Source organism: Myxine glutinosa, chromosome 8, assembly GCF_964187855.1.
Source record: "Myxine glutinosa chromosome 8, kmMyxGlut1.1, whole genome shotgun sequence".
NCBI classification, from domain to species: domain Eukaryota; kingdom Metazoa; phylum Chordata; class Myxini; order Myxiniformes; family Myxinidae; genus Myxine; species Myxine glutinosa.
The window spans coordinates 28,810,384-29,089,199 of NC_136268.1; the positions used below are offsets into that span (position 1 = coordinate 28,810,384).

General features: G+C 44.7%; 2 protein-coding genes across 6 annotated transcripts; both read right to left on the minus strand.

Moving 5' to 3' along the window:
• Window positions 1-981: 981 nt before the first annotated feature.
• RIC3 (RIC3 acetylcholine receptor chaperone) lies at window positions 982-75,080 on the minus strand. 2 transcript variants are annotated; one of them, XM_068124167.2, is made up of 7 exons: window positions 74,757-75,080; window positions 38,976-39,193; window positions 36,851-36,923; window positions 13,054-13,147; window positions 7,404-7,439; window positions 6,163-6,311; window positions 982-2,232 (listed from the first exon to the last, which is right to left on the minus strand). In XM_068124167.2, the coding sequence occupies exons 1-7, from the start codon at window positions 74,866-74,868 to the stop codon at window positions 1,931-1,933; spliced, it is 984 nt and encodes a 327-aa protein (XP_067980268.2). In that variant the 5' UTR covers window positions 74,869-75,080; the 3' UTR covers window positions 982-1,930. The 2 variants fall into 2 exon arrangements, with proteins under 2 accessions (XP_067980268.2, XP_067980269.2); XM_068124168.2 differs by lacking the exon at window positions 7,404-7,439.
• Window positions 75,081-82,740: 7,660 nt separating this feature from the next.
• LOC137432334 (solute carrier organic anion transporter family member 1C1-like) lies at window positions 82,741-187,966 on the minus strand. Of its 4 annotated transcripts, none has more exons than XR_013624263.1 (15): window positions 187,303-187,460; window positions 187,090-187,177; window positions 154,336-154,477; window positions 152,277-152,409; window positions 138,298-138,395; window positions 132,349-132,504; window positions 130,209-130,307; window positions 120,747-120,986; window positions 115,253-115,417; window positions 113,287-113,482; window positions 94,480-94,639; window positions 94,090-94,265; window positions 92,869-92,920; window positions 86,017-86,134; window positions 82,741-83,417 (listed from the first exon to the last, which is right to left on the minus strand). XR_013624263.1 is itself a non-coding variant. In XM_068124169.2 (15 exons), exons 1-15 carry the CDS (start codon window positions 187,473-187,475, stop codon window positions 83,108-83,110), a joined length of 2,319 nt encoding a protein of 772 aa, XP_067980270.2. In that variant the 5' UTR covers window positions 187,476-187,966; the 3' UTR covers window positions 82,741-83,107. The 4 variants fall into 4 exon arrangements, 2 of the variants coding, with proteins under 2 accessions (XP_067980270.2, XP_078639178.1); XM_068124169.2 differs by having other exon boundaries at window positions 92,856-92,920; window positions 187,303-187,966; XR_013624262.1 differs by lacking the exons at window positions 187,090-187,177; window positions 187,303-187,460 and adding an exon at window positions 159,647-159,898.
• Between the last annotated feature and the right edge of the window lie 90,850 nt (window positions 187,967-278,816).

Below are 278,816 nucleotides of genomic sequence, written 5' to 3' on the forward strand. Positions count from 1 at the left end.
TCAAGAGCCAAAAATGGTGGTGGTTTGGATGCAGCCTGTGGTTGCTTGGCGGCATCATTTTCTGGAAGCGCAGCTGTGCCACTGAAGCAATTTCCCAATTACCAGTAAGCTGGTGCCCATTTTGCCAACCTCACAAGGATGACAGGTTGAGTCAACCCATGCCTAACCTTAACCCTAACAACCCTAACAACAATCCTAACCCTAACCCTAATAACAACCCTAACCCTAACCCTAACAACAACCCTACCCTAACCCACCTGGAGTTATTTCAACCACATAACAGGGGCTCAAACTCAGGACCCGAAGATTTCAAGAAAAACCAGCCACCTCAACCGTTAAGCTAACACCAGGCTTAGCTCAAATGAACCCACAGCCATAGCAGAGGCAACCTGATGGCCTCGGTCGGGATAGCAACCAGAAGTAGATACATGGGCCACCATCCATGCGTATCATTGGCAGTACGGCTAGCTACCCCGGGGTCTTACAGTCACCGATAGATGGGCCTCTCAATGCATTACCATCGAGTTTAGGATTCTGTCCTATCGGGAGGCCATGACCTGCAGCATGTTATCAACCTGTACCCTTTAGTGTGGCCACACTCAGGTTGTCAAAACATAGGGCTCAATGTACATGAATATAATGACAAAGTAAAGCTCCTCGAATGGAACAACCAGGGCGATGGTCTCCTCACTTGCACGGAAACAAGACAACATATGAAGTCGGCATGGCAAGAGAAGCCAGGCAGCAAGAGAATGGTTAGGAGAGGCTCTATGTTATAATTGGGACATTTCAGGAAAGGCCGAGATTCTCAGTCAACCAATCCAATCCAAGCACATTCCTTAACCCACTATGACCCCTGCCTAAACATTCTAAATATGACACGTCGCAGGAAATGAAACGTCGCACCTTTGGTTCCATCCACCATCATCCCAGATCCAAGGTTAGACGTGACAGAATTAAACAGTTTTACTGAAACATTAATCCATCACCGACCGTATTTATTTATTTTAAAAAGGCATTTGGGAATCATGCGTAAAATATGTGCACAATGGATGAAAGGTTACAACCAACGACGCTCAGCATTTTCAGCCGAGGTCGTTAATCCTGCAGCATGTTCTTCAAAGAGTGTGTGCATCGCATGCTAAACCAGCAATAGTCTCCTTCCGGCAACCCATAAACCAGCGACTACATCCTCACGGTGCCCCTTAAACCGGCAAACGCTTCCTCCCAACCTTACCTAAAAGGGCGATGGTCTCCTGCTGGCCACCTTTACATCAATGACAGTCCAACAGGCCACCCATAAATGGACGATGGACTTCTGGCCACCATTAAACCAGTGACATGACCATCTCCTCCCAGCAACTGGTCTTAAAATTAAGGTTAAACTTAATTAAACTACCCATTGCACAATGAAAACAGACACAAGTTCATAAATAAGGTATAAAGTCAACTATAAATACAAATGGTTTAAATATCAGGCACAATGTTCAAAGGAGGAAAAACAAGTGCAACATACTTTGGTGTAGGGAGCGGAGTTGGTGGAGGATGATAGCACAGTAGGGAAGGGGGTTGTGGACTAGGAGAGGGAATATTAGGGGAGAGGGGGAAGAAGTACGGGGAATAAGTGGGAAAGATAGGGCAAGTAAGGCTGGATGGAATAAGAGCAGCAGTTGCAGCCATTTTGGTTGATGGTTCATTGCCAAGTTTAACAGTGATGAGGAACTGACAGGATAATCCAATGCAAAATGTCATATTAGGCTTCTCTGGAAGAATTACACAAGAAAAGGAAAAAGTGAAGGCAGGAGCTGGCTTCTCGATGACATGCCAAAATACCAGCTTTACAGAACAAGTGCAAGCATTAAGTATTAATGTACAAATGAAATTCTATTCATGTCGAGACATGGATTATTTGGGTGTCTGTTTTAAATGTTTAACCTTCAATCGTTGGCACAACCCGTTTACGCAACAAGCTCTCGGTGGGTTTGCCTGCATCCCATGCATTGCTCTTCATCGTTTGCATGCATTGCTCTTCTACCTCTTCATGTCCAACATCGTCACCACAATTACAGGCCTTTCTGTCTTCAAACAACCCCTCGCCACCACAAAAATCCTGTGGCGTTAAACACCCGTCATCGTGACCAGATGATCCATCTTGATCCACAGCACAGTCGTCGGCAGACACGTTCCCATCCTCACATTGCTCCACCAACAGATTGTCACTCTCAGCAGCACCTGCAGCAGATCGGATTCCACACAGCAAGGTACGCTGGGTAAGAAATCTGTGGCTCACCCTGCACGCTGAACAACCTTTCTTATATTCTACAACAGGTTGGTTCCTACGCCCCATGGTTCGACTCTTTCCTGCAAGACCAGATACCGTTAGATTATGCAGTTCTTCAAAGGTTTTTCCATTAAAATGAACATGTCTATGGGGACAGAAGTGGATAAGGCATGCGTTCTACAAATTTATCATCGTCATTTTGTATGCAGACTGTGACTATTGGTTGCATCATTACCGGGAGCATGGGTTCTAACTCAAGACCCTAAGATCTTAAGGCAGCCACCCTGATCGTCAAGCGAACATGAAACATATCCGACAAACGAATTAAAGCAAATTGCCAACTAGAAAGCATCTGAAAATGCAAAGCCCGTCCGCGGCCATTTGCATTTAGATGTCTTCTTCTTCTTCTGTATGCTCGAAATAACGAAAACAGTTTTTTTTAAATACAAAATGAAAATTGATGATTTTATGCAGCCTTGACCTTTGAGCTTTAGATATAAAAATATAATCAGCTTCCAGCTTTTGTTTGGTGAACCAATTCTGTGACCCAATATGCTAATTCTTAAAATTTCAGGTCAATTGGATGAAAACGGACGATTTTATGCAACGTTGACCTTTGACCTTTGGGTCTAAAAGAAGGAAATAGACTCCTACCTTTTGATTAGTGAACCAATTCAATGACCCAATATGCAAATTCTTAAAATTTCAGGTCAATCGGATGAAAATTGACGATTTTATGAGACGCTCACCTTTGACCTTTTGACCAAATTAATTTGCCTTTTCCGTATTCTCATAATAAAGCTTTGTTGAAAATGCGATGACAAAACTGAAATGGTAAATATTACATTTGAGGTCGATTATATGAAAATTTATGATTTTATGTGACACTGGCTTTTCACCTTTTGACAAAATGATGAATTTGTCTTCATATTATCATCGTAAAGCTTTGTTGAAAATTTGATGACAAAACACAAATGGTAAAAAGGTTACGGCCCGGACAGATACAGACACACACGCATACGTGATTGCAAAACCCCGTCTCCTGCGTACAGGACGGGCTAACCAGGACTTAAAATACATATCAGCACGGTATAGACAGAAGTGTGACACTGTCCAAGAAAAACAAGCGTCTGAATTGGTAAATCTTTTTCAACAATTTCAGACAATCAGTGCAAAATATATTAGAATCTTTATTTTATTTAAATAATTGCAAAAAGTGAATACAAAACAAAAAGTGAATACAAAACATGGTGCCATAAACTGTATAATGAATGGTCATTTCCCAAGTCTAAGTTAGGTGAGAAAAGATTCAACATTGTCGGTTTGTGTGTATTTTCAAGGATAAATATGTACTGTATACCCAATGCAAGATCGCTCTGCATCTGCACCCGATTTTACCGAAACGTTCTAACCAATATTGGATGCATTCTGTCATTCGGCTGATGCCGGAGATTCATTCCCTTGTGAATAATCAGAACATATAAATTGAGAAGGGTCTGCATCTCATTGACCCCCTGCACACCTTCCACAATCATCAACAATGCCAGAAAGGTCGATCCCGAGCATCTTATACACCGACGCCTCCACTCCTGGCATGGCTGGGTTGTCCTGGAATGGCGCAATGTGTTGAACACGACCTCGAGAGGGCAAGATTATCGGAGCGACTGGAGAAAGCTATGATCCACAAACAAAAGATTGTCATTTGAGCTTTAATGTTTATTTCTACTCGATGCCTGGTGTTGGCTTAGCGGTTAGGGTGCCGGCTTGGGATCCCAGGATCCTGGGTTTGAATCCCGGTCGATCGCTGAATTAACGCCAGGGGGGGGGGCTGCCTCAGCCTGTCATCCTTCCGAGGTCGGCAAATTGAGAACCAGTTCACTGGTAATTCCCTGTGTGTCGCAAGAGGCGACTAACAGGGTTGGCGGCAAGAAGGACATCTGGCCATAAAACATTGCTTCAAAAAGAGGACCAAGGCGCCCGAAAAAAGGCCAACACCCGCTCTGCGGGGGAAAATGGCCTCTAAAGGTCTTTTTTCTTCTTCTTCTACTTGATGTTAAGAAAATGATGCTGTCTCGAATATACGGGTCAACAAATAAGCGGGCTCGTGTTAATGTTCGATTCGAGTGGACTTTAACAATGTGCGGTTTTGCAAAATCATTCGGAAATGGGCCCGAGTTATGGATGTTTACTGTATGAGGATAAGTCAATGCAGTAATACCTCACTTAGCACCACCCCATAGAACACTGATTAATTATTTGTAGAGCTCTTCGTCCTGGATAAAATGTTTACTAAAAACAATTTTTTATGGCATAGCCCAGAAAATTGTTTTTAGTAAACATTTTATAGCCCATAGGGCAATGCCATCTGGAACAGTGTTTGTTTGTCCATCCAGTGCATGTATGTATGAATGTCCCTTCCGTTGGCATTTTGCGGATTTATTCCCTTTAATATTCGTTTTCTCTCCATCCATTGGTCCGAATGACACGAAACTTTCACTATAGGAGCGCCTCCTCCTGTATAATTGTATGATAATTATGATGTCATAGATCACATGATATGGGTGCCATCTTGGAAAAACCGAAAAACTTTGCACCTCTATATCTCCAAAACCGCTCCATGGAAAAATTCTAAAGTATTCCCGATGGGGAATAACATATGTTAATGATGATGTCATAGGTGCCTTCATTATGACGTCATAAATCGACAAATAGAACGCTTGATCCGATCAGTATGAAATTTATTGAGCGTGATCTAGGGATAAATTGGTGAAGAAAAATCACATGAAGATGAAAAAAATTGATGACGTCATTGATCACGTGGTTTGGCAGCCATAATTTTATGGCGTAGCCCGTAGGACAATGCTGTCTGGAACAGCGTTTGTCTGTTCGTCTAGTGTATGTATGTAAGTCCCTCACAAACGTCCACCAATCAGAGCTGAGGATCTGGTCACATGACAAGGGGACAGCAGATCCTCCGCTCAGTGGATCCAAGCCTGGCTACGCTGTTGTTAGACTATCGGTCTTGTTTTCAAAGAAAAGTCATAATATGCAGCTCTCGCTGAGTAAATGCACCCACCACCATTGTTTGTATGCACATGTTCTGAGCCAATTGGGTGGAAGTGGATCGTGCGTTCAACTTTAGATAAGGTGTAAATATTGTGCCAATCAGCGAGGCTGGTTCATGGTATGGTGAGTAAAAATGAGCTTTTATTTTGGATCTAAAATAAAATGAAATTCTAACACAAGGACTCTGATGCCAGGACATTCAAAATTTGGCAATTTAAACTCAACATCTACTCAATGTCATAAGATAATACAGAATACCACATCTCCCTCCAGGCTTAAACTCCGAGCAGTTAAAATGGCAACTATTTCTGGGATTGAGACGTGCTTTGGGGATCACTCAAGATCGAAGCAAAACAAACGGTTCATTTTCGATAAAGTATCACAACACTCGCGGCAAAAGAGCTAATTTTTTGGAATGGTTTACATTATTGTTATTTTTATTTGTAAGCATTTTTAATGAAACTGTAATGATGTTTAAATTGGTGCAGGTTATGATGATTCATCCAGTCAAGTTAAATGAGTAAAAGTTTATAAATGCAAAAGCTGGTAAGCAAGTAAGTAAGTCCAGCTTTTGCATTGATCAACTTTTACTGATGTAATGATGTTTACTCGTGTTATGAAGCTTTTAAAAATTTTCCTTATAAATCACGAACCGCAGGGAACCTATCCCCCTTTTCTGCATTGAAACATTGCCCCAATAATCGCGGAATTTTCCAGGAATGTATACCCCGCGAATGTTGGCGTCTTCCTGTATGTACGTGTGTATATAATAAGACGAATATATAACAATAAAGATCAGTTCAGACTCGACTCACCACCTTTAGAGTCATCCTGAACAGACTTTCGCACGCCCTGGTCCATTTCATCACCTCCGCTCACCACTCGTGCTCCATTAACCACATTCCTGAGTTGACGTAGGTGTTCCACCACCATCTCCTGTTGCTCCAAGGCAGAACCGCCAATCCTACAGGCAAAGGCCAACCAGTCAGGAGTTAGCGGGATGCCAGGTAGAAAGGTTGCTCATGCGTCAATGTTCTATAACAGAGTGAAGCCGAGGATTTAACAACAGAGTGCACACCACAGGCAACACCACACATTCCCAGTCTTGTGTTACCCCATACTTATTGTATTATTATGCTCTATAGAGAGCATATAGGTCCTGTGAAGCAGTTTCTTGGCTTGGGAATTACCATCCTAGACAGGTCACCATTCCTAAGCAGACATATTCAAAGAAACAAAAATCCTTCAACTTAGCATGGGGTGCCATGTTCAAACTTTTCCTGCGCTTTTCAATAAAAAAAAAAAATCAGACAATGCCTGTTGGCGATCAAAAACATCCTTATCAAACACACCTTATCTCACAAATTGTTGTTACCTTTACATTTCATAAATGCAAATTTGTTAACAGTCAAAAGTTATCACTTCTTAAGGAAGTGTAGCAATGAAAGGGGGAAAGGGAGGGGTGAGGAGGAGGGGGCGGGGGGGATAATATACATGGACAACACAATTATTATTCATTATATAATGTATGGAAGCACCAAATAGTAAAGGGAATAATATAGACAATGTATTAGTTACATTAAGCTTAATGATTTGTGCTTGTGTGCTTGAGGATGTTATGGCAAACAGTTAGGACAAATACATACAAACATTTTCTTTAGTGCACACATATAAGCGCACACACCAAATTCTTGCATATACCACCATACCTCTTCATATCTCACACCTGCACTGACATCACCTCCTCATCTACAACCTCTAATCTCATATACACCATAACATCACCCACTGTCCCACCCACAACCTCTTGTGCACTACCACTACCCTAAATCTCTAGATATCTAACACCCACCTCTAACATCTAGTTAAATTCCACACAACCCTTCTGGCAAGGAACAACCACCATTATTTGCATTTGGAAAAGCAGAGATCAAAATATTGGGGAAAAAAAAAATCATTATCGATATATCTGCTGATGCAAGTTCAGAAAGTGTGAGACAGGAAGTCACGTGACCAAGTGGCAAATACAGTGTAGAGTATAACTCTGCACACTCACCAGTCATTGTCAAACAGGTGGCTTCCTTTCCGTGAGCTCATGTCGTGTGGAAAAAGGTGGGAGTAAGGAGATAAGGAAGTGAATTCAGGAAAGAGCGCAAATCAAGAAGAAGAAAAAAAGATGTAACTGCACTGCAAAATATAACAGAATATAAAAGTTATTTAGTAAAACTTGGCACTGGCACAGCCCATTCACCTGCATGTGCAGTACAATGACAGATACTTGATGATGTAATGAGAAAAAGTTATTCCTGCAGGAGAAGCTGTCTTTTACCAATCACACTCCGGTAAGTTCAAGTCGCAATTCCCAGGGATGCGCAGAAACAAAGAGCACCCTGGAAGCTAAAATGAAAGTCAATGGTACTGCACAAGGTGTTGCGGCATGGGGGAATATCCCCTCTCGCTGTCGTTACACTAGGACTAGGACATGTACTGAGGAAATAAGCAAAGCAGATAATAACAGATAAAAACTGTAAAACCCCGACATTCCGAGTTCGGAAAATTGTGGATTTTGCGTATTCGCGGTTCATAGTATGTGACCCGGCTCTGTGCTTCGTGTATTCACGGTTTTTCACAGCCGTAAAGACATCCCCCACCAGCCGCGCACATGACAATCCTAAAGGGCAATTAAAAAGGGTAATTCGAAAGGGTAATTCGAAAGGGTAATTCGAAAGGGTAATTCGAAAGGGTGATTCTAAAGGGCGATTCTAAAGGGTAATTCTAAAGGGCAATTTTAAAGGGCAATTCTAAAGGGTAATTCGAAAGGGCGATTCTAAAGGGCGATTCTAAAGGGTAATCCTAAAGGGCAATTAAAAAGGGTAATTCGAAAGGGTAATTCTAAAGGGTAATTCTAAAGGGTGATTCTAAAGGGTGATTCTAAAGGGCAATTCAAAAGGGTAATTCTAAAGGACTCTATAGGGTAATTTTAAAGGGTTTCATTTGTTTCTAGGCTTTGCCTATTTCATATTAAAAATGCGAAACTGAACCGCTTCCTTCGGACACGGGTAAGATTTTTACAAGTTATATCAACTGTGGAACAAGGACATGAAGAGAGATGCATGTACTTTTACAAGCATTGCACGAGTCGGAAATGGACCAATTAACAAAGAATGTGGAATTTCAACCTGGGAACCCAAAATCAGGAGATAAGTACTGAGATGGGAACGACACAATGACCCCGATTGTGAGCAAGTTACTCTGTTTTTGCCTTTGTCGCCATAATTTAATGTGCTCCACATTAACGATGACAACGACTCATTTATCCAACTGAAGCCTCCACAAAGACCGTCCACCACACCACCACCCATTTAATATCCAACTGAAGCCTCCACAAAGACCATCCATCACACCACCACCCATTTAATATCCAACTGAAGCCTCCACAAAGACCATCCATCACACCACCACCCATTTAATATCCAACTGAAGCCTCCACAAAGACCATCCATCACACCACCACCCATTTAATATCCAACTGAAGCCTCCACAAAGATCGTCCACCACACCACCACCCATTTAATATCCAACTGAGGCCTCCACAAAGATCGTCCACCACACCACCACCCATTTAATATCCAACTGAGGCCTCCACAAAGATCGTCCACCACACCACCACCCATTTAATATCCAACTGAGGCCTCCACAAAGACCATCCATCACACCACCACCCATTTAATATCCAACTGAGGCCTCCACAAAGACCATCCACCACACCACCACCCATTTAATATCCAACTGAAGCCTCCACAAAGACCATCCATCACACCACCACCCATTTAATATCCAACTGAAGCCTCCACAAAGACCATCCATCACACCACCACCCATTTAATATCCAACTTAAGCCTCCACAAAGATCATCCATCACACCACCACCCATTTAATATCCAACTGAAGCCTCCACAAAGACCATCCATCACACCACCACCCATTTAATATCCAACTGAAGCCTCCACAAAGACCATCCATCACACCACCACCCATTTAATATCCAACTGAAGCCTCCACAAAGACCATCCATCACACCACCACCCATTTAATATCCAACTGAAGCCTCCACAAAGATCGTCCACCACACCACCACCCATTTAATATCCAACTGAGGCCTCCACAAAGATCGTCCACCACACCACCACCCATTTAATATCCAACTGAGGCCTCCACAAAGATCGTCCACCACACCACCACCCATTTAATATCCAACTTAAGCCTCCACAAAGATCATCCATCACACCACCACCCATTTAATATCCAACTGAAGCCTCCACAAAGACCATCCATCACACCACCACCCATTTAATATCCAACTGCAGCCTCCACAAAGACCATCCATCACACCACCACCCATTTAATATCCAACTGAAGCCTCCACAAAGATCGTCCACCACACCACCACCCATTTAATATCCAACTGAGGCCTCCACAAAGATCGTCCACCACACCACCACCCATTTAATATCCAACTGAGGCCTCCACAAAGATCGTCCACCACACCACCACCCATTTAATATCCAACTGAAGCGTCCACAAAGACCATCCACCACACCACCACCCATTTAATATCCAACTGAAGCCTCCACAAAGACCATCCATCACACCACCACCCATTTAATATCCAACTGAAGCCTCCACAAAGACCATCCATCACACCACCACCCATTTAATATCCAACTGAAGCCTCCACAAAGATCGTCCACCACACCACCACCCATTTAATATCCAACTGAGGCCTCCACAAAGACCATCCATCACACCACCACCCATTTAATATCCAACTGAAGCCTCCACAAAGATCGTCCACCACACCACCACCCATTTAATATCCAACTGAAGCCTCCACAAAGACCGTCCATCACACCACCACCCATTTAATATCCAACTGAGGCCTCCACAAAGATCGTCCACCACACCACCACCCATTTAATATCCAACTGAAGCCTCCACAAAGACCATCCACCACACCACCACCCATTTAATATCCAACTGAAGCCTCCACAAAGACCATCCATCACACCACCACCCATTTAATATCCAACTGAAGCCTCCACAAAGATCGTCCATCACACCACCACCCATTTAATATCCAACTGAAGCCTCCACAAAGACCATCCATCACACCACCACCCATTTAATATCCAACTGAAGCCTCCACAAAGATCGTCCACCACACCACCACCCATTTAATATCCAACTGAAGCCTCCACAAAGACCATCCACCACACCACCACCCATTTAATATCCAACTGAAGCCTCCACAAAGACCATCCATCACACCACCACCCATTTAATATCCAACTGAAGCCTCCACAAAGATCGTCCACCACACCACCACCCATTTAATATCCAACTGAGGCCTCCACAAAGACCATCCATCACACCACCACCCATTTAATATCCAACTGAAGCCTCCACAAAGATCGTCCACCACACCACCACCCATTTAATATCCAACTGAAGCCTCCACAAAGACCGTCCATCACACCACCACCCATTTAATGGTTAGAAAACAAAAATAGAAAATGGAGTTTCAACCATTTGATGAGAAGGAACCCCGTTTATTATGCTCCTCAAATTGCTTTCCTTAAACCCAAAGCCGAAGTACTCTGGAGAACTGATCAATTGCCACAAAATGGCTTCACAAACTTTGAGCAATCACTCGCTCAGTACGGTAAGCACATTTCAGCACAGCTCAGGTGGATCCGTGGGGAACAGACTCCATTTAAACAGTCTTTCCACATTAATTAGGTACAATGTAAAAAGACAATTTTGAGAAAGGTTTGCTAGACTAACCCCAGAGACCAAGCGAAGGTGGACATGGTTGAATGCAATGGCAGGGGTCCAAGGCAAAAATGGCACAAGCAGCTGCTAGTGAATTGGCAATTTCCCCACGTGACCTCTTGTGATCATTTGAATACAAGCTTGGCAGAACAACAATCTTGGACAAATAAAATCAAAGCCCAAACTCACCAGATTACGATATAATATGAATGTCAGATGAAAAGGCATGAAAAGCCTAAAATGAGTGCGCTCGCCCTATATGATATAGGTCTCGGCCAGGCACGACGGGCTCAATACAAATGGTCCACGATCTAGAACCTGGACTGACCTTTCATCTAAAATTAAAGAAATTACAAGGAATAAATGAGAATTCTTTTTCATCGATTTTTCATAACTTTTCAAGTAAAAAAAAGGTTTTCCTTTGTATAAAAGGAAGCAAACTGTTCAAAGCGAATACGGTGTATATATTTTGTTACCTCCGCCACCTAAAGTGGACGGGGGATACGTTTTCACCGTCTGTCTATGAGCAGGATATCTCAAAAGGTTGTGGATGGATTTTGACAAAACTAGGGGGATGAGTTGGTTAGGTGACAAGACCAAGCCCATTAGACGTTGGTTCAGGTCCGAAATTATGAAGTGGGGCACAAAACGCAAGCTGTTCAGCCTGGTGGAGGTATGCATTTCTACCGAGTGCCGTTCTGGTTGTTGAATGTTGTGGTATAAATCAGGATGCATACTTATTATGCTACTGCACCACAAAACGTACAGAGTGTGGTGTGTCAGCACAGCCTGTGAAGCTACACCTAGAGTCCCTGTATAAAGAGAGTTGCGCCATGCGCTGACCCGAGATTTCTGGTCACGTGATTTCGTGGCGCCATTTTGTGTCTAACTTCACCGTGCGTGAACGTCAGCTTGGTACGGGAATGTTGTTTATTGCCAAACAAAATGACTGGTTGTTCTGCTTTTGGTTGTTCAAACCAATCTGGGAAATATAAGATGTATAGATTTCCAAGTGATAAAGTCAGAAGACAAATTTGGGACATTTTTGGGAAATTAAACAAGTTATGGTGAATACGACGTCTTATCTGTGCTTTTCCATATCTGTTCGACTAGACGAACCGTGCACACTGCAGGTATTTTTAAAAGTTTTTTCTCTGTTTAATTACGGCTTGGCGCAGTCGAAAATTAAGTGTTAATTAAGTCGCCAGCTATGAAACATATTAATCGATCAGGCAATATCCATCAGAGTTCTGGGCAAGGGTGTAGTAATAAATGAACGTTTCAATCTTACTAGATGCCGATGACGTTTTCCTTATGTCAGAGACAGAAGCTGACTTGCAGCTTGTTAAATCATTACAATGGAAATTGAATATAAATGTCGATAAAACTAAAGTTGTACACTATAGAAATATGGCAATACCACGTACAGAATTTGTTTTAAGTGTGTTCGACTATATGTCGGCTGGAAGTCCTACACCGGAATTGCTCTCGGCACCCTTTAAAAAATATTGGATATGCCCACACTCCTTTCTAAAAGTTATTAAAATTCAGAGAACGACAGCATTGGTTTGTCTTACTTATAATGTTAGCTCTTATATGCAGTGTTGGCTTGTAATATGCATTGCCATACCACTTTTAATATCACCACACAGCTCTTTTTCACGGCAATAGCTGAGTTTTTGACAAAACAAATATCACCTGTATGTAATAATAAGACTAAATATGTGTAGTAATTTTTTTTTAGCAGGTTTGGAATATATCACCCCATATCACGAATGTACATGTATATCTAATCCGACACACTTAGACACAAAATGGCGTCCAAATTTGAGTTGACACAACTCTCTATATACAGGGACTCTAGCTACACCTACCTGTCGGCGAGAGGTGAGAGCTTGGATGTGAGAGAGCGCAAGGCAGTCTCGGTGTCCGTCAATTTCCGCTCGAGTTCTTCCAGCTGTCGGTCGGCTGGTAGGAAACAATGTATAGACATTCTGTGAAAACCTGTTTAGCTGGCAAGTCTCAAATTATCTCTCAGATCTTCACAAAAAGTCCTATAATACAATTTGAACTGACCAAATCCTACAACTTACATCTGCAATCAAACTCTATTACATTGTCAGTCTTAACCAATCTTATTTCGGCCATTTATTTAATACGTGCACAAATATTGGGAAGTGTTTGACTCGTGTTTTGACTGCAGCGCCTCCGCTCCCTTCCTCTCCTCTCCCCAAACACCTACACTCCTGCCTTTCCCTCCTCATGCACATCGTTCCAACCCAAACACCCTTTCATGCTTATATAACTACTCGTGTAAAGCCTGTCAAAAATGACGGGTTGGATCAGTTTTTGAAGGTACAGCCACATGAGCATGCCAAAGTCTGAAGTCTCGGCCTAGTGGCAAATGTGCTTATATCATTTATATTTGTTAGACATCCGACAGACGTAAATGAACACTCGTTTTACTCTGCGCACATTGCACATCATGTGCAGCAAATTTCACCTCCCTGTGCCATGTATTTATTGTGATTAAAAAAATACCGCTTCTGTACACCGACCTTGAGGCTCAGTTTGCAAGCCACCGTCTAAAATTCCAAAGTAAGAGGCATAACTACACTTCTTTTGGGTCTTCAAAGTCCTTGGGGTCTTTTGTGTCCTCTGGGTAATTTGGGTCATTGGGGTCTTTTAGGTCTTCAGTGTCATTTTTTTTTTTTTTTTGTATACAAGATCGAGGCTCGTGAAAGAGCGAACATTAATCACACAGAAAGACAAACCGACAAACCGACACATAAAACAAATAACATCGGGAGCGGTAGACAAGATGGGGAGAGAGGGGGAAGGACACAAACACAACATTTGAGAGCAGGGGCCGAGAGACATGGAGACATCGAGAGATCTGTGGGAGGGAGAGGGCTTTGGGGGGGAGGCATGGGAAGGGGGGGTGGGAGAGGTATAAAACATACGGACACTGCCAGGACTTCCAGGAAAGAAGTTGGAATTTCAAACAAGGTGGATCTGGGGTGAATTAGTGGGGGTAGAAAAGATCAAGGTTTTGGATGGGGGAAGATAAGAGATGGTGGTGAACAGCTGTTTTAAAGACCTGGAGGGAGGAGTGGGATTGAAGGGAGTGTGGGAGTTTGTTCCAGAGACGGGAGAAAAGAGGAATGAAAGAGTGAAGGTGAGCAGAGACCCGAGATTTCGGCAGTTTAACCATCAGAGGGTTGCTGGCAGATCTTGTGCGACCTGTAGGAATATTTGGGGGACAGAGCACAGAGAGAGCTGGGGGAGCAAGGCCGGAGAGGAGTCGGTAGAAGACAGAAAGACCACCTACCTGCCTGCGGTGAGCGAGTGAAAGGCCCTCAGAGATAGCTTCATCGCGGGAGATTCCAATGATTCTGAAAGCTTTGGTTTCAACAGCGTGAAGCCGAGCTAGGTGTGAGGCAGGAGCACCAGCCCATAGGGGAGAACAGTATTCCATTGAGCTGTGGATGAAAGCCTTGTATGTGGTGAGGAGCTCAGGTATGCCTAGGAAGGACTTCGCACGACGGAGGATGCCCAGTCGGCGACTGGCTTTGGAGGCCAGCTTGGAAATGTGGTTTTCCCAAGAAAGATCATGGCAGATAGTGAGACCCAGAAGCTTGAGTGACAGAACTTCTTGGAGAGGATTGTTGAGAAAGTAGATGGGAGGGTTGTCCAGTCAATCTTTTCGGAGAGACATAGTAAGAGTGTGAGATTTGTCAGGATTGAAAGACATGTTCCACTTGTTTGACCAGTCTGTGATTTTGTCCAGGTCTTCAGAGAGTGAGGAGGCTGCAGACTGCCGATCTGAGGGAAGAGGAATGGAGCAGCAGAGAGTGGAGTCATCAGCAAAGAGATAGAGAGGATTTTCCAGAGAGTCGGAGAGATCATTGATCAAGACCAGAAAAAGCACAGGGCCCAGCACACTGCCTTGGGGAACTCCAGCCTGAACAGGAAGGGGAGATGAGAGAAATCCATTCAGGGCCACACGTTGACTACGACCAGAGAGGAAGTCCGCAAGCCATGCATGGAGATTTCCATGGATACCATAAGAGGAGAGTTTGGTGAGCAGAGCTGGGTGCCAGACCGTATCGAAGGCACGTGATATGTCAAGGGAGACAGCTCTGATTTCCTGTTTGGCATTGAGGACCTCCATCCATTGTTGAGACAGCAGAAGCAGCATGTCCAGAGTAGAGTGACCTGGTCTGAAACCAAATTGATGATCAGAGATCAGGCCATTGGAGAAGAGGAAAGATTTCATATCCGAAGCAATGATGGATTCCATGACTTTGCTGATAATTGGGAGCAGGCTGATTGGTCTGTAGTTGCAAGGATCTGTTTTTGCACCTTTTTGTGTAAAGCGGTAATGTTTGCTGATTTCCAGGATGCTGGCAGATGACCTTGAGCAAAAGATAGGGTGAAAAGGACAGAGAGAGGGTGAGATAGAGCGGCAGAGCAGGATTTTAGGACCCGTGGGCTGATGCCGTCTGGTCCAGTTGCAGAATCAGAGTCGAGGTTAGACAAAAACTCCTCCACCTTGTCAGGAGAGAAGGACACAGAGTCCAGGAGCAGTTGGGTTCGACTGGGAAAGGTGGGAACAGAGAGAGATGGGTTTGGGACTAAAGATTTTGAGGCAAACACAGAGTTGAGGCATTCGGCTTTGTCACGTGCGATGTCAACTGTGTGGCCATTTGAGGTAAGGGAGGGGATGGAGGGGGAACAAACACCAGAAACGGATTTGACCAGACGCCACCAGGGTTGGGAGGAAGGAGACAGGTTTGAGAGTTCATTCTTGAGTGAGGAGAGATAGTACTTCCTGGCACTCCTGAGGGTAGACACACACTTGTTCCGAGCTTGGTGGAAGGAACTGAGATTGCCTTCAGTTGGATTAGCCTTCCAAGAGGCAAAGGCAAGTTGTTTCAGGGCAACTGCCTCACCACAAGATTCAGTGTACCATGGACGGGAGGAAGGGTAAGACAACTGAAGACGAGATGGGATAAATCTGTGCATGAGAGAGATCAGTTTGCTTTGGAAGAATTCCCAGGAAGAATTGATGTCAGAGGCAGTGGAGATGGGAGACCAATCCAGACTTGATGGCTGCTTGAAGACCGTCCCAGTCAGCCTGAGTGAAATGCCAGACTCGTCGACGCTGAGGAGGCTCTCTGAGAATGGCCAGAGAGATGTCCACTTTGACAAGCACATGATCAGAAGAACCGATTGGAGCAGAAGAAGAGCAGGAGACATTAGCAGGGAAGTTTGTCATAACCAAGTCTCGAAGAGAAGATACTCCATTGGCTGAGATCCGGGTCGGGAAATTGACAGATTGTGTCAATCCCAGTGAGTCACAGAAGTCCTTTGCTGAGGTGCCATGACTGGTGAGAGAGGAACCCACACCCAACCAGGTGGCATGATGACAGTTGAAGTCACCACATATGAGGAAGAGAGAGTTGGGATGAGTGGATAGAAGTTGGTCCATGTTGTCAGACAGTGAAATGTAAATGGAGTCATCACTGTTTGGGGGACGGTACAGAACACATATGAACAAAAGGTGGGAGCGGAGAGGAAGCCGTAGCCAGAGGTACTCCTGGGGGTGAGGAGGAGAGAGGGCAGTGCAAGGAGAGTGAGGAAGAGAGTTTTTGATAAAGATAGCCACCCCACCACCAGGACGAGGCTCAGGTCTATCATACCGGAGGAGGGAGTAACCAGGAAGAGATATTAAGGAATCAGAGACATCTTGAAGGAGGAATGTCTCTGTTAAGCAGCTGGATTGTCAGAAGCAACCTGTATGGAGAGATCAGTCAGGTTTGAGCGAAGGCCCCGGATGTTTGAGGTCCATACCGTTAATGAAGAGAGAGGGGGAGCATCGGGTACAGGACAGGGGAGGGGAGGAGTAGGGTAAGATGAAGCATGAGAGGGGGAGGTAGGGAGAGCAGTTGATAGTGTGTCAGAGATTACAGATGAGTTGCAAGAAAGGGAAGGATGAGGAGGATGAAAGGTTTGATGGTGAAGGGATGAGGCACAGTGAGGGGTTGTTTGAGCAGGGGGCAGAGGAAAGTAGAAGGTTAGGGGGGGTGGAGGTATGAGATAGAAGGGAGACGAAGTGGGGAGGAGGCAGCTTTGAGGAGGAGGGGGGAGGAGGGAGAATTGGAGAGGAATGGTATGGGGGGAGATTTGAATGGGAGGGGTTGGGGCGGAGTTTTGAAGGGGAGGAGTGAGGAGGGAGTTTAGGAGGGGAGGGGCAAGGGGGGAGTTTAGGAGGGGAGGGGCAAGGGGGGATTTGGAGGAGAGGGGCAAGGGGGGAGTTTAGGAGTGTAGGGGCAAGGGGGGGGATTTGGAGGAGAGGGGCAAGGGGGGAGTTTAGGAGGGGAAGGGCAAGGGGGGAGTTCAGGAGGGGAGGGGCAAGGGGGGAGTTTAAGAGTGGAGGGGCAAGGGGGGAGTTTAGGAGTGTAGGTGCAAGGGGGGGGATTTGGAGGGAAGGGGCAAGAGGGGAGTTTAGAAAGTGGATGATTAATGAAAGACGAACATTGATAACAAATTGGGTTTGTTGTGATTTTCAAGTCAGCAATCCGATTAAGAACGATGGAGGAGGGATGGAATGAATGTGAATTTAGACCATGTAGTGAGGGAGACGTATAAGATATTGAATTTCTTTTTTTTGAAGTGGAATGAGTTGGAGAGGAAATTGAGAAAAGCCTTTTATATAGGAAGAAAAACAGCGTGTTGTAATATACCACTGAATAAGACACTGAAGGGGAAAGGTTAAACATATTTAAATAATATTTAAACAGAACCGTGAACAATCTTATGTGCACAAATACCAACGGGGGGAGAGCCAAGAGGGACCACCACGAGTCACGTGCACAGGGCAAAAGGTGGATGGCAAGGAGATAATGGGGGCGGGGCGAACAGCACACCTGGACAGAAAGTACAGGATGAGACAACAGCACAACGTGGAGAAAGGAAAATAAATGTTTTTGGTTTGTTTTTTTGTTTTTTTTTGGGGGGGGGGGGGGTGGGGATTTAAAACGTTAGACAAAAAGTATTATGTTCGGGGTAGAAGGGAAAAAACTAAGAGCCAAGCAAAACACGATGTAGGGGACTTAAGTTAACAAACACCGACGGGGGTACAAGGCCGCACACGAGGAGCAGAACACGATTAATTAATTACGAGTTACAGGAAATTCAAACCAAAACTAACTATAAACAAACAATAACGCATGGACGATAAAATAACGAGTTGAAATTTGACAAACACACGAATGAAAAAATAACCGCTTTGGATGCCCGGAGAGAACCAGGCCTCAAGGTCGGAAGCTTCAACAACGAGGCCGCGTGGCACGAAATACTCGACTATTTTTTACAGGTATGAAAGATTAACACCGATAAATCTTCCGAGGGACACGCAAAAGGTACACACACGTAAGATAAATACAGTTTCGACAAAAATACAAATGTGACAGTTACTTAACTTCGAGCGTGCGTGAAGATCGTGGAACAGCTTCGAAAAACCGTGACCGCCCGACAAGATCTCGCGAGATCAAATTGATCGTCTTCAGCGTCTTTTGGGTATTTTGGGTCTTCTGGTTCATCAGTGTCTTTTGGGTCATTTGAGTCTTTTGGGTCCTCTCGGTCTTTTGAGTCATTCGAGTATTTTGGGTACTCGATCCCGGTGTGTACCCCAGTTTAGAATAGGTACGGTACACCGTATCCCTGCATGTCGTAAGAGGCGACTAAAAGGGTTGGCATCAGGAAGGGCATCTGACCATAAAACATTGCCTCAAAAAGGGAACCATGACAATAACAACTACATATGGCAAGGATACAGCCCGAAGTACCCCGTGGGGATCCTCACCCCCTCTCGTCAAAAATGAAGGTGGGGAATCCCATCGAAGCAAGGGTGGAAATCACTCCATTTATGACGACGAAACGTCTGATGCCCCACGTGGAGATCGGTTTCTGAGGTTTGAGACATGGAATGTAGGGACAATGACAGGGAGATCAGGAGAAGTGGTGGAAGTATTGGTCAGAACAAGAGTGGACATATGTTGTGTGCAGGGGACGAGATGGAAGGGAAGTGGTGTGAGAATGGTGAAGGGTAGACAGGGACAGAAATACAAGTTTAGTGGCAAGGGTGCCCAGAAAGCATGCATGGTGTTGGTGTCCTGTTTTCTGAGGAGTTTGTAGACAGTGTGGTGAGTGTGACTAGAGTGAGTGAAAGGTTTATGATGGTGAGAATGATGATTGGAAAGATCTTGGTGAACGTCATCTCGGGATATGCTCCGCAGGTCGGTCGGAGCGATGAAGAGAAGGACAAGTTCTGGTGTGCAATGGAGAAGTTGATGGAAAACGTGAAAGATGAGGAAGTTGTTGTGGTAGGAGGAGACCTAAATGGACATGTGGGAAGGAGTATAGACGGTTTTGAGGGAGTTCATGGGGGTTACAGATATGGTGTGAGGAATGGAGAAGGTGAAAAGATTTTGGAGTTTGATGATGGAGCTGGTTTGTTGAGTTGTAATGCTCAGTTCCAGAAAGCGGATAACAAGCTTGCTACATACACGTCAGGTGGGTCGACGAAAACCGTTGACTACTTGATTGTGCGTAGGCGAGATAGGGGGCACCTCCGGGACACAAAGGTGATCCCGGGTGAGGAGGCTGTTTCACAGCACCACTTGGTTGTCTGCGACATGAGGGTGAAAGGTGCGAGGAGAGCTCGGCGGGTGAAGTACCAACCGAGAATGAAGGTGTGGAGGTTAAAGAGGTGTCAGTGAGGGAGGCATTAAAAGAGAGGCTGAGTATGGTAGAGGATGATGTGGTTGAGCTTGAAAGTGGTTGGATGTCAATGAAAGATAGTCTGTTGGGAGCCGTTGGTGAGGTATGTGGATGGACAAAAGGACCACCGAGGCACTCGGAAACATGGCGGTGGGATAATGAAGTTGGAAAGAGGATTGACTAGAAGAGGAAGAAGTTCAAGGAGTGGCAGAAGGCGAAGGGTACAGGAGCAGAAGAGGTAGAGCATGAACGTTATAAGGCAGCCAAGAAGGCTGCAAAGAAAGAGGTAGCAAAAGCGCAGGAGGCACATAGGAAAACGTTCGGAGAATGTTTGGATTCAGAAGAGGGTCAGAGAGCAGTATTCAGGATTGCAAAGCAGATAGCGAAAGAGAGGTGCGGTGTGATGGCGGTGAGTTGCTTGAAGGATGAAGTGGGACAAATCGTTGTGGACCCAGATGGAATTAAAGGAAGATGGAAGAGATATATGGAAATGCTGTTGAATACAGAGAATAAATGGGATGGCAACATTGAGAGTAACCCAGTTTTAGGACCGGCAGAGAAGACAACTGAGAAGGAAGTTGAGGAAGCGATAAAAGCAATGAAGAGTAGAAAAGCGGGAGGGCCGACGGGAGTTGTGGGAGATATGTTGAAGGCAGCAGGAAGTTGGTGTGTGAAGAGAATGACAGAGATCTGGAATCTGGTGGTGTAAGAAGGCCATATTTTAGTGGATTGGGAACTGAGTACCCTCATCCCTCTATACAAGGGGAAAGGTGACCATCTGGACTGTGGCTCATAAGGAGCGATTCAGTTATTAGAGCATGGAATGAAGGTATTGGAAAGGGTGTTGGAGAAGAGGATCAGGAAGAAAGTGAAGATCGACGAAATGCAGTTTGGATTTATGCCAGGAAGCGGTACGACAGATGCACTTTTTATTGTAAGGCATTTGCAGGAGAAGTACATGGAGAAGAGGAAGAAGTTGTTTCTTGGGTTTGTTGATCTGGAGAAAGCATTCGATATGCTTCCACGCGAAGTATTGACATGGGCATTGAGGAAGTTAGGAGTGGAGGAATGGTGGATCAGAGCAGTGATGGCAATGTACAAGAGAGCGCGCACAGCTGTAAGGACGAAGGACGGGAACAGTGGTTTGTGTGAGGTGAAGGTGGGAGTGCATCAGGGGTCGGTACCAAGTCCACTACTACATGTAGCTGTGATGGAGGTGCTGGCTCGGAACGTAAAGGAGGGTTTACCGTGGGAGTTGTTGTATGCAGATGATCTTGTGTTGATTGGGGAGAGTATGGATGGACTGTGGGAGAAGATGAACAAGTGGAAGGAATGTATGGAGGCAAAAGGTCGGAAGGTGAATATCGGAGAGACGAAGGTGATGGCAAGTGGTTAATAGTCAGGTTCACTATGTTAACAAATATAATTTCGTTCAAAATTTTGGTAGATTAGCAAAACTATACATTTTTGGAATATTCAGAGCATGAGGAATCCAAAAATTAATGTTTACATTTGCGTAGACACCTTTGCGAAAATGACACTCAGGACAGTGATGAAGATAGTCAGGTTCACTTTGTTAACAAATATAATTTCTTTCAAAATTTTGGGATTAGCAAACCTGTACATTTTTGGAATCTTCAGAGCATGGAGAATCTGAAAATCAATGTTGGCATTTGCGCAGACACCTGCATGGCCGCCATTTTGGATTTTGAAAATGGCCGCCATAAAATACATATTTTGCGCGATCTCGGCTTCTAGTCAACCTAGAGACTTAATTAAATATGCTAATCCTATGTTTTCTGGGTCAAGGAATCCAATAAAGGCCTCAAAATAGTGCTCAGGATTATAGAAAAGCAACAAACAAAGGTAATTGAAAACCATTGTCTTTATATTTGTGATATAACTGTATTACATAATACATGATATTGCAAGTCCTTTGAAGTTATAGGTTGTTATAGGAAGTTATAGGTAGTATCAGATTGAACTATAAGTCCTATACACAGGATCTACGAGGTCTATAACGTTCAGGAATATGCTTTTACAGATCTTCATCACTGTCCTGAGTGTCATTTTCGCAAAGGTGTCTACGCAAATGTAAACATTAATTTTTGGATTCCTCATGCTCTGAATATTCCAAAAATGTATAGTTTTGCTAATCTACCAAAATTTTGAACGAAAAAACATAGTGAACCTGACTAAAAGCATGTGGTGAGGTGGAAAGAACTGGGAAGTGTCCGTGTGCTGTGTGCAGGAAGGGTGTGGGAGTGAACTCCATTCAATGTACAATGTGCACTGAGTGGGTTCATCAAAAATGTAGGGGTCCGACAACAAACAGCAACATGCATTTTAAGGCCATTTTCCCTGCAAGAGCGGGGGTTAGCCTTGCGGTCCCCATGACAATCTTCTCCATTTTGCCCTATTTTCTGCATCTCTCCTTGTTAACCCCCTTGCCCGCATGTCTTCTTCCACCGTCTTTAGCCAAGTCTTTCTCGGTCTTCCCCGTCCTCTACTTCCTTCTACATTCATTTCCATCACTCTTCTCAACCAGTCACTTTCATCCTTCCTCAACACATGAACAAACCATCTCAACCTGTTCCTCTTCACAGCATCAATCACAGGCTCTATTCCCATCATCTTTCGCAATTCATCATTTGTCTTCCTCTCTCTAAGCGACACTCCGCACATCCACCGAACCATTCGCATTTCCACCCTTTCCAGCCTTCGTTGCTGCTCTACATTCATGACCCATGTCTCGCTCCCATAATTCATAACACTTCTCACACATGCAGCATACACCTTTCCCTTCAGCTTCAACGACACTCCCCTCCTCATCAGGACGCCACTCAGTTCCCGAAACTTCTTCCATGCACATCTCACCCGAGCAACCGTTGCCGAGTCTGATCCACCTTCTCCATTCAGCATGTCTCCGAGATAGCAAAATGTTTTCACACCTTCCAGCTTCACGCCGTCTCCAAGTTCCAACTTAACATTTCCTCCATCTGCAGCTCCCTCTGTGCACACCTTACACTTGAATGTAGCTGCCACACTGGTTAATGACCCTCTCAGACCACTACATTTTTGATGTACCCACTCAGCGCACATTGTACATTGAATGGAGTTCACTCCGACACCCTTCCTGCACACAGCACAGGGCCACTTCCTAGTTCTTTCCACCTCACCACATGCTTTCCCACTTGCCATCACCTTCGTCTTTCCGATATTCACCTTTAGACCTTTTGTCTCCATACTTTCCTTCCACTTGTTCATCTTTTCCTTCAGTCCATCCATACTTTCCGCAATCAACACCAGATCATCTGCATACAAACAACTCCCACGGTAAACCCTCCTTTACGGTCTGAGCCAGCACCTCCATCACAGCTACAAATAGTAGTGGATTTAGTACCGACCCCTGATGCACTCCCACCTTCACCTCAAACTCACCACTGTTCCTGTCCTTCGTCCTTACAGCTGTGCGCGCTCTTTTGTACATTGCCATCACTACTCTGATCAACCATTCCTCCACTTCTAACTTCCTCAATGCCCATGTCAATACTTTGCGTGGAACCCGATCGAATTTTTTCTCCAGATCAACAAACCCAAGAAACAACTTCTTCCTCTTCTCCATGTACTTCTCCTGCAACTGCCTCACAATAAAGAGCACGTCTGTCGTTCCTCTTCCTGGCATCAATCCAAACTGCATTTCGTCGATCTTCACCTTCTTCCTTATCCTCCTCTCCAACACCCTTTCCAATACCTTCATTCCATGCTCCAATAACTTTATCGCTCGGTTCGAGCCACACTCCAGAGGGTCACCTTTCCCCTTGTATAGAGGGACAAGGGTACTCAGTTCCCAAACCACTGGAATGCGGCCTTCTTTCACCACCAGATTACAGATCTCTATCATTCTCTTCACACCCCAACTTCCTGCTGCCTTCAACATATCTCCCACAACTCCCGTCGGCCTTCCCGCTTTTCTACTCTTCATTGCTTTTATCGCTTCCTCAACTTCCTTCTCAGTTATCTTCTCTGCCGGTCCTAAAACTGGGTTAATCTCTATGTTGCCATCCCATTCATTCTCTGTATTCAACAGCATTTCCATATATCTTTTCCATCTTCCTTTAATTCCATCTGGGTCCACAACGATTTGTCCCACTTCATCCTTCAAGCAACTCACCCCCATCACATCACACCTCTCTTTCGCTATCTGCTTTGCAATCCTGAATACCGCTCTCTGACCCTCTTCCGAATCCAAGCGTTCTCCGAACATTTTCCTGCAAGTCTCCTGCGCCTTTGCTACCTCTTTCTTTGCAGCCTTCTTGGCTGCCTTATAACTTTCATGCTCTGCTTTTTCTGCTCCCGTACCCTTCGCCTTCTGCCACTCCTTGAACTTCTTCCTCTTCTCGTCAATCCTCTTTCCAACTTCATCATCCCACCACCATGTTTCCGAGTGCCTCGGTGGTCCTTTTGTCCAGCCACATGCCTCACCAACGGCTCCCAACAGACTATCTTTCATTGACATCCAACCACTTTCAAGCTCAACCACATCATCCTCGACCCGACTCAGCCTCTCTTTTAATGCCTCCCTTACTGTCACCTCTTTCAACCTCCAGACCTTCCTTCTAGGTTGGTACTTCACCCGCCGAACTCTCCTCGCACCTTTCACCCTTATGTCGCAGACAACCAAGTGGTGCTGTGAAACAGCCTCCTCCCCCGGGATCACCTTTGTGTCCCGGAGGTGCCCCCCATCTCGCCTACGCACCATCAGGTAGTCAACAGTTGTCGTCGACCCACCTGACGTGTATGTAACAAGCTTATTATCCGCTTTCTGGAACTGAGTATTACAAATCAACAAATCAGCTCCATCAGCAAACTCCAAAACCCTTTCACCTTCTCCATTTCTCACACCATATCCGTAACCCCCATGAACTCCCTCAAAACCGTCCATACTCCTTCCCACATGTCCATTTAGATCTCCTCCTACCACAACAACTTCATCATCTTTCACGTTTTCCATCAGCTTCTCTATCGCACACCAGAACTTGTCCTTCTCTTCATCGCTCCGACCAACCTGCGGAGCATATCCCGAGATGATGTTCACCAAGAGCTTTCCAATCATCATTTTCACCATCATCAACCTATCACTCACTCTGGTCACACTCACCACACTGTCTACAAACTCCTCAGAAAACAGGACACCAACACCATTCACGCCCTCCGGCACCCTTGCCACACAAACTTGTATTTCTGTCCCTGCCTACCCTTCACCATTCTCACACCACTTCCCTTGCATCTCGTCTCTTGCACACAACATATGTCCACTCTTCTTCTGACCAATACTTCCACCACTTCTCCTGATCTCCCTGTCATTGTCCCTACATTCCATGTCCCAAACCTCAGAAACCGATCTCCACTTCGGGCTGTACCCTGCCCATATGTGGTTGTAATTGTCATGGTTCTCTTTTTGAGGCAATGTTTTTATGGCCGGATGCCCTTCCTGATGCCAAGTGGTCTGAGAGGGTCATTAACCAGTGTGGCAGCTACATTCAAATGTAAGGTGTGCACAGAGGGAGCTGCAGATGGAGGAAATATTGAGTTGGATCTTGGAGACGGCGTGAAGCTGGAAAGTGTGAAAACATTTTGCTGCCTCGGAGATATGCTGAATGGAGAAGGTGGATCAGACTCGGCAACAGTTGCAAGAGTGAGATGTGCATGGAAGAAGTTTCGGGAACTGAGTGGCGTGCTGACAAGGAGGGAGTGTCGTTGAAGCTGAATGGGAAGGTGTATGCTGCATGTGTGAGAAGTGGACAAGTTGTCGTCCCCCCCCCCCCCCCCTTCCCATGCCTCCTCCCCCCAAGCCCTCTCCCTTCCACACATCTTCCTGCTCTCAAATGTTGTGTTTGTGTGCTTCCCCTTCTCTCCCCATCTTGTCTTCCGCTCCGTCTTTTTATATATTTTGTTTGTCTGGTTGATTTGTTTGTGAAGTAAATGTTAGCTCTTTCACGAGCCTCGATTCAGTATACCAAAAAATAATAATAATAAATAAATAAATAAAGTGTTATGATTTATGGGAGCGAGACAGGGGTAATGAACGGAGGGCAGCAACGAAGGCTGGAAAGGGTGGAAATGCGAATGGTTCGGTGGATGTGCGGAGTATCGTTGAGAGAGAGGAAGACAAATGATGAATTGCGAAAGATGATGGAAATAGAGCCTGTGATGGATGCTGTGAAGAGAAACAGGTTGAGATGGTTTGGTCATGTGTTGAGGAAGGATGAAGGTGACTGGTTTAGAAGAGTGATGGAAATGAATGTAGAAAGAGGTAGAGGATGGGGAAGCCGAGAAAGACTTGGCTTAAGGTGGTGGAAGAAGAAATGTGGGCAAGGGGGTTAACAAGGGGAGATGTAGAAAATAGGGCAAAATGGAGATGATTGTCATGGGTCCCGCAAGGCTAACCCCCGCTCTAGCAGGGAAAATGGCCTTAAAATGCATGTTGTTGTTGTTGTATTCCAGTTAAGAGGTGTTATTTGGATAAATATCAATTTTAAAAACAAAAATTAAAGGGTCATAGAGGAAGAGCCTCAGTATTTACAAAGCAACCTTTGATACGAATCCCATTGCTAACATCGGGCTGAAGAGGAAATAATTATAACATCTGTATTTCCATATTAGTCGATATATCTTTCTCAACCATGAAGATTCAAGGCAAGCTTATGACCCCTGAGAATTGTATTTCACTAGCAAGTGCATTTCCATTAAGACTTTCAGAAAACAGCCATAAACTCTTGGGTACACAATGCCATTTTGCATTGTGTCCCACAAAGCCACATGTAATGCAATTACATTAAACCATTGTTTAGCTACAGGATGCAGGCAAGACCCCAATCGGCTCAAATTACCAATATGAAGCTGTATTAACTGTGGCCTTGTCACGCATAGCATGAAGCTGAGAGCGCATGGTTTAGTGATGGTGAAGGTGTTATCATTACCTCCACCACCAAAGGTGGATGGAGGTTATGTTTTCACCCCCGTCTGTCTGTTTGTCTGTCCGTTTGTAAAAAAAATAAAATAATAATAATAATCTCTAAAAGTTGTGGACAGTTTCGATCGAAATTTGGCAGAGATGTAGCGTATGTGACAAGGACGAAATTATTCGATTTTGGTGAAGATCCGGATTCGGCTAGTATAATTTTTTAAGTGATTCTTCACCATTGGGAGATAGGGCCAAAAACGATACGAAGTAGGATATCTCAAAAAGTTATGGATGGATTTGGACGAAACTTGGTGGAGAGGTTGGGTGTCTGACAAGGACGATTTGATTTTGGTGAAGATCTAAAAAAGTATTCGGATATGAGAATTATTTAATTTTTTCAAGTGATTCTACACCATTGGGAGATAGGGCCAAAAACGATACATAGCAGGATATCTCAAAAAGTTATGGATGGATTTGGACGAAACTTGTTGGACAGGTTGTGTGTGTGACAAGGAAGAATCGATTCAATTCTGGTGAAGATCCGGATCCAGAAACAGCTAGTAGAATTTTTCAAGTGATTCTTCACCATTGAGTGATATGGCCAACCTGGCGGAGGTATGCTCTCTACTGAGTACCGTTCTAGTTTAGAGGAGAGTAACGATAAACACACACAAACTTCATAGTTTAAGATATTACAATATAGGAATGGACAATTCCAACAACGATTAGGAATTCTAGCAAAAGTATTGTTGCGGATATGGGATTTGGCCTCCATCCATATCCGCTTGTAAATATTCCCCTATTTCCCCAATACTCCCCAACTATCCCCAATCCCCCATTCCCTAGTCCCATTGTCTGTAAACAACACTCTGTAGCCCCGACCTTCCCCTTTTTCCCCCATTAAATGTCGTGCCCAGGTTCACCGCATCTCACGTAGACAACTATAGGACATCTTGCTAGTTATTCTTAGTCTATGTCAGTTAAGGACTCGTTTCCATTAATTCTGACTCTTCGTTGCACCAGAATGTGATTGTATGGCACCAGTAGTAAGTTTAGGACCTCCCAATACCTCCCCACAATCTCATCTCCGCATCCTCCCATCATCTCATGAAACAACAACACCAACAACAACAACAGCGGGGGCGGCGCGGCAGCGGCGCGGGGAGTGTGCGTCCTCACTCCGGCTTGGTTAGCCGCCATTGACCATGTGCTCCGACGGGGTTACCACACAGGGGCTGACTGTCAGCTCCTCGTCAAGGGCGGAGCCCGGTAACCCCCCCGCACCCAATAAGAAGCGGCGGACCGATTCCATCTGGGGCGGAGCTAACGAGCCGAGGGCGTGTCACTCCCCGCTGGATATACGCAGCCACTTACCGGAGGTGACGTCAGATGCGCCTCAGCTACGAAGGAGAAACAGACGCCACCTCCAGCGCGACGATACCTCCCCGCATATCTGGACCGGACCGTGTGGATCCTGTCCCTGAGCCAAGGTGCACCTTGAGCCATCGATTCTGCCCTTCCTTGCCATCAATCCCTGTGTGAGTCAGTCTTGTCCCGTTTGTCTGTGGTCTGTCGGGAATTAAGATAAGACCGTGTATAAGTGCCCACCTTACTGTGCTGTACCTCTGTGCCGTGTAATCTAAACGTTCCGCATACCCCATATTATATCCTCCTCCGGAGGTCTTGAGAACTGTACCCCTGGTGTCGTGTCATTTAACCCAGCCGTTGTGTCCTTTCCTTCATTGATCTAGCGTAGCGCGATTCGGCCAACGTTCGAGTATAATCGGGTAACTTGTGCGAACACGGCGGCCATTCCGCTCGGCCCAGCATAACATCTTAATAAGTCGTGTCCGTAACAATTGGTGTCGGGAAGTGGGATCGGTCCCGGAGCGCGTTTCACACGCTCAAAATTATAACGGCGAAATTTGATTGTGTTTAAAAAAAAAAAAAAAACCCGAATTTTGAAAGTCGCGCTATGGCGGATCATGACGGCTGGGTTCCGGTAGAGGAGAGTGAGGCAGGGTCGATCCAGGACCAAAATGAGGGACATGAGGAGAGCGAAGCAGTGAGGGTGGCAGGTTCGCAAAATAGCGTCGTCGCGCACGAGGTTACGGGCGCGCAAAATGGCGCCTCGCACATGGCCACGTTGACCGCGCCCGCGACCGTGGTAGCGCCACCGGTGGATTTGAACCTTTTTTTTATGCAAATGACGGCCCTTATGGAAAAGAATAGTGAGCAATTGAGAGACCAAATTAGAGGTTTGAAAAGCAGTATGGGACAAATGGGGAACCGGATGGATGCTCAGAGTGAGCAATTGGGGGTGATGGGAAACCAAATGGGGGTAATGAGGGACGAAGCGAGGGGTACCGGTGAGGGATTACACAAGAAATTAGAGGGGTTAGACAATGGGATAGAAGGGGTGAAACATGGGTTAATGGGGGTGGAAAATAGAATGGCTGCCCAGGAGAATCAGATAGAGGGAGTGAAAAAGGGGTTAGAGGGGTTAGAAAACAGTATGGAAGGCAAATTGAGGGACATGAGGGACCAAGCGGAAAGGGAAGTTAAACAAATGGGGCAGCAGATAGAGGGGGTCAGAATGGGGGTAGAAACTAAACTGGATGCTCACAGGGAGGAAATGGAGCAGATGAGGGTGGCATCTGGGCAGGAGATGCAAGTGATGGGAGAGGAGATCAGAAGAGGGGTGAGTGAGGAGGTCGGAGGAGTGCGCGAGGAGGTGAGGCACTGTAAGGAGCGCATGGAGAAGGAGGTGAGAAAGGGGACTGTAAAGTTACAAGGGGGCATAGAGGACCTGACGCAGGAAGTAGAACAACTGACAGAGGGACAAAAAGAACTAACGGACCAGGTAAAGAAGAACACAGCGGTAATAGGAGGGTTAAAAGCGACACAAAATGACCTAAAAAATGACTTGGTAGCGACGAAGAGGGAATGTCAGATGGTACGTGAGGGACTGACAACGAGGTTGGACGAGGTGACAGAGGTAATGGAGACGACGGACCGGCAGGTGAGGACGCACATGGAAACGGTCAAGGTAGCCTTAGAGGACGAGCTTGAGGAGACGTACCGGGAAATAAAAGAGGTGAAGCAGAAATTAGAAGAGGTGGAAGATGGGGTGAGCGAAATTAAGAAGCGACGGAGAGGGGATAAGAAAGAGATAAAGGAGGAGATAAAAGAATTGGTCCAAAGTCTGTGTTTGGATCGTGATGATGTGCTCATTAACCGGATGAGGGATTCGCAGGTGATGGAGGAAAAGCGAAGAGGAAGAGGACCCGGTGTAAGTGGTGACCAATATGGTCGTGCGTATGATGCGCCAGGTGATTTAAGAAGCTTGGGGGTCGAGATGGACCCGGGTGTTCGTGAGAGGCCGTTGGTGAAGTGTGCGACAGGTCTGGTGTGCGAAAAAGGAGGTGTGCGAGAAAGTCCGACTCTGGGGTGTGTGAGGAAAAAGTGCGTGCCAAGGAGTGAGGGTGCTGGCGAGAGTGAGTCGGTCGTAGCGCGTGTGCGAGGGAGCACATGGAAGCGCGGTGTGGTAAGTGTTACAGAGGGTGTGACGGGAGAGTGTGCGCAAGAGTGTGCGCGAGGAAGGTGTGTGACGGACAGGTGCATGGGGAAAGAGTGCGCTGTCAAAGGCAAGGAAGAGTGTACACCAGTGGTGAGTGTTACAGAGGGTGTGACGGGAGAGTGGGCGCAAGGGTGTGTGCGAGAAAGGTGTGTAACGGACAGGTGCATGAGGAAAGAGTGCGCTGTCAAGAGTAAGGGTGAGTGCGCTGTCAAGAGTGGAGGTGAGAGTAGTGAGAGTGACAAGGAGCGTGAGTTGGTTGTGACAGGTGAGCGAGGATGTACACCTGGAATGGAAGGATGCACACCTGGAATGGTAGAGCGTGAGTGGGAATGCACGCTGGAATTGGTAGTGAGGCACGTGGTTGGGTGTGCGAGTGAGAGCACACCTGTGATTGTCACAGAGGAGGTGACCGAGGAGGGGGCGCGAAGAGGTGTGTTGGTGAGGTGTGCGAGCGACGAATGTGTGCCAAGGTGTTCGGTGGTCAGGTGTGTGACCAAGGCTGTGCGTGGAATGAGTGTACCTGGGTGTGTAAGGAAAGGTACGAGGAGCATGGAAACGGCTGGATGTATGAGCACGAAAGGGGTAGCGTATGCTTGTAAGCATCCAGGTGAAGCATCGACGGTAACCGGGTTAGAGGTTAGAACGACTTATAGCCGAATCGGGCCCTCGGTGCGCGTCGGGCAGCTTCGCGTGCCGCGAGAACCAGCGGGGATCCGAGCCACGGCGGGTTCGAAAGGACCGCCGTGCGCGATCCACGCTGGGCCTCGCGTGGAACGGCCGCGTCCGGGCTCCACTAGGCGGAGCGGGCAGGCCGATAGGAAGGGTCGTCATGGCGACCACTTTTTGTTGAGGCATTCCGGCAGGTCGAGATCGGGACATTGGATGGCTCCGTGCCGAGATGGTGCGTGGGGTCTCGGGCCGGGTAAGCCCCCGTCCCTGCCCCGAATGCGGGACGTATCCAGCCGCTGGCACAAAACAACCCGCATTCATTGCTCGGCTTTACGAAGCCGGGCTTTGGACAGGAATTGGCGCACCGAGAGGCATTAGTGAGTAGACTGTGTGATGAGGATAGTGTTTTGGCCCCAAAATTAGAGAAAAACAAAATTTGATGATTGGCATAGGAGTGGCAGTAATGATTGGCAGATGATGGGTAGTGATTGGCAAATTTTTGATTTGTTGAAATTTGATGTGCAAAATTGGTAGTGAGCGATGGGCCCGGTGGGTAAGGGTGGCATCCCTGCCACCCTTCCCATGGTGGGGCAAATGCGCAATAGTTTATGGGGTGTATGGCAGTGAAAACTAGCCCGGGTGGGTTAGGTTATATTGATAGGGATCTAGCGAAGATGACATTAGGTGACGTTAAGGTTAGTTAGTGACTGATACCTGTAATGGGGACGCAGGTAGATTAGGGTGGATGATAATGACGAGGGAGCGCAATAGTTTAAAGGGACGACTGGGAAGCGCAAGTTTCAGAGGGGAGTAGTTAGATGAGATGATGCTGTGTGAGAACTGGACAGGTGTGTGGAGTAGTGAGTGTTGTGGATCAGCGCGAATGCGCTTGGGGAGAGAAGGGTGCAGGCGGCACCAAGAATGAGAGCACAGGTGTGCAAGTACAGGTGTGTGGAGAGAGTTGGAGTAAGTGGTACGGAGTGGTGTGCATGGTGCGAAGGTGTGGATAGGGGAAGAGTGGACCCCTTTCACGAGTACCCGGGGCGGGTAGTGTAAGTGTTAGGTAGAGGGTATAGGTAAATTGTGGTTGGATATTGGCATTTGTGGTGCGGTTGCAGAATGGTATTGTGGATGGGTGCATTAGTGTTGTGGAAATGGCTGGGCGTGTAGCCTGTTAGTGTGTGTAGTTGGTTTGGGCACTCCACCACTGTGAGGATGTCGGCCAGGTGAGGCCGCAGGTGGGCTCTGGGAGCCGTTAGTGTCAGTGGGGCCCGAGGATCCGGAGGACGGACCCGGGTAGCCCAGTGCCAGAGAGGGCACCGAGTGGGGAGAGCGCCAGAGGGCCTTCCCCAGGTAGATAGGTTAGGGTAAGGAGCAGGTAAGCTCGGAGGCAACTGCAGTGGTGGAGGTGTGCAGGTGGGTAGACCTGCTGGGAGAGCTACACGTCGCGGCCCAGAAATTGTGCGAGGGCACCGGGAGATGAATCGGGGGAGTGAGACCCCAAATTGAAAAGCACCACAGTTTGGTCAATGGGAATTGGTTTTTAGAACCCATAGTATAAGAGGGCCAATGGTTTGGCAGGAGAAAGACCCCGGGTAATGTAAAGTTGTTAAAGTCATTTAGGAAATAGTTAGGATTGAGGAACCTGTCGCACCATACGCAGCCACTTACCTGTGGTGATGATGATGACTCCACACCTGTGTTTTCTTTGTTCTGTGTGCAGGAAATGAGAATTGCTGTGTGGATTGGTGAGACGCATCACGACGTGGATGAGACATTGGGGTGATTCCATCTCTCCCTCCTTAGGAGGGACTGATGATGAATTCGTGATGGCAAATTTTGATGTTGAATTGGAGATGGCAAATTGTGATGAGAGTTGGAAATGGCAAATTTGCTTGGTTAGGAGGGAGAGAAGACGAATTTGGTTTATGGGAGGAACGGGGAAGACAGTAGGGACGTTTGTTGATTTGTAAAGTAGATGTTTATGGGTAGTGTTGTGTTTTGTGGATACAGTAAGGGGTAAGGGAGGGGCAATGTAGGTTACCTGGTGGGGGGGGGGGGGCGTACGGTAGGAACGTACCTGTCTCACCTGGTTCCCATGTGCCCCCAGTGTGCATTACCTTGCATTGCGTGCACTTTTGCGCCCTTACCACCTTCCTCACTTGTCTGCCTCTTTTGTCTCCCACCTCCGAGGCTCTGGCTTTGGGGCAGAGAGAGAGGAGAGAGAGGTGCTGGCTCCGCAGTTGTGGGCCTGCACTTTCGCTGCTTGCTGCCGGGATCGATACACCATATGGACCGCAATTTTTGTGGCCGCCCACCATGGACCGCAGTTCTCTTGCGGGCAAGCACCACCCGTGGATGGACCTATTGGTCAACGTGGCACCTATGCCATACAGGTGAACCAAGGAAGGCAAGACCAGCGGCAGAACATCGGCCGGCTGCGACACCACTGGTGACGTTGAACACTTTATTGGTGCACCGGATGGTACTGACTGTACATGATGGGGTGGTGCTTTTGGTGCTTCGATGGGGTGCTCTGCACATTATTAAAGGCCGTAAGGCCACAGAGCACTCGTGGGTTGGTGTATCGATGCTGGCATGCGTGCTCTCTCTATGCATAACATCTGCATGTGTTCCTCCAAAAACAGGTCCTGGATCGTAGTGTAAATATCAGTGTAGTCTTGTGTAAATAATGCTCCCTACCGGCTGTATGTTTAGTTTGAGGATTCTTTCCGCGATTCGGTTATCCTGTGGGTGTGTTTCGGTGAGGAGAAGGGTGCAACGTCGCAGGGGGACATATTTACTCATTTGTGAACATCTGTAAAACTGTCGCACTCAGGGTAGAGTTAATAGTAGAGGGAACTACATCTGAGTGCCACACTAAAGTAGGTAAAAATTTATCGGGTCGGGACGCCCCGAGGTAGAGAAGGGTGCAATGTTGCGGATATGGGATTTGGCCTCCATCCATATCCGCTTGTAAATATTCCCCTATTTCCCCAATACTCCCCAACTATCCCCAATCCCCCATTCCCTAGTCCCATTGTCTGTAAACAACACTCTGTAGCCCCGACCTTCCCCTTTTTCCCCCATTAAATGTCGTGCCCAGGTTCACCGCATCTCACGTAGACAACTATAGGACATCTTGCTAGTTATTCTTAGTCTATGTCAGTTAAGGACTCGTTTCCCTTAATTCTGACTCTTCGTTGCACCAGAATGTGATTGTATGGCACCAGTAGTAAGTTTAGGACCTCCCAATACCTCCCCACAATCTCATCTCCGCATCCTCCCATCATCTCATGAAACAACAACACCAACAACAACAACAGCGGGGGCGGCGCGGCGGCGGCGCGGGGAGTGTGCGTCCTCACTCCGGCTTGGTTAGCCGCCATTGACCATGTGCTCCGACGGGGTTACCACACAGGGGCTGACTGTCAGCTCCTCGTCAAGGGCGGAGCCCGGTAACCCCCCCGCACCCAATAAGAAGCGGCGGACCGATTCCATCTGGGGCGGAGCTAACGAGCCGAGGGCGTGTCACTCCCCGCTGGATATACGCAGCCACTTACCGGAGGTGACGTCAGATGCGCCTCAGCTACGAAGGAGAAACAGACGCCACCTCCAGCGCGACGATACCTCCCCGCATATCTGGACCGGACCGTGTGGATCCTGTCCCTGAGCCAAGGTGCACCTTGAGCCATCGATTCTGCCCTTCCTTGCCATCAATCCCTGTGTGAGTCAGTCTTGTCCCGTTTGTCTGTGGTCTGTCGGGAATTAAGATAAGACCGTGTATAAGTGCCCACCTTACTGTGCTGTACCTCTGTGCCGTGTAATCTAAACGTTCCGCATACCCCATATTATATCCTCCTCCGGAGGTCTTGAGAACTGTACCCCTGGTGTCGTGTCATTTAACCCAGCCGTTGTGTCCTTTCCTTCATTGATCTAGCGTAGCGCGATTCGGCCAACGTTCGAGTATAATCGGGTAACTTGTGCGAACACGGCGGCCATTCCGCTCGGCCCAGCATAACATCTTAATAAGTCGTGTCCGTAACAGTATGCACGTGATGTCATATGGGTTACATTCAATTTGGCGCTTACAGAAAACAGACTTTTTGGAACGCTGGTCGCATTTCCCATCCAATCGTTAAAAAAGGATTCTCCATGGATAAATTCTCCAAAAAGGATTAACAAAAAGTATTCTCAAGCGGTTGCAGAGAAGATTAACTTTTAAACGAATAAAAGTGAAAAAGTGAGGGCAGAAGAAAAAAAAGTGAGGGCGTTGGCCAATGTTCACAACCATCCTTGACCATGAGAATTGTATGCCTCGTTTTGGGGCATACAATTATTCACAACCATCCTTGACTGCCCCGTTTTGAACGCCTATTACTAGTATGATCTAAATATCTATAAAGCTCAGTTGACTTTTTGCTCCACCAAATAACAGCGAAACGCAGTTGAGTAAAAGGGTGAAAATTCTACAGATGCTGTGATAAATAACTACCGCTGTCGGTTTGAATGTTTGAAAGAGAATAGAGGTCTGGATCAATTTTTGAATTAAATTAAAATCCCGATTTATATATATATAAACGCGAGTTGTCTCTGTGTGTGTCCGCGTTTTATTCAGAGATGGCTGAACGGTTCTTCATCAAACTTTCAGAGGATCATCAGTGCGTGCCTGGGAGTGTTTTAGGCCAATTCTTTTTTGTTTTTTGGGGGTTAAAAAAAAATGACCAAAAAAAATATCGTTCGATAGTGCCGAAGCCTTTTTAAATAAATGACAGTTACATACAAGTAGACATTCACGTAAATTAAAACAAAACAATTACCAGACATTTGAATACAAATAAATCAAACAATTCCGGAAGTGTACGGATTTGGTAGTACGGCTTCTTCTTCTTCCTGATCGGCATTACATTTAACTCAGAAACGTGAGCCACATTCACTCAGAAATGTGAGCCACATTCACTCAGAAACGTGAGCCACTCACCTTCCTCTCCTGCCTCCCCTCTCCCCTCCCCTTCCCCCCCTCCCTCTCCCCTCCCCCTCCTGCCCTCCCCTCCAAGATATAAATTCTCTGTAAAAGAGCTTCCACTTCTGACTGCTCCCCTTCCCCCTCTCCCTACCCTTCTTCCCTCCACCTACCCCCCTCACCTCCACTTCCCCCCTCCCCTCCACTTCCCCCCTCCCCTCCCCTTTAAGATATAAATTCTCCATAAAAGAGCTTCCACTTCTGACTGCTCCCCTTCCCCCCCCCCTTTTTTTCCCTTCCTCCCCTCCCCCTCCACTCCCCTCTCTTCCCCCTCCCCTCCTCCTCCCCCTCCCCTCCCCTTCCTCTCTCCTCCCCTCCCCTTGCCCTCCCCCCCCCCCCCATTCCCCTCCTCACCCCTGCCCGGCAATGCCGGTTACTTCTTCTCGTATATACATCTTTTCAATCAGGGAAGAATGGCTCTATTCAGCTATTGATACAAGCGCAATATGAAAAACAAAAACCGTATGGGGATGGACACAATCACACTCTCACAGATGCATACTAGCAATTTGCTAGCAGACGAGAGCACCAATATATGGCCGTTGGGTGGTTTTGGGTGTGGAGTGGTGTGCATTTATCAGTTTGTCCCTGCTTGGCTGGTGTGGGTGCAGTGGCTATGTTCCATTGTGTCAAAGTTAAACTCACTTATCTTCCTTTGAGCATTTCCTTCAGAGTTCTCGGGTTTATTCGGCACTGGCAGATTCTTCCTGTTTGCCACCTGTTGGTTTGGGGATAGGTACAATGGCAGAAAGCAATGTAATATGCAATTCTAATCATTCCTTTCCGGTATGCAACAAGCCAGAGCCTCGATGGGGTATATAATATGTATTTTAAGTACAAAATGGAAACCCAGCTACTTGGAACATGGCATTCGAGGCCAGCAAGTCACATGCTCTCACATCATCTCTCCACCATGATCAGCAATCAAATTATCCAATCCAATTCTCTGAACAGCCACTGGAAGAGATACATTACATGGCCAAAAGTATGCGGACACCCCTTCTAATTAGTGGATTTGACTGTTTCAGCCACACCCATTGCTGACAGGTATATATAATCAAGCACACAGCCATGCAATCTCCACAGACAAACATTGGCAGAAGAACGGGCCGTACTCAAGAGCTCAGTGACTTTCAACATGGCACTGTCATAGGATGCCACCTTTCCAACAAGTCAGTTCATCAAATTTCTGCCCTGCTAGAGCTGCCCCGGTCAACTCTAAGTGCTGTTATTGTGAAGTGGAAACGTCAAGGAACAACAACAGCTCAGCCTCGAAGTGGTAGGCCACACAAGCCCACAGAACGGGACCACCGAGTGCTGAAGCAAATAAAAATCATCTGTCCTCGGTTGCGACACTCACTACCGAGTTCCAAACTGCCTCTGGAAGCAACGTCAGCACAACTGTCCTCGGAAGATTCATGAAATGGGTTTCCATGGCCGAGCAGCCACACACAAGCCGAAGATCCCCATGCGCAATGCCAAGCGTCGGTTGGAGTGGTGTAAAGCTCGCCGCCATTGGACTCTGGAACAGTGGAAATCCGTTCTCTGGAGTGATGAATCACGCTTCACCATCTGGTGGGTCTGACGGACGAATCTGGGTTTGGCAAATGCCAGGAGAATGCTACCTGCCCGAATGCATAGTGCCAACTGTAAAGTTTGGTGGAGGAGGAATAATGGTCTGGGGCTGTTTTGCATGGTTCAGGCTCGGCCCCTTAGTTCCAGTGAAGGGAAATCTTAACGCTACAGCATACATTGACATTCTAGACGATTGTGTGCTTCTAACTTTGTGGCAACATTTTGGGAAGGCCCTTTCCTGTTTCAGCATGACAATGCCCCGTGCACAAAGCGAAGCCCATACAGAAATGGTTTGTCGAGATCGGTGTGGAAGAACTTGAACTGCACAGGTGACCTGCACTTGACCTGCACAGGAAGAACTTGACCTGCACAGGAAGAACTTGACCTGCACAGAGCCCTGACCTCAACCCCATCGAACACCTTTGGGATGATTGGAACGCCGACTGCAAGCCAGGCCTAATCGCCCAACATCAGTGCCCGACCGTTCCGATGTCCACATACCTTTGGCCATGTAGTGTACAATCCCTGGAATTCATTGGCCTCACTATCTCCTATGAACGTTCATGGGAGGATTATATCACCAAGCAGCATCAAAGGGTGGTTGCTGTTTGGATATTTCCCAAAACGCAAGGAAATTCCGAAGCTGCACCAGGCTCACCACGATTTCACAAGGCTTTCATAGGAAACTCCATAGAGTTTGGCTCCCTTCTCGGGGCTAGTGTTACTGCTTCCCACTATGCTCCTCTTGAGGTGTTAAAAAAACAAGGCCTTCCACACCATTTTTATCTTAATGTAGGAGGAAGATTCCCAAGGACTGTTACTATCCTCCCAGTGGCAAATAGGTGAGCTATCTATTTTATACAAGCTTATGTCTGATACATTAGGTGTGATGCACCCTAACAACAGCCACACCTCAGGGGTCCAACTTGGAGTGGGCAATCCATTACAAGTTGTCATTTTTGATCCAACCTCACAAAATCCGAAGAATCCTACCATAACATTTGCAGATATCAAATTTTTGAGATAAAAAGATTGGCTGAAAAGTGAATGAAATTAATCAATCAGAAACCACTTAATGCCCAAGAAAGTTAGTTGGTACCACATATGATGAACATCCAACTTTCCTTGTAGAGGCCACAAATGAGAATAATGAGATTCCACATGATGTACCCTCCCCAAAGCTAGTGAAACTCACCTTCAACAAAATGTACAACACATAGAGGAAAATTCCAAATCCATACACAGGTATGATTTGCTTTATGAAACTGCCTCCACCACCACTGCTACCACCTTGTTTCCCCGGTACATCATGTCGTACTGGGCCTCGGTGTTTGAGTGACCGGCTGTGCGAAGGATGCCCGAGAAAGGCACCAGCACCCGAGTCTGGTGGTGCACCGTCCAACTTTCTTGGTTCTGTGGGAATACAACAACACAACATGCATTTTAAGGCCATTTTCCCTGCTAGAGCGGGGCTTAGCCTTGCGGTCCCCATGACAATCTTCTCCATCTTGCCCTATTTTCTGCATCTCCCCTTGTTAACCCCCTTGCCCGCATTTCTTCTTCCACCATCTTTAGCCAAATCTTTCTCGGTCTTCCCCGTCCTCTACTTCCTTCTACATTCATTTCCATCACTCTTCTCAACCAGTAACTTTCATCCTTCCTCAACACATGACCAAACCATCTCAACCTGTTTCTCTTCACAGCATCAATCATAGGCTCTATTCCCATCATCTTTCGCAATTCATCATTGTCTTCCTCTCTCTCAACGATACTCCGCACATCCACCGAACCATTCGCATTTCCAACCTTCGTTGCTGCTCTACGTTCATTACCCATGTCTCGCTCCCATAAATCATAACACTTCTCACACATGCAGCATACACCTTTCCATTCAGCTTCAGCTTTCCCTTCAGCTTGTGCGAATAAAAAAAAAAAAACAAATCTACATAACAGAAGAAAGCACATAGTATATTCACAAATTCTTCCTCCAGTTTTTTGGCCGATTGACCATATTTGGTAAGAGTGAGTACAAGATAGACATCTAGTGCATGCACACACAAAACTGAATCCATCAATACATAGCACACAGATCTACCCTAATAATCACATGATCGATGGTCTGATCTGCTGTTTTCATTCACTCGTCATCTGGTGATGTATGTACGGGGAATAGTAAATGTGTGTGTTTGTTCTTGTTTTGTGTTTCTGGGACACGAACATGGCTGTTTTTGTGTTCAGGACCACATGACTCATGATGGTAGCGCTCGCTTCTGTGTCCACAATCGCTTCAACATTTACGCCTTCATTTTTGCACCAAAAATTTTAGCGACCTGTTCCAATCTGTCCACAATGAATAATCTGTCGTGCAAAAGAGGCCTCACGTTCATCCTCCACTAACGAGCACAGCCATGTAAGTCCACGACCTTTTAGTTTCAATGATTATGGCAAAGGGGTGTACCTGTCCAGTTACCTCTTCGCGGGTTCGTCCATGGAGTTGACGATCTAGGTCTCGGAGGTCGGGGTTCCTGCCTGCAAGAGGCCCAACAGTCCCGCTCCCTACTCCTTGACAGGGCATGCTCCGTCTATACCTGTGGCCTAATTGATGGTCCTATTTTAGGCCCACCAGATCTCATCATAGGTACACCTCTTTTTGTTTCCGCTCCCATCCTTTGCTTATAGTAGGCAGTGTTCATCATGTTGGCCACTGTTGATTACCAAATCACCTCGTCCATCCCTGTTGATCTCTCCAGCAATAAGGGCTCAATCTGCCACACAGCTATTGGCGGACGCTGGTGCCTCACAATGGCCGGTGGTCTCAACTGCCTCACACTCCAATCCAAATCGTTGTTTTAGGGCTGCAATAAGGTCTGCTACAGAGGATGGAGGTTAGACCACAGGGCATGGCCTCCTTCTGTTTCCTCATGCTGCACAGTAAAACTGTGAGAGGAACACCCCCACGTCACTACTACCCTCATAGTGTGCTAGAGGGACAGCCCAAGGTCCTGGGCCGTACCCCAGCCACCATCCCTGCTACGACTGCAATGGGGTCTGGTCCCACAAGACCTGCAGCCACCACCCTTGCTGTCGCTACATGCCAGCTCATCCCGCTGGCTAAACCTTTCGTCTGTGTCGGCATCTGGTCCTTCCTTTACTCCACTCACGTACTTCTTGATGGCCACCCTTTATAATTAATGGCCACCATAATTAGGAGGTTAAAATAAATTATGATTAAGATCAAATTTCTTTCAGGGGTTAAATTAAATAATCATTAAGATCAAATAAAATTAAGGGGTTAAATTAAATAATCATTAAGATCAAATTAAATTGAGGTTAAATTAAATAATCATTAAGATCAAATTACATTAAGGGGTTAAATTAAATAATCATCAAGATCAAATTAAATTAAGGGGAGCCTCGATCTTGTATACAAAAAAAAAGAAAAAAAAAAAAAAAAGGGGTTAAATTAAATAATCATTAAGATCAAATTAAATTGAGGTTAAATTAAATAATCATTAAGATCAAATTACATTAACAGGTTAAATTAAATAATCATTAAGATCAAATTGCATTACAACAACAGGCATTTTAAGGCCATTTTCCCTGCTAGAGCGGGGGTTAGCCTTGCGGTCCCCATGACAATCTTCTCCATTTTGCCCTATTTTCTGCATCTCTCCTTGTTAACCCCCTTGCCCGCATTTCTTCTTCCACCATCTTTAGCCAAGTCTTTCTCGGTCTTCCCCGTCCTCTACTTCCTCTACATTCATTTCCATCACTCTTCTCAACCAGTAACTTTCATCCTTCCTCAACACATGACCAAACCATCTCAACCTGTTCCTCTTCACAGCATCAATCACAGGCTCTATTCCCATCATTTTTCGCAATTCATCATTTGTATTCCTCTCTCACAACGATACTCCGCACATCCATCGAACCATTCGCATTTCCACCCTTCGTTGCTGCTCTACGTTCATCACCCATGTCTCGCTCCCATAAATCATAACACTTCTCACACATGCAGCATACACCTTTCCCTTCAGCTTCAACAACACTCCCCTCATCATCAGCACGCCACTCAGTTCCCGAAACTTCTTCCATGCACATCTCACTCGAGCAACCGTTGCCGAGTCTGATCCACCTTCTCCATTCAGCATGTCTCCGAGGTTGCAAAATGTTTTCACACCTTCCAGCTTCACGCCGTCTCCAAGATCCAACTCAACATTTCCTCCATCTGCAGCTCCCTCTGTGCACACCTTACATTTGAATGTAGCTGCCACACTGGTTAATGACCCTCTCAGACCACTACATTTTTGATGAACCCACTCAGCGCACATTGTACATTGAATGGACTTCACTCTGACACCCTTCCTGCACACAGCACAGGGCCACTTCCCAGTTATTTCCACCTCACCACATGCTTTACCACTTGCCATCACCTTCGTCTTTCCGATATTCACCTTCAGACCTTTTGTCTCCATACATTCCTTCCAGTTGTTCATCTTTTCCTTCAGTCCATCCATACTCCGCAATCAACACCAGATCATCTGCATACAACAACTCCCATGGTAAACCCTCCTTTACGTTCTGAGCCAGCACCTCCATCACAGCTACAAATAGTAGTGGACTTAGTACCGACCCCTGATGCACTCCCACCTTCACCTCAAACTCACCACTGTTCCGGTCCTTCGTCCTTACAGCTGTGCGCGCTCTTTTGTACATTGCCATCACTACTCTGATAAACCATTCCTCCACTCCTAACTTCCTCATTGCCCATGTCAATACTTTGCGTGGAACCCTATCGAATGCTTTCTCCAGATCAACAAACCCAATAAACAACTTCTTCCTCTTCTCCATGTACTTCTCCTGCAACTGCCTCACAATAAAAAGCGCGTCTGTCGTTCCTCTTCCTGGCATAAATTAACAGGTTAAATTAAATTAAATTAAATTAACAGATCAAATTAAATTGAGGTTAAATTAAATAATTATTAAGATCAAATTACATTAACAGGTTAAATTAAATAATCATTAAGATCAAATTGCATTAAGGGATTAAATTAAATAATCATTAAGAACAAATTAAATTGAGATTCAATTAAATAATTATTCAGATCAAATTACATTAAGAGGTTAAATTGAGAGGCTTTCCGAGGTTAAAATGAAATGAGACTAAACATGCTTTTTATCTAAGTCCAAATCTCGTGAGAAGATGGAATTTCACGATAAGTGATGGACATACAAACATAGATTACATTTTGAGTTAATTAGATAATTATCTCACCACCTGGATGGAAATTTAAAAAAAGGGCTCCATTAGTTTTTGCACATACATGTCATGAATCATCATGCGAGTTTTAAAACAATCCATTGAGCTGCCGAAAAAGAGTTAGGAAAAAAATGAAAAAATGTGAACGGATCCATTCACTGAAAGAAGGAATGACTGACTGACATCGTTATGGATTTAACAGCTTATCTTGACTCCGTTGTAGACGAGCTAAAACACAGTCCATGTGTGTGTGTGTGTGTGTGTGTGTGTGTGTGTGTGTGTGTGTGTGTGTGTGTGTGTGTGTGCGTGTGTGTGTGTGTGTGTGTTCGTATGTTCGTGTGTTCCTGTGTTTGTGAACAAGATATCTTGAAAAGTTCTGAACGGATTTGGATGAAAATTGGTGGGATGATTGCCCTTGGGATAAGGAAGAATTGATTAGTTTTTGGTGAAGCTCAGGATATTATTCCGGATCCAGGAATTATTTTGGGGATTTTTTTTTCCTGTTTTACTGCATTAAAGCTTTTATTCTTATTCTTAAATGACGTTTTTCTCCTCTAATTCCGAGATATATCAAAAGTAATTCTCTGACAGTTAGGGCCTACTTTCTTTTTCATTTATTGTTTTGGGGAGAGCGCTTTCTATGCGCTCTACTGAGTGGCGTTCAAGTTGTTCCTGTGATCTGACAATATTATTTCGGGCAGCCGGAATCGTTTCCCCTTTTGGGCAGAAACTGTCAGTGTAACCTTTAGCTTTCAACATGGTCTCCTCTTGTTTTTTATGGTGGATGGAATGTGATCATCGGACTTACCAAGTGAGTCGTGGGCACGAGTACAACGAAGCGCGCCTACTTTGGCAGAAAATATATGGGTTGCAAACGCTGAGCTTTGTTAATCGGTTATACACATGTAGCTTTGTTAATGGATTGTAAATGAGGTTTGTTAATAGATTGTAAATGAGGTTTGTTAATGGATTGTAAATGAGGTTTGTTAATGGGTTGTAAATGAAGTTTGTTAATGGATTGTAAATGAGGTTTGTTAATGGATTGTAAATGAGGTTTGTTAATGGATTGTAAATGAGGTTTGTTAATGGATTGTAAATGAAGTTTGTTAATGGATTGTAAATGAGGTTTGTTAATGGGTTGTAAATGAAGTTTGTTAATGGGTTGTAAATGAAGTTTGTTAATGGATGTAAATGAGGTTTGTTAATGGATTGTAAATGAGGTTTGTTAATGGATTGTAAATGAGGTTTGTTAATGGATTGTAAATGAGGTTTGTTAATGGATTGAAAATGAGGTTTGTTAATGGATTGTAAATGAGGTTTGTTAATGGGTTGTAAATGAAGTTTGTTAATGGGTTGTAAATGAAGTTTGTTAATGGATGTAAATGAGGTTTGTTAATAGATTGTAAATGAGGTTTGTTAATAGATTGTAAATGAGGTTTGTTAATGGATTGAAAATGAGGTTTGTTAATGGATTGTAAATGAGGTTTGTTAATGGATTGTAATTGGGGTTTGTTAATGGGATGTAAATGAAGTTTGTTAATGGGTTGTAAATGAAGTTTGTTAATGGGTTGTAAATGAGGTTTGTTAATGGATTGTAAATGTGGTTTGCTAATGGATTGTAAATGAGGTTTGTTAATGGATTGTAAATGAGGTTTGTTAATAGTTGTAAATGAGGTTTGTGAATGGATTGTAAATGAAGTTTGTTAATGGGTTGTAAATGAAGTTTGTTAATGGGTTGTAAATGAAGTTTGTCAATGGGTTGTAAATGAGGTTTGTTAATGGATTGTAAATGAGGTTACTGGATTGTAAATGAAGTTTGTTAATGGATTGTAAATGAGGTTTGTTAATAGATTGTAAATGAGGTTTGTTAATGGATTGTAAATGAGGTTTGTTAATGAATTGTAAATGAGGTTTGTTAATGGATTGTAAATGAGGTTTGTTAATAGATTGTAAATGAGGTTTGTTACTCCCGCCAGGGAGTAATGCATTCACTCGTGTCTGTGTGTGTGTGTGTGTGTTCATGTGTTTGTGAACAAGATATCTGGAAAAGTTCTGAACGGATTTGGATGAAAGTTGGTGGGATGATTGCCCTTCGGATAAGAAAGAATTGTTTAGTTTTTGGTGAAGCTCAGGATATTATTCCCGATCCCGGAATTTTTTGAAGGATTTTTTTGCCATTGGAAGATAGGGCTCATTTTTTTTCCAACATTATCTTCTATATATTCTATATTTAACATTGTGATATGAAAATAGTTTTCATATTTGTTGTAAATGTAGTTTAAACTCGTGGTTATGCGTTGGAGCGGTGTATTTTTTTAGCAGCGTCGTCTTCAATGTTCATTTTATTTTTTTCTAATAAAGACATATTCTGTCATTTTAAAACCACCAAAGTGTGTATTAGGTTTCCCCGTTTCATATAATGTATCGTTTGATACGTATAATGCTTTAAAACTGTTTGTTTTTTTTAACCTCAGAAGAGTTATCAAAATATAGCTCAGTGAATGTCATTCGCGGTGTCAGTATTTGATGAACTTATAAAGACTTAGTTCCAGATTTGTCAATGGCTGAGGTGTATTAACAAACAAATAAAACAGATTTGGCAAAATTCCAACTTTTTTTTCAATGATCGCATATTCACCCAGGGTTGTGAGAGGCTGAAGAAGAAGAAGAAACCTCGCATGGGCTTCCCAGACCAAATAAATAATTCTGGTTCTGGCTCTGCGATTTTCAGGTTTATTACTCCCGCCAGGGGGTAACGCATTCGATCGTGTCCGTCCGTGTGTGTGTGTGTGTGTTGGTATGTTTGTGAACAAGATATCTGGAAAAGTTCTGAATGGATTTGGATGAAAGTTGGTGGGACGATTGCCCTTGAGATAAGGAAGAATTGATTAGTTTTGGATGAAGCTCAGGATATTATTCCGGATCCAGGAATGTTTTTGGGAAATTTTTTTGGGAAAGATTTTTTCTGTTTTACTGCATTAAAGCTTTTATTCTTATTCTTAAATGATGTTTATCTCCTCTAATTCCGAGATATATCTAAATAAATTCTCTGACAGTTAGGGCCTACTTTCTTTTTCATTTATTGTTTTGGGGAGAGCGCTTTCTATGCGCTCTACTGAGTGGCGTTCAAGTTGTTCCTGTGATCTGACAATATTATTTCGGGCAGCCGGAATCGTTTCCCCTTTTGGGCAGAAACTGTCAGTGTAACCTTTAGCTTTCAACATGGTCTCCTCTTGTTTTTTATGGTGGATGGAATGTGATCATCGGACTTACCAAGTGAGTCGTGGGCACGAGTACAACGAAGCGCGCCTACTTTGGCAGAAAATATATGGGTTGCAAACGCTGAGCTTTGTTAATCGGTTATACACATGTAGCTTTGTTAATGGATTGTAAATGAGGTTTGTTAATAGATTGTAAATGAGGTTTGTTAATAGATTGTAAATGAGGTTTGTTAATAGATTGTAAATGAGGTTTGTTAATGGATTGTAAATGAGGTTTGTTAATGGATTGTAAATGAGGTTTGTTAATGGATTGTAAATGAGGTTTGTTAATGGATTGTAAATGAGGTTTGTTAATGGATTGAAAATGAGGTTTGTTAATGGATTGAAAATGAGGTTTGTTAATGGATTGTAAATGAGGTTTGTTAATGGGTTGTAAATGAAGTTTGTTAATGGGTTGTAAATGAAGTTTGTTAATGGATGTAAATGAGGTTTGTTAATAGATTGTAAATGAGGTTTGTTAATAGATTGTAAATGAGGTTTGTTAATGGATTGAAAATGAGGTTTGTTAATGGATTGTAAATGAGGTTTGTTAATGGATTGTAATTGGGGTTTGTTAATGGGATGTAAATGAAGTTTGTTAATGGGTTGTAAATGAAGTTTGTTAATGGGTTGTAAATGAGGTTTGTTACTGGATTGTAAATGTGGTTTGCTAATGGATTGTAAATGAGGTTTGTTAATGGATTGTAAATGAGGTTTGTTAATAGTTGTAAATGAGGTTTGTGAATGGATTGTAAATGAAGTTTGTTAATGGGTTGTAAATGAAGTTTGTTAATGGGTTGTAAATGAAGTTTGTCAATGGGTTGTAAATGAGGTTTGTTAATGGATTGTAAATGAGGTTACTGGATTGTAAATGAAGTTTGTTAATGGATTGTAAATGAGGTTTGTTAATAGATTGTAAATGAGGTTTGTTAATGGATTGTAAATGAGGTTTGTTAATGAATTGTAAATGAGGTTTGTTAATGGATTGTAAATGAGGTTTGTTAATAGATTGTAAATGAGGTTTGTTACTCCCGCCAGGGAGTAATGCATTCACTCGTGTCTGTGTGTGTGTGTGTGTGTGTGTGTTCATGTGTTTGTGAACAAGATATCTGGAAAAGTTCTGAACGGATTTGGATGAAAGTTGGTGGGATGATTGCCCTTTGGATAAGGAAGAATTGTTTAGTTTTTGGTGAAGCTCAGGATATTATTCCCGATCCCGGAATTTTTTGAAGGATTTTTTTGCCATTGGAAGATAGGGCTCATTTTTTTTCCAACATTATCTTCTATATATTCTATATTTAACATTGTGATATGAAAATAGTTTTCATATTTGTTGTAAATGTAGTTTAAACTCGTGGTTATGCGTTGGAGCGGTGTATTTTTTTAGCAGCGTCGTCTTCAATGTTCATTTTATTTTTTTCTAATAAAGACATATTCTGTCATTTTAAAACCACCAAAGTGTGTATTAGGTTTCCCCGTTTCATATAATGTATCGTTTGATACGTATAATGCTTTAAAACTGTTTGTTTTTTTTAACCTCAGAAGAGTTATCAAAATATAGCTCAGTGAATGTCATTCGCGGTGTCAGTATTTGATGAACTTATAAAGACTTAGTTCCAGATTTGTCAATGGCTGAGGTGTATTAACAAACAAATAAAACAGATTTGGCAAAATTCCAACTTTTTTTTCAATGATCGCATATTCACCCAGGGTTGTGAGAGGCTGAAGAAGAAGAAGAAACCTCGCATGGGCTTCCCAGACCAAATAAATAATTCTGGTTCTGGCTCTGCGATTTTCAGGTTTATTACTCCCGCCAGGGGGTAACGCATTCGATCGTGTCCGTCCGTGTGTGTGTGTGTGTGTTGGTATGTTTGTGAACAAGATATCTGGAAAAGTTCTGAATGGATTTGGATGAAAGTTGGTGGGACGATTGCCCTTGGGATAAGGAAGAATTGATTAGTTTTGGATGAAGCTCAGGATAAAAATTTTGGGAAATTTTTTTGGGAAAGATTTTTTCTGTTTTACTGCATTAAAGCTTTTATTCTTATTCTTAAATGATGTTTATCTCCTCTAATTCCGAGATATATCTAAATAAATTCTCTGACAGTTAGGGCTTACTTTCTTTTTCATGTATTGTTTTGGGGAGAGGGGATGTTAAACAAAACGTATTATTCCAACTAAACCCACGGCGGGAGTATGCGCTCTACTGAGTGGCGTCCTAGTTAATGGATAGTAAATGAGGTTTGTTAATGGATTGTAAATGAGGTTTGTTAATGGATTGTAAAAACGAGGGTTTTTAATGGGTTAATAGCTTGGTTTGAAAGAGTAAAAAAAAAAAAACACATGCTTTTGTTTGTTTACAGTTTTGAAGGCTCTTCGAGGAACTGCCACACTCAGATCTTACACACATGGACATAGACGATTCGTCCGAATACAAGAGACAGGACTGTTAGATGAGGCAGAACACAGGACTGTGTTATCAGAGGTTTTCGCCTCTATTTCCTTGTACCCTAGCAAGGTGAGCGTTTAATTTGCAGAGCAGATTCATGTAATTTATCACCATGCAGAGGGCATTACATGAATGCTACGTGGATGACCTGTACTCGGGTTTACCTTACACTTGGGCAACAGCACTCATGTAAGGCTCTAAAGGCTTTCAACGTAAGGCTTTCAACGCTGTTGAAACCAAAGCATTCAGAATCATTGGAATCTCCCGCGATGAAGCTAACTCCAAGGGCCTCTCACTCACTCACCACAGGCAGGTTGGTGGTCTTTCCGTCTTCTACCGACTCCTCTCTGGCCTTGCCCCCCCCCAGCTCTCTCTGGGCTCTGTCCCGCAAATATTCCTACAGGTCACACAAGATCTGCCTGCAACCCTCTTATGGTTAAACTGCCAAAATCAAGACTCTCTGCTCACATTCACTCCTTCATTCCTCTTTTCTCCCGCCTCTGGAACAAACTCCCTCACTCTCTTCAATCCCACTCCACCCTCCAGGTCTTTAAAACAGCTGTTCACCACCATCTCTTATCTTCCCCCATCCAAAACCTTGATCTTTTCTACCCCCGCTAATTTCACCCCAATTCCACTTTTTTGAAATACCAACTTCTGTCCTGGAGGTCTTTGGTGTCCTTGTGTTTTATACTTCTCCCACCACCCCCCCTTCCCACGCCTCCTCCCCCCAAGCCCTCTCCCTCCCACACATCTCCCTGCTCTCAAATGTTGTGTGCTCTCAAGTGTTTGTGTGCTTCCCCTTCTCTCCCCATCTTGTCTTCCGCTCCCTCTTTTTATATGTTTTGGTTGTCTGGTTGATTTGTTTGTGAAGTAAATGTCAGCTCTTTCACGAGCCTCGATTCAGTATACAAAAAAAAAAGAAAAAAAAAAAAGAAGTCTGGTGTGGAAGGATCCGATACTGGCCCTGGGGAGTTCAAACACCAGTGTGGCCAAATGCGGCGGAAAGGAAACGACGGTCGGTTTACCACAAGCGGTCCCGTTCTCTTGACACAGATGTTTATCCTGAGCTATTGAAGCGCAAGTAACCCTAGAAGGAAGGTGTCCATTTTCTGAAGCCGGTGTCGGAGGCACGGCCCAACCCTAGGGCTTGATAGTTTGAAAAAGTTTCAACAATGTGCACCAAAAATGTTTACATTGATCATGACCTTCAACACTTCGCGTTCTGCAAATTTGTACATGCAAAATACTGTACGAGCAAATAACCCGTCCTTAAGGCCAAGTACATTCTCCCACTTGTATGAGGTCTATGGTTTTCAGACGGAGAAGTAGCCGCCACTGCAGGTGCTTTAAAAAAAAAATTATTACCTGTGCCACTGCAGGTGAACTGAGGTTATGTTTTCACCCATGTTTGTCTGTCTATGAGCAACATGATATCTTAAGTTGTGGACGGTTAGGGTGTGTGTGACAAGGACGAATCGATTCAATTTTGGTGAAGATTAGAATCCAGATCAGAGAATATTTTAAAGTGATTCTTCACCATTGAGTGATAATGCTGAAACCAATATGCACGATGTCTCAAAAAGTTATGGAAGGATTCGGATGAAACTTGGTGGACTGGGTGGGTGTGTGACAAGGACGAATCGATTCGATTTTGGTGAAGATCCGAATATGGATCCAGATACGAGTATGTTTTTGTGATTCTTCACCATTGAGTGATGAGACCAAAAATGATATATAGGTAAAAATCACTCGGAAATAAAAAAGAAATATATAATTTTCACTGGGTAATAAAAAAATAAAAAAATTCACTAGGGAAAAAAAAAAATCACTCGGTAAAAATCATAATTTTATTGAGGAACTTATGAAACCTCCTACCTACCTTACAACATCAGCTGGGACCCCAAAACGTTCCATGGAAGGTTTAGCGGGGCTAGCCCCAACACTGAGGGAGTAGTTTCGGGATGGATGGACAGACAGACACTCCTGTTTTATAATATAGATTCACAGTTTTTGGTCACAGAATTGGTTCACCAATCAAAAACAATCATATTTCAAAAAGTTGTGGATGACTTATGACAAAACTTGGTGGATGCGTTGGGTAAGTGACAAGAACAAGCCGCTTAGCTTTTGCTTCATGTCCGAATCCAGATCCGACCCATCAGTGGGATACAAAACGTAAACTGTTCAGCCCGGCGGAGGTGTGCTCTCTACCAAGTGCTGTTCTAGTAATCTAGTTTATAAAATGTATTTGAAAGATATTTTCGCGTTTCTTTTGCCAACTTAGTATGATGTATAGTGTTAAAAGGTTAGAATACGATATGAAAAGGTTTGTCCAAGTGGCCTTTTTACTTCTCTATTTCCTATATTTTAGGTCGTACATGGTCGTTAAACATCTCGTTTTACTTCACACAATGGAGTAACTTATTTTTGAATTCCACGTGATGCACAACAGAAATAAAAAGAACTGTTCCACACAAATTTTGACCCCTGAGTAGGGGACGGTGGGGGAAAAACCCGCAGATGTGAAGCAATGTACCCTGCGAATGGTGAATATGCATAAAAAGGTAAGCGAATCCGCGAATAGTTAAGTTTTACTGCACTGTTTTTTTTTGTTTTTTTTGTTTTTTTTGTATACAAGATCGAGGCTCGTGAAAGAGCGAACATTAATCACACAGAAAGACAAACCGACACATAAAACATATAACATCGGGAGCGGTAGACAAGATGGGGAGAGAGGGGGAAGGACACAAACACAACATTTGAGAGCAGGGACCGAGAGACATGGAGACATCGAGAGATCTGAGAGAGGGTGAGGGCTTTGGGGGGGGGGGGCATGGGAAGGGGGGCAGTGGGAGAGGTATAAAACATATGGACACTGCCAGGACTTCCAGGAAAGAAGTTGGAATTTCAAACAAGGTGGATCTGGGGTGAATTAGCGGGGGTAGAAAAGATCAAGGTTTTGGATGGGGGAAGATAAGAGATGGTGGTGAACAGCTGTTTTAAAGACCTGGAGGGAGGAGTGGGATTGAAGGGAGTGAGGGAGTTTGTTCCAGAGGCGGGAGAAAAGAGGAATGAAAGAGTGAAGGTGAGCAGAGACCCGAGATTTCGGCAGTTTAACCATCAGAGGGTTGCTGGCAGATCTTGTGCGACCTGTAGGAATATTTGGGGGACAGAGCACAGAGAGAGCTGGGGGTGCAAGGCCGGAGAGGAGTCGGTAGAAGACAGAAAGACCACCTACCTGCCTGCGGTGAGTGAGTGAAAGGCCCTCAGAGATAGCTTCATCGCGGGAGATTCCAATAATTCTGAAAGCTTTGGTTTCAACAGCGTGAAGCCGAGCTAGGTGTGAGGCAGGAGCACCGGCCCATAGGGGAGAACAGTATTCCATTGAGCTGCGGATGAAAGCCTTGTATGTGGTGAGGAGCTCAGGTGTGCCGAGGAAGGACTTCGCACGACGGAGGATGCCCAGTCGGCGACTGGCTTTGGAGGCCAGCTTGGAAATGTGGTTTTCCCAAGAAAGATCATGGCAGATAGTGAGACCCAAAATCTTGAGCGACAGAACTTCTTGGAGAGGATTGTTGAGAAAGTAGATGGGAGGGTTGTCCAGTCGATCTTTTCGGAGAGACATAGTAAGAGTGTGAGATTTGTCAGGATTGAAAGACATGTTCCACTTGTTTGACCAGTCTGTGATTTTGTCCAGGTCTTCAGAGAGTGAGGAGGCAGCAGACTGCCGATCTGAGGGAAGAGGAATGGAGCGGCAGAGAGTGGAGTCATCAGCAAAGAGATAGAGAGGATTTTCGAGAGAGTCAGAGAGATCATTGATGAAGACCAGAAAAAGCACGGGTCCCAGAACACTGCCTTGGGGAACTCCAGCCTGAACAGGAAGAGGAGATGAGAGAAACCCATTCAGGGCCACACGTTGACGACGACTAGAGAGGAAGTCCGCCAGCCATGCGTGGAGATTTCCATGGATACCAAAGGAGGAGAGTTTGGTGAGCAGAGCGGGGTGCCAGACCGTGTCGAAGGCACGTGATATGTCGAGGGAGACAGCTCTAATTTCCTGTTTGGCATTGAGGACCTCCATCCATTGTTGAGACAGCAGAAGCAGCATGTCCAGAGTAGAGTGACCTGGTCTGAAACCAAATTGATGATCAGAGATCAAGCCATTGGAGAAGAGGAAAGATTTCATATCCGAAGCAATGATGGATTCCATGACTTTGCTGATAATTGGGAGAAGGCTGATTGGTCTGTAGTTGCTAGGATCTGTTTTTGCACCTTTTTTGTGCAAAGCGGTGATGTTGGCTGATTTCCAAGCAGATGGCAGTTGACCTTGAGCAAAAGAGAGGGTGAAGAGAACAGAGAGAGGGTGAGATAGAGCAGCAGAGCAGGATTTTAGGACCCGTGGGCTGATGCCGTCGGGTCCAGTTGTAGAATCAGAGTCGAGGGTTGACAGAAACTTTTCCACCTTGTCAGGAGGAAAGGACACTGAGTCCAGGAGCAGCAGGGTACGACTGGGTATGGTGGGTACAGAGAGGGATGGGTTTGGGACACAATATTTAGAGGCAAACACAGAGTTGAGGCATTCAGCTTTTTCACGTGCGGAGTCAGCTGTGTAGCCGTTTGAGGTAAGGGAGGGGATGGAGGGGGAACAAACACCAGAAACGGATTTGACCAGACGCCACCAGGATTTGGAAGAGGGAGACAGATAAGAGAGTTCGGTCTTGAGAACGGAGAGATATTGTTTCCTGGCTCTCCTGAGGGTGGACACACACTTGTTTCGGGCTTTGTGAAAGGAAATGAGATTTCCTTCCGTTGGATTTGCTTTCCAGGAGACGAAGGCAAGTTGTTTCTGGGCAACAGCCTCACCACAAGATTCCGTGTACCATGGACGGGAGGAAGGGTATGACAACTGAAGACGAGATGGGATAAATCTGTGCATGAGAGAGAGCAATTTACTTTGGAAGAATTCCCAGGATGAGTTGATGTCAGAGGTGGTAGAGATGGGAGACCAGTCCAGATGATTGATGGCTGCTTGAAGACCGTGCCAGTTGGCCTGAGTGAAATGCCAGACTCGTCGACGCTGAGCAGGCTCCCTGAGGATGGTCAGAGAGATGTCCACTTTAACAAGGACATGATCAGATGATCCGATCGGAGCAGAAGAAGAGCAGCAGACATTTTCAGGGAAGTTAGTCATAACCAAGTCCAGAAGAGAAGATGTTCCGTTGACTGAGATCCGGGTCGGGAAATTGACAGATTGTGTCAGTCCCAGTGAGTCGCAGAAGTCCTTTGCTGAGGAGCCATGGCTGGTGAGAGAGGTACCCACACCCAGCCAACTGGCATGATGACAGTTGAAATCACCACATATGAGGAAGAGAGAGTTGGGATGAGTAGATAGAAGTTGGTCCATATCATCAGACAGCGAGATGTAGATGGAGTCATCACTGTTTGGTGGACGGTACAACACACATATGAACAAGAGGTGGGAGCGAAGGGGAAGCCGTAGCCAGAGGTATTCCTGGGGGTGAGGTGGAGAGAGTGCAGTGCAGGGCGAGTGAGGAAGAGAGTTTTTGATAAAGATAGCAACCCCGCCTCCAGGACGAGGCTCAGGTCTATCATACCGGAGGAGGGAGTAGCCCGGGAGAGATACTATGGAATCAGAGACATCATAAAGGAGGAAAGTTTCTGTTAAGCAGATCACGTCTGGTTTGACAGAAGCAACCTGTATGGAGAGATCAGTTAAGTTTGAACGAAGGCCCCGGATATTTGAGGTCCATACCGTTAATGAAGAGGAAGGGGGAGCATCAGATACAGAACAGGGGGGAGGAGGGGTAGGGTAAGATGTGGAAGAGGTGGAAGAGGTAGGGAGAGCTGTTGAAGGTGTGTCAGAGATTTCAGAATAGCTCGGAGAAAGGGAAGGATGGGGCGGACAAAAGGTTTGATGGTGATTGGGTGAGCCACAATGAGGTGTTATTTGAGGAGGGGGAAGAGCGAGGCAGAAGGTTGGGGGAGATGGAGGTGAGAGTTTGAAGGGGGAAGAAGCGGGGAGGACGCTTTGAGGAGGGGGAGTGAGAGGGGGGAAATTGAGAAGCAATGAGGGTGGGGAGATTTGAAGGGGAGGGGTGAGGGGGGAGTTTGGGAGGGAAGGGACAAGGGGAGGGATTTGAAAGGGATGGGATATGGGGGAGATTTGGAGGGGAGGGGTGAGGCAGGAGTCTAGGAGGGGAGGGGCGAGGGGGCGTCTTGGCGGGGAGGGGTGAGGGGGTAGTTTAGGAGGGAGGGGGCAAGGGGGGAGATTTGAAAGGGATGGGTGATGGGGAAGATTTGGAGGGGAGGGGTGATGGGGAAGATTTGGAGGGGAGGGGTTATGGGGAAGATTTGGAGGGGAGGGGTGAGATTGGATTTTTGAAAGTGTACGATTTATGGGAAACGAACATTTATTGCAAAATGAGTTTCTTGTGTATTTTTTTTTTTTTTTTTTTTTTTTTTTTTTCCTATACTGAATCGAGGCTCGTGAAAGAGCTGACAACCGCGAGGGAAAGACAAAGACAGTACATGGGGTTAAAAACCTTCGAGTTAAAAATACGTTTAAGGACGCTGGATGGAGGATGGAGTGCAGGAGAGTTTAGGGAATGTAGAAAAAAGGCACTATAGGAGATGGGTATTTTTTTTGGGATGAATTGATTTGGTGAGCAAGTCGAAAGCAGCCTTTTAAAGAAGAAGAAGAAAAAGGTGTTATAAAATATGACGGAATACATAACTTGAGGGGAAAGTGTAAACTGTAAAAGTGTAAAAAGGTGTAAAAAGGGAAAGTGTACACTAAATGTTGCTGGACTTGAGCCGGAATCGGTCCGAATCCCCCCCAAAAGTGGGCTCAAGTCCTACATCACTGATACAATGCCTTTAGAAAGTATTCACACACCTTCACGTTTTTCATATTTGGTTGTGTTGCAGCCTGAATTTAAAATGGATTAAATTTAAAATATTTTTTTGTCACTGATTTACACTTAACACCCCCATAATGTCAAAGTGGAATTTTTTACGGCATAGCCCAAAGGGCAAAGCCGTCTAGAACAGTGTTTGTCCATCCGTATGTATGTATGTATGTATGTATGTATATCCCCTCAAACGTATACCAATCAGAGCTGAGGATCTGGTCACATGTCAGGGTGATGTGATTACGTCTGATGCCATTACGGAGGTACGGCGGCTGACTCTCCACACTCCGCCATTTTGATTTATATGCCGTTCATGCCGAACATATCGTCAAACCTGTCATATATCACAATCACCATGCTCTACCTTTACATTTTTCATTCAGTGTGAAACACAAAAAACCGATTGTTAAAATGATCATGAAATATCGAAAGCATCGACGTTACAGCTCTTCCAACAATACGGTATGGTACGTATAGGCCTCAGGCGATAGGAGTCATCTTCGGACCGCTTAGGACAAATTTAGCCCAGGTTTCTTAATACAGTAGTGTATGGTTTGAGTAGTTTCGTTTTCGTAATAATAATAATAATAATAATAATATAGTAAATATAACCATAACACTTTAATCCCAATGTCGTGAATGGAAGGTTGATGGATTGAAGCGGTGTATGGTTCATGATCAATGATCTAAGCCGTGTTCGGCACTAATATTAATAACCGAGGAAGTAGGGAATTAGCCTCGGTTTTTTAATGGTAATATAATTTTCGAAATAATGATAACGTAACGTTAATATTATAGTAAATCTAATCGTAACACTAATCCCTTAGTAGTGACAGCAAACTTACTGGAAGTTAAAATATATCAGTTTTGTGTCTGTTACTTCATTACGTCTATGATAGCATTACGACGGCCGAGTCCACCGACCAACATTTTAATTTACAAGTACACCCGCTCACTACGGGAGAGGCAGGAAGGGCCATTCCTCTTTGGGGTATATCGATTACAGTCTCTCTATGGTTGGGTCTCTAGAACATTGGGTGTGTTCATTTACCAAGTTTCTTGTGGAGAGATCGCCAAGTGGTTCAAGCATTCGAGCAAGAACTCCATTCAAAACCGTTAAGGAACGGCTGGCTTGGCAAGCGCTAGCTAGTTGCTTGATAAATGAGTACACCTCCAACCCTTGTGGGGTACATAGATCACAGTAGATCTTGGCTCAGTTCTGCAAGTAAAACTTATCTTGCGGATGTCGGGATTCCTCCAAATTTCTTTGTTTAATGTTATATCACAAAGATCACAAAGACAGTCTTCTTTCACCTGAAAAACATCGCCCGTCTCCGTCCATCCCTCTCCTCCACGGCTGCAGAAACCCTCATCCACGCCTTCATCACCTCCCGTCTGGACTACTGCAACAGCCTCCTCTATGGTTCACCCTCAACAATCACCAATAAACTCCAATACATTCAGAACTCCGCTGCCCGTCTACTCACCCATTCCCGGGCCTGTGACCACATCACCCCCGTCCTTTACAAGCTTCACTGGCTCCCCATCCCCCAGAGAATCCAGTACAAAATCCTCCTCTTGACCTACAAAGCCCCCATAACCTGGCCCCATCCTACCTGACTGACCTCCTCTCCAGACACACTCCCACCCGCCACCTCCGCTCTGCTGGTACCAACCCCCTGACCCCCCCCCCCACCCCCCATCCGGACCAAATTCAGATCCTGGGGGGACAGGGCCTTCTCCATCGCTGCTCCCACCCTCTGGAACTCACTACCTCACACCATCAGAGACTCCTCCTCACTCACCTCATTCAAAACATCACTCAAGATCCACCTGTTCAACACTGCATTCAACACTTAACCCTCAGCATGTAACCCCTGACTATCTCTTCTCCTTCTCCTTCCTTTTGCTTTGATTATTTACCTGTTGATTTTTGTCTTTTTGCAGTTGTTTTTTGTACTCTGTCAAAGCGCCTTTGGGCTTCTTGAAAAGCGCTATATAAAATAAATGTATTATTATTATTATTATAAGCAGCATTAACAACTGTTTGAAAAACTAAACATATGTGTTTGTGGTTTATAATATTTTACAAGCCCAGCTATGCCGCTGTTAGACTTTTGGTCTTGCTTTTTTTTTTTAAACAACATTTTACGAAATAAGTAAAATTGAAAAGCTGAAATGTCTCGAGTCAATAAGTATCCAACCCCTTTGCTATGTCACTACAAATTGAGCTCAGGTGCATCCTTGAGATGTGTCTACTTTGATCATCCTTGAGATGTGTCTACAACTAGTTTGGAGTTCACCTGTGGCCAATTCAATTGATTTGACATGATTTGGAAAGAAACACACCTTTCTAGATAAGATCCCACAGTTGACAGTGCATGTCAGAGAAGAAACTCCACCATGAAGTCGTACAATGAATTGTCCGTAGAAATCTGAAATAGAATTGCCAGGAGGCATAGTTCTGGGAACGGGTATAAAACAATTTATAGAGTGTTGAAAGTTCCCAAGAGCACAATGAGCTCCATCATTTGGAAATGGAATTAATATGGAACTACCCAGACTCTTCCTAGAGTTGGCCGTCCAACCAAACTGAGTAAATGGAAAAGAAGGTTCTTGGTCAGGGAGGTCACCAAGATCACAATGACCATTCTGACAGAACTACAGAGTTCCTTGGCTAAGATGGGAAAACCTGCCAGAAGTCCAACAGTCTCTGCAGCACTTCACCAATCAAGGCATTATGGGAGAATGGCTATACGGAAACCATTCCTGAGAAAAAGGGACATGACAGCACGCATGGAGATTGCAAAAAAGTACGTGAAAGATTATCAGAGCATGAGGTAAAATATTATTTGGTCTCATGAGGAAAATTGAACTCTTTGGCATGAATGCAAAGCGCTACGTTTGGCAGAAACCGAGCACAGCTTACCACCCATCTAACACCATCCCTACCATGAAGCATGGTGGTAGCAGCATTCTGCTATGGGGATGCTTTTCAGTGGCAGTGACTGGGAGACTTGTGAAGATAGAGGGAACTGGTGTTGGCCTAATGGTTATGGCGGCAGGCTTGGGATCCTAAGGTCCTGAGTTCGAATCCTGTTCAGCTGTTGAATTAATACCAGGTGGGGTTGACTCCGCCTGTCATCCTTCCGAGGTCGGCGAAATGAGTACCAGGGTACTGAGTCCTCTCTCAAGGAGGTTGACGGCAGGATTTTCACTCCGGCTGCCGTAAAAACACCTCATTCCGTAGCACACACTATGGTGTGTGTCGGGATGGTGCTGAGGAGTAGTCCAAGGATGCAGCGACGTGCTGATCCAGCGTACGCTCCCATAAAAATAAAAATAAAAAAATTGGCATTTTCCACCAACCCCAAACCCTGTGAGCTGTTTTTTTTTTTTCCGACCTAAAATCAATACCCCAAGCACAACCTTAACCTTGCATTTTCAACTTATTTTGTCCAAGAGTTGAGGAATGCATAAAAGTGAAACACACAAACACACACTGCTCAAAATATAACACGATTCTTTCCGGTCACTTCTCAAGCCTTCAGATTGTATGGATTTGGCCACACTACAAGCATAATGACCGAGGGAGGGAGCAAAGAGACAGTCAGTTTGGGGTGGGGAAGGGTCTTCTTAAACGTGTGTGTGTGTGTGTGTGTGTGTGTGTGTGTGTGTGTGTGTGTGTGTGTGTGTGTGTGTGTGCGCGCGCACCATAGCTTTTTTGCCGTTTCAGCTTTTGTCATCAAATTCTCAACAAAGCTTTATTATGAGAATATGGAGAGGACAAATTATTAATTTTTTTAAAGGTCAAGGGTCAGCATCTCCTAAAATCATCAATTTCCATCCAAATGGCCTGAAATTTAAAGAATTTGCATATTGGATCACTGAATTGGTTCACTAATCAAAAGCTAGAAGCCAATTGTTTTTTTTTTGGTTTTTTTTAAGATCAGAAGGTCAAAGGTAATGGTTGCATAAAATCGCCAATTTTCATCCGATTGAGCTGAAATTTTAAGAATTTGCATATTGGGTCACAACAATTTTTTTTGGTGTGTGTGTGTGTGTGTACAAGATTGAGGCTCGCGTAAGAGGTAAGAGGCTCGATCGAGGCTCATGGTTCACCAATGAAAAGCTAGAAGCCAAGATTGTTGTTGTTTTTTTTAGATCTAAAGGTCAAAGGCTGCATAAAATCATCAATTTTCGTTTTTATTTTTAAAACGGTTTTCGGCATGTTTATAATACGGAAGAAGAAGAAGACGTCTGAATACAAGGCGGAAGCGGACAGGCTTTGCATTTTCAGATGCTTTGTATTTAACATTGGGATCAATTTATATATTTTTTTCTAATACAGAGGTTGAGGCTGCACTCTTCCCTCAATCGCCTCGAAGGTCGATCCTGTTATGTTCTTCCCTCCACTCACTCTAAAGTGGCGTGCCATTTCCATCTTAGGTTACCCCTTCGATTCCTGTTCCCAATATCTTATATTCTCACCGACTCTCCTCTCGAGTTCCCCTTCACTCTTCCATATTTACCCTGCTTTTCAGCTTTTCTGTCATGCTCGCATATCCTGTCTCCTTATCGCCCTCTGTTCCTGACTTACTGTGGTGCCCGTCCCTTTCTTGGTAGGTGCACATCTCACCTCTGTTGCCTTGCTCTTCCATGAGCCTCGAGCTCTGCTTAAAATAAATCAATAAATGTTCACGCATTTGCAGTCCATTAATGGCATGCCCGTACAAAATTATATCCCCCCCCCCCCTCTATTTACATGAAATGGTTTGGTCCATTCGCAAAGCCAAAGCGAACGGCTTGCGAGTACGGTGACAATCCCCCCCCTCTATTTACATGAAATGGTTTGGTCCAAAGCGAACGGCTTGCGAGTACGGTGACAATCCCCCCCCCTCTATTTACATGAAATGGTTTGGTCCAAAGCGAACGGCTTGCGAGTACGGTGACAATCCCCCCCCTCTATTTACATGAAATGGTTTGGTCCAAAGCGAACGGCTTGCGGAGTTTGGTAAAGAAATCGCCATAGCTCGGTAACTACTTCTCCGATTCATATGAAACCTTGAAAAGGCACATCCTCGGGTCCCCAGCAATATACCTGGCAAGTTTCAAGTATATCGGACCGGTAGTTGTCGAGAAACAGCGGTCGCATACACACACACAGACACACACACACACAGAGATTAGTGGAATTATAGATAGATTATGTGGTCGTCTAGGAAAGCCCAAAGCCCTAAAAACATGTATAAAACCACCTTTAGTAGCCCTAAAAACCCTAAAAACCTAAAACCCTAAACTAAACTAAAACTAAAACTTTAGCCCTAAAAACATGTATAAAAAAAAAACCACCTTTAGAGGCCATTTTTCCCCGCAAGCGGGGGTTGGCGTTTTTCGGGAACTGTGGTTGTTGTTGTTTTTTGGTCCCCTTTTTGAAGCAATGTTTTACGGCCGGATGCCCTTCCTGACGCCAACCCTTTTTGCCGCCTTTAACGACAAGCAGGGAATTACCAGTGAACTGGTACTCAATTTGCCGACCTCGGAAGGATGACAGGCTGAGTCAACCCCCCTGGCGTTAATTCAGCGATTGACCGGGATTCGAACCCAGGATCCTAGGATCCTAAGCCGGCACCCTAGCCGCCAGCCCAACACCTAAAAACATGTATGATATATGCAATTTGCGAACACTATATCATCTCCATTACAATTTCCAATTTCACGATAACATCATTGATAAGTAACATATAATCAGATTTGAGATTTTTTTTTTTTTAAGGGTCTAGTGAGTGGAGCGTCCCTAAGCTAAAGCTGTTGCTGGAGCAACGTGCACAGTGTGCAATTTCCCCATGATCAATATCAAACATCACACAGTACCATGTGGTCAGGGTGACCAGGTCCGAGGAAATAAAACAGAAGGGCAATACCCCTGCTGCTCACTTTTTTCCCCCTTTTTTTTGTATACAAGATCGAGGCTCGTGAAAGCTAACATTAATCACACAAAAAGTCAAACCGACACATAAAACACAAGATAAGGGGAGCGGTAGACAAGATGGGGAGAGAGAGGGGGAAGGACACAAACACAACATTTGAGAGCAGGGACATCGAGAGATCTCTGGGAGGGAGAAGGCTTGGGGGGAGGTGGGAGAGGTATAAAACATATGGACACTGCAAGGACTTCCAGGAAAGAAGTTGGAATTTCGAAAAAAGTGGATCTGGGGTGAATTAACGGGGGTAGAAAAGATCAAGGTTTTGGATGGGGGAAGATAAGAGATGGTGGTGAACAGCTGTTTTAAAGACCTGGAGGGAGGAATGGGATTGAAGGGAGTGGGGGAGTTTGTTCCAGAGGCGGGAGAAAAGGGGAATGAAAGAGTGAAGGTGAGCAGAGAGCCGAGATTTTGGCAGTTTAACCATAAGAGGGAACCTGATAGAATAGCCTGGTAGGCCATGGGCCAGATATGGTCCTCGTGCACCCCCCCCCCCACAACTCTACCACCCCATATATTTTTGAAGCACTAGGGTCCCCTCAACATGAAATCAACTGGTAACAGTAAATAAACTGGTTCTTACTATTCATTTTTCACACATATTTGATGGTACCCTTAAAATGTATCTTTTTTTTGCCAATGTCGCGCCGTAAATCTTTTCCGTGTCGTTATGTTCCCTGAGATGGCTGAAAGTGGTCTAAGTTATATAAGTTATATATCATCTGAAAGGTAATTATCTGCTGGTCATTATAAATGGCATATATTTTAGATTTAGTGTTACCATTGGCCTCAAAAATCAAGTCGAACAGCTATACCCCATGTTTCGCTGTGCCAACGTAACACAGACTAAGATATTCAAACGAATATTTCAAATCCAGCCACACTAGAATTGATTGACATTAATAACAAATGTCTGGACATTCTTCATAAAAATACCTTTCATTTGATACCAAATGTGTATTTTTGTCAATAAACATCTATCAGATATGACACTTCAAACAGAATGCAGGTGTGCCGACAATCGCGATACCTGCACGAAATGATCGCGTTGATAGACATTGTCAGTCATGGAAGGTGCTTTAATTGGAAAGTGAAATATCATTCAATTGCTCATTGTTACTTGACAATATATTATTAAGTCACACTTTACCTCGATTTAGTTACAGGAATACATGCATGTTGCAAATGAAGCAGCTTTGTCAACCACTCGCTACTATTCAGAAATTTACCATCCAAAATGTATGTTTCCAGGTGAAGTAACATCATGGAGCAAGCACCAAGAAAACGGAAATGCGACAGTGACCAGTCTCCTACCCCTGTGTGCATAGTTCACGTGGACGGTTTGAAATATGGTGAGCTGCATCTACTGTCTGAGCTGAAAGATGCCGAAAGAAAATTGGCCAAGCTGCAGGAGGTCAAAGCAAGGCGGCTTGCACAGCCTCCGTCATCTAGCTATATAATGCAGGAAACATGCGACCTCATTCCTGATGTGATAGCAGAATACCATGGCATCCACTGGGAGTGTTACAAGCGTTTCACAATGAACCTGGATAGACTCAAGCCTACTGCAAGTACATCACAAGCAACTGATACACCGCCGCAGCCGCAGGAGCTTAGGTGACAAGGTCCTTTTCAAACCTGACTGTATATTCTGCAGTTCCGAGGGCCGGAAACGGGTGAAAGTACAAGGAAGCTGGACAACCCAGGGAATGAGTCAGTTTGAATTTGATGGGTGGAAGTCAGTACTGGAAATTGCTGAGAGAAAACAGGATGAAAAACTTCTAACAAGGATCAGGGGTCATGATGTCTTTGCTTGTGAAGCGAAATATCACAAGAATTGCCGCCAGAAGTATATGCAGAAGGCAGAGAAATGGCAAAGTACGGACGACAAAGCACGGCAGCATCAGCTAGAACTAGAAGAAGTTCACAAGAAAGCTTTTGAAATAGTTTGTGATGTTGTAGATAAGGAGCTGTTACATAGCTACAAGGTTGTGAAACTATCAGACTTGAGAGCATTGTATGTTGCTCAGCTAGAAAGCAGCAATCACGCCAATCCAGGTTATCGGAGCGAAAAACTGAAACACAAGCTTGAAATCCACGAGCCCTTCAGGAACCAGATGTCATTCTGCAACCTTGGAAAGTTTCAGTCCTACTTAGTATACAGCTCAGCTATTGATGTCAATATTGCCGTTAAGCATGCCTTTCAATTAGGATCAACAGATATGATCGAGAATGCAGGCACGCATTTGCAACAGTCCATTATGGATGCATGCTCTGAAGCACCCAATCTGAAATGGCCACCAAGTTCTTCTGATCTCACCAAAATGGATGATGTTTTACCAGATGTACTCCAGAAGCTGCTGTCCTGCATCATCACTGGAAAAACAACTCCATCCTCAACTCGAAGCCACAGACTACTTCAATCGATAGGCCAAGATATCTGCAGAGCTGCCACTAGAGGATCTTGGAAGCTACAGAAACACATGCTCATGTGTATGGCCCTACGACATCTGTACAGGAGTGAGAAACTCATAACCTTTCTGAACAGAATGGGACACTGTGAGAGCTATTCATTCTCACTGGAATTGGAGACTGCTCTAGCTGAGGCAGTGATCCAGTCATCAACACAGCTATCCAACCAGATCATCAGATTACCACCAGGGCGATCAGTGTTCCATTCAGAATTCGATAACTTTGATTCCTTAGTGAATGACCTCACAGGTAAAGGTTCAGTTCATACCGCCCATGGAATCATGCTACAAGATGTCGAGGGTAATGGCGGTGGAAGTTGCCCAGATCTGCCACCTCAAATGAGGAGCAAACAACGATCTCTACATCTGATAGAATCTCTCACACTTACTGACTGCTATGTCACCAAGATGCAGAGTCCAAAACTTCAGATCAACCAGCTACATTATCCAGAGTCTACAGGAGCGATGGAAGCATCAGCTAAACTCCAGATGATATGGATCATGATGAGGATGATGATGGAAAGCAAACAACAAGTCTCTGGCTGGGCAGGTTTCATCTCAGAGACGGGCAAGACTCCAACTAAGCTCACCACAATAGATTATTATCCAGTCGTCAAGCAGCCTATTACTGAGTACAAGAATGCTTGCGTGTTGCAGAAGAGGCCACCAGAGAAGTTGGGCAGTCTTATGTCATTACGACATTTGATCTGGGGGTATGCATGAAGGCATACCCTCTGATATGGAACGCTCCTGAAAAATATGAAAGTCACATCATCCTTATTGGCACTTTTCATCTGGTATGCGCTTACATGAGGATGATCGGCAAGAAGATGGCTGGATCTGGGCTGGCAGATGTTTTTCTGGAATCAGGATTGATCAGTGGAGGCTCTCTAGCTGGGGTGATGTCTGGAAAGCATTACGACAGAGCCTTACATTGCCACAAAGTAATGTTGGAAAGCCTGGAATGACTGCTTGTGGAAGAGTACCTTAAAGATCATATGCTGATGCTCTCTTTTCTTCACTGTCTGCTGCATCAACTGAGAAGCTACACAATCTAGTAGAAAACCCCAGCCAAGTTACCTTGGATGATGTGTCAGCAGACCATTTGATCGGCATGATCGTGAAAGGGTATGAAGACTTTAGACAGAGTGTAGCAACAGGGTGTCTGGGAAAGACTGCTCAACTTTGGTTGTCCTACATGGACCATGACGGTCTGGTGCTTTCACTCTGAGAGGCGGTGAAAACGAACAACTTCCTGTTGTATGTGGAATCCGTTAGCCGCATGACTTCCCTCTTCTTCAGCTTCGATGGACAGAACTATGCCAGGTATCTGTCATACTTCTCCATGTTCCGTGTCAACATAGAGAGCTCACACCCTGGAGCTGCATCTATGATCAAGAGAGGAGCGATCACAGCATTGCTTGATCCTTTATTCCTGGGAATCACTGTGCAGTTGATAAAACTATGGAGGAGACCTTCATGAGGCATGCCAAGTCCCATGGTGGTGCTGGAACCAGTGCAGCAGGGATATCTGGCGTTCTCACCAACTACCAAGCATATCAGAGATGGGTCCGAACAGCACATGCGAGGTCTCTTTATGTTGATGCTACTTTCAGTATGGCTGGCATGGTGGACAGTGGAGAGGAAACCAGACATCGTGATGTACGTCCCACAGAAGTCAAGAAAGGGGAGCAGCTGGTAAAGGCAACCAAAGATGCCATAGGCAGCTTTCTCAATCCGTTTGAAGTTGACACAAAGGACCAACTGTTGATTATATCATCAGGAAGTGCAGCATCCGTTGCCGTTTCAGACGATGTCCTAAAGGCTGAAGCCATTGGTGAAGAAGCACGTGTCAACTTCATCGAGAAGCGGCTGAAGTCTGGTCAGGACTTCTTCGAACCTGTGAAGCGACTGAAGCTCAAAACTTTGAATGACATGAACAAGACCATCAAAATGAAGACTACCAAAAATAAGATCATCCAATATAAGCAGCAGGGCAACGTAGCTTTTCACCTCTTTGTTAAGTCACAGAGCCTGGGATTGCAGCTGGACTTAAAAGAGTTGATGACCTACCCATTAACGGCAGTTCCTTACAGCATCGCCACAGCGGACGGCTATCTTGCCAAGACAGACAAGGCAAAAGCCTTCCAGTACCTAACCAAAGATTGTTCTGATGCCGACGTACCACCAGCATCAGTAACGCTGACTGTGTTTGATGGCAATGCATGCTTCTACTATCTGAAAGACGTACCTGGCAACTTCAGTCAGATCTGTTCCAAGGTATTTGACATGATCGGCAAGACAGGAGATGTCGTGTTCAGTACGGATCAATACTTACCTGAGTCTGTGAAGTCCATGGAAAGGAGCCGTCGGGGATGTGGAGAAAAGCTTATTCTGAAAGGAGAAGAAGCTACAAAGAGGCCACCAGACTGGAAGTTGTTCCTGTCAAATGATGACAACAAGATCCAATTCATCAAGCTAATGCTTAGGCTCTGGAGCAGTGACCAGTATGCAGCAAGGCTGCGTGGAAGAAAGGTGATCTTCATATGCGAAGGGATTGCACACCTGCTGACATCAACGGATGGTCTGGAAATAGTTGTACAGGAGCTGCCAATGCTGAAGTCTTCACAAGAGGAAACTGACACGCGTGGTACTGTATGCTAATTATGCCCCAAGCAGGGACTACCGGTACATCCGAGTGAAGAGCCCAGACTCAGATATTTTCTTCATCCTGTTACACCATGCTGCGTCCATAGGTGTAACTATGCTGTTTGACACAGGCGCAACGAACAAGCAGAGAATGATCAATGTCAGCATGTTAGCTGCTGAATTTGGCAAGGACAAATGCACGGCACTATTGGCTCTTCAAGCATATACCGGCTGCGACAGCACAAGTGCATTCCGATGGATTGGCAAACTCAAACCAGTGAAAACTCCGCAGCGCCAACCGAAGTACATTCCCACGCTCAAGAAGTTAGGAGATACCTGGGATATACCTGATCATCTCATTGATGACCTGGACAGCTTCACATGTGCCATTTATGGGAGAGCATCGAAAGTCTCCAAGGTGGATGATCTGAGACTCATTCGAATTAATGAGTTGTGTGCTTGGGTGAATCGCTGTGTTCCATCAGGCACTGTAGATATGGGTAACCTGCCACCCTGTAAGAGGAGTCTTAGACAACACATTCGAATGGTCAACTACCAAGTAGGAATTTGGAAGAGAGCTCACATTCCCGAGCCCACGATACCCAAGGCGAGCCAGGGCCACGGCTGGGAAGAAAAGGGGGGAAACCTCGATCCTATCTGGTATGAAGGGGATGCCCTCCCACGAGAGCTAGCCGACATAGCTCAGGACGCGCGAGACAGCACGAACAGTGATGATGATTCCGACACCGAAACCTTTGGTGACATGGAGTATGGACTAGAGGATGACGCTCATGAGAGTGAGAGTGAGAGTGATTTGGACGAATGACAACTTCTCTTCAATATGAAGCAACGTAGTTGAGAAACAGAATTGTACTGGCTTTTTTACATTTTTGTTTTAAACCTTGTTTCACATTGCTAGGCTTCAGATTCACAGGTCCCGGGTTTGATCCCGGTCTGAGTCTGGGAATTGTTTCAGCCATCGTTTCATTATCCCAGGAGGTCTCTTGGCCAGGATTAGCCTCATTGTACAAAACGGTGGTCTTAAGACCGAATTCACCTCACCTGTTTCACATTCCTATATCATTATGGAAAAAGATCTGCTTAATAACTGAAAGAGAGATTGTGCACAAAATTATATATATGTTTCATGATTCTCACAAGTATTGAGTGTGCTGATTTAAATGAGCATGACATATAGAACTATTTCTCTGAAAGAAGTGAGGAGACAGAAGGAATTGATAACAATGTTGTTATACTGCAACAAATAAGGTGTGATTGTGTGTGAATTTAGCAATTCATATTTAATTGTGTTGAAAGTTAGCACAGTGTTACCACATGGATCATCTGAGAAGCATATGCGGCAATTGTCGGCACACCTGCGGTCTGTTTACAGTGTCATATCTCATAGATGTTTACTGGTAAGAAGACATATTTGGTATCAAATGAAAGGTATTTTTATGAAGAATGTCCAGAAAGTTGTTGTTAATGTCAATCAAGTCTAGTGTGGCTGGACTGAAGATATAAGTTCGAATATCTTAGTCTGTGTTACGTTGGCACAGCGAAACATGGGGTATAGCTGTTCGACTTGATTTTTGAGGCCAATGGTAACACTAAATCTAAAATATATGCCATTTATAATGACCAGCAGATAATTACCTTTCAGATGATATATAACTTATATAACTTAGACCACTTTCAGCCATCTCAGGGAACATAACGACACGGAAAAGATTTACGGCACGACATTGGCAAAAAAAAGATACATTTTAAGGGTACCATCAAATATGTGTGAAAAATGAATAGTAAGAACCAGTTTATTTACTGTTACCAGTTGATTTCATGTTGAGGGGACCCTAGTGCTTCAAAAATATATGGGGTGGTAGAGTTGTGGGGGGGGGGGGGGGGGGGGACCCACACGATATGGTCTACGAGGACGATATCTGGCCCATGGCATATATATGGTAGAATATATCCAAAATCAATTTTCATGGCAAATGTTCTGTTGGACTTTCTAACTTGGTTCCTCCCATACAAGTGTTTGGATGCAAGACTCGGTTTGGCATCTCCGCTCACCCATACACTATAGCTGATCCAAGGTGCAGAATGAAAGGCCATGCAGATAGTTTTATCCCTCATGCTGTCTCGCTCTGGAATTCACTACCTGTAACATGCTTCCCATTATCCTACGATTTACTCTGCTTTAAGAGGAATGTCAATTCATACTTCCTACATCTTTGAGGTTTAATCGCATTTTACTCGACCTCTGCTACTTCTGGTGTCTTGGATGTTTTCTTGTTATTTATTTATTTATTTTTCTTTTGTTTTGCTTTATTCTAATATTTTTCTAACTTTCTCTTAGCCTCTTAGCCCCTTACCGAGAATGGCTGTACGCCTTATCTGGGGCGATATCCATATAAAAAAACAAAAACAAAAAAAAACACTATACTGTAGCGTCTACCGCTGGGTTTTCACAATCGCCTTGCACCTATCAAGGACGCGGAGCGATCACCATGCCGGGCTCGTCCAGGACGCCCGGGCAGGCCCGCGCTCAACTTGCCAGGCCTCGGTCGGGACGCCCGGGCATGCCCCCTCTCGCCTTTCCTGGGCAAACGCTCCGGGATAATATGTATATATATTGCTGCCCAATAAACGGGCTTTTCAGAGTGCCTGAGTGTTTGGTTTGATTAAAGCAACTCGGATGAATTCCAGCTTTTTGTCGCGTCCATTCTTCCGATCGACGTGGGAGCCCCAGCTCCTTCAATACTGCACTAACTCAAGGTATTTTACACCAATTTCAATGCTTGCTCGAAGACAAGGCAGCATGTGGAATCATACTAACATAATCATAAGACTTTATGCGTGCTGATGATGAGGGGAGTGTCGTTGAAGTTTAAGGGAAAGGTGTATGCTGCATGTGTGAGAAGTGTTATGATTTATGGGAGCGAGACATGGGTAATGCTCGAAGATATCAATTTCAAACAACGAAGGCTGGAAAGGGTGGAAATGCGAATGGTTCGGTGGATGTGTGGAGTATCGTTGAGAGAGAGAGGAAGACAAATGATGAATTGCGAAAAATGATGGGAATAGAGCCTGTGATTGATGCTGTGAAGAGGAACAGGTTGAGATGGCTTGGTCATGTGTTGAGGAAGGATTAAAGTGACTGGTTGAGAAGAGTGATGGAAATGAATGTAGAAGGAAGTAGAGGACGGGGAAGACCGAGAAAGACTTGGCTAAAGATGGTCGAAGAAGAAATGCGGGCAACCCCTACTAATTCACCCCAGATACACTTTTTTGAAATTCCAACTTCTTTCCTGGAAGTCCTTGCTGTGTCCATATGTTTTATACCTCTCGCACCTCCCCCCAAGCCCTCTCCCTCCCACAGTTCTCTCGATGTCCCTGTTCTCAAATGTTGTGTTTGTGTCCTTCCCCCTCTCTCCCCATCTTGTCTACCACTCCCCTTATTTTGTGTTTTATGTGTTGGTTTGACTTTTTGTGTGATTAATGTTAGCTCTTTTACGAGCCTCGATCTTGTATACAAAAAAAGGGGGTTAACAAGGAGAGATGCAGAAAATAGGGCAAGATGGAGAAGATTGTCATGGGGACCGCAAGGCTAACCCCCGCTCTGGCAGGGAAAATGGCCTTAAAATGCCTGTTGTTGTGTTGTTGTATAATCATAAGACTTTAAAGTTTAAACAAACAAAAAAATACCTATTTTGGGGTCCCCCCCCCCCCCCCCCCCACTCCCACCCCGTGTACCTCCTCAGACCACAATTTTTCCAATGCCTTGAACAAACATTGGTACATCACGGATAATGACGGTTGTGGTGAAGTTTCTTTTTTTTTTTAAACTCAGTTTCCACATTTACACTTGATCTCATTTGCAAATACTAGAACGGTACCCGGTAGAATGCACACATCCGCCAGTCTGAACAATTTATGTTTTCTATCCACTGATAGGCCGGATCTGTATGTCGACCTGAACCAAAATCTAATCGGCTTGTTCTCGTCGTCTAACCAGCTTATCCACCTAGTTTTGTCATAACTCGTCCAAAACTTTTTGAAACATTATGCTATATATCGTTGTTGGCCCCATCTCTCAAAGGTGAAGAATCACTTTAAGAATTGAAAAAAAATTATAGTGTTCTGATCTTCACCAAAATAGAATCAATTTGGCCTTGATAAACACCCAACATGTCCACCAAATTTTGTCTGAATACATGCATAACCTTTTGAGATATCCTGCTCAGAGACAGACAGACAAACAAAAAGGGGTGAAAACGTAACCTCTGTCCACCTTGAGCGACAGAGGTAATAAAAGTAAAGCAATTAAACATACACTGCATGATCAAAAGTATGTGGACATCCGAACATCACACACGTATGTGCTCGTTGAACATCTCATTCCAAAATCATGGGCATTAATATGGAGTTGGTCCCCCCTTTGCTGCTATAACAGCCTCCACTCTTCTGGGAAGGCTTTCCACTAGATGTTGGAACATTGATGCAGGGATTTGCTTCCATTCAGCCACAAGGGCATTAGTGAGGTTGGACACTGATGTTGGGCGATTAGGCCTGGATCGCAGTCGGCGTTCCAATTCATCCCAAAGGTGTTCGATGGGTTGTGGTTAGGGCTCTGTGCAGGCCAGTCAAGTTCTTCCACACTGATCTCGACAAACCATTTCTGTATGCACCTCCCTTTAAGCACGGGGGCATTGTCATGCTGAAACAGGAAAGGGCCTTCTCCAAACTGATGCCACAAAGTTGGAAGTACACAATCGTCTAGAATGTCATTGTATGCTGTAGCGTTAAGATTTCCCTTCAATGGAACTAAGGGGCCTAGAACGAACATGAAAAAAAGCCCAAGACCATTAATTCCTCCTCCACCAAACTTTACAGTTGGCACTATGCATTCGGGCAGGTTGCATTCTCCTGGCATTCGCCAAACCCAGATTAGTCCGTCGGACTACCAGATGGTGAAGCGTGATTCATCACTCCAGAGAACGTGTTTCCACTGCTCCAGAGTCCATTGACGGCGAGCTTTACACCATTCCAGCCGACGCTTGGCATTGCGCATGGTGATCTTCGGCTTGTGTGCAGCTGCTCGGCCATGGGAACCCATTTAATGAAGCTCCTGACGAACAGTTGTTGTGCTGACGTTGCTTCCAGAGGCAGTTTGGAACTTGGTAGTGAGTGCTGCAACCGAGGACAGACGATATTTACGTGCTACGCGCTTCAGCACTCGGCGGTCCCGTTCTGTGAGCTTGTGTGGCCTACCACTTCACGGCTGAGCTGTTGTTGCTCCTAGACGTTTACACTTCACAATAACAGCACTTAGAGTTGACCGGAGCAGCTCTAGCAGGGCAGAAATTTGACAAACTGACTTGTTGGAAAGGTGGCATCCTTTGACGGTACCACGTTGAAAGTCACTGAGGTCTTCAGTACCACCCATTCTCCTGCCAATGTTTGTCTATGAAGATTACATAGCTGTGTGCTTGATTATATATACCTGTTAGCAATGGGTGTGGCTGAAACAGCCCAATCCATGAATTAGAAGGGGTGTCCACATATGTTTGGCCATGTAGTGTATTTAGTAATGGTTACATCACTTTCTGGATGAGTCCCTTGATGTTATAAAGGGTTTACAGAGTTATCCCATGATGCAGTGCATGCCACCATGTTGGTTATATTCACTTTCCTGACAACGATCGCATCATTAGCTCTAAAATCTAGCACAATTATCTCGTTATTCAGACTTGCTGCAATGGAATGCTATGCTAATTATTTGGGCTTGTTCGGCTTTGCTTACCCTTCCAACCAATATGGCCCAAGAGCACTGAATCATGGGTACTGAAACCCCTCTATTTCAGGGTTTCTCACTGCTGCTTGGACTTATTGACGATATACTGTTGCCATGATGGAGGTGTATGTGCCTACACTGTGTGCTGCTTTTCCCCTTTTCAAATATTGGCCTTTGTACAGAAAAAAAAACGGGACAAATGGCATCCCTGGAAGGTATGAAATGGGAAATTGCACGTCCCGTAAAATGCATGACAATCCCGTAAAATATAGGACACTGGGCACTGGGCACTGGGCAGCCTGCATGTGCTATGCATTCCATAATTCCATCGCCGACCTACTGTGGGGGATATTAATTAGAAAGATCGAACACTTTGTGCACCGTGCAACTCAGGAATAAAATCAATCAGATCTAAATCCAGTGCATCGTATGACCTTCAAGTAGCCACCTGTTAATCAGGTATACACAGGAGGAGGAGGTGGCAGGGCGATTATAGAGGAAATTAAAATCAACAGGAACAGAATGAGAAGAGAGAAAGCCCGGTGTGGGCTTAACGGTTAAGGTTGCTGGCTTAAGATCTTAGGGTCTTGAGTTAGAGCCCCTGTCGACCCGTTAAATAACACCAGGTGGGTTAACTCAGCCTGTCAAACTTCCGAGGTCAGAAAAATGAGTACCAGCTTACTGGAAATGGGAGCAATGCATCAGCGGCACAGCCGCACTTCCAGAAAATGCTGCAACCAGCATCCACAGACTGCATATGAAACAACAACAACATGAGAAGAGAGGGAAGGGCATGTACATGTGTGGAGCATAATTTGGGAGAGGGGTATCAGAAATGCTGTCATATTTGAGTACGTAATAAGTATATGACCAATAATAATAATGTGTTCCGTATTACAGTTTCGTTATCGGACAAACCCGAGCCTTTAACCCTCGGTGGACCGTCGAGACAAAAAGTATTGTCGTTAAAACGTGATTTGGGGTTCACTGACCTGTAGCGCATTGGTCGTCCGACGATTAAGAGACATCACAAAGTCCTTGAATTACTTTACATCGGTTGCTGGGAGTCTGGAGGGAGTGATTTTCAAAATTACTTTCGTACTTACTGGTTTAAAATCACCTTTGGCAGCAATAAATGAAACTTTACAAACCTCGTTGGCTGTAATACCTTTTGTTATCGGGTTCATTAACCCTCATCTTCATCACCACCACCATTACCACCACCATTACCACCACCACCACCTCCATCATCGGCAACACCACCAGCACCACAATTATCATCGGCAACACCGCCATTATCATCGACAACACCACCATTATCATCGACAACACCACCATTATCATCGGCAACACCACCATTATCATCGGCAACACCACCATTATCATCGACAACACCACCAGCACCACAATTATCATCGGCAACACCACCATTATCATCGACAACACCACCATTATCATCGACAACACCACCATTATCATCGACAACACCACCATTATCATCGACAACACCACCAGCACCACAATTATCATCGGCAACACCACCATTATCATCGACAACACCACCATTATCATCGACAACACCACCAGCACCACAATTATCATCGGCAACACCACCATTATCATCGACAACACCACCATTATCATCGACAACACCACCATAATTGTTGCCAACCCCAGCATAATCATCACAAACACCACCACTGCCAACACCACCACGATCCCCAACACCACCACAATCATCATCATCTCAAACACCACCACCATCATAATCATCACCATCCCCAACACCACCACTGTCAACACCACCACCACCATCATCAACATCATCGCAAGCACCACCACGATCCCCAAGACCACAATCATTGCAAACACCACCACGATTTCCAATACCACCACCATCGTCATTGCAAACACCACTACGATCCCCAACACCACCACCACCATCATTGCAAACATCATCATCATCCCCAACACCACCACCATCATTGCAAACATCATCATCATCCCCAACACCACCACGATCATCATCGTAAACACCACCACCACCACCGCCAACACAACGACGATCTCCAACACCACCACCATCAGCATCATCTTTATTGCAAACACCACCACGATTCCCAACACCACCACCACCATGTACCACGCAGCTCCATTAACTCATAACTCACCAGATTGTTTCCCGCTGGCCTCCCTGTCAGGTTGGTATTTACACACCAAGATGTACACAATGATGGCGGAGCACGAAACTAAAACCACCCGAGCTTGCCAGAGCCGAGTCATCGTTTCTTGCTGGGACCGCGCGAAGCGCAGGACACAGTGTGATCCTTACGAGCGCGAAGATCCTCCAGAGCACGGGTTCATTTCATGCTCCGAGCACGACACAGGGAAACGCCTAACAAAGTGCCCGTGTGTGGATGTTTGCTTTTTCAATGGAAACCCGTGAACACCTCGTAACTCAATCTCGAATCCACAACGTTTATAACCGCGAGAGAAATGGGAAAAAGCAACGACCGAGCTAGCGATTATACCTGTATACTTCTTAAAGCGTATCAGCTATCTAAATCTCCCAAAATAAATTAAAAACTCTTATCTACGCCATAAAAAGCAAACATAAAAGTAAAGCAACAATCGTATTGGCATGAAATATGGATTTTGTACTTCGGGGAGTTTAACATAATTAAATTAATGATTTGGGCAGTGGGTAAACGGTCAGCTTCCTAAATTTGCAAATTGGTCAGAGGGGTGATGATCAGATTCAGGAAGGTCGAGATACTTTTATAGATTGGGGAAAAAGTTTGGCAGAGGCAGTTTCATATAAATAAATGTAAGGTGCTGGGGATGGGTAAGAGTAATTAAAAGGGGAATTTGAATTTGGTGAGGCCTCATCTCGAATAGAGTTCAGTTTTGGTCACCACATCTGAGGAAGGACACAGAGAGCCGCCATAGTGTGGGTACTGCGTGGAGCTACTCGATGGATTCCAGGGCTAGCTCGACTAAGCTATGAGGAACGTTTGAAGCAGACAGGACTTTGGGAAGGAGGCGATTGTGAGGTGATCTGATGGAGATGTTCAAAATAATGAAGGGTGTGGACAACATCGGTGAAGTGGAGCTTTTCAGCAGAGGGGACAGTGTTTGGAGCAGGGTACATTGTTTCAGGGTGCAGTGGCTTCTATTTTTACCTCCGACACCAAAGGTGGATGGAGGTTATGTGTTCACCCCTGTCTGTCCGTTTGTCTGTCTGTTTTGTTTCTGAACAAAATATCTCAAAAAGTTGTGGACGAATTTGGACGAAACTTGGTGGAGATGTTGGGTGTCTGACAAGGAAGAATTGATTGAATTTTGGTGAAGATATGAATAAGTATTCGGATATGAGAGTTATTTAATTTTTGTAAGCGATTCTTCACCATTGGGAGATAGGGTCAAAAACGATACATAGCAGGATATCTCAAAAGGTTATGGACGGATTTGGATGAAACTTCGTCGACCTTTTGTGTGTGTGACAAGGAAGAATCGATTCAATTTTGGTGAAGATTCGGATCCGGCTAGTAGAATTTTAAAGTGATTCTTCACCATTGAGTGATATGGCCAACCAGGTGGAGGTATGCTCTCTACTGAGTGCCGTTCGAGTTACACACTGTAATGTCTTTGTTATAAAGATGTGGACATGCAGAGAACACCATGTTCATTCCAGAGCACCAAACACCATCCCACTTTCTCCCATGGAATTTCTTAGGTAGGTCTTCAGACGACGCAGGCAAGAAAATTAGCGTTCGGCCTCACAGGAGCCTAGAGGGGGGTCCCAGATAGTACTTCTGACATGTCTGAGGAGGAATCATATGACATTGAGGAATTCCCCACATACAGCGATTCCAACGTTTTACCATCGCAAATACTCAAGTTTCTGAACCAGACTTTTAGAAAAAGATATATTGAAATAAAAGATCATTTTTCTGATCTACATGGGTTTATTGAAACGGCAAGGTGTATTATTCGCCGACCCAGTGACCACAATTTCACGGAACCCCAATGCAGTAGGCTTAAGAAACACATTGTTAAAGCTAAAAACGAACTATAAGGATGATGCATATTTCCCTTTCCTTACCTCTTTTACATCTCCATGACGATCTTTGGCAGCCTCAATATAAATGGTGGTGCGAGCCAGTCTAGGATGCTCCAAGTGGTCAACCTTGTAAGGCAACGGAAACTAGATGTGGCTTTCTTACAAGAACCCCACTCTACTCCATCGTCTCACTATATGGAATTGAATGATGAAAAAGGCCGGCAACTTTAGCGATTCAACCTCTCGTACAGCAGGAGTTCCCTTTCCAATTAATCCCCATTTTTGCCCGCTCCAACTCTCATTTCAGGAAATAATCCCAGGTCACTCGGCTTCACTGGATTTTGTTGATGGAGACATACATTCTACTTTAATAAATGTCTATGCCCCTTCAAAGGGCACAGACCGACGAACCTTCTATGACAGGTTACGACTCCACATCATGCAGTTAGACTTGCAGAAGTGCATTATTTTGGGTGGTGATTTTAATTGCACCCTGCAACCTGAGTGCGATCGGAATGGCGCAGAACCTCACCCCGGACCAGCCAGACTGTTATCTGAAATAATAAGAGCTTTTGGTTTTCAAGATATCTGGGGGCTACAAAATCCAGGCACCCATCAATTTACCTGGTGTAAGGTTGCCAATAATCAAGTGGCCCTTGCCAGACTTGATAGATTTTATATAAATTTTGCCATTTGCCAACCTCTCCCCCACCACTGAAATTTCCCTGTCTGGTTTCTCCGACCATCACCTCATTACCATGAGTTACCGTGTCGGGTTATCCCAAAATCGCCACTGTTTTTGGAAACTGAACATTTCCATATTGGATAACCCCTCCTTTAGGAATGCCTTTGAGAGGGTGTTGTCCAATCTGAGAGGCTCCAAATCCAGTTTTAAGGACCAGCGATTGTGGTGGGACAACACAAAGGTCCAAATTCGAAGTTTCTGTCAGCAGTTTTGTTTTCTAAACACACAGGTAGAATGCAAATGAAAGTGGAGCTGGAGAAGGAGATTCTTCAGATTCAAACAAATTAAAAAACCCATCCTACCCCCCAAAATAAACTAAGACTATGTGAGAAGTCTCTTCTTAATAATATAATTTCTAATCAAACCCAAGGAGCGCTAAGGAGACTACGCTTTCAGCACCTTTACCTCCTGGATTCTCCGACCCGGTTTTTCTTTGATTTTGAAACAACATTTCCTCATTCCCAAATTACTGTTTTGAAACGTCCTGATAATTAAATCACGACCAACCCTGTAGAAATTAAGAAGGATGCAAGACTCTTCTTCTCTACACTTTACCAGGCAACAGATGTCGATGCAGAACTTGTTCCGAGCTTGTTTGATGGTGTCGGTACACTAACTCCAAAGCAAAGAACGGATCTGGAGTCACCGCTCACGCTTGAGGAACTTTCTGTTGCCTTTAAAAGCCTGGACAGAGGGAAATCACCTGGCCTGGATGGTCTGCCAGTGGAGTTCTTCGAGAAATTTTGGGACTTGATTTGACCTGATTTGCTTCTGGTTTTCCTGGAGAGCTTGAAGAAGGGTGAACTTCCACTGAGCTTCAGGAGAGCCGTGCTTACTTTGCTTCCTAAAAAAGGAAATTTATTGCTCATATCACAGTGGAGGCCAGTGTAAAAGTGGACGATAAAATTTTCTCAAAAGGCTTTGGCCTTGCGTCTCTCACCCCTACTAGGAGACATTATACGCATGGACCAGACTTATTGTGTTCCTGGTCGCAATATTCAGTATAATATCTCTGTTGTCTGAGATGTCATTGAAATATGTGAGACTAATTATGAAAGTTGTGGCTTGATCTTCCTCGACCAAGAGAAAGCTTTTGACTGTGTTTCTCATACATATCTTTTTGAAGTGCTAAAATGTTTTGGTTTTGGACCTCTCTTTCTATCCCATATACATTTATGTTGTTCAAACATATCGACATAGCCTGGTGTTGGCTTAGCGGGTAGGGTGCCGGCTTGGGATCCTACGATCCTGGGTTCCATAGCCTGGTGTTGGCTTAGCGGGTAGGGTGCCGGCTTGGGATCCTAGGATACTGGGTTCCATAGCCTGGTGTTGGCTTAGCGGTTAGGGTGCTGGCTTGGGATCCTAGGATTCTGGGTTCGAATCCCGGTCGATCGCTGAATTAACGCCAGGGGGGGGTTGACTCAGCCTGTCATCCTTCCGAGGTCGGCAAATTGAGTACGAGCTTGCTGGGATGAATGATCACGGTGTGTACCCCGATTTAGAATAGGTACACCGTATCCCTGCGCATCGTAAGAGCATGACCAAGGGTTGGTGTCAGGAAGGGGCGTCAGGAAGGGCATCCGGCCATAAAAACATTGCCTCAAACAGGGAACCATGATTGTCATGGGGCCCGCAAGGCTAACCCTCGCTTTAGTGGGGAAAATGGCCTTAAGGGTGTAGTACTGGTGAAAAATTGAGAAAACTACATAGGTACCTTTGAGAGGCCTTTACACAAAAAACAAGTTAATATCTAATTTTCAGTTTTTCTTGAAAGATATAATCTTGGCTTTACCAGTTTCAACGCTTCTTTGTCATATTACATGCATATAATTTGCATAAATTAGACCGTCAATAAAAAACAAGGAAAAACAAAGAACACATTTCTACTTCTATCTTCTATGTCACCTATCATTCTTTTCACACAAAACTTGGTACATGTATTATACATGTGTTACTCTACTACCTGATGAGAGGATTTTGTGAAATTATGTCAAATGTTCACTAATTAGCTAATTATGCCAATTACCAGATAAAACTTGGTTGTCCTTCAATAAATCCACAATGGCTACTCCTATAAACAAAAGCCTTCATCATTTTAAAGGAAGTGATATTCTGAATATCCTGTCCAAATTTCAGCCCAAAAGAATGATGCAAATTAAAGTTGTAACAAATTTCATGCAAAATATTATATTTCTTGTAAATTGCGTGTAAAGATAACATTAGATATTTTAAAGGAAATACTGAATGAGTTTATACAATACGTATGAATCTAAACCGTAAAAACATAGTTTTTAAAAAAAGAGGCATATTGGAAAGTTCACCAGTACTACACCCTTAAAACGATCATTCATTCATTCATTCAAACATATCGACTATCTTAAACATAAACAATGAACTTGTACCCACCTTTTGTGTTGGAAGAGGGGTAAGGCAGGGCTGCCCTCTGTCAGGAATTTTGTACACTTTATCCCTTGAGCCCCTCTTAAATACCTTTCGGAAGTCCTTGTCTGGTGTTACTTTTGGAACCCACCCTTAAAAAGCAATGCTTATGCAGATGACATCTGTGTCTGCATCAGACAGTCAGAAGACGTTGATTTGATGAGTGTATTGGATCTCTTCAGCAGGGCATCATCAGTCAAGATAAATTGGACAAAAACAGAAGCGCTGTGGCTTCAACCCTCTACCTATCCCCTACCTGCCACCCCTATTTCCTCTCCCTCCTCCTCTCCCTGCCAATCTTTCATGGAGAAGAGATGGGATTAGGTTCCTAGGGGTGTTCCTTGGCCCTGGAAATTTTGTGAGGCATAACTGGGAAGGCTTGTTGGCACACATTTAAGTACTGTTACTGAAATGGAAGAACTTGCTCTGCCAACTGTCCTACCTAGGTAGGGTACTCGTCATCAACAGTCTGGTCACCACTAAGTTATGGTACAAGGTTCTTTTCCTGCAGCCGCCCAAAACTGTGGTGGAGGAAATACAAAAATGCATCACCAATTTCTTCTGGTGCGGAAAGCATTGGCTGAGACCAGAGATTCTAAACTTACCAAATGCAGAGGGTGGCCAAGGGCTGGTCAATGTCAAGTGCCGCATCATGGCTTTCCGCCTACGAACAACATGGTGCTTCTTGTTTGAACCATGTTTGGCCTGGAGACAGCTTACCAGCTGCATTTTACGTCAAGCGGGGAAGTTGGACCTTGCACAGGAGCTGTTCCTGATGGACTCGACCAAGATAGACCTATCGATGCTACCTGCCTTTCACCAAAGCCGACTGAATGCGTGGCAACCCTTTACCTCTCTCCGTGATCCCTTGACTTATGTTCGATCTATGTTCTTCAACGAACCATTATTTCACAACTCTGTATTTGGTGAGTGGGTGAATGAAAGCACCTTCATTCAAAAGTTTATAAATGCTTCAGTAACAAAAGTGTGTCACTTGAGAAACGCCACCAATGACAGGTGGATCAGTGCCACCGCTCTGGATTCGACGGTTGGCATTAGATAGTGTCGCAGAGTTGACAGCTTTTTGAAAATGGTTCTTTGCATCTACTGTACCTCAAATGGCTGGGCAAGCAACCCTCCCGTACCCACCTCTGAATCTTCTCCACCCTTCCCCAATCTTTGTCTATCTGGTTCTCTCAGTTTGGAACCGATTAGTTTTGGCCGCTCTCTATGCTTTTATATGAGCAATCGAAAGACCCTGTATGTGCAATGCCTAAAAATCCTTTTCCTTCCTTGTCCTCCCCTGTATCCTGTATATGGCCTGCAGTCCTGCCAAATACCCCTCCTCTTTACCCTATTTGGGGGTGGTACTAAAAACAGCCTGTGCCGAAACGTGTTGGGGATCTTCAATGGAGAATTGCTCATTGGATCCTACCCACAAATTCCCTAATTCACCGCATCTCGCAAGCCATAGGTGAGCAATGTCCATTTTGTGGGCAAACTGAAACCTTGCCCCATGCATATGTACGCTGTGACCAGTTAACTCCTTTATTTGTTTTCTTTAAAATGTTACTTGCACGGTTTTCCTTTGTTTTTGATTTTCCTGCCTTTATTTTTGGCCCTAGTGGGCGGTTCAATTCCCCAACAACAATTTTAATTCATTTCTTTCTTGCGCAAGCCAAGTTGGCGATATATAAGACCAGGAAATCAAAGATACGGAATGATTTGTATAGTACAGATTTTTTGGAAATGCTAAAAGCTCTCTGTGTTTCAAGAGTGAAGCTGGAATTTTGTTGTTTCTGAGGTACAACTCTTTGAGAAGCAGTGGTGTGTGAGAGATGCATTTTGCAAAATAGCTGAGGGTCAGTTAGTATTTACTCTGTAGATGTTTTCCTTAATACTTGCTTGTTTATTTGCTGATGATTTGTTTATTTATCATGTAAATGCTTGTGCACTGTTGTGATTGTTTTCTTTGAATCATCATTTATTGTTTATTGTTTTTTATACTTTTGAAATAAAAGGACATAAAAGTTTCTCTCTTTCTATCTCACCTTCTCTCTCACTCATGGCCCTGGCATCATGAAGGCAAGGGTACACCATCTTGGATGTGGGGGGGACCTCGGGGTGGCTCCTAGAAGATCGATCGGCTGTCTCCGACTCCGTACAGGAGGCCTGTTCAAGAGAAATGTCCAGAACTACACAACAACAACAACAACCTCATTAATAACAACTATTGGGGATGCATCTTCACGGTGGTTGTACCCCCCAAAGCAATTTGAGGCCAAATATTCCCCACTCTTTCCTGCTGCCCAGATTCGCGCGGCCATGGTCAGAGTGCTGTTTGGTCCTCATGGGCGGGCGGGCTTTCTTCCTCTTTCTCTCTATCTGTCTGTCTATCTGTCGATGTCGATCTCTATCTCTATCTCTATCTCTATCTCTATCTCTCTCTCTATCTCTCTCTCTATCTCTCTATCTCTCTCTCTCTCTCTCTCTCTCTCTCTTTCTATCTCACCTTCTCTCTCACTCATGGCCCTACATCATGAAGGCAAGGGTACACCATCTTGGATGTGGGGGAAACTCGGGGTGGCTCCTCAAAGATACATCGGCTGTCTCCGTACAGGAGGCCTGTTCAAGAGAACTGTCCGGAACAACACAATAACAACAACAACAACAACAACAACCTCATGAACTGCCTCGACAATGCAATTTGCTAGTAGAGGGTAACACGACACGTCGACTTCCCCCTATATTACCCACTTGCAATGCATTTATATCTTGCATTTTTTAAATTGTTGATAGAGAGATATGCAGTGTTGGTGTCTCCTAATATCCCTGTGATTCATGTAGGACGTAGGTACAGTCGAAGAAGACGCAAACACTGCACATAACCATGAACACCAAATGCATGTTTAGCATTTGTCATCTACCTTTATTTTTGTGAATACTACATGTGATCCCACATGTGTGATCCCACATGTGTGATCCCACACATTAGTGAATTTAAGAATGAATTGTATTCAAACAAACAGTACGATTCATATAAAACTCTTCAGAATCTGAAACAGAAGGTAGACACAATACGTAAAGGGCAAAATGTACAGGTCACATCGGTCTGCATGTGAAATCAATGATGTAAACCATGAATGCTTCAACAGCATGAAGTTACCCACAATGGCTTCAGAAATTTTAATTGAAATTCCAAACGATGTTCCACGACGGAATGCTGGCATTGGTAATATGACGAGGCCTTTTAAGTTGTAAGGCATTCCACTTGGCTAAACGTTACTCTCCTCGCCCGCCGATGTTAAAACTCCATGGACACTGGCATCAGAGGCTTTGAGGGCATCGTTCGACCCGTGTACCCCATCCAGTATCTGGGGGGTGAGCAGGTCGTGGAGGGTCTCATTTTCTGCCTTACCGTTGGCCGGTGCCACAGCCAAGGCTTGCATGGGATCTTCCTGTCCGTTTTCCTTTGCTGCCTGTTCCTTTTCCTTCCTCTCCTGGCGCAGGACAAGTTTGATCGTAGCGAGGACGAACATCAAACCGACAAAGCGCAGGCTGCTCATCATTGAAAAGAATGTCACCCTGGATGGAAAGGCATGTGCAGCGTATCAGAGGGGTTTTCAAATCGTGGCAAAGGTCACAAAAGTTGAAGTGGAAGGAAAAAAAAATCATTGAACATTTTACCCTCATGTGGGGGTAAGAAGGTGAAAGGTCACCCACATCCAAGAGAGAGAAGGTGAGCCTCATAGTCTTGAGCAAAATGCCATGGGAAGTGTCTTTTCAACTGTTGCTTTTAGTTTTGCACTAAACAAACAGTGCTAGGTGCCGCCATATTTGTCTGAATGCTGAATCTCAGTTACTCTGCCTTCAGGGCATGAGAAGGCATGAATATATTTGCCAGCACTGCTAAGCGGCAGGTTTTAAAAAATGTCAAGAGGATGATTTGTGTTCTACAACGTTCAGCATATAATTCAATTGAAATAAAATTGAACGTTTTAAAGGCTGTACAAAAAAATTCCAAAGTTTACCACCGTTGATGAAACGTCTTTTACACCACCATATTTAACATGTTAAAATTCGTTATTTGTGCCTGTTGTTTGTGTCCTTTATGACGTCCTTGAAAACAGTTAAAATTCCTGTTTGGGATGATTTTCAATTTGTTTGACTGTCAGACAGGCAGACAGGATGAAAAACACCTCGCTACTCTGTGCGCATGTGCGATCGGCACAAGATTCCGCACCATTTGCCAAATTCAGAGCCAAAGTACTGATAAACTGCAGGTGTATGTTCAGACTTATGTTCCAATTCATGTTCTACAGTGTTCAAAATTTGCAGTTCAATTGAGATGAAGTAATTTGTCAATTATAGACTGATGTGCGTGGACAAACAGACAGAGGGAACCAATTCCTTAACCATGCTTTTCTCTTCACGTGCACGGGGTAATTAAGTGACGGATTAAACCATGGATTCCCACAATCAGGAACTACGATGGCACAAGTTTACTGCAGTGAGCACTTGCACTTTCTCAACTCTTGTTTGGGTGATATCCATTGTTGCCTTCTCCTCTGAGGCAGTCTGTTACTTGTGTTTGACTATTATTCCTAGTTGAGGAATAGATTAGTTGGGGATGGTGAAAAATCCTTATAAAGAAAGTTGATGGATTGAAGAAGAGGGAAGAGAAGGTGCCTTGAAAGGAATTCATTGAGTACAGACATAATGAATACTAGCGTGAAGTTGATGGTGCGCCATCTCAAATCCCAATGCTTCCCTCCTAGACCCAGCTTGAAGGATGGCCAAAAGTTCCTCAAATTTTGAGTTAAAATAATCTTATGTTTTGACCTCTGTGACCCAAAAGTCCCCTCTCCCTAGGACATGACCCATGGGTCAAATAAAAAAAATCGTTACATATTTTCTACTTCCTTCAATGTTAATTGCATATAATATCTTCAAAAAATGTTTTGAAATGTGCCCGTAATTGCATTTTTTTGGTATCTGACCTACTGGACCCCACCCCAAGGGTTGGGCCAAAAGATGCTGCTCTAGCACCTTCTTGTCATATGGTGATCATAATTACCAAGTTTGGTGAATTTCTTCACAACTGTTTAGGAGGAGATAGCCGGCCGGACGGACAGACAGACAGGAATCGATTACAATATTCCCATTTGCTGTATTTTTAAAGCATTGGGATAACCAGCCAGACATAGATGCTTTTAGCAGAGATCATTCAAAGTCCGGGCAGGTGTCTGACTACATTCACATTAATGGGACATTCATACAGATACATCCCTGATGTCCAGTCAAATTGTTAAAGGTATCTACGAGCAGTTGTATTAGTATTAGTAAATGAACTGGTACTCAATTCCATCTTCTACCGACTCCTCTCTGGCCTTGCCCCCCCCAGCTCTCTCTGGGCTCTGTCCCGCAAATATTCCTACAGGTCGCACAAGATCTGCCTGCAACCCTCTTATGGTCAAACTGCCAAAATCAAGACTCTCTGCTCACCTTCACTCCTTCATTCCTCTCTTCTCCCGCCTCTGGAACAAACTCCCTCACTCTCTTCAATCCCACTCCACCCTCCAGGTCTTTAAAACAGCTGTTCACCACCATCTCTTATCTTCCCCCATCCAAAACCTTGATCTTTTCTACCCCCGCTAATTTCACCCCAATTCCACTTTTTTGAAATACCAACTTCTGTCCTGGAAGTCCTTGGTGTCCATGTGTTTTATACTTCTCCCTCCACCCCCCGCCCCCTTCCCACGCCTCCTCCCCCCAAGCCCTCTCCCTTCCACACATCTCCCTGCTCTCAAATGTTGTGTTTGTGTGCTTCCCCTTCTCTCCCCATCTTGTTTTCCGCTCCCTCTTTTTGTGTGTTTTGTTTGTCTGGTTGATTTGTTTGTGAAGTAAATGTTAGCTCTTTCACGAGCCTCGATTCAGTACACAAAAAAAAAAAAAAAAAAAAAATGTCCACGTCCGAGAGACCAGCACTAACACCAAACTGTTGTTCAGCAAGGAGAGTTTGACAACAGGAATTAATTGAGATGTGCGCCATTTATGTTTTACTTTACTACAAAGGACTAACTTGTATTACTGCGTCCGCTTTCTATGATTGTCTTTCTATGATTGGTCTCTGAAATTCCCCTTTGCCCTCTCATTTGAAACACATATGCACATAAACACACACCTGAATTTGTCAACGTTGTAGAGGCGACAGGCACCATGCATTGAGCACGCATTTACCATCCACTTTATGCATGTCTGGTCGAGTGCAGCCCCAAAGTATATTGGTGCTGGGATTCCAGCTGCGGGAAGTTTCACAGCACAAAATTATTCAATCATTCTTAATTCATATTTCACAAGCTATATATACATTTACCATCATTGGATGGCTTCTCTCATTCAGACTTTCTAAAGTACATTAGTAGTAGGTAAATGAGAGTCGAGGGATGTATCCCCCACCAAACCTCCCAAACTTTACATGTAAGTGAATGGGTAAAAGAAGAACCACCTTTAGAGGCCATTTTCCCCCACTGGCTTTCCCCGCTGGTGGGGGTTGGGCCTTTCTTGGGCACCATGTTCCCTTTTTGACTCAATGTTTTGCAGCCAGATGCCCTTCCTGCCCACCAGCCCTGTTGGTCCCTCCCACCAGCCCTGTTGGTCCCTCTTGCGACACACAGGGAATTACCAGTGAGCTGGTACTCAATTTGCCGACCTCAGAAGGACGACAGGCTGGGTCAACCCCCCTGGCGTTAATTCAGCGATCAACTGGGATTCTGAACCCAGGATTCTAGGATCCCAAGCCAGCACCCTAACCACTAAGCCAACACCAGGCTTCATGTAAATGAATGGGGGAAAAGGGAAAAATTTTGACATTCTCCAAAATCCCTCTCTAAAATCTGACTTCTCCCCCTAATGGACTCAACAGTAATAATGATATTTATACCATTTCTCCCCATCCCCACACCTTAATCCTCATTCCCTCCTTCCCCACCCACATATTGATTTATAGGTCAATTCCACGGAAAGGAGGACGTCACCTCAAATTTCAAGTGCCATATTTTGTTCAGTTGTTATTTTTTGTATGTAAAATATACTTGCATTTATTTTTCAGGAAAAACCATTTTAGCGAGAATACCCTTGATAATTTTGGGGACATATGCAAAAACATGGAAGGGAACTTTATACACAACAAATCATGATAAAAGGAGCATACAATTATTTAAATGCAATTGCAATAATTACATTCTATATCAAAGTAAATTTCTCATTCATAAGCAGTATATTGGATGTCCTTTAAGGTTATGATAAAGGTATATGCATATCAGGTTTGTAAAAATAGCAGCAATGAAGTAATTATGCCAAAACGATCCATGTAACGCAAGTTACTGAAACAGGAAGTTTTTCATACCCTAGGTTACTCTATTGGGCTATTTTTATGGGACTCATTATTTCCTAACTTTAGTATAATGCCGATATCTCAAATCTCAATAAAAGCCAGATAAATCGATTCACCTGAATGACGAAAGCTGGTAAAATCTGTAACGCGAGTTACCGTGTAATGCGACTTCCCAACATGTAACGTCAGTTACCACTGTATCAAGGGATATGTCACCACAAAAAGTGTAATATATCTTGAGAACACAATGGAGATGCTAATCCAAGTTATATGGAGATACAAGAAGGCAGTATCAAGGCCGGTTATACCCGCATTCTAGTTCACATAATTTGTTGAACACATGTTGCAATTAGCCTGGCGTTGGCTTAGCGGTTAGGGTGCCGGCTTGGGATCCGAGGATCCTGGGTTCGAATCCTGGTCGATCGCTGAATTAACGCCAGGGGGGTTGACTCAGCCTGTCATCCTTCTGAGGTCGGCAAATTGAGTACCAGCTTGCTGGGATGAATGATCACGGTGTGTACCCCAATTTAGAATAGGTACACCGTATCCCTGCGCATCGTAAGAGGCGACCAAGGGTTGGCGTCAGGAACGTAAGAGGCGACCAAGGGTTGGCGTCACGAAGGGCATCCGGCCATAAAACATTACCCCAAACAGGGAACCATGATTGTCATGGGGCCCGCAAGGCTAACCCCTGCTCTAGCGGGGAAAAATGGCCTTAAAACGATCATTCATTCATTCATTCATGTTGCGATTACTATTTTTCATGTGTTAAGTATACACTAGGATTCAGCATTCATCACCTTTTTTCACCAAAAATTGACAGAAAGAGAGGGGAAATCAATCTAATTTCTTCTTTAATGTTGTGTCCGATCTCCTTTCATTGATATTAGTAAAAAATAAAGTAACTAGAACAGCACTCGGTAGAGCGCGTACCTCGGCCAGGCTGAACAGTTTATGGTTTCTATCCCACTGATAGGCCGGATCTGGATTCGGACCTGAACCAAAATCGAATCAGCTTGTTCTCGTCACCTAACCAGCTCGTCCACCAAGTAATAAGAAACAGTAATTAAGAATGGCAAAATGATTTAATTTAATGATTTACGGCAAAAAGGGTTGGCGTCAGGAAGGGCATCCGGCCGTAAAACATTGCTTCAAAAAGGGGACCAAAAAACAACAACAACCACGGTGCCCGAAAAAGGCCAACCCCCGCTTGCGGGGAAAAATGGCCTCTAAAGGTGGTTTTTTTTTATAATTAAGAAGAACTGAAAGTGTGACATTTCAAGAAGCTATTCCATATGCAATGTACAGTATACTCTGATACAGCTAGATTTAGAATTACGTTTACAAGTAAATATTGTTATCCAACATGTTAAGCATTTCATAATGCACCCAATAGGAATACATTTGACAACAAACGTACAAAAAAGAATGATCATGCAAACTTGGCTTCTATGATGAAATTATACTATTTAGGTGATCATGTGACCAGCAAAAGAGATGCTGATTTACATGAGACATTTACATGAGCTGATTTACAGAAGATGTTGCTGATTTGAAGTCAAGAGAATATGCAGTTTTATCTAAGCCACACAATGCGCAGGAGTCAAACTTAAGTTGTTGACTTAAATAAAAGTAGCAACTAAAGCTGTAAAATATAGTCTGGGACTGCATGGAGTTGAATAAGACTGTGAAAGCTCATGGACTCGGCATTTGTGCACTCTTTTCATGGGTATGGACAAAGTGTAAAGTGAGTTACTGGAATGTATGTTTCTAACTATTTCGTAATAGATGCGTTCTTAAATATCATAGTTTTTGTGTTATTGCCCACTACCCAGTATTATTGGGGCACAGGAAATTTTCTCCCATTTAGGTTTTGTACGAGGAGACTTTCATACTTAAGGTGTTCACCATCTTATGCACGTCCTTTTGCTGAAACGTGAGTTACTGAAGTTAAAACTCCTGCTACACATAATTGAAAGTTATTTCATTGTTCATTATTTTGGGATTTTATACACGTCCTTACAATGTACTCCTAGTGAAATAATTGAATGGAAATACCATCTATGATTATAAAATGTGAATTTCCTTTATCATCTTTAAAGTACAGAAGGTCAATGTGTGTTTCAAAATTTTTATATTTATTTGAAACCTTTAACACCTGAATATTGTTTCTACTTGTTTGTCCATATGTGTTAATCGACATTTTATTAGCCCCCGCTGGACTGACTCCAAAACAGGGGCTTATGGATTTGGTCTTGTCTGTCCGTCCGTGCATCCGCAACCATATCTCGATGTGCGGACTGATTTTGTTCATACTTGGCAGGAAGACAATACATGACGGTATACATAGGCACATCATTTTGTTTCGCGATGCGATCAAAGATGGCCGACTACTGGCCATTTTAGTTGTAAAAAAAAAACCCAATGTTGAACATGTCCTCAAATACATCTCGGACATGCATTTGCCGATGTTGTTCAAACTTAGTACACAGATAATGAATTATGGCTTACGTCATTTTCTTCATTAGTGGTTTCAATCAAGTATCCTTCTTAATTCTTATTTTGTTTGACTATTTGTTATAATATTTATAGTCCTCAATATAGTCCTCAAACTATATTTATCATAGCAAAATACGCAATTTGGTGTCTGACGATTTTTGACCACGTGGTCAATAGATCTGATCTTGAAAAAAAATTGACATGCATATGTAACCCATGATTCATTATCTGTGTGCAAAGTTTGAACAAGATCGGTAAATGCATGTCCGGGAAATGGTTGAGGATGTGGTCAATATCGGGTTTTTTTACAACTAAAATGGCCACGAGTCTACCAGTCGGCCATATTTGATCAGATCACAAAATAAAGTGAGGTGCACATGTATGCCATCATGTACTATGCTTGTGCCAAGTTTGACCAAAATCGGTCCATGCATGTCAATAAAAGGTTGGAGACAAGTTTAAGTAACAAAATGGCCGCCAGTCGGCCATATTAGATGTGATCTCAAAAGAAATGACGTGCATATGTAAGTCATCATTCATTATCTACCTACAAAGTTTGAACAAGCTCTGTAAATGCATTTCCGAGAAAAGGTTGAGGACGTGTTCAATATCAGGATTTGTACAACAAAAATGGCCGCCAGTCTACCAGTCGGCCATCTTGGATCACCTTTCGTGTCCCGAACCATTTTATACATTACAAAGGAGGCGATTATGAGGGAATCTGATAGAGACGTTTAAGATTTTATTTTTAAAATGTTTTTTTTTAAATGGTGAAAGAAATTAAGGAAATGCAGAGGAGTTTTCAGCAAAATGGACAGTGCCACGACCAGTAAAGGTAAAGAGAATTAGGACGGTATTAAGGCAGGGATCTTTCACTCAGAGAGTAGTTAATGAGATCTACCTGGGAGGTTAGTTAATTTTCAGTTAGATAGGTACCTAGAAACATTGGGGATAGAGGGTTACATGGATATCGGCAGGAATGGTATGTAGGTTATGTGTGGATGGGTGATTGCACACGTGTAGTGATTGTTATGTCTGAGTGTGAGAGCGTCATATCAACAGGTGAATGTGATGAGCGTTTCCTCATCCCTTGACCAAACATCTTCAGCAAAAATAACATCCCTTGACCTGCTCCACCTTCTCCTCCCCACTCGCACTAAATTGCACTTAATTTATCGTCCCTCACCCCCCCTCCCCCACCCCCCCACCAGCCAACTCGATGTGAAATTCTTCAGTGAAATTAAGTGAAAAAACCCCTTTGCTTCTTCCACCTAAAAACAATTTGTTATTTGTACTAATGGATTGTAAAGGGAGTCATTGTGGAGAAGTGGAATGACACGTACAGTCATGTGAAAAAGTAAGTACACCCCATGTAAAGTTTTGACTTTTTCAACATATTTCAACATACAGCTATTTGATCTTCATTTCAACAATATTGATAGATAAAGGTGATATGACATAACAAATATCATGAAACATTTACATTTTGTAGTCCATTGTATAATTAAAATAAACATAAAAGCAAATTTCGCAAGTGGAAAAAGTAAGTACACCCTTGGTTCTCAAAGGTGGTATTGCCCCCTTTGGCAGAAACAACCTCAAGTAGGCGTTTCTTATAACTGTCTACCAGTCTCTGACCGACTGGGAGAAATTTTTGCCCACTCCTCCATGCAGAATTCTTTCAGCTGTGCGATGTTTGAGGGGTTTCTTGCATGCACAGCTCGTTTCAAATCCCCCCACAACATCTCGATGGGATTTAGATCCGGGCTTTGACTTGGCCATTCCAGAACCCTCCATTTCTTTCTTTTCAGCCATTCCTTGGTGGATTTACTGGTATGTTTAGGGTCATTGTCATGTTGCAAGGTACACCTTCGGTTGAGCTTCAACTTTCTGACAGATGGCCTCACATTATCCTCAAGCACCGTCTGATACAATGAAGAATTCATAGTGGATTATATGATGGTGAGCTGCCCAGGCCCTGATGCAGCAAAGCTGCCCCAAACCATAATATTTCCACCACCATGCTTTACAGTTGGTATCAGGTTCTTGTGGTCAAATGCTGTCTTTGGTTTTCGCCAAACATGTCTTCTGGTACTGTGGCCAAATAGCTCTACCTTTGACTCATCTGTCCAGAGCACATTGTTCCAGAAGTGCTGATCTTTGCCTAGGTGTTCATTGGCAAACTTTAGTCTTGCCCGGATGTTCTTTCTGGACAGCAAAGGTTTCCTCCTGGCACACCTCCCATGTAGATCAAATTTGTGCAGCCTCTTTCTAATGGTAGACTCATGCACTTTGACATCAACAGTGGCAAGAGCTACCTGTAGGTCCCGTGATGACATTCTGGGGTTCTTAGAGACTTCTTTCAGCATCTTGCGGTCTGCTCTCGGGCTGAACTTGCTGGGGCGGCCTGGCCTGAACAAGTTGGCAGTTGTTTGGAATCTTCTCCACTTGTAGATGATCTTCCGGACAGTCGAATGTTTGATTTCAAATTGTTTGGAGATCTTTTTAAATCCCTTCCCAGACTCGTAGGCATCTATAACCTTCTTTCTGAAGGCCTCAGAGAGCTCTTTTGATCTAGGCATGGTGACGCCGCACACTTCAACAACAAAGAGCAAACCAAACTAAATGTCTGAGGTTTAAATAAGACAGGTTCCTCCAAGATCCTCTCTAACGATGTTCTAATCATTTGCACCTGAGCTGGTGCACCTGATTCTAATTTTAGGTATTTGAAGTAGTGATAAATGTCGGGGTGTACTTACTTTTTCCACATGCGAAATTTGCATTTATGTTTATTTAAATTATACAATGGACTACAAAATGTAAATGTTTCATGATATTTGTTATATTATATCACCTTTATCTATCAATATTGTTGAAATGAAGATCAAATAGCTGTATGTTGAAATATGTTGAAAAAGTCAAAAGTTTACATGGGGTGTACTTACTTTTTCATGTGACTGTACATGCATACATTCATACATACACACATTCAAACAGTGGAATTGGAGCACATGACATTCAAGTATGTCGATATTGTAAACATGAGCCAGATTAGTTTGGTTTGAACAACTAGTTTAAAAATAGATAGAAATCCAGCAACATCGTGTGAAAGTATTCAAATATCTTACCGAGTGTACGTACCACAAGGGTTTGCATACCCAATGCAAAGGCCTTCAGTTGTTTGGGAATACTTCTGCACTCCAGAAACAAAAACAGAGAAATGTAAGTGTTGCAAATGCCAAGTCCGAGCTTAGCTAGGAAGGGCCGATCCCGAGTGCACTGCGAGGAGGGGGCAAACCTGAGGACGGGCCGACCCCAGACCTATGGCAAGGATGAGTCAAACCTCAGCCCATGGTGAGGATTGGCCGAGCTCTCTCTCCAATGGAGAGGACGGACCAAGCTTGAGCCTGTGGCAAGGTCACAATTCTTTGCCTCCCCACCCTAACTAATCACGGGCCACAAGGTTCTCCTGAACACAGGGGGAGGATGGGCCGAGCCAGTGATGCGGTTAGGCTTCGCCAAAGGCAAGGTCACAATTCTTTGCTTCCCCACCCTAACTAATCATGGGCCACAAGGTTCTCCTGAACACACGGGGAGGACGGGCCGAGCCAGTGATGCGGTTAGGCTTCGCCAAAGGCAAGGCCACAATTATCTGCCTCCCTAATCGAACCAATCACAGGCCACAACGTTTTCCACCTCCAGAAGTTCCACCAATAATCTCCTCCATATTTCCTCCACAAGTCTCCACTCCCAGGGCATTCACCTTTTCTATCCTCAAACCTCTTGTACCATGCTGACAAACAGCTGTGAAGAAAAAGTTATCTCCTTCTTTTCGTGGGGGTAACGTGACATGTCGCCCCCCACTCTTCTGGCCCCACCCAATTTTACAGAGGAGTATAGACAAGAATCCTTCACCTAGCTTTCTCTAAGCCAGACGATGCCCTCATCCTCACAGGTATCACTTAAGACTCCTTACCCTAAACACACACATGCGTTAATGCAGGCAAGAAGCTCCAAATCTGCATGGACATGCACAGTGTCTGTCAGACTTAATCTAACTATTGTCCATCAACATAACTAACTGTGCGTGTATTGAAGGGGTCATTATTACATGATCTCTGCTGTTATACTTTGGTTTCTTCCTCTACATCAGGTTAGAATAGTGTGGCCTGCAAGATTTATTCTCACACTAGAGAGCATTCACTTTCCATAGCAAGAGACACATTTCCTGCACATCAAGCTGTCCTCGGGTCAGAATACTTTACAGCTCTCGAGCAGCTCAATATCCCCTTGGCATTGCAACTGGACCTATGGCAGCTCAAACCAGCTCCTTAAACACGTCGGAACATTAGCTGTGCTTACCTGATGAAGATTAGGTAGCTGGGGGTGTAGCCCAGGCAGCTTATAAATGCCGCAAGGACTTCCACACATATGAGAAAGATGAAAGAGTTGAAACATGCTTTACGTGGGCACGGTCCTAATGTTGCAGTGGCATTACCCACCATGCTTTCTGCCACACACTGGCAATCTTCAAACACCTGCAATCCTCAAGGTCACGTAAAAGTAACACGAATGAGAGACCAACTGACATACATGTAAGAGTTAGATAGTGCAAATTCAGCATTCAAAAATGTCTGTGCCGTCACTCAAAATATTGTTTGTGGTACAGTCACATGGGATTTCAGTGGTAAACACTGAACTATCACAAAATTAAACTTGCATAGGAGGAGTAAACAAAGCAGAGTAACTTACCGCAGTTTTACCACTTCCAATTATGGTCCGACATCCTCCCATGCAGGGAGACAGGTAGGTGAGGCCATCACGCCCACACACTGGGTCCCACACATGAGACTTGCAGTGGCACTTGGCATTGCAGCTCAACAGGAGACTGCTGCTTGAGTCGATGTCTAGTCTGAAAAGGTTAGAAATCACTGTTAGGTTTTGGTCTGCTTGCGCCTGGATAATTTAGGAGAAAATGGAGTGCATTGAGACATCCCCTCCAGCATCTGTTCTTGGCTATTAATATAAGTGCCCATGTGTTTGCAGGTAAGATCATCGGCCAAGAATTTCTGCTGTAGCTGATATTCCAACGCACCATGTCTCCCCAAATCGCCTAACTTTCTCCTACAGCACAGGTACAACTTTCTCCACACTTGGTAGTTATGATTCACATATGGAAAGAAGGTGCAAGAGCAGTGCCATGTTGACCCCGCCCTCGGGTGTGGTCATATTGGCAAATAGCGAAAAATGCAATTACAAGAACATTGTAAAGCATTTTTAAATGAAACTTTGTATATGCAATCAACATTGGGAGATACATGAGAGATGTAATGATTTTTAGGATTTGAACCCCGGTTCTTGTGGACTTTGGGTCACAGGGGTCAAAAACGGGAAAAATTTCACTCGAAATTTGATATTAGGTCATTCCTCGTGGAACTTTTTTGCCATCTTTGAAATTTGCTTTAGGTGGGAGATACGTTCCGGGAAAATTCCGCAAATGACGATTCCGCGAATGTCGGGGCATTGTTTCAATGGGAAAAAGAGGGATAGGTTCCTGGCGGTTCATGATTCATATGGGGAAAATTATAAAATTTCACAAACACGAATGCACATGATTTCAGTTTCATTAAAAGTGCTTACAAAAAAAACAAAAAACAGCAACAGGTGTTGTCAATTTTTATTTAAGACATGACATAACTTTTGAAGTGATGATGATGATGAGTTATAATCCAGTGAACTCCTCTGAAGAGGATGCAGGTGAGGGTGCTGATGAGTCGTGCGTCGAAGGGGATGCAGGTGTGGCCACTGAAGGTATTGAGGTGGAGGGGCCGGGCGAAAAAAATGGGTGATCAAGAACCTTATTTCGCTGAGTGCTCCAGGTTTCTGTGCAGCTCTCTGTACGGCAACAAGACATCATATCCAACCCCCTTCTTGAACCAGAGGTACCGCTCCATCACTGGGTCGGCATCTTGCAACCTGTCAGCGATTGCCCCATATCCAGCAGCACCTCAGCCAGGAATTTTACCTCGTGATAGTTGGTCAAGCAGCTCCAGTTTCTGGCTCAGACTCATGACTTTTTCTGCCTCTTGGAAGCAGACATCTCCTGCGCTACGTGTACGCTTCGGACCCATGATCGAACAATGTGCTCAAAAAGTCCACGAGCGGAAGGAATCGCAGCAGGTCAAGGCAACGGGACGAGAAGAATGAGACCCAGGACACATAAGTAGTCCTTGCAGAGGTTGTGGGTAGATGGAGAGCATTGGGTAGTGTGACCATTGTTGGTGGGCATGGTTTATGCGCATGTACAGTTGCTTTATGCGCAGTTGATGGTAGATGGTTGTAGAACTGTTATGTGCGCGACGGGTGGGAGATGTTTTTGCGCCCACAAAAACTGTGTATACGCGAAGAACAGGGCTGTGAATGTAGAAGCAGATCACATTTTATAAACCGCCAATGTCGAATTTCACGATATACATACATATATATATATATATACAGACTTGGCATTTAATATGGTATATTGTCTTTGTGGGGGTGAACTTACTTTTCAAGATTACTTAGAACCAAAAGTTCATTGGAATTATGTTGAAATTATTCTAGATTTTGTTAATGTGACCTTTAAAAGAAACAAAAACCACATTTGACATATTGAAGTAAATAAATTGATCCTTGAAAGTGATGAAAACTGATATCGAACTCAATTCATGGACAGTACTGTGATAAACTTCTGTACGTTTTCCCAGAAGCATTTCTTTATTTTGCACATTACCCAAATTTTTTTTCAACAAAAACAAAAGTTAAATCATGACTGGGATTACGGATAGTAAAATTACAGTTCAGTACTTCGTGTAACCCCCACGAGCATTCAGGAGAGCACGTACACGGCGAGGCATGCTGTTCACGAGATTTGCCAAGGTTTGGACAGGAATCGCTTGCCATGCAGTGAAAATAGCCTGCTGCAATTCATGCACAGAGGTGGGCTGCTGGTCGAAGTTGTCGATTTGACGTGTTAATTCTGCCCACAAGTTCTCTATCGGATGCATATCTGGGGAGATGGCAGGCCACTCCATATGCTTGACAACACAGTCAGCAAGAAAATGTTGGATCATGCGAGCACGATGAGGCCGTGCATTGTCATCTTGGAAGACAAAGTTTCCTCGAAAGGCTGCACGAGCAAATGGAAGCAATGTTTCTTCCAGAATGGCCCTGTACTTGAACTGGTTCAGGTTTCCATTCAGAACAACCAGGTCAGTTTTGCCCCCTGCATGAAAAGCAGCCCAAACGGTCACCCCACCACCTCCAGCTTGGACTCTTGGCACAATACAATCTTCGTTGTAGGCTTCATGCACTTGTCTGCGCACTCAGTTGCGGCCACCTTGACGACAGACCAGAAATCTAGACTCGTCACTGAAGGTCACGTGATTCCAGTGTCCTGGCTGCCATTGACAGTGCTCTCTGGCCCACTGCAATCGACGCTGGCGGTGTTGTCTGGTCAAGCGTGGCTTTCTCAGGGGATGCCTGGCACGATAGCCTGCTTGAACCAGTCGTTGGTTGACTAGCCTTCTGGATACAGGCACATTTGTCAGTTGCTGCCACTCAGCCCGAAGCCGATTAGCTGACTTGGTACGGCCATTGCAGACTAACCGGTACAGCTGGCGATCATCTCTCCTTGTGGTTCTGCGGGGACGTCCTGGCCTCGGTATTGGAGTAGGGACACCCCTCTGAGCATTTCGTTTCAGGATCTTTGACACCTGACCTTGAGTGATGCCATACTGCCGATGCCATACTGCCTTCATCCGCAGCTCAATGGAATACTGTTCCCCCCTCTGGGCTGGTGCTCCTGCCTCACACCTTGCTCGGCTTCACGCTGTTGAGGCCAAAGCTTTCAGAATCATTGGAATCTCCTGCGATGTAGTCAACTCCGAGGGCCTTTCACTCACTCACCGCAGGCAGGTTGGTGGTCTTTCTGTCTTCTACCGACTCCTCTCAGGCCTTGCTCCCCCAGCTCTCTCTGTGCTCTGTCCCCCAAATATTCCTACAGGTCGCACAAGATCTGCCAGCCACCCTCTGATGGTTAAACTGCCGAAATCTCGGCTCTCTGCTCACCTTCACTCTTTCATTCCTCTTTTCTCCCGCCTCTGGAACAAACTCCCTCACTCACTTCAATCACACTCCTCCCTCCAGGTCTTTAAAACAGCTGTTCACCACCATCTCTTATCTTCCCCCATCCAAAACCTTGATCTTTTCTACCCCCGGTAATTCACCCCAGAGTCCTTAAAGTGTTTTTCTGTTTTATTCCTCTCCCCACCTCCCCCCAAGTCCTCCCGATGTCCCTGCTCTCAAATGTTGTGTTTGTGTCCTTCCCCCTCTCTCCCCATCTTGCCTGCCGCTCCCCTTGTTTTTTGTGTTTTGTGTGTCGGTTTGTCTTTTTGTGTGATTAATGTTAGCTCTTTCACGAGCCTCGATCTTGTATAACAAAAAAAATAAAAAAAATAAAAAAATAGCACGCTGTTTCATACCAGAATTTCGTAAAGCCACCACTCCATGACAAACAGCATTGTCGAGTTGACGGACCATCTCCAGAGGAAGCGGCAATAACTTTTGTAGACGTGCAGCAGTTGTTTTCCACTAATACAGAACGCAACAACCCTTATATACACCATTGTGAAGCCATTCGTCAAATGTACCTGTCCTTACATTTTGTCACGCCACCTGTGATGTTATCCTGTTATTGACTTCTTGCTGCGAAAGACAATCAGTGACATGGTTCTTTTAACAAAGAAATCACCGAAGTGTAAAAGAAACTCACCAGATTGATATACTGAGTTCAGAAAGTAAACCCAAGTCAAGAAAAAAAAAAGAATCCATATTAAATGCCAAGTCTGTATATATATATTGTTACGGTACGCGGTTAAGGATGTTATATTTGCCGAGCGGAGGCTCCGCGACCGAACAGTTGTTCCCCGACTAAACCCGATTCACCCAATCGTTGGCCGTATCGCGCCACAGATATTCAATGGGGAAAAGACTAAGACGACGAATGCAAAGAGGAGGAAGAAGAAGACGTACAGAAGAGTAACGGGGTTTATTATTTACACACACATAAGCAAAAAGAGCAGTCACGATTATTTACAGGTGACATGAAAACGCAGGTGACACAGTGAAAATTACTAGCTTATACAGACTTAGTTTACTACCCAGGACAGCACGAACAAAACAAACTCACGTACGCAAATGGATGGAAGGGTAGGAATCGTTTGGAGGGATGAGCAGATGGGATCACAGGGCACAGCGAGCAGGTCCACTCCGGGCGGGAAGCGAGGAGCCGGCAGCTCCTTGTATTCGGCTTTACAGCGCACACCGGCAGGGTCACTTGGCTGGTTGAAACGGGGCTGGTTGAAGCAGCTCTTTGTCAAAGGCTTTTCGTATCTCTCACGCAACTCCGGTGCTACTCTGAACTCTCTCCCGGTGGACTGCCGACCCTCTTACGCACCTGGACTCATCTGCCGTATCTCTCGTGTAGCTTGTCCCAGCGATCGTCGCACCCTTCTGTCCAAACCTTCAGCGTGGGTCTGACACGCCCTCCTCGGTTTTGGTACCGCCCTTCCCCCCCCCCCCCCCCCGTGCTCTGTTTCGTGACCTTGTATGGTAATCCCACGGGCTTGTCTCCTTATTTGGGCATGGCGCCGACGGCACGCCCCTCGTGGCGAGCCACGGGCTTGTTTCCTTATTTGGGCATGGGGCTGAACAGCCCCGCCCTTCGTGGCGCGCCCTGGGCTTGCCTCTCCCGGGCGACCCCGCCCCTCCTGTTCAAACAGAGCACAGAGCACATATTCACTATAGCAGCGAAATGAGAGGGCCTTCTTGAACCCCACGCTTGTGAACTGCTTTACCCGCAGATGGAGAGTTTGGCTGGGAAATGGAATTATTGAAGGGGAGCTATTCTTAATTGATTCGGTGCAATGGAGTATTATTTTAATGGAAGACAAGGCCTTACTCTAAAACACATAATAAGATATAAGCTACTGAACAAGGGTTTTATCGGGTCCTGCAATGTGGTGTTTCATGGAATAACTACCGGGACGCCCTTTTTACCTTTACACAACTCTGGAGGCAGGAGGGGCCATATCCAACCAATGTTACACAACAATTTACCACTACAATACACACAATCAAAAAAATGCAATCCTCATATCCGCAACAATATATATATATATTCCAGCGAGGTACCCGCTACGCACAGGTGGGGAACCAAAAGCAAACAAACAATCTTGAAACAGCTAATGATAAACTAATAAACTACACATTCCTGTGCCACCTTAATTCGAACGTCAGACATTGACAGCAGGTTCGTGAAGGACTTGCACAAAAAACGTATCCGTCTGAATGTTGCTATATCCAGTCTATGGCGAAACTGCAAATGGGGAATCCACGAATGTCACGGATAGAAACCCTTACGCCATTTCCTCATTCTGCTTCAAACTCAATATCTCTATATTTTTATTCCAAACAGCATCGGTCATCATTCCAATCACAAAATAATGACTGCATTCGCATTACCCACAATGGGCCGGCTGTTTGCATCACGCAGTATTTACGCCCCATTAATATGCTGAGCAACAGTGTACAATGTCATAACCGAACTTTGCTTCTCCGGGGGGAGGGTGTCTGATCCTCTCCGAAATAATAATACGCTAAAGCTTTTCTGTCGTGGTAATTTTACCATGGGTTCCAGCTGGTATGTGTGTGTGTGTGTGTGTGTGTGTGTGTGTGTGTGTGTGTGTGTGTGTGTGTGTGTGTGTGTGTATATATATACAGTCACGTGAAAAAGTAAGTACACCACATGTAAAGTTTTGACTTTTTCAACATATTACAACAAACAGCTATTTGATCTTCATTTCAACAATATTGAAAGATAAAGGTGATATAATATAACCAATATCATGAAACATTTACATTTTATAGTCCATTGTATAATTTAAATAAACATAAATGCAAATTTCGCAAGTGGAAAAAGTAAGTACACCCCTACATTTATCACGACTTCAAATACCTAAAATTAGAATCAGGTGAACCATCTCAGGTGCAAATGCTTAGAACATCGTTAGAGAGGATCTTGGAGGAACCTGTTTTATTTAAACCTCAGACATTTCGTTTGGTTTGCTCTTTGTTGTTGAAGTGTGCGGCGTCACCATGCCTAGATCAAAAGAGCTCTCTGAGGCCTTCAGAAAGAAGGTTATAGATGCCTACGAGTCTGGGAAGGGATTTAAAAAGATCTCCAAACAATTTCAAATCAGTCATTCGACTGTCCTGAAGATCATCTACAAGTGGAGAAGATTCCAAACAACTGCCAACTTGTTCAGGCCAGGCCGCCCCAGCAAGTTCAGCCCGAGAGCAGACCGCAAGATGCTGAAAGAAGTCTCGAAGAACCCCAGAATGTCATCACGGGACCTACAGGTAGCTCTTGCCACTGTTGATGTCAAAGTGCACGAGTCTACTTTCAGAAAGAGGCTGCACAAATTTGATCTACATGGGAGGTGTGCCAGGAGGAAACCTTTGCTGTCCAGAAGAACATCAGGGCAACACTAAAGTTTGCCAATGACCACCTAGCCAAAGACCAGCACTTCTGGAACAATGTGCTCTGGACAGATGAGTCAAAGGTAGAGCTATTTGGCCACAGTACCAGAAGACATGTTTGGCGAAAACCAAAGACAGCATTTGACCACAAGAACCTGATACCAACTGTAAAGCATGGTGGTGGAAATATTATGGTTTGGGGCAGCTTTGCTGCATCAGGGCATGGGCAGCTCACCATCATAGAATCCACTATGAATTCTTCATTGTACCAGAGAGTGCTTGAGGATAATATGAGGCCATCTGTCGGAAAGTTGAAGCTCAACTGAAGGTGGACCTTGCAACATGACAATGACCCTAAACATACCAGACCCTTGGAGATCTCGTGAGATCTTGGAGACGGCCCCAGGGATTTTCGAAGCTCCACACGGTCTCCACGTTTTCAAAGTTGTCTGTTCACAATTGTATTTTGTCGAAACTGTATTCATCTTGCGGTGTGTGAACGTATAGTGTGCACCTTGGAAGTTTCTCGGTGTTTATCTTTCATAAATTAATCGTTTGTTTGCTGCGTCGCGAGTAAGGCCTTGCAGCCTCAGGCTTCCCCCGTCGAAGGTTGTTCCTTCCTTCGCTGTTTTGCTAGGTTTTTTGATTTGATTTTCCCTTCTCCCCCAAACTTCACCAAACATCTACTCTTTGTCTAACGTTGTAACCCCCCCCCCCCCACCCCCCCCCACCCCCAAAAAAACTTTTTTAAAACCTCTTATTTCCCTTTCTCCTCGTGTGCTTTTGTTCCATCGTGCGCCTCTGTCCATGTGCGCTGTCCCGCCCCATTTTCAAAGTTTCCACGTTTCAAAGTAAGTCTGTTCACAATTGTATTTTGTCGAAACTGTATTTATCTTTCGGCGTGTGAACATATAGTGTGCCCCTTGGAAGTTTCTCGGTGTTTGTCTTTCATAAATTAATCGTTTGTGTAGTGAAATCGTATCCGTACTGAACCCGGGTGGGGATGCTCGCTGCTCGCTGTCATTGTTGTCACCGCTAGGGGCGTGACTATAAGACCCGTTGCTGTGTCAGTGCTCCGAGACTTCTCCCTTGTGACATGTTACATCGGTAGCCTCGTTTATGGTACGCCTTTATAGAATAACTAGCTTGCTTGCATTGACTGATATGAATGGCTTTATGAGATGTCGCATCGTATGCTTATTGTGTATTTCTACTTACAGGAATGATGTGATGATCTAAATGCAATTAAACCAAACCGTTGGACTAAAGTTGTGTGGACCTGAATGGTTTTCCACAACACTTAATTGCATTTAAGATCTGCTGACATGGCTGGCAACAAGACGTTGACGGTGTCCATTTTCAGCGCCGACCCACAAGCCACGGACGGAGGCTTGCAACTCAAGCACTGGCTCCGACAACTGGAGCATCTCTTTGACGAGCCTGAGACCGCTCCGACGCCTGCCGCGAAGCTGGCGATATTACACTCAAAAATCGACTACCGGGTCTACCACGCGGTCGCTCAATGCACGACGTATGATCTTACCATCGCGGAGCTCAAGCGGCTTTACATAAAAGAAAAAAGCCCTGTGTATGCGCGTTATTTGCTGCAGACGCGACGGCAGCAGCCCAACGAGCCTATGGATCATTACGCCCAGGAGCTCCGGCAGCTCATGCTGGACAGCGTCAAGGAGCCACGGACTCCCGAGCAAGCTAAAGATGATCGACTTTTAGATGCCTTCATAGCAGGGGTCTCCTCCCAGGAACTACGTCTCAAACTCTTGGAGAAGACCGACCTGACCTTCGCTACGGCGGTTGAGCAAGCGACGGTGTATACCGAAGCGCGGATGCAATCGAACGCCTATGATCGCACGCGCCTTTTGGCGGGCACCTCACTACACGCCCGGCCGGAGAGTACCACTGACGAGGACGTGGATCCGCCTGCTGAACTCCGGGATGCTCCGGAGGATGACCCTACCCTGACAGCTGCCGATACGACCAGCAGACCCAAGGCCTTGCGCGGGGCCGCATGTTTTTTTTGTGGAGGGCCTCGTCATGCCCGAGTCGTGTGTCCGGCACGTGACGCTATTTGCCATTTGTGCTCGCTAAAGGGACATTACGCGAAAGTGTGCAAGAAATCGGCACGCGGCTCGCGGCCCTTCGACTCGCGCAGCCGCGGCCGCGCGGGCGCAGCAACCTTGAACGGGCTCGTAGCAGAACCCACGAGCCCAGCACCTTACCCGACTTCGAAGGGGAAGGCCGCTCTCTGCGGCCCGCTGGGCGCTCAGACGACCTTGATTGGCGCCACCGGACAGCCACCACCATCTCATTCTCCATCGGGGACAAAGGCCGCGTCCTTGGCCAAACCACGGGCCACACTTCACCAAGCCCCTCGTACTCCTCGAGTCGCCCACGAGCTAACGGCGGCCCCCGCCCCGTCAAAAGAGTTAAGGCAACTTTCGAATACTACGGAAGCCTTTGTAAAATGTAAAAAGGCAATTTCGAATACTACGGAAGCCTCTTGTCAAAGCGACCAAAAATGTAAAAAGGCGATTTCGGATACTACGGAAGCCTTTATCTGCCAGGAGTGTCAAAAGGCAATGTCAAATACTACGGAGGCCTTTTCTCGTCGGATTTTGAATCGCGAAACACCGGAATGCTGGGGAAAGCCCTCTGATGACGATAATGGGATCCCCATGGCCAACACAGCCTCCGGCCACGCTCGCAAAACTGCTGCTGGTGTAGGATCCACCCGCGAGGCTGGACCGACCCATTCGGGGGGCTCAGTCCCGCTCCCAGCTGCCTCGTCTGGCCTGGCTCAAGCCCTTATTCCCCTTATGGTTGAGGGCCATTGTGTTCAGGCCTTGGTGGATACCGGATCTACGGATAGTTTTATCGACCAACGACTTGTGCTCAGGCATGGATGGCGGATCGGGCGGTCTACGAGACGGATCTTCATGGCTTCCCAGGGACTGCGGCTCAGCACGAAAGGGGAATGCCGATTGAAACTCGTGCTAAAGGGACGGGTTTTCCCTGATGTGCACCTTATGGTTTTACCCGCATTATGTGCTGATATTCTGCTAGGACACGATTTTCTTAAGCTGCATGGACGTCTGGTAATGGAGTTCGGTGGGCCTGACACTCTTGTTGTGGGGCCGGACGACGCGCTAACGGTGTGCGCCCTAGCGCAAATGGACGTCCGGCCGCTTTCGCTGTTCCCCAATCTAACCTCCGACTGTACCCCCGTCGCGGTAAAATCGCGACGCTACTCTCGCGCGGACATGCAATTCATTGCGGACGAAACGGCTCAGCTCTTGAAGGACGGCATCATAGAACCTAGCAGGTCGCCGTGGCGCGCTCAGGTCTTAGTGGTGCACAGCGAGGCCCATCGCAAACGCATGGTAATCGACTATTCCCAAACGATTAACCGCTTTACACAGCTGGATGCCTACCCCCTTCCGGGGATGGACGCGCTAGTGCAACAGGTATCCCAGTATTCGGTCTATAGTACTCTCGATCTCCGTAGTGCGTACCACCAGATCCCTATCTCTAGGGCGGATCGTATCTATACCGCTTTCGAGTCGGGGCAGCGGTTGTACCAATTTACACGATTGCCCTTTGGGGTGACGAACGGGGTCGCTTGTTTCCAGAGGGCCATGGATGACCTCGTTGCGCGGGAGCACTTAACCGATGTTTTCGTCTACCTCGATAACCTTACGGTTTGTGGATATGACCAAGGGCACCATGACGCTAATCTGAAGCGCTTCCTTGAGGTCGCGCAACGGTATCACTTAACTATGAACGAGGATAAGTGCCGATACTCCCTACGCACCATAGATCTTCTGGGGTACACCGTGACCCATGGCTCTGTCTCTCCGGATAAGGAACGTCTGCGACCTTTGCTCGACATGGCCCCTCCCTGCGATCGGGCGTCCCTGAAACGCGACCTTGGGCTGTTCGCCCATTACTCCAAATGGGTGCAAAATTTCTCCGCGAAACTTCGCCCCCTTGTGGCCTGCGACACTTTTCCCCTGAGTTCGGCCGCATTGACGGCCTTTGAAGGTCTTAAGACCGACATCGCCCGAGCCGCCGTAGCGACCATCGACGAGAGCGGCTCGTTCGTCCTCGAAAGTGACGCCTCGGATCAGGCCATCGCGGCGACCCTCTCCCAAGGGGGACGTCCCGTGGCTTTCTTTTCACGGACTCTTACCTCCGCTGAGCGGAGGCACTCGTCCGTTGAAAAGGAAGCGTATGCGATCGTCGAGTCTATTCGGCGATGGCGCCCGTACCTACTCGGGCGGAGCTTCCAAATCATCACGGACCAGCAAAGCGTTGCGTTCATGTACGACACCTTACACGCCCAGCGCATTAAGAACGAGAAAATCACTCGCTGGCGTATCGAACTCGCCGACTTCTGTTACACCATCAAATATCGCCCAGGGAAGGATAACCAGGCCGCCGATGCCTTATCACGCCCGACTACATGTGCTGGTATCACCTCGTTGGAGGGCCTACGGGTGCTGCATGCTACTGCGGGCCATCCCGGCGTAACGCGTTTCGCTCATTTCGTGCGGAGTGGGAATCTCCCTTACTCGATTGACGATATCCGCCGTATCTGTCGCGACTGCGCTATCTGCGCGGAAATCAAACCGCGTTTCTATAACCCTCCTATGGGGACTCTGGTGAAGGCTACACGCCCGTGGGAACGCTTGGCGATGGATTTCAAGGGCCCTTTGCCGGTGTCGAGCGGCTCTCGCTATCTGCTCACTATCGTTGATGAGTACTCACGATTCCCCTTTGCTTATATGTGCGCGGACATGACTGCTGCCACGGTGATGCGATGCTTACAGAACTTGTTCTCAATGTTCGGTTACCCGGCCTATGTCCATACCGACCGGGGTGCAGTCTTCTTGTCTCAGGAGGTGCGCGGCTATCTGCTCCAAAACAACATTGCGTCTAGTTACACCACGCCGTACAGACCCCAGGCTAATGGGCAGATCGAACGCTTCAACGGGATTATCTGGAGGGCCGTCATGCTCCATCTCCGGACCCACGGCCGGGGCCTCGATAAATGGGCTTGGTCGCTACCTGCGGCGTTGAACTCAATCCGGGCACTCCTGAGTACGGCAACTAACCAAACTCCCCACGAGCGACTTTTCCACCACCCCAGGAGCTCGGGGTGTATACGGTCTTTGCCCAGTTGGCTCGCTGGGCCCGGGCCGGCCTACCTTAAACGGGCGGTTCGCGCGAGCAAGTACGACCCCCTTGTGGACAAAGTGCAGATTCTCCAGGCTAATCCTGAGCATGCTCGTGTGATGACGTCTGATGGTCGTGAGACTACTGTCTCCGTTCGTCATCTTGCCCCTTGCGGGGTCGACGACCTTAGTAGGGAATCGGACGAACCGGTCGAACCCATCTATGAGACTATGGCCTCTCCCGACGCTCCCATCGCCGACAGTCCACCGACCCTCCCCCCGTCGAGACTGCCCGGGTCCGACGACTTGGCGTTACCCCCTTCATCACCCGACCCTGTTGACGCCTCTGACACCGGGGATACAGGGTTACGAGACGCCGTACCCGGGGAGTTTCGAACGCGTGCTGGCAGAGAAATTCGCCGCCCGGCCCGCTACGGTTGGGCCGACTGATACTCCGCGCCCTATTCATGCTGACGCTCACTCGCTTTTAGCCACGCGGCCGTATAATTCTGACGGGGGGGGGGTGAATGTAGTGAAATCGTATCCGTACTGAACCCGGGTGGGGATGCTCGCTGCTCGCTGTCATTGTTGTCACCGCTAGGGGCGTGACTATAAGACCCGTTGCTGTGTCAGTGCTCCGAGACTTCTCCCTTGTGACATGTTACATCGGTAGCCTCGTTTATGGTACGCCTTTATAGAATAACTAGCTTGCTTGCATTGACTGATATGAATGGCTTTATGAGATGTCGCATCGTATGCTTATTGTGTATTTCTACTTACAGGAATGATGTGATGATCTAAATGCAATTAAACCAAACCGTTGGACTAAAGTTGTGTGGACCTGAATGGTTTTCCACAACAGTTTGTTTGCCGTGTCGCGCGAGCGTGGCCTTGCAGCCTCAGGCTTCCCCCGTCGAAGGTTGTTCCTTCCTTCGCTGTTTTGCTAGGTTTTTTGATTTTCCCTTCTCCCCCAAACGCCACCAAACATCGACCAAACATCAATCATCTGAACTGGTGTCCCATCTCTACTGCCTCTGACATAAATTCTTCCTGGGAATTCTTCGAAAGCAAACTGCTCTCTCTCATTCACAGATTTATCCAATCTCGTCTTCAGTTGTCTTACCCTTCCTCCCGTCCATGGTACATTGAATCTTGTGGTGAGGCAGTTGCCCTGAAACAACTTGCCTTTGCCTCTTGGAAGGCAAATCCAACTGAAGGCAATCTCAGTTCCTTCCACCAAGCTCGGAACAAGTGTGTGTCTAGCCTCAGGAGTGCCAGCAAGCACTATCTCTCCACACTCAAGATTGAACTCTCAAACCTGTCTCCTTCCTCCAAATCCTGGTGGTGTCTGGTCAAATCCGTTTCTGGTGTTTGTTCCCCCTCCATCCCCTCCCTTACCTCAAATGGCTACACAGTTGACACCGCACGTGACAAAGCCGTATGCCTCAACTCTGTGTTTGCCTCAAAATCTTGTGTCCCAAACCCATCTCTCTCTGTACCCACCTTGCCCAGTTGAACCCAACTGCTCCTGGACTCTGTGTCCTTCTCTCCTGACAAGGTGGAGAAGTTTCTGTCAAACCTCGACTCTGATTCTGCAACTGGACCAGACGGCATCAGCCCACGGGTCCTAAAATCCTGCTCTGCCACTCTATCTCACCCTCTCTCTGTTCTTTTCACCCTCTCTTTTGCTCAAGGTCATCTGCCAGCATCTTGGAAATCAGCTAACATTACCGCTTTACACAAAAAAGGTGCAAAAACAGATCCTTGCAACGACAGACCAATCAGCCTGCTTCCAATTATCAGCAAAGTCATGGAATCCATCATTGCTTCGGATATCAAATCCTTCCTCTTCTCCAATGGCTTGATCTCTGATCATCAATTTGGATTCAGACCAGGTCATTCTACTCTGGACATGTTGCTTCTGCTGTCTCAACAATGGATGGAGGTCCTCAATGCCAAACAGGAAATCAGAGCAGTCTCACTTGACATATCACGTGCCTTCGATACGGTCTGGCATCCAGCTCTGCTCACCAAACTCTCCTCCTATTGTATCCATGGAAATCTCCACTCATGGCTTGCGGACTTCCTCTCTGGTCGAAGGCAACGTGTGGCCCTGAATGGATTTCTCTCATCTCCCCTTCCTGTTCTGGCTGGAGTTCCACAAGGTAGTGTTCTGGGCCCAGTGCTATTTCTGGTATTAATCAATGATCTCTCCGACTCTCTGGAAAATCCTCTCTATCTCTTTGCTGATGACTCCACTATCTGCCGCTCCATTCCTCATCCCTCAGATCGGCAGTCTGCAGCCTCCTCACTCTCTGCAGACCTGGAAAAAATCACAGACTGGTCAAACAAGTGGAACATGTCTTTCAATTCTGACAAATCACACACTCTTACAATGTCTCTCCAAAAGGACCGACTGGAAAACCCTCCCATCTACTTTCTCAACAATCCTCTCCAAGAAGTTCTGTCACTCAAGCTTTTGGGTCTCACTATCCGCCATAATCTTTCTTGGGAAAACCACATTTCCAAGCTGGCCTCCAAAGCCAGTTGCCGACTGGGCATCCTCCGTCGTGCGAAGTCCTTCCTTGGCATACCTGAACTTGTATCCACCTACAAGGACTTCATCTGCAGCTTGATGGAGTACTGCTCTCCCTTCTGGGCTGGCTCCCCTGCCTCACATCTTGCTCAGTTTGACGCCGTGAAAACCTAGCCTTTCAAGATTATTGGAACCTTCAAGATCATTCAAGACTATGGGCCTGTCACTTCGTCATCATAGACAGGTCGGGAGTCTGTCTTCTATCACCTCATTTCTGGACTTGCACACTCTGCCCTCTCTGTGCTTTGTCCTCCCCAGGTTTCTGTACAGCACACGGTCCACCGTCAACCCTCTTCTGTTGAAACGACCGATATCCTGGATTACTGCTCACCTCCACTCATTCGATCTTCTTTTTTCCTCTGCTGTTGGTGTCTCCCACCCCACCCCACCCCTCCCCTCTCTCTACTGTTCCTTTTGTTTCCTGTTACATCCTGATTCATTCAGTGTACTAGTTCTTCCACTAGCCTCGACTGTGTATAGAAAAAAAGTAATAAGGCAAGGTTATTCAGTTATAGAGTAGTTAATGAATGGAATGATCTCCCTGGAATGGTAGTGGCAGCAGAAAGAGTACATCGTTTTATATTGGAATTAGGGAGGTACCTAGAACCATTTGAGATAGACATGTACAGGGTATTTGCATGTATTGTAGGGAGCAGGCATGTGCGTGCGTAGTAGTGAACAGAAGTAGGGATTGTGATGTCTGTGGGAGGGTCTAATATCCCTGTGGTTAGTGGCAGGGTCTGCCTTCATTCCCCTTCCCCCCAAAATGTTGTTGGACCATACCATGTTGGACCAGTTCCATACCGTGTTGGACCAATTTCATACCATGTTGGACCAGTTCCACACCGTGTTGGACTAATTCCATACCATGTTGGACCAGTTCCATACCATGTTGGACCAATTTCATACCATGTTGGACCAGTTCCATACAGTGTTGGACCAATTCCATACCATGTTGGACCAAATGTTTGCAAAAGCCCACGTGTCCTAAAATCCTGCTCTGCCGCTCTTTCACACACTCTCTCCATTCTCTTGACCCTCTCATATGCTGAAGGTCATCTGTCATCTGCTTGGATCAGCCAACATTACCGCTTTACACAAAAAGGTGCAAAAACAGATCTTTGCAACTACAGACCAATCAGCCTGCTTCCAATCATCAGCAAGGTCATGGAATCAATCATAGCCTCTGATATAAAATCCTTCCTCTTCTCCAATGGCTTGATCTCGGACCATCAATTTGGATTCAGGCTAGGCCACTCTATGCTGGATATGCTGTTTCCGCTGTCTCAACAATGGATGGAGGTCCTCAATGCCAAACAGGAAATCAGAGCTGTCTCCTTTGACATATCTCGTGCCTTCCATATGGTCTGGCACCCCGCACTGTTATCCAAACTCTCTTCTTATGGTATCCATGGAAATCTCCACACACGGCTCTTGGACATCCTCTCCTGTCGTAGTCAACGTGTGGCTCTAAATGGATTTCTCTCATCGCCCCTTCCTGTCCAGGCTGGAGTTCACCAAGGCAGTGTTCTGGGCCCTGTGCTTTTTCTGGTCTTCATTAATGATCTCTCCGACTCTGGAAATCCTCTCTATCTCTTTGCTGATGACTCCACCCTCTGCCACTCCATATCTCAACCCTCAGATCGGCAGGCAGCAGCCTCTTCACTCTCTGCAGACCTGGACAAAATCACAAACTGGTCAAACAAGTGGAACATGTCTTTCAATCCTGAAAATCTCACATTCTCAATATGTCTCTGAAAAGACTGTCTGGAAAACCCTCCCCATCTACCTTCTCAACCATCCTCTTGAAGAAGTTCTGTCACTCAAGCTTTTGGGTTTCACTATCTGCCATGATCTTTCCTGAGAAAACCACATTTCCAAGCTGGCCTCCAAAGCCAGTCGCCGATTGGGCATCCTCCGTCGTGCGAAGTCCTTTCTTGGTACAGCTGAGCTTCTCACCACATACAAGGCTTTCATCTGCAACTTGATGGAATAATGCTCTCCCCTCTGGGCTGGTGCTCCTGCCTCACACCTAGCTCGGCTTCACGCTGTAGAAACCAAAGCTTTTAGAATCATTGGAATCTCCCGCGATGAAGCTGATTCTGAGGGCCTCTCACTCGCTCACCGCAGGCAGGTTGGTGGTCTTTCCATCTTCTACCGACTCCTCTCCGGCCTAGCTCCCCCAGCTCTCTCTGGGCTCTGTCCCCCAAATATTCCTGCAGGATGCACATGATCTGCCAGAAACCCTCTTCTGGTGAAACTACCAAAATCAAGACTCTCTGCTCACCTTCACTCTTTCACTGTTCTTTTCTCCCATCTCTGGAACAAACTCCCTCACTCTCTTCAATCCCAGTCTTCAAAACATCTCTTCACCACCACCTCTTATCTTCCCCCATCCAAAACCTTTATCTTTTATAACCCCGTTAATACACCCCAAATCCACATTTTCAAATTCCGTTTTCTTTCCTGAAAGTCCTTGTAGTGTCCATTTGTTTTATTCCATGTACCCTGCCCCAACCCTTTTCCTTCCACAGATCTCCCGATGTCCGTTCTGTACTGTTGTTGTGCAGTCCCTCTCTCCCCCTCTTGTCTCCCGCTACCTGTATTATGTTTTATGTGTGCTTCTGTTTCTGTTTTTATGTGTTTTATGTGTTAGCTCTTACACGAGCCTTGACGTGGTATACAAAAAAATCCATAGCATGGATTCCATATAATAATCCATAGCATGGATTCCAATAATTATACTGTATTATATGGAAAAAATTCCATATAATACAGTATAATTACAACATGGTGTGGGCATAAACCGCAACTGCAATCAATGTAATTAACCCTTATTGTTAGCAATGTTGGGCTGGTAGCAGGAATTTGGATTTGGCCAGCATTGCTTGCCTACTCTTTACGAAGGACGCCATCCTGACCTGTTTGCGAGATACCAGGATGATAGTTTGTTTTTCGGCCGAGACTCAAACCCAGGTTAGACGGTTCAGAGGTGAGGGAGTATACATAATGCTAGGCCATCCTGTTCACCTAAATGTTTGGGATAGCTGGGTAGGTTGTTGTTGGTGTTGTGTAGACCCAGACAGTTCTTTCGAAAAAGCCCGCGGTATGGAGATAGCCAATCAATCTCCCAGAAGTGACCCAGAGATCCCCCACATCAAGGTGTGTACCCCTACTTTCATGAAGTCAGGGTCATGACAGAGTTAAAGAGAGAAGTGAGAGAGATAGAAGGAGAGAGAGATGGGGAGAGAGAAAAGGAGAGAGAAAAGAGAGAGAGAAAAGGGGAGAGAAAAGAGAGATAGAAAAGAGAGAGAGAAAAGAGAGAAAAAGAGAGAGAAAAGAGAGAGAAAAGAGAGAGAGAAAAGAGAGAGAAAGAGAGAGAAAAGGAGAGAGAAAAGAGAGATAGAAAAGAGAGATAGAAAAGAGAGAGAAAAGAGAGAGAAAAGAGAGAAAAAGAGAGAGAAAAAGAGAGAGAAAAGAGAGAGAAAAGAGAGAGAAAAGAGAGAAAAAGAAAAAGAAAGAGAAAGAGAAAGAGAGAGAAAGGAAAAGGAAAAGGAAAAGGAAAAGGAAAAGAAAAAAAGAGAGAAAAGAGGAGGGGGAGAGAGGGAGAGAGACAAGAGGGAAAGGGCCGATCCATGTGGTCCAATTGGCACTCTGACCATGACCATGCTGCCCTGACAAATCCGGGCAGCAGGAAAGAATGGGGACGATTTGGCCTCCAACTAGCATTGGGGGAGGGGCTACAAGCACCGCGAAAAGGCATCCCCGATAGTTGTAGCTTGGTAGGTGGTGGAGGGAGGTAGCCGGATATAATGGGGGAGGGTAGCTGTTTAGGCTGAGAGGTAGCCAGATAGGGTGGTGGGTAGCCTGGTAGGACAGGGGATAGCTGGGTAGTGTGGCAGGGATAGTAGGGTAGTGGGGGGAGGGAAGTGGTAGTTGGGGAAGATGTAGCTGGGTGGAGGGTAGCCCAATATTGTGGTGGGAGTGGGGAAGGTAGCCTGGTGTGGTTGTAAACTATGAATTCTAGTTTTAACAGGTCCACAATAGCAGCATAATCCCGCTCTACCTGTAGGTAAGGGTATACTGTATCAGAAACAAACTGTAGGTGGCACTCTCTATATCGGTGTACTTGTTGTTTATTTTTGTTTGTTTGTTTTACTCTCGCCCATGTAAGCCCTTTCATTGATGGCTCACCCATTGTAGGTGGTCGTCAGACCAGGGACGCGAATGTTCTCACAGCGAAGGAGAAAATGGCCAAGGCCGAGCAACCAGGCGACCAGGCCTGTGGCGAAGGCCATTTTGGCGCAGGCACCCATAGACATTTTGCGCCGTTTCACCAGCACTCCACCGCAGAAAATGCCCAGTGCAACAGCAGGTAAGTTCACAGCACCTACAAATGTGGAACCACAACACACGGTATCGTTCCCTTAGGCCAAAGCATGCATTTTACTCCATGGATGAAAAAACTGCATTGATGACCATCATGATACATCACATGGTTTTCTGATCGCAGGAGTATGTAAATGGCCCATTTGATCTTGTCTATCTCTGTACTAGTTCTCTACACCCCTCTTCAAACACCTTCCTGTTGTCTGACGAACTGCATGGGTCCACATGTGGCATGTTTGCTAAACGATCTCTCGCCACACAAATGCAACGCTTCTCTTATTGTCTGTTGTCACACTCCATTTGTCTGTCTTTCTGTTCCCTTATAATTTGTACATCTGAAGATAGAACCTTGTAGGGCCACCAAACTTAGCACTGCGGCAGATGTAATGGGGATCCAATGTGAAGTGTCATGGGAGGGGTAGGGAGTGCTGGGAGGTGGTGATTTTGGGAGGGGCAGGGAGTGAGGAGGGGAGATCTTTAATGCTCAGGTGATTACAACCAAATTTAGCGCACCCAGTCTGTGCCCCAATGGGGAGTGTCATGGCGGTGATTTTGAGGGGAAGGTGGTTGTGGGGGAGTCTAAGAGGAAGCAGTTTGTAATGGTTTATGTAATCACCATCAAATTTAGCACATATAATGGGGGGCAAAGGGGAGTAAATATGGGTGGGGTGCAAATTTTAGGGGTTGAGTGTGGGGGAGGGAGAAGGGGTTTTGTATTTTAGGGTCTGGCTATTCACATCAGCTGTATGGGCCACAGGGCTACCAAACATGGCTTTAATTGATCGTGACCAAACTTTTCAAGCATATATCTTTCTTTCAAGAATATTTTACGACAGACAGGAAATCAAAGCCGGTCTCTGATGCTCGGCACTACTGAGCTACTCACCACATACAAAGCTTTCATTCGCAGCTTGATGGAATACTGGTGTGTTTATACTCCCCTCTGGGCCGGTGCTCCTGCCTCACACCTAGTCCAGCTTCATGCTATAGAAACCAAAGCTTTCAGAATCATTGGAATCTCCCACGATGAAACTGACTCCGAGGGCCTTTCACTCTCTCGCCGTAGGAGGGTTGGCGTTCTTTTTATTTTCTACCGACTCCTCTCCAGCCTTGCTCCCCTGCTCTGTTTGTGCTCTGTCCCCCAAGTATTCCTGCAGGACGCACAAGATCTGCCAGTAACCATCTTTTGGTAAAATTCCCAAAACCAAGACTCTCTGCTCACCTTCACTTTTCCATTCCTCTTTTTTCTGCCTCTGGAACAAACTCCCTCACTCTCTTCAATCCCACTCCTCCCTCCAGGTCTTCAAAACAGCTGTTCACCACCATCTCTTATCTTCCCCCATCTAAAACCATCATATTTTCTACCCCCATTAATCCACCCCAAACCCACCTCCTTCAAATTCCCTGTTTTCTTTCCTGAAAGCCCCTGTAGTGTCCATCTTGTTTATCCTGTATACCCTGCCTCAGCCCTCTGTCTTCCACAGATATCTCTGTTCCCTACTGTTGTTGATCTTCCCTCTCTCTCCCCCTCTTGTCTCTCGCTCCCTTTATTATATTTTCTATGTGTTCGCTCTCATTCGAGCCTAGACCAGTATACAAAAAAGTAATGTAGGCCCCATGGGAAGTAGATTATAGGGGAGGGTGATGGATGTTTTGTGAAGGAGTTAGGGATTGCTTGTTTTTTTTGTCAAGATAACATTGGGGGTGTAGTACATGAACCCCAATAATATTTGACACTTACATACCAATGACAATATATACCAATATATACCAATGAGGAAGTTTGCCCTCGAGGCACTTTCTCCAAATTGCTGCTCAATGAACTTGGCCTGAAAAGTGATGAAGCCAATAAGTCCATTGAGTTGAAACACGGTCCCCACAAGCATCGTCACGTATATAGAGTTGATGAAGAGTGTTCGCAGAGATGGCAGAAAACCTATCAACAGGAAAGAGCAGAGACACAAGAAGAGTATTTAGCATTATGGAAGACCATAAGGAACAACACACAGGAAGGCACACACAAACATGATGTACACAGGAAGGCACACACAAACATGATGTACACAGGAAGGCACACACAAACATGAGGTACACAGGAAGGCACACACAAACATGATGTACATAGGAAGGCACACACAAACATGATGTACACAGGAAGGCAAACACAAACATGAGGTACACAGGAAGGCACACACAAACATGAGGTACACAGGAAGGCACACACAAACATGAGGTACACAGGAAGGCACACACAAACATGAGGTACACAGGAAGGCACTGTCACGGGGTCCTCTACAATCTCCTGGTCTCGGTAACCTCCGAACCCCGAGAGGAACCCCGGCAGCAAAATATGTTACCCTGTGTTGAAAATCAATAGTGAAACCACACCAATGATTATAAATGAACAAAACTGTATTAGAAATCACACAAAGGAATAACGGGATAACAGATGGCCATTAAGAGTGCACTCTATATATATCTTATATAAAGTCAAGTAACTCACTGCTCTGCCAACAAATGAACGGACACTCCTCAATGTCTCTATGACTTTTCCCAAAGAGAATGGGAGTCGCTCCAGCGGTCGATGGAACGAAATCCGGTCGAAGCCCGAATCTCGCTCTCCGGTCGATATCCGAAGCGTGTACAGTGGGCAAGGGTGCTCTTCCCGCCAAACTGTACAACGGCGCCCTCCAGAGGCGCACCTTCACCGCTCCCTCAGCAAACCGCAATGTAATTGGAGACGAAGCGGTCGCACCCACTCATCCCTGACAGACGGTAGGATGTTGGGGGTGAAGATGACACGAAGCAAACGTTCACAGGTGTCCGAAGCATGGGGTTCAAAATGGCAGATGGCTCTGGCTTGAGCCGATGCGACGAGGCAAGGATTCGTCGGAATCTCAGTGCCCCAAATCTGTCTACGCAGATTTCTCCACTCCGGCGAATATTCTTATCGCCGGATGTCCCTTCCAGGAACTCAAAATCCCCTCGCGGCTGTCGGTAAACCTGGCTTGTTACAGAGCGCTGACGTCACGCGTCCTCTCCAACTTGGTTCACGCTGCTTCTTCCTCTTTCCCTCGTTGTCTTCTCCTTCGGTTTCCTGTTTCACTTACAGTTATCCTTTTTAACTTTTGATAACCGTTCATGAATAATAAACCTTGTGAAACTAATAATAATACATAATATCAGAAACATGTCCAGTGGGTGAAAACCACCCCAGCGGAAGTGACGAATCTGTAACACTTCCCCCCCTCAAGAAAGAAAGTTTGAACACAGCAAAAACTTTCTTTGCATGCAAACTTTTTAAAAACAAAAGTAAATTCACAATCCAAATCATCAATTCCCATGGGCAACAATTATCAGCATCTCAAAAATAAAGCAACAAAATTTCACACAGCCCACAAAGATTTCCAAAGTTAATTCACTCTGGACAAAGCATCAGCAACGACATTGTCCCTGCCCTTTACATGCTCAATTTCCAAGTTGGACTCCTGCAAAGCCAAACTCCATCTCATCACCCTCTGATTTTTACTTTCAGTTTCTTGTGAATGAAGGTTAAGGGGTGGTGATCCAAAATCCAAAGGCCAGCCAAACTATAGCACTTTTCCCAGGAGGCTGAGCTGAAGGCCAGGTTCCATGGTGGTTGGGTGGTGAGGCCTGGAAGTATTCCCTACATGGACGCCTTTAGGAACGTGGAGTTCACGGTTAGTCCGTGCAGGAACGTTTACTACATGGACGCCTTTAGGAACGTGGCATTCACGGTTAATCCGTGTAGGAAAGTTCACTACATGGACGCCTTTATGAACATGGCGTTCACGGTTAACCCGTGTAGGAATTTTTGCTCGGCTGCTCCGCAGCATTCAGTGCTTCAGCTCTTTCTAACTTTCGTAATAATCCCGTTTGGATCGCTTGTCCCTGTGGTCACGGGAATAGCGGTCTCCTTCTCGGCCGCTACCCTGATATAATCATTCTTTCGGGAGATGCCGTAACTCTGGGAGCCTCCATAGTAATATCGGCTGCGGCCACCACCAAAACTACCACCAAGTTGTCCTCTTCTGTAGACCCCTCGACGCCTACGAAATGCCTTCACTACTGTAATGGTCCGACCCTCCAACTTCTTGATATTCAGATCCTTTTCTGCATCTCTGGCGTCCTTTGAGTTTTCAAACGTGACAAAGCCAAACCCTCTTGACTTTTGTGTCTCCCTGTCTTTTATCAGCACTACTTCCAAAAGCGGTCCATATTTGCTGAAGGCAGACTCCAGAACATCTTCCTTTGTTTTGAAGTTCAGTCCACATACAAATAACTTGCTAACTTTGTCGCCATCCCTAACTGGTGTGGTGTTATTTTCCCTACTGGGCTTTTTAACAACCATAGGGTTACCATAAACTTGACCACCGGCCAAATCATTCCCGATAACAACAGATACTCCCTCTACATGAAGAGTGGCTTGTAAACCTACGGTGACCGGTCCTGACACCACATCAGACTCCAAATGGATGGCATGAAGTGGAACTCTAACACAGCCACCAATCCCCTGTAAACGAACACTAACACCAGTTGCCGTCTCCTCTGACAATGGCAAGATGCCTTGAAGCATTAAAGATTGATATGCTCCGGTGTCCCTCAATACCCTAACAGGTTTCCGGGTAGTCAGGTCTCCACCCAGTGACACCAACCCCTCTGAAATAAATGGTTGGTAACTCTTTTGAGGGCGATTTCTCACATTGGCCATTGCATTCGGAGTTGTACTAGTCGAACTCTGCTCCTGATTTTCCTTTCCCAAAGCATAACAGTGGGACATCAAGTGTCCAGGTTTATGGCAAAAAGCACAAGTAGGGAGGAGAACCTCGTGGTTTGTCTCGAGCCCCCCGGAGGATAAGTCTGCCTTGGAACTGTTGTCTTCTGATTTCTAGAAGTCATAGTATCAGAGTGGTCCTCATAATCATCTCAAGGCCGCCCCCCTGAATCTTCGTTCTCCGCACCAGATGTATCATAACTCTCCGTGCGAACTCGAGGCGGGAAGTTAGGTTTATGGAATCTCATCCTGTGTGTTAAGGCATAGTCATCTGCCATGGTTGCCGCCTCATACAACTTTGGTACTTTCCTTTCCTCCAGATGTACTTTAATGTCCTCATGGACACACTGTTGGAATTCCTCCACCAGGATCAATTGTCGCAATAGTTCGAAGTCTTTCCCGACTCCTTTTGAATCACACCACCGATCAAACATGGTTTCTTTCATTCTGGCAAACTCCACATGGGTCTCATTCTCCCTCTTCCTGGCGTTCCGGAATTTTTGCCGGTAAGCTTCAGGGACCAATTCATAGGCTTTGAGAATGGTTTTCTTCACTATCTCATAATCTGCACATTGCTCAATCGGTAAAGCCGAATAAATATCTTGAGCTTTACCCACCAGAACACTTTGTACTAATATGGTCCAGGACTCCTCCGGCCATTTTAGCATTTGAGCCACTTTCTCAAAGTGTAAAAAGAACTTGGCTACCTCCTTTTCATTGAAGGGTGGAACCAGCCTCACATGTCTGCCAACATCCCAGGTGTTTTGACTCGTTGTCGAACCAGTCGGCATGGGTGGTACCTCTCCCCGTTCTCTCATTAACTCCAGCTCCTTGACTTTAATTTCCTGCTGACGTGCCAATTCACAGTCCTTTAACTCCCTTTCGGCTCTTCTCTCCTCTGCTTCGAGTTCTCTTGCAGCTCTCCTTTCCTCTGCTTTTTTCTCTTCTAACCTTTCCTGGAGTTCTCTTTCCTGTACTTTTAACCTTTCCTGGCTCTTCAATTGCATCTCCGTTTTTTGGAGATCCACACTTTCTTGTTCTTCTGGTAACCAATCCAAGGCTCCCTCTCTCCATGTTTCTTGTTCCACCATAGATTATATCACCACTGTCTGCATCTTTGTTTTCTTCATTTTAGCTCGGACCTCCAAGCTAAAATGTTTGCCCAATATCAAGAGTTCCGATTTTAGTAACGCTCGGAACTGTGCCTCACTAGGGGTCGCTGTAAACTTCTCTGCATCAAACTCCATGGTGACTATCCGTTACACCTGTTAACCTTCACACAATAAATTTCCAAAAAAACCACAAAATCACACACAGGAATAACGGGATAACAGATGGCCATTAAGAGTGCACTCTATATATATCTTATATAAAGTCAAGTAACTCACTGCTCTGCCAGCAAACGAGCAGACACTCCTCAATGTCTCTATGACTTTTCCCAAGGTGAATGGGGGTCGCTCCAGCGGTCGATGGAACGAAATCTGGTCGAAGCCCGAATCTCGCTCTCCGGTCGATATCCGAAGTGTGTACAGTGGGCAAGGGTGCTCTTCCCGCCAAACTGCACAACGGTGCCCTCCAGAGGCGCACCTTCACCGCTCCCTCAGCAAACAGCAACGTAATTGGAGACGAAGCGGTCGCACCCACTCATCCCCGACAGACGGTAGGATGTTGGGGGTGAAGATGACACGAAGCAAACGTTCACAGGTGTCCGAAGCACGGGGTTCAAAATGGCAGACGGCTCTGGCTTGAGCCGATGCGACGAGGCAAGGATTCGTCAGAATCTCAGTGCCCCAAATCTGTCTACGCAGATTTCTCCACTCCGGCGAATATTCTTATCGCCGGATGTCCCTTCCAGGAACTCAAAATCCCCTCGCGGCTGTCAGTAAACCTGGCTCGTTACAGAGCGCTGACGCCACGCGTCCTCTCCAACTTGGTTCTTGCTGCTTCTTCCTCTTTCTCTCATTGTCTTCTCCTTCGGTTTCCTGTTTCACTTACAGTTATCCTTTTTAACTTTTGATAACCGTTCGTGAATAATAAACCTTGTGAAACTAATAATAATACATAATATCAGAAACATGTCCAGTGGGTGAAAACCACCCCAGCGGAAGTGACGAATCCGTAATAGGCACACACAAACATGAGGTACACAGGAAGGCACACACAAACATGAGGTACACAGGAAGGCACACACAAACATGAGGTACACAGGAAGGCACACACAAGCATGAGGTACACAGGAAGGCACACACAAACATGATGTACACAGGAAGGCACACACAAACATGAGGTACACAGGAAGGCACACAAACATGATGTACACAGGAAGGCACACACAAATGAAAGGCACATAGTAAAGCACATGCAAACATAGGTTACAAGGTAAAGAAGTACTAACAAATGGTACATGGTAAAGCACATCAGCATAAATGTCACACGGTAAGGCATGCGTGCATAGAACACTACGATGAACCTTTGGCAATGTCAAAGACTTTCTGACTCTCTGGTTCGGCTTTCTCTTCATTGGCCATTACTTCCTGCTGTCCACCTCCATGCATCTCCTTTTCTGTGAGTTCCTCCATCTCAGAAGGGACAGAGCGAGGGAAGAACCAGAACGGTATTGCGACCAGAAGAGAGATAATACCAGTCACGAGGAATCCCAACCACCAAGCACCGACCCAACGAGTGTCCTTTGGTGTAATGGTCACCTCCTCTGGTGGGATGAGAAAGTGAATTATGGTGTGCAGTGGGAGGAGAATAAGCTAGAACCTTAGAATTGTACAAGTCACATGACTCTCATATCAACATTATCACATGATTTTCTAAACGAAAATATCCAATATTCACTCTTCTTCTTTGATATGCAGCACATGGCTGCGGGTAGCATCATTTGCTGAGGGGTGTGGATGTGCCGCAGATTTCTCAGGTACTGCAGTGTTAGCAATTCTTTATTTCTTGTAAAGCAGTTTAGTTATGTACTGTATATCTAATCTTACTATAATTCACCAAATGTCTGTCTGTCTGTCTGTCCGTTCAAAGGTACCGCAAAAACGGTTGAACCGATCGCAACGAAATTTTGGGTGGGTAATCCTGGGACCCCCTGGAGTATAGGCTATATTGTTTTTCCAAATTTTCCCCAATTTTTCCTATTTCCAATTTTCCAGTTTTTCCAAACATGATGGAATACTATTTACCGATATGAACAGTGATGCGGCTTTTATTGAAATTCTACAAATACTGTTTAGATTTTGATGATTTGCGTGTGATATGATTTAACGGATGTTTATATAAATCGCTTAAAATAAAATAAAAAAATTCTGATATTTTGCCTTTTCATTTGGGCCTCCCAATTGAAGCCCCGCCCATATGGCGGGCACCGTTGCTAGTGAATACAATTTGTCGTCTGTATGTTCGCATTTTTTTTGCAAAGACTGCTGTGATGGCAACCACCACATTTGGCACATAGACCAATGCCGACCCGGGATTGTCCCAAGTGTATTTTCATCCACCGCCTCAGCCTTTAAAGGCCATTTCCCCCTCTTTTTTTTTTATTAATATACAATCTGATTGGCTAACAGCTATCACATGACACAACGTAGGAGGAGGCCAGCATATCTAATTAGCCAAGCTGTGTCTTCCACCCATTGGCTGGGACAGCTGGCCTGACTCAACCCACAATTGTAACCTAACTAAATAATACGTTCCCATTTTCATGCTGCGACAAGCCGAAGCCATCTGCTACAGTAATTGTTGTACAGTATTCACATTCACCATGCCTTTCCAATGTTTTCTCTTCATTATAAAGCAAACATGAGCTCATATTTGTCTATACAGTATATGGTGGGTTTCACAACCCTTAAGAAGACCCTAGCATGTATTGGCCTCAGCCTTTTGGCATTCAGCACTCGAGTGAGATTCATGCTTATACATTGCGTGGGTTTTTTTTTAACGGTAGGTTCTTTTGCGTCAGGGCCTTTGTACTTCTGGAAGTTCCCTATTCCCCAACCTACCTGCTACTCTTGGGCTGGAGCAGAAGCCAGCATTATTACATTTTATGAAACGTGATGAATAACGCTTACCACCTGCAGATGAATAATACATTTGGCTTTGAACAGAGTTCCCTATTGAGACCTGGCCTCGGGAACAATAAATAGAGATATCAACAATGGCAGCAGAAATCTTACTTGTAAACAGAATTCTCAATTAAACTTTAAATAGTAAAGCCACAGATTTTCACCAGTTATGAATATTGAGTTGTGGTGCAATTTTGCAACAAAATGTGGCATCAATACTCACTAATTATTTTCGTTTGTCGGATGGGTATGCCAGCTAGTAGTTAATTTTTTTTACTACTATTTGTGCACTTTTTGTACAATACCTGGATCGTTGTCATCGTCTGTTATAAATTTTATGTATTGTGTAAAATTATTAAATGCGTGATTTAAAACATGAATGCATTTCATGGCTTGTTCCAACATTTAATATTAATTTATGGTGTTTAGATAATATTGAACATTCTTGCAAAATCTTTAATTTGCTGTGCTGGCCCCTACTGGCCAATTCAGGGTACACAAGTGGCAAAACAACTCCCACCTCATGCTGCTTTGTGACACTACATCAAAAAATGTATATAGCCCTGTGTCGGAACGTGGTTTGTTATAGGGGCAGTTACAAATACTGTCTTTCAGTTACTAAGCAAGTAGAGAGGTGCATCTTAAGTCTGTGCTAAGTTGTCCTATATTTAGATTGAGATGGTTTTTGCATTTGGCTTTCTGCACTTGCATCATGTTGAGGATGGGGATAGGAAGGAAGATGTCGCCCACTGTATTTTTTTAAAGTATTGTTGCCCAAAGGACAGTAAGGGTTGGGCACTACTGATCTAAATCAACCTCAAAATTATAACCCTCTTTGTATCTTCTGATTGCCATTTATCACATCTTAAAACCTTATCTATTATCTTCTCTTCATTTTCTTCTTTAACCCATTTGAAACTATTATCTGGAAGAGCTTGAGACATTTGCCAAGCATAAAAATTATTACCATCAATATACATTAAATAAATTGGAATCCTTATTTTTATAATCATTGGGCAAATACTCATTGTTACTTTTGCATTGTGTTTTGTACAAACTTGAGATATTTCCTCCTCTTTTAGATTTTTCTAACATTTAGAGCGTGTCAAGTTCCGGAGGATCACTAATCAGTATGATCTTCAGAAGGTTATAAGTGAGCAAGAACAGACCAGACAAAACATTTTTTTATTATTGTTGTTAAGAGTAATTACTGCTTTTTTGTCTTCTATTGATTTTGGGAGTTCAGTACAAGGAGAAGCTGTCACAGGGTTTAGACTTAATAATATGATAGTCCATAAAAATAAGATTCTTAATATTGAAACTGCTTCCCTCTGTTTGATCTTCCACTATGTGTTCAAATTTATCTCATTCTTGATAACTTGATCATCTAGAAAATCTTCAGAAGATATCGTATAGGATTTTGTATCGTGTACGAACATATGTTTTTGTCAATTTCAATATCTTCCATTGAGTTCTTTGGAATAATAATAACTTTAGTTCCGTAAACTGGGGCTACTTTGAACATTTTTTTTCTTTCCCGTAGAACCCTGGCTAATGTAATAAATATATCTCACTCCTTTCATTACTCAAATAGGGGGACTGAATGAAGCTAATGATAGCATGCATCAAAACTGCTTAGCTGTGCATATAAATATATATATTAAAGAAATTAGGTGTTCACAGTAACCCCGCGAATGGGGCTACTTTGAATCTGTGTGAATTTGCTATACATAGTCAAAGGAACCCCTCTGTTGGGGTGTCATTGAACGCTATAACTGTTTAAAAAAATAAAATGAATCAAAAACAACATTTCAGAAAACTTTAAAAAAATAATACCGGTACTGGATATCAATTTTGGATTGTGAAAAATTTGAAAATCGGCATAATGAGGAATATGACACCATTTTATCATAAAACGTCCATTAACAATTATATTACTTGTATTGCGCTTTACCAAGGCAATACAATCACAAGAAACATGTGAAATTACAGTAATACGGTTCCAATAGTGAAGAACAAATCGACGGAATGGACGGTGCAAAATAACCCTTTGTATAGAGGTCATATCACATTGGGGTATGTGTCCCCACCCTCCCCTCCTACTGCATTTTAAAGTTTTGCAGTTCCTTCGCATTGAATGTAAGTCCACCCCTTCTTTCCTCTTTTGGGGGACTCAGCAGTCTAACCAACTGGTTTACAGTAACATTACCCTCATCAGGTACGGATGGCCAAACAAATTTATTGTCAACTTTCTTCGATGACCTCATGAACTTCATAGTGCATTCATCTTCATCGACTATCACTAATTTGGCCACATAAAATTTTACAGAAGTTTTCACTTGGAATTTTACAACATAATAGTTGCCAATGGATGGTACTATGTCATCTGGCAGGACTTCCTCTTCAGACTCGATGCTATCACTTATCTGATCCTCGCTTTCTTCTACTTCGCTTGATTCTGTCTCTGCGTCATCAATGCTGCCATCATCACTCTGTGACCCATGACTGATTATGTCATCGATGGCATTGCTGGTTGGTTCCTGCAAGTCCTCTGCACTTATGCTTTTCCCCGGCTCTACAGATATTTTCTTCCTTCTCTTTTTGGGGGGATCTTGCTGGTCTCCAACCCCACGCATATTCTTCAGAATCCCGACGACTACTTCTGACACCGTTGTAGGTATGGCAGCATCATTTTCGTCACTGTCTGGTAGCCGCTTAATAACCCCGTGTCCTAGAGTGGGGTGACGCTTCATGAAATCATTTTCCCAATCAAATGATGGAAAATTATTGTGGAACTGCGCCACCATTCTCCCTTGTTTTTCCAGATAGGAATGTGCCAACATCCGGAGGTCTTTTAAATCAAATGGAAATCCCCAATCAGTGACAATCTTCAAATGATCGGCAAAAGCCTGCTCCACTTCAATAGTGAATACTGTAGGATGTCCGGGTTTTTTGGTATGTTTTCCCTTGAGTTTATTGTGCAGTGTTCCCGCTGGAATGTTGAATGATTTGTGTGCCTCTCTTTGGCTCATTGTGCCTTGCTCCACTGCACGGACTGCCATATGTAGTTGCTCAGTTGTGTAGTTGCGGTACTGCCTGGAACCTTCAACCCGTTTGTACGTTCGGACCATGTTTTACCAGATCGGATACCTGAAAATGAACACGTGTAGGGTGAGGTATAGAATACAGACTTTAATATAATACTTGTGCTTACAGACATCCAAAGAACAGCTTTACATTTGTCAATCAATGTATTATTTCCTTGGTGTTACACGATTTTCTATTACCGGGGTTACTTTGAACACGTTCAAAATAACCCCGATTGTGACGAAAACATGCATGGGTAATGGTCAATTGACTCCTGTGATCCTATACCCAAACCATATTGACTAAGATTTGGTGCCCCAATAGAGTAATTATTACTTAATATTATGTTAGTATTTTAGGAAAAAATGAGTTCTACTTACAAGTCAGGAGGTGAAAGTTTAAGACAGTTTGCTGCATACCATGTGCTCAGCATGAGGTGTCGGCCATTTTGAATCAGGCTTGGTCAATATCATTAATGTCCATATTTTTAATAATAAACAAACACAAAATCAATTAAACTAAATAATATCTTGTTTTATTTAAAACTTTTTTATTATTAACTAAGTATATCATAAATCATTTTCTTACGTGTGTGTTCAAAGTAGCCCTGTGATTCAAAGTAGCCCCAGTTTACGGTTCCTAAATATGATTTAATAGTTTTATGTTCTCTTAATCCATGCTTAATTCTTCTTTCAATAAAAGGATTAGTCTCTAACTATTCCTTCAGCAATTGTTGTTTTTTTTTTTGTTTGTTTGTTTGTTTTGTATCTGTAAAGTCATGTTATAATATTTCCACTGTAAGCGTGTCATTGTGATTCAATTTAAAATCCTACCTTATCACGAAGATTACTTTAGGTGATCTCATCTCGATTCTGGAAGAGATGAACTTATAAAATATGTCGTCGTGATGTCCGGATGTCTGTCTGTCCGTCCGTTAATTTTTTGCTATTTTTGTTACTCCTCCCTTATCACCAGCTGATTGTTCTGAAACGTGACACATGAATACAAGACAGTAGCCCACAGAATCACCCAGGCCTCGATTTTTGAACTTTGGATCATGGGGGATCAGGGAGCTCCCAGGGGGAGATTCCCCCAGATCAGCAGAGGACTGAACTTCAACCTCAGGAAATGACTGTCAGCCCACTCAGAGTTGTTTTTTCATTTTATTTATTTACTTTTTGTTTGTGTTTGTTGTCATTATATTATTTTACATCTTTGATGCAAATATCACAATGTATAAAGTTATTTGAAGATAATTGTTCATCTCCAGCATTTATTTTAAGTTTGAATGATTATAATGAGTGGTGTTAAAAGTAGTACTTATTTATAAATATCAGTCTGCAATCTTTGATGAAAATAATATTTCTTCTCCAAAGCTTATGTTATATTTGTGGGTGATTAAGTATTTCTAAAAGTAATGTTTACATATATAATTATTGCATGTTTTATCGTTATTTAACAAGTTTGGTAAAGCTTCCCCTGTGAGTCCTGGAGATCGGCAGTTTGAACCTCGGCCAAGTCTTACCAAAGACTAAATATTGTCCGTGCTACTTTCTTGCTTCATGTTCAGCATTTAAAGGATAGAGCATGGAAAAACAAAACCCATAGGTTGACATCCATAGGGAGGAGGAAATTCCTTCTTGATTGCCACGCTGAGTATGGAGAGAAAAGTGGTCATAAAGATGATGTAGCTGGTACCCAGACTGCTCTGGGAAGAGACGTCAGCCTCAGCGTCTGTGGTTGTGTGAAAGTCAAGTGTGGTGTTGTCTCATGGATCTGTCAGCATATGCCTCATGTCTTGTCGCATACAGTCATGTGAAAAAGTAAGTACACCCCATGTAAAATTTAGTCCTTTTCAACATATTTCAACATACAGCTATTTGATCTTCATTTCAACAATTTTTTTTTTTTTTTTTGGATACTGAATCGAGGCTCGTGGAAGAGCTAACATTTATTTCACAAACAAATCAACCAGACAAACAAAATATACAAAAAGAGGGAGCGGAAGACAAGATGGGGAGAGAAGGGGAAGCACACAACCACAACATTTGAGAGCAGGGAGAAGTGTGGGAGGGAGAGGGCTTGGGGGGAGGAGGCGTGGGAAGGGGGAGGGGGGGAGAGGTATAAAACACAAGGGGACCGAAATTAGCGGGGGTAGAAAAGATCAAGGTTTTGGATGGGGGAGGATAAGAGATGGTGGTGAACAGCTGTTTTAAAGACCTGGAGGGTGGAGTGGGATTGAAGAGAGTGAGGGAGTTTGTTCCAGAGGTGGGAGAAAAGAGGAATGAAGGAGTGAAGGTGAGCAGAAAGTCTTGATTTTGGCAGTTTAACCATAAGAGGGTTGCAGGCAGATCTTGTGCGACCTGTAGGAATATTTGGGGGACAGAGCCCAGGGAGAGCTGGGGGGGGGGGGGCAAGGCCAAAGAGGAGTCGGTAGAAGACGGAAAGACCACCAACCTGCCTGCGGTGAGTGAGTGAAAGGCCCTTGGAGTTAGCTTCATCGCGGGAGATTCCAATGATTCTGAACGCTTTGGTTTCAACAGCGTGAAGACGAGCTAGGTGTGAGGCAGGAGCACCAGACCAGAGGGGAGAGCAGTATTCCATAGAGCTGCGGATGAAAGCCTTGTATGTGGTGAGGAGCTCAGGTGTGCCAAGGAAGGACTTCGCACGACGGAGGATGCCCTGTCGGCGACTGGCTTTGGAGGCCAGATTTGAAATGTGGTTTTCCCAGGAAAGATCATGGCAAATAGTGAGACCCAAAAGCTTGAGTGACAGAACTTCTTGGAGAGGATTATTCAGAAAGTGGATGGGAGGGTTGTCCAGTCGGTCTTTTCGGAGAGACATCGTAAGAGTGTGAGATTTATCAGGATTGAAAGACATTGAGAGATAAGATATTGAGAGATAAAGGTGATATAATATAACAAATATCATGAAACATTTACATTTTGTAGTCCATTGTATAATTTAAATAAACATAAATGCAAATTTCGCATGTGGAAAAAGTAAGTACACCCCTACATTTATCTCTACTTCAAATACCTAAAATTAGAATTGGGTGCACCAGCTCAGGTAGAAATGATTAGAACATCATTGGAGAGGATCTTGAAGGAACCTGTCTTATTCAAACCTCAGACATTTAGTTTGGTTTGCTCTTTGTTGTTGAAGTGTGCGGCGTCACCATGCCTAGATCAAAAGAGCTCTCCGATGCCTTCAGAAAGAAGGTTATAGATGCCTATGAGTCTGGGAAGGGATTTTAAAAGATCTCCAAACAATTTGAAATCAATCATTCGACTGTCCGGAAGATCATCTACAAGTGGAGAAGATTCCAAACAACTGCCAACTTGTTCAGTCCAGGCCGCCCCAGCAAGTTCAGCCCGAGAGCAGACCGCAAGATGCTGAAAGAAGTCTCTAAGAACCCCAGAATGGCATCACGGGACCTAGAGGTAGCTCTTGCCACTGTTGATGTCAAAGTGCACGAGTCTACCATAAGAAAGAGGCTGCACAAATTTGATCTACATGGGAGGTGTGCCAGGAGGAAACCTTTGCTGTCCAGAAAGAACATCAGGGCAAGACTAAAGTTTGCCAATGAACACCTAGGCAAAGACCAGCACTTCTGGAACAATGTGCTCTGGACAGATGAGTCAACGCTAGAGCTATTTGGCCACAGTACCAGAAGACATGTTTGGCGAAAACCAAAGACAGCTTTTGACCATAAGAACCTGATACCAACTGTAAAGCATGGTGGTGGAAATATTATGGTTTGGGGCAGCTTTGCTGCATCAGGGCCTGGGCAGCTCACCATCATAGAATCCACTATGAATTCTTCATTGTACCAGAGGGTGCTTGAGGATAATGTGAGGCCATTTGTCGGAAAGTTGAAGCTCAACCGAAGGTGGACCTTGCAACATGACAATGACCTGAAACATACCAGTAAATCCACCAAGGAATGGCTGAAAAGAAGGAAATGGAGGGTTCTGGAATGGTCAAGTCAAAGCCTGGATCTAAATCCCATCGAGATGTCGTGGGGGGATTTGAAACGAGCTGTGCATGCAATTGTGCATGCTGTGCAAAAAAAAATTGTTGAATAAATTATTGCAAAGTGAATTTTTCATTGTTTTTTGTTCAATTAGATCACCTTTATCTATAGATACTGTTTAAATGAAGATCAAATATTGATATGTCCACATATGTTAAAAAGATTTAAAAAACATGTCATGGGGTGTACTTACTTTTTCCACATGCGAAATTTGCATTTATGTTTATTTAAATTATACAATGGACTACAAAATGTAAATGTTTCATGATATTTGTTATATTATATCACCTTTATCTATCAATATTGTTGAAATGAAGATCAAATAGCTGTATGTTGAAATATGTTGAAAAAGTCAAAACTTTACATGGGGTGTACTTACTTTTTCACATGACTGTATGTCTAATTACATGTCGTTTTAAAGAGAATTATGAACTTAGTTCACATTTCTCTACCCTTTACTCAACCAACATTACAAATACCAAACCATTCCATGGAAAGCAACAATTATCATGCATACACTAAATTGTAAGTCCCCAACAATAATATTTACACCATCAACCATTCCATTCAATCAAAGAAAGAGATCACAATAAAATACAAAAATTATCATTTTTGTAACAATATGAACACATGCAGGCAGACGGACACACACACCCGCACACACACACACACACACACACACACACACACACACACACACACACACACACACACACACACACACACACACAGTACCTACCCATGGGTACAAATCCAATGTCCACAAAGAGTTTTGTTGTGAAGGACCCCATGAGGAAACCAAAAATGGGTCCAATTAAGGCAACAGAGAATAGGCAACCTGAGCAGAAATGGGCAAAGCGTTTCGAGGTTTAGAAAAATAAATATTGTTATATACAGTAGTTAGAAATGCAACAACATGAACATCACTTGAAGAGGGAATTGGTGCCCATTGGTTGAAGCAAAACCGTTTCCTTACAAGGAATTGCAACACAAGAGGAGGCCATTAGGCCCGTCAAGCCTGCACAATGGTTGCCAACTTATTGTTGTTTGGATTTGAAGATATAGGAGGAAGGGGTGTAGGAGGAGTTGGGCTACATGAGAAGGGGGATGAAATCGGCAGCAAAAGTTTTTCGATTAATGCATGAAAAAGGAGAATGGCACTCAGTAGGGCGCAAACCTCCGCCAGGCTGAACAGTTCATGTGTTGTACCTCACTGATAAGCCGGATGTATTGACCTGAACCAAAATTTAATTGGCTTGTTCTCGTCACCGAACCAACTCATCCACCTTGCTGTTTTGTAATAATCCATCCACAACTTTTTCAGATATCATGCTATATATCGTTTTGGCCCTATATTTCAATAGTAAAGAATCACTTGATTCTTGAAAATTTTAAACTTGAAAATTGACTTATTATGTTTCACGCTTTTAAAAAACCCCAAAAACTCTCGTATCCGGATTCGGATCTTCAACAAAATCGAATCAATTCTTCAATGTAACACTCCCAACCTGTCCACCAGGTTTCGTCAGAATCCGTCCATAACATTTGGAGATATCCTGCACACAAACAAACAAACAAACAAACAAGACGTCATGCAGAGCACTATACTTGGATTTAAAACAAATTTGACCTTAAAAATAATTTTTAGTGGAATTTAGTGATCTGATACTCAAATCCTCTTCAAATTCCAAGTCAATCGGATGAAAATTGTGGATTTTATAAATAATACCTAAGTTGTTGACCTTTGGCCTATGATGACCTAAAAAATAATTGTAGTTGAATTCAACGACCAAATATGCAAATCCTCTTCAAACTTCAAGTCAGTCGGCTGAAAATTGACAATTTTAGAAATTCGGCCTATGTTGACCTTTGGCCTATGTTGACCTAAAAAATAATTGTTGAATTCAACGACCAAATATGCAAATCCTGTTCAAACTTCAAGTCAGTCGGCTGAAAATTGACAATTTTAGAAATTCGGCCTATGTTGACCTTTGGCCTATGTTGACCTAAAAAATAATTGTAGTTGAATTCAACGACCAAATATGCAAATCCTGTTCAAACTTCAAGTCAGTCGGCTGAAAATTGACAATTTTAGAAATTCGGCCTATGTTGACCTTTGACCTATGTTGACCTAAAAAATAATTGTAGTTGAATTCAACGACCAAATATGCAAATCCTCTTCAAACTTCAAGTCAGTCGGCTGAAAATTGACAATTTTAGAAATTCGGCCTATGTTGACTTTTTAGCCGATGTTGACCTCAAAAATAATTGGTGGTTGAATTCAGTGACCTGATATGCAAATCCTCTTAGAATTTCAAGTCAATCAGATGAAAATTAATGATTTGAGAAATTTGGCCTATGTTGACCTTTTGGCCGATGTTGACCTCAAATAATACTTGGTGGTTGAATTCAATGACCTGATATGCAAATCCTCTTCAAATTTCAAGTCAATTAGATGAAAATTGTGGATTTTCTAAATTTGACAAAGTTGTGCATCTTTTGGCCTCAAAAACAATAGGTTTCTTCCTTTTGACAAACTCTACCGTTTGGTGAAGTTTGGTGAAAATGAGTTTGAAATTGTGACCTGTAGGCGATTGACGTATGAGCAGACAGAATAGCACGCGTGACCAACCAATATAATCTTCGATTTTCGTAAGTAACAAACCGACAAAACAGACAGGAACATTGCCTCCATCAGTGTAAGTTGATTCAACTGTGTGAATCGTCGACATCATTTGTTTTCTCCATGATGGCCTCATATAATGAAAGTTACAGGAAGATTCCAGATGTGCTTAACGTTTTGCATTGCATTGGGGCCTACTGATGGCAGAAATCAGCAAAAAAACATGATTTTCCGGGCAGAAATGAGCAAAACTCACCCAGGTACAATCCACTGTTCTCAGGTCGTGCAAAGTCATCCACGTAGGAGATACCCAATGGACCAATCGGGGTCTCACCGATGCCCCGCAGCATGTTTCCCAACAAAACGAGTATCCACATCTTGGAACGAATCTTGTGCTGACAGCTCTCTGTGTCTATACACCACAAGTGAAATTGTTCGTCATAATGTGGAGAACACCGATCTCGACAATATTAGAGCTTCGCTTTTTAGCCTCACCTGTTACCGAAGGGATGTGCGTGTGTGTAGAATGTAGATCATAGCACCCTCAAGTGGCCTACTTTAAAATAGCAGATCTTGTAACTATTTTTTACATAAAATGAAGAACTAGTCTTACAGGTGAAGGCTAGTGTCTATCTAAATCAGCGGACATGTCGAACAACAGGACATTGATTGTGGTAGTATTTGTCGACTTTACAAAAGCATTCGACACTGGAGACGGAACACTGGAAGATTCTCAAGATCTATGGCTGTCCAGATTATTTCATAAAAAATCATCAAACAGTTCCATGATGTGATGACTGTCGGAGTCTCTGTGGAGGGCAATGCCACTGACTCGTTTGACACATGCCATGGAGTGATGCAGGCCTGTTTACCTTGTTACTAACTGGGATCCTCACCACCAGGTCACAGAATCTCGGGGAGAAAAAGCTATGTTTCAAAGACAATGTGAAAAGGCACCTGAAGAAAGCAAATCTTAACATATAGAACTGGGAATAACTTGCCAGAGACAGAAATCAGTAGAGAACTGTTGTCGAGGACTCATCTGAGTTGGTTAAGCGACAGAGGATGGATACCAGCGCCATCATCTCCAGTGGCCCAATGTCAGCAACGGTAACCAACTTGTTTTGCCTTCATTGCAGCAGAGGCTTTGCATCCAGTGCTGTCTCACCTCCCATCATCACCCAAGCAAGTGCTAACCCACATGCCCCCATGGGTATCATCATCCGCACCAGACAGCCGGAGGAAGGAAGGAAGTTCAAAGAATAGTCGTGCAAATCAACTTCCTATTACTATGAATTCAACTATTGGAATTTTTTGAAAGGAGCACCGAGCCAAATTTACAAATGAATCTTTGAATTAAATATAACACTTTCAATAGTTATAAAAAAAGTAGTTAACTATGCATTCGCCTTTTTAGTGCAAAGCTTCTTCCTATACTTTTGCTCCTGCCGCTACCATCATTGCCATTACATGAACTACAAAGAGTGCTTCCCACGTAATGAACGTGAAGGAACTATAGACCACCATGTAAATTAGAAGCGTTGATGCTAAAACAGAAACCGTCATGCTTTGGTTGGACACACAATGTGTGCAGAAAACGAAAATCTGGAGAAGTCAACCATTCTGGGTTTGGTTGAGGGAATAAGAGGTGGAGGCACACCTTGTGTGGGTTGGACGGATGGGTAAAGGCTGCACCAAAGCTGTCAGAACTTCGGAAAGCAGCACAGGATAGGGACGTTTGGGGAAATCTGATCATGAATGTCACCAGATAATAATTATGGTTCTAATACTTTTTTACTTTGGGTAGGTGTGCGGACGAGAAAGTCTCGGCCTATAATTAAATATTTAATTTCACTGCCCATGTGCAAATACATCCAATTTTCTCCAAATATCCCTCAGGTGAGTATTAAACAATGCTAGCGACCGTTAGGAATGGAGTTACGAGTCAGATAAACGTCACAATTAAGGGTGTTAGGGGCAATATCACACATCACACTTGAAGCCATGGCCAGAAATCGCATATGTGGCCCCAAGATACAAGTCATATTCAATCCTTATACAGTTCACATATAATATGATGGCTAGAAAAATCTGACAACCAATGGGATACATAATTCATGGGTAAAGACTCAATTAAACACCTTTATTAGCTAAAGATCATTGCAGCCTACCTAGAGGCCTAGCACGTCGAGATGCCTGAGATCCTTTCGTTTGTGGTGGATATGATAAACATAGACCTCTTCAAGGACATCGGGTTTCATCCAAATTTCTTTGAGTTTAATGTTAAACAGTAGCGACTGGTTAAAAAGGTAATCATACGTTGGGCAGAATGGACTGAATATAGCTTGTGGTTACAAGATTTTTTTACTTTCTGTTTGTGTCCCACGAAACACCACGATAAGCTATTTATACACCTTAAAATGGAGTTCATCCAAGGCAGAAACCACCCTTGGCGAGCAAATGAAGTCGCAACAACCTTTGCTGTGTGACCGCTAGTCCCCCTGGCAAGTTTGGTTGACATTGGATAAGTAATGACCGAATGTATCACGGACAGACAGACAGGAAAGTGTGTATTTTAGTACAGTCCTGGCCAAAAATATTGGCACCCTTGCACCTTTTTCAAATAACTCCCAATTTTCTCTAAAAATGCCGGTGTGTGCCCCGGTTTAGAATAGGTACACCGTACCCCTGCGTGTCGTAAGAGGCGACTAAAGGGTTGGTGTCAGGAAGGGCATCCGGCCATAAAAACATTGCCTCAAAAAGGGAACCATGATGATTGTCATGGGGCCCACAAGGCTAACCCGCGCTCTAACGGGGAAAATGGCCTTAAAAAGGGAATTTTTTTTTCTCTAAAATAAGTTGAAATTGACACAAGTATTTGGTCTCCACAATTCTTTATTTGACCGTTAATATTACAGAACCTTTGTTTTTGATTCAGAACTTAATATATCCTTTTAAATGAGGGAAAAAAAATGGCATTGACAAAATTATTGGCACCCGAGACTTTATATTTTGTATCACAGACTTTGGACAAAATAACTGCAGTCAAGCACTTCCTCCAGCCAGGAATGAACTTCCGACATCTCTCTACTGGCAGTTTGTCCCACTCTTCTTGTGCAAACTGCTCCAGTTCTCCCAGATTTGAAGGGTGCCTTCTCCCAACTGCTGTTTTCAGATCTCACCACAGGTGTTCAATGGGATTTAGATCTGTACTCATTGCTGGACACTTCAGAACAGTCCAGCGTTTTGTCTTGAACCATTCCTGAGTGCTTTTTGAAGTGTGTTTGGGGTCATTGTCCTGCTGCAAGACCCATGACCTTTGAGGGAGACCCAGCTTTCTGACACTGGGTTGAACATTGTGCTCCAAAATGCCTTGGTTATCTCCTGATTTCATGATGCCATGCACACATTCAAGGCACCCAGTACCAGAGGCAGCACAGCAACCCCAAAACATCACTGAACCTCTTCCATGTTTAAATGTAGGGAAGGTGTTCTTTTCTTTGAAGGTTTCATTTTGTTTTCTGTAAACATAGAGATGATGTGCTTCACCAAAAAGCTCTAATTTTGTCTCATCTGTCCACAGGACATTCTCCCAAAAGGATTTTGGCTTGTTCAGGTGTGTTTTGGAAAACTCCAGTTGGGCTTTCTTATGTCTCTCTCTCAGCAGTGGGGTCCTCCTGGGCCTCCTACCATAGAACCCCCTTTCATTGATTTGGCGACAGATGGTGTGAGTTGAAACTGTCATACCTTGTGTCTGAAGGTGAGCTTGAATCTGTTTGGCAGTTGATAGAAGTGCTTTCTCCACCATTCGAACAATCCATCGCTGCAATCTTCGATCAAGTTTTCTCTTGTGATCACGTCCAGGAAGGTTAGCTACAGTGTTATGGGCCTTAAACTTCCTGATAACATTGCGGACGGTGGACACAGGAACATCAAGGTCTCTGGAGATGGACCTGTAGCCTTGAGATTGTCCATGCTTGGCTAAAATCTTGTCTGACCTCAGATAATTCTCCGGTTTTCTTTCTTTTCTCCATGCTCATTGCGGTACACACAGTGACACAAAACAGCAGAATGACTCCTTTTCTCTATTCAAACTGGTTGAATGAGTGATTTTTATATGACAGGCACCTGCAACTCACCACAGGTGGGTTCACTTCCAAAGTAAAGGAGAATCACCTGCTTTAAATTTAATTATTTCTAACAACTTCTCAAAGGTGCCAATAACATTGTCCGGGCCATTTTAGGATTTATGTGTGGAATAAGCTAAGATTTAGTAATTTTTCAGCTTTTTTTGTTTTGTTCCACTGCAAACCAAAGAAATACATGTGTGGATACCAAAAGATTTTTTAATTTCAACAATTTTCTGGAAGAAATGGTGCACTATTTGAAAAAAGTGCAAGGGTGTCAATATGTTTGGCCACGACTATGATCTTTAATTAGCCAGCTGCGTTTCACAGACAATCCAATAAAGATGTGGGAGTTGTCCTGACACTTGTTCGACTTCCTGATCCACCTTCAGGTGGATCCAGGTCTAAATCACTATACTGCATCACCTTCAGCTGGATGTCAATCCACAATCTCTTTACAACGCTAATCCAGAGTACCTTGATGCTAATCCAGTGTACCTCCCAATATGCCACCACTGCACCTATAGTGTGAGAAAACTCCATGGAAACTGCTATAAACCAATATGAAGAATGCCATGTAGTTCATTGGAATAAACACAATTCCAAATCGTGCAGGAAGCTCATGGTTAGCGAAATGTATCCTGAAAAGTAATTAGTGAATTTCCAATTTTCTTGTGATCGCGATAAATCTCGAGGAAAATTGATCGCAAACTTTTTGCACATTGGTCAAATATAGTCAAACTGCGGCCTGGTTGCCCTTTAATGTCTATCAGTACCCACCATGGGGTACCAGGGTAATCCGCGTATCGAGTAATCCCTTCAATGTACTCCTGACACCAGTGAAAGGAAAATAACTGTCTGTGGGTGAGGGGGGGCTTTCTGAGTCAGTGGAGGAAGTCAGACCTTATGGACGAGGACCAACCCCTCTCTCCCCTCTGGTCTGGTGCTCCTGCCTCACACCTAGCTCGTCTTCACGCTGTTGAAACCAAAGCGTTCAGAATCATTGGAATCTCCCGCGATGAAGCTAACTCCAAGGGCCTCTCACTCATTCACCGCAGGCAGGTTGGTGGTCTTTCCGTCTACTACCGACTCCTCTCTGGCCTTGCTCCCCCAGCTGTCTCTAGGCTCTGTCCCCCAAATATTCCTACAGGTCGCACAAGATCTGCCTGCAACCCTTTTATGGTTAAACTGCCAAAATCAAGACTCTCTGCTCACCTTCACTCCTTTATTCCTCTTTTCTCCCGCCTCTGGAACGAACTCCCTCACTCTCTTCAATCCCACTCCTCCCTCCAGGTCTTTAAAACAGCTGTTCACCACCATCTATCTTCCCCCATCCAAAACCTTGATCTTTTCTACCCCCGCTAATTTCACCCCAAATCCACTTTTTTGAAATACCAACTTCTTTCCTGGAAGTCCTTGGTGTCCTTGTGTTTTATACTTCTCCCCCCCTCCCCCCCCCCCCCCCCCCCCCACCTTCCCACGCCTCCTCCCCCCAAGCCCTCTCCCTCCCACACATCTCCCGATGTCCCTGCTCTCAAATGTTGTGTTTGTGTGCTTCCCCTTCTCTCCCCATCTTGCCTTCCGCTCCCTCTTTTTATATATTTTGTTTGTCTGTTTGATTTGTTTGTGTGATCAATGTTAGCTCTTTCACGAGCCTCGATTCTATATACAAAAAAATAAAAAAAATAGTCGCTCTGGAGCCCTCACAACCCAGTTCTTCGAGGAAGGAATCTTAATGTAAATCTAGGTTTAGAGTTCCAATAAACGTTTTCGCTGTAAAAAGTAACCCATTAACCCAAGAATAAAGCAAACAACAGATAAGGAAGCTACCTTATCAGGCCGGAGGGCAGTTTATGGGCTATGATGGTGAAGGTCATGTCTTCCCAAAAACTCTTTACCAACGGTCCTGGCACTGAGACTCTTTATTCTCTTTTTCTTTCCTGATATTGCTCTATATTTTTACATCTAGTTCGAATTAATGGCCATTTTGTACCATACTTTAACTCCCCAGGTTTGATTATATGTCCTGTCGGTCTGGGCCTTTGTTGTCCCTGTGCTCGTGGTGTTGTTCTCCTTACCGAGTATGTGCTCTGCGCTTGCATGTGGTGGATTTTCGGTTTCACAAATACTACTGCTCATATTGTCCACATTCACAGAAATTGACTCGAACGTGTACCTGCAAAGATGCGTACACACACACACACGATCCTGCGTGCATGTCTAAGATAAATATTGTAAATTTTAAACATTAAAATTCATCAATGTGTTGGAAATAATTCGATTTGGTGTCCATGTTGCAGACCTGGGCATTCCCAATCTCAGAGTAATATGAACAAATTAGCAGGTACCCATGGGAATTCCACGTAATGTAAAATGTGACTTTGATAATGTTATGCAAAGAACCATTAAACATCATGGGAAGTTAATATTGTCGAGCTATGTGCTCCCTAAAGATGATGATTGATTAAATCAACCCCATCCAGAGTCCTAAAGTTACCCCTCCCAACCCCAAAACCTCAACTCTCCTCCCATCCCCACCTCGAACCCCAAGTCCTCAACCCACCCCCCCACCCCCCCCTCCCAACTCCAAGTCCTCAAACCCCCCTCCCAACTACAAGCAATCAACCCCCCTTCTAACCCCAAGTCCTCAACACCCTCCCAACCTCAAGTCCTCGACCCCCTCCCAACTCCAAGTCCTCAAACCCCCCTCCCAACTACAAGTAATCAACCCCCCTTCTAACCCCAAGTCCTCAACACCCTCCCAACCTCAAGTCCTCGACCCCCTCCCAACTCCAAGTCCTCAACTTACCCCTCCCAACCCCACAACCTCAACTCTCCTCCCACCTCCACCTCGAACCCCAAGTCTTCAACCCCCCCCTCCCAACTCCAAGTCCTCAAACCCCCTCCCAACTCCAAGTCCTCGACCCCCTACCAACTCCAAGTCCTCAAACCCCCTCCCAACTCCAAGTCCTCGACCCCCTCCCAACCCCAAGTCCTCAATCTCCCCCAAAGCCTGAACTCCCTCTCCCAACTCTCTGTCCATCTCTCTGTCCCCTGGCCCCACCACATCTCTTTGTCCTCACCACCCCCATTCTTCACAGTCTGAAAAGCAAGAAGGCATTGTTGAATCATTCCATATTACTTCTTGATTACCTCATTAATATGGTGGAATATATTACTCTTTCCCCTCCCCCATCCACATTAATATTATGCCATTACCCAATTCACTGACTCCTATCTCTTCATAACCTGCTTTCCCACCTTCTCAACTTCTCATTTCACCCTTCTCTTCAGGTCACCATTCACAATCTCGGGAGATATGTCCCGATGAAATTCCATGGAATTACCACTCTCAGGTGATTGTGAGTAGTTAAATTGTGTTTTTCGCGATGCATTAATCCAACGTTATTCTTTGTGATGAATAAATACAAGGTTAAAACGAAATAACAAAACAACATTGAATTCACAATCTCGCAAGATTCTGTGATCTCGCGATATGTGATGGGCGAACGGGATGGACAGCAGACTTGACAAGCCTATTGTATTAATTCATAGTAAAAGCCATCTATATATAATGGAGCAAGTGTTTGTATGGATGTCCGCACTTCACCCATTGGTTGGACAGCTGATCTGACTCCACCCACAAATGTAACCTGAAATACTTAACCTAAAGTACCCAGAGGATTTTCCAGAGAGCCGGAGAGTTCATTAATGAAGATCAGAAAAAGCACAAGGCCCAGAACACTGCCTTGAGGAACTCCAGCCTGGAGAGGAAGAGGAGATGAGAGAATTATATTTAGTTGTTGTGAAGTTGATGTTGAGGTAATATTTATTTTTCCAGAGTGATCCTGGTATTGAAGGTGTAGTTGTTGTTCTGAAGGTAATATGTACATGTGGTATTGGGAGTTACATGAATATTAATGAATGCATGATGAACCGGAAAGGACGAGGCGTAACCGGTAGTGACGTGTACGAGCTGGGTGGGGAGTGGAGAAGGAGACGCCATTAAAAGGTTGAGCTGAAGAACCTGCGTGTGGGCTGTCATTGTTATACAACATATTGACGATGATGATGGCTTACCTTGCTCTTTACACCACCTGTTGTATTTCTACCGAGTCCGAGGGAGCCTTCGATACCTTTTACCTCATGGATGCGCATGTTCGAGAATTTCATGCTGGCGGTAAATGATGATGCACTTTCTGATTCAAGGAAGTGCGCATTGCTTATACACCGCCTAGGAGCTGAAGGGCAGCGTTTATTATATACTCTACCAGTTGCTGAGGGCACGTACTCTGCTGCTCTCGCTGCATTATCAGCCTTTTTCATGCCAAAAGTGAACGTTGTTTTCGAACGATGTAAGTTTCGCCAGCGAGCACAAAGACCTGGTGAATCGACTGCTCAGGTCGTTGCTGCTTTACGGGAGATTGCAGTTAATTGGGAGTTTAGAGATCTCTCTGATGAAATAATATGAGATCAGCTCGTGGAAATACCTGGTGTTGACCTAATGGTTAGGGCGGCGGGTTTGGGATCCTAAGGTCCTGATTTGGAATCCCATTGAATTAACGCCAGGTGGGGTTGACTCAGCCTATCATCATTCTGAGGTCGGCAAAATGAATACCAGATAACTGGTTATAGAGAGGCATTGCATCAGCAGCAGACGCGCCCACTGAAAATGATGCAACCAGCAGTGGGGTGGCTTCACACGAACCACCAACAGCTCATGGAAAAAACCCTTACAGCTCGCATACGGGAACGGTTGCTTTTGGAACCTGAAATTAAACTGCAGAAAGCCCTTGTAATGGCGGGACAAATCGAATCAGCCATGGCGGAAGCGAAAGCGATTACATACGACACGTCAACGTCTTTTGAGGATGTAAATACAATACCTGCACATACCAGAGCAGAGCAATACAGACGCGACCCCATACACAGGGACACTTCAAATGAACCTGCAAAGCCAAAATTTTCACAGGCTCGACAGGTACACCAAGAGAGTACCTGTTATCATTATGGATCTGCAATGCACTCAGCCAATTACACCAAATGCCCTGCAAAAGATGTAAATTGCAGGCAGTGTGGTAAAACTGGACATTTTGCTAAAGTATGTCGCAGTAAAGACCACAAATACCAAGTGCGTGAAGTGACTGTACCAGATGTGACCGTTTTAAGCATAAACACACCTGCTGCTGCACAAATTATAGGGAACCTATTTTGTGATGTTCGGCTTTGCACACCTGATGGACAGGCATTCTCATAGTAAGGGAAACATATGAAAATCTGTTCACTAAATTGTTACCAAAAAATTTCTTCACCAATATGTTTGTAAAGGTATGTAATAACATGTGTTAAAATGTTGAAGGTCAACTCCCGTGGGAAACCCAGAAAAAAAGCTGTTGAATTCGGGTACCGAAAAATTATTTTCGAGAATTTTTTTTTTTTAAATCGGCCCTTAAGTAACTTATGAGGGGTCAAATAAGGGTTTTTCATGATTCTGAGTCGATTGTTAACATTTATATTTCACCACAGACACTCCTTTGTGGAAAAATAATTTCTAAATATATCTCATTTTCTACTTTGCAGGACATGGAGTCTAGCAATATGGATGAAGACGTTACTCCACCTGTGCTCAATTGCTTCATCTGTGCACGCTCGGATACACCAGCTGAAAGGCTCATACAGGCAACTCCAAAGCGATACTCAACTTTATTGAAACAAGCAGAAACTGTCGAAAATGTTACTGTTGTGGAACGTATGAAGGAGGCTCAAAAGGAAGGAAAACTGAGGTACCACCAGAAGTGTAAAAATGATCTGTACAACAACTTTGTTGCAACCACCAAGAAGTCAGCTCAAGCATCAACGGCAGAGAAAGAGTCATCAAAGTTGAAGAGAAGACGCACTACTTGTGAGTTCAGTTCATCAACTGGCTGCAGTTCTAGAAGATCACAGTCAGTTGACCTCCTGTATAAGGATGTATGCATTCTTTGCAACCAACCAGCCCAGCTCTACAAAAATAATCCAGCACAAGCTAGAAAGAAATACAGAGTGCCAGATAATTTGACTGCAGATACACTGAAGGCAAGCTTGCTGAAGACAGCACGGAGTCGCGGGGATGACTGGGGCACTGAAGTCACTGGACGCCTGGAAGGGATCAACGACTTGGTAGCAGAAGAAACACTGTACCATTTGCGATGCAAACTTATGTTTGCGAGAGGTGACAGTTTGTCCAAGACTGATGAGGAATGAAAAAGGAAGAGAGGACAGAGGAGTATTGATGAGGAGCGAGAGGCAGTTTTTATTGAATTCTGCGAATGGTTAGACTCAGAATTAGAGCATGGGGTAATGAACATGGACCAAGTCCATGAAAAGCTGCAGGAGTTTGATCAGTCACCAGAGAAGAGCCTTTCTTATTCAAAGCATTGGCTAAAGATAAAACTTCTAGAGAAATACGAAGACACCTTGTATTTCACAACACAGGAAAGAAGGGCAGATGTACTCTGTCTCAAAGATGGCACCGACAATATTCTGCGAGAGCATCATGCTAATCTTGACCATGGAGATGAGAAGACTCAGATCATAAAGACGGCACTCAAGTTCATATCCAATGATATTGCCTTGATTGATTTAGGTCCAAAGTCATACCCCACCACACACAGTATGACTGACATCGATAGTCAGCTGACATTTGTTCCTGCAAGCCTTCAGATGTTCTTGAGACCGATTGTCAAGACAGACGAAAGAGTTGCCGTTTGGGGGCAGAATTTTATTAAGGCCTGTCGACCTCGGTCTGGAGTATTGCCACACCAAATGGGGCTTGCCATACAACTTGATCATAGATTTGGGTCAAAATGGATGCTCAACAAGTTCCACCGGCTGGGATACACTGAGTCTTACACGGAGACACAAAACTACAAATACTGCTTCCTTAATAGTAGGAGTGGAGATGATGTTCCAGATACTTCTGGCACTCTTGACACCATTGTGGAGGAAACCGATGAACGGATCAATGATGAGGTTGCGGTTGATGCTGCACTTGAGGATCAATCAGTGATGACAGCCAAAGTGCCAGCCAGTGAAAGTGAATTGTCAAGTAATGATCAGGTGGTCTTTATGGAGGTTGGGGAAACAAACAATGCAGTCACTCAGTTTGTTGGAGACAATATAGATTTAAACATTGTCTCTATTCACGGAAACACTCCCTTTCACTCAATGGGTTGGATCGAAGTCACCTCTCCGGCACCACCTTTGCCAGATCCACAGACAACAGCAGCTTTCCCCCAGGTGAAGTTGAAGGCACTCGACAAAGCTAAGATCCTGAGAGGAACTGAAGTAAAGATTATTCCATTTACGAACAGGAAACAGATAGGAACGAACGCGATCATGTTTCTCCCCCTCGCTGAGCTTTCCTCCTCCCTGGCTCATGATCAGCCACTCCTCACTCCAGGTGACACACTCTGGGCAGCGGGGTGGGTAATCAAAGCCAACGATCCTGAGTTCCCACACTCCAACTGGAATGGCTGGATGAAGAGAATCCATGCTAATGATGCAAAGCAGAGCACACAGATCGAGTTCCTCCCAGTTATTGAAGGAGACCCTAATGACCTCAACACCATCTTCACCACTCTGAAAGAGTGCATACGGCGCGCTGGGGTCGCTATAGTGACCTTTGATCTTCCGATTTGGCTGAAGGCTGTGAATATAATAAAGCAGGCAAATCTACCCGTCATTCCAAGGTTGGGTGGTTTTCACCTGCTGAAGTCTTATCTTGGATCAATGGGTAACATCATGGAAGATTCTGGACTACTAGATGTGATCCAGTTGATCTATCCTGGAAGTACGACAGCCAACCACATCATGGATGGAGGATGTTTTGACAAGGCAATCCGTGTTCACCTCCTCATCGATGCAGCCATCTATCAACACATCATGAAACTTTCCTTCACTGAGGAGGAGCGTGGTGACATGAAGACCTTCATGGAGAAGGTGGCTGATGGGAAGATGGGAGCCAGACACTCAGACCCAGTTGTGCCAGTGTTTGAGCAAAGGTTTGAAGAAACCTTCAAACGACTCGCAAAAGGAGGAAGAACACCTGCACTCTGGGTGGAGTACCACCACATGGTAGATGTGATCAAGGTCTTTATCAGAACCGAGCGACTTGCAGACCACAATGGGCATCTGTCCTGCATTGTTACCAAGATGCTTCACATCTTTGCCGCTGCAGGCCATCATCAGTATGCCAAGGGCGCACGGCTGTACTGTCAACTCATGAAGGAACTAGAAACTTTGCCTGCTTACAAAGACACCTTAGAACGTCTCACTGCCCACGGGAACCACGTTGTCCGTTACTCAAGTCATGAGTGGTCCGGCACATGGTGTGACATTTGCATTGAGCAGACATTAATGAAGGCAGCCAAGTCACAAGGTGGACTGAGCAGAGGAAGAATGAGAAACAGTTTTTCTGGCCACAAATGCTGGGTGCTCACCCTCAGTGAGCTACTTTGTGTGTAAATGTAAAAGTGAAAATATAAATGTTAACAATCGACTCAGAATCATGAAAAACCCTTATTTGACCCCTCATAAGTTACTTAAGGGCCGATTAAAAAAAAAAAAATTCTCGAAAATAATTTTTCGGTACCCGAATTCAACAGCTTTTTTTCTGGGTTTCCCACGGGAGTTGAACTTCAACATTTTAACACATGTTATTACACACCTTTACAAACATATTGGTGAAGAAATTTTTTGGTAACAATTTAGTTAACAGATTTGTGAAATATCTCATTAAATGCCCTTACTATCAACTAAATTACTGGTGGACACAGGTTCAGTCGTTTCAATACTTTCGGGGTCTATCTACTGCACCTGGAGCATTTCAAGAGAGCACTTCTTACAGAACCAAAATTACACTTGGCGACTTACCTGAAAAAATCAATCACTGTGGTTGGTTGTCTTCACGTACAGGTGCGACACAACCATGTTTCTGTGGCTGCTGATTTCTTCATTGTGCCTTCTGGAACACCTATACTTGGCATGGACCTTTGTACTGCTCTCAGACTGAATATTGTTCATGGATGTGTTACTCCTGCATCAGTGCTAAGTACCTGTGTTCATCAAACATCGGCTTGTCGGACATATAATCCTAACTCCATTGGAACTCGAGGCTATGCAAAAGGATTTGTACACAGAGTAAAGACAAGGCCTGACGTGGTGCCAATCCAGCAGAAGCTTCACCGCTTACCTTTTGCTGTCTCACAAGAAGTGAAAACACTTGAAGAAGCAGGTATCATTGAGAGAATTGACTCTTCTGAATGGGTTTCACCTATTGTCGTTACGCATAAGAAAACAGGAGGGATACGACTGTGCGTGGATCTTCGTGAACCCAATAAGACGATCGTAATGGACAGTCATCCACTCCCATATATTGAGGAGGTATTCGCACAACTTTGTGGAGCAAGAATGTTCTCTACTCTTGATCTTCAGATTGCATATCATCAAGTGCTCTTGCATGAGGAAAGCAGAGACCTTACGGCTTTCATGACACACGAGGGACGTTTCCGCTAATGCCGTGTACCTTACGGTCTTGGTTCTCTGCTCCCAGCGCATTTCAGCGAATGATGTCACAGATCTTAGCTGGACAGGAGGGCGTCCAGTGTTACCGAGATGACATAATTGTGTATGCTTCGCCTCCAAGCTCCCCCCCCCCCCCATTCCCATGCCTCCCCCCCCCCACCCTTCCCATGCCTCTTCCCCCCCCCCACCCTTCCCATGCCTCCTCCCCCCCACCCTTCCCATGCCTCCTCCCCCCCCCATTCCCATGCCTCCTCCCCCCCCACCCTTCCCATGCCTCCTCCCCCCCCCACCCTTCCCATGCCTCCTCCCCCCCCCACCCTTCCCATGCCTCCTCCCCCCCACCCTTCCCATGCCTCCTCCCCCCCCCATTCCCATGCCTCCTCCCCCCCCCCATTCCCATGCCTCCTCCCCCCCCCCACCCTTCCCATGCCTCCTCCCCCCCCCCACCCTTCCCATGCCTCCTCCCCCCCCCCCACCCTTCCCATGCCTCCTCCCCCCCCCCACCCTTCCCATGCCTCCTCCCCCCCCCACCCTTCCCATGCCTCCTCCCCCCCCACCCTTCCCATGCCTCCTCCCCCCCCCACCCTTCCCATGCCTCCTCCCCCCCTCCACCCTTCCCATGCCTCCTCCGCCCCACCCTTCCCATGCCTCCTCCCCCCCACCCTTCCCATAAGATAACGAGGTTGGTCTTAACGTATTTTAATTACTAATTAGAGGTTCATTAGATTGTGAATCAAAGAACGACGGGTGAAACAAACTCCTATTGAACTCTTTCGCAATTGTTTTATGCAAACTTCCGCATCCGCAAGATGGCGGCCTCCACTGCGCTTCGGAATTCTCAAGCCAAGGCATAATCAGGTTTTCAACATAATACGTACGCGTTCATTGACAACATCTTCAACTTCGCCGGCTATGATACTTGGATATATGATACATCGACAACTTCGCCGGCTAAAATCAGTACAAGATAATATTAATTTTTCTGGAGCGAGTGTGTTGTAGTTGTGAAGTTAATGTTGAGGTAATATTAGTTTTTCTGGAGCGATTGTTTTGTTGTTGTTGTTGTTGTTGTGAAGTTAATGTTGAGGTAATATTTATTTTTCCAGAGTGATCCGGTTATTGGAGGTGTAGTTGTTACTCTTTCTTTCTCTGAAGCTATCGTGTTGTTGTTGTTGTTGTTGTTTTGTTGTGTTGTTTTGTTGTTGGTGTAATATGTTTTGCGGAAGTTCTATTTGTTGTAAAATGGCGATATTTACAGCTCCAAACAATCGGAGATTTTTCTTGAAGGATATTTATTTGGTGATGGAAACTTTATTTTCAAGTCTCACTTTATTGGTGAAGGGTGTCGACCTGAGATGGAAAACTGTTCATCATGCATGTATATTTTGGGACCGGTCCCTGGGTTTTTTTGCGGGGAGCGGGGATGGTTGTTCCATGTAGCCCAGATGGAACATTTTTTATATTCAGATTCATTAATTTTGAATTTGAGCCACACTCCATTAACTGTGAACATTTGATGAAAAACCAGAACTCATTTCCATATCTGAAAGCACATTCTGCATGCTCTGTGTCTTTGAGCACACCCTGTGCCTTTTGCATGTTCTGTGTCTTTGAGCACATCCTGTGCCTTTGACATAACCCAGCCCTCAGTCATATAGCTGCTAAGCTTCCACTTATCACATCGAAATAGCTTTGCACACCGAGATCTGATTTGGCCCACACTCTCAAACAGCCTGCACGTGTGCCGTGGAGCTGCCCGGTACAGCTCCCTAATGATGGTCGTTATTTGTACCAAGTAGTGTCCTATTCAAATTGCTATAAGCAGCAACTGCATTCCTTTTACAGTTCAAATGTTGCTTCATATTTGACGCACATCTTGCTGTCTGCTTTATGGCATTCCTGTTGGTCTTTCAAGTATCATAGAGTTTTCTTGTCTAACCATCCACTTAATGGCAATACCTTTTTGGACAACTATCCAGGATGCCTCTTTGTGGTGGTTGTACCCCCCAATGCAAGTCGGGGGCCAAATCTTCCCCATTTTTCCCTGCTGCCCGGATTCGGCAGGGCTGCTCTTCCCCTCTTGTCTCTATCTCTCTTCCTCTCTCTCTCTCTCTCTCTCTCTCTCTCTCTCTCTCTCTCTCTCTCTCTCTCTCTCTCTCTCTCTCACTCTCATGAACCCTGTCCTGTCCTGACTTAGTGAAGGCAGGAATCCTAGATGTGGGGGATCTCTGGGTCGCTCATGGGAGATCGATCGGCTGTGTCCGTGCCGCGGGCTTGTTCGAGAGAACTGTCCAGGACTATACAACAACAACAACAACAACAACAACAACCCTTTCCGGAGCATCTGAGCTGCTGAAGAAGTCTCTAGGCAGAGAATGCACTGGGTGCTTTGCTATTGCCTTCCTAGTGGTAACCAGGCCAGGAATTTGAACAGGGTACAGGTACAAAATGATCTTCTCTTTTAAAAGTACTATGGGGTTTTTTTTTTCTTGTATTCAGAGTCAAGCAAGCCTCATGGAAGAGCTAGAACACAGAACATATCAAACAGCAACATGACAAAAGGAACAATTGAAATAGAAGGGGGAAATGCCAACATCAGGACTGAGGGACAAAACAAACGGAGACAGATAACAAGCGATGAGGGGTAAGGGATAATATCAGGGATGGATAAGATGGATACAGAAGCAACCTCTCAGTTGGGCAAAACTGGACATTTGGGAGGGGAGGGAGGTGGTTTGGCGGGTGTAAAAAAAAAAGATCATGGTTTTCGATGATGATCTGAGATGGTGTGGAACAGCTGTCTTGAACACCTGGAGGGAAGATTGAGTTTGAAGATAATGTGGATGCTGGTTCCACAGATGGGAAAAAGAGGAACAAATTAGTGGAGGTGAGCAGTGGTTCGGGATTTAGGTAGTTCCACTAGAAAAGGGTTGCTGGTGGACCGCATGCACCCAAACAGAAACCTGGGGAGGACAAAGCACGGAGCGGGCAGAGTCTGCAAGACCAGAAAGGAGTCAGAAGAAGACATAGACCACTGACGTGTCTGTGATGGCAATGTGATAGGCCCCTAGACTCAGCTTCATCACGGGAGATTCCAATGATCTTGAAGGCCTTGGTTTCCATGGAATCAAGCTGAGCAAGGTGTGAGGCAGGAGAGCCAGCCCATATTGGAGAGCAGTACTCCATCAATCTGCAGATGAAAGCCTTGCCTGTGGATGAGAGTTCAGGTGTGCCAAGGAAGGACCTCGCGTGACGGAGAATGCCCAGTCGGTGACCGGCTTTGGAGGCCAACTTTGAAATGTGGTCTTCGTTTATCTATGAAAGCCAGCAAACAGGACAACCAGATAAACGCCTCATCCGAAGGATGGCACACTTTGTTGCAATGCCCTGTCTGTGAAGCACAGAGACAACAGTTTAAAGTCATGGCAATAATCTAATCCACAGTCGACAGCATAAAAGGTGAGTCAACTACCTCTGAGATATCTTGTGAGACATAGAGTTTATCTGAATGTTTCTTAATGACAATGAATTGAGAAAGGGAAGAGAAGAGGAGGAAGAGAAAATGGAAGGAAGAGGGAATTCAGTACGAAGGGAGAAAGGTTTGGGTTTTTTAATATATTTTTTTGTATATAAGTTCGAGGCTCGTGAAAGAGCTAACATTAATCACACAAAAAGTCAAACCGACACATAAAACATATAATAAGGGGAGCGGTAGACAAGATTGGGAGAGAGGGGAAGGACACAAACACAACAGTTGAGAGCAGGGACATCGGGAGATCTGTGGGAGTGAGAGGGCTTGGGGGGGAGGTGGGAGAGGTATAAAACACATGGACACTGCAAGGACTTCCAGGAAAGAAGTTGGAATTTCAAAAAAGTGGATCTGGGGGTGAATTAGCGGGGGTAGAAAAGATCAAGGTTTTGGATGGGGGAAGATAAGAGATGGTGGTGAACAGCTGTTTTGAAGACCTGGAGGGAGGAGTGGGATTGAAGGGAGTGGGGGAGTTTGTTCCAGAGGTGGGAGAAAAGAGGAGTGAAGGTGAGCAGAGAGTCTTGATTTTGGCAGTTTAACCAGAAGAGGGTTGCTGGCAGATCTTGTGCGACCTGTGGGAATATTTGGGGGACAGAGCACAGAGAGAGCTGGGGGGGGCAAGGTCAGAGAGGAGTCGGTAGAAGACAGAAAGACCACCTACCTGCCGCAGTGAGTGAGTGAAAGGCCCTCGGAGTTAGCTTCATCGCGGGAGATTCCAATGATTCTGAAGTGGGGATAGAATTAAAATAAGAGGGTGAATTAAAAGAATTAAAAGGGGAGATGTACAGAACATATTGGGGGAGACAGTAAGGGACGTTGAAAATATTTGCCTGTGGAATGTGTATATTTATCCACTTCGCGTTTAATTGGGCTGACCGGTTGGCGTAGAGGAATGCACACTCACCTCTAAGCAATCTAGCCTGGGTTCCAATATCGGGCCAGCGATACTGTCATCCATCAATTCATCAATGTGTTTGCCGTTCCTCAGATGGATGTTAAAGGGGCGTCCCATTTACGGCATTAGTTGTTGGACTTTATAAATCCGACAGTGTCCTTCGCGGAGAGAATGTGATCTATCGCCGGCTACATGGCCAAATTCCAAAAACCTGCCCCAACCTTAGTCGAACGTCAGGCCTGGCCACGGTTTGTGGAAGACTTGGGCTAAGCTTCCCCCGGCCAACCTCACAATAATGTGGGAATAATTTTCGCCGTTAAAGAAGAAATTATTGCTTAATTGAGGGCACCGGATATCAAAAGTAAACATGTATGTAGTAACTCTGCCTAATAATAGTTGACCATCAAATTCCAGATTATATTCATCGAGTTGTCGAGTCAGAGGCCTAGCTAACATGGACGCTCTGCATCGGAGGCCTAATAAAGACCTACGCGAATGACCTAAGCAATATTTGAATTTACTTTATACTGTGTTCCTTCAACAAGTTGCTGTGTTCATTTACCATTTACGATCCCCCAATAATCACCCAATAAATAAACTTAATTTGACGGTTGGGCACTTGTGAAGGCAGGAAATTGGGAAAATATTTTAGAAATAAGAGATTGCAGACCCTTGCCAGGACGTGTGTTTCGTGTTTTTTTCGGCTTTTGTGTTAAAACAAATATGGCGGCTGAACCACGTGACCGATGACGTCGTCATTATTTTTTTCTCCACCAATTTATCCCTAGATGACGCTCAAGAAATTTCATCCTGATCAGATGAAGTTTTGTAGCTGTCCAATTATGACGTCATAATGGAAGCACCTATGACATCATCATTAACATATTTTATTCCCCATGGAGAGTTCTTTACAATGAGCCACGTCTCAAATTTTTTCTATGCATGGCTTTCAGAGATATGGAGGTGCAAAGTTTTTCGGTTTTTCCAAGATGGCGGCCAAACCACGTGACTGATGACGTCATAACATGGTGACAATTTCCTGTCAATCCGACCAACTGTTGCAGAGAAAATCATATTTATTCTGTGCAGACAGACAGACAAACGGACTCAAATGCAATACCCTCTTCTCTGGCAAGGGTAATAAGGGGTTTATTAAAATGTATATGGGGATCAGGTGGACAGGATGGTAAGGATATAATTGGAACAGATCGGGCAGTTGACAGATGTGAATAGGGGTGAAAGGGGGAAAAGAAACGCAATGATCCCTCCAAGATAAATAACCCACTAATGGCGCCGACAATACCAGATTCAGATACAAAGCGAGCAGGCGAGGATTTATGCAAGCAAGAGCTGGTCATGGCTGCAGGACAATCTTGTGCAGGATGGCATGACACGGTGAAATTTGGCTCGGATCAGAAGAAGAGAGGATGGCGATGAGGAGGTGGTGTTCGCGTCCCCACTCAAAATCTAACTTTGGGAGTGACGAAGCAGAGCAGGGGATGTTTTGTCTACAAGAAGCCCAATGCCATATATCGCACGGATGCACTGAAATGGCCTTTACCACTTCTGCGACTACCTTTCCAACACATGGCTGATCGTACAATTGGACGCCCACTGCTTGTGGGGTGGCATCATCTTCCGTGCCGCCCTGCGGTGGCGGGTCCTCTTTTGTGTTCTGTCCTCAACCAGGGCTCCATTGCTCACTATAATGTTGTGGCCCACTCTTCTCTGGCCAAAGTTCCGGATGTCACAAGTCCCCTCCTGGCCTCCCCTGTACAGGTGGTTTTTACACAACACAACCTTACCCTATTCTGATCTAAGGTTTACAATCACCGCGTCCTCGGTGCATGTATTACCACACAACCTACTCTGACAGAAACCTAATACCAGAGTAATTCTGCCATTCTCAATCACACGGTCCATACTTTTCCCAGCACAATCTATCTCTGGATCCCTTCCCCCTTCAATGTAACAGTATTTTGGTCCATTTATCACGTACAGTGGAACCTGTGATTGTGTTGTATTCGACAGCCCTCAATGTGAACTATCCATAAGAAACAAAGTGTTACCTGTCCATTAGAAAGTGGGGCATAGCAATCAGCAATGTCCCCAAAGACATGATGATGGCTCCAATGGCAATAACCCGAGGACGATGGAACTTTGCTCCAAAATAGCTGACAAAGGCCATGACGAGCAGGTTTCCTGGAAGAGTCCATGATATAGTGAGGCAGCTTTGGACATAGACAAACATAAATGATTAACACAAGACTGTCACACAAGCTCAGAACTTCAAATAAATCACAGGTATTCAATGTCATGATGTCATGAATTGGAACAGACCCATTCAATCACCTTTCACATCCTCGACAGGTGATTATGGAAAGGATTTAAAGTTAAGTCAGTCATAGATAAGGTTATCTTTTTGACCATTTGATGCAATAATCTATTATGTAAAACCGAATTTGCTTACTTACCTCTACTCAGCTTCTTCCCAGATGTCTTCACTTTATGCCTCTACTCAGGAAGTAAATATGTCTCTTAAGTACGTACTATTGGAACGTGAGTACGTCTGTTAATTTACAATTTGCTAATACTGGTAATAAAGCAAATGTGTGAGCACTATTAGCAAAGTGCCGATCGGTTCCCATGGACCAGCCCTTTCCCTCTTGTCTCTGTCTCTGTGTCTCTTTCTCTGTCTGTGTCTCTGTCTCTGTCTGTGTCTCTGTCTCTGTCTGTCTCTCTGTCTCTCTCTCTCTCTCTCTCTCTCTCTCTCTCTCTCTCTCTCTCTCGTTCTCTCTCTCTCTCTCGTTCTCTCTCTCTCTCTCTCTCTCTCTCTCTCTCTATCTCGTTCTCTCTCTCTCTCTCTCTCTCTCTCTCTCTCTCTCTCTCTCTCGTTCTCTCTCTCTCTCTCTCTCTCTCTCTCTCTCTCTCTCTCTCGTTCTCTCTCTCTCTCTCTCGTTCTCTCTCACTCTCTCTTTTTCTTTCGCGCTCTCTCTTTAACTTTGCCGTGGCCCTGACTTCGTGAAGACAGGGGGGTACACCATCCTGGATGTGGAGGATCTCTGTCACTCCTGTGAGATCGATCAGCTGTCTACATGCCAAGGGCTTGTTCGAGAGAACTGTCGGGCTATACAACAACCAGCACACTGAAAGGAATTGTACAACATGAGTACATCTATTAATTATGTATCGAGTATAACGTCGTTGTTGCTGGAAAAGCACTCTTGCCACATGCAAGTGGCAAACCACTTTCGACCACAAAATTAGGGCTGTATCAATTTAGTCAGTTATTTCGCTTCATCAAAAATTGTACTCCATTTCAAGTTGACCTTCTATACTATAGTCACCCGTGGGTTGTTGCTGTTGATTTTGTTGCTGTATAGCCCCGGACAGTTCTCTTGAACAAGCCCATGACATGGAGACAGTCGTTTGATCTCCCAGGAGCGACCTAGAGATCCCCCACATCTAGGATGGTGGACCAACCCCCCCACCCCCCCCTCCCCGCCTTCACGAAGTCAGGGACACAACAGAGTTAGAAAGAGAGAGAACCAAGAGGGAAAGGGCCGGTCCATGCTGACTGATCGGCACTCTGACCGTGATCGCGCTACCCCTGCCGAATCCGGGCAGTAGGGGAGATGAGGAGGATTTGGCCCCCGACTTGCATTGGGGGTACAACCACCACGAAGAGGCATCCCCGATAGTTGTGCACCGGTGGGTTGAGCAATCAGCTAGTAAATTAATAAATATTGTGGTTAGGAAGAAATTGAGGATCTTTAGTCATGAAGGAATGCAATGAGGAGTTGTAATTTCTTCAACTGTAAATCTCGGTATTTACATCGATCATCTCTACTCTATTTAACTCTTCCACTCAATATCCCCTAAACTCTAAATCTTTCTCCACTATACATCTCCTCCAATGTACACACGTAATCTCCACTTTCTCTTCCAATGATAATCTCCCCTGCTTCATCCACAGACTTTATTGTGCATCAACTACCACTTCCTGAATGTCCATTGGGGTGAGGATTTCCTCATCTGCTTCATGCTGAACATATGTAGAGTGGTGGGTACATAATAAATGCCGAAATAAAGAAGTTTAGAGAAGAGTATAAGTAACAAGGAACTCACCAATTTCAAAGCCACTGTCGACCATTCCAGCCACAGAACTAGGCAGGTCGAAACGACGCTCGATGGATGTGATGCTGCTTTTCATGTAACTCCCAGAAAAAGTTTTGGCGAAAAACATCAGCGAGAGAAGCATCAGAAATATCTAGGGGACAGGGATAAAGATCAGTGCACAAAGGGTCAATGACATGGAGCAACGGTCAATGACATGGTCAATGACATAGCAACAGATACATCATGTCACATGCACTCGTATACGTCATCATTAACATATTTTATTCCGCATGGAGAGTTCTTTACAATGAGCCATGTCTCAATTTTTTCCATTCAGCACTTTCGGAGATAGAGGTGCAAAGTTTTTCGATTTTCCAAGATGGCGGCCGAACCACGTGACCTATGACGTCATAATTATGATATAAAAAATTCTACAGGTGGAGTTGCACCTACGGTGAAAATTTTCTGTCAATTGGACCAACGGTTGCTGAGAAAATCATATTTATTCTGTGCGGACAAACAAACAAACAGACAGACAGACAGACAAACAGACAGACAAACAAACAAACAAATGAAAAATCACTCATAGAGTGACACTTGGCAAAACAGTACAAAGTAGAATGCCACTCAGTAGAGAATACTTTTGACCTCAAAAATAATTTGTGGTGGAATTCAGTGACCTGATATGCAAATCGTCTTCAAAGTTTAAGTTAATCTGAGAAAATTGACAATTTTAGAAATTTGGCCTATGTTGAACTTTTGGCATATGTTTACCTCAAAAATAGTTGGTGGTTGATTTCAGTAAGCTGATATGCAAATCCTATTCAGATTTCAAGTCAATCGGATGAAAATTGAGGATTTTAGAAATTTGAAAAAGGTGGTTGACCTTTGGCCTACGTTGACCTTTTGGCCTACGCTGATCTCAAAAATAGTTGGTGGTTGAATTCAGTAAGCCGATATGTAAATCCTATTCAGATTTCAAGTCAATGGGATGAAAATTGAAGATTTTAGAAATTTGGAAAAGTGGTTGACCTTTGGCCTGTGTTGACCTTTTGGCCTAAGCTAATCTCAAAAATAGTTGGTGGTTGAATTCAGTAAGCCGATATGTAAATCCTATTCAGATTTCAAGTCAATCGGATGACAATTGAGGATTTTTAAAATTTGAAATTGTTGTTGACCTTTGACCTATGTTGACCTTTTGGCCGACGCTGATCTCAAAAATAGTTTGTGGTTGAATTCAGTTCGCCAACATGTAAATCCTATTCAAATTTCAAGTCAATCGGATGAAAATTGAGGATTTTAGAAAGTTGAAAAAGATGGTTGACCTTTGGCCTACGTTGACCTTTTGGCCTACGCTGATCTAAAAAATAGTTGGTGGTTGAATTCAGTGAGCCGATATGTAAATCCTATTCAAATTTCAAGTCAATCAGATGAAAATTGAGGATTTTAGAAATTTGAAAAAAGTGGTTCACTTTTGGCCTATGTTAACCTTTTGGCCTAAGCCAATCTCAAAAATAGTTGGTGGTTGAATTCAGTTAGCTGATATGTAAATCCTCTTCAAATTTCAAGTCAATCGGATGAAAATTGAGGATTTTAGAAATTTGAAAAAAGTGGCTGACCTTTGGCCTATGTTGACCTTTTGACCTTTTGACCCCAAAAATATATAGGATTTTGTCGGACCACGAACTCTACGAATTGGTGAAGTTTCGTTAAGATCGGTTTAAAATTGTGACCTGTAGGCAAGTATAAGTGAGCGGACAGACAAACAAACACACACACAAACTAGAACGCCACTCAGTAGAGCGCATCCTCCCGCCGTGGGGGGCCGCTGCTGAGCCCTGTCTTCCAATGGTAAAAAATCCTTCAAAAAATTCCTGGATCCGGAATAATATCCTGAGCTTCACCAAAAACTAATCAATTCTTCCTTATCCCAAGGGCAATCATCCCACCAACTTTCATCCAAATCCGTTCGGAACTTTTCCAGATATCTTGTTCACAAACACACGAACACACACACACACACACAAACCGGAGTGATCAACATACTTGCAATTTTTTTTTTTTTTTTTGACAAGTAACAAACGGACTCAAATGCAATAACCTCTCCTCTGGCGAGGATGGCAAAAGCAGAACAACCAGCCCCTTGGATTGAAACAAGACAAATGTAAAAGTTGTCTCTTCACAGAACAAAAAGGGCTGGGAGGGGTTAACTAGTCTGCTTCGAGACAACAGTGCCTCTAGCCCCATTTAAACAGTGCCTCTACTCATTCTAAGCTCGTGGCCAAACCATTGGAGGTGGCGAAACTTAATTTCAAGGGCAATGCTGTGACAACCGAAATCATGCAAGTCTTTGTTGGATATCTTATTAGACCAGAATATGCGGCAGATATTCCTGAGGCATCCATTGTGGAAAGACTCCACCTTGCTCATATCGGACTTAATTATTCGCCAACTCTCAGAGCTATATGAAAGAACACTCTTGACATTGCTGATATAGAGTCTTATCTTTGTCTTTAGGCTGTACTGCTTTGACTTCCAGACAGAATGGAGTTGAGCAAATGCATTAAAAACTTTGCGGCATCTTGTCTTTATGTCTTTCTTGGCCCATTTTCTTTGCTGATGAGACTGCCCAGGTATGTAAACTCATCTAGTCTCTCGGGCTTCTCCAATTGCAGTAATGGGTTCAGAAGGTGCGGTATTGCATATATATATATATATATATATATATATATATATATATATATATATATATATATATATGTATGTATATATATGTATATATATATATGTATGTATATATATGTATATATATATATGTATGTATATATATGTATATATATATATGTATGTATATATATGTATATATATATATGTATGTATATATATGTATGTATATATATATATATATATATGTATGTATATATATATATATATATATATATATATATATATATATATTGTTACGGACCGCGGATAAGATGTTGTGTTTGCCGAGCGGATGGCCCCGCGGCCCTAACAGTTACCCCGAATAACCCGATTCCCGAACGTTGGCCAAATTCGCGCCACAGATATTCAATATGGAAGAGACAAAAATGACACGGATGTGAAGAAGAAGAAGAAGACGAAAAAGTTGGAAATACTACTAAATTTATTCCTACTAGGGCATTGCCCGTACTATATCTATATCTAAAATTATATCCCCCCCCTCTATTTACATGAAATGGTTTGGTCCAAAGCGAACGGCTTGCGAGTACGGTGACAATCCCCCCCCTCTATTTACATGCAATGGTTTGGTCCAAAGCGAACGGCTTCCGGAGTTTGGTAAAGAAATCGCCATCGCGTGCACAAACGCGCAGGAAAGCGAATGAATCGCAAATTCGGTTTTATTAGTTTTAAAACATAGTTTAACGCCAACATAGTTTGCAAACGTGAAATAAATGAATACGCTCTCAAATGTGCCATCCGAGGCAGAGTGTGTCCTCCACGTTCGGCACACGCGATCGTTCGCTGCTCTCTGATTGGTTGAATCGTTTTTTGGACATAGCTCGGTAAGTAATTGTCCGATTAATATGAAACCTTGAAAAGGCACATCCTCGGGTCCCCAGCAATATACCTGGCAAGTTAAAAGTATATCGGACCCGTGGTTGTCGAGAAACAGCGGTCACAGACAAACGTACAGACGTACAAACGTACAGACGTACAGAGATTACTGGAATTATAGATAGATTATTTACATGCCAAAGTAACCAAGGAAGAAGGAAAGATAAGAAAATAATTTACAGAAGATATTAGATACACAGTGCAATTATTAACTTATACAAGCTTAATTAAATACCCAGGGACAAGACACACAGAACAAACTCACGTACACAAAAGGATGGAAAGGCAGGAGGTGGATGGCTGGAGGGAGAGGAAGGTCCAAGGATGCTGCAGCACGATCGGCGCGTTTGGCAGCCGCCGTTCCTTCGCGGCCCCGCTCAAAACTGCCGTCCAGGCCCCAAGCTGCGGTTACTGAAGCTGCTGTTGTTGAAGCTGCTGTGTTGCTGCGTGGACGTCACGTGCTTTCTCCAGGACTCGTCTGACTCGTCTGGTCCAACCACTCAACTCAACAACACGCACGTCTCCCTGTCCAACTCCTCCAGGCTTCTTGCTGTTAACTCCTTTTTTTGGTCCAACTTTGGCGAGCAAGGCGACGAATAGCAGGCTTTGTGCTTCCCTGGATATCCTTCGGCAGTACCTTGCGCACGCGCTTTTATAGCGCCTCCGGCGATCAAGCCGCCGGCCTTCAGGACATGCCCATCGGTGTGCTCACCTCGGCCCTGGTTGGTCGCGCGACCCTCTGGCTCCGCCCTTGATGACGACGGGCGGGCACGCCCTTCTTCCCCGACCCAAGCACATGTTCAATGGTGGTTTTGGAGGGGATGTAATTGGCAATCGAGGCTTGGCAATGAAAGTTTTGGGAGTGGGAATGGGGAATGAAAGGAATCTACTCTATTTCACTTGGTGCAATGGAGTGTCATCTTAATGGAAGACAAGGCCTTACCCTAATACACATAATAAAGATATAACTATCAACCAGGGGGAAATCTATGATTGGCTGACGTGATTGTTTATGACCTAATTATGGGACGCCCTTTGACCTTTATACATAACTGGAGTAAGGAGGGTCCAGAATAAAGCAATATTTCACAACAATTTACTGAACAATACAACACAATTAAAAAAACACAATCCTCATATCCACAACACTGCACCCTCCTCCTCTTAGGCACGTCCCGGGCCTATAACTTTAATTTAGTGTGACACGTAGGTGTAGTTCCCTCTACTTTTAACCTGACCCTGAGTGCGACAGTTTTAAAACATAAATAAATATGTCCCGCTGCTCCATTGCACCCTACCTAACAGACTCACGCCCACAACTAACCGAATTGCGGAATGGTCTTCAAACTATACATTTACGGTGGGGATCATTATTTACAATGGGTTTACTTTATTTACAAAACGTAACCCAGGACCTGTGATTGTTCTTTCTGGGGGGGAGACAGTCTGCTCTGCATCAATGCACCATGAAAGCACCCATAAACGCACCAACACACCCTCAAGCACCAATCGGTGCACAGTCATCACTGTTCATCAATAAAAATAAAAACAACAACCCCTAACCCTGCAGGTGGTCTCTTGCTCTTCGGCTCCCTCTGCTGGCTATTTTATAACCTTGTTGTCATCTTCTTTGCTGGCGGCCTATTTGCACTATTAAAATGCACCCAACGTGTCCATTGTTATTTATTTATGGCCCACAGGGCCGACTAGTGTGGTTCACCTGTGGGGCATCGGTGCCTTGTGGCCAAGGTCCGCCAGCAAGATCTCGGGCCTTCATGGCCGGTTCCAGCAGAGGGGCCATGCCCCAACCCATAGGGTCCATAAGTGGTGCCCAGCCACAGACATGTGGTCCATAATGTGGTGCATCGATGCAGACAGCTGGTTCTGGGAGTTCCGGGCGCACAATGGCAGACTCACGCACGCTCCCCTCGGCGCCCAGTGGCGCACAGGTCCTCATGTGGGAGACAAAAGGGGGAAAAGACAGATGAGCGAGGGGCAAGGTCACAAGGGTACACATCAAACAAGGCAATGCAAGGCGAAATGCGTACGGAGAGCGAAGTGAGAAAAGCTCGTCCCTTCCGTACGTCACCCCCCCTGTCACCTACTCTACCCTTGCCCTTACCCCATATTTACAAAAATCTACACATTTACAAATTCGTCACGACTGTCACGTCTTCCCCATATTTCTTCTATTCCAAATTCGTCACCACAATCCCTCTAACCAAAATTTGCCATCACCCAATTCATCATCAATCCTCATAAGGAGGAAGAGATGGAACATCAAGCACAATGTCACACCCATGTCATGATGCGTCTCACATTCCAAACATTTGCATCAAAAATAATAAAACAACCTGGCATGGTGTGGAGGTACGTCATCCCAGGTGAGTGGATGCAGATGGTGCGAGGAGACTTCAATCCTAACTATCCTCTAAATGACTTTACCACACTTTACACTACCCGGGGTCTTTCCCTGCAAAACCATTGGCAATCTAACTCTATGTGGTTTTAAAAACCAAATTCCCATTGACCAAACTGTGGTGCTTCTCAATTTGGGGTCTCACTCCCCAGATTCATCTCCCGGTGCCCTTGCACAATTTCTGGGCTGGGGCGTGTAGCTCTCCCAGCAGGCCTACCCACCTGCACACCTCCACCACTGTAGTTGCCTCCGAGCTTACCTGCTCCTTACCTAAAATATCTAACTGGGGAAGGCCCCTCCTGGCTCTGTCACCCCTCGGTGCCCTCTGGCACTGGGCTACCCGGGTCCGTCCTCCGGATCCTCGGGCCCCATCCACAACAACTCTACCGGCTCCCAGAGCCCACCTGCGGCCTCACCTGGCCGACATCCTCACAGTGGTGGAGTGCCCAAACCAACTACACACACTAACAGGCTACACGCCCAGCCATTTCCACAACACTAATGCACCCATCCAAACACCATTCTTTCACCCGCACCACAGATGCCAATATCCAACCACCATTTACCTATACCCTCTACCTAACACTTACACTACCCTCCCCGGGTATTCGTGATGGGGGTCCATCCTTCCCCCATTCACACCTTCGCACCATCCACTCCACTCCATAGTTTCCACCATACTCACTCCACGACCATCCATTCAAATACTCCATATATTCCACACTCCAGGTATTCCACACTCCATGTATTTCACACAACCATTCTCCATTCACCTGTTGTTGCACACCTGTGCAATCATACCTGGTGCCACCTGCACCCTCCTTCCTTCCTGGACCATTTGGTCAGCACAATACTCATCACCATCACTCACTCAAACACTGCTCCATACACCTGTTCAGTTGCACACCTGTGCAATCACACCTGTTCCTTACACATGGCATCATCTAATCTACCTGGTGCCCTGCTAACTTAGTGCTCCCCGTCTTCCCTTTAAACTAAGCACATACCACGTCATTATCATCCAAACTACCCTCTCTATGTCCCCAGCTACCTGTCCAATGTAGCTACCTAACCTTACCGTTATCTATTGTCAATCTCTAGGTCCCTACACATTATCCAAACCCTCCCGGGCTAGTTTTCACTGCCATAAACCCCATAACTAGTGTTCCTTTGCCCCCGATGTGAGAGATGGCAGAGTTGCCATCCCACCACATCAGGTATCTTCTACTATCAATTTTGCTCACCAAATTCCAACCAATCAAAAATTTGCCAATCATCTGCCAATCATTCTACCAATCATCAATCTGCCAATGCTTAAATTTTGTTTTTCTAATTTCGGGTCCAAAACACTATCCTCATCATCACAGTCTACTCCTAGTGCCTCTCGGTGCGCCAATTCACTTCCAAAGCTCGGCTTCGTACAGCCGAGCAATGAATGCGGGTTCTTTGGTGCCGGCGGTTGGATGCGTCCGACACTCGGTGAAGGGAAGGAGGTTTACTCGGGCCGAGATCCCACGCACCATCTCGGCACAGAGCCGTCCAATGGCCCGATCTCGACCTGCCGGAATGCCTCAACAAAAGGGGGTCGCCATGACGACCCTTCCTATCGGGCTGCCCGCTCCGCCTAGTGGAGCACGGACGCGGCCGTTCAAAGCGAGGCCCAGCGTGGATCGCGTACGGCGGTTCTTTCGAAACCGCCGTGGTTCGGATCCCCGCTGGTCCTCGCGGCACGCGAAGCTGCCCGGTGCGCACCGAGGGCCCGATTCGGCTAAACGTCGTTCTAACCGCTAACCCGGTTACCGTCGATGCTTCACCTGCATGCTCACACACATACGCTACCCCTTTCACCCTCACCGAGCTCGGTGCTCCAATGCCGCCCGTACACCCCGCATACTTCGTCATTGCACTCGTTCTTTCGCTCACAGACTTGGTCACACACCTGACCACCGCACACCTTTGCACACACTCGTCGTTCGCACACCTCACCAACACACCTCTTTGCGCCCGCTCCTCAGTCACCTCCTCGGTGACAACCACAGGTGTGCTCTCACTTGCACACCCAACCACGTGCCTCACTACTAACTCAAGTGTGCATTCCCACACACGCTCTACCATTCCAGGTGTGCATCCTTCCATTCCAGGTGTACATCCTCTCTCACCTGCCACAACCAACTCACGCTCCGTGTCACTCTTACTACTCTCACCTCCACACTCGGTCGCGCACTCACCCTTACTCCCGCCAGCGCACTCTTTACTTATGCACCCGTCCGTTACACACTTTTCTCGCGCACACTCTCCCGTTACACCCTCCGTAACACTCACCACAGGTGTGCATTCTTCCTTACTTTTGACAGCGCACTCTTTCCTCATGCACCTGTCCGTTACACACCTTTCTTGCGCATCCTCTTGTGCACACTCTCTCGTTACTCCCTCCATAACACTCACCACAGGTGTACACTCTCTCGTTACATCCTCTGTAACACTCCCCACTACGCGCTTCCATGTGCTCCCTCGCACACGCGCAACAACCAACTCACTCTCGATGGCACACTCACTCCTCGGCGCGCACTTTTTCCTCACACACCCCAGAGTCGGACATTCTCGCACACCTCCTCCTTCGCACACCGTACCTGTCGCACACTTCACCAATGGCCTCTCACGAACACCCGGATCCAAATCAACCCCCAAGCCGACTGAAGCTCCCCTCACATCATATACATTTTCACGTATATCGCCACTCACCTCGGAACCTCGTCTCTTCACCTCCTTCACCACCTGCAAACTCTTTATTTGGTTAGTGAGCACATAGTTACGATTTGAGCACCGACCTTGTACATATTCCATCACCTCCTCCTGTATTTCTCTCTTAGTTTCTGCCCGTCTCTTCTTAATTTCACTCACCCCCTCTTCCACCTTCTCTAACTTTTGCTTCACCTCTTTTATTTCCCGGTGCGTCTCCTCAATTTCGTCCTCTAAGGCTACCTTGACCGTTTCTGTGTGCGTCCTCACCTCCCGGTCCTTCGTCTCCATTACTTCTGTCACCTTGTCCAACCTCGTTGTCAGTCCCTCACGTACCATCTGACATTGCCTCTTCGTCGCTATCAAGTCGTCCTTGATGTCTCTTTGTGTCGCTTTTAACCCTCCTAGTACCGCAGTGTTCTTTTGTACCCACTCCGTTAACTCCGTCTGTCCCACCGTCAGCTGTTCCCCCTCCTCCGTCAGGTCCTCTATGCCCCCTTGTAACTTTGCCGTCCCATTTCTCACCTCTTTCTCCATACGCTTTTCACCTCGCTTTACCTCCTCGCGTACCCCCGAGACCTCCTCGCTTACACCTCGTCGTATCTCCTCCTTCATCTCCTCCATCTCCTTAGTAGATGCCACCCTCATCTATCCCAATTCATCCCTCTGAGCATCCAATTTACCTTCTAACCCGATTTTCACCTCCTCTATCTGGTTCCCCATCCGTTTGATTTCCCGGGCGGATTGCTCCCCTACTTCCCGCAATTTGCCTTCCATCCTATCTTCTAGCCCCCTTAACCCATTTTTCACCCCCTCTATCTGATTCTCCTGGGCAGCCATTCTATTTTCCACCCCCGTTAACCCATGTTTTACCCCTTCTATCCCATTGTCTAACCCCTCAAATTTCTTGTCTAACCCCTCAAATTTCTTGTCTAACCCCTTAAAATTATTGTCTAACCCCTCAAATTTCTTGTCTAACCCCTCAAATTTCTTGTCTAACCCCTCAAATTTCTTGTATAACCCCTCAAATTTCTTGTTCAACCCCTCTCTTAATTGCTCACTGTCAGCCCTCGCTCCGTCCCTTAATTGCTTACCCATTTTGTCCATAAGGGCCCCCATTTGCAGCAAAAAAAGGTTCGAATCCACCGGCGGCGCTGCTACGGTCGCGGGCACGGTCGCCGTAGCCATGTGCGAGGCGCCATTTTGCATGACTGAAACCTCCTCAACCACCTCCTCATTGTTCTCCTCCATTTCTTCCCTCTGATCCTGGGTTACTCCTAACCCCTCCTCTAGTTCCCCCACCGGCATCCGATCGCCTTGACTAGCCATTTCAAAATTCGGGTTTTTTAAAAACAAAACAAATTTCGGCAGCTCGTAATTTTGAGCGCGTTAAGCGCGCTTCGGGTCCGACCCCGCTCCCGACACCAATTGTTACGGACCGCGGATAAGATGTTGTGTTTGCCGAGCGGATGGCCCCGCGGCCCTAACAGTTACCCCGACTAACCCGATTCCCGAACGTTGGCCAAATTCGCGCCACAGATATTCAATATGGAAGAGACAAAAGTGACACGGATGTGAACAAGAAGAAGAAGACGAAAAGGTTGGAAATACTACTAAATTTATTCCTATTATTTACATGCTCAAAGTAACCAAGGAAGAAGGAAAGATAAGAAAATAATTTACAGAAGATATTAGAGACACAGTGCAATTATTAACTTATACAAGCTTAATTAAATACCCAGGGACAAGACACACAGAACAAACTCACGTACACAAAAGGATGGAAAGGCAGGAGGTGGATGGCTGGAGGGAGAGGAAGGTCCAAGGATGCTGCAGCACGATCGGCGCATTTGGCAGCCGCCGTTCCTTCGCGGCCCCGCTCAAAACTGCCGTCCAGGCCCCAAGCTGTGGTTACTGAAGCTGCTGTTGTTGAAGCTGCTGTGTTGCTGCGTGGACGTCGCGTGCTTTCTCCAGGACTCGTCTGACTTGTCTGGTCCAACCACTCAACTCAACAACACGCACGTCTCCCTGTCCAACTCCTCCAGGCTTCTTGCTGTTAACTCCTTTTTTTGGTCCAACTTTGGCGAGCAAGGCGACGAATAGCAGGCTTTGTGCTTCCCTGGATATCCTTCGGCGGTACCTTGCGCGCGCGCTTTTATAGCGCCTCCGGCGATCAAGCCGCCGGCCTTCAGGACACGCCCATCGGTGTGCTCACCTCGGCCCTGGTTGGTCGCGCGACCCTCTGGCTCCGCCCTTGATGATGATGGGCGGGCACGCCCTTCTTCCCCGACCCAAGCACATGTTCAATGGTGGTTTTGGAGGGGATGTAATTAGCAATCGAGGCTTGGCAATGAAAGTTTTGGGAGTGGGAATGGGGAATGAAAGGAATCTACTCTATTTCACTTGGTGCAATGGAGTGTCATCTTAATGGAAGACAAGGCCTTAACCTAATACACATAATAAAGATATAACTATCAACCAGGGGGAAATCTATGATTGGCAGACGTGATTGTTTATGACCTAATTATGGGACGCCCTTTGACCTTTATACATAACTGGAGTAAGGAGGGTCCAGAATAAAGCAATATTTCACAACAATTTACTATACAATACAACACAATAAAAAAAAAACACAATCCTCATATCCGCAACAATATATATATATCTATATATATATATACATATATATATATATATATATATATATATATATATATATATATATATATATATATATATATATATATATATATATATATATATATATACACTCACGCACACACACACGTCACGTGAAAATGTAAGCACAGTAGTACACCCCATGTAAAGTTTTGACTTTTTCAACATATTTCAACATACAGCTGTTTGATCTTCATTTCAACAATATTGATAGATAAAGGTGATATAATATAACAAATATCATGAAACATTTACATTTTGTAGTCCATTGTATAATTTAAATAAACATAAATGCAAATTTTGCATGTGGAAAAAGTAAGTACACCCCTACATTTATCACTACTTCAAATACGTAAAATTAGAATCAGGTGCACCAGCTCAGGTGCAAATGATTAGAACATTGTTCGAGAGGATCTTGGAGGAACCTGTCTTATTTAAACCTCAGACATTTAGTTTGGTTTGCTCTTTGTTGTTGAAGTGTGCGGCGTCACCATGCCTAGATCAAAAGAGCTCTCTGAGGCCTTCAGAAAGAAGGTTATAGATGCCTACGCGTCTGGGAAGGGACTTAAAAAGATCTCCAAACAATTTGAAATCAATCATTCGACTGTCTGGAAGATCATCTACAAGTGGAGAAGATTCCAAAGAACTGCGAACTTGTTCAGGCCAGGCCGCCCCAGCAAGTTCAGCCGAGAGCAGACCGCAAGATGCTGAAAGAAGTCTCTAAGGACCCCAGAATGGCATCACGGCACCTACAGGTAGCTCTTGCCACTGTTGATGTCAAAGTGCATGAGTCTACCATTAGAAAGAGGCTGCACAAATTTGATCTACATGGGAGGTGTGCCACGAGGAAACCTTTGCTGTCCAGAAAGAACATCAGGGCAAGACTAAAGTTTGCCAATGAACACCTAGGCAAAGACCAGCACTTCTGGAACAATGTGCTCTGGACAGATGAGTCAAAGGTAGAGCTATGTAGCCACAGTACCAGAAGACATGTTTGGCGAAAACCAAAGACAGCATTTGACCACAAGAACCTGATACCAACTGCAAAGAATGGTGGTGGAAATATTATGGTTTGGGGCAGCTTTGCTGCATCAGGGCCTGGGCAGCTCACCATCATAGAATCCTCTATGAATTCTTCATTGTACCAGAGGGTGCTTGAGGATAATGTGAGGCCATCTGTCGGAAAGTTGAAACTCAACCGAAGGTGGACCTTGCAACATGACAATGACCCTAAACATACCAGTAAATCCACCAAGGAATGGCTGAAAAGAAAGAAATGGAGGGTTCTGGAATGGCCAAGTCAAAGCCCGGATCTAAATCCCATTGAGATGTTGTGGGGGGATTTGAAACGTGCTGTGCATGCAATTGTGCAACAATTGTTTGTTGAATAAAATATATATATATATATATATACTTTCTTGGCTCGGCTCGCTACGCTTGCCCTCGCCACGCGTCGTTACAGAGGAACAGGCTTGTTTTCGCTGAGGATAATGAATGTACATCAGTTTCTGTTTTGTCCTGATTTACACCAATCATAATACAAACAATTGTTTTGCACAAATTTATTTGTAGTTTTTGTGATATTACATTTTATAAGCAATTTAGGTTGAAAAATAAATAAATAAATAAATAAATAAACCTCAGCACCTACATACAGGAGGGGTAGGAGCAGACGAAGTATGGGAGGATTACACTTCACCAACACGTAATTAAAAACACCTCACCACGACGTAATTCAAACACCTCACCACGACGTAATTCAAAACATCTCACCACCACGTAATTCAAAACACCTCACCACCACGTAATTCAAAACACCTCACCACCATGTAATTAAAAACACCTCACCACCACATAATTCAAGACACCTCACCACCACGTAATTTAAAACACTTCACCACCACATAATTCAAAACACCTCACCACCATAAAATTCAAAACACCTCACCACCATGTAATTCAAAACACCTCACCACCACGAAATTCAAAACACCTCACCACCATGAAATTCAAAACACCTCACCACCAAGTAATTCAAAACACCTCACCACCACGTAATCCAAAACACCTCACCACCATGTAATTCAAAACACCTCACCACCACAAAATTCAAAACACCTCAACACCATGTAATTCAAAACACCTCACCACCAAGTAATTCAAAACACCTCACCACCATGTAATCAAAAAACACCTCACCACCACGTAATTCAAAACACCTCACCACCACATGATTAAAAACACCTCAACACCACGAAATTCAAAACACCTCACCACCACATAATTCAAAACACCTCTCCACCACATAATTCAAGACACCTCACCACCACATAATTTAAAACACTTCACCACATCATAATTCAAAACACCTCACCACCATGTAATTCAAAACACCTCACCACCACAAAATTCAAAACACCTCACCACCATGTAATTCAAAACACCTCACCACCACAAAATTCAAAACACCTCACCACCATGTAATTCAAAACACCTCACCACCAAGTAATTCAAAACACCTCACCACCACGTAATCCAAAACACCTCGCCACCACGTGATTAAAAACACCTCACCACCACGAAATTCAAAACACCTCACCACCTCATGATTCAAAACACCTCACCACCTCATGATTCAAAACACCTCACCACCACGTAATTCAAAACACCTCACCACCACATAAATCAAACCACCTCACCACCACGTGATTCAAAACACCTCACCAACACGTAATTCAAAACACCTCACCACCAAGTAATTCAAAACACCTCACCACCTCATGATTCAAAACACCTCAACACCACGTGATTTAAAACACCTCACCACCACGTTATTAAAAACACTTCACAACGACGGAAACAAAAGTTTGAGGGAGTAAGTAGTTCAGTGACAATACAGACACTGCCCAGATATGCAGATATTTTGATAGATAACTGTACCTGAGTTGCTGTTTTGTCATGGTTTACACCAATCATAATACAATTATTTTGCACAAATTTATTTGTAATATACGTGATATTACCTTGTTATAAACAATTGAAGTTGAAGATTTAAGTGAAATTTTTTTTGCAAAAAACAAAAAAACATTTTTCAAAAATTTTCAATAACAAAATACCCTTAGGACATACACACGGGAGAGGTAGGTGCATACCAGAAGTTTGGTAGGATTTCACAAAAGTTTGAGGGAGTAGGTCAGTGACAACACACGACAACACAACACAACACAGGACAGACACTGCACAGATATATTAGTCAGGTTCACTATGTTTTTTCGTTCAAAATTTTGGTAGATTAGCAAAACTATACATTTTTGGAATATTCAGAGCATGAGGAATCCAAAAATTAATGTTTGCATTTGCGTAGACACCTTTGCGAAAATGACACTCAGGACAGTGATGAAGATCTGTAAAAGCATATTCCTGAACGGTATAGACCTCGTAGATCTTGTGTATAGGACTTATAGTTCAATCTGATACTACCTATAACTTCCTATAACAACCTATAACTTCAAAGGACTTGCAATATCATGTATTATGTAATACAGTTATATCACAAATATAAAGACAATGGTTTTCAATTACCTTTGTTTGTTGCTTTTCTATAATCCTGAACACTATTTTGAGGCCTTTATTGGATTCCTTGACCCAGAAAACATAGGATTAGCATATTTAATGAAGTCTCTAGGTTGACTAGAAGCCGAGATCGCGCAAAATATGTATTTTATGGCGGCCATTTTCAAAATCAAAAATGGCGGCCATGCAGGTGTCTGCGCAAATGTCAACATTGATTTTCGGATTCTCCATGCTCTGAATATTCGAAAAATGTATAGTTTTGCTAATCTACCAAAATTTTGAACGAAATTATATTTGTTAACATAGTGAACCTGACTATCTTCATCACTGTCCTGAGTGTCATTTTCGCAAAGGTGTCTACGCAAATGCAAACATTAATTTTTGGATTCCTCATGCTCTGAATATTCCAAAAATGTATAGTTTTGCTAATCTACCAAAATTTTGAACGAAATTCTATTTGTTAACATAGTGAACCTGACTATATTGTGGAGAACGCTGAGGTTCCCGAATGGAAAGGTACCCAAATTGGATCAACTCCCAAATTGGAAAATCGGATCAATTGTAGTACAATTCCACTTGAATGGGGCTATCACGAATCACAACATCTTCTGGAGTGCTGAAATTCCTGAGGAAGTGTCTGAGATGTCTCTCAAGGGCCCCAAGTCCACTTGCTTCTGTGTATTGAATGCCAGATGGGGTTATGCTGGGACCGTATTGGTTCAAGGACGCCAATGGTGTGAAGGTCAATAGCGAGCGGTACCGCAAGGTTTTGCATGGATTCCACGCTGATCTCACTCAACTACCGTCTCCAAACCAACTCAGACTTGCATGGTTCATGCAGGATGGTGCCCCACCGCACACTACAGAAGAAACCATCGACTTGCTCCACCAGCTGCTTGGAAATCGTGTCAACAGTCTGGGCACAACACAAGAGTGGGCGCCCACAGCCCGGATTTGAATCCATTGTATTTTTTATTTTGGGGTGCTGCTAAAGGTCAAGTTTACACCAAGAAACCTCGAACCCTGGCTGTCCTGAAGTTGGAGCTGGAGGACTACTGTCAGGTCACCACTCCAGCCACTCGCAGACTAGTTGTGGAGAATTTCGGGGTCATGATCAAAGCCTGTTTGAACAGAGGTGGAGCACACATTGAAAATGGCAATTACACGCAGTATGAGTGATTTGAAAATGGCATGGTGGATGATTTCCATTAAGGTATCACTGAACTTGCTAGGTTTTGTAATTTTTCTACAATAAAATGTTGAAGTCGTCCACTTTTTTTGAAACACCATGGAATTTTCCTGCATGTCTTTCCTCATTCTGTTCATTTCCTTAAGCAAATCACGCGCATTCATATCCTGTTCATTTCTTTGTATCAAGATATTTGCCTTTCATTTGTCTGCACCCACCTAAATTTCCATTTTAGGTCTCCCAGTCCAACACAGATGATGCATTTTGTTTTCAAGTCAAACCCTGGCAGTATGGATCAACAGGTGCACCTTCACTTTCCACCAGATCCACATGCATCGGATTCAGCCTCTAAGTTTGCTTTCCACAAATGAAATATTCCTTTTAACTTGTGAAACTTTGTCGACAAGTTGCATTCCATTGAGATTCCATTTGTAATAAATCATTTTCAGAATGTAAATCCTCTCTCGAGCGTCCAGCACAAAGGTTTCAGTGTTCAACTACATAAATCAAACTGTCAACACCTGAAACGGATTGGAGGGGTTCTTTATCCTTTTCCCATGGCAGATGACACAATGCCCATAGTCTGTAGATAACTTCGGCCTTTTACTTGGCTTGAGTAAACATGGAGGGTTTTCAGGCCATGGTTACAGTAATGCTTTACCTGAAATACAGAACAAACTAGAACGGCACTCGGTAGAGCGCATACCTCTGCCAGGTGAACAGTTTTGGTTTTGTATCCCACTGATAGGTCGGATCTGTTTCCGGATCTGAACGAAAATCGAGTCGGCTTGTTCTTGTTACCTAAGCAACTCATCCAACAAGTTTCATCCGAATCCGTCCATCACTTTTTGAGATATCCTGCTCACAGACTGTACATTTGAGGAGTGTGTGTCATGTGTTTGGAATGAAAGAAACAGGGGGTGAACACATAACTTTCGTCCACCTTCAGTGGGGGAGGTAAAAAAGACTTTCACAACATGCAAGTATCGAAAAAAAGATAAGGACAGAATTACAGATCCTAATATATTGTTATGTCGGTGGGGTAAGGGGATATATAGATTTATGTAGATCTGCATAGGTAGGTGCTCCGATGTCACGAAGAAGAAGAACCATCTCGATGTAAGTAAGTCAGGGACCTGTCTAGCCCGGTTTGTCAGAGTAAGCTGCGTATCTGTGTCCCCGCCACGAGGGGGCGGGGCATGTTAGGTAGTTCTAGGGTTTATGCTGTAGAAGTAGGACGTCTACATTAATCCAAATTAATTAATACTATCTGGTTGGATAAATTTCCATGTAGTTAATTGCAGTTCTTGCAGGAAAATCACAGAAAGTATGTATAAAATATTCTGTACCATTTTCTCTCTCCTGCACATGTGGAAAAACGTATTTGTGTGCTGGGCCCCGGTGTGTCGACCCCTCTGTGATCATTCCAGTGTCCCTTATGGCAACACATCACATACATTAGTTAGCCCCATTAGCGCATACACACTAATTAACTTCCCTCTCATAATAAAACCTGACTGGACGAACAGACCGGGAGCGGCCACGTACAACTCCGGCATGATGAACAAACATCGCACAGGCAGGCCGGGAGCCACGCCCAGGAGAAATTGTGATTGGCCAGGGGAGGGGCAAGTAACAACCAGAGCACCGATTGGAGAGGAAGGAAGATAAAGGACATGCGACACTGATTGGCCACCGACCGATGACACTAACAGCAAAGGCACGAGACGCTCAGCCAATCAGTGAGGAGGGCACGAAAGCGTGCTGATTGATGGAGAAGCGACATGCGGAAGGCGCGAAAGGCCACGAAGAAGCGACGCATTTATTGGCAGAGAGAGAGAGAGAGAGAGAGAGCTGACGTCAGACGACGAGCGACAAAACGACTCGTGAGCCAGCATTTCCTTCTTCTCGTTTTTGGATTCTACCTGGCCGGACCTCACTCTCTCTCTTCCCTTGTTGCCTTCTCGTTCCCGTTTGGACTTTCACTTGTTGGACGTTGGAAAGACGGTGGGGCGCTGATGATAATCCTCCCCTGGTGTTCTGGCTCTTGGTGCTTGCGTGCGAGTGCTGTGCTGTGGGATGGACCGTGCAGCGAGGCTGGTGTTCGCGCCAACGCCCAAGCGGTTCGCGCCAACTGGAGCTGTGGTCGGACGACGAGCTCGGAAGCTGACGATTCCAGACATCACATCGGCAGATAAGATGCATCCACAAACACAACGTTTTATTTTATTCATCCTTCCTGTGTCCACCGTAGTTGAAGTCTGTGGGGACATCCCGATTTAGGAATATTATTTATTTACCGGCGCGTCCATTGTTCTCGGGTTCCGAATAAGAAATTGTTTATTTTTGTACATAATTCCGTTTTTGTTTGTGAGTTACTTTTCGCAGGTTGAAGACTGCGCGCGGACCGTCAGGTAAATTTCCCGCTTCTTCTTCCTCTATCTATCCTCCCCCGTGCATGTATATCGTCAAATCCGCCATTGATAGTCGCTTCATTAAGCTCGATTAGCCATCCGTGGACGCTCTGTCTTAACTGAGAGCCATCCACAGGACAATATTATAGTACACCTTGCTAATGCTGTATAACTTTGGCAACAGCAGAAAAATTACATCAAGCAACTGTATGTAGATTGGAAAATGTGCATGTACAGACATTGCGCACATTTAATCACACAAGTGCAACGTTAACATCATTATCACTCATGCAACATAAATATATGTATGCATGACCATGAGTGCAATAAAGCAAAATACATCGATCTAACATCGAAAACAATGATCAGTTTTATAATCTGTCCAAAACGCCAAATTGAAACTCACCCAAATTTACAAATCAATAGCTCATATACATTGTATGCGCTTTTTGTCTTTCAATGATCGAAATCCTGTACCCAACCTAAATTTCATTCGAGGAATATAGGAAATTAAGAATAAGTACAGAAAGCTTCTACAGCTTGTCGTGATGGGTCAAAGTAGAAATAATAGTGCTCATATGGAATCTGGAGCCCAGACTAACAGGACAAAGGGAACAAACAGTACAGAGGGGGGGGGGGGTAATATTGAGCTGAGCTGAAGGACAACATAGAGGGGGACGTGGGGTGGGGAGGAAGGAGAGGTTAAGACATGATGGATACAGAAAGAAACTCAGAGAGGAAAAACAAAACTGGAAATTTGGAAAGAAGAGGGCTTCGGGTGGGGATGAATGGGGGTCGAAAATATCATGGTTTTGGATTGGGGACGATCTGAGATGGTGGGGAAGAGCTGTCTTGAAGACCTGGAGGGAAGAATGAGATTGAAGAGAATGTGGAAGTTGATTCCACAGGTGGGGTAAAAAAGGAATAAATGAGTGGAAGTGAGGAGTGAACCTGGATTTAGGTAGTGTTACAATAAGGGGGTTGATCGGGGACTGTGTAAGCCTTGCAGAAACCTGGGGAGGACAAAGCACCGAGAGAGCAGAGGGTGCACCGAGAGAGCAGAGGGTGCAAGACCAGAAAGAAGGCGGAATAAGCTAGATAGTCCAACGACCTGTCTGCGATGGGAAAGTGATCGGCCAATAGACTCAGCTTCTTCATGGGAGCCTTGACTTTGTATAAAAAAAAAACCTGGCATCTGAATGGAGGATTTTAGAAATTCCAACTTAAGTTGTTGACCTTTGCCCTATGTTGACCTTTTAGCTTTAGCCTATGTTGGCCTCAAAAATAATTGGTGGTTCAATTCAGTGACCTGATATGCAAATCCTCTTCAAATGTCAAGTCAATCGGATGAAAATTGAGGATTTTAGAAATTTGACAAAGTTGTTGACCTTTTGACCTCAAAATCAATAGGCTTCTTTCCTTATGACCAACTCTACGATTTGGTGGAGTTTCGTAAAGATCAGTATAAAATTGTGACCTAGAGGCGATTGATATAGAGACAGACAAACGGACAGAATAACGCACACGACCAACCATGATACTTGAAAAGTGCTTACTGACCCTTACATCCCATGTAAGGATGCCCCCATGTAAGGATCCTTATTTCAGGAACTTTAACAGCAAAACTCGTGAAGTCTTTAAAAAAGTAACACATGCATACATGTCTAACAAGATGGTTAACTCTAGGTGCTACGGACTGCCGTAACAATTATTGACTTCAAGATACACTCTCTGTGAGCTACAACTACAGCACATGTAAGCCATTTGTTGAAGCTGGCCGAGTAAGGACTAGAAACCAATAATGGGACTCGCTCAGGTTGCATTCAAGAATAGGTGTGAGCTGTGCCTGATGGAACCAAATCTAGGTCGCCTTGACCACCTGTCGACCAAATCGCATTTTAAAAATTCCTTTCTTTTCCTGCAACTTTCATCGTGCTCGACGAGGTGGCACGCAACATGCCAGCTCATCCACACGAGGATGTCGCAAGTGCGCACGCACACACAATTGGCAACAACACTAACCATCGGAGGGCGGTATGGTTGGTATCTGTCGGGAGGGCACGGGGGAGAGAAGTAAGGACAAAAAAAAACTTTCACCGAACTTATCCGAGCGAAAGTACCTGATAACAAAACTGATTCTTGTTTACAGCAAATGCACAAGAATTTGTGCAGTTGCGTGCATTTACTCTTTACTCACCCAGGAGCATCGAGAGCCAGCATGGGCCCCTCGGGGCTCCCACCCCACACTTTCTCTCTTTTATAACTTTTTAAGGAACTTTCTTTAATGAAGATCCTAAATGAGAGATGAAGATCCTAAATGAGAGATGAAGATCCTAAATGAGAGTAGCAACGAGCTCATAAATAAAGCAAAATCACAGCAACGGCCTTTTTAGCTCACAGTACAGATGTTGAAAAGTAAATAAATAAAGTATTGACAAATCGATGATACAAGTTGAAGTTCGTGCACCTCGTACGTGTTGCAGAGTACGGAACATACAGTGCGGTCCAATTGTCCAAAGCGTCATGGAACGCTCCAGACAAACTGCCTGAAACAGTATATAATAAAATGCATTCAAGGACAAAATTATTATTTGTCCGTCATTTACCTGAATATTTAACCGAGAAAAACTAATGGTCACTTTTATTTAGCCTAGGGTTTAGTTCTAGGGTTTATGCTGTAGAAGTAGGACGTCTACATTAATCCAAATTAATTAATACTATCTGGTTGGATAAATTTCCCTGTAGTTAATTGCAGTTCTTGCAGGAAAATCACAGAAAGTATGTATAAAATATTCTGTACCATTTTCTCTCTCCTGCACATGTGGAAAAACGTATTTGTGTGCTGGGCCCCGGTGTGTCGACCCCTCTGTGATCATTCCAGTGTCCCTTATGGCAACACATCACATACATTAGTTAGCCCCATTAGCGCATACACACTAATTAACTTCCCTCTCATAATAAAACCTGACTGGACGAACAGACCGGGAGCGGCCACGTACAACTCCGGCATGACTAGCAAACATCGCACAGGCAGGCCGGGAGCCACGCCCAGGAGAAATTGTGATTGGCCAGGGGAGGGGCAAGTAACAACCAGAGCACCGATTGGAGAGGAAGGAAGATGAAGGACATGCGACACTGATTGGCCACCGACCGATGACACTAACAGCAAAGGCGCGAGACGCTCAGCCAATCAGTGAGGAGGGCACGAAAGCATGCTGATTGATGGAGAAGCGACATGCGGAAGGCGCGAAAGGCCACGAAGAAGCGATGCATTTATTGGCAGAGAGAGAGAGAGAGAGAGAGAGAGAGAGAGAGAGAGAGCTGACATCAGACGACGAGCGACAAAACGACTCGTGAGCCAGCATTTCCTTCTTCTCGTTTTTGGATTCTTCCTGGAGAGGAATTCCTCACTCTCTCTCTTCCCTTGTTGCCTTCTCGTTCCCGTTTGGACTTTCACTTGTTGGACGTTGGAAAGACGGTGGGGCGCTGATAATAATCCTCCCCTGGTGTTTTGGCTCTTGGTGCTTGCATGCGAGTGCTGTGCTGTGGGACGGACCGTGCAGCGAGGCTGGTGTTCGCGCCAACACCCAAGCGGTTCGCGCCAGCTGGAGCTGTGGTCGGACGACGAGCTCGGAAGCTGACGATTCCAGACATCACATCGGCAGACAAGATGCATCCACAAACACAACGTTTTATTTTATTCATCCTGTTACATATTTATGTGAATGTATGTGGATTACCATTCAGGTCTTTGCTTATCCGTGTGTAGTATATTAAGGGTTGTTGTGATTGGAGGGTCAGGAGCTCTTCTGAACAAGTGGCCGGAAACGGAAGAGGAAAAGACACGAGGAAAAGGGACGAGTAGTATTCTTCCTCGCCCCGCTCCGACAAAAGGTGGGATCGACATTGCGCTGCGTGGAAAAGCGGCGTTCCGAAGCCTGTCTGGCGAGAGGAATTACCGGGGCATGTACCTGCCCGGTGGAGACGTCAAGTTGACGTGGGGCCGTGCATCGACCCCGCGTCTGGCATCGTTCGCGGCACCGTCCAAACAGACGCGTGCGGGTCGCACGTTGGGGCCTAACGCGCCTTGCAAGCGGCGTGGGGTTTGGCTTGCTCTACCGTATCCGCTTCGCGTGGCCACGAGGGGCTGCAGCCACGGTGCCTGGTACGATACCTGCCCGGTGGAAACACGTCCACCCGGGGTTCGTTCAACCGCCCGAGTGCGGCGACGGCGACCATCATCTTGGTCAGGAGGGGCCCAGAGACATTGTGCGGGACCGAGACCAAAAGGGTGTCGTGAGTACTCACCGGGACACACATGTATAAGATGGCCATCTTAATCATAGGGAATTGATTGTGAATTGGGAATTGGTGATGATTGTGTATTGTTGATTGCTCGGGGAAAATCTCCGTGGTTGGGTCATTGAAATTGTATGGTATCATTACCATTGGAAATATATCCTTGAACATCAGTTGTCTCCTGGGTGAAATTCATATGGATTGCGTGGCGAAAGCGCATATATAATACAGCTTGCTGGCGGAGTTCCTCTCACGGTCCGGGGGTCACCGAGACCAGGTATTCACCGAGGGGACCACGTAACAGAATTGGGGGCTCGTCCAAATTACGATTTGCGGTTTTGCAATTGGGTCTACGTCCGGGATTTAAAATTGTATAAAATAATAAAATAAGAATTTTTTATTAATTAAAATTTATTAATTAATTATTAATTGGTAAATTTTTTTGAGAAATTGGGGTAAAGTCTTGGGTGAAGGTTAACAGGTGTTAACGATAGGCACCATGGCGTTTGTGGCACAGAACTTTGGGGTAACCCCGAGTGAGGCACAGTTCCGAGCGTTGCTAAAGTCGGACCTCTTGAAATTGGCCAAACATTTTAACTTGGAGGTCCGAACTAATTTGAGGAAGGCAGAGTTGCAGGCCACGGTGATACAATCTATGGTGGGATTAGGAACATGGGACGAGTTAGCCTGGGAGTGGCTACCCGAAGAACCAGAAGATGTTGAGCTCCGGAAACTGGAGTTGCAATTACGGAGCCAGGAACGGATAAAAGAAGAAGAAAGGAAAGCAGAAAAGGAAAGAGCAGAAGAAGAAAGGAAAGCAGAAGAGAGAAGAGAAGAGAAACAAGCACAAGAAAGGAGAGTGGAACGAGAACTCCAGGAAAGGTTAGCAGAAGAAGAAAGGAAAGCAGAAAAGGAAAGAGCAGAAGAAGAAAGGAAAGCAGAAAAAGAAAGAGCAGAAGAAGAAAGGAAAGCAGAAAAGGAAAGAGCAGAAGAAGAAAGGAAAGCAGAAAAGGAAAGAGCAGAAGAGGAAAGGAAAGCAGAAGAGAGGAGAGAAGAGAAGCAAGCAGAGGAAAGGAGAGTGGAACGAGAACTCCAGGAAAGGTTAGAAGGGAGAAAAGCGGAGGAGAGGAGAGCTGCAAGGGACCTCGAAGCAGAGGAGAGAAAAGCGGAAAGGGAATTAAAGGAACGTGACATGGAGCTTCAGCAAGAAATCAAATTCAAGGAGCTGGAGTTAATGAGAGAACGGGGAGAGGCACCACCCTTGCTGACGGGGTCGGCACCTTACCAGAAAACCTGGGATGTGGGCAGACATGTGAGGCTGGTTCCACCGTTCAGTGAAAAAGAAGTCGCGAAATGTTTTCCACACTTTGAGAAAGTGGCTCGACAATTAAACTGGCCGGAGGAGGCTTGGACCATACTCGTGCAAAGTGTGCTGGTGGGGAAAGCTCAGGAAATTTATTCGGCGCTACCAATGGACCAATGTGCAGATTATGAGGTACTGAAGACGCACATCCTTAAAGCGTATGAGTTGGTTCCGGAAGCTTACAGACAAAAATTCAGGAATGCCAGGAAGAGGGAGAGTGAGACCCATGTGGAGTTTGCCAGAGTGAAAGAAAACATGTTTGATCGGTGGTGTGAGTCAAAAGGAGTCGGGAAAGACTTCGAGACATTGCGGGACTTGATCCTGGTGGAGGAATTCCAGCAGTGTGTCCACGAGGACATCAAAGTGTACCTGCAGGAAAAGAAGGTACCAAAGTTGTGGGACGCAGCCACCATGGCAGATGATTATGCCTTAACCCACCGAATAGGGGTCCACGAACCTAACTCCTCGCCTAGATCTCCGCAGGGGAGGTGGGGAACAGCAGGTGCGGAGAACGACCATACATGGCGGCGGCCTCGAGATGATTATGGGGACAACTATGATACCCCACCGGTTCGAAATCAGAGGGATGTGGGCCCAAGACAAACTTATAGTTCGGGGGGCCTGAGGCAGACCCCGAGTTTTTCCTCCGGGCCTACTTGCGCGTTTTGCAAGAAACCTGGACACTTGATGTCCAGTTGTTACCTCATGAAAAGGGACAACCCAGAGCGGAGTCCGACTATTACAACTCCGAATGCGATGGCTAGCGTAAGAAATCGCCATCAAAAGGGTTACCAACCATTTATTTCAGAGGGGTTTGTGTCACTGGATGGAGCCTCGACTAACCGGAGACCGGTTAGGATATTGAGGGACACAGGGGCCCATCAATCTTTAATGCTTGAAGGCATTTTGCCATGGTCCGAGGAGACGGCAACGGGGGATAGTGTTCGTTTACAGGGGATCGGGGGCGGTGTTAGTGCTCCCCTTAATGTCATCCATTTGGAGTCCGATTTGGTGTCAGGACCGGTCACCGTCGGTTTACAAGCCACGCTTCCTGTAGAGGGTGTATCTGTGGTTATCGGGAATGATTTGGCCGGGGGTCAAGTTTATGGTAACCTGAGGGTTGGTAAAGAGCCCAGCAGGGAAAATAACACCACACCAGCTCGGGATGGCGACAAAAGTGCCAAGTTATTTGTAGGGGGGCTGAACTTCAAAACAGAGGAAGAAGTTCTGACCTCTGTCTTCAACAGATATGGGCCGCTGGTGGAAGTGCGGTTGGTAAGAGACTGGGAAACGCAACAGTCAAGAGGGTTCGGCTTTGTCACGTTTGCCAGCACAAAAGACGCCAGAGAGGCAGAGAAGAATTGGAATGGCAAGGATTTGGAGGGTCGGACCATAACAGTAGGGAAGGCATTTCGTAGGCGTCGAGAGGTCTACAGGAGAGGACAACTGGGCGGTAGTTTTGGTGGTGGCCACAATCAATATTATTATGGAGGCTCCCTGAGTTACGGCCGCTCCCGAAGGAAGGATTGGCAAAGTAGTGGCCGAGAAGGAGACCGCTATTCATGGGACTACAGGGACCAGTGGTCCCACCCTAATTATTAGGGAAGTTCTGAAAAGTTGAAGCACTGAATGCGGCGGAGCCGCCGAGCCAAGATTCCTACACGGATTAACCGTGAACGCCGTTCCTAAAGGCGTCCATGTAGTGAACTTTCATGCACGGACTAACCGTGAACTCCACGTTCCTCAAGGCGCCCATGTAGAGAACTTTCCTGCACGGACTAACCGTGAACTCCACGTTCCTAAAGGCATCCATGTAGTGAATACTCGGCTTGGCCTCCCAGAAAAAGTGCTATCGGGTGGCTTAACTTTGGATCTTTGATCAACCCCTTAACCTTCATTCACAAGAAACTGGCGGTCAAAGTCAGAGGGTCATGAGATGGAGTTTGATTTGGCAGGGACAATGTCGTTGCTGGTGCTTAGTCCAGAGTGAGTAATCTGGAGGGGTTGTGGTGAAATTTTGGTTGCTTTATTTTTAAGTGATAACTGTGCCCGGGGGCAACTGATAATGTGGGGGGGTTGAGTTATCTGGTTTGTTTCTCCAAATTGGCCGGCAAAGAAAGTTTTCGCTGGGTTCAAACTTTCTTTCTTGAAGGGGGGGAGTGTTACATATTTATGTGAATGTATGTGGATTACCATTCAGGTCTTTGCTTATCCGTGTGTAGTATATTAAGGGTTGTTGTGATTGGAGGGTCAGGAGCTCTTCTGAACAAGTGGCCGGAAACGGAAGTGACCGGAAACGGAAGAGGAAAAGACACGAGGAAAAGGGACGAGTCTTCCTCGCCCCGCTCCGACAAAAGGTGGGATCGACCTTGCGCTGCGTGGAAAAGCGGCGTTCCGAAGCCTGTCTGGCGAGAGGAATTACCTGGACGTGTACCTGCCCGGTGGAGACGTCAAGTTGACGTGGGGCCGTGCATCGACCCTGCGTCTGGCATCGTTCGCGGCACCGTCCAAACAGACGCGTGCGGGTCGCACGTTGGGGCCTAACGCGCCTTGCAAGCGGCGTGGGGTTTGGCTTGCTCTACCGTATCCGCTTCGCGTGGCCACGAGGGGCTGCAGCCACGGTGCCTGGTACGATACCTGCCCGGTGGAAACACGTCCACCCGGGGTTCGTTCAACCGCCCGAGTGCGGCGACGGCGACCATCATCTTGGTCAGGAGGGGCCCAGAGACATTGTGCGGGACCGAGACCAAAAGGGTGTCGTGAGTACTCACCGGGACACACATGTATAAGATGGCCATCTTAATCATAGGGAATTGATTGTGAATTGGGAATTGGTGATGATTGTGTATTGTTGATTGCTCGGGGAAAATCTCCGTGGTTGGGTCATTGAAATTGTATGGTATCATTACCATTGGAAATATATCCTTGAACATCAGTTGTCTCCTGGGTGAAATTCATATGGATTGCGTGGCGAAAGCGCATATATAATACAGCTTGCTGGCGGAGTTCCTCTCACGGTCCGGGGGTCACCGAGACCAGGTATTCACCGAGGGGACCACGTAACAATCCTTCCTGTGTCCACCGTAGTTGAAGTCTGTGGGGACATCCCGATTTAGGAATATTATTTATTTACCGGCGTGTCCATTGTTCTCGGGTTCCGAATAAGAAATTGTTTCTTTTTGTACATAATTCCGTTTTTGTTTGTGAGTTACTTTTCGCAGGTTGAAGACTGCGCGCGGACCGTCAGGTAAATTTCCCGCTTCTTCTTCCTCTATCTATCCTCCCCCGTGCATGTATATCGTCAAATCCGCCATTGATAGTCGCTTCATTAAGCTCGATTAGCCATCCGTGGACGCTCTGTCTTAACTGAGAGCCATCCACAGGACAATATTATAGTACACCTTGCTAATGCTGTATAACTTTGGCAACAGCAGAAAAATTACATCAAGCAACTGTATGTAGATTGGAAAATGTGCATGTACAGACATTGCGCACATTTAATCACACAAGTGCAACGTTAACATCATTATCACTCATGCAACATAAATATATGTATGCATGACCATGAGTGCAATAAAGCAAAATACATCGATCTAACATCGAAAACAATGATCAGTTTTATAATCTGTCCAAAACGCCAAATTGAAATTCACCCAAATTTACAAATCAATAGCTCATATACATTGTATGCGCTTTTTGTCTTTCAATGATCGAAATCCTGTACCCAACCTAAATTTCATTCGAGGAATATAGGAAATTAAGAATAAGTACAGAAAGCTTCTACAGCTTGTCGTGATGGGTCAAAGTAGAAATAATAGTGCTCATATGGAATCTGGAGCCCAGACTAACAGGACAAAGGGAACAAACAGTACAGAGGGGGGGGGGGGGTAATATTGAGCTGAGCTGAAGGACAACATAGAGGGGGACGTGGGGTGGGGAGGAAGGAGAGGTTAAGACATGATGGATATAGAAAGAAACTCAGAGAGGAAAAACAAAACTGGAAATTTGGAAAGAAGAGGGCTTCGGGTGGGGATGAATGGGGGTCGAAAATATCATGGTTTTGGATTGGGGACGATCTGAGATGGTGGGGAAGAGCTGTCTTGAAGACCTGGAGGGAAGAATGAGATTGAAGAGAATGTGGAAGTTGATTCCACAGGTGGGGTAAAAAAGGAATAAATGAGTGGAAGTGAGGAGTGAACCTGGATTTAGGTAGTGTTACAATAAGGGGGTTGATCGCGGACCGTGTAAGCCTTGCAGAAACCTGGGGAGGACAAAGCACCGACAGAGCAGAGGGTGCAAGACCAGAAAGAAGGCGGAATAAGTTAGATAGTCCAACGACCTGTCTGCGATGGGAAAGTGATCGGCCAATAGACTCAGCTTCTTCATGGGAGCCTTGACTTTGTATAAAAAAAAAACCTGGCATCTGAATGGAGGATTTTAGAAATTCCAACTTAAGTTGTTGACCTTTGCCCTATGTTGACCTTTTAGCTTTAGCCTATGTTGGCCTCAAAAATAATTGGTGGTTCAATTCAGTGACCTGATATGCAAATCCTCTTCAAATGTCAAGTCAATCGGATGAAAATTGAGGATTTTAGAAATTTGACAAAGTTGTTGATCTTTTGACCTCAAAATCGATAGGCCTCTTTCCTTATGACCAACTCTACGATTTGGTGAAGTTTCGTAAAGATCAGTATAAAATTGTGACCTAGAGGCGATTGATATAGAGACAGACAAACGGACAGAATAACGCACACGACCAACCATGATACTTGAAAAGTGCTTACTGACCCTTACATCCCATGTAAGGATGCCCCCATGTAAGGATCCTTATTTCAGGAACTTTAACAGCAAAACTCGTGAAGTCTTTAAAAAAGTAACACATGCATACATGTCTAACCAGATGGTTAACTCTAGGTGGTACGGACTGCCGTAACAATTATTGACTTCAAGATACACTCTCTGTGAGCTACAACTACAGCACATGTAAGCCATTTGTTGAAGCTGGCCGAGTAAGGACTAGAAACCAATAATGGGACTCGCTCAGGTTGCATTCAAGAATAGGTGTGAGCTGTGCCTGATGGAACCAAATCTAGGTCGCCTTGACCATCTGTCGACCAAATCGCATAAAAAAAATTCCTTTCTTTTCCTGCAACTTTCATCGTGCTCGACGAGGTGGCACGCAACATGCCAGCTCATCCACACGAGGATGTCGCAAGTGCGCACGCACACACAATTGGCAACAACACTAACCATCGGAGGGCGGTATGGTTGGTATCTGTCGGGAGGGCACGGGGGAGAGAAGTAAGGACAAAAAAAACTTTCACCGAACTTATCCGAGCGAAAGTACCTGATAACAAAACTGTTTCTTGTTTACAGCAAATGCGCAAGAATTTGTGCAGTTGCGTGCATTTACTCTTTACTCACCCAGGAGCATCGAGAGCCAGCATGGGCCCCTCGGGGCTCCCACCCCACACTTTCTCTCTTTTATAACTTTTTAAGGAACTTTCTTTAATGAAGATCCTAAATGAGAGATGAAGATCCTAAATGAGAGATGAAGATCCTAAATGAGAGTAGCAACGAGCTCATAAATAAAGCAAAAGCACAGCAACGGCCTTTTTATCTCACAGTACAGATGTTGAAAAGTAAATAAATAAAGTATTGACAAATCGATGATACAAGTTGAAGTTCGTGCACCTCGTACGTGTTGCAGAGTACGGAACATACAGTGCGGTCCAATTGTCCAAAGCGTCATGGAACGCTCCAGACAAACTGCCTGAAACAGTATATAATAAAATGCACTCAAGGACAAAATTATTATTTGTCCGTCATTTACCTGAATATTTAACCGAGAAAAACAAATGGTCACTTTTATTTAGCCGCATGATCGAAAATAAAGGAGATAGCGGGACGTTTGGACCGATTGAGTCAATTTGCACCCTCGACTGTTGAACACTATTTCTCTTTAAGATTGGCAAAAAAATACGGGAGAAGAAGGTTAATAATTTTTTTGGACAAAGGGGGATACAAACCCATTTCTTTGTAACGGACATTTCTGGTTAATAAACATTTAATGTAGGGTTTGAAACTGCACCATTAACAGCGGTAAATGTTGCTTTGTTTCCGGAAAGAAAGCAAAATCAGCTTCTGGGTTTAAATTTAACGATGAGGAAATGAGGATGAGCTGATGAGGAAAGGAGGATGAGCCGATGAGGAAATGAGGATGAGCCTATGAGGATATGAGGATATGAGGATGAGCTGATGAGGAAATGAGGATGAGCTGATGAGGAAAGGAGGATGAGCTGATGAGGAAAGGAGGATGAGGAAAGGAGGATGAGCCGATGAGGAAATGAGGATGAGCTGATGAGGAAATGAGGATGAGCTGATGAGGAAATGAGGATGAGCTGATGAGGAAATGAGGATGAGCTGATGAGGAAATGAGGATGAGCTGATGAGGAAATGAGGATGAGCTGATGAGGAAATGAGGATGAGCTGATGAGGAAATGAGGATGAGCCGATGAGGAAATGAGGATGAGCTGATGAGGAAAGGAGGATGAGCCGATGAGGAAATGAGGATGAGCTGATGAGGAAAGGAGGATGAGCCGATGAGGCAATGAGGATGAGCTGATGAGGAAATGAGGATGAGCTGATGAGGAAATGAGGATGAGCTGATGAGGAAAGGAGGATGAGCTGATGAGGAAAGGAGGATGAGCCAATGAGGATGAGCTGAGGAAAGGAGGATGAGCCGATGAGGAAATGAGGATGAGCTGATGAGGAAATGAGGATGAGCTGATGAGGAAATGAGGATGAGCTGATGAGGAAATGAGGATGAGCTGATGAGGAAAGGAGGATGAGCCAATGAGGAAATGAGGATGAGCTGATGAGGAAATGAGGATGAGCCGATGAGGAAATGAGGATGAGCCGATGAGGAAAGGAGGATGAGCTGATGAGGAAAGGAGGATGAGCCGATGAGGGGTTTCACTGTACTGTTTAAAAATAAATTACAGAAGCTCGGGCCCCTTAACGGACCCCGAACCCCAAGGCACCACCCAATCTTGAAGCCTGGTCACCCAATCATGAAGCCTGGTCACCCAATCATGAAGACTGGTCACCCAATCATGAAGACTGGTCACCCTATCATGGAGCCTGGTCACCCAATCATGAAGCCTGGTCACCCAATCATGGAGCCTGGTCACCCTATCATGAAGCCTGGTCACCCAATCATGAAGCCTGGTCACCCAATCATGAAGCCTGGTCACCCAATCATGTAGCCTGGTCACCCAATCATGAAGCCTGGTCACCCAATCATGAAGCGTAGTCACCCAATCATGAAGCCTGGTCACCCTATCATGGAGCCTGGTCACCCTATCATGAAGCCTGGTCACCCAATCATGGAGCCTGGTCACCCTATCATGAAGCGTGGTCACCCTATCATGGAGCCTGGTCACCCTATCATGAAGCGTGGTCACCCAATCATGAAGCCTGGTCACCCTATCATGGAGCCTGGTCACCCAATCATGAAGCCTGGTCACCCAATCATGAAGCCTGGTCACCCAATCATGAAGCCTGGTCACCCAATCATGAAGCCTGGTCACCCAATCATGAAGCCTGGTCACCCAATCATGAAGCCTGGTCACCCAATAATGAAGCCTGGTCACCCAATCATGAAGACTGGTCACCCAATCATGAAGACTGGTCACCCTATCATGGAGCCTGGTCACCCAATCATGGAGCTTGGTCACCCAATCATGAAGCCTGGTCACCCTATCATGGAGCTTGGTCACCCAATCATGAAGCCTGGTCACCCAATCATGTAGCCTGGTCACCCAATCATGAAGCCTGGTCACCCAATCATGAAGCGTGGTCACCCAATCATGAAGCCTGGTCACCCAATCATGGAGCCTGGTCACCCAATCATGAAGCCTGGTCACCCAATCATGGAGCCTGGTCACCCAATCATGAAGCCTGGTCACCCAATCATGAAGCCTGGTCACCCAATCATGAAGCCTGGTCACCCAATCATGAAGCCTGGTCACCCAATCATGAAGTCTGGTCACCCTATCATGGAGCCTGGTCACCCAATCATGGAGCCTGGTCACCCAATCATGAAGCCTGGTCACCCAATCATGAAGCCTGGTCACCCAATCATGAAGCCTGGTCACCCAATCATGTAGCCTGGTCACCCAATCATGAAGCCTGGTCACCCAATCATGAAGCGTGGTCACCCAATCATGAAGCCTGGTCACCCAATCATGGAGCCTGGTCACCCAATCATGAAGCCTGGTCACCCAATCATGGAGCCTGGTCACCCAATCATGAAGCCTGGTCACCCAATCATGAAGCCTGGTCACCCAATCATGAAGCCTGGTCACGTGTGCAAATTAAACGTGCATCTTAACGTGCAAGTTAAACATTTAATAATCGATGTAATTGAACTTGTCATTAATAATTATATTTTTTTACCCTCAAGTTCTTGAACACGATCCCCTACCTTAACGTTTGCAAACCACGGCCGTTTGCTCTTGTGAAAAGTTTCTTTCTTCATGTTGCTTGAAGTTTCCATCTTGCTCCAGGAAGTTCTAAAATCATTAAAGTCAGGGGGGTTTAAAAAGAGGGGAGGGGTTGGGGTTTCACGTCACTTTCTTTCTTCTAATAAGCCCATGTTATTTAAGAAATAAACATGGATGATGTAAACGTGACATGCCTGAAGGTAACGAGGTGAATGAAGCGTAAACCGTTCCTCGTCAGCCTCGGCGTCCCAGCACGATAATTCTCGTGCCTCCTCGATCCCGATGGCCGCACGTAATGGGCCCTTGGGTGGTGCGTGCGGCTCCGATATCGCACAGGACTTCGACCGATCAAGCGATCATTAATCATCTACGTCCTCTTTATTGACCCCCTTTGTTGACCCCTCCTCGTGCTAGAGAGCCGCCCTCATGGACCGTGACCTCACGGTTACTCTCACTGCTGACCCCGGACCCCCAGCACGTCCTGACGCAGCTAAGGGTCGCTCGGGGCGACCCTGGAGGTGCGACGGTTCGACCGTAGACTTGCAGTGGATTTGACGCTCGATGGTCAAATACAGATTGCGCGGGAGATCGAATATTGGTCCGATGGTTCTCAGTTCACCGTGGTCGCGATGTCGGGTGCAAGCCAGGTGTGCGCTTAACGGTTAAGGTGGCCGGCTCGAGATCTTCGGGTCTTCAGTTCGAGCCCCTGTCTCGCACCTTCCGCGGTTGGCAAGATGAGTACCAACTTATTGGAAACAAGGGGGCACTGCATCAGCCCTCCCAGCAATGGATGCATACGAAACTAGAATGGCACTCAGTAGAGAGCATACCTCCACCTGGTTGGCCATATCACTCAATTGTGAAGAATCACTTTAAAAATTCTACAAGCCGGATCCGGATCCGGATCTTCACCAAAATTAAATCGATTCGTCCTTGTCAGACATCCAACCTGTCCACCAAGTTTCGTCCAAATCCATCCATAACTTTTTGAGATATCCTGCTATGTATCGGTTTTATCTCTATCTCCTAATGGTGAAGAATCACGTAAGAGATTAAATAATTCTCATATCCGAATCCATATTCAGATCTTCACCAAAATCGAATCGAATCGTCCATGTCAGACACCCAACCGGTCCAACAAGTTTCGTCATAATCCGTCCATACCTTCTTGAGATATCCTGCTATGTATCGTTTTTGGCCCTATCTCCCAATGGTGAAGACTCACTTTAAAAATTCTACTAGCCGAATCCGGATCTTCACCAAAACCTAATTATTTCGTCCTTGTCACATATGTTACATCTCTGCAAAATTTCATCCGAATCCGTCGACAACTTTTTGAGATATTTTGTTCACAAACAAACAAACAACAAACAGACAGGGGTGAAAACATAACCTTCATCCACCTTTGGTGGTGGAGGTAATAATAATAATGAACTTGCACTGATGTTGGATCAGACTGTTTGTGGTCTGAGTACGACCCATGGATTTCTACAATTGACATTTCATGTTCACATAAAGCGCAATTATTTACCATAAGCTCTTCGATGAACGACTTCAATCGCTCGATATGAATATTGTAGTGGGGAAGTGGGAGGTTATGCTTTAACCCTTTGTCTGTCTGTGAGCACGATATTTCAAAAAGTTGTGGACTGTTCACCTGGCGGAGGTATGCTCTCTTGCCGAGCGACGTTCTAGTTAATTCCTATTTTCATTGGGATCCGAGGGAAAAAACAAAACGAGGCCACAATTTCATGGGGCGATTCAAAACCGTTCGAATCAGACTCGAAATAAACATTCACAAAGTTACTTATTCACTGTTTCTTTATCTATCGACATATTTCATTGTCGGCTTTCATTATCTTATACTAGCGCGACTCGGCGTGCTCCCGCCTCACCACACATCGTTTCAGAGGGATAGGCATCTTTTACCAGTTCGGTGTCTTTTGGGTCTTCAGGGCCTTTTGGATCTTCATGGTGTTTTGAGTCTTTAGGGCCATTTGGGTCTTCAGGGTCTTTTGGATCCTCTGGGCCTTTAAGGGTATTTTGGGTATTAAGGGTATTTTGGTTCCTCTGGGTCTTTAAGGGTCTTTTGGGGGTATTTAAGGGTATTTTGGGTCTAAAGGGTCTTTGGGGTCTTCAGGGTTTTTGGGTCTTTAGGGTGTTTTGGGTCTTCAGGGTGTTTTTGATCTACAGGGTCTTTTGGGTCTTCAGGGTCTTTTGGGTCTTCCGGGTCTTTTGGATCTTCGGGATATTTTTGGGTCTTTGGGATATTTTGGGTCTTCAGGGTATTTTTGGTCTTCAGGGTGTTTTGGGTCTTTGGAGTCTTTTGGGTCTTCAGGGTCTTTTGGGTCTTTGGAGGGTTTTGGATCCTCTGGGCCTTTAAGGGTGTTTTTGGGTCTTCGGGGTCATCAGGGTTTTTTGGGCATTCGGGGTATTTTAGTTCGTCTGAGTCTTTAAGAATCATTTGAGTCTTCCGGGTCTTTTGGATCTTCTGCATCTTTTTGGGTCTTCGGGGGTGTTTTGGGTCTTTGGGGTGTTTTGGGTCTTCATGGTGTTTTGGATCTTCAGGGTGTTTTGGGTCTTCGGGTTCTTTTGGGTCTTCGGGGTATTTTGAGTGTTTTGGGTCTTCAGGGTCTTTTGGGTTTTTACGGGTATTTGGGGTCTTCAGGGGTCTTGGTCGTCTTAAGGGTCTTGGGGACTTAAAGGGTCGTAAAAGGTCGGAGGGGTCTCAGCAGTCTAAACGTAATTAAGAGTTCACGGACTGTGTTTTGGGTATTAAATTATTTGAAGAAGAAGAAGACGTTTTGGGCGCATATCAACAAACATACATAACCATATGCTTTTGCTCTATTATAATGAGATAAAGTGGTTCAAACTTTGATGAACTAGATAGTATTCATAGAATACTTACCCTGCGCAGTCAACTTGTTGCAAGGCAACTCTTCTGTTTTTGAACATTTTTTTTCTTTGATCCAATATTCGTGCCAGACCACGTGAGCGATGACATCATAAATTTCTATTCTCGAATATAATCGTTGCATAGATCACGCTCAATACGTTTCAAACTGATCAGACTAAGCATTTTCCCTGTCGAATTATGACGTCATAATTATGGCACCAATGACGACATCGTTAACAACACCTATTCCCCATATGGAGTTCTTTACAATGAGCCATGTTTCAATTTTTTCCATGCAGCGGTTTTGGAGATATAGAGGTGCAGCATTTTTCGGTTTTTCCAAGATGGCGCCTGTACCACATGACAGATGACGTCATGATTATCATTAAGCTATTCTAAAGGAGGAGGCGCTCCTATGGTGAAAATTTCTTGTCCATCAGACAGTTGCTGAAATTTTAAAAATAATGATCGGATGGATGTGTTATATTTGTCGAATTATGACGTCATAACGAAGGCACCGATGACGTCATCATTAACATATCTTATTCCCCATGGGGAGTTGTTGACAATGACCCAGGTGTCAATTTTTTCCATGGAGTGGTTTCAGAGATATAGAGATGCGAAGTTTTTCCAAGATGGCGCCTGTACCACGTGATCTATGACGTCATAATAATCATTAAATTATTCTACAGGAGGAGGCCCTCCTATGGTGAAAATTTCATGTCAATCGCACAAACGCTTGCCGAGAAAATTGATTTTTAAAATGCAGACACGTACGGCACACGGCACACATAAGGCACACGGCACACATAGGCAGCTGAATGCTTAACTTCACTTTTCGCTTCGCGAGCGCAGGGTAACAACGCCAAACTAGATGGTATTCATAGAATACTTACCCTGCGCAGTTAACTTGGTGTGAGCCAACTCTTCTGTTTTTGAACGTTTCTTTTTTTTTTGATCCAATATGGCTGCCAGACTACGTGAGCGATGACATCATAAATTTATATTCTCTAATATAATTGTTGTATTGATCATGCTCAATAAATTTCAAACTGATCAGACTAAGCGTTTTCCCTGTCGAATTATGATGTCATAATTATGGCACCAATGACGTCGTCGTTAACAACACCTACGGTGATAAATTTTCGTAATTGATTATGATTATGATTTATGATTATTATGATATGATATTATGATTATGATATTATGATTATGATTATGATTATGACATCATAAATTTATATTCTCTAATATAATTGTTGTATTGATCATGCTCAATAAATTTCAAACTGATCAGACTAAGCGTTTTCCCTGTCGAATTATGATGTCATAATTATGGCACCAATGACGTCGTCGTTAACAACACCTATTCCCCATATGGAGTTCTTTACAATGAGCCATGTTTCAATTTTTTTCATGCAGCGGTTTTGAAGATATAGAGGTGCAACTTTTTTCGGTTTTTCAAAGATGCCGCCTGTACCACATGACCTATGACATCATGATTATCATTAGAATATTCTACATGAGGAGGTGTTCCTGTGGTGAAAATTTCGTGCTCATCAGACCAACAGTTGCTGAGAAAAAAAATTCACAATGATCGGATAAGTGTTGTACTTGTCGAATTATGATGTCATAACGAAGGCACAGGTGACATCATCATTAACCCATCTTATTCCCCAAGGACAGAACTTGACAATGGGCCATGTTTCAATTTTTTCTCCATGGAGCGGTTTCAGAGATATAGAGGTGCAACGTTTTTCGATTTTGTCCAAGATGGCGTCTGTAGCACGTGACCTATGACGTTATAATTATCATTAAAATAATTCTACAGGAGCCGCACATATTCTGAAAATTTTGTGTCCATCGGGCTAACAGTTGCAGAGGAATTTTTGTTTTATTCATACTGATCAGATCAAGAGTTGTACTTGTCGAATTATGACGTCATAATTAAGGCACCGATGACATCACCATCGACATATCTTATTCCCCATGGTGAGTACTTGACAATGACCTATGTATCAATTTTTTCCCATTGCGTGGTTTGGGAGATATAGAGGTGTAACGATTTTCCAATATGGCGTCAGTAACACGTGACCTATGACGTCATAATTATAAATAAAAATATTCTCCAGGCGGAGGCACTTCTGTGGTAAAATTTCGTGTCAATCGGACCAACGGTTGCCGAGAAAATGAATTTTTAAAATGCAGACACGTATGGCACACGGCACACGTACGCATATGAATGCTCAACCCTGCTTTTCGCTTTGCGGGCACAGGTTTTTAAAAATTATTTTGGGGTTTTTTTGAAGACAAGATCGAGGCTCGTGTAAGAGCTAACATTAATCAAAAAAAAACTGACACATAAAACACGTAATAAAGGGAGCGGGAGACAATATGGGGAGAGAGAGGGAAGCACACAAGTACAACAGCAGAGAACAGGGACAACGGAAGATATTGGGAGGGAGAGGGCTTGGGGGAAAGGGGCATGGGAAGGCGGGGGTGCGGGGGGGGAGGGGGTGGGAACGGTATAAAACCCATGGACACTGCTAGAACTTCCAGGAAAGAAAGAAGTCGGTATTTCCAGAAAAAAAAAGTGGATTTGGGGTGAATTAACGGGGGTTGAAGAGAACAAGGTTTTGGATGTGGGAAGATAAGAGATGGTGGTGAACACCTGTTTTAAAGACCTGGAGGGAGGAGTGGGATTGAAGAGAGTGAGGGGGTTTGTTCCAGAGGTGGGAGAAAAGCGGAATGAAGTAGTGAAGGTGAGCAGAGAGTCTTGATTTTGGCAGTTTAACCATAAGAGGGTTGCTGGCAGATCTTGTGCGACCTGTAGGAATATTTGGGGGACAGAGCACAGATAGAGCTGGGGGAGCAAAACCGGAAAGGAGTCGGCACAAGACAGAAAGACCACCTACCTGGCCGCGGTGAGAGAGAGAAAGGCCCTCACAATTAGCTTCATCGCGGGAGATTCCAATGATTCTAAAAGCTTTGGTTTCTACAGCGTGAAGCCGAGCCAGGTGTGAGGCAGGAGCACCAGCCCAGAGGGGAGAGCAGTATTCCATTGAGCTGCGGATGAAAGCCTTGTATGTGGTGAGGAGCTCAGGTGTGCCAAGGAAGGACTTCGCATGTTGGAGAATGCCCAGTCGGCGACTGGCTTTGGAGGCCAGATTGGAAATGTGGTTTTCCCAGGAAAGATCACGACAAATAGTGAGACCCAAAAGCTTAAGTGACAGAACTTCTTGGAGAGGATTGTTGAGAAAGTAGATGGGAGGGTTGTCCAATAGGGTGGTCCAAAAAACATCGATCTCTCCGATTTTGATGCTCTACTGGATTATTGTTAGAAATGGTCTAAAACATTCACCCACCAAATATTTTCGCTCAATTCCATCTAGAAACTCATACACACTTCAATTGAAATATGGCGTTTTTCACCAAATTTGGCGAAATGAGAACAATCCAATAGCAACCGAGGTGGAAAAAGTACATGCACTATTGTACGAAGCCATTTTGTGGTTCATGACTTTTTGCATGCGCTTGCGCCTGTAAGTGTGAAATCATCATGGTCGAAACATGTTTGACAATGCTTGAAACATGTTCATACATGTCTGACTCATGTTTCGACCAAGAGGACTTCACAGGGGTATGTACCATCAATGACATTATTTAGGAAAAAAATATTTCTAAAGTCTTTGTAAGTCATTAAAATTGACCAAAATGACAAATTTATATGTTGAGTGTGTATGAGTTTATAGATGACTCAGATGCAAAATTTTTGGGTGAATGATTTAGACCATTTCTAACAATAATCCAATAGAGCATCAAAATCCAGGTAAAAAAGTGATTTTTTTGCATTTTTGGACCACCCTATTGTCCAGTCGGTCTTTTCGGAGAGACAAAGTAAGAGTGTGAGATTTGTCAGGATTGAAAGACATGTTAATAAGTGAAATAAGTGAAATAAGTGAAAGTAAAGAGTGCGTGAGCAGCTGAAAGCGTTTTAAAAGTTTTACCTACACAGATTTCAAGGTGGTTTGCATGAGCAAGTGCAAGACTTATATGCGCCGAGTCCCAGGTGATGCTGTATGAAATATTTGAAGTATTTATTACCTGTGCAGAGTTCCAAAACGCCCACGTTGCACCAGCAATGGCGCATTGTTGGGGCGACGTGGGCATTGTTGGGTTGAAATGATGCATTTTGGGAGTGAAGTGGTGGATTTTTGGAGTGATGTTATTTGATTTTGGCGTCGCGTGATGGGGTTTTGGCTCGATGTGACATCTTCTTTTGGCTGCCATGACGTTCTTAGCGTCACCACAAAAAATTTGGCACGACTCTTGCTCAAAGTGACGCCCTTTTGACATGACCTGATTCGACTTGACACAACGCATCCTCTGCTCGACTCATCCACCACGCGACTCGACCTCCTCTCAACTCGACTCGTCCTCTGCTCGACTCATCCACCACGCGACTCGACCTCCTCTCAACTCGACTCGTCCTCTGCTCGACTCATCCACCACGCGACTCGACCTCCTCTCAACTCGACTCAACTCGGGAGAGGTATAAAACAAATAGGACACTACCCGGACTTCCAGGAAAGAAGTCGGTATTTCAAAACGGTGGATCTGGGGTGAATTAACGTCGGTAGAAAATATCAATGTTTTGGATGGGGGAAGAAGAGAGATGGTGGTGGACAGCTGTTTTATGTTAAATCTAATACGGCTGCCAAACCATGTGGCCTATAATGTCACAAACTTGATATTTCAATACAAATGGGTCATAGATCATGTGCATGCAATTTCAGATTTTTAGGATAAGGAATTCGATTCAAACATTTTTGGCTGGTATACCACTTCACCTATGATGTCATCATTATCATGCTTTTGTTCCCCATTGGAAGTATTTGACAATGTGCCAAGTTTCAAACTTTTTCATGCAGCGGTTTCCGAGAAATAATTTTTTGATTATTTGCGTTTAATCTAAAATGGCTGCCATACCACGTGACCTATGACGTTATTATCATTAAAAAAACATTCTGCATGGGTGTCACTCCTACACTGAAAGTTTCGTCTCAATCGGACATGTGGTTGCTGAGAAAAACGAGGTTTAGCCCGTACAGACGGACGGATGGACGGACGGACAGACAGACGGATGGACAACCCGAAAACATAATGCCTCTGGCCACCTTCGGTGGAACGAAAAACGTAAATACGGAAAGAAAAAAAATGCCACACAACGTTTTGAAAAAATAAAAAGAAAAAACGAAAAATAAAAACGAAAAACGTTGCACATTGTGTGTACATCTCCGAAACCGCTCGATGGAAAAAATTGAAACGTGGCTCATTGTAAAGAACTCCATATGGGGAATAAGTGTTGTGAACGATGACGTCATAATTCGACAGGGACAATGCTTAGTCCAATCAGCTTGAAATTTCTTCAGCATGATCTATGCAGAAATTATATTGGAGAATGTAAATTTATGATGTCATTGGTCACGTGGTCTGGCAGCCATATTGGATCAAAGAAAAAAATCCCTCCAAAAACAGAAGTGTTGGTTCGCACCAAGTTGACTGCGCAGGGTAAGTATTCTAAGAATACCATGTAGTAATTTATGTGCTTATTCCAAAGATATTGAACATCTTATGTCTTGTGTATTTCATGCATCTTCCATCATTTTGCCAAATACACTATTATTCATTACCATAAAAATCTTCTCAAAACCTGTTTTTGCTTCTGTTCACTTTCTTGTATTGAAATCAATATAATGTTTATTAAAGATAACTAATTTGCTTAAACTCCAAAATTCAATAAACTGTCTTCATTTTCAGTTCATCTAATTGATATTGTCTCAGGTTTCCTTGATGTAAAACATAATTTTGTCGTTTTTTTGTTGGATTGGATATAAATTATTGTTGATAATCACGAAGCCATTCTTTCTTTGTTTGTTTTTCTGTATTAGGAGCAAATGGTAAATATTTAACCTCGCCAGAGGAGAGGGCATTGCATTTGAGTCCGTTTGTTTGTTTGTTTGTCCGCACAGAATAAATATGATTTTCTCTGCAACCGTTGGTCCGATTGACAGGAAATTTTCACCAGAGGTGCAACTCCACCTGTAGAATTTTTAAATGATAATTATGACGTCATAGGTCACGTGATTCAGCCGCCATCTTGGAAAAACCGAAAAAGATTGCACCTCTATATCTCCGAAAGTGCTGAATAGGAAAAAAATGAGATATGGCTCATTGTAAATAACTCTCCATGGGGAATAAAATATGTTAATGATGATGTCATAGGTGCCTCCATTATGACGTCACAATTCGACAAGTACAAAACTTCATCCAATCAAGATGAAATTTATTGAGCGCCATGTCGGCATAAACTGGTGGAGAAATTAAATACTGATGACGTCATCGGTCACGTGGTTCGGCCGCCATCTTGGAAAAACCGAAAAACTTTGCACCTGCATATCTCCGAAAGTGCTGAATAGAAAAAATTGAGACATTGCTCATTGTAAAGAACTCTCCATGGGGAATAAAATATGTTAATGATGATGTCATAGGTGCCTCCATTATGACGTCATCATTCGACAAGTTCAAAACTTCATCCGATCAAGATGAAATCTCTTGAGCATAATCTAGAAATAAATTCGTTTCGAATTTTTTTTAATGATGACGTCATCGGTCACGTGGTTCGGCCGCCATATTTCTTTTAACACAAAAGCCTAAAAAACCACTGAAAATACATCCTGTCGAGGGTTTGCAATCTCTGATTGCTCTTTTTCTTGTTGCGTTTGTTATGGAGTTTTTCTGGTTATTTTTAATCCGCTTCAAAATAGCCAACTTTTTCTTCATCTAATTCATTTTGAGTAGAGATGAAAACTTCTTTCAAGACTTTTTAATAGTTCTTCTCTTTTACCCATTTGGAACCTCCATGAGGTAAATACTGATGTGGGACTGGATGTTAAGGGATGAAAATATTGATGTAAATATTGTTCCTCAATATTTACTGACAAGATGGAATGGTTTGTAACTTTTGTTTTTTTTCTCTTTCGTCAGCCCTGAAGATTTCATCTTGACAAATATGACAAATGTTAGAATTCTTAAACTGTTCTTCCTCATCTTGTGTTAGCATTACTTCCGTTACATAAATAGCATTTTTTTTTTTTATCCTCGTCAGAGGAAGAAGGTATTGCGTCTGGGTCGATTTGTCTGTTTGTCTTGTTTGTTTATCAGAATATGACATTTGTTACAGAACTCGGATGTTGTACAGCGCTTGATGTGAGCACGTATGCGGAGTTATTCGAAACACTAACGTAGGCCACAAGCACCACCTAGTGGTAAACAGTCGTAAATGTTAACTTTTTTTTTATAACCGAGTACCTCGATAAAGATGTCTGGTGTTGGCTTAACGGTTCGGGTGGCTGGCTTGGGATCCAAGGGTCCTCAGTTCGAATCCGGGTCGGCCGTTGAATTAGCAAACCAGGTGAGGTTGACTCAGCCTGTCATCCTTCCTTGGTTGGCGAAGTGAGTACCGGTGTACTGGGAATTCCACATATGGTGTGTAGTAGCACCTACAAGATATATAAATTATAGCTTACAGATAGGTTGCATGCACGTGCTTTCTATCGCCAACACCCACCAGAAGCGGCTATGGTATGAATAATAACTAGAACGGCACTCAGTAGAGGGCATACCTCCACCAGGTGGACAGTTTACATTTTGTATCCCACTGATAGGTCGTATCTGGATCCAGACCTGAACCAAAATCTAATCAGCTTGTTCTTGTCACCTAACTAATTATTTATTCACCTAGTTTTGTCATAACTCATCCATAACTCTTTTGGACATCCTGCTATGTATCGTTTTTGGTCCGATCTCTCAATGGTGAAGAATCATTTCAATTCTTCTATATAGATCCAGATCTTCACCAAAAACGAATCGAATCTTTCCTGTCACACACAAAACCTTTCCACCAAGTTTTGTCCAAATCCGTCCACAACTTTTTGAGATATCCTGCTATATATCATTTTTGGCCCAATCTCCCAACAGTGAAGAATCACTTAAAAATTAAATAACTCTCGTATCCGAATCTATATTCAGATCTTCACCAAAATCGAATCGATTAGTCCTTGTCACACACCTAACCGGTCCACCAAGTTTCGTCCAAATCCGTCCACAACTCTTTGAGATATCGTGCTATTTATCGTTTTTGGCCCTATCTCCCAATAGTGAAGTATCACTTTAAAAATTCTACTAGTCGGATCCGAATCCGGATCTTCACCAAAATCTAATCATTTCGTCTTTGCCACATACTCTACCTCTCTGACAAATTTCGTCTGAATCCGTCCACAACTTTTTGAGATATCTTGTTCACAGACAGACAAACAGACAGACAGGGGTGAAAACATAACCTCCATCCACCTTTGGTGGCAGAGGTAATAATAATAATAACCTCTATAAAGTATGTACAATTAGACAGTGAGTACACAAATAAAGTATGTATGGTACAAATAGAATGTGAGTACATCAATAAAGTATATATGGTACAAATAGAGAGTGAGTCCATCAATAAAGTATATATGGTACAAATAGAATGTGAGTACATCAATAAAGTATGTATGGTACAAATAGAAAGTGAGTTCATCAATAAAGTATGTACGGTACAAATAGAATGTGAGTACATCAATAAAGTATGTATAGTACAAATAGAAAGTGAGTACATCCATAAAGTATGTACGGTACAAATAGAATGTGAGTACATCAATAAAGTATGTATGGTACAAATGGAAAGTGAGTACATCAATAAAGTATATGTAGTACAAATAGAAAGTGAGTACATCAATAAAGTATATATGGTACAAATAGAGAGTGAGTACATCAATAAAGTATGTATGGTACAAATAGAAAGTGAGTTCATCAATAAAGTATGTACGGTACAAATAGAATGTGAGTACATCAATAAAGTATGTATAGTACAAATAGAAAGTGAGTACATCCATAAAGTATGTACGGTACAAATAGAATGTGAGTACATCAATAAAGTATGTATGGTACAAATGGAAAGTGAGTACATCAATAAAGTATATGTAGTACAAATAGAAAGTGAGTACATCAATAAAGTATGTATAGTACAAATAGAAAGTGAGTACATCAATAAAGTATGTATGGTACAAATAGAAAGTGAGTACATCGCTAGTGATATGTCGAGTCAGGTAGATTTGTATAAATTAACATGCTCTGGATGTCGGGTAAGAACCATCACCATGTTACGAGTTTTGTTTAGCGGAATGTCAGATTAAGGTGCATCTTCGTCCCCATTACGAGAAATGGGGCATGTTAACTTGGTACAGGGATTATGTTAATTCCCCTGTTCGTCAAACCTCAGTAATTTACAACCTTTGTCCCTTCTGGCACCGCACCATAGACAGTAGCGCAGGAAATGCCCGTTAATTAAACCACACTAAATAATAAAACTAACCGGAACCCAGATGACGCACTCGGGCTGATTACACCGACTGGAAAGGATGCTTAGGGCGAAAGATCCGTGAAGACACCCCAAGGAGCCATGATTGGTCAGGGCTTCTGATTGGCAGAGAGAAGGGCTGAGCAAGAAGGCACCAACTGATTGGCAGAGAGAATGGCAAGCAAGAAGCGGCGCGCTGATTGGTGGAGAGCTGGACGAGGTGGTGGTGGCCTTCAGGCATTGGTGGAGAAACGCCGATGATGTCACGACTCGACGTTAAAAGAACTCTCGGACGGACATTTTCTCTCTCTTGCTTTTTTCCCTCGACGACCTCTGGCTCCCCTGTTCTTCTCCCTCACGATCTTGTGCCTGTTCCCGTTCTGGACCTCGGGAACGATTCTGCTTGGACCGACCGTGTTCAGAGACGCCTTCGGAGACGTACAGAGGCTGCAGGAGGAACCGCGGCCCGGGAACTGCGGTTCTCCTTGCGTGGACAAGCTCTTGACCTCAAAGCACTGCAGCACGAAAGGGTGCAATGAGGCCTGGTTCCCGCCAATGCATGCATTTCGCGCGCAACATAGCCAGTGCCCCGGACCCGTTCGCAGATCCTGGCAAGACCCCCCCCCCCCCCCCCCCCTGAGCTGATCAGAGTTAAGTGCACGATAAACCACACGTTTTTATTTTACAGATTATCCTTCCCTTCGTCTGTATTTCTAAGTCTGGTGAGGGAGCGCTCCATTTAGGAACATTATTTATTATCACGCATTTTATTTTGTATTACCTGCAATCCATTTTAATAAACCCTTTTGTTATCTTCTCTGTACATTTGAAATCCGATTTCGTTTGAGTTACTTTTTGCAGGTTGAAGACTGCCCCGCAGGATCGCTCAGGTAAGTGCTTCAGCTTCCTTCCCTCCCCTTTTTTCCTCCCCCGCATATAGTAAAATCCGCATTTGATCATCACCGCCGAGTAACGCTTGCCTTCCGTGACTCTCCCGGTGTTAACTGAGGGAATCACATGACAGTATGTATGGTACAAATAGAAAGTGAGAACATCAATAAAGTATGTATGGTACAAATGGAAAGTGAATACATCGCTACGCTGACAGCAGTTGAACACCATAACCCATATACAGAGTCAACCAAAAGCAGCCAAATGCATTAATTATGCCTCAACCGATGAAGTCGCCAGAGGCATTATGTTTTCAGGTTGTCCATCCGGCTGTCCGTGATTGGTTTTCATTACCGCGATAACTTGAGAATGGCTGAATGGATCTTAGTCAAACTTGGTGCAGGTATGTATAATGAGGTAAATGTGAATTGATTAGATTTTGGGGTAATTAGGTCAAAGGCCAAACGTCAGAGGTGATGTTAGGTAAAAATTATGTTACCGCAATAACTTCTGAACCAGTGATGGGATTCTGACCATAGTTGATACAAGTATGTATTATGATGCAAAAATGAACTGATTTGATTTTGGGGTCAAGAGGTCAGAGGTCAAAGTCTGTATTAGGTCTATAACTAGAGAACGGCTAAAGGGATAAAATTAAAACTTGGTACAGGTATGTGTAATGATGCAAAGGTGAACTGATTACATTTTGAGGTCAAAAGTCAAATGTCAGACATCCCGTCAGGTAAACATTCTGTTACCGAGCTAACATGTGAACCAGTAATGTGATTTTCACCAAACTTGGTATATTTATATATTATGATGCAAAGATAAACTGATTCAATTTTTGGGTCAAGAGGTCAACGATCAGAGGTCAATTTAAGTTACAATTATTTCATTACCGCAATAACTTGAGAACAGCTGAAGGGATTTATATCAAACTTGGTACAGGTATGTATAATGATGTAAACATGAACTGATTAAATTTTGGATCAAGAGGTCAAAGGTCAGAGGTAAAAATTATGTTGCCACGCCAACTTGTGAACAAGTGATGGGATTTTGAACAAACTTGGTATAAGTATATATGATGCAAAGATTAACTGATTGGATTTTTTTTTTTTTTTTTTTTTTTTTTTTTTTGTATACAAGGTCGAGGCTCGTGAAAGAGCGAACATTAATCACACAGAAAGACAAACCGACACATAAAACATATAACATAGGGAGCGGTAGACAAGATGGGGAGAGAGGGCGAAGGACACAAACACAACATTTGAGAGCAGGGACCGAGAGACATGGAGACATCGAGAGATCAGTGGGAGGGAGAGGGCTTTGGGGGGGAGGCATGGGAAGGGGGGGGGGGGGTGGGAGAGGTATAAAACATATGGACACTGCCAGGACTTCCAGGAAAGAAGTTGGAATTTCAAACAAGGTGGATCTGGGGTGAATTAGCGGGGGTAGAAAAGATCAAGGTTTTGGATGGGGGAAGATAAGAGATGGTGGTGAACAGCTGTTTTAAAGACCTGGAGGGAGGAGTGGGATTGAAGGGAGTGAGGGAGTTTGTTCCAGAGGCGGGAGAAAAGAGGAATGAAAGAGTGAAGGTGAGCAGAGAGCCGAGATTTCGGCAGTTTAACCATCAGAGGGTTGCTGGCAGATCTTGTGCGACCTGTAGGAATATTTGGGGGACAGAGCACAGAGAGAGCTGGGGGTGCAAGGCCGGAGAGGAGTCGGTAGAAGACAGAAAGACCACCTACCTGCCTGCGGTGAGTGAGTGAAAGGCCCTCAGAGATAGCTTCATCGCGGGAGATTCCAATAATTCTGAAAGCTTTGGTTTCAACAGCGTGAAGCCGAGCTAGGTGTGAGGCAGGAGCACCGGCCCATAGGGGAGAACAGTATTCCATTGAGCTGCGGATGAAAGCCTTGTATGTGGTGAGGAGCTCAGGTGTGCCGAGGAAGGACTTCGCACGACGGAGGATGCCCAGTCGGCGACTGGCTTTGGAGGCCAGCTTGGAAATGTGGTTTTCCCAAGAAAGATCATGGCAGATAGTGAGACCCAAAATCTTGAGCGACAGAACTTCTTGGAGAGGATTGTTGAGAAAGTAGATGGGAGGGTTGTCCAGTCGATCTTTTCGGAGAGACATAGTAAGAGTGTGAGATTTGTCAGGATTGAAAGACATGTTCCACTTGTTTGACCAGTCTGTGATTTTGTCCAGGTCTTCAGAGAGTGAGGAGGCAGCAGACTGCCGATCTGAGGGAAGAGGAATGGAGCGGCAGAGAGTGGAGTCATCAGCAAAGAGATAGAGAGGATTTTCGAGAGAGTCAGAGAGATCATTGATGAAGACCAGAAAAAGCACGGGGCCCAGAACACTGCCTTGGGGAACTCCAGCCTGAACAGGAAGAGGAGATGAGAGAAACCCATTCAGGGCCACACGTTGACGACGACTAGAGAGGAAGTCCGCCAGCCATGCGTGGAGATTTCCATGGATACCAAAGGAGGAGAGTTTGGTGAGCAGAGCGGGGTGCCAGACCGTGTCGAAGGCACGTGATATGTCGAGGGAGACAGCTCTAATTTCCTGTTTGGCATTGAGGACCTCCATCCATTGTTGAGACAGCAGAAGCAGCATGTCCAGAGTAGAGTGACCTGGTCTGAAACCAAATTGATGATCAGAGATCAAGCCATTGGAGAAGAGGAAAGATTTCATATCCGAAGCAATGATGGATTCCATGACTTTGCTGATAATTGGGAGAAGGCTGATTGGTCTGTAGTTGCTAGGATCTGTTTTTGCACCTTTTTTGTGCAAAGCGGTGATGTTGGCTGATTTCCAAGCAGATGGCAGTTGACCTTGAGCAAAAGAGAGGGTGAAGAGAACAGAGAGAGGGTGAGATAGAGCAGCAGAGCAGGATTTTAGGACCCGTGGGCTGATGCCGTCGGGTCCAGTTGCAGAATCAGAGTCGAGGGTTGACAGAAACGTTTCCACCTTGTCAGGAGGAAAGGACACGGAGTCCAGGAGCAGCAGGGTACGACTGGGTATGGTGGGTACAGAGAGGGATGGGTTTGGGACACAAGATTTAGAGGCAAACACAGAGTTGAGGCATTCAGCTTTTTCACGTGCGGAGTCAGCTGTGTAGCCGTTTGAGGTAAGGGAGGGGATGGAGGGGGAACAAACACCAGAAACGGATTTGACCAGACGCCACCAGGATTTGGAAGAGGGAGACAGATAAGAGAGTTCGGTCTTGAGAACGGAGAGATATTGTTTCCTGGCTCTCCTGAGGGTGGACACACACTTGTTTCGGGCTTTGTGAAAGGAAATGAGATTTCCTTCCGTTGGATTTGCTTTCCAGGAGACGAAGGCAAGTTGTTTCTGGGCAACAGCCTCACCACAAGATTCCGTGTACCATGGACGGGAGGAAGGGTATGACAACTGAAGACGAGATGGGATAAATCTGTGCATGAGAGAGAGCAATTTACTTTGGAAGAATTCCCAGGATGAGTTGATGTCAGAGGTGGTAGAGATGGGAGACCAGTCCAGATGATTGATGGCTGCTTGAAGACCGTGCCAGTTGGCCTGAGTGAAATGCCAGACTCGTCGACGCTGAGCAGGCTCCCTGAGGATGGTCAGAGAGATGTCCACTTTAACAAGGACATGATCAGATGATCCGATCGGAGCAGAAGAAGAGCAGCAGACATTTTCAGGGAAGTTAGTCATAACCAAGTCCAGAAGAGAAGATGTTCCGTTGACTGAGATCCGGGTCGGGAAAATTGACAGATTGTGTCAGTCCCAGTGAGTCGCAGAAGTCCTTTGCTGAGGAGCCATGGCTGGTGAGAGAGGTACCCACACCCAGCCAACTGGCATGATGACAGTTGAAATCACCACATATGAGGAAGAGAGAGTTGGGATGAGTAGATAGAAGTTGGTCCATATCATCAGACAGCGAGATGTAGATGGAGTCATCACTGTTTGGTGGACGGTACAACACACATATGAACAAGAGGTGGGAGCGAAGGGGAAGCCGTAGCCAGAGGTATTCCTGGGGGTGAGGTGGAGAGAGTGCAGTGCAGGGCGAGTGAGGAAGAGAGTTTTTGATAAAGATAGCAACCCCGCCTCCAGGACGAGGCTCAGGTCTATCATACCGGAGGAGGGAGTAGCCCGGGAGAGATACTATGGAATCAGAGACATCATAAAGGAGGAAAGTTTCTGTTAAGCAGATCACGTCTGGTTTGACAGAAGCAACCTGTATGGAGAGATCAGTTAAGTTTGAACGAAGGCCCCGGATGTTTGAGGTCCATACCGTTAATGAAGAGGAAGGGGGAGCATCAAATACAGAACAGGGGGGAGGAGGGGTAGGGTAAGATGTGGAAGAGGTGGAAGAGGTAGGGAGAGCTGTTGAAGGTGTGTCAGAGATTTCAGAATAGCTCGGAGAAAGGGAAGGATGGGGCGGACAAAAGGTTTGATGGTGATTGGGTGAGCCACAATGAGGTGTTATTTGAGGAGGGGGAAGAGCGAGGCAGAAGGTTGGGGGAGATGGAGGTGAGAGTTTGAAGGGGGAAGAAGCGGGGAGGACGCTTTGAGGAGGGGGAGTGAGAGGGGGGAAATTGAGAGCTTTCAGACCAGGTCACTCTACTCTGGACATGCTGCTTCTGCTGTCTCAACAATGGATGGAGGTCCTCAATGCCAAACAGGAAATTAGAGCTGTCTCCCTCGACATATCACGTGCCTTCGACACGGTCTGGCACCCCGCTCTGCTCACCAAACTCTCCTCCTTTGGTATCCATGGAAATCTCCACGCATGGCTGGCGGACTTCCTCTCTAGTCGTCGTCAACGTGTGGCCCTGAATGGGTTTCTCTCATCTCCTCTTCCTGTTCAGGCTGGAGTTCCCCAAGGCAGTGTTCTGGGCCCCGTGCTTTTTCTGGTCTTCATCAATGATCTCTCTGACTCTCTCGAAAATCCTCTCTATCTCTTTGCTGATGACTCCACTCTCTGCCGCTCCATTCCTCTTCCCTCAGATCGGCAGTCTGCTGCCTCCTCACTCTCTGAAGACCTGGACAAAATCACAGACTGGTCAAACAAGTGGAACATGTCTTTCAATCCCGACAAATCTCACACTCTTACTATGTCTCTCCGAAAAGATCGACTGGACAACCCTCCCATCTACTTTCTCAACAATCCTCTCCAAGAAGTTCTGTCGCTCAAGATTTTGGGTCTCACTATCTGCCATGATCTTTCTTGGGAAAACCACATTTCCAAGCTGGCCTCCAAAGCCAGTCGCCGACTGGGCATCCTCCGTCGTGCGAAGTCCTTCCTCGGCACACCTGAGCTCCTCACCACATACAAGGCTTTCATCCGCAGCTCAATGGAATACTGTTCTCCCCTATGGGCCGGTGCTCCTGCCTCACACCTAGCTCGGCTTCACGCTGTTGAAACCAAAGCTTTCAGAATTATTGGAATCTCCCGCGATGAAGCTATCTCTGAGGGCCTTTCACTCACTCACCGCAGGCAGGTAGGTGGTCTTTCTGTCTTCTACCGACTCCTCTCCGGCCTTGCACCCCCAGCTCTCTCTGTGCTCTGTCCCCCAAATATTCCTACAGGTCGCACAAGATCTGCCAGCAACCCTCTGATGGTTAAACTGCCGAAATCTCGGCTCTCTGCTCACCTTCACTCTTTCATTCCTCTTTTCTCCCGCCTCTGGAACAAACTCCCTCACTCCCTTCAATCCCACTCCTCCCTCCAGGTCTTTAAAACAGCTGTTCACCACCATCTCTTATCTTCCCCCATCCAAAACCTTGATCTTTTCTACCCCCGCTAATTCACCCCAGATCCACCTTGTTTGAAATTCCAACTTCTTTCCTGGAAGTCCTGGCAGTGTCCATATGTTTTATACCTCTCCCACCGCCCCCTTCCCACGCCCCCCCCCCAAAGCCCTCGCCCTCTCTCAGATCTCTCGATGTCTCCATGTCTCTCGGTCCCTGCTCTCAAATGTTGTGTTTGTGTCCTTCCCTCTCTCTCCCCATCTTGTCTACCGCTCCCTATGTTATATGTTTTATGTGTCGGTTTGTCTTTCTGTGTGATTAATGTTCGCTCTTTCACGAGCCTCGACCTTGTATACAAAAAAAAATAAAAAAAATAAAAAATAAAAATAAAAAATAAAAAAATATATAATGAGGGTGGGGAGATTTGAAGGGGAGGGGTGAGGGGGAAGTTTGGGAGGGAAGGGGCAAGGGGAGGGATTTGAAAGGGATGGGATATGGGGGAGATTTGGAGGGGAGGGGTGAGGCAGGAGTCTAGGAGGGGAGGGGCGAGGGGGCGTCTTGGCGGGGAGGGGTGAGGGGGTCGTTTAGGAGGGAGGGGGCAAGGGGGGAGATTTGAAAGGGATGGGTGATGGGGAAGATTTGGAGGGGAGGGGTGATGGGGAAGATTTGGAGGGGAGGGGTTATGGGGAAGATTTGGAGGGGAGGGGTGAGATTGGATTTTTGAAAGTGTACGATTTATGGGAAACGAACATTTATTGCAAAATGAGTTGCTTGTGACCTTCGAGTTAAAAATACGTTTAAGGACGCTGGATGGAGGATGGAGTGCAGGAGAGTTTAGGGAATGTAGAAAAAAGGCACTATAGGAGATGGATATTTTTTTTGGGATGAATTGATTTGGTGAGCAAGTCGAAAGCAGCCTTTTAAAGAAGAAGAAGAAAAAGGTGTTATAAAATATGACGGAATACATGACTTGAGGGGAAAGTGTAAACATTGAAGGTTAATGAGTGAAAACTATCTGGGGAAATGGGGGAGAAACACGTGGTCGAAGAACGAACGAACGAATAAGAATGAATAAACGAATGATAACAGAGAAGGAAAATGTTTTTTTTTTTTGTTTTTTTTTGAGTTGAGATTTACACAAGGAAGTAGGCTATGGGTGAAAAGCCTGGGAATACAGAGAACGAAAGTTATTGGATCACAAAAGACGGACCGCTGAGAGAAAAACAAAGCCTCAAGGTTGTACAGTGCACACTGTACAAGGCCTCAAGACACGACACGGCAAACAGACGATCAATTTATGAAAGATAAACACCGAGAAACAACCAAAGTTGCACACAATAACTTCACACACCGAAAGATAAATACAGTTTCGACAAAATACAATTGTGAACAGACTTAACTTCGAAAAACGTGGAGACCGTGTGGAGCTTCGAAAATCCCTGCCGCCGTCTCCAAGATCTCGCGAGATCTCCCAACGGACCTTTTGGACGGACCAACGGACCAACGGACCCAACGGACCAATGGACCAACGGTCTCCCAACGGACCAACGGACCCCCAACGGACCTCAACGGACCTTTTGATTATGGCATCAAAAGCTCAAAGGTCCAAGGTCATGTCAGGTAAAAATGTGATAACTTGAGAACAGCTGAATGGATTTAAATCAAACTTGTTACAAGTATGTTTAATGATGTAATAATGTGGGCGGAGGCATATCGGTCGACGTCGTGACGTCGAAGAGTGTCGGTCTTGTTTTTATTCTGAATTACGCAGAACTTCAGGAATATGTGCTACATCTTGTGTGACAACGGTGCACCAAATATCAGAACCATAACTTGTAAGACTTTAGTTTGACACTTGGTCGATCACGTGCTCCAAATGTCCTGTCCATCTAACTGCTGAATACAGATTTGAACATGACAGGTGAAGTTGTTGATTGCGTGCTGGCATTAAGCAAGTGGGATGGACCTAACTTTCCCTGGAATTGCTTGTTTCAGCTCAAATATGCTTCTAGGGTTATCCTTGTACACATTGTCTTTGAGATATATATATATATATATATTGTTGCGGATCTCGAGCTCGTCGACGTACTGAGGGGGGGTTAAGCCCTGCTCCCCCTCGAGCTTCGAGTCCACGAGGCCGCCCCCACGCTATACTCGTTGAGGACGGATTGCTGGGCAATTCCAGCCGCCGAACCCACAGCTAACGAGTGGAAGGGTTTCCGGTCACAACCCGAGTACCTTCAACACACGCCGCCGCGTGAACGGGGGCTGAACCTCACACGAGTCACGTGGTATGGTACGCCCGAGCGGTTTGTGCATCGTGTGACTCGTGCCGTTAATCACTATGAACCCGATCGAGCAGTTTTAACTCGTGCAATGCGAGGCCAATGGTGAAGGGACGAAAACGGCCAAGTTGAAAACAACCCACAGGATTTAATCACAAATGTACAATGGTGATAGAAAAGGGGCACAGAGGAGAACCTTAACAGCCTTACTTACGTTTCCCAGACAAGGGCCCTCAGACTCGTTCGGGGAAGAGGAGGAAGAGGGGGACGCGCACAAAGTGCGGCCTCTTGGTGCAGTTTGCCTGGACGGCTTGTTGGGCATTTCCCCCCGAGGATGTTCGCAGCAGGGACGTCGATCTCAGTCATGCACGAACGGGAATCCACGGAGCGTGTCCCAAAGCCAGCGAGGCAAAGCGCACGTGCAGGGAGTCCAGGCAGAGGTCGTCAGAGTCCAGGGAGCGCGTTCAGAATACCGGGACAGACAGTCTATATTAGGGAGTCCAGGCAGGGAGATCGTCGGGCCAGAGAGCGCGTTCAGAATCCCGGGACAGAGAGTCTATATTAGGGAGTCCAGGCAGAGAGATTGTCGGGCCAGAGAGAGAGAGAGTTCGGGGGTCCGGGCCGGGTTTTATATCCCCCGGAGTCCCACCAGAATGTTCAACGGGCCTCCACTGGCCGCCGGGGGTCACGTGTCGTGATAGCCCCTCCGTCACTCCCCTTAGATCTCATTGGCCACCATTCTTGGCCACTCCCCTTAGTTCTCATTGGCCGCCGTTATTGGCCACTCCCCTTTAGCTCCCATTGGCCGTTTGCTGCTTACCAGCCACGTCCTCCAGCTCCTCCCTCGGGCCTGTTAGACTTTCCCTAGGCCCATGACATGGCATTCCAGGCTTCAATGAGGCCTACCCTTACTCTACCTGTCTCAACGCATACTAACACTGGGAAGGAGACTATACTTCACATTTAATAAGAAATAACTGACTAAGCGAGGCTACATGTTGTGGTGCAACTAACTATAGGGGCAGGGGGGGGGTTGCCTTTATTCCCAAAACCACAACAATATATATATATATATATACAGACATGGCATTTAATAAAGAATATTTTTTTTGTGGGGGTGAACTAATTTTCAAGATGACTTAGAACCAAAAGTTCATTGGAATTATGTTGAAATTATTCTAGATTTTGTTAATGTGACCATTAAAAGAAACAAAAACCACATTTGACATTTCGAAGCAAATAAATTGATCCTTGAAAGTGATGTAAACTGTTATCGAACTCAATTCATGGACAGTTAAACTTCTGTACGTTTTCCAGAAGTATCTCTTTATTTTGCACATTAGCCAAAAAAAATTTCAACAAAAACAAAAGCTAAATTATGACTGCGATTACGGACAGTAAAATTACAGTTCAGTACTTCGTGTAACCCCCACGAGCATTCAGGAGAGCACGTACACGTCGAGGCATGCTGTTCACGAGATTTGCCAAGGTTTGGACAGGAAGCGCTTGCCATGCAGTGACAATGGCCTGCTGCAATTCACGCACCGAGGTAGGCTGCTGGTCCAAGTTGTTGATTTGACACGTTAATTCTGCCCACAAGTTCTCCATCGGATTCATATCCGGGGACATGGCAGGCCACTCCATATGCTCTACACCATGGTCAGCAAGAAAGTGTTGGATCATGCGAGCACGATGAGGCCGTGCATTGTCATCTTGGAAGACAAAGTTTCCTCGAAAGGCTGCACGAGCAAATGGAAGCAATGTTTCTTCCAGAATGACCCTGTACTTGAACTGGTTCAGGTTTCCATTCAGAACAACCAGGTCAGTTTTGCCCCCTGCATTAAAAGCAGCCCAAACTGTCACCCCACCACCTCCAGCTTGGACTCTTGGCACTATACAATCTTCGTTGTGGGCTTCCTGCACTTGTCTGCGCACTCGGACGCGGCCATCTTGACGATAGACCAGAAATCTAGACTCGTCACTGAAGGTCACGTGATTCCAGTGTCCTGGCTGCCATTGACGGTGCTCTCTGGCCCACTGCAATCGGCGCTGGCTGTGTTGTCTGGTCAGGCGTGGCTTTCCCAGGGGACGCCTGGCACGATAGCCTGCTTGAACCAGTCATTGGTTGACTAGCCTTCTGGATACAGGCACATTTGTCAGTTGCTGCCACTCAGCCCGAAGCCGATTAGCTGACTTGGTACGGCCATTGCAGACTAACCGGTGCAGCTGGCAATTATCTCTCCTTGTGGTTCTGCGTGGACATCCTGGCCTCGGTATTGGAGTAGGGACACCCCTCTGAGCATTTCGTTTCAGGATCTTTGACACCTGACCTTGAGTGATGCCATACTGCCAAGCAATAGCACGCTGTTTCATGCCAGAATTTCGTAAAGCCACCACTCCATGACAAACAGCATTGTCAAGTTGAGGGACCATCTCCAGAGGAAGCGGAAATAACTTTTGTAGACGTGCAGCAGTTGTTTTCCACTAATACAGAACGCAACAACCCTTATGTACCCGATTGTGAAGCCAATCGTCAAATGTACCTGTCCTTACATTTTGTTTCGCCACCTGTGATATAATCCTGTTATTGACTTCTTGCTGCGAAAGACAATCAGTGACATGGTTCTTTCAACAAAGACATCACCGAAGGGTAAAAAAAACTCACCAGATTGATATACTGAGTTCAGAAAGTAAACCCAAGTCAAGAAAGAAAAAAAATTCCATATTAAATGCCAAGTCTGTATGTATATATATATATATATATATATATATATATATATATATATATATATATATATATATATATATATATATATATATATGTATATATATTTATATATATATATATATATATATATATATATATGTATATATATATATATATGTATATATATATATATATATATATATATATATATATATATATATATATATATATATATATATATATTGTTACGGTACGCGGTTAAGGATGTTATGTTTGCCGAGCGGAGGCTCCGCGAACCGAACAGTTGTTCCCCGACTCACCCGATTCACCCAGACGTTGGCCGTATCGCGCCACCGCTATTCAATCGGGAAAAGGCTAAGACGACGAATGCAAAGAGGAAGAAGAAGAAGACGTACAGAAGAGTAACAGGGTTTATTATTATTTACACAGACATAAGCAAAAAGAGCAGTCACGATTATTTACAGGTGACATGAAAACGCAGGTGACACAGTGAAAATTACTAGCTGTTACTTACTTAGTTTACTACCCAGGACAGCATGAACAGAACAAACTCACGTACGCAAATGGATGGAAGGATAGGAATCGTTTGGAGGGATGAGCAGGTGGGATCACAGGGCACAGCGAGCAGGTCCACTCCGGGCGGGAAGCGAGGAGCCGGCAGCTCCTTGTATTTGGCTTTACAGCGCACGCCGGCAGGGTCACTCGGCTGGTTGAAACGGGGCTGGTTGAAGCGGCTCTTTGTCAAAGGCTTTTCGTATCTCTCACGCAACTCCGGTGCAACTCTGAACTCTCTACCGGTGGACTGCCATCCCTCTTACGCACCTGGACTCATCTGCCGTATCTCTGGTGTAGCTTGTCCCAGCGATCGTCGCACCCTTCTGTTCAAACCTTCAGCGCGGGTCTGACACGCCCCCTCGGTTTCGGTACCGCCCTCCCCCCCGTGCTCTGTTTCGTGACCTTGTATGGTAATCCCACGGGCTTGTCTCCTTATTTGGGCATGGCGCCGACGGCACGCCCCTCGTGGCGAGCCACGGGCTTGTTTCCTTATTTGGGCATGGGGCTGAACAGCCCCGCCCTTCGTGGCGCGCCCTGGGCTTGCCTCTCCCTGGCGCCCCCGCCCCTCCTGTTCAAACAGAGCACGGAGCACATATTCACTATCGCAGCGAAATGAGAGGGCGTGCACCCAACGCTTGTGAACTGCTTTACCCACAGATGGAGAGTTTGGCTGGGAAATGGAAGTATTGAAGGGAAGCTATTCTTAATTGATTCGGTGCAATGGAGTATTATTTTAATGGAAGACAAGGCCTTACCCTAAAACACATAATAAGATATAAGCTACTGAACAAGGGTTTTATCGTGTCCTTCAATGTGGTGTTTCATGGAATAACTACCGGGACGCCCTTTTTACCTTTACACAACTCTGGAGGCAGGAGGGGCCATATTCAACAATGTTCATCACCATTTCCAATATAATACAACACAATCAAAAAAATGCAATCCTCATATCCGCAACACTGCACCCTCCTCCTCTTAGGCATGACCCGGGCCTACAACTTTTATTTAGTGTGACATGTAGGTGTAGTTCCCTCTACTTTTAACCTGACCCTGAGTGCGACAGTTTTAAAACATAAATAAATGTGTCCCGCTGCTCCATTGCACCCTGCCTAACAGACCCACCCCCACAGTTAACCGAATTGCGGAATGGTCTTCAAACTACACACTGACGGTGGGGAGCATTATTTACAATTGACGCTACTTTTATTTACAAGACTAACCCAGGACCTGTGATTGTTCTTTCTGGGGGGGAGACAGTCTGCTCTGCATCGACGCACCATGAAAGCACCCAAACGCACCAACACACCCTCAAGCACCAATCGGTGCAGTCACCACAGTTCAATGAATAAAAATAAATCAACAACCCATAACCCTGCAGGTGGTCTCTTGCTCTTCGGCTCCCTCTGCTGGCTATTATTATTTCTTCCAGATGTTGTCTTTTTCCTTTGCTGGCGGCCTATTTGTATTAAAACTTGCACCCAACGTGTCCCTTTTATTTATTTATGGCCCACCAGGCCGACTAGTGTATGGTTCACCTGTGGGGCATCGGTGCCCTTTGGCCAAGGTCCGCCAGCAAGATTTCGGGCCCTCATGGCTGGTTCCAGCAGAGGGGCCATGCCCCAACCCATGGGGTCCATCAGTGGTGCTCGGCCACAGACATGTGGTCCATAATGTGGTGCATCGATGCAGACAGCTGGTTCTGGGAGTTCCGGGCGCACAATGGCGGACTCACGCACGCTCCCCTCGGCGCCCAATGGCGCACAGGTCATGTGGGAGACAAAAGGGGGAAGACAGATGAGCGAGGGGTAAGGTCACAAGGGTACACATCAATAAGGCAATGCAAGGTGAAATGCGTACGGAGGGCGAAGTGAGAAAGCTCGTCCCTACCGTACGTCACCCCCCCTGTCACCTACACTACCCTTGCCCTTACCCCATATGTACAAAATCCACACATTTACAAATTCGTCACTACTGTCACGTCTTCCCATATTTCCCTTATACCAAATTCGTCACCACCATCCCTTTAGCCAAAATTTGCCATCACCAATTCATCATCAATCCTCATAAGGAGGAAGAGATGGAACATCAAGCACAATGTCACACCCACGTCATGATGCGTCTCACAATCCAAAACATTTGCACATAAAAATAATTAAACATGGCATGGTGTGGAGTACCTGTCACCTCAGGTGAGTGGATGTAGATGGTGCGAGGAGACTTCAATCCTAACTATCCTCTAAATGACATTAACACACTTTACACTACCCGGGGTCTCTCCCTGCCAATCCATTGGCCAACTTACACTATGGGTCTAAAAACCAATTCCCATTGACCAAACTGTGGTGCTTCTCAATTTGGGGTCTCACTCCCCCGATTCATCTCCCGGTGCCCTTGCACAATTTCTGGGCTGGGGCGTGTAGCTCTCCCAGCAGGTCTACCCACCTGCACACCTCCACCACTGCAGTTGCCACCCGAGCTTACCTAGCTCCTCACCCTAACCTAACTAACTGGGGAAGGCCCCTCCTGGCTCTGTCACCCCTTGGTGCCCTCTGGCACTGGGCTACCCGGGTCCGTCCTCCGGATCCTCGGGCCCCATCCACAACAACTCTACCGGCTCCCAGAGCCCACCTGCGGCCTCACCTGGCCAACATCCTCACAGTGGTGGAGTGCCCAAACCAACTACACACACTAACAGGCTACACGCCCAGCCATTTCCACAACACTAATGCACCCATCCAAACACCATTCTTTCACCCGCACCACAGATGCCAATATCCAACCACAATTTACCTGTACCCTCTACCTAACACTTACACTACCCGCCCTGGGTATTCGTGATGGGGGTCCATCCTTCCCCCATTCACACCTTCGCACCATCCACTCCACTCCATAGTTTCCACCATACTCACTCCACGACCATCCATTCAAATACTCCATATATTCCACACTCCATGTATTCCACATTCCATGTATTTCACACAACCAGTCTCCACACACCTGTCGTTGCACACCTGTGCAATCACACCTGGTGCCACCTGCACCCTCCTTCCTTCCTGGACCATTTGGTCAACACCACACGCAATCACCACTACTCCCTCATACACTGCTCCATACACCTGTTCAGTTGCACACCTGTGCAATCACATCTGTTCACCATGCACTTTTCACAATACACTTCCAATCCTCAAACACACAGCATCATCTCATCTAACTACTCCCCTCTGAAACTCGCGCTTCCCAGTCGCCCCTTTAAACTATCGCGATCCCACGTCATTATCATCCACTCTAATCTACCTGCGTCCCCACTACAGGTATCAGTCACTACCTAACCTTAACGTTACCTAATGTCATCTCTCTAGATCCCTACACATTATATATCCTAACCCTCCCTGGCTAGTTTTCACTGCCATCAACCCCATAAGACTAGTGCTCCTTTGCCCCCCGCTGTGAGGGATGGTGGATTGGCCATCCCATCACATGGGGCATCTCTTACTATAAATTTTGCTCGTCCAATTTCCAACCAATCAAAAATTTGCCAATTACTGCCAATTCTATTCACTTTTCTAAATTTCGTATCAAATCACTATCACTATTACCATCATCACCGTCCGCTATATCCTAGCCTCGGTGCGTCATGACATCATTAAACTCGGCTTCGCAAAGCCGAGCAATGAATTCGGGTGGTTTGGTCGCCTGCAGGTTGAATCCGTCCGGCTTTCGGTTCAAGGGAGGTGGTTTGGTCGGGCCGAGATTCCACACACCATCTCGGCGCGGCACCTTGCGGTCCCGGGCCCGATGGCTCAATCTCCCCGGGTCGGAACCCCGTCCCCACGAGGGGGCACCGTTCCGCTTCCTCCCACTCGCCCTTGAACCGGACCGGTCGCCTCACCCGCCAAGGCCCGGACTCGACCGTGCAGGGCGGGGCCAAGCCCGAATCGTCAACGACGCTTCGAAGAGAAACGACGCAGCTTCGATCTGCGCCGGGCCCTGCATCCAACAAAGCACACCGCGCCCCGAGTGCTCGCATCGGCTATCCGTCGCCCTAACCGCTAACCCGGTTACCGTCGATGCTTCACCGGCATGCTCACACGCATACGCTACCCCTTTCACACTCCCAAAACCCGGCGTTCACCAACGCCGTCCGTACATTCCACCAACGCTCTCCCTGTTACACACCACACCTCTCGCGCACACTCGCCGCTCGCACACCTCGGTCCACACCTCTCCTCCGTTACGTCCTCCGTAACACTCACCATGGGCGTGCACTCTTGCATCCACCCACTAACGCGCTCACATGGGCTCTCCCACACCCGCGCCATGACCAACTCAGGTGTGCTTCCTCGCACACCCTCAACCATTCCAAGCGTGCATTCTCGCACCCGCTCCACCACCAACTCACTCCCCGTGTCACACTCCGTACACCCCGACGTGCATTCTCGCTCGCACTCGGTTTCACTCCCACACTTTATAACACACCCACTCGCCGACGCACACTTTTTCCTCACACGCGTGCCATTTCCACTCACACGGGACCCTTTACCAACGCCCGGGTGCCATATCGATCCCAATCGCGCGACAATTCTTTTGTCGCTAAACATCCTTTTACAAAATCTACCCGCACAATATACAGCACGACTCACCTGGGGGATTCCCTTCTCCACGCGCACCTGCAAACTCTTTATTTGGTTAGTGCGTGCATCATCATGATTTGAGCAGGGACTTTGTACATATTCCATTTCTCCCTGCAATTCCCGGGCTACCTCCGTCATCTCTTCAATTTTAATTCCCAGCACTGCTTTTTCTTTATTCACCTCGACGACCGCTGGCTTTAATAAAACACCCTCCTCTACCTCAGCGGTCACCGGCTTTTCCAAACCCCGGGTCGCGATTTCTACCCCTGTCATTGTACCCGTGCTTTTCTCAACTTCGTTCAACCGGCGCTTCTCGACCCGCGTTACCTCCTCGTGCACCCCTGGGACCCTTTCGCCCACCATGCGATCCATGGTCTCCCCACATTTTTGCATGCGGTCACCCATTCTGTTGGTTATTGCTTCAATTTGGTTTCCCAATCGCTCACTGTTAGCCCTCAATCCCACCATTTGGTTTCCCATTTGTCCCATTTTGGCTTCTAGCCTCTCCATAAGGGCCCCCATTTGTATCATCATAAAAAGGTCCGAATCCACCGGTGGCGCTGCTACGGTCGCGGGCGCTGTCGCCGTAGCCATGTGCGAGGCGCGATTTTGCGCGCCCGTAACCTCGTGCGCGAGAGCGCCATTTTGCGCGCCTGGAACCCCCTCAACCACCTCCTCCATATACATTTCCCCGAGGTCCTGGGTCGATTCTACCCCGACTATTTCTCCCACCGACATCCCGTCGCCTTGACCAGCCATGGCGCGATTTCAAAATTCGGGTTTTGCTTTAAAACAACACAAATTTCCAGCAGCTCCAAATTTTGACCAAATTTTTTTTCTAGATGTTTTTAAAAATTTGGTTCGGGCCTCGAATCCCACTCCTGACACCAATTGTTACGGTACGCGGTTAAGGATGTTATGTTTGCCGAGCGGAGGCTCCGCGACCGAACAGTTGTTCCCCGACTCACCCGATTCACCCAGACGTTGGCCGTATCGCGCCACCGCTATTCAATCGGGAAAAGACTAAGACGACGAATGCAAAGAGGAAGAAGAAGAAGACGTACAGAAGAGTAACGGGGTTTATTATTATTTACACACACATAAGCAAAAAGAGCAGTCACGATTATTTACAGGTGACATGAAAACGCAGGTGACACAGTGAAAATTACTAGTGTTACATATTTATGTGAATGTATGTGAATTACCATTCAGGTCTTTGCTTATCCATGTGTAGTAGATTAAGGGTTGTTGTGGTTGGAGGGTCAGGAGCTCTTCTGGAAAAGTGTCCGGAAACGGAAGTGACCGGAAACGGAAGAGGAAAAGACACGAGGAAGAAAAGCGACGAGTATTCTTCTTCCTCGCCCCGCTCCGACGAAAGGTGGGATCGACCTTGCGCCGCGTGGAAAAGCGGCGTTCCGAAGCCCGTCTGGCGAGAGGAGTTACCGGGACGTGTACCTACCCGGTGGAGGCGTCAAGTTGACGTGGGGCCGTGCATCGACCCCGCGTCTGGCACCGTTCGCGGCACCGTCTAAAAAGACGCGTACGGGTCGCACGTTGGGGCCTAACACGCGTTGCAAGCGGCGTGGGGCTTTTGGGCTTGCTTTACCGTACCCGCTTCGCGTGGCCACGAGGGGCTGCAGCCGGGGTGCCTGATACGATACCTGCCCGGTGGAAACACGTCCACCCGGGGTTCGTTCAACCGCCCGAGTGCGGCGACGCCGACCATCATCTTGGTCAGGAGGGGCCCAGAGACATTGTGAGGGGCAGAGACCAAAAGGGGGTCGTGAGTACCAAAAGGGGACACACATATATAAGATGGCCATCTTAATCATATAGGGAATTGATTGTGGATTGGGAGTTGTTGATGGTTGTTTGTTGTTGATTGCTCGGGGAATATATCCATGATTGTATCCTTGAAATTGTATGATATCCTTACCCTGGAAATATATCATTGAACATCAGTTTCTCTTGGGTGGAATTCACAGGGATTGCGTTGCGAAAGCGCATATATAATACTACTTTCTGGCGAAGGTCCTCTCACGGTCCGGGGGTCACCGAGACCAGGTAGTCACCGAGGGGACCACGTAACACTAGCTTATACTGACTTAGTTTACTACCCAGGACAGCACGAACAGAACAAACTCACGTACGCAAATGGATGGAAGGGTAGGAATCGTTTGGAGGGATGAGCAGGTGGGATCACAGGGCACAGCGAGCAGGTCCACTCCGGGCGGGAAGCGAGGAGCCAGCAGCTCCTTGTATTTGGCTTTACAGCGCACGCCGGCAGGGTCACTCGGCTGGTTGAAACGGGGCTGGTTGAAGCGGCTCTTTGTCAAAGGCTTTTCGTATCTCTCACGCAACTCCGGTGCTACTCTGAACTCTCTCCCGGTGGACTGCCAACCCTCTTACGCACCTGGACTCATCTGCCGTATCTCTGGTGTAGCTTGTCCCAGCGATCGTCACACCCTTCTGTTCAAACCTTCAGCGCGGGTCTGACACGCCCCCTCGGTTTCGGTACCGCCCTCCCCCCCGTGCTCTGTTTCGTGACCTTGTATGGTAACCCCACGGGCTTGTCTCCTTATTTGGGCATGGCGCCGATGGCACGCCCCTCGTGGCGAGCCACGGGCTTGTTTCATTATTTGGGCATGGGGCTGAACAGCCCCGCCCTTCATGGCGCGCCCTGGGCTTGCCTCTCCCTGGCGCCCCCGCCCCTCCTGTTCAAACAGAGCACGGAGCACATATTCACTATCGCAGCGAAATGAGAGGGCGTGCACCCCACGCTTGTGAACTGCTTTACCCACAGATGGAGAGTTTGGCTGGGAAATGGAAGTATTGAAGGGAAGCTATTCTTAATTGATTCGGTGCAATGGAGTATTATTTTAATGGAAGACAAGGCCTTACCCTAAAACACATAATAAGATATAAGCTACTGAACAAGGGTTTTATCATGTCCTTCAATGTGGTGTTTCATGGAATAACTACCGGGACGCCCTTTTTACCTTTACACAACTCTGGAGGCAGGAGGGGCCATATTCAACAATGTTCATCACCATTTCCAATATAATACAACACAATCAAAAAAATGCAATCCTCATATCCGCAGCAATATATATTAGTCTAGTAGGAAGACTAGGTCCCCCTGCACCCCCCGGAGATATACTTCTAATCAGTGTTTCTAGATTGGAAAAAATGTGTAGAAAATGACTAGCTATGGCCCCAAGCTGAAAAAATGTCCCACATACCATTTTATGCAAATTACTGCTGCCATTATCAAAAAAACGATTTTTGACATATCTCAGCCAATATTGCAGATAATTGAAAAATGAAGGTGTCTAGACCCATGTTTTGAAGGGCATAGATCATGATAGAACTATTCATAACATGATTACATGTGTCTATGGTATACTAGTATGCATATTAATGCTGTAATTACAAAATAATCAGTTTTACAAATGATAAGGATACGTTAATACTGCAGATAACTTAACATGGTACATAAGGGGTCTAAACCCAGGTATTTTCAAGGTTAAATGTCAACAAGATGCTCCTGAGTCTTGCATAGGGGCGGGACATTGGCAGTAACATTGGTACCACTCAACTTTTCTTCCCACCATTGACTTTGTATTGCGAGAGATTTTCACTTGCTTATTTAAAGGTTTCTCACCCAGCCCACGTAAAATCTACCAACTCCTGCTGTTAACTCCCAAACATATTTTTTTATGTTATCCAATCACAGTGCAGAAATGACAGACTAGAGATCCAAATTAGTGCTGCTATAGCTGCCATTTTACATTTCCATCCATGTAACATGCGCGCTCGCGCGCTCGTATCAATTGGTAATGTCGCGCGCTCGTATCAATTGGTAACGTTGATGTTATTGAATACCTCAGTTGAAAGTTCAGTCTTCCATTCCATCTGTGTGTTGTTCTTGGTATTCATCCTCCAATCTAGCCAGGTAAGATGCTAACTATAATGTTACTCACACTCTTGACTTCAGTTTCTGCATGAAATCATAAACAGGCAGAATAACAGCTGAGCCAGCTAGCACCATGTTAGCTAACGTTAAAGCTAGCCTCATCTATGTACAGTATGTTCCTAATGTCGGTGTAACTTAAACTTTTGTTAATGCCAAACATGAGACATATCTGTTGACTTCTGTATATGAATTGAACCAGAAAGAGGCACGACAGCTGAGCTAGCTACAGTAACTTAGCACAATGTTTCATTGGCCTAGATAGCTAACGTTAGTGTGGAAGAATTTAGATGTTTTAGCTATTAGCACTTTTGATGCCACTAAACATGGTTTAGTCAGCTAAAAAGTACCCTAGTGTAGAACATGACTCAGAACCTCTGTTACCTCACTGAAAACTCAGAGCCTCCTTTCACAGGCACTTTTAACATCATTCGTGATTTCTTATTTGTCATTTAACAGTGATGGTAGACATCGACAGCAAGCATGCCCAAAAGAAAACGGAGTGTAGAACCTGCAGCCCAAAGCTCTCCTCCTACATGCATCCTTCATGTACCATCCATGTCTGATCATGGGGATTTCACGCCCCTCCGTAAAATTAAAGGATCTGCTTCAGAAAAACTGCAACTGCTTCAAAAGATCCGGGATAGACGTCTCAACCAACCGCATGACTCCCCATGTCGTATGCAATCAGTATGTGATCAGATCCCGGCAACTCTTCCTGATGACCTAGAAAGAGTAGGATATCACAGCAAGTGTTATAAGCACTTTGTCCGCCACTTTCATCGTCTGGGAGATGATACAGAACCAGGGCCATCAACCTCATCATGGCATCACTCTCCTCGTAAACCAGGAGGTTCTGCTGAACCCATCTTCCCGCCAGAGTGTATATTTTGTGAGAAAGTTGAGACCAAAGATGCTCATCGCAATACTGAGAGGCCTACAACCTTCCCATCCTTTAAAAACAAAGAAAATGCATGGGAGCAAATCGAAACACGGGCTGAGAAAATGGGTCTCTATCGACTCCATCGAAAGGTGAAAAACAAAGACCTCTTTGCATGTGAGGCCAAACACCATCCGTCATGTTTTAAAGCTTTCCGCACAGCATTCTACAACTATGAGCGTGCGATTCACAGAGCCGAAGCACCAAAGGAGCAGGCTTGCATGTCAGCCGCCCATGAAAAGGCATTCAACTCAGTACTGGAACACATTCAAACCCAGGTCATCCAGCAGAATAAAGTTCTACAGCTTTCTTCCTTGCGCTTGCTCTATGTCGAGGAACTGAAACTGAATGGATATGAGAACTCAAATTATCGGTCAGAGAAACTACTGAAACGCCTACAGAATGACCCAATCAAGGAGCATATCCACTTCACGAAGGTTGATCATGACAAATGTGATGTCATTTCTTTCTGGCTTGTGCACAGCTCAAACATAACAGTTTCCAATGCTCTCGCACGAGCATTCACACTCGGAAGCACAAACAAGAACCAAAATGTTGCCCTCCAACTTCGCCAGGGTATTCTACAGGCTTTCAGAGAGTGTAAAGACCAACCATGGCCACCAACAGCTGAAGACATGGAGCTCAATCCTGAAGACAGCCTACCTCCAGACCTTGTCCGCTTTCTCAGCATGCTAATGACTGGCAAGGAGGGCATCGAGACAGAAAAGGTGAAGCGTCTGGTCTTCTCCATTGGACAAGATCTGTGCCGTGCAGTGTCAGATGGAAAATGGAAGTTACCAAAGCACATTCTCCTCTGTGTGACTGTAAGGCACCTGTTCCGAAGCAAACAGCTCACCACAATACTACACAGGCTTGGACACTCTGAGAGCTACGATTTCGCCTTGGAGTTGGAAACTGCTCTCGCCAAGGTCCTGGATGAAGTCTCAACTTATCGTACACCACAAATTGTGACAGGAGAGGGCAACCTTGTATTCCACTGTGAGTGGGACAACTTGAATAAAACCACTACCAGTGTGCACGGCAGCAACATTGTAAACAGTGCTGGAGGAATCATGGTGCAGGAGGTCAAGCCCGGGTTCGAGAGCAGCAAGGACCGAATGCTACCTACCATCAATAGGTCACAACAGCGTAGCCTGAAGGTCGACACACCAAAAACTCTCCCACCCTTGCACTTTACTCGCGTTGGCCCGAAGTTCCCTGAAGGCTCATCATTCACACCGCCAGCAGAGAATGACACAGTCTATGCCACTACGATGCAAGAGTACTACATCTGGCTCTTCATCAGATACATCGGAAGCTGTGGCCTGCAGCCTGTGCCTGGGCTAGGGGGTTTCACCTCTGCAACTGGTTCTCCCCCACCCAGCAAATCAACAGTCGACTACTGCACGCCTATCCACCAACCGATCACAGACAACGCAGTTGTTCGTGAGCTACTGAAGCGTTCCGAGGCAGCAACTGCTGAGGTGGGTCAGAGATGGGTCCTGAATACATTTGATCTGGGTGTCTGCATGAAAGCCCTTCCCATCATCTGGCGCTGGCCAAATGAATTTGCTAGTCATGTAGTAACGATTGGACCCTTCCACACATCCATGAACTACATCGGGATGCTCACTGGACACAAGATGCGTGGTTCTGGATATGCAGAGATTCTCTTTGAGGCACAACTAGTAACAAGTGGATCTCTCAAAGGTGTTCTCAGTGGAAAGGCCTACGCAAAGTCCCTCTTTTGCCTCAAAACAGTGTGTGAGGCAATGGAGAGGCTGTTGATGGAGAGATTCACTGAGGAGGAGAACATCATGATCTCTGACCCTGCTGTGCTTCTCAGAATGACCCAGTCTTGCAACCGAGAGCACCTCGATGAAGCCCTCAAAGCCCCCTCAACTCTACTCCTCATCAAAAAGTACCATGCCTTTGAGGAAAAGGTGCGCAAGGGCCACCTGGGGAAGACAGCTGCCTTCTGGATGTCGTTCATTACCCACTGCCATCTTGTCTTCATGCTCCTCCACTCTGTGAAGACCAACAACCTCCAGCTGTTTCACAAGTGTAACGGAGAGATGGCAGATATCTTCTTCGCCTTTGACGGACACAACTACTCCAGGTTTGTGTAGCATACATGGTAAAATGTATAACCATCACTGAGTAGATTTTAATTGATACTTGGGTTCATGTATTATGAGAGGAGCTATTCCAATAAATGTCTACAGTATTTCCCTCTCTGTACTTTACAGATAACAGATAACAGAAACCAATGTGGTCCAGTGGTCCCATCCTACCAACCTCACTGGTGGATCTTCTGAACACAGGAGAGCACGAAGAGGAGGAGGAAGAGGAAGGAGAAGAAGAGTTTGACTCTGACGATTTCGATGAAAATGATGATGACTGACTCAGTGTAGAATCACTAATGCTAATGATGTTTATCTAAAACAAGCAAGAGAAGAGTGGTCACATTGAGTGCTAGGACTATTTTGACAGTTGTAATATTTAGAAAAATAAAACTTTGTGTTAACGTCTGTGTAGACGGACCTTAATATGAGTCTATTATTTCGTAAAACTGTGATTATTTTGTAAATAAAGCACTAATTAGCATACTAGTATACCATAGACACATGTAATCATGTTATGAATAGTTCTATCATGATCTATGCCCTTCAAAACATGGGTCTAGACACCTTCATTTTTCAATTATCTGCAATATTGGCTGAGATATGTCAAAAATCGTTTTTTTGATAATGGCAGCAGTAATTTGCATAAAAATGGTATGTGGGACATTATTTCAGCTTGGGGCCATAGCTAGTCATTTTCTACACATTTTTTCCAATCTAGAAACACTGATTAGAAGTATATCTCCGGGTGGTGCAGGGGGACCTAGTCTTCCTACTAGACTATATATATACATATATATGGTGTGCTCAGATCAGGGGAATGTGGATACCACTCGATGTTGAAGCGTCACCCAATCATTCTCTCCAAAGTGGCTTGTCGCCCACTCATTGAACTCATTGAACTCATTTGCTGTGTGAGGGGTTGCCCGCATCCTGCTGAAACCATTGTTCTTCTCTTTGAAAGCTTCTCCTGTGACCAAGAGCAGCCAATAACTCATTCAGCACTTTAAGGTAGCACTCAGAGTTGATAGTCATGGCATTACCATCCTCATCTTCGAACCAGAACAGTACAATGACGCCATGTTTGCTGATTGAAAATAAGACCATGCACTTGACTGAATTGAAGCGTCTCTGGCAAACCTCATCACACCTCATCGGGTGGTACTGTGCCACAATGCTCGAGTTGATTGGGCCATCAAACAAAAGCTGAGCCTCATCAGAGAAAGAAATGTCTTTGGGAAAACCAGGCTCCTCCTCAATTTTCTCCACAAACCACCGAGCAATTTCAAGACGCTGTTTGTCTGGTTCAGTGAGTTTGTTGCTGACTTGTATTCTTTATGGACAATGTTTCACGTCATCATGGAGAAACCTCATGTGACTTGACATTGTCAGTGCAAGTTATTGACTGTGGCCAGGGCCTATTATTCTTATTCTGGAAAACCCTCCCATCTACTTTCTCAACAATCCGCTTGAATAAGTTCTGTCACTCAAGCTTTTGGGTCTCACTATCTGCCATGATCTTTCCTGGGAAAACCACATTTCCAAGCTGGCCTTTAAAGCCAGTCGCAGACTAGGCTGGCCGCAGTCAAAGTTGGCCTCCAAAGCTAGGCCAGACTAATCCACCATCGTGCAAAGTCCTTCCTTGGCTCTACTGAGATTCTCACCACTTAGAAAACTTTCATCCGCAGCTTGATGGAATACTGCTCTCCCATCTGGGCTTGTGCTTCCGCCTCACACCCAGCTCAGCTTCATGTTGAAGAAATCAAGGCTTTCAGAATCATTGGAATCTCCCACAATGAAGCTGATTCTGAGGGCCTTTCACTCACTCACCGCGGGCAGGTTGGCGGCCTTTCTGTCTTCTACCGACTCCTCTCCGGCCTTGCTCCCCCAGCTCTCTCTGGGCTCTGTCCCCCAAATATTCCTACAGGATGCACAAGATCTGCCAGCAAGCCTCTGATGGTTAAACTGCCAAAATCTAGACTCTCTGCTCACCTTCACTCCTTCACTCCTCTTTTTCCCGAACTCTGGAACAAACTCCCACACTCCCTTCAATCCCACTCCTCCCTCGAGGTCATTAAAACAGCTGTTCACCACCAACTCTTGTCTTCCCCCATGGAAAACCTTGATATTTTCTACCGCCGTTAATCCACCCCAAATGCACCTCCATCAAATTCCGTTTTCTTTCCTGAAAGTCCTTGTCGTGTACCTCTTGCTTATCCCAATATCCCATGTGCCCCACCCCAGTCCTCTCCCTTCCACAGATCTCCCCATCCCGATGTCCCTATTCTCTACTGTTGTTATGCTTTTCTCTCTTTCTCTTTCTCTTTCTCTTTCTCTTACTCTCTCCCCTCTTGCCTCCCGCTCCCTTTATTACATGTTATATGTGTTAGCTCTTATACAAGCCTCGACTAGGTATACAAAAATAAATAAATCGGAAGGTCGGCACACACATTGATGAATCACCCAGTCTGTAAAGCACAGGGATGACACAGTTTATAGCCGGGCCAAGATTCGAACCCAGCATAGAAAAAGTAACAGCAGTACCGAAAGCGGCTACAGTTGCATTACATGGGACAGACATGAACTTCAACTTGTATAACACATTTGTTAATACTTTATTTATTTACTTTTCAACACTTATACTGTGAGCTAAAAGCTGCTGCTGTGATTTTGCTTTGTTTATGAGTTTGTTGCAGTTGTATTTCTTTTTGTGCATTTGAATTTTTTGTCCATTTTTGAAAATTGTTTATTTTTGCAAGTTATTTTTATTGTTTTATTGTTATAATTTTATTTATTGTTATAATTAAAAATTGTTTATTTTTTGCAAGATATGCAAGTTTCGTTACTTTTCCCTTGAACTTTGAGTTTGGACATGGATTGCATTTCGATGTATAATTCTACAGAAAAAGCCTTTTCTTCATTTGCAAAGGGCTTCGTTGCCGACACGACCTTATATATAATTATCTGAAATAAGTGAGAAAAAGCATGAAAAATGAATTAATTGTGAATAAAACAGAGAGCTTGGGTTTTTTGGGCACACCGGGTATCTGACTATCTGACATCCGTAGGCGATGGGCTGAAAGCCAGACACGATGTTCCGGGATTACGGATTTAATAAGATGGCGGTGTGGTAAGATGGCATTTGGTCTAGTGCTTGGCAAGGTCTTTACGGCGGTGTATTATTCATGCCTTAAAGATAATTGAATTTTTCCGATTGAAAAATAAAACGACACAATGTCTGATCCCTGTGAACATCAAACAAATTCATAATATAGTTTTTCTGCAAATAATTTTGCGTATTACTAAAACGAACGCTGGTTTGTCAGCAGGAAACAAAATTATTGTGAATTTTTTTTTTTTTTTTTCAATTATTGACTGTCATTAAACTGTTACTGCGCTGTAACAAATAACTTCTGTTGTTCAACTACTGTCAGCATGCTGAATGGAGAAGGTGGATCAGACTCGGCAACGGTTGCTGGAGTGAAATGTGCATGGAAGAAGTTTCGGGAACTGAGTGGCGTGCTGACGAGGAGGGGAGTGTCGTTGAAGCTGAAGGGAAAGGTGTATGCTGCATGTGTGAGAAGTGTTATGATTTATGGGAGCGAGACATGGGTGATGAATGTAGAGCAGCACCGAAGGCTGGAAAGGGTGGAAATGCGAATGGTTCGATGGATGTGCGGAGTATCGTTGAGAGAGAGGAAGACAAATGATGAATTGCGAAAGATGATGGGAATAGAACCTGTGATGGATGCTGTGAAGAGAAACAGTTTGAGATGGTTTGGTCATGTGTTGAGGAAGGATGAAAGTGACTGGTTGAGAAGAGTGATGGAAATGAATGTAGAAGGAAGTAGAGGACGGGGAAGACCGAGAAAGACTTGGCTAAAGGTGGTGGAAGAAGAAATGCGGGCAAGCTGCCCATTCGGTGAATTGAGAAATTTCTCCAAATATTTTGTTGTGCGGAGGCAGAGCCCTTTTTCTCCGGTACTTTTCTGTATTATATTTTTTGTTTCTTCTTGAAACTTTGTGAGCCATTTTAGGTAACAATCCTTATCTCACACTGGCACACACACAATATACTTGATGCCCTGAACACCGCTGTTTCCGGTGATTTCTGCGCATGCCGAGCTTTGTGGGTGGAATACGCCATTTTGAAAGTCCCTTCTTGAAAAAGAGTATCAACATGGACAATGAGGGATCTTTAACGTCCACCAATGAATACTGAACGCCCAGTTTAACGTTCATCCGAGGGACAACACACACATTGATGCTTCGCCCTGTATGCGAAACACAGGGATGAGAATATATAGTTGGGCTAAGATTCAAATCCAGGCCTGCACAGAGGCAGGTGTGCATACCTGGAGATTATCCTGCCAACCGGCACAGGTGTTGTCCACGATTAGCCAAAATGAAATGACATCAGATGCCACTTTTGTCGATCTCGCCATCCATGTACATGACAAGTTAGTATTGTTTGATCTTAAACTGCATAGAGGACAATATTGTATGATGTAAGTTAAGGAAAAAAACGCTCAATAATCCTCAAAAATTGCAAAACTGCATTTACTCTTTCTTGAATATGGCACTGTCCAAATGTATTATAATCTCCTTTCTGGATCCCTCTCAAACAGCCACGTTTAGCTGCTGTCTGAGTGCCAAGGGCCCACTCTGTGCCAATAGTCCATTCATAAAATGGCTTTGAATCAACGATGGGGGAGAGGAGGCTGGAAACACTTTCAGTCGCATTCTTGAATCCTGTTTCATCAAAGCGAGTGACCAACCAGGGACGCATCCCACTCTCACACGCCAAACGCATGCGGAATCAGTTGATTGAAACTCTCCACCGATTCATCAGCTCCAAACAACCAACAACCATTTATCACGATGTCTGATGTCACTGGCGTAATGACACTTGTTGTTGACGTCACGAATCGATCAAATTCCCAAAGCACTTCAGAGATGGACTGGAAATGCTGGTCTAAGGTTCAGTTTTCTGCCAATCTCAGATTGCACAATTTTGAATAAATCAATATGGAAACTAGAACGATACTCGGTAGAGAGGATACCTCCGCCAGGCTGAATAGTTCACGGTTTGTATACCACGGATAGGTCTTACCTGGATTCGTACCTGAACCAAAATGTAATCGGCTTGTTCTTGTCATCAAACCAACTCATCCACCTCGTTTAGTCATAAAATCATCCATAAGTTTTTTAAATATCATGTTATTTATCGCTTTTCGCCCGATCTCTCAATGGTGAAGAATCACTTTAAAATTAAATAATTCTCGTATCCGAATCCTTATTCAGATCTTCACCAAAATCGAATCTATTAGTCCTTGTCACACACCCAACCTGTCCACCAACTTTCGTCCAAATCCGTCCACAACCTTTTGAGATATCTTGTTCACAGACAGAAAGACAAACAACAGATAGACGGACAAACAGATAGACAGGGGAGAAAACATAACCTCCATCCACATTTGGTGGCGGAGGTAATTAAATATTCTCGTATCCGGATCCGGATTTTTGGATCTTCATCAAAATCTAATAATTTTGACCTTGTCGCACACACAACCTCATCACTAAATTTCGTTAGAATCCGTCCACAACTTTTTGAGATATCCTGCCCACAAACAAACAAACAAACAAGAATAAGAAATATGTCGTGCATAGAACGATACTTGCGAAATCCCTAAAATAAGTTGTTGGCTTATGATGACCTCAAAAATAATTGGTGGTTGAATTCAGTGACCTGATATGCAAATCCTCTTAAAAGTTCAAGTCAATAAGATGAAAATTGGGGATTTTATAAATCTGGCCTATGTTGACCTTTTGGCCTATGTTGACCTCAAAAATACTTGATGCTTGAATTCATTGTCCAGATATGCAAGTCTTCTTCAAATTTCAAGTCAATAAGATAAAAATTGAGGATTTTATAAATTTGGCCGATGTTGACCTTTTGGCCTATGTTGACCTTTTGGCCTATGTTGACCTCAAAAATATTTGGGGTTGAATTCAGTGACCTGGTATGCAAATCCTCTTAAAATTTCAAGTCAATCGGACGAAAATTGAGGATTTTATAAATTTGGCCTATGTTGACCAAACACAATACTTGATGGTTGAATTCAGTTCGCTAATATGAAAATCCTATTCAAATTTCAAATCAATCGGATGAAAATTGAGGATTTTGGAAATTTGAAATTGTTGTTGACCTTTGCCTATGTTGAGCCTATTTTGAAAGGCTTTTGAGTTGGAACGACCTCGAGAACTTGGCAAATGTTTCAAGACGATCGGTTTAGAATTGTGACCCAAAGGCGATTGACAAACAGACAGAATGAATACCACAGTCCATCGAACAATACACTTGACACCTCACCAAGCTCACCATCCACCTCCGGTGGCGGACGTAAAAATCGACAACAACAAATAGTGAATGGGTATATGTGCTGTGGGAGTAAATTGGTGTATGTACTGCAGGAGTAAATTGGTGTATGTACTGTGGGAGTAAATTGGTATATGTCCTGTGGGAGTAAATTGGTATATGTACTGCAGGAGTAAATTGGTATATGTGTTGTGGGAGTAAATTGGTATATGTGCTGTAGGAGTAAATTGGTATATGTGTTGTGGGAGTAAAATGGTATGTGTGCTGTAGGAGTAAATTGGTATATGTGTTGTGGGAGTAAAATGGTATGTGTGCTGTAGGAGTAAATTGGTATATGTGTTGTGGGAGTAAATTGGTATATGTGCTGTAGGAGTAAATTGGTATGTGTGCTGTAGGAGTAAATTGGTATATGTGTTGTGGGAGTAAAATGGTATGTGTGTTGTGGGAGTAAATTGGTATATGTGTTGTGGGAGTAAATTGGTATATGTGCTGTAGGAGTAAATTGGTATATGTACTGCAGGAGTAAATTGGTATATGTGTTGTGGGAGTAAAATGGTATGTGTGTTGTGGGAGTAAATTGGTATATGTGTTGTGGGAGTAAATTGGTATGTGTGCTGTAGGAGTAAATTGGTATATGTGTTGTGGGAGTAAAATGGTATGTGTGTTGTGGGAGTAAATTGGTATATGTGTTGTGGGAGTAAAATGGTATATGTGCTGTAGGAGTAAATTGGTATATGTGTTGTGGGAGTAAATTGGTATATGTGCTGTAGGAGTAAAATGGTATGTGTGCTGTAGGAGTAAATTGGTATATGTGTTGTGGGAGTAAATTGGTATATGTGTTGTGGGAGTAAATTGGTATATGTGCTGTAGGAGTAAATTGGTATATGTGTTGTGGGAGTAAAATGGTATGTGTGCTGTAGGAGTAAATTGGTATGTGTGCTGTAGGAGTAAATTGGTATATGTGTTGTGGGAGTAAAATGGTATGTGTGCTGTAGGAGTAAATTGGTATATGTGTTGTGGGAGTAAAATGGTATATGTGCTGTAGGAGTAAATTGGTATATGTGCTGTGGGAGTAAATTGGTATATGTGTTGTGGGAGTAAATTGGTATATGTGCTGTAGGAGTAAATTGGTATATGTGTTGTGGGAGTAAAATGGTATGTGTGCTGTAGGAGTAAATTGGTATATGTGTTGTGGGAGTAAAATGGTATGTGTGCTGTAGGAGTAAAATGGTATATGTGCTGTAGGAGTAAATTGGTATATGTGTTGTGGGAGTAAATTGGTATATGTGCTGTAGGAGTAAATTGGTATATGTGCTGTAGGAGTAAATTGGTATATGTGTTGTGGGAGTAAAATGGTATGTGTGCTGTAGGAGTAAAATGGTATATGTGCTGTAGGAGTAAATTGGTATATGTGTTGTGGGAGTAAATTGGTATATGTGCTGTAGGAGTAAATTGGTATATGTGTTGTGGGAGTAAAATGGTATGTGTGCTGTAGGAGTAAATTGGTATATGTGTTGTGGGAGTAAAATGGTATATGTGCTGTAGGAGTAAATTGGTATATGTGCTGTGGGAGTAAATTGGTATATGTGCTGTAGGAGTAAATTGGTATATGTGCTGTGGGAGTAAATTGGTATATGTGCTGTAGGGGTAAATTGGTATATGTGCTGTAGGAGTAAATTGGTATATGTGCTGTAGGAGTGAATGGGTATATGTGCTGTGGGAGTAAATTGGTATATGTGCTGTGGGAGTAAATTGGTATATGTGTTGTGGGAGTAAATTGGTATATGTGCTGAAGGAGTAAATTGGTATATGTGCTGTAGGAGTAAATTGGTATATGTGCTGTAGGAGTAAATTGGTATATGTGCTGTAGGAGTGAATGGGTATATGTGCTCTGGGAGTAAATTGGTATATGTGTTGTGGGAGTAAATTGGTATATGTGCTGTAGGAGTAAATTGGTATATGTGCTGTAGGAGTAAATTGGTATATGTGCTGTAGGAGTAAATTGGTATATGTGCTGTAGGAGTGAATGGGTATATGATTGTGCTCTGGGAGTAAATTGGTATATGTGTTGTGGGAGTAAATTGGTATATGTGCTGTAGGAGTAAATTGGTATATGTACTGCAGGAGTAAATTGGTATATGTGTTGTGGGAGTAAATTGGTATATGTGTTGTGGGAGTAAATTGGTGTATGTACTGCAGGAGTAAATTGGTATATGTACTGCAGGAGTAAATTGGTATATGTGTTGTGGGAGTAAATTGGTATATGTGTTGTGGGAGTAAATTGGTGTATGTACTGCAGGAGTAAATTGGTATATGTACTGCAGGAGTAAATTGGTATATGTCCTGTGGGAGTAAATTGGTATATGTGCTGTGGGAGTGAATGCGTATATGTGCTGTGGGAGTAAATTGGTGTATGTACTGTGTGAGTAAATTGGTGTATGTACTGCAGGAGTAAATTGGTGTATGTACTGCAGGAGTAAATTGGTATATGTGTTGTGGGAGTAAATTGGTGTATGTACTGCAGGAGTAAATTGGTATATGTGTTGTGGGAGTAAATTGGTATATATGCTGTGGGAGTAAATTGGTATATGTGCTGTGGGAGTAAATTGGTATATGTGTTGTGGGAGTAAATTGGTATATGTGTTGTGGGAGTAAATTGGTGTATGTACTGCAGGAGTAAATTGGTATATGTACTGCAGGAGTAAATTGGTATATGTGTTGTGGGAGTAAATTGGTGTATGTACTGCAGGAGTAAATTGGTACATGTACTGCAGGAGTAAATTGGTATATGTCCTGTGGGAGTAAATTGGTATATGTGCTGAAGGAGTAAATTGGTATATGTGCTGTAGGAGTAAATTGGTATATGTGCTGTAGGAGTAAATTGGTATATGTGCTGTAGGAGTGAATGGGTATATGTGCTCTGGGAGTAAATTGGTATATGTGTTGTGGGAGTAAATTGGTATATGTGCTGTAGGAGTAAATTGGTATATGTGCTGTAGGAGTAAATTGGTATATGTGCTGTAGGAGTAAATTGGTATATGTGCTGTAGGAGTGAATGGGTATATGTGCTCTGGGAGTAAATTGGTATATGTGTTGTGGGAGTAAATTGGTATATGTGCTGTAGGAGTAAATTGGTATATGTGCTGTTGGAGTAAATTGGTATGTGTGCTGTGGGAGTAAATTGGTATATGTGTTGTGGGAGTAAATTGGTATATGTGCTGTGGGAGTAAATTGGTATATGTGCTGTAGGAGTCAATTGGTATATGTGTTGTGGGAGTAAATTGGTATATGTGCTGTCGGAGTAAATTGGTATATGTACTGTGGGAGTAAATTGGTGGATGCGTCGTGGGAGTGAAGCCGGATGGGATTAAAGGGAGTTGTCGGAATGAATGGGAGTGTGATTGAGTGAACGGATTACATAATGGGGAGGGGTTTACGGAGCTCCCCCCAGATAGGTATAAATCAATGCGCAGAGGAGCAACGTGTGAACCACCCAACCCTGTGCAGCACCAGCGCAAGACCACCAACAGCGGGATATCACGGTAAGACACGGCTATGCGGTGGACAAGTGGACAAAATGCCAACAGGACTAAACAGGAGCAATTGATTCATAAAGTTGTCCAGTTGTCAAGGATACGAAAGTAAGTCTGTGCTCGAGCTTCGAATGTGGGTCCAAAACGCTCTCGGAACGAGATACTCGTATTCGTGCAAGGAGCTCGTGTAACATTTTAAAACTATCAATATGTATACCTGGTCTCTAAGTAATTAGCAAGGTAAATTAAGTGTATTACATCGTCGAGGTTCCTGGACAATTGTATCTCGTTCCTGGAGCATTGTCAGCATCAGTTTAACTAAATATTGCATTTGAAGACTCCGAGACAGACAGACAGACAGAGATGGTATTTTAAGGTGTTATCCACGGAACAGAGATGTCCATATGTACCTGTGATTGTGAAAATGAAAAAAGGAAAATGTTTGCACTTCCAATTTGAATGACCTTACGTGACATACAGGTTCCCTTAAAGGGACGGCCATTGTGTGACAGGTGCCTCCCGTGGACACATTCTGGCCATTGAAGAGTGTCTAACAGCATGTCTCTACGTATCCCTCTCCTGATTATCATCTGTCTTGTTCTGGGTCTCCAGCCCTACACTCGACAAGCTGCTCGTGTCAGGTGAGGCTCCACACTTTAATACCTGCGGCAATGCCCCCACCATTGCATCTCTTCCCTGCGTTTCTCAGAGAGACTTGGTTATGGATGGGAAACACGAGTACTGATATACCGGTACTCGCACGTCATTGCAGGAGATAAAGAGAAAGTTGTACGGTTGCAAGGTGCAAAAGTACGAGTCCAGTCGGAAATTCATTAATTGAGATGTGATAACAAAATAAGTAATTGTTGAGATTTCCATGAACTCCACAGATATTGCAAGAGAGATGTTTGTCTGTCTGTCTGTCCGTCTGTCTGTGCCGCCATTTTTCTCACATGGTCAAGTGGATCTTTGTCAAACTTTCACATGTTCATCTGTGTTAACAACACTTATTATCATAGGAAAAAAAAAATCAAATCTGTCTTTAGATATTGCAAGAGAGATATTTGTCTGTCTGTCTGTCTGTCCGTCTGTCTGTGCCGCCATTTTTCTCACATGGTCAAGTGGATCTTTGTCAAATTTTCAGATGTTCATCTGTGTTAACAAAACTTATTATCATAGGAAAAAGCAAATCTGTCTTTAGATATTGCAAGAGAGATGTCTGTGTGTCTGTCTGTCTGTCTGTTCGTCTGTCTGCGCCGCCATTTTTCTCACATGGTCAAGTGGATCTTTGTCAAACTTTCACATGTTCATCTGTGTTAACAACACTTATTATCATAGGAAAATTCAAATCTGTCTTTAGATATTGCAAGAGAGATGTCTGTCTGTCTGTCTGTCCGTCTGTCTGTGCCGCCATTTTTCTCACATGGTCAAGTGGATCTTTGTCAAACTTTCAGATGTTCATTTGTGTTAACAACACTTATTATCATAGGAAAAAAATCAAATCTGTCTAGATATTGCAAGAGAGATGTCTGTCTGTCTGTCTGTCCGTCTGTCTGTGCCGCCATTTTTCTCACATGGTCAAGCGGATCTTTGTCAAACTTTCAGATGTTCATCTGTGAGTGCCGGGGAATGTTTTAGGCAAACAATTTTTTTGGAAAAATTTGAAAATAAAAAAACTTTTAAAAATAACTTTGTAGTGCCTACGCCTTTGTAGCTACGTGAAAGGTAATATTAAATGATCCCTGATCCCATTCCCTAGTGGGGGTAGGGATGTGTTTTAGCCCCCCCCCCCCCGTCCCCGTCCCCACATCAAAAAAAATTGATTTCCTAAAAATGGCAACAGCATTATAACAGGAGCAGGCAATGACAGGTGCTCCTGCTAGTAATCAATAAATCAGTGTGACCCCCTTTTTCCTTGAGAAATGCCTCAACTCCATTGGCGATTTTTCTTACTACAATTCACGAAATGTCTGTCCGTCTGTTCCCAGGTACCGCAAAAACGGCTGAACCGATCGCAACGATATTTTGGGCGGGTAATCCAGGGACCCCTGGAGTAAAATAGGCTGTATTGTTTTCCCAATTTTCCAGTTTTTCCAAACACGATAGAATAATATTTATCGATATGAACAGTGATGTGGCTTTTATTGAAATTCTACAAATACTGTTTTGATATTGATGATTTGTGTGTAATATGATTTAACGGATGTTTATATAAATCGTTTAAAATAAAAAAATCCTTCAATTTCTGATATTTTGCCTTTTCATTTGGGCCTCCCAATTGGGCGGGTACCATTGCTCGTATAATAAGTTTGTGGATTATGTTTGAGTCAATCTATTCCCAACAGTGTTGTAATGAACTCCAGAGCATAGTCAGACTGCTCACATCACTTATATCTTTCTCTCAACTGTATTCACCCTTCATTACCTCCGCCACCAAAGGTGGATTGAAGTTATATTTTCACCCCTGTCTGTTTATGCGTTTGTAACTTGCGAAAAAAATCAAAGATTTTCCAAGTATATTGGTTGGCCGTGTGTTGTTCTTTCTGTTTGTCTGTTTGTTTGATGCCAATCGCCTACAGGTCACAGTTTTTAGCCAATCTTCCCGGAACCTCACCAAATGGTAGAGTTGGTCATAAGCAAGACGCCTATTGATTTTGAGGTGAAAAGGTCAACATAGGCCAAAGGTCAGCAACTTCGTCAATTCCTAAAATCCTCAATTTTCGGATTTGAATATCTGGTCATATTTTTGACATATTTGCATTTGATTCAACCACCAATTATTTTTGAGCTCAACATAGGCCAAAGGTGAACAACTTAGGTTAAATTCCTAAAAATCCTCAATATTTGTCCGAGTGACTTTAAATTTGAAGAACATTTGCATATCAGGTCACTCAATTCAACCACCAATTATTTTTGAGGTCTAAACGTCAAAAGGTCAACAAAGGCGAGATTTCTAAAATGGTCAATTTTCATCCGTTGATTTGAAATTTGAAGAGGACTTGCAAAATTGATCTTTGAATTCAACCACCAATTATTTGATGGTCAAATTTGTTTAAGCGATTTCGCAAGTATCAAGCTCTGCATGCACGACGTCTTTCATGTTTGTCTGTTTGTTTGTGAACAGGATATCTCAGAAAGTTGGGCACGGATTCGGGAATTTTTTTATGTGATTCTTCTTTTTGCGATTCTTGAGAGATAGGAAATGATACATAGCACGTTGTCTCAAAAGGTTATGGACGGATTCTGACGAAACTTTGTGGACAGGTTGGTTGGGTGTGTGACAAGGAAGAATTGATTAGAATTTTGTGAAGATCCGATTCCGGATGCGAGTTTTTTTAATTTTTAAAGTGATTCTTCACCATTGAGAGATGGAGACAAAAACGATATATACAGTGGCGAGAAAAAATTTGTGAACCCTTTAGAATTTTCTGTATTTCTGCATAAATTTGACCTAAAATGTGATCAAATCTTCATCTAAGTCCGATATGGGGTAACGGGTATGGGGTATGGGGTAACGGGTATAACGGGTATGGGGTAATAAAACATAAACAGAACCTGATTAAACAAACTGCACATAAAAATGTATTTATTGATTTATTTATTGAGCAAAATGATCCAATATTCAATTTCATTGTCGGAAAAAGTTTTTGGAGCCCTTACATTCAGTAACTGGTGGCACCCCAATGAGCAGCAATAACTTCAACCAGCCGTTTCCTGTAACTCATGATCAGTCCTGCACATCGGATTGGAGGAATTCTGGCCCATGTCTCCTTCCAGAACTGCTTCAACTCAGATATTTGTGGGCTTTGTTGCATGAACTGCTCGCTTCAGGCTCTGCCACATTTCAATTGGGTTAAGGTCTGGACTGTGACCTGGCCATTATAAACCACAAAATCTCTTCTGCTTCAGCCGTTCTGTTGTAGATTTACTTCTTTGTTTAGGATCGTTGTCTTGCTGCGTGACCTACTTTCTGTTAAGCTTCAGCTCACGGACGGATGCCCTGACATTCTCTTGTATAATTCGCTGGTACAATCCAGAATTCATGTTTCTGTCAATGATGGCAAGCCGTCCAGATCTTGAGGCAACAAAGCAACCCCAAGCCATGATACTCCCTCCACCATGCTTTATGGTTGCGATGAGGTTATTATGTTGGAATGCAGTGTTTGATTTTCACCAAACATAACGTTTCTCATTTAAGCCAAAAACTTCCACTTTTGACTCTTTTGTCCACAGAAAATTATTCAAATAGCTTTCTTGGTCATCCAGGTGGGCTTTGGCAAACTTGAGATGGGCAGCAATGTTCTTCCTGGAGAGCAGTAGTTTCCTCTTTGCTATATTTCCATGCACACCATTCTTGTTCAGTGTTTTCCTGATGGTGGACTCATGAACACTGACATCAGCCAATGCAAGAGAGGCCTGCAGATACTCAGACGTTACCGTGGCTTTGACGTACAATAATCCTGGAGGTTCTTTGTGACCTCCTGGATTATTGTATGTCTTGTTCTTGAAGTGATTTTGGTTGGACAACCGCTTCTGGAAAGAGCAGCAATGGTGTTAAATTTTCTCCATTTGTACACTATTTGCCTAACTGTGTACTGGTGGAGCCAAACATCTTCAGAAATGGTTTTATAAGTTATAACCCCTTCCAGAACGATGAGCATCGACAACTCTTTCTCCGAGGTTCTCAGAAATCTCTTTTGATCGGGTTATGACATGCTTACACAAACCTGTGTAGTCACCATCATCACCGTCCTTCTGCTTCCTCCTGCATTCCCCTGTCGCCGTCCTCCTGTTACCCCATACCTGTCCTACTGTTACCCCATACCCGTCCTCCTGTTACCCCATACCCGTCCTCCTGTTACCCCATACCCGTCCTCCTGTTACCCCATACCCGTCCTCCTGTTACCCCATACCCGTCCTCTTGTTACCCCATACCCGTCCTCCAGTTACCCCATACCCGTCCTCCTGTTACCACATACCCGTCCTCCTGTTACCCCATACCCATCCTCCTGTTACCCCAAGCCCGTCCTCTTACCCCATACCCATCCTCCTGTTACCCCACACCTGTCCTCCAGTTACCCCATACCTGTCCTCCTGTTACCCCATACCCGTCCTCCTGTTGCCCCATACCCATCCTCCTGTTACCCCATACCCGTCCTCCTGTTACCCCATACCCATCCTCCTGTTACCCTGCCACCGTGCTCCTGCTCCCTCCTGCTCCCTCCTGCTCTCCCCTCCCTGTCCCAATGCTCCATCATGCTCTCCTCACTCCCTGTTCCCTTGCTCCCTCTTGCTCTCCCCCTCCCTGCCCCTCTGCTCTCCACCATCCCCATCCTCCTGCTCCCTGTCCCCCTGCTCTCCCCTGTCTCCGTCCTCCTGCTCCCTCCTGCTATCCCCCATCTCTTCCCCCTGCTCCCTACTCATTTCCCCCCATCCCCCTCCTCATCCTCCTGTTCTCCCTCCCTGTCCCCTGTTCTATCCATCCCCCATAATCCTGCTCCCCTTCGCTGTCCTGCTCCCTCCTGCTCTCCCTCCTCCCTGTGCCCCTGCTCTCCCCCATCCCAATCCTCCTGCTACCTGTTCCCCGTCACCTTGCTCTCCCTGTTCCCGTCCTCCTGCTACCCCCCCTCACTGTCCTCCTGCCTCCTCCTGCTATCCCCCATTTCTGTCCCCTGTTCCCTGCTGCCTCCTGATTTCCCCCCATCCCCGTCCTACTGTTCCACCTCCCTGTCCCCTCTTCTATCCGTCCCCATCCTCCTGCTCCCTACCCCAACCCCCTCACCATTCTGCTCCCTCATGCTCCCGCTCCTCCCCGTCCTCCTGCTCTCCCCTCACTGTCCCTCTGCTCTTCCCCTTGGCAGTCCCCATCCTCCTGCTCCCCCACCCTTCCCCTCCCCTCTCTTAACATTTTCCGTCACTAAGCAACACTGCATTGCCCAGTAACCCCGGTACCTTTGCTCGTAACTTTAATAAATTAAAGAATATCGATACATATCTTCAATATTATGACAAATTTGTGTTTGGAATCATGATTTGAGAAAGCTTAACCATGATTTGAGTGGGCTCGTACTTTTGTAACGACTCGTGACAAAAATAGTATGTTGATGTGCTGCTCCAGTAGCAAGTTGGGGGCGATTTTTAGGTTATTTCGAAGTATTTCTCCGAAATAACCTCATAGAGTGGGTCCCGGTGTCCGGCCTCGGTCGGTAAACATCTTCTCCTCACAAACTACCCTGACCAACATGGGCCAAATTTGGTAGGCATCATCAGGACAGCAATGTCGCATGAGGTTGTGCTCTACATCTGAATTTACCCCTATAGAGAGGGTAAAAGGGGGTTTTGCCCCAAATATTGGTAATTCATTCAAAAGTCTTCTTAGAAACTGCCAGGCAGATCCAGACCAAACTTGCCACGAGGCATTGTGACTCTAACCTTAATTTGTCATCACCATGGCCGTATCTCCCAGGAAAGGGGGCCACGCGCTCCCTCCCCTAATCCCTCATCTTCACTAAAACAAACTCCATGACCGATATGGACCAAATCTGGTACGATACATCAGAACATTAAGGTCTCATGGGGTTGTGCTCCCCATCCGGATCCGCTCCTTATATGAGGCCGAAAAGGGGGGTTTCACCTCCAATTCAGGTAATTTATTTTCAAAATCTTCACAGAAACCGTGAGGAAATACCCATATCAGTCCCCCACAGGGTTATTTATTTTTAATTGGAGTATCATTTCATTCCATCCTTGCACATCGTTGTTACGGATACATGGGCTCACAATGGAGGCTTTTGTGCTCATAACAGCTTAACCTGCTTCACCTCAATTTTGCACAATATGTGTAATTTACCTCTGCCAATTAAGCCACAATTGAGATTTTTTTTTCCCCACTTGTGTCTGTCTCGATAACAACCTTTTGTTTCTGTGTACAGTCTACCACCATCCCCCAGCATTGAATCCATCTAAATGAGGCCCTGTCTTCAGAAATACATTCTTTTTTGGGAGATGAGGGGATTCTGTTCAGAGCCACAAGTTGACTACGAGAGTAGAGGAAGTCGGTAATCCATGTATGGAGTTGACATTGCATGCCATAGGTGAAGTGTTTGGAGAGGAAGGCGGGATGCCAGACTATAACAAAAGCTCGAGAGACACACTACATAACCAAAAGTATGCAGACATCCCTTCTAATTAATGGATTTGGCTGTTTCAGCCACACCCATTGCTGACAGGTATATATAATCAAGCACACAGCTATGTAATCTCCATAGACAAACATTGGCAGTAGAATGGGCGGTACTGAAGAGCTCAGTGACTTTCAACGTGGCACCGTCAAAGGATGCCACCTTTCCAACAAGTCAGTTTGTCAAATTTCCTGCAAGAGCTGGATTCCTCGGTCAACTGTAAGTGCTGTTATTGTGAAGTGGAAACGTCTCGGAGCAACAACAGCTCAGCTGCGAAGTGGTAGGCCACACAAGCTCACAGAATGGGATCACCGAGTGCTGCAGCGCGTAGTGCGTAAAAATCGTCTGTCCTCGGTTGCAACACTCGCTACCGAGTTCCAAACTGCGCCTGGAAACAACGTCAACACAACAACTGTTCGCCGGGAGCTTCATTAAATGGGTTTCCATGGCCGAGCAGCTGCACACGAGCCTAAGATTACCATGCGCAATGCCAAGCGTCGGCTGGAATGGTGTAAAGCTCGCCGTCAATGGACTCTGGAGGAGTGGAAACGCATTCTCTGGAGTGATGAACCATGCTTCACCATCTGGCAGTCCGACGGACGAATATGGGTTTGGCAGATGCCAGGAGAACGCTACCTGGCCGAATGCATTGCGCCAACTGTAAAGTTTGGTGGAGGAGGAATAATGGTCTGGGGCTCTTTTTCATGGTTCGGGCTGGGCCCCCTACTTCCAGTGAAGGAAAATCTTAACACGACAGCATACAATGACATTCTAGACGATTGTGTGCTTCCAACTTGGTGGCAACAGTTTGTTGAAGGCCCTTTCCTGTTTCAGCATGACAATGCCCCGTGCACAAAGTGACGTCCATACAGAAATGGTTTGTCGAGATCGGTGTGGAAGAACTTGACTGGCCTGCACAGAGCCCTGACCTCAACCCCATCGAACACCTTTGGGATGAATTGGAACACCGACTGCGAGCCAGGCCTAATCGCCCAACATCAGTGCCCGACCTCAATAATGCTCTTGTGGCTGAATGGAAGCAAAACCCCGCAGCAATGTTCCAACATCTAGTGGAAAGCCTTCCCAGAAGAGTGGAGGCTGTTATGGCAGCAAGGGGGGGGGGGGGACCAACTCCATACTAATGCCCATGATTTTGGAATGAGATGTTCGATGTTCGGGTGTCCACATACCTTTGGTCACATAGTGTATGTCTGGAGATCTAATTGACATTGAGGCCCTCCATCCATTGTTGGCAGAGTAGAAGAAGCATGTAGAAAGTACAGTAACCTGGTCTGAATCCGAATGAGATGAGGCTGATGGAGAAAAAGAAGGATTTTGGCTACAGCAATGATGAATTCCATGACCTTGTTGATGATTCGAAGTAACCTGATAGGTCTATATAAAGTTAAGGGGTCGTTTTTTGTGACTTTATTTTTTAATGCATGGTCTAGGCTCGTGAAAGAGCTCGGACACAGAACAGATCAGGACATGACATAGCAAAGGGAACAGCAGGAGAAGGGGGAAATGCCAACAGCAGGGTGGAGTGAGAAAGTAGACGGAGACGGACAAACAGCAGGTGTTGAAAAGATCATGGTTTGGGATGGGGGATGACTTGAGATGGTGGTGAACAACTGTCTTGAAGACCTGGAGGGAAGAATGAGATTGAAGAGAGCATGGAAGGTGGTTCCACAGGTGGTGGATCACGTGCATCCTGCAGATACCTGGAGGGAGATGAAGCATGGAGAGGGCAGAGGGTGAAAGACCAGAAATGAGGTGGAAGAACCTGTCGGTGGTGGGGATGGGATAGGACCATAGACTCAGCTTCGTCACGAGAGATTCCAATTATCTTGAAAGCCTTGGTTTCCATGGTGTCAAGCTGAGCAAGATGTGGGGAAGGGGAGCCAGCCCAGAGGGGAGTGCAGTACTCCATCAAGCTGTGTATGAAAGCTTTAAAGGTGGATAGGAGCTCAGGTGTGCAAAGAAAGAACTTTGCATGGCTCACAATTGACATAAAATCATTCCTTTTCTCCAACAGCCTCATCTCAGATCATCAATTCGGATTCAGACCTGGTAAAGTCTACATTTGACATACTGCTCCTACTCTCCCAACAATGTATGGAGGCCCTCATTATCAGACATGAGATCAGGGCTGTCTCTCTTGACATATCGAGGTTTTGATACAGTCTGGCATCCTGCCCTTCTCTCCAAACTGTCTGCCGATGGAATCCAAGGCCAACTCCACTCTTGGATGACTGACTTCCGATACTCTTGTAGCCAATGTGCGGCTCTCAACAGAATCCTTTCATCTCCTCTCCCTGTCAAGGCTGGAGTACCCCAATGCAGTGTTTGAGGCCGCATCTTATTTCGAATCTTCGTCAATGATCTCTCTGACTCTCTGGAAAATCCTCTTTATCTCTTTCCTGATGACCACTCTCTGTCGTGACATCCCTCATCCTTCTGACATACTGGCAGCAACCTATTCCATCTCCTCAGACCTTCATAAAATAAAAAACTGGTCAAACACTTGAAATAGGTCTTTCATTCCTAGGAAATCCCATACACTCACTTTATCTCTCCGAAAGGACCGTACCGCAAGTCCTCCATCTACTTTCTCAACAACCGTCTCGAAGAGGTTCAGTCACAAACTCTTGGGTCTCACTCTCAGCCATGATCTCTCTTGAGCAATCCACATTGACCAAGTTGGCGTCCAAAGCCCGACGCTGACTGGGTTTTTTTTGTCATGCAACATGTTGGCTGACTTCCAAGCAGATGGAATAAGAGATCGGGTAAATGACAGTGGGAAAAGAACAGAGGAAAAAAAAGGGTATGTGCAGGAGCAGCAAAACAGCTATCAGCTAAACAGTTGACTCTCACAACTATAAGAGATGAACCAATTGGAGCAAAGGAAGATAAGAAGACATTTGTGGGGAAGTTTGTCATCACCAAGTCCAGAATAGAGGATTTACCAATCGGAGAAATGTGTCGGAAAGTTCACAGATTGCAAATGGAGTCGTCACCTGTTTGGAGGACGCCACATCACATAGACAAATGAGGTGGAAGTGGAAGGAACGTCATAGCCAAAGGTATTCCTGGGGGTTTGGAGGTGTAAGATCAGTATACTGACAATGGGAAATTGAGTTGTTGATGTGAAGTCCAATTCCACCACCAGGGCAGGGTTCAGGCTGATCAAATCAGTGGCAACCAAAGCCAGACACTTCCTGTAGGAGGAAGGTGGCATCCGGCAGTTGAGCAGATTGCGTCCAGTTTATCAGCAGTGGCATGGATTGAGAGATCTGTCACGTTGGAGGTTGGAGCGGAGACCTCGGATGTTCGAGGTCCACACAGTTAGGAACGGGAGGAGGCATTGTTGGCAAGGTGCAGGAATGTGGAAGGGAGTTAGGAGAGGGTGCGGGACAAGGGTGCAGGACAGGCGGCGGGATAGGGTGGAAAGTCTGTGCATAACAGTCCGTGACTCCATTTTAAAAGCAGGGATCAAAGTGTGATCCACTCAACTACAGACCTGAAATCCTCCTCCCCATGTGTGATGAAATCTATCATTGTTGTAGACCCAGTGCCGGATTAAGCCTCGGCTGGCCCTAAGGCACATTTTGAAATTTTAGAGAATGGCCTGAACAATTTAAATTAGATCTCGGGCTCATGGAAATGGACCCCAGACAAAAGATGACCTGCTTCATGAACAAAATATTTAATACAAAAAAAGACAAATATTTTATGTGAAAAGAAACTACAGTACTTTCAAACTAGTTTAGTCTATACAATTTGCAGTGTATGAATATATGCATGACAAAACACGCACAGATTTGGGACTTTGCTTTACAGTTTACTAGACCTTAGATTGTAACCTTGCGCGCGTTTACAACTGCAAACTCTTCAATTACGGAACTGAAGTCCAGTTCTCGGAGCAAATCACTTTCAATGCACAAAAGGGCCAACGCACCAAGACGCTGTTGATGCATGGTAGAACGCTTCACATCTTTGATTCTCTTTAGCTGCGAAAATGAGCGTTCTCCTGAGCAATTGGTGGCCATCAGTGCTAAGTATATTCGGAGAGCCACTGCAGTGTTTGGAAAGGCTGCATGAACTCCAGTGGTGTGCAGCAGCACAAACATATGCTGTGCCTGTGCACACCCTGTTGAGGGGGAACTTGAGGGCTGTATGTCTTTATACCAGCAACTGCTTGTCAATTTTTGTGGCCCGAATTTTTGGCTGGCCCTAAGGCACATGCCTTGTCTGCCTAATGGTTAATCCGGCACTGTGTAGACCTCAGGCATTATATTGTCTCCACCTCTCTAACATCTCTGATTTTCCAGCGATTCTATCATGGAAATGTTGCTTCTTTTAACGCAACAATCGATGGATACAAGAGTTGATATCGATGACCGAAGACGCCATTTGCATTCTTGCCGCCTCCACCCCTACCCCGCTTAGAATCCCGTGTGGACGTGGGCAACTTGCTCGCAATGCTAAACAGACAGACAAAAATGGTTGTAGTGTGTCGTGATCATTCTCTTAATGTTTATTTCTTTGAATATTTTCAAATGACAATGAGTAAAGAGTGAATAAGCTTAAGAATGATAACAGGAATGATTAACTCTTTTTTTGCTCTTCTTTCCCCTCTTGCTCTGAGCCAGCTCAATGGGTGCCCAAGATCACCAGACACGCTGGAACAGTGCAAAGGATGTACCCACACGAAAGATGTTTGAGTCTTTCGTGGATAACTTTGCCCAGATGACAAGGGACCAAGATGCTTGGAGAGTTGGATCCCAAGTCAGGTGAGCAAATCCAGGTCTGATTGTCTCCCTACATGATGGTGCATTTCTGTGAATACAGTATCTATGCATTCCTCTTTCCCCATCATTTCTGGGTACCTATGTAATTCCAGTTTAAACCTACCTACCATTTATACTCCCACATTCTTTCCAAGGAGACCATTCCGTGCAGTAACTACTCTGAGTGAAAGATCCCTCTTACTACTGTCATAACTGTCCTCTTCTTCACTCAGGTTGTGGCCTCTGGTCCTATCACTGCTTTTTCTCTTTCTTTATCTACGAGCACACACACTTCGTACGGGTGCGACAGGAAGGGTCATATTATTATCCTCTCTGGGGTACAGTATATCGATTACAGTAGATCTCGGCTCAGGCCTCAATAACATCAGGGGTGTGTTCAGTTACCAAGTTTATTGAAGAGTGCCCACCAAGTGGTTAAAGCATTCTAGCAACTGCTCCATTCAAAACTTTTGATAAGGAAAGGCTGGCTTGGCAAGTGCTAGATAGCTGCTTCGTAACTGAACTGCACCGGGTTTCCTCCCTTTCAGTTTTGTGTTAAACAGCAGTTGCGACTGTTTCAAAAGGTCCATAACCTGTTTTTTTTTTGGCCCTATCTCCATATGGTAAAGAATCACTTTTTCAAATCTCATATCCAGAACCGGATCTTCTCCAAAATCTAAACATTTCGTCTATGTCACATACCCAACATCTCCACAAAATTTCAGCCGAATCTGTCTACAACTTTTTGAGATATCCTGTTCACAAATAAACAAACAAGAAGACATCATGCAGAGCACGATACTTGCAAAATCCACCCCTCTCCGCAAAAAGTTTATCATGGATACATCAAATTGGCCATTTCATGAAGATTTAAATTGATGATCGTAATCAAAGCTCGGGTCAATCTGATTAAAATTGATGATTTTTCAAATGAAAATTGATATTAGAAGCTTGACCTTGAGTTGACCTTTGACCTCAAAAATAGTTTTTTCCCAATTCAGTGATGCACTATGTAATTGCTGTTTAATTACCAAGTTGATAGGATAAAAAGTGACGATTTTTCAGATGAAAATTAATGATTTTAGAAGCTTGACCTTGAGTTGACCTTTTGACCTTCACAGTTTGTTTCCCAATTAAAAGAGGCACTGTGCAATATTGCTGTTTAATTAACAAGTCAATCGGATGAAAAGTGATGATTTCTTCAGATTAAAATTGATAATTTTGGAAGTTTGACCATGTGTCGACCTTTGACCTTTTGACCTCAAAAATCGTTGGTTTCCCAATTGACTCATTATACAAATGCTGTTCAATTTTTAATTCAATCAGATAAAAAATGACAATTTTAGAAATTTGACATCAAAATGACCCTTGACCTTTGACCTCAAAATCAAAAGGCTTCCCAGTTGTGATTACCTGTACAACTTGGTAAAGTTTCATGACGATCGGTTTGGAATTGTGACCTGTAGGTGAGTGACAGACAAACAGACAGAATAACGAAGTCGACCGACTGAAACTCCAACAAAGGCCTCAAACCAACTAATCAAGTCTATCTTACCAAGTTGAAAGACACAAACAGCTTAAAGGTGTAATGCACCACCTGGTGGCACTCTAAACCTAAAATGAATGTGCATGAAAGCCAAAATGGCCAACACATCCATCCTTTAGAACATTACATATCAGATTTCTTTGTGAGCCATTAGTTAATTGAGCTTCTCAATATGTTGGTGATTCAGTGTTCATCAAAATATTCTCTCAGATATGTTGGAAGGCTAGCCTCCCAGGTAGCAAAGGAATTTTCAGACACCTTTGTGAGGTTAGGACCACATAACATCTCATTTCAATTGATCATCACTGCTGTTAGCTTTGGATCAATTATTTCGCAATGATGTAAGTATCGAGGTGGTTAGGGCAGTGACCTCACGGGGTCGTCTTGTTTACCATAAATATAATTGCAACCACAATCTGGAGCGCACTTTTCTTTAGAGCCCAATCCCAATGGTTTACCTTCAAACAGAGGTCTTTCAAAGAGGAATTCAAGTGGGAAATTGTCGTAATTCAGAATCAGGGCAGAATTAGGTGTTGTCTTAGCGATTAGGGTGCCGGCTTGGGATCCGAGGATCCTGGGTTTGAATCCCAGTCGATCGCTGAATTAACACCAGGGGGGTTGACTCAGCCTGTCATCCTTCCGAGGTCGGCAAATTGAGTACCAGCTCACTGGTAATTCCCTGTGTGTCGCAAAAGGCGACTAACAGGGTTGGCGGCAGGAAGGACATCCGGCCATAAAACATTGCTTCAAAAAGGGGGCCAAGGTGCCCTGAAAAGGCCAACCCCCGCTCTGCGGGGAAAAATGGCCTCTAAGGGTGGAACCAACAGGGCAGAACTCCAACACGAGGTCAAACAACAACAACATGCATTTTAAGGCCATTTTCCCTGCAAGAGCGGGGGTTAGCCTTGCGGTCCGATGACAATCTTCTCCATTTTGCCCTATTTTCTGCATCTCCCCTTGTTAACCCCCTTGCCCGCATTTCTTCTTCCACCACCTTCAGCCAAGTCTTTCTCGGTCTTCCCCGTCCTCTACTTCCTTCTACATTCATTTCCATCACTCTTCTCAACCAGTCACTTTCATCTTTCCTCAACACATGACCAAACCATCTCAAACTGTTTCTCTTCACAGCATCCATCACAGGCTCTATTCCCATCATCTTTCGCAATTCATCATTTGTCTTCCTCTCTCCCAACGACACTCCACACATCCACCGAACCATTCGCATTTCCACCCTTTCCAACCTTCGTTGCTGCTCTACATTCATTACCCATGTCTCGCTCCCATAAATCATAACACTTCTCACACATGCAGCATACACCTTTCCCTTCAGCTTCAATGACACTCCCCTCCTCATCAGCACGCCACTCAGTTCCCGAAACTTCTTCCATGCACATCTCACTCCAGCAACCGTTGCCGAGTCTGATCCACCTTCTCCATTCAGCATGTCTCCGAGGTAACAAAATGTTTTCACACCTTCCAGCTTCACGCCGTCTCCAAGATCCAACTCAACATTTCCTCCATCTGCAGCTCCCTCTGTGCACACCTTACACTTGAATGTAGCTGCCACACTGGTTAATGACACTCTCAAACCACAACATTTTTGATGAACCCACTGAGCGCACATTGTACATTGAATGGAATTCACTCCGACACCCTTCCTGCACACAGCACACGGCCACTTCCCAGTTATTTCCACCTCACCACATGCTTTACCACTTGCCATCACCTTCGTTTTTCTGATATTCACCTTCAGACCTTTTGTCTCCATACATTCCTTCCACTTGTTCATCTTCTCCTTCAGTCCATCCATACTTTCTGCAATCAACACCAGATCATCTGCATTCAACAACTCCCATGGTAAACCCTCCTTTACGTTCCGAGCCAGCACCTCCATCACAGCTACAAATAGTAGTGGACTTAGTACCTACCCCGGATGCACTCTCACTTTCACCTCAAACTCACCACTGTTCCCGTCCTTCGTCCTTACAGCTGTGCGCGCTCTTTTGTACATTGCCATCACTACTCTGATCTACCATTCCTCCACTCCTAACTTCCTCAATGCCCATGTCACTACTTCACGTGGGCCCCTATCGAATGCTTTCTCCAGATCAACAAACCCAAGAAACAACTTCTTCTTCTTCTCCATGTACTTCTCCTGCAACTGCCTCACAATAAAAAGCACGTCTGTCATTCCTCTTCCTGGCATAAATCCAAACTGCGTTTCGTCAATCTTCACTTTCTTCCTTATCCTCCTCTCCATCAGCCTTTCCAATACCTTCATTCCATGCTCCAATAACTTAATCGCTCTATACGAGCCACAGTCCAGAGGGTCACCTTTCCCCTTGTATAGAGGGACGAGGGTACTCAGTTCACAATCCACTGGAATGCGGCCTTCTTTCACCACCAGATTGCAGATCTCCATCATGCTCTTCACACCCCAACTTCCTGCTGCCTTCAACATATCTCCCACAACTCCCGTCGGCCCTCCCGCTTTTCTACTCTTCATTGCTTTTATCGCTTCCTCAACTACCTTCTCAGTTATCTTCTCTGCCTGTCCTAAAACTGGGTTACTCTCCATGTTGCCATCCCATTCATTCTCTGCATTCAACAGTATTTCCATATATCTCTTCCATCTTCCTTTAATTCCATCTAGGTCCACAACGATTTGTCCCACTTCATCCTTCAAGCAACTCACCCCCATCACATCACACCTCTCTTTCGCTATCTGCTTTGCAATCCTGAATACGGCTCTTCCGAATCCAAGCGTTCTCCGAACATTTTCCGACATGCCTCCTGCGCCTTTGCTACCTCTTTCTTTGCAGCCTTCTTGGCTGCCTTATAACTTTCATGCTCTGCCTTATCTGCCCCCATACCCTTCGCCTTCTGCCACTCCTTGAACTTCTTCCTCTTCTCGTCAATCTTCTTTCCAACTTCATCATCCCACCACCATGTTTCCGAGTGCCTCGGTGGTCCTTTTGTCCATCCACATACCTCACCAACGGCTCCCAACAGACTATCATTCATTGACATCCAACCACTTTCAAGCTCAACTACATCATCCTCCACCATACTCAGCCTCTCTTTTAATGCCTCCGTCACTGTCACCTCTTTCAACCTCCACACCTTCATTCTCGGTTGGTACTTCACCCGCCGAGCTCTCCTCGCACCTTTCGCCCTTATGTCGCAGACAACCAAGTGGTGCTGTGAAACAGCCTCCTCCCCCGGGATCACCTTTGTGTCCCGGAGGTGCCCCCTATCTCGCTTACGCACCATCAGGTAGTCAACGGTTGTCGTCGACCCACCTGAGGTGTATGTAACAAGCTTATTATCCTCTTTCTGGAACTGAGTATAACAAATCAACAAATCAGCTCCATCAGCAAACTCCAAAATGTTGCCCATTTGTAATTCAAAAGGATATAGGGATGTTACTCCAAAAAGTATATAAACAAGGGAGGGATTATCACAAGAAATGACGATGTTAAACGGTCCCTACATCTTTCTTTGAATAATGGTTGACCATAGAAAAGACAAAGTTATATCGTACGTACACGCACACACACACACACACACACACACACACACACACACACACACACACACACACGTGGATTCTTTGAGACCTGGTAGATCTCCGTTCCATCTCTTGAGGCCCACCCACGTGTGGGGATAGCAGGCAAAAACACCTTACATGCATATACACAAACAATCACAAATACGTGCACACACTCATACATATACACACATACACACACATATATATACGTGCACACACTCATACATATACACACACATAAAGGTGGATACATCGAGACTTGGGAGAGCCCCGTTCCACTTTATGAAACCTACATTTGAAGATAACAATCAAGCAAACACTCACTGTCTTTTCTAGGGACAACCATTATTCAAAGAAAGATGTGGAGATGCTTTCACATGATCATTTCTTGTGACCATCCCTACCTTGTTTACTTACTTTTTAGAGTAACATCCCTACATCCTTTTGCATTAAAAAAATGTTTTTATTACTTTATATAATGGAGCAAGTATTTGTATGTATGTATGTATGTCCGCTCTATAACTATTGGTTGGACAGCTCGCCTGACACCACCCACAATTATACCCTGGAAAAAAATATTAATCATACGTCCACCATTTTGGTAAGCCCAAGACATATTCGGAAGTGTCACTTTTACAATCACCATGTCTTCCCTTTAAGTTTTCCGTTCAGTGTAAAACACCCCAAGCGACTGTTAAAAGGATCATCAAATATCAAAAGGTTGGAGCCGATAGGTGTCATGGGCCTCGTGGTGTCAACAGTATGCGTAATGCATAGTCCGCAGGCTTCAGGTTTGGCCTGTGCTATGGGCCACGATGTGCCAGAGCAATTGGAATTATCCGAGCTATATAACCACAAAGTATTATCGATGCACACGGACAATAGGTATGTTTGTGCGTCATCTACTTAACTTTTAGATGCAGGCGTCAAAAATCCTACATAAACGCAGCCATTGGGCCTCGGAGGCCGAACGGATGTATTCGTGTTATGTTTTTTTTTTTTTTTTTATAGATTTTTTTCTTTCATATCCTTTTTCAATCAAAGTCGATGCTCATGGATGTGTATTTGCTCAGAAAATGTGAATCATTGTTCCTATTAGTTGGAAGAATCCCATACAAGTAATGAATCTTTTTTTTTTTGTCCAAAAAAAAAAAATTCTTTGTTTTTCAACTTTTTTCTCTAAAACGTTGAGGCTCATGGAGGAGTATTTGCTAAAAAATACATGATTCACTAATCCTTTTATTTAGAATGTATATGTCCACAACTGTCAAAAATCCTACACCAATGCAGCCATTGGGCCTCGGAGGCCCCACAAATGTATTCGTTTAAAGTTTATTAATTTTCATATTTTTGTCACTGAATTATTTCTTACCAAGTTATAGGAGCATATAATGAGGCTCATATCAAGAAAATAATGATATAACATAGTAGTACAACAACATTTATGCGGGGCCTCGAAGGCCCCAGGCCTGCATTCGTGTCGGATTTTCGGGTTATAAGTGAAGAATGAAGATTTTCCCACGAGCCAAAATGAATTTTTTTTTTATGTCACTGAATTTTATGTAACAACATGAAAGTCGGTGAAAATGAGGCTCATGCACAAAAAAAATTGTACAGCATCGTTTTTGCAACAACAAAAAAACCTTGTGGGCCTCCGAGGCCCAATCACTGCATCCAAGGGTTAACCCGGGTTATTTTTATTTTGGGGCTGTTGCCCATCTAATTTTAGGGTGGGTACACTGCTCGTTTAGCCAAATATTGACAGTCTCTCCAACAAGGTAAGAATATGGATGTACCAAAGCTTTCCTAGTATCAAATCATTGATGCCTTTGTTGCAATGTAAGAATCAAATGGATCATTATATTCAACGGAAGGACAACAATGTGCAAGAGATCGCTCGGGTCTCAACCTAACTCGACAGAATGGTCAGGGTCCATGTTCTGGCCTGTTTGTCGTTTTTTGTGCATTGTTGTCTATTTATATGTCACTCCTGAAGAGGAATAGAAACCAATCTGGCACTGGATGAAAATGGCTGCATGTGCCACGTGACTTTTAAAGTGCATGGACTGAAGTGGAGCATTAGATGCATGTGTGCTGTGCCCGTTCTCGCCGATTCTCCTGCTTTCTCCTATTTTCTCTCCCGCTCCTTCACCATCGACCAAATCTGCCTCTGAGCCTACCTGTGCATGAACCGAGGACGATGCAGCCATTAATCTGGGACACGTACCGGTTCTAGAGCAAACAAGGCCTCCAAGTTCCCTTGTACTAGACCTGTGCATTAGTCATTGCATGATCTAGTAAGCTGACCACTGCAAGCTGTGCATGTACCCCCTCCATTTTGCCTCCTTTCCCCGCTTCCTCTGCCACCCTGCCAGGTCCCCCAGCTCGGGTATTTCGGTGATGAAGCGTTGTGCAGGCCTCAGCACCTGCATTCTACCCATCCTGAGCGAGCGTCTCTATCGTAATGGCGCCCTGCGCACTCATGTGGGAGTTAACTCGCCCGGAAGGCGTCGGAGGACATTGCCTGCTGTGTCCCTCCCATGACAATGCACATACGTGTCTCATTTTGTGGAATAATTGAGTTAGTGAGCACCAGCAGTGCAGCCCTCTAACAAGCATCGGGTAATGGGTGTGTTTCATTCGCGACCACCAAGGCAAATCATTCACTTCATTCGCGACCACCAAGGCAAATCATTCACCTCCCTAGTTCAACCCATGGTCTAGCTTCAACGGCCCACGCATCTGTCTCAAACGTTGAGTCCATGCAGTGTTGTTCGTCATCGTCGCCATTATCATTGTGGATGCCAGAACAAATGATTGAATAAATATTTCATTTACTACATCCTGGACCGCTTTCTCACCTGTGGTTTTGTGACCACTATGTTTTAATTTGGTCAAAACCTTCAAAGGGCACTTCATATGGTCACTGGGTTACACAGTATCCAATTGGGCAATAAAAGCCAATATGTGGTACTTGAAGGTACCTATGGTGGGGTTGGAGATTCTTAAGGTGAGTAATTATATTATATTTGCACATTTCACCGGGTAAAACTTTTTATTAGTTTATCATTGCATGTTTGTCTATGACTGGACTCTTTTATTACTACTCACCTGTCTTCCTGTGGAAAGGTATGTCTTAATCGTATCTAATATATAAAGCTCTTTATAACCACTCACTGACTGACATTAATGTATGGTACCTTCCAGATGAGGTATACAACAACCACCTTTAGAGGCCATTTTTCCCTGCAGATCAGGGGTTGGCCTTTTTCCGGCACCGTGGTCCCCTTTTTGAAGCAATGTTTTATGGGCGTGCCGACGCAAATCGAAGCCGGTACACCGGGAACATGACAGAACCATTAGGAAAGCTTCCACAAATGAAAATGTATATAGAAAAATGTAAATGCATCCATAAGCCTTCACCCACCACCCAAAACCCCCAAAAACCCACCCCCCCCCAAAAAAAAACCTCAATCGATATCAAGCATTTGAAAATTGTAATTTCCATAACTGCAAACTGTGAAATAAATGTGAAAATAATGTCCATAAATGAAAAAAAGAAAAAGCGTTCTAAACGAAAATTTACATAAAAAAACAGTAAACGCATACGTAAAAATATATAAAACCTCAATCGAGATCCAGCATTTGAAAATTGTAATTTCTATAACTGTAAACTATGAAATAAACATGAAAATAATGTCCATAAATGAAAAAAAGAAAAAGCGTTCGTAAATGAAAATTTACGTTAAAAAAACTATAAACACACCCGTAAAAAAAAAACCTCAATCGACTCCAACATTATAAAATTGTAATTTATATAACTGTAAACTGTGAAATAAAAATCTCAATAAAAATCTACATAAAAAACATAAACGTGTCCGTAAAAATTTAAAAACACCAAAAAAACTTTGATATCTGGCAACGGGTCGGTGATGCTTGCTTATAGTCATAAAGCCTCTATTTATGTACCTACGTACGAAGCACGGTTTGTTATTACTGACACAATGTGTAACCATAACCCACAAGTATAATATGAAGGTTATTTTAACCATTCACTGATTGACTCACTCACTGACTCACGGACTGATGGTAATGCTCGGTACCTTCCGGGTGTTGTAGAAAGCTGAAATTTGGCGTGCCGACGGACATCGAAGCCGGTGGTACACCGGGAAAAATCACAACCATCAGAACGCGTCCGTAAATGAAAACTTACATAAAAAACGGAAATTCCATGGAATGTAAAATGTGACTTCAACTCTTCAGTACCCCCTTTCCCCTTCAAACACTCAATCTCAGCCCTCCCCCAACAAACCCCCAAACACCCCACCCACCCATTCCCAACCCCAAGACCTCAACCTCACCCTAAAGCCTCAATCCCTCCTTCCCAAATCTGTCAGTTCTCCACCCTCAGCCCACCCCACTCTCCAACTCTTTGTCCACCACTCCTTCTTTCTTCTTCAAGCCCTCCCTACCCAAAGGTCCTTACCTCCCCCTGTTTTTTACATGTTCTCACCCTACTCCCCTCTCCCAACTACAAGTCCGCATAATAGTCATGAACTGTTAAGAATGCTAAGGTTTCTCGGTGAAGTAAGTCGATGTAAAGGGAATTATTCGTTTGACGGAATTGACTGAATAATTTTAGTTATATTAGTGTTTACTTCTGGTAGGTGTGTAGACCGGCGACTCTGACATTATACACTGCCCGTGAATCTTTGTGATCCGTCCACACAAGGCATTGTCAGCATGTGAATACATTATTTTGTGTGCCTCCCTTGTGCATGAAAAGAAAGGAAGCACAAGTCCCAGGTTCAAAGTGGAAGGGACTTTTTTCCCAATGGAGTGAAATATTTATGGAGTTTGTTCGGAATGTCCTTTAACAGCAGAATAATCACCAACTGTTAAGACTGAAGGTTTCTCGGTGAAGTAAATCGATGAAAAGGTAATTATACATTGGATGGGATTGACTGAATAGTTTGTGGTTATCTAATTTATTTATTTTTTACTTCCTGTAGCTATGCGAACCAACGACTAAGAGGCTATACACCACCTCACACATAACTCATAGCAAATGCACGTAACTCGAAATTGCGTGAATATCGATATTTGTAGACCTCTGCATGCATTGTCCGGACTCTTTTTCATGTACTGTCTTGTCCGGACACAACTATTTTCCAAGAAGACTATAGATGTTTGTGTGGTGTGCGCTTAAAAGGTTCTAGATAGTCTAAAGGTCTCAACTCTAAAGGCTGCGTTCCAATAGTACTAGTAGTTAATGTCGAAAGGGTCATAAAAGGACCAAGTTGTCTAAAGCTTGAAATGGTCAAGGATCCAAGCTGTCTCAGCTGTCTGAAGTATGTAATGGGTCTAAAATGGGGTTAAGGTCTGAGGAGTCTAAATGGACTTAAGTGGTGTTAAAGGTCATTGAGGTCTAAAAGGTGTATAAAAGGTCTAAAGTGTCGGAAGGGTCTTAAAGGAAATAGGGTTCCTTGGGGTCTTGGTGTCTTCAGGATATTGGGATCTTATGGGTCTTCAGGGTCTCAATGGTCTTGAGGATCTTAAGGGTGATAGGGGTCTTCAGGATCTCGATGGCTTTCAGGGTATTGAGGTTTCTTCGGGGAATCTGGATTAGTCTGCACAGTGAGAAACTTGGTTTTGTCTGCACAAATTCGATGAAACTTGACGACAACTTTGATCACCTGTGATGTGCTAAAGCTTGTTCACGGCATTTTAAAAAATCAGGTTGTAAGGGGTTATATGGGGGGGATCAAAGTGGGCCCAGTTTTGACCCCCAAAATAGGTATATATTTGGTTATTCTCCGAAACTATTCCACCAAATTATGTGGAACTTCTGAGTACCAAGTCCTCCTGATGCCTTGCACATCCCATCAGAAAGAAATGCATATTAATAAAGGTCAAAGGTCATCCGATTCTGGAATCGCTACCTTTGACTAATCAAAAAGTATTCACCCGATTTAGATGGAACTTGGTCGGAATCATCTGAACATGGTACTTTCACAAGTTTGTTCAAACCATCGGCTAATTTACATATCTTGTGTTCAAACTCTCTTTCTTCAGTGAGGAGTTAACACCCAAAACGTCACCTTTACCTTTGCTCCTACAGCAGATATTACACCTTTATAACTTTTTGATATGTCTGGTGAGTCAAAGCCACCAATTTGGAGTGTAGCGCAAATGGGAATGAAGAACATCCTCCAAAACTCCAGGTGTCGGTTATTCCCCATGGAGCAGCAGGTGGAATCGAACGTCTCTCCATAAAGAGCACGTGGGTCACTTTTATTACGGATTTTGAACTGACAGATGATTCATTCACGCGAGGATATTTCATTCAAATGATCTCATTGACACCCTGACGATGTAAACGTAGCAGCTGCTAATTAATGAGGAGTCATTGGGGTCGTGGGTGGGGTAGTGGTAGAGATGTACTCAGGTAGCCATTGCAGCCCGTGAGTTCGGAGATTACAAGCAATCTCAAAAAGTTGAGGACGGATTCGGACGAGATTTGTTGGACAGATTGGGTGTGTGACATGGACGAAATGATTCGATTTGGGTGAAAATCCGGATCTCGATCTGAGAATTTTTCGTGATTCTTCATCATTGAGAGATCGGGGAAAAAGCGATATATAGCACGATATCTCAAAAAGTTATGGACGTTTTCGGCCAAAACATGTTGGACAAAGCCGAGTGTGTTGCAAGGACGAATTGATTTGATTTTGCTGAAGATCGGTGGGAGGGATTTTCGAAGCTCCACACGGTCTCCACGTTTTTCGAAGTTAAGTCTGTTCACAATTGTATTTTGTCGAAACTGTATTTATCTTTCGGTGTGTGAAGTTATTGTGTGCAACTTTGGTTGTTTCTCGGTGTTTATCTTTCATAAATTGATCGTCTGTTTGCCGTGTCGTGTCTTGAGGCCTTGTACAGTGTGCACTGTACAACCTTGAGGCTTTGTTTTTCTCTCAGCGGTCCGTCGTTTGTGATCCAATAACTTTCGTTCTCTGTATTCCCAGGCTTTTCACCCATAGCCTACTTCCTTGTGTAAATCTCAACTAAAAAAAAAAAAAAAAAAAAAAAAAAAACATTTCCTTCTCTGTTCTCATTCGTTTATTCATTCTTATTCGTTCGTTCGTTCTTCGACCACGTGTTTCTCCCCCATTTCCCCAGATAGTTTTCACTCATTAACCTTCAATGTTTACACTTTCCCCTCAAGTTATGTATTCGTCATATTTTATAACACCTTTTTCTTCTTCTTCTTTAAAAGGCTGCTTTCGACTTGCTCACCAAATCAATTCATCCCAAAAAAAATATCCATCTCCTATAGTGCCTTTTTTCTACATTCCCTAAACTCTCCTGCACTCCATCCTCCATCCAGCGTCCTTAAACGTATTTTTAACTCGAAGGTCACAAGAAACTCATTTTGCAATAAATGTTCGTTTCCCATAAATCGTACACTTTCAAAAATCCAATCTCACCCCTCCCCTCCAAATCTTCCCCATAACCCCTCCCCTCCAAATCTTCCCCATCACCCCTCCCCTCCAAATCTTCCCCATCACCCATCCCTTTCAAATCTCCCCCCTTGCCCCCTCCCTCCTAAACTACCCCCTCACCCCTCCCCGCCAAGACGCCCCCTTGCCCCTCCCCTCCTAGACTCCTGCCTCACCCCTCCCCTCCAAATCTCCCCCATATCCCATCCCTTTCAAATCCCTCCCCTTGTCCCTTCCCTCCCAAACTCCCCCCTCACCCCTCCCCTTCAAATCTCCCCACCCTCATTGCTTCTCAATTTCCCCCCTCTCACTCCCCCTCCTCAAAGCATCCTCCCCGCTTCTTCCCCCTTCAAACTCTCACCTCCATCTCCCCCAACCTTCTGCCTCGCTCTTCCCCCTCCTCAAATAACACCTCATTGTGGCTCACCCAATCACCATCAAACTTTTGTCCGCCCCATCCTTCCCTTTCTCCGAGCTATTCTGAAATCTCTGACACACCTTCAACAGCTCTCCCTATCTCCTCCACCTCTTCCACATCTTACCCTACCCCTCCTCCCCCCTGTTCTGTATCTGATGCTCCCCCTTCCTCTTCATTAACGGTATGGACCTCAAACATCCGGGGCCTTCGTTCAAACTTAACTGATCTCTCCATACAGGTTGCTTCTGTCAAACCAGACGTGATCTGCTTAACAGAAACTTTCCTCCTTTATGATGTCTCTGATTCCATAGTATCTCTCCCGGGCTACTCCCTCCTCCGGTATGATAGACCTGAGCCTCGTCCTGGAGGCGGGGTTGCTATCTTTATCAAAAACTCTCTTCCTCACTCGCCCTGCACTGCACTCTCTCCACCTCACCCCCAGGAATACCTCTGGCTACGGCTTCCCCTTCGCTCCCACCTCTTGTTCATATGTGTGTTGTACCGTCCACCAAACAGTGATGACTCCATCTACATCTCGCTGTCTGATGATATGGACCAACTTCTATCTACTCATCCCAACTCTCTCTTCCTCATATGTGGTGATTTCAATTGTCACCATGCCAGTTGGCTGGGTGTGGGTACCTCTCTCACCAGCCATGGCTCTTCAGCAAAGGACTTCTGCGACTCACTGGGACTGACACAATCTGTCAATTTCCCGACCCGGATCTCAGTCAACGGAACATCTTCTCTTCTGGACTTGGTTATGACTAACTTCCCTGAAAATGTCTGCTGCTCTTCTTCTGCTCCGATCGGATCATCTGATCATGTCCTTGTTAAAGTGGACATCTCTCTGACCATCCTCAGGGAGCCTGCTCAGCGTCGACGAGTCTGGCATTTCACTCAGGCCAACTGGCACGGTCTTCAAGCAGCCATCAATCATCTGGACTGGTCTCCCATCTCTACCACCTCTGACATCAACTCATCCTGGGAATTCTTCCAAAGTAAATTGCTCTCTCTCATGCACAGATTTATCCCATCTCGTCTTCAGTTGTCATACCCTTCCTCCCGTCCATGGTACACGGAATCTTGTGGTGAGGCTGTTGCCCAGAAACAACTTGCCTTCGTCTCCTGGAAAGCAAATCCAACGGAAGGAAATCTCATTTCCTTTCACAAAGCCCGAAACAAGTGTGTGTCCACCCTCAGGAGAGCCAGGAAACAATATCTCTCCGTTCTCAAGACCGAACTCTCTTATCTGCCTCCCTCTTCCAAATCCTGGTGGCGTCTGGTCAAATCCGTTTCTGGTGTTTGTTCCCCCTCCATCCCCTCCCTTACCTCAAACGGCTACACGTGAAAAAGCTGAATGCCTCAACTCTGTGTTTGCCTCTAAATCTTGTGTCCCAAACCCATCCCTCTCTGTACCCACCATACCCAGTCGTACCCTGCTGCTCCTGGACTCCGTGTCCTTTCCTCCTGACAAGGTGGAAAAGTTTCTGTCAACCCTCGACTCTGATTCTGCAACTGGACCCGACGGCATCAGCCCACGGGTCCTAAAATCCTGCTCTGCTGCTCTATCTCACCCTCTCTCTGTTCTCTTCACCCTCTCTTTTGCTCAAGGTCAACTGCCATCTGCTTGGAAATCAGCCAACATCACCGCTTTGCACAAAAAAGGTGCAAAAACAGATCCTAGCAACTACAGACCAATCAGCCTTCTCCCAATTATCAGCAAAGTCATGGCATCCATCATTGCTTCGGATATGAAATCTTTCCTCTTCTCCAATGGCTTGATCTCTGATCATCAATTTGGTTTCAGACCAGGTCACTCTGCTTTGGACATGCTGCTTCTGCTGTCTCAACAATGGATGGAGGTCCTCAATGCCAAACAGGAAATTAGAGCTGTCTCCCTCGACATATCACGTGCCTTCGACACGGTCTGGCACCCCGCTCTGCTCACCAAACTCTCCTCCTTTGGTATCCATGGAAATCTCCACGCATGGCTGGCGGACTTCCTCTCTAGTCGTCGTCAACGTGTGGCCCTGAATGGGTTTCTCTCATCTCCTCTTCCTGTTCAGGCTGGAGTTCCCCAAGGCAGTGTTCTGGGCCCCATGCTTTTTCTGGTCTTCATCAATGATCTCTCTGACTCTCTCGAAAATCCTCTCTATCTCTTTGCTGATGACTCCACTCTCTGCCGCTCCATTCCTCTTCCCTCAGATCGGCAGTCTGCTGCCTCCTCACTCTCTGAAGACCTGGACAAAATCACAGACTGGTCAAACAAGTGGAACATGTCTTTCAATCCTGACAAATCTCACACTCTTACTATGTCTCTCCGAAAAGATCGACTGGACAACCCTCCCATCTACTTTCTCAACAATCCTCTCCAAGAAGTTCTGTCGCTCAAGATTTTGGGTCTCACTATCTGCCATGATCTTTCTTGGGAAAACCACATTTCCAAGCTGGCCTCCAAAGCCAGTCGCCGACTGGGCATCCTCCGTCGTGCGAAGTCCTTCCTCGGCACACCTGAGCTCCTCACCACATACAAGGCTTTCATCCGCAGCTCAATGGAATACTGTTCTCCCCTATGGGCCGGTGCTCCTGCCTCACACCTAGCTCGGCTTCACGCTGTTGAAACCAAAGCTTTCAGAATTATTGGAATCTCCCGCGATGAAGCTATCTCTGAGGGCCTTTCACTCACTCACCGCAGGCAGGTAGGTGGTCTTTCTGTCTTCTACCGACTCCTCTCCGGCGTTGCACCCCCAGCTCTCTCTGTGCTCTGTCCCCCAAATATTCCTACAGGTCGCACAAGATCTGCCAGCAACCCTCTGATGGTTAAACTGCCGAAATCTCGGCTCTCTGCTCACCTTCACTCTTTCATTCCTCTTTTCTCCCGCCTCTGGAACAAACTCCCTCACTCCCTTCAATCCCACTCCTCCCTCCAGGTCTTTAAAACAGCTGTTCACCACCATCTCTTATCTTCCCCCATCCAAAACCTTGATCTTTTCTACCCCCGCTAATTCACCCCAGATCCACCTTGTTTGAAATTCCAACTTCTTTCCTGGAAGTCCTGGCAGTGTCCATATGTTTTATACCTCTCCCACCGCCCCCTTCCCATGCCCCCCCCCCCCAAAGCCCTCGCCCTCTCTCAGATCTCTCCATGTCTCCATGTCTCTCGGTCCCTGCTCTCAAATGTTGTGTTTGTGTCCTTCCCCCTCTCTCCCCATCTTGTCTACCGCTCCCGATGTTATATGTTTTATGTGTCGGTTTGTCTTTCTGTGTGATTAATGTTCGCTCTTTCACGAGCCTCGATCTTGTATACAAAAAAAAAAAAAAAAAAAAAAAAAAAAAAATCCGTACCTGGATCCGGATACGAAAATTTCTTTAATTTCTAAGTGATTAGTCACTATTGAGAGGTAGGCCTAAAAACGATATTTAACACGATATCTCAAAAAGTTATTTTAGTAAGAATAGAACATAGTACCAAATTTGGACCATGTCCAGACAGCTATTTTCATTTTAAAAAGAGAAAGTCAATTGAACATTTTCTTGAACTGCTCAACATCTGGAGCTGGGAGAAAATTGGGCAGGCCAGGAGAAAATCACGCTATAATCTGCCTTACACACACACACACACACACACACACACACACACACACACACACACACACACACACACACACACACACACACACACACACACACTCCCATATGAGTACTTGTGAGTGGATCGAGGCACCTCGGCCTGTTCGTATTACCGTTGCTGTAAAGTATAAGCACGCATCTAAAGTTCATCAACATGCCAACCTCAAAGCACCAAAAGGGGCCTTTGTTTGTCCATCGGTGTACTTTCTAATATTTAAAGGAAGGAAATAAATTAAATTCACGATAGGCATAGCACGAGGAGGGACATATTCTTTTAATTCTATCTTTAATTTGATTCATCTTGCCTTCCTTACTCAGAGATTTCCCCACGGAGTACGCACAGGCACGGATGCAGAAGCCTTGCCGTCGATCCTGCTGGTTAATTATTTTCATCGTACTCAATTTCCGCTGGTCAATTATTTCCGTTTTACTCAATAAAGTCACACTTTGGGCACATTCCTTAATATTTCCTTCACTCAATATAATTGTCGGAACAGTAGAAAAAGTTAAGTTTAATGCTTTGGCAATGTGGAGAAGGAGGAAGGACAGTCTTGCTGAAAGCTGAGTAAAAGATATACACTTAGTTATGACAATTGCTAATCTGTTAAATTTTGTCAGATTTAACTCCATATTTCGATACTTTTTTAGTGAACAGGATCCGATCCTCAAATCCGAATCCAGATTTTGATTATATGCTTGAAATATTTCATGAGAGTCGATCATGTTTCCAAGGCAAGGCACGTTTGAATAGGCTGAAACAAAATGGCGGCTTAAGAACCCAGCGATGTGATAGTGTGCTGACCAAGATGGTGGTCCTCCATATTGGTGAGGCTTTTTGGGGTTTTAAGTTATGAGCACCCTGTTAATCATCTTTAAAAGGTTGTTTTAACACACCCAATCACCCAGTTTTCATTCATGCAATCCCTTGGAGGTCGAGAAGTGTGCATGCAAAGTTCGGGGCTGCCAAGTTTTATGGTTTTGGAGTTATGGAGGACACACACACACACACACACACACACACACACACACACACACACACACACACACACACACACACACACACACACACACACTGCCGTTTATATTCCTATATTGTTTTGACACAATTCCAAGCCTCAGCCTGCCTTCTACTTTGCTGCAGCCCGAGGATGCGCCTTTCACGACGGGACTGCAACCTCTCCACTTGCGTCACTCCACGACTCGCCGAGCTGTTGAGCAGAGCCACGGCCATGGCGGGACGCACCCACACAGGTGGCTTCCTCAGAACCGCCGTCGGACCGCATGCCTTTGGCAGACGTCGGAGGAACTGATTAGACGGAAACCCTTTTCTCACATATTACAACCATTCTTAGAACCTCTCGGCCATTTCTCATGAAAATGACCCTTGTAAACATTTGCTGCATGCAACAGCAGTTGAAGGGTTCCTGAATAGTCCATATTTCTGGAACACTGTACGTGGCAACTTTGGAAATTTAATTCCATTTTTTTGCATCCTTCCCTGAATTCTTGCAATAATATAGAAACCCATTCCATGTTAAGGATGTCAAAGTGTAGTCACCCAACAGGTTGTTGCTCTCCTTACACCTTGCGAGTCCGTTCAGCCTTTTCCTAGCCATATACAAGGATTGATCTTCCGTTTCAGGCAACAATGAGCTTCCCCGAGAATATGCGATATGTTCTTCTGCATCTGTGAGAGTGCAACTTGTTATTTCTCATGTTAGGGGTTCTGGAGTGAGACCACACTATCCCAGTGTCTCAGGTGTATCACCTCCTGTGTTCAAATCAACTCCCAGGTGAGACCACACTCTCCCGGTGTCTCAGGTCTATCACCTCCTGTGTTCACTTCATCTCCCAGGGCGTTCATCTCCCATTACATTTTTGTTATTGTTTCTTCTGTCAGTCAATTGCAATATGTAATCAATTGAGCAGAGATTAAACTAAAAAGCCAAATTGAACTCATTCGTTCTAGAATGTTCCTTCTTTACGTATTCATCGATTCATTTCGTTCCACATCTCATTCTTCTTTCCTCTCTCATCTCCATTTTTCCTCCTTCACTCGCATGCTTAAAACCTTCAATCTTTTGAAATTTAAAATATATCATATCCCTTTACTCACTTCCAGCCTGGCGTTGGTGTAACGGTTAACGCGGCTGGCTCTAGATCTCAGGGTCTCGAGTTTGAGCCCCTATCGTACTGTTAAATAACAGTAGGTGGGTTGACGCAGCCTGTCATCCTTCCGTGGTCCGCAAAATGAGAATCAGCTTTCTGGTGACGGGGGCACTGCATCAGCAGCACAGTGGTGCTTCCAAAAAAATGATGCAACCAGCAGCTACAGGCTCATGAAATAACAACTCGCACTTCCAAATATCTTTCTCCCGTCTGACGTCTTCATCATCCCCACGTTGTTTTTATTCACGGACAGCTAGCAAACCCTCAGGTCATTCCCCATACCAACCTCATGACCTTGTGTACCCTCATTAGTCCTCCCAAAGCCCAGGTTATTGTTTTCCCCTCACCCCTTCCTTCCATTTATGTATTCCTTTGCTCTTTCATTCCGGACATTCCCCTTTTTGTTATTTAAACACCTTATAAGTACTTGATATAACAGCACCCAAGGTATGAAGTCAGGTGGGGTTATATAGAAATTGAAACATTTAAAGATCCACAGAAGGAAATTTTTTGATGTGATAATATTGATTGTAAAGCAATAAACAAAGAACTGAACGTGTTTTTTGATTAAATATTTTTTGGGTACTGGCAAACGCGTTGGGTACCGGCCCTAAATAAAGCGATGGTCATGACGTCATCTGCGTGATGTGATCAAACGCAAGGTTGTCTCAGCGCGCAACGGATAATGGGCGCACAACTCGCTTCAGACTCGTCAGAAAGTGAATTTGGCGAAGATTTTTCTGATCAAGAATCCTCTAATAGTCTCATAGTCAAGTGGTCAAATTTCAGCGAAATAGTGTGTGTAGTTTCAGAGAAGAAAGCAAATACTTATTTAGGGGGGGTGGGGGGTCAAGTCTGGAGGTCCTAATTGACGTACTCGTGAGGTCAATACGTTCCCCGTTGGTGGGCCGCACCATTTAAGCAGCCAGATATGACCGAGCAAGATTATCTGAGTGCTTACGCAACCTTACACTCCCCACTCAGCGATACACAGTGTTCAAATGTATGCCAATCCAACAATGAGAATAAATCTTTATTGTCCTATATTCAAGGAAATTATTATTTGGTGACACCGTAAGTTAACCATCATAAAACACATAGGGAATAAGAAAACAAAATAAAAAGATATATAAAAATATAAAATATAGAAGATGGACTAAACAGCAATATGGCTAGAAATTTGAATTTAGCATTTGAATTGCACATCGTACAAATGACTTTTTGAAAATGTTCTTCTTCATCCTCCTTACACGAAAGCGTCTCCCTGATGGCAGTTTTTCAAAAAGTCCGTTCAAGAAATGACTTTCATCGGTACACACGTGCATCGCCTTCCTTTTCAGTACCCGCTAGTATAGAGAATCCAGACTAGTTGAAGGCCCACCTACAGCTTTTAATGCCAGTGTAATGACCTTTCTCAATCGTGACTTATTCCACACATGAAGATAACTGTACCAGGAAATCAAATTAAATGACAAAACACTGATCAGTGAGGAATTTGTCAACATCCGCATCACAAGTGAGCTAACACCAAATTAATTCAACTTCCTGAGAAGATACAATCTTTGCATTGATTTCTTGTACACAGCATCAGTATTTCCATCAAAAGTTAGCTTGTTATCAATAAAGGTGGCCAGGTATTTACATGTGCTAACAATTTCCACTTTATCACAATTTATGGTTGCAGGCTCATGATTGTGACCTTTCCGAAAGTCCAAAATCATCTCTTTTGTTTTGCACACATTCAGAGTAAGACAAAAGTCCCCACACCACTTATTCAATGTGTCAATCTCATCGAGGTGAAGATACAAAGGTGAATTGATCGGAAAGACAGCCAACAATGGCGATATCGTCTGCGTACTTAATACATTTACAAACTTCTTCAAGAGTCACACATCCATTGGTGTACAAACTGAACAGTAGAGGTTACAATACACCGCCTTGTGGAGCACCAGTATTCAAGATTGATAACTTTGATAAGCTACCATTCACCCTCACCTGCTGAGGACGGTCTCATAAAAAAAACTTTCCACCCAGAGTATGATATGGGGGTTCAGGCACAGGTCACTCAACACCTTCAGAAGGGTAAATGGCTGCATAGTGTTAAAAGGCTGACGAGAAATCAATGAATAACACACGGACATACAGTCACGTGAAAAAGTAGGTACACCCCATGTAAGGTTTTGACTTTTTCAACATATTTCAACATACAGCTATTTGATCTTCATTTCAACAATATTGATAGATAAAGGTGATATAATAGAACAAATATCATGAAACATTTACATTTTGTAGTCCATTGTATAATTTAAATAAACATAAATGCAAATTTCGCATGTGGAAAAAGTAAGTACACCCTTGGCTCTAACAGGTGGTATTGCCCCCTTTTGGCAGAAACAACCTCAAGTAGGCGTTTCTTATAACTGTCTACCAGCCTCTGACATCGACTGGGAGAAATTTTTGCCCACTCCTCCATGCAGAATTCTTTCAGCTGTGCGATGTTTGAGGGGTTTCTTGCATGCACAGCTCGTTTCAAATCCCCCCACAACATCTCGATGGGATTTAGATCCGGGCTTTGACTTGGCCATTCCAGAACCCTCCATTTCTTTATTTTCAGCCATTCCTTGGTGGATTTACTGGTATGTTTAGGGTCATTGACATGTTGCAAGGTCCACCTTCAGTTGAGCTTCAACTTTCCGACAGATGGCCTCACATTATCCGCAAGCACCCTCTGGTACAATGAAGAATTCATAGTGGATTCTATGATGGTGAGCTGCCCAGGCGCTGATGCAGCAAAGCTGCCCCAAACCATAATATTTCCACCACCATGCTTTACAGTTGGTATCAGGTTCTTGTGGTCAAATGCTGTCTTTCGTTTTCGCCAAACATGTCTTCTGGTACTGTGGCCAAATAGCTCTACCTTTGACTCATCTGTCCAGAGCACATTGTTCCAGAAGTGCTGGTCTTTGCCGAGGTGTTCATTGGCAAACTTTAGTCTTGCCCTGATGTTATTTCTGGACAGCAAAGGTTTCCTCCTGGCACACCTCCCATGCGGATCAAATTTGTGCAGCCTCTTTCTGATGGTAGACTCATGCACTTTGACATCAACAGTGGCAAGAGCTAACTGTAGGTCCCGTGATGACATTCTGGGGTTCTTAGAGATTTCTTTCAGCATCTTGCGGTCTGCTCTCGGGCTGAACTTGCTGGGGCGGCCTGGCCTGAACAAGTTGGCAGTTGTTTGGAATCTTCTCCACTTGTAGATGATCTTCAGGACAGTCGAATGATTGATTTCAAATTGTTTGGTGATTTTTTTAAATCCCTTCCCAGACTCGTAGGCATCTATAACCTTCTTTCTGAAGGCCTCAGAGAGCTCTTTTGATCTAGGCATGGTAACGCCGCACACTTCAACAACAAAGAGCAAACCAAACTAAATGTCTGAGGTTTAAATAAGACAGGTTCCTCCACGATCCTCTCTAACGATGTTCTAATCATTTGCACCTGAGCTGGTGCACCTGATTCTAATTTTAGGTATTTGAAGTAGTGATAAATGTCGGGGTGTACTTACTTTTTCCACATGCGAAATTTGCATTTATGTTTATTTAAATTATACAATGGACTACAAAATGTAAATGTTTCATGATATTTGTTATATTATATCACCTTTATCTATCAATGTTGTTGATATGAATATCAAATAGCTGTATGTTGAAATATGTTGAAAAAGTCAAAACTTTACATGGGGTGTACTTACTTTTTCACGTGACTGTAGGTTCCATTCTGGTCAAGGTGACTTGTGATTAGATGAAGCAAGCTGAGCCAGGCATCTTCAACACCTCGTCTTGCTTTATATTGATATTGTAAAGGATCCAGTTTAGGAGTTACATCTGATGTTATAAACTTCACCATCAATTTCTCCATACATTTACACAAGATGGAGGTAAGGACAACAGGTCTATTATTCATACATTAAGTAAATCGACCAGCTGTTGATTCAGTGTTACACATGGTGTTATCAGCGCACGAGTGGGGGCTATTCAATTAGACCCCTCAATGATTGGTCAATAAATGCAAATTTTGTATACCTCAATTAAAATCTTTGATTCAATTGAAGGGGTGATTCATTTAATAAATGTGGATGAGAATGAGTGGTTAGCCCCCCCCCCCACCCCCCTTATATATCTGTGTTAATGTTAACACTGTCACATCTGTGTTCACACTTTGAAAATGTGCAAACGTGGGCTGATTACAATAGATATGGATGAGGATTCCACAATATCCCACAAATCCAGTTTCCTCTCCTTCTTACTTCCCATTTATTATTATTTCATTAATTATTACAGCAATTCCGTGGCACCTTGCTGGTGAACAGCGGCCCTAGGGCAGGTAGAGCAGTAAGAGCGGCCGTGATGCTCGGCTCAGAGGAGCTATGCTTTCGGCCAACCCTGTGCAGAAGATAGGGGTGTTGAGCCTGGTAACAGGGTCGACACGGGAGAGAAAGTTGGTGAAGGAGCCCCAGAAGGGCAGTGTGCAAGTTAGATGGCTGGAGGGACGTAGTTAGTTGGAGTAGCATGGTGGGAAGTGTGCTGAGTTGAATTCCTAATGATACCAACACCAGCCTTGTGGATAGATGCGGATAGATGGTGCCTGGCTTCTCCTCACCCTGGAGGCTGCACCTTTTCTCACCATGGTTTTTTCTTTATATTCATGACAGTACCATCAAATACCAACAGTCGCTTAACTGATGGAAATACCGAGAAAGGGTGTGGTGGGAGAGAGTGGAAGCGGTGAGAAGAGAGGGAAAAGAGAGAAGGTGGGCAGAGAGGTGGGGTTGGGGGAGGAGAGAGAGAGACAGAGAGACAGACAGAGACAGAGAGACAGAGAGACAGAGAGACAGAGAGAGAGAGAGAGAGAGAGAGAGGGAGAGAGAGAGGTGACAGAGAACAAATAAGACCTGTTGCTTTGATAAGATGAGAGCAAATAAGACCGTCAACCCCCCGGGAAGTCTTGCACAGCTTAAGTACAATGTTATAACACGAAAAAAGCAATCAGAGATTGCAGACCCTCGCCAGGACGTGTTTGTGAGGTGCATTTTGTGGGGTGTTTTTGTACATTCTTTCATTATTTTGTACAACCCCGCTTTCATCAGACACGCGCGTGACACATGACGTCCTCTTTATAAAACTGAATTCACTGTTGTATTTTAAATACATATTTTTAAATGAGGCTGTCATCAGGGTCTTTTGAGTCCCTGGGTCTTTTGCATCCTCGGAGTCTTTTGGGTCATCAAGGACCTATGGCTCTTTTGGGTATTTTGGGTCATTGGGGTCGTTTGGGTCCTCTGGTTCTTCATGATATTTAAGGGTCTTCGTCGTATTTTGGGGTCTTGGTGGTCTTAACGGTTCTTCAAAGGTCCAATGGGTCTCAGCAGTCCAAAGTGTCGAAATGTACATTCCCATAGTACATAATTAATAGACGCACGTAATAGACAGGATGCCACTGACTTCAAACATTACATAATTAATAGATATATTGAAAACTCACATGGCTGTGGAGATTGAAATGTTAAAATTTTAAACATGTCTTCCGATTTATGACTACGACATAACTTTGAAGTTTCACATCGATCAATGAAGTGGTTCAAGAGATAGAATATTTTTAAAGATTTTCGTTCAATCCAATATGGCCACCCAACCATGCGATGTATGAATTATTCAAGGACACCATGGTATTCGCAAGTCATGGGGAACATATTCGCAAGACACCATGGTATTCGCAAGTCATGAGGAACATATGTGTGAAGTTTCCATTCAATCTGTTCAGCCGTTCTGGAGGACTGACTTTTGAAAGGTTTATTCTTCAAATAATCATAGCTACCAAACCATGTGACCTATTACGTCAGGGTCGCAGAACCTTTTGTTCATCATGGGTATGTGATCATGCATGTAATGTTTCGCCTCGATCTGTTCAGCCGTTTCGGAGAAAAAGGGTTTTAGTGGTTTTTAAGGCTGTGTTAAAAAACATATGGCGGCCGAACCACGTGACCGATGACGTCATTATTATTATTTTTCTCCACCAATTTATCCATAGATGACACGAGAAATTTCATCCTGATCGGATGAAGTTTTGTACTTGTTGCATAATGACGTCATAATGGAGGCACCTATGACATGGCACCTATGGCATCATTAACATATGTTATTCCCCGTGGACAGTTCTTTATAATGAGCCATGTCTCAATTGTTTATACGCAGCGCCTTTGGAGATATAGAGGTGCCATTTTTTCCCAAGATGGCGCCCATACCAAGTGACCTATGACGTCATATTTACCAACAAAAAAATTCTACAGGGGGAGGTGCAACTATTTTTTTTTAAATTCCTGTCAATCGGTCCAACGGTTGTAGAGAAAAGTGTACTTATTCTGTGCAGACAAACAGACAGACGGACAAACAAATGAAAAATCACTCATAGTGTGACACTTGGCAAAAGAGAACAAAGTAGAATGGCACTCAGTAGAGCATCCCTTTGACTTCACAAATAATTGGTGGTAGAATTCAGTTAGCTAATATGCAAATCGTTTTCAAATTTTAAGTTAATCGGATGAAAATTGATAATTTTAGAAATTTGGCCTATGTTGACCTTTTGGCCAATGTTGACCTCAAAAATAGTTGGTGGTTGGTTTCAGTAAGCTGATATGCAAATCATATTCAGATTTCAAGTCGATTGGATGAAAATTAAGGATTTTAGAAATTTGATAAAAAGTGATTGACCTTTGGCCTATGTTGACCTTTTGACCTTAAAGATATATAGGATTTTGTCGGACCACGAACTCTAACATTTGGTGAAGTTTCGTGAAGATCAGTTTCATATTGCGACCTGTAGGCAAGTATAAGTGAGCGGACAGACAAACACACACACACACACACACACACACACACACACCGGAGTGATCAACATACAACTACCCTATTAGGTAGTGTGGGGTATGCCTCGCCATGTAAAAACAAGAGCTACAGTCTCATGACCAAATGTGATTTAATCATCCAAACTGTACGCGGAGCACATGTGTTCATCATCATTATGCCGTGCATCATTACCTGCACCACAGGTACATTGGGAGACGACAGTGTATACGACAGAGAAGGAGCAAACCCAACACGGTGTTGGAATTGGAATTCCAGCATCGTGAATGAAGGCCCATGGTTGGAGTACGAAACAGGCCGTTTTCATTGGTCAGGTTTGCTTCATCCGCTGTTGAGTGCATTTTTGCTACAGTTACATCAAAATGGCCACAAATAAACCGTTTCCATCTATAAATCTATAAACCTCTCCATGGTCCCCGCTCCTCCTGACGTCGACCATTCCCCGCGTGCCACACTTGACTCCATCACCCTGACGTGGACCCTCCGCACACTCGAGCGCTTTCCTTATTGATCGTCTAATTAGCATCATTCTGTGGGGCTCATCTTCATTGTGCCACCAAAACGAATTCCTTTGTTCATCATGTCGAATTGCAACGAAAATGGACTCGAAGGGTTAATGGGTTAATTAGTTGATTGGTTATACCGTAATTTGTTTTCTTTTGGAGTGTGTGGATTGCAAATCCTAATTTAGCCTCCAATTCCACCAATATAGTGTTTAGAGGGCCTTGTTTTTCCCCTACATCCGTGTGTATTATTCACTTTTATAAATGTGATTATTTCTCATTACCCTGCGCACGCGAAGTAGGAAGTAGAAAGTAATTGGTTCACTTCTGTCTGTCTGTCTACAAACGTCACTTTTTGATCGAAGCGAACAACTTATTTAAATTTAATGTTATAATTACATCTGCCACCAAAGGTGGATGGAGGTTATGTTTCACCCCTATCTGTCTGTCTGATTGTTTGTGAACAAGATATCTCAAAAGGTTGTGAACGGATTCGGAAGATATTTGGCAGAGAAGTAGCAAAGGACGAAATGATTAGATTTTGGTGAAGATCCGGATTCGGATCCGGCTACTAGAATTTTTCAAGTGATTCTTCACCATTGGGAGATAGGGCCAAAAACGATACATAGCGGGATAGCTCAAAAAGATGTGGAAGGATTCGGACGACACTTGTTGGACAGGTTGTGTGTGTGACAAGGACGATTCGATTCAATTTTGGTGAAGATCTGAATATGGATTCGGATATGAGAATTATTTATTTTTTAAAGTAAATCTTAAAACCCAGTCTTTTCTCATATCAACCCAGCCTGGCGTTAATTCAACGCCAAGTCAACCCAGCCTGGCGTTAATTCAACGCCAAGTCAACCCAGCCTGGCGTTAATTCAACGCTGAATCAACCCAGCCTGGCGTTAATTCAACGCCGAGTCAACCCAGCCTGGCGTTAATTCAACGCCGAGTCAACCCAGCCTGGCGTTAATTCAACGCCGAGTCAACCCAGCCTGACGATAATTCAACGCCGAGTCAACCCAGCCTGGCGTTAATTCAACGCCGAGTCAACCCAGCCTGACGATAATTCAACGCCGAGTCAACCCAGCCTGGCGATAATTCAACGCCGAGTCAACCCAGCCTGACGATAATTCAACGCCGAGTCAACCCAGCCTACCGTTAATTCAACGCCGAGTCAACCCAGCCTGACGATAATTCAACGCCGAGTCAACCCAGCCTGGCGATAATTCAACGCCGAGTCAACCCCGCCTACCGTTAATTCAACGCCGAGTCAACCAGCCTGGCGATAATTCAACGCCGAGTCAACCCCGCCTACCGTTAATTCAACGCCGAGTCAACCCAGCCTGGCGATAATTCAACGCCGAGTCAACCCAGCCTGGCGATAATTCAACGCCGAGTCAACTCAGCCTGGCGTTAATTCAACGCCGAGTCAACCCAGCCTGGCGATAATTCAACGCCGAGTCAACCCAGCCTGGCGTTAATTCAACGCTGAATCAACCCAGCCTGGCGATAATTCAACGCCGAGTCCACCCAGCCTGGTGTCAATTCAACACAAAGTCAACCCCACCTGCCGTTAATTCAAAGCCAAGTCAACCCCGCCTACCGTTAATTCAACGCCGAGTGATCCCCGCCTGGCGTTAATTCAACGCCGAGTCAACCCAGCCTGGTGTTAGTTCAACGCAAAATCAACCCAGCCTGGCGTTAATTCAACGCTGAGTCAACCCAGCTTGGCGTTAATTCAACACAAAGTCAACCCCGCCTTCCGTTAATTCAACGCCGAGTGATCCCCACCTGGCGTTAATTCAACGCTGAGTCAACCCAGCCTGGCGTTAATTCCAAGCCGAGTCAACCGAGCATGGCGTTAAATCAACGCCGAATCAACCCAGCCTGGCGTTAATTCAACGCCGAGTCAACCCAGCCTGGCATTAATTCAACGCCGAGTCAACACAGCCTGGCGTTAATTCAACGCCGAGTCAACCCAGCCTGGCGTTAATTCAATGCCGAGTCAACCCAGCCTGGCGTTAATTCAACGCCGAGTCAACCCAGCCTGGCACTAATTCAACGCTGAGTCAACCCAGCATGGCATTAATTCAACGTCGAATCAACCCAGCCTGGCGTTAATTCAACGCCGAGTCAACCCAGTCTGGCGATAATTCAACGCTGAGTCAACCCAGCCTGGTGTTAATTCAACGCCGAGTCAACCCAGCCTGGCGTTAATTCAACGCCGAGTCAACCCAGCCTGGCGTTAATTCAACGCCGAGTCAACCTCGCCTGGCGTTAATTCAACGCCGAGTCAACCCAGCCTGGCGTTAATTCAACGCTGAGTCAATCCAGCATGGCATTAATTCAACGCCGAGTCAACACAGCCTGGCGATAATTCAACGCTGAGTTAACCCAGCTTGGTGTTAATTCAACACAAAGTCAACCCCACCTGCCGTTAATTCAACACCGAATCAACCCAGCGTGGCGTTAATTCAAAGCTGAGTCAACCCAGCATGGCGTTAATTCAACACCGAATCAACCCAGCCTGGCGTTAATTCAACGCCGAGTCAACCCAGCCTGGCGATAATTCAATGCTGAGTCAACCCAGCCTGGCGTTAATTCAACACAAAGTCAACCCCGCCTGCTGTTAATTCAAAGCCAAGTCAACCCCGCCTACCGTTAATTCAACGCCGAGTGATCCCCGCCTGGCGTTAATTCAACACCGAGTCAACCCAGCCTGGTGTTAATTCAACGCCGAGTCAACCCAGCCTGGTGTTAATTCAACGCCGAGTCAACCCAGCCTGGTGTTAATTCAACACCGAGTCAACCCAGCATGGCGTTAATTCAACGCCGAATCAACCCAGCCTGGCGTTAATTCAACGCCGAGTCAACCCAGCCTGGCGTTAATTCAACGCCGAGTCAACCCAGCCTGGCGTTAATTCAACGCCGAGTCAACCCAGCCTGGCGTTAATTCAACGCCGAGTCAACCCAGCCTGGCGTTAATTCAACGCCGAGTCAACACAGCCTGGCGATAATTCAACGCTGAGTCAACCCAGCCTGGCGTTAATTCTACGCCGAGTCAACCCAGCCTGGCGTTAATTCAATGCTGAGTCAACCCAGCCTGGCGTTAATTCAACGCCGAGTCAACCCAGCCTGGCGTTAATTCAACGCCGAGTCAACCCAGCCTGGCGTTAATTCAACGCCGAGTCAACACAGCCTGGCGATAATTCAACGCTGAGTCAACCCAGCCTGGCGTTAATTCTACGCCGAGTCAACCCAGCCTGGCGTTAATTCAATGCTGAGTCAACTCAGCATGGCGTTAATTCAACGCCGAATCAACCAAGCCTGGCATTAATTCAATGCCGAGTCAACCCAACCTGGCGATAATTCAACGCTGAGTCAACCCAGCCTGGCGTTAATTCAACACAAAGTCAACCCCGCCTGCCGTTAATTCAAAGCCGAGTCAACCCCGCCTGCCGTTAATTCAACGCCGTGTCATCCCCGACTGGCGCTAATTCAACGCCGAGTCAACGCAGCCTGGCATTAATTCAACACCGAGTCAACCCAGCCTGGCGTTAATTCAACGCCGAGTCAACCCAGCCAACCGTTAGTTCAATGCCGAGTCAACCCCACCTGCCATTAATTAAACGCCAAGTCATCCCCGCCTGGCGTTAATTCAATGCCGAGTCAACCCAGCCTGGTGTTAATTCAACGCGGAGTCAACCCAGCCTGGTGTTAATTCAACGCGGAGTCAACCCAGCCTGGCATTAATTCAACGCCGAGTCAACCCAGCCTGGTGTTAATTCAACGCCGAGTCAACTCAGCCTGGCGTTAAATCAACGCCGAGTCAACCCAGCCTGGTGTTAATTAAACGCCGATTCAACCCAGCCTGGCGTTAATTCAACCCCGAGTCAACCCAGCCTGGCGTTAATTCAACGCCGAGTCAACCCAGCCTGGCGTTAATTCAACGCCAAGGCAACCCAGCCTGGCGATAATTCAACTCTTAGATTACTATTAGCATTTCCTGCTAATTACTCTTGGATTACTATTAGCATTTCCTGCTAATTACTCTTAAATTACTATTCACATTTCCTGCTAATTACTCTTCGATCACTATTAGCATTGCCTGCTAATTACTCTTAGATTACTATTGCTATTAGCATTCCCTACTAATTACTCTTAAATTACTGTTAGCATTCCCTACGAATTACTCTTAAAGTACTATTAGCATTTCCTGCTAATTACTGTTCGATCACTATTAGCATTGCCCTGCTAATTACTCTTAGATTAGTATTAGCATTTCCTGCTAATTACTCTTAGATTACTATTAGCATTCCCTACGAATTACCCTTAAATTACTATTCGTAATCCAGGACAATATATATATATATATACTGTATATATATATATATATATATATATATATATATATATATATATATATATATATATATATATATATATATATATACATATATATATATATATATTGTTGTGGTTTTTCGAAGCCCATTCCCTTACAAAGGGGAGATTAAGCCCCTTTTTCTCGCTGGGTCTTAAAAACCGCGAGACTGAGTCGCCACTTCCGGGCAGACGTGGAAAAGGGTTTCGGGACAATTTCACGCGTACCTTGAGTACCCACACCGCAGCGGAAGCGGGGATCGAGTCTCGCACGAACCACGCATGATTGAGTACACCCGAGCGGATGGCGTACCATGTGACTCGTGCTGTTACCTTGCTATAGAACCCGGTCAGAGCGATCTAATTCGTACCACGCGAGACCAATGATGGAAGAGACGAAACGGTCGAATCAGAAGGAAGAACAGATTTATTTACACTATTTACAATGATTTGGTAGAAGAAAAGGCGACACAGGGCAGAACTTAAGCAGTCTTACTTATTCCCAGACACGGGCCCGATCACTCACATGCGGAATGGAAGAAGAATGTTCACGCGCCGAACGCGCCTGCTTCGGTCGCTCCAGGAACAGCTCACTCGGCGTGGCCCTCTGGCAGTCACAGCACGTGTCCCCCGGCGAAGGCAGGCAGGCGGGAAAATCCTCGCGGCGCGTATATCGGCAAAGGCAGGCAGGAAGGAATATCGCGTGTCTGTGGCCCGGCGCAGGTCGTCTTTACAGCGCGATTAATACTGCGCAGAGCGCAGAGAGCAGGGCAAGTTCGCGTACAATGGGGTTATGCTCAACTCAACTGAACTGCCGTATTCTCACAACTCCGATCTCGTAACTGAGTGCTCCGAACTCACTGCTCAACTGCACTCATCTCATAACTGAACTCCAATTCGTAACTGACTTGCCCTGCGCTAATCTCATAACTGAGGTGGGGACTCTGGGCACAGGGTTATATCCCCCGGCCCTAGCCCGACTCAAACGTTCCAAACCCCGCCTTTTTCCGCAGTGGTAAGTCACTCCCCTCGAGCCCTGATTGGCGGCTCGCGCTTACCGACGGCTCCTCCCCCGCTTTCCTTCGGCCTCGGTCGACTTGTTCAGGCCTGCCTCGTGGTATTTCGGCGCCAAAAACCACCCAAAGCGCCATAAGGACACCTAATTCTCATTATCCTACTCAACGCAAAACTAACACAGGAAAGGTCTACGCTTACATTTACTAAGAAATAACTGAGCTTAAACGAGGCTACATGTTGTAGTGTAACTAACTAGGAGGGGAAATTAACCTTTTTTATAAAACCACAAAACCGCAACAATATATATATATATCTTCTGTCTCTCTCTCTGGGTTTTCAACCTGAGATCCCCGCATGACCTATCCGCGCTCAGATGGGAACACCAAACAGGACAATCATTGATAAATTAGTCTCCAATCTTTATGAGTGTTTGCATTAATCACGAATTAACCCTTTGTCCCTAAACAGTGGATTTACAATGACCGTGCCCACACTCAGAAGGGGTCAATAACGAACAAAATTGTTTTATAAGTGTACATATCACGATATTTCAATAAATATTATATGGGGAATATTTACTTTTAAAAAACAAACTAATTGAAAGATGTAAATATATTTTGCATCCAAATGGAGGCCCACAAAGGATCATTTGGCCCTGGTTTGTCCTGCTAAATTAAAATGAACGATCTCCCATCCCCTGCCATGCTGGAGGTCCCGTGAGTCCGCAGGACTATTAAGAAGTTGATGAATATTTAGGTCCAACACCCCTCGGTGACCGTCAGTACGACGATAAAACGGGGCATTGATGGACGACCGGAGGAGCCCGATACGAGTTCAGTTGTCCGATCAATTGGGATCCACGCACACACATCGGGCAGCGCTGTCCGTGCTTTGGCATGCCTCGTACCATTTACCGATTGTCTACATGAGCCCTCAGTGCCTTTGCTCAGAAACCTTAAGGGACATATAAAAAGGGACATTTTCAACGATGAGAGCAATTTGCAAACACCATTTGTGCGTCATTAACTATTCTAGCATAAAGCTTCCCCTGTGATGTGCAGAGCTTGGTTAATTGTGGTCGTGTTGTCATGACAACAATTAGGTCTGTTTGTAGACAGCTGGTTTCCCATGAAGCACTGTGAGCCTATCATTTACACAGCTTACTCAGAAAAAATAATAATTATAACATGGCAACATAAATGAAAGCAATTATTTAAATATAATATAGTACAATGGAATGAAAATGAACAAAATATTGCTATAGTAATAATAATTATTCATTATTGATAAAGAATGTTGTAAAAATTGATGTCATGATTTAACAAGGCCACAAATAAATCACACTAATAATAACTAGGCGCGTGCTTTACAACTGTGAGCGGCTATTCTGGGGCCCAAGCCGTCCCACTTTGATCGGACACGTGACCCGTTACGTCAATTGGCATCAAACTTGTTTTCTCCATGGGTAGTCGACCACATATTAAAAGTTTCAAATTGTTGGACAAGATTCTTTTTCTATTCAATATGGCTGCCAGATCACGTGACGGATGACGTCATCTTTATAATAAAAAAAACTAATTGAGAATGGGTAGTTGATCATATCGTTGTTTCGTGTTGATCAATTAAGGCTAATTTTTATTTCCAATATGGCTGCTACACCATTTAACCGATTAAGGGTTAATTTTTAAACTATATTCCCCATGAGTATTCGATCCCCTCATACAGTGCATTCAGAAAGTATTCAGACCCCTTCACTTTTTTCACATTTTGTTATGTTGCAGCCTTTTGCTGAAATCGTTTAAATTCATTTTTTCCCTCATCAATCTACACTCAATACCCCAGAATGACAAAGAGAAAACAGGATTTTAGAAAGTTTTGCAAATTTATTTAAAAGAAAAAACTGAAATATCACATTGACATAAGTATTCATACCCTTTGCTATGACACTTGAAATTTAG

Coding starts and splice junctions, on each gene's coding strand:
- RIC3 (XM_068124167.2), bottom strand. CDS start 74,868: ATGACTCGGCTCTGGCAAGCTCGGGTGGTTTTAGTTTCGTGCTCCGCC. Junction 39,194..74,756: donor GGCCAGCGGGAAACAATCTG/GTGAGTTATGAG, acceptor GTATTCCCACAG/AACCAAGAAAGTTGGACGGT. Junction 7,440..13,053: donor CTCTCACCTCTCGCCGACAG/GTAGGTGTAGCT, acceptor ACACGACATGAG/CTCACGGAAAGGAAGCCACC.
- LOC137432334 (XM_068124169.2), bottom strand. CDS start 187,475: ATGATTAATGATCGCTTGATCGGTCGAAGTCCTGTGCGATATCGGAGC. Junction 132,505..138,297: donor AAGCGCAGAGCACATACTCG/GTAAGGAGAACA, acceptor TGTGGTGTATAG/ACACAGAGAGCTGTCAGCAC. Junction 83,418..86,016: donor TACAACGTTGACAAATTCAG/GTGTGTGTTTAT, acceptor CTTTCCATCCAG/GGTGACATTCTTTTCAATGA.